The following is a 288,358-nucleotide window of genomic DNA, read 5'->3' on the forward strand; positions in this document are numbered from 1 at the left end:
AGATATGAAAGAAGCCAGATAAAAAGAGTACTAAGGGTATGCTTTCATTCATAAATAGTGACAGAAAATAGATCAGTGGCCGCCTAGGATGTGATGTCTTTTATACTTGGGCGGGATTAGGGGCGTGGTTGGGATGAGGCTGGAAAGTGCTCATAACGTCCACTATTTCTGTTGTTTTTGTTCACCTTGTGATCGCGACATTCCCCATACAATCTCACTTTTCCCAAACCCTGTTGATCTTGCGAAGTATCGTCTATCTACGGTGTATTGAGCTCAATTTTTTTTCCTACTGTACGGATACAGGACTTCCTCTAATATGGCCGCTCCCATGGTGCTCAAGCCCAACGACGAAAATACCACGCCGCTACCACGGTGACATTTTTGTCTAGCATTGTTAAATCTTAATCTGGTCCCTGAAACTTTTCACAATTAGCACAGTGATTGAGGTGCCCAGAGATTACTTCAATTTCCTCCCACCGAACTGAGATGTCACAGCCGTAATGGCCAATGATAAGAAAGTTGTTGGTTGCCATGGAGATGACGCTGACTCTTGGTGACCTTACATACAAACCAAAAACCAAACCCGTGGCCCTCGAGTCCATTCCGACTCATAGCGACCCTATAAGACAGAGTAAAACTGCCCCACAGAGTTTCTAAGGAGCGCCAGGTGGATTTGAACCACCAACCTTTTGGTTAGCAGCCGTAGCACTTAACCCACTATGCCACCAGGGTTTCCATCTTACATATAACAGAGCTAAACGTGGCCGGTCCTCACCCTACACTATTTTGGTCGTGATACGTAGTTTACCTACTCCGCAAAAATTAGAAGGTGATCATTTTATTCTGTGCCCAGTCTGCTGAAAGGAATTTACCCCACGTCATGTTTCCCTTGTGTGAGTTCGAGCCTCTGAAAAATCTATCCATGTTCCGCAAGAGCTGACATTCCAGGAAACGAGAGAGTTTCAGCAGCCTCTCACTATCGCGTCTATCCCCGGCGCAAAAGCGTCTAACTGGCGCAAAACCTTCTGTGAGTGCGGCATTCAAAGATGGCCGCCCCCAGGGAGCCATGGCGACTACCGCGCGTATTTATTACCTCATAAGGAAAAAGCCGGAAACCCAGTTATCGGTTCTCCATAGAAACGCCGTGGACCCTTGCCAAATGGTATTCTCAGGAGAAGAGTATGGGGGACTTGAGAGGAAGTGGGAAACAAGTTTGGGGAAGTAGGCTCTGCCGTTAAGCGGTCGCTGCGGGTTCGGAAGAGAATCGGGTGAGTATGTGGGTTTATTTGTGGAGCAGGGGGAGGAGGGAAGAGTGTGTGTGTGTGTGTGTGTGTGCGCGTGTGTTTTGAAAGGGAGCACGTAGAAGTCTGTAAGTCGTTGTGATTGTGGTGTCTTGGTTCAGTGAAGGGGGCTCTAGTGATCGGTGATTAAAAGTCTAGAGATGAATGACTGAGATTGCTGGGGCCAGGGTTTGGGGTCTTTTGCGGGGAACTCTGGCTTTAGGGCTCAATGATTGAAAAGTGGTGGGGGTTAGAGGGGTTAGGGTTTGTCAGTTACTGAGGCGTTTAGCTAGAGCTCTGGATTGATTTGGCGCTCAGTGAACGAGGAACCACTGAAGGGAGTCACTGTACGAGTGTGTCTGGTCCAGGTGTGTGGGTGGGGCGGTGTGTTTAGCAGGGAGGAAAGTGAAAGTTGAACCCTTGTACGCTCAGGGCTCCTGGCTGGTGGTTGGATTGAGTTCAAAAGTTGGCTGTTGCAACAGACTTGGTGAACTTCACATTTCCCTTAAGCCTTCAAGTCCAAGTCCTTCCTCCACGACTAATTTTCTAATCCCCCGTGGCTCCCCATATCATCCCCATCTTCTGAACCCACAAAAGTGAAAGATTTTGTGAGATGAACGGTTCAGCATATATCTACCATTAATAAGCTTTCTATTTGAGATGCAGTTTTTATCTTTTTTCCAGGTTTACTGCATACTTCTCTGGTGTTCTCTATGTAAGTATGTAATGGCTATTTTCCCAGTATTTATATTTTTTAACTTTTTGAAAAATTTGTATTTATAGCTTACCTCCCCACCATTATTTTTTCAGTAATGAAAGCTTTTTTGTGTATGTGTGCTTTAGGTGATGCAAATTAGTTTCTCATTTAAAAATTCCTACACAAATTGTTTTGGATCATTGGTTGCAATCCCGCAATGTGCCGGCCCTCTCCCCCTTTCCCTTTCCACCCCTGTTGCATTCATCCAGTTTTCCTGTCCCGTCCTGCCTTTGCTTTTGGGCAGGTGTTTCCCATTTATTCTCATAAATTTGATTGAACTAAGAAGCAAGTTGCTTAGGTGTGTTATTGTTTGTTTTATAGGCCTGTCTAATCTTTGACCAAAAGGTGGACTTCAGTTTTTTTTGAGTTAACAGTGTCCAGGAGTGTAGTCTCGGGGATTTCTCCAATCTCTGTCAGACCATAAGTCTGGTCTTTTTTTGAACCTGAATTTCGTTCTATCATTTTTCTCCTGCTCCGTCTGAGACCCTCTATTGTGATCCCTGTCAGAGCTATCGGTGGTAGCAGGGAACCACCTAGTCAGTAATGAAAGCTTTTAAGGCCATACACTTGCACTAATGATTTGACATCAGCAATTTTATTTTAAATGGAGATTTCTTATTTTTTTTTCAGATTTATAGTATATCATGGGCTTATAAAAATATAATGAAGAAAGTTAAAAATGCCCTGTAGTCACCATTAACATTTTGCTGTGGATCTTGGTGCGTATGTGGGTGGATAATGTAAATATACAACTTATCTTTAGGAAAAAAAAACAGACTTGTGCTTTGCATAACTTTGAGTAACCTTAACCACTAAGTGTAAATTGACGCAATCTTGATAGCTGCAGAGTGTTCTGTTGCATGCATGTACTGTTACTCACTCAGTTAATCCTCTGTAATGTTGTTAGTCACCCTTAGAGTTGATTCTGACTCACAGTGACCCCATGCGTGCAGAGTAGAACTGTACTCTATAGGCTTTTCGAGTCTGTGACCTTTCAGAAGCAGATCGCCAGGTCTTTCTTCTGAGGAGCCTCTGGTTGGGTTTGAACCACCAACCTTTTGGCTAGTAGTCCAGCACTTAACCGTTTGTGCCACCCAAGGGCTCCGTAATCCTCTGTTAATACACCTAAGTAATGCTTTTACTTGTGTCTTTGCGTACTCTTGCCAGTATCTCCTTTGCGGAAAATCCTACAAGTGGAGTGTTGGGTTACCAGTGATATGTTTTTTGGGGATTTTCAACAGATAGTATTAAATCATTCCAAAGAAATGCTCAACTCTGTAACAGTGACTCATGATGTGTGTGTTTTATAGAATGCTCTCAGTTTTTATTTTTTAATTTTGTAGCCAGCTACCTGACTAAAAAGGCATACAGTTATATTAGGTGAATACTGATCATTCATCTCATCTTATCGTCATAATTCTTATTTGATTATTTTATCAAACTGCACTGGGTAATGTTTCCAGAACCGTGATGAAAAATAATGCTGATACTGTGCATGCTGGCCTTCCTCATCTCTTTAGTAAGAGAACTTCTCTTATTCACCTAGTTGAACGTATGTAGGGCTTACTCGTGATTTCATATTTTGCTTCTGATACTTTTGCTTGAGAGGAATAAACTGATACTAATAAAACTCAAATCATATCCTCTTCATTTCCTCTCCAGATATAATACCTGTCTTTAAAGTGCTCTATACATATGGAAACCCTGGTGGCGTAGTGGTTAAGTGCTACGGCTGCTAACCAAATGTCGGCAGTTCGAATCCGCCAGGCGCTCCTTGGAAACTCTATGGGGCAGTTTGACTCTGTTCTATAGGGTCGCTATGAGTCGCAATCGACTCGACGGCACTGGGTTTATATATTGTATGTTTGTATATGTTAGCTTAATATGTATGTATCAACAAACAATATACAGCTCTTATTTTGTGTGTTCTTAAAATGGCCATTTGCATGTATGCTTTTAAATATATATATATGTTTTTAATGTTAAGAAAAAGAAATCACCTGTGCCTAATCATGAAGATCTTATAATAGAAACAAGTGTCAGGTTTTATGAAAATTGATATGTGAAAAAATTATTTTATGAAAAAGCATTTTTTTTCTTGGCATTGATCTAGATCAGATGTTGGGAAACTTTTTCTGTAAAGGGCCAGATATCGTAGGGTAGCAGGCCCTAGGGTCTTCATCATGACTTCTCAATTCTGACATTGAGCACAAAAGCAACTGGAGGCAACATGTAAATGATGGGCCTGGCTCTATTCTAGGAAAATTATATTTACAAAAACAGGTGGTCCAGACTCTTGGCATTACTTGCCACCTTTTGGTTTAGAAAGTTGTATGGCTTTTCTCTTCTAATCCAGAAATCAACAAACTACAGCCCACAGACTAAATCCAGCCCGGTGCTTGATTCTGTTAATAAAGTTTTATTGGAATCTGGCCTTGCCCATTCATTTATTTAACTCCTATGGCAGAATTGAGTAGTTGCCATATAACTGTGTAGTCCACAAACCTAAAGTATTTCATATCTGGTCTCTTGCAGAATAAGTTTGTCAAGCTGTGCTCTGTCTGTTGATATGTTGTCGCTGATATTGTTCCTTACTGGCCTGACGTCGATTCACACTTTCTATTTTTCTAACAGAATTTCCATTTTGTTAAGTATCCAAGTTTACTAGTAAGGCCAGGTAAAAAATGGACTTTCCTTCTATTCCTAGTTAGCCAACATGTTTTATTCTTTTTTTGTTTGTTTTTGAATCATGAGAAGGCATAGAATTTTGTGAAAATTTTTTTTATTGTGCTTTAAGTGAGAGTTTACAGCTCAAGTTAATTTCTCATATAAAAATTTATATACACATTGTTATGTGACCCTAGTTGCTATTCTTATAATGTGACAGCACACTCCTCCTTTCTACTCTGGATTTCCCATGTCCGTTCAACCAGCTCCTGTCCCTTTCTGCCTTCTCATCTCACCTCTGGAGCTGTCCATTTAGTCTCATGTATCTACTTGAACTGAGAAGCACTCTCTTCATGGGGATCATTTTATGCCTTATAGTTCAGTCTACTCTTTGTCTGTAGAGTTGGCTTCGGGAATGGTTTTAGTTCTGGGTTAACAGAGAGTCCAGGGGCCATGTCCTCTGGGGTTCTTCCAGTCTTAGACTATTAAGTCTGGTCTTTTTACTAGAATTTGAATTCTGCACCCTACTTTTCTCCTGCTCTGTCAAGGACTCTCTATTGTGTTCCCTGTTAGGGAGGTCATTGGTGGTAGCCAGCCACCATCTAGTTCTTCTGGTCTCAGGCTGATGGAGTCTCTGGATTATGTGGCCCTTTTTGTTTCTTGGGCTAATATTTTCTTTGTGTCTTTGGTGTTCTTCATTCTCCTTTGCTCCAGGGAAGTTTATGAAATTTTTTATGCATATGTTGGTATGATTTTATAATTTCTCTCCTTTATTTTCTAAATGTTGTAAATTATGTTGATTTTCTAATGTTTAACCACCTTGTACTCCTTGAAGGCTCCATTTTGGTCAAGAAATGTTGTCTTTTTATGTATTGCCAAGTTTGCTTTGCTAATGTTTTGATTATGGTGTTTTAATCTGTGTTTTGGAGCAATGTTGGCTAGTGGTTTTCTTTTCATAGGAACCCTAGTGGCACAGTGGTTAAGCGCTCAGCTGCCAACTGAAAGGTAGGTGGTTCAAACCCATCAGCCACTCTGTGGGAGAAGGATGTGGCAGTCTGCTTCCTAAAGATTACCGTACCGTACCGTACCTGCTGCCGTCAAGTCGATTCCAACTCATAGCGACCCTGTACAGCCTTGGAAACCCTGTGGAGGAGTTCTGCTCTTTTCTATAGGGTTGCTATGAATCAGAATCTACTTGCAATGTCATTGGCTGAGTTTTGGTATGAAGTTATGCTGACTTCATAAAACAAACTGAGTTTCCTCATTTTTTACTCTCAAAAAGTTTGTCTAAGATTTGGTGGTGTATTCTCCTTAAATGTTTGGTAAAATATACTGATATAGCCAGTCGAGCCTGTGTTTGCATTGTAGAAAGGTCTTGAAAGGTTATGTTTTTCTGGAATTTTGTAACTTTCATGTAAGCTTCCAGATTTACTGGCACAAAGTTGTTCATGATATCCTCATATCATCTGTTTAAATTTTGTAACACTTGTACTATTGTCATTTTTTTCTCCCTCTATTTGTTCATTTTGCCTTCTCTCTTTCATTTTTTTAATTCTAGCTTACTACTAATTTCCAGTTTTACTAGATTGGTTCCCCTTTCCCCCCAGAAAAATCAGCTTTTGACTTTTTTGGTCCTCTTTCTATTGCTTATATCTTTGTTTCCTATTTCATTGATTTCTGTGCTTCATTATTGCCTTCCTGATGTATAATGCCTAGTGTAAACACTTAAGGATCTTATAGTTATTTTTGTTACTGTTTTCTGAATTAATTGCACAGTGGTCAGAGAATATACTCTATATAATTTCAATCTTTTGAAATCTGGAATTTTTTGTATGGTACAGCATATTGTCAGTAATTGAAAATGTTACATGTACTAGCAAATAATATGTTTTCTACTGGATCTAGTGTTTTACATATGCCAATAAAGTCAGGTTTACACATAGTCCTGTTCAAATCCTTTTTCAGAGACCTAAATGATATATATGTACTCCAGAAGCTAGATGTCATCATTTCTGGGGAAATTTCTAACCAGTAATTTGGGACATATCCAGAAGAGACAAAGACAGATATCTCAGTTGTTGGCATTTGCTCGAAACAGAAGAAAATGATCGACGCTCAGGTGACTTTTGATTTGTTTTAGTCTTTCCTTTATGGCCTTATGAATTTGTTATTGTTGTTGTGTGTCATCAAGTCGATTCCAACTCATAGCAAACCTATTGGACAGAACAGAACTGCCCTGTAGGGTTTCGTAGGCTATAGTCTTTACAGGAGCAGATCAGCAAGTCTTTTCTCCCATGGAACCTCTGGTGGGTTTGAACTGCCAATCTTTCAGTTTGCAGCCGAGTGCTTAACCATTGCACCACCTGGGTAGAGGCATGTGAAAAATTAATTCAGAACTGGAGTGAAATAAACTTTCACTCTTCCCTTCAGCATCAGGGCAAAGTTAGGATCCCAAATATATTGTTCATATATGATTCTTACTAAGTGACTAAAGTTGGAACATGTGTGACTTGAGGATCCCATGGGTTAAATGAAAATCAGCTGACATTTGATATCTCTGTTGGCTACCGCAACAAGATAATCGCGCGCGGTAAGTTCTATGGTACACAGTGGCTGTGAGGAGAAAGCAGACAAGTTCCTCAGGGGATGTCAGTATTTCATGGCACCTAAGACTCAGGAGGAAACCCTGGTGGCGTAGTGGTTAAGTGCTATGGCTGCTAACCAAATGGTCGGCAGTTCGAATCCACCAGGCGCTCCTTGGAAACTCTGTGGGGCAGTTGTACTCTGTCCTATAGGGTCGCTGTGAGTAGGAATCGACTCGATGGCACTGGGTTTGTTTTTTTTTGTTTGTTTTTTTAAGAGTGAGGAACATTTCAATACTTCTTCCTAGAGGTAATGACGTGAATCGTGTTTTGATCAATAGCCTAAAAAAGGCCAAAGCAGATTTCCCATGGCTCTTTATTACAGGGTACCTCATAGACCCCGTGGGAATAGACCAAACAAATTTAAGGGACACAGTTTTTCAGGGCACCAGTGGAAGGTCACTCAAGGGCCCAGCGTTGTGACTGTCTGAGTTTTTTAAGGAATAAAACAGCTGAGGAGGATAAAAGGATTGTATGGCTTTCAAATGGTCCTCTCTGAACAGATAGCTGAACTAGTGTTTTAGTACAGATTTGGCAACAGAATGAAGGAAATGATATCAGGTAAAGTTTTGAATTGTTAAGATCCATGGTTTGATTTATAACTTCATGTAAAAATGCTGTGGGGGTGGAGTCTGACCTCCTCTAATTTCACAAGGGGGAAGGAGAATCAAGATCAATAGCCCAAGGCTGACTCCCATGGGGCAGAGGTCAGACATGACCCTTCTCTCCACCATCTTTATCAATTCTGACACTAACCCTCCCTCACATGGCACTCTCTACTTCTTTGCTGGGTTTGATAATTCATTGCAGTGGTTACACAGAACTCACAGAGAATACTCACCATTATGGGGTTTATTAGGGAAGTGACAGGTTACAGTTCAGGTTCAGGAACACTCAGGATACAGTTCTTCCATCAGGACAGCCTCTTCTCAGCCATACTCATGGAGATGCTTCTCTGGCCCTCCGTCTGTGCCCAGCTTGGCAAATGTTACAAAACTCTTTTAGCTCTGCCTATAAGTGCACAGAGGCACCCCACTCTGCCAGCAAGCCTCGGCCCAAAGGCACGCAGCTTTCTCTTTCTGTGGGCCAGGAAGCCTACTGCGCCGTCTCCTGCTGGTCTCCCCTGCCGCCATTTCTCTGCCACTGTTTCTCGCTGACTTCAGTGTTACAGCTCTCTCTGTCTGTCTCCTGGTTCCAGGAGCTTCTCAGCACAGGATTCCTTGTCCAAAGGATGCGTTCTGCCTTGATGGTGGTGGGATCCTCTCTTTGCTCTGGAATTGGCTCTCTTTTAGCCTCGCGGGATGGCAAAACTGACCAATCAATCCCCTTGGTGAGCCACATTTATCTTATTTGCACCGTCCCACCCAGTCACTTAGGTGGGAATCACAAAGACCATGGCTAGAATGGCAATATTAATTTATTGCACCACACTTCACCTCATCTCAGAAAATGCAGAAGCCTTCCCTATTTTCATATCCAATTCTGACCAACATTTCTTTTGTTGCTTTTATGTTTTATAATTACAAAAATGACTTGTGGATATATTTTAGAAGTAAAAGAAAAAACTCCAATAGTAAAGTAATATGACAAAAAAAAAAAGTAACTTCCCTCTTCATGACTTCCATCTTCATCCCCTCATCCTACTTTAACAGATGATCAGTAGTGTGTACTTGCTGTCACCAAACCTGTGTGTGCATCTGTGTATGTATTTATGTATGTATTTGTGTAACTCAACACCTATATTTGATATGACATTTTTCGCATGAGTGCAATCATACTCCAAAGAACATAGCAGCCAACCCATTGGCCTAAAATGGTATAGTATGAGCATCTAAAAGAATAATGACTGTAACTGATTGAAGAATAGTAACTACATGAGATTCCATTTATTTATAGTCATACTCAAAAAATAAGTTAATCTAGTCTAGTGCCTACACATAGTGATATATAAGAACATCAAGGCTTTAAATCTTTCATAACACTTAATAATATGAAATTATCAAATTGTATAATTTTCAGCAATTTGAATGGTCCAGTATCTCTTTATCTTATTTTGGTTTGCATTTTTTAAATCACAGGTGAGATTTAAACCTTTTTTGTGTCATTGTTGGTCAGTTGGATTTTTTCTTTTATAAAGTACCTGTCATTATTTTTGCTTTTAAAAAACTCTTTTCTTACTGATTAATAGAAGTTGTTTATTTCTGTTGTTTGTTGATTCCTTCTTTTGCTTATTTAATAACAGGAAAAAGTTGTTTTTGAGTGTGAATTAGGTAGGAATCAATGTTAACTTTTTTCCAAATGGATTTATGGCTCAAATGAAATAATTCAGAATGCAGTAAGATTTATCAGGCTTAAGAATTTGCAGGCTCATGTGGGCAGCTCCTATCTGGAGGGGAGATGAGAGGGCAGAAGGGATCAGAAGCTGACCGAATGAACATGAAAACAGAGTGGACAGAAGGAGTGTGCTGTTTTATTAGAGGGAGAGCAACTAGAAGTATATAGCAAGGTGTATATAAGTTTTTATATTAGAGACTGACTTGGTTTGCAAATTTCACTTAAAGCACAATTTAAAAAAAAAAGAATTTGCAGTCTCTACCAAGTCTGCTTTCTCCCCTATGTAGTATCTAAAATAATATGGGGATAGATTATCCCATAAGTTTTTCCCTAAATCTTAACTGCCTCATTTTCCCACACACCATGTGATTGCAAGGCGTATTGAGACTGGAAGGTGGCAGCTCACTTGACAAGCAGGTTCCTATTCACTTTCGGGTGGCACTTTTGGCTAGGCTGTGTTGCAATAAGAACTTTGAAGATGTTATCGCACTTTTTTCTGGCTTCCTCACTCTGTGAGTTGGGAAGCCACCATGCTGTCTTGCACCAGTTTCCTGGTCCTGCTGCTACCATTACTCTGCTGAGCTTCATGCTGTCTCACACTGTCTCTGGTGTTACAGCTCTCTCTCTCTCTGTCTCCTGGGTCTAGGAGGTTCTTGGTGCAGGTCCCTAAGATTCAAAGGATGTGCTCCACTCCCAGTTCTCCGTTCTTGGTGGTAGTGACATCCCCCCTCTGCTCTGAGATTGGCCCTCTTATTAAGCCTAGAAGGATGGCAAAACTAATCAATCCCCTTGTTAGGGTTCCATATTACCTTATTTGTATTGTCCTTTTAACGGTGCCATGCACCTTATTTGCATTAGCAGCAAGCTGTCCAATCCCCTATATGTGCCACAAGTACCTTATTTGCATAATCCCACCCAATCATTTGTAGGAGTCACAAGACCATGGTGAGAAAGGCCATATAAAAGCAATTCCTTGTACCACAGACCACCCCCTGCCTTTTCTAGCCACGGTTCTTTCATACTTGGAGGATAACTTTCACCTCCCAGTTATTTTACAAATCAAAACAGTCATTAACAATTAGTCTTACAGTAGGGCAAAAAGTGCTCAGGCTGAGTTTACTCAGGTACCAGCCATTCAGATCTGCAGGTATCCAACTGATCTGGTCAGGTTCTCCAAAAGTCATCTGATCTTTACCCTTTCTAACCTCTGATAAAAGTTCAGAAAGATTATTCCCTTGCTCTGAACCTCACAAAGTATCAGCATAGCAAAACCTTTAAGGGATTTTAGGTTTGGCCACTGTATTTCAGTTCAGCACTGTTCATCCACTCTTTCACAGTTATGGCTTCTACAATACAGTTTTTAAAGTCACAATTAACCCTAACAGTCAACACTCACAGCTGAATCATATACTCCTATCAGCGTTTTCTCTTACCTGTCTTCCCTAGACCTACCAGGAAAAGAAGAATCTATTCAGTGAGGATCCTTCCTGGCCTCCTTCGTTTTGAGTGTAAGCACACTCATGGAAGCAAGTAAGCCAGCCACTTCATGCTTTTATCTCCCCCAATTTTAGATAGCCAATGTTTTAACTGCCTATCCCTACTGAACCAGTGTTCTGAGAAGAAAAGGATGTTCCTTCATCAGAAGAATCTTCTGTTCTATTTAGACTTTGAGCATCTGCATCCATAAGCAAAGTCCAGTCCAGAGCTAGCCATCAGATAGCAGCGATCTATACCAGCTCACAGTGTCAGACATTTCTCTCTTCATTTGGTTGGCTTCTGGTCAGCTCATCTTCACCCCCATTCAGTCAAGGTCACGTCATCCCTAGCCATTCAAACTAGGTCAGTCTTTTATCCCTAGTCCCCATGGGCTGTGTCAGTGGGCACCACCCGTAGGCCCAAGAGTCCACAGAGCTCCCTGGACGTCCAACCAGCAGCTCCTAATCTTTTTCTCTCATCCCTAGCTCCTGTGGGCTAGGTCAGTGGTTGCCAATGGAACATATCCAAATTCAGCCCATCTCTTCATTGGTGCACCTCACCTACTTTGACTTATCAAGAGAACCCAGGTGGTCACCCCAGGCTGTCTACTTGCTAGCTCCCTTTAACTTCCAGCTCTGAAAGGGGGTTCTTCTAATGGGCTCTAGCTTTTCCTTCGTCAGTGCACCCAACAGCAAACCGCTTGCTCACTTGCTCCCAGTTCAAAGAGCAAAAGTCAGTATTTTCTCTGAAGGTCCTTCCTTCAAATGCAAATCTCCTGCTCTCTTGGCAGATCTGGGTGGATCTGCATGTCTTTTCAGTTGCAGATTCCCTAAATGGAGCTCAGGTTTTTTGCCTAAGCCCCCAATACTCTATACATAGGGCCACCGGATAGAAACAAACAGCCTAATTCCATTTTTAGCATATCCAATCAAGTCTTGGCCAAAGGTGGAATTAGAGGCTCTCTGTAATCTGTAATACTCGTATTTATTTTCATCATACATTTAGGCTTGTTTTACAGCAGTAGGTAGGAAAAACACTCAGTATCCATAGTACATTCAGATAAACACATAAACCTTTTTAAAGCATTCCAGTTTCATCTTCTCTTCTCCACACCTTGACTATCTTCCCGTTCATATGCATATGGCCTTAGGTGTCTGCCTGGGTGGAACCAGAAGACTGGCCCGCTATCAGTCATCTTGCTTTACCAGCCTGGTTTGTGCCACAAGCCACTCCAGATGCATGGGTTCCATTGATCTCTCCTCTGCTGCAGCATAACATGTGTTACTTTCCTTTCAGCCAGTACAGATAACAGCAACCAAAGTAACCATCAAAAATTTCACTTCCCACAACCTTCCTCCTTTCTCTTAAAAAGTCCCGTGCTTTCACGAGTCTGGAGCCATTGCAGCGAAAACCACTTCTGGCACCAACTGTGAGAAATGTCGTTGCGGGGGCACATGACCCTGTCTAACTTCACAAGGGTGGAGAATCATCAACCCAAGGCTGATTCCTATGAGGTGGAGATCAGACATACCTCCTCTCTCCTCCCCTTATCCAGTTCTGACACCAGCTGTCTCTCCCACAGCTCTTTCTGTTTCTCTCCTGGGTTTGACAGTTTGTTGTAATGGCCATACAGAACTCACAGACAATACTCATGATTATGGGGTTTATTAGGGAAGTAACAGGTTACAACTCAGGACCAGGAGCAACCGAAGATACAGTTCTTTGGTCAGGACAGGTCTCAGCTGTGACTGCAGATAGGCCTTTCCCTGGCCGTCCACCTCTTGGCCCCTCAGCCCCTCGGTCTCATGGTACAGCGCAGCCTCTGCCTTGCTAGCAAAAGTGTTACAAGGGTCTTTATATCCACTGATAAGTGCCCAGAGGCTCCCCACTCTACCAATAAGCTTTACCCTGAAAGTGCTCATTTCTCTATTTTGTGGGCCAGCAAGTCTAGCTCCACTGACAAGTGACCGGAGGCACACCGCTCTGCTAGGAAACCTCCTGCCCAAAGACGCTCAGCTCTCTTGCACCGTGGGTCGGCACACACACTGTAGATGCCTCACTCTGGGCTGGGAAGCCCACTGTGCTGTCTCACAGTGGTCTCCTGCTTCTGTTGCTGCCATTTCTGTCATACCTCTCTCCATCTCACACCATCTCAAATGTTACAAATCTTTATCTCCTGAGTCAAGGTGGTTTTAAGTGCAGGGCCCCAGGTCCAAAGGATGAGCTCCACTCCTGGCTCTTTCTTGGTGGTAGTGAGGTCCCCTTTCTGCTCTCGGGTTGGCTGCCTTTTTAAGCCTAGCAGGGTAACAGACCTGACCAATCCCTCATTAGGGTTTCGTACATCTTATTTGCATGGTGCCACCCCAACAAGTGTGCCATGTAACTTATCTGCATTAGCAGCAAGCTGTCCAGCCCCCTTGGTGGGCCACAAGCACCTCGTTTGCATAGCCCCACCCAATCATTTTGTAGCAGTCACAAGACCATGGTGAGAAAAGCCTTATAAAAGCAATTCATTACACCACACGTGATATATCAATAAAAGTGAAACACTCTTATTAAATAAGATTGTGTTATTACAGGAATTGCTGATATTTGATACCACACGTGTTATATCAATAAAAGTGAAGCACTCATGTTAAATAAGATTGTGTTATTACAGGAATTGCTGACATTTGATGATGTAGCCGTAAAGTTCACCTGGGAGGAGTGGCAGCTCCTGGACCCTGCTCAGAAGGACCTGTACCTGGATGTCATGTTGGAGAACTATAGCAACCTGGTGTCCATGGGTAAGGACAACTCCCCCATGTCATTCAGGGAGTGCCCAGTCACTGGCCTTTCCTTTCTGTGTTGCTTACACTTCGAAGACACCGTAGTGCTCCGAAGTGGTAAATACGCAGATCCTTCTTTGTCTCCAGGTAAGAGGGTAGAATATTATCTCCCCTGAGACAAAAGCCTTTATTTTGTGCATGTGAAAACTGCCTAGTTCTTAAAATATAACATTTTCTCGTCTTGACATATCCTAACCGAATTCAGCACATCTTAAGTCTTCTATCATTTGCCATGAACAGGGTATCAAGCTGGCAATCCAGATACACTGTCCATGTTGGAACAAGAAGAAGAACTATGGATAACAGAAGATGAAATCCACAGTCGAATCTGTCCAGGTGAGTGAGTGGAAACCAGCAAGGTGGGTGGCCAAGTCATTCAATAAAGGTATCACTATGTGAGGGTATCTGAGGATGCAGAAACAGCCTTTACATAACGCTCTCCTGGTATCAGAACTCCTTTACTTTTAGGTTTTTAGAGGAAAATATGTTGTTGTTGTTTCTGTTAGTTGCTGTCCAGTCAATTCCAACTCACAGCGACCATATTTGTGCAGAGTAGAAACGCTTCATAGGGTTTTCAGGGCTTTGAACTTTCTGAAGCAGATTGCCAGGTCTGTCTTTTTTTTTTTTTCCTTCTTTTTTTTTTTTATTTTTCTTACTGTGCTTTAGGGGAAAGTTTACGGAGCAAATTAGTTTCTCATTCAAAACTTATACACAAGTTGTTTCATGTCATTGGTTATAATCCTCGCATTCTGTCAACACTCTCCCCCTTTCCCTTTCCACTCTGGGCTCCCTGGTTCCAGTCATCCAGTTTTCCCGTCCCTTCCTACCTTCTTATCTTCATTTTTGGGCAGTTGTTGTCTAATTGGTCTCCTATACTTGCTTGATCTAAGAAGCACATTACTCGCATGTGTTATTGTTTGTTTTATAGGCCTGTCTAATTTTTGGCTGGAAAGTGGACTTCGAGAGTGCCTTCAGTTCTGAATTAGCAGAGTGTCCAGAGGCCATAGTCTCAGGGGCTCTTCCAGTCTCTGTCAGACCAATAAGTCTGGTCTTTTTTATGAATTTGGTCTTTTGCTCTACGTTTTTCTCCTGCTCTGTCCAGGACCCTCTATTGTAATCCTGGTGTAAAAAATGGCATGAAGGAGGAGTCTGAACTCCTCTAACTTCATCAGGGGGAAGGAAAATTAAGATCAACAGCCCAAGGCTGATTCTTACAAGGTGGAGGTCAGACGTGCCTCCTCTCTCTGCTGTCTTTATCAATTCTGACACCAGCCGCCCCTTCCACAGCACTATCTACTTCTCTGCTTGGTTTGGTAATTAATTGCAATGACCACACAGAACTCACAGACAATACTAATGATTATGGGGTTTATTATGGAAGTAACAGTTACAATTCAGGTTCAGGAATGTTCAGGATACAGTTCTTCCGTCAGGACAACCTCTTCTCAGCTGTGCCCGCAGGCACACCCCTCCCTGGCCCTTGGCCTCTGTCCATAGGCACTCAGCTTTGTTTCTCTATGAACCAGGAAGCCTACCATGCCATCTCCTGCTGCTGGGTCTCTGCTGCCGCTTCTCGAGCACTTAATCTCTCTCTGTCTCCTGGTTTCAGGAACTTCTCAGCGCAGGAATCCCAGATCCAAAGGATGCACTGGCTCCTGGCTGTTCTTCCTTGGTGGTGGTAGGATCTTCTCCCTTTGCCACCTCTAGGATGGCTCATTTCAAGCCCAGCAGGATGGCAAAACTGACCAATCCCTTTTGTGGGCCACAATTACCCTATCACACAGTCCTGGCCAGTCACATTGTTGGGAGTTACAAGACCATGGCAAGAAAGTCCACACAAAAGTGATCTATCACACCATACCCAGTCACAGCAATCAGTAGTGATAGCCGGGCACCAATTAGTGTTCCTAGTCCTGTAGGCTGTGGTTTATGTGGTCCATTAGTCCTTTTGACTAATTGATCCTTTGAAACTTTAGTTTTCTTCACTCTCCATTGCTCTGGACTGGAAGAGTCTGATAGTTGTATCTTAGATAGTTACTTACAAGCTTTTAAGACCCCAGATGTTACCCAACAAAGTAGGATATAGAACACTCTCTTTAAGAACTATGCTGTGCCAATTGACGTAGGTGTCCCCCAGCCAGGCCTGTCTTTTGAGGCACCTCTGGGTAGTTCGAGCCACCAACATTTCAGTTAGCAGCCAAGTACTTAACCATTGCATCACCAGAGCTCCTTAAAAAAAGATGAGTATGTAATAATGTATGTTAAGGGAGAGCAGGTGGTAAGATAGGAACATCCAAGAGTTGCTGCTATGCTTGAAAGACAATGAGTTTCAAGAAAAAAGCCATAAACATTGTCTAGATTTGCTGATTGATCAAATAAGAGAAAAACTGAGGTACAGGCATGCGAGTCTGTGTAAGTTTGTCCCATTCAGACAGAATGTATTTTTGACTCTTTGAATTCTCTTTTTATGAAATGGTTTTCATGACTCTGGAATATACTAGATTCCTCCTCCTCTGAAATCCCATTCCACTTTGTGCCAATAACATTAAAACCTGGTTCTGAAAACACTTTATCATGATACATTGATGGTAGCTGAGGCATTTTGTCTCCTTGGTTTGAAAGACTTGTTTCTTATCCTTCCTTGTGCTATCTCTGGTCAAAATTTTTTTGGGGGATTTATACATCCAACTGGATTCTTGATGTCTGTACTACCTACCTAGTAACCATCTTAAAGATTATGTTTTACGGTGCATACTTGATTTTCTGCACATTCTGAGCTTCTCATCTCATTGGAAGGAGCTTCTGCATACCCAGTTGTTCAGGCCATGTAGTTAGCAGAATAATTGTTGGGTTTTCACTTTCACTGAAAACCCCTCCCCTCTATTCTCCCACCTTCATTCATTCAACACATCAGCTCGTGTTCATACTGTTGTCATTCTCTACATGGTATGTAAATGCTATATACTCTTTGATATAAGGTATATTTCAGGCATATATTGAACCCATCATTTAAACTTGTCTTTTCTTTATGCATACTATATCCTCCTTTCCTCCACCTCACAGCATCTGTCTCTATTGATCCTTCAAGCTATATTTAACAATCTGCAATTCCCTTCCTTCCTTGTTTGTATATTTGGTTTTCCCTAACTCAGATTTAAACTCAGTGATGATAAGGAAGATTTTTGTATTTCAAAAATACCACTAGCATAGTGGCTCATATATGGGAGCTAATTGTTGAATATTTGTGGAATGGACAAATGTAGCCCTCATCATTTTGAGTCAGTTGTTCCCTCTACCCCTGTGGCCCAGTATTTCTCCAAGTTCTGCAGAGTGTGTTTCTCCAACCTCTGGTTTGCTGCTAAGGATGACGTGCTTTCATTGAAAACCCTTCGCCTCCCTGCTCTCACGTTCGTTCATTCAACACAGCTCATATTTTAGTATGTCTGTGTGTTTTGTAATGTTTCATTTAGAAAGCAGTCAAATCTGTGTAAGTTGTCAGTTACTTAACCTTATTTGTACACTATCTGCTTTTATGTTTTAGTTTGTGTTATTACCAATGTGGAAGAGACAAGTAATACATTTATACATAAAGTTTCTTTCATATTGTTTTCACTAAAGAGCCCGTTCACACCAAAGAAGTTTTTATTTCATACAAGATTATGAAGGAATCCTTTGTTCTGTTCTTTTCCTAGAAACCTGTAGGGTTGATGATCATCTGCAAGGTCACTTGGAAAATCATGCAATGCTGAAGTGTACTGAACAACGCCATGAACATAATGCATTTGGAAACATTGTTCATCATAGCAAAATTCATTTTCCTTCCAGGCAAAATCATAATATGTTTGAGTTACACATAAAAACTTTGAAATCAAATTTAAGTTTAGCCAACCAGAACAAAAGCTGTGAAACTAAGAACTCTGCTACACTTAGTGGAGGAGGGAAATCATTTCTGCATGGTAATCATGAAAAATTTCCTTCTGAAGTTAAATTCCCTGTAAGTACAAAACTGTTCAGCACTAAGTCCCAAGTAATTAAGCGTCAGAGACTTTACAAAATAGAGAAAGCCCACATATGCAATGAATGTGGGAAAGCCTTCATGAAGAAGTCTCAGCTCACGGATCATCAGAGAGTTCATACAGGAGAGAAACCTTATGGGTGCAGTGCATGTGGGAAAGCATTCTCCAGAAAGTCCAGGCTCAATGAACACCAGAGAATGCATAAAAAAGAGAAATCTCATATATGCAGTGATTGTGGAAAAGTCTTCACCATAAAGAGTCGTCTGATTGAACATCAGCGAACTCATACTGGAGAGAAACCCTATGTGTGCAGTGAATGTGGAAAAGGTTTCCCTGGGAAGCGTAATCTTATCGTACATCAGCGAACTCATACAGGAGAGAAATGCTATGTATGTAGTGAATGTGGAAAAGGTTTCACTGGGAAGAGCATGCTCATCATACATCAGCGAACTCATACTGGAGAGAAACCCTACATATGCAGTGAATGTGGGAAAGGCTTTACCACGAAGCATTATGTCATCATACATCAGCGAAACCACACAGGGGAGAAACCCTATGTATGCAATGATTGTGGAAAAGGCTTCACCATGAAGAGCCGTCTGAATGAACATCAGCGAATGCATACAGGAGAGAAACCTTACGTGTGCAATGAGTGTGGAAAAGGCTTTCCCAGGAAGAGCAATCTCATCATACATCAGCGAAATCATGGAGTAGAGAAATCCTATCTATGTAGTGAATGTGGAAAAGGCTTCACCGTGAAGAGCATGCTCATTATACATCAGCGAACTCATACTGGAGAGAAACCCTACATATGCAGTGAATGTGGAAAAGGCTTCCCCTTGAAGAGTCGTCTGATTGTACATCAGCGAATTCATACTGGAGAGAAACCTTATAAATGCAGTGAATGTGGGAAAGGTTTCATTGTAAATAGTGGACTAATGTTACATCAGCGAACTCATACTGGAGAGAAACCCTACATATGCAAAGAATGTGGAAAAGGTTTTGCCTTCAAGAGCAATCTTAGTGTACATCAGCGAACTCATACTGGAGAGAAACCTTTTAAGTGCAGTGAATGTGGAAAAGGCTTCACCATGAAACGCTATCTCATCATACATCAGCAAACTCATACAGTAGAAAAAAACCACATATGCACTGAATGTGGGAAAGGCTTTACCATGAGGAGCGAACTCATTGATCATCAACAAATTCATACTGGAGAGAAACCCTATGAATGCAAAGAATGTGGCAAAGGCTTCACTGTGAAAAGCCGTCTAATCGTACATCAACGAACTCATACAGGAGAGAAACCCTTTATATGCAGTGCATGTGGAAAAGGCTTCTCGTCCAAGAGAAATCTCCTTGTACATCAGCAAACTCATAAAGCAGAGAAACTCTAATAATGCAATGAATATAGTAAAGCCTTCAGGAAGAAAACGTGCTTCATACAGCATGAAAGATTTCACACTAGGTAGATTTCCTTTGTATGCACTGAGTGTGGTTAATTCCATTTCTTTTACATAAGCAGAACTGTGGTGAGATGAGTTCCTTTATGCGGACTTTTGCCTTTATTCTTTGAAGAAAATAGCTTGAGAGATTTTTCCCCTGAGGAGTTACATTTCCCTAGTTTTCTACCCCAGAGGGTTTGGACTTTTGTCTAGATTGATTAACATTTTCTGGGCAAACTGTGAACAACTTGAAGGTTTGAAACTTTTTGTCTGGCCCCTTGCGGTCTCCTTTGTGCTTGGTATGTGCCTTGCAGGGTTTGGTCAATAAACTATGCAAATGAAGTGACTGTAGCCTACAATGCAAATGAAGTGACTATGGCCTACTGAGATGGGATTGGTCAGTTTGTGGCCCTGGTGGGAGTGCCATGCCTTGAAATTGACCAAACCAAAAACCCATTGCTGTTGAGTCAATTCTGACTGATAGCAACCCTATAGGACAGAGTAGAACTGTTTCATAGGATTTCCAAGGAGAGGCTGGTGGATTCGAGTTGCTGACCTTTTGGTTAGTAGCCATATCTCTTAACCATTGCACTCAGAAATTTGTTTACATTTGCAACCAAAAACAAAGAAGTTTTGAAAGGAAACAAGCAGAAAGGAAAAAAGGCAAAAGAGACAAAAAGAGAGAGGAAGTAGAGCAGAAGTGAGGAACCTCCTAAAAAAGTTGTAACATGGGTTAAGGGCTGTAACACTGAAGACAGAGGCCTGAGAGAGGCCCTGCAGCAGGGCCGTTGGCAACAGGCCCATAAACGGCCCTGCGGTAGAGTTGGTGCTGATGGCAAAAACCTTATGCTCAGAATGCAACTAAGAGAGCTGAACAAAACTACTACACTAGCTATTAGCTGGGCCAGTTAGCGAGGGAGAGGCTGAAAGAAGGAAGACCAAATGCAGAGAGGTCTACAAGGCTGAGAGAGGGGGTGTGCATGGTCATGAGGGGGCAGAGAAAAGGATTGCACAGCTGAGAGGAGGCATGCTTGGCCAAGAAGAAGCCTGTTCTGAGGGGGCTGAGAGGAGGCCTGCACAGCCTAGAGGAGACTTGCACGGCAGAGAGAAGGTCCTGCTTTGCTTACACAGTTGAGAGAATCTGAGAGAGCTGTCTTGCACTGAAGAAGGGACTGGAGGGATGTGCTCTCCACATCAGAGGAGCCTTCCAGATTTTGCGTACAAGCTTCCTGATCTTGATCCTGAGTTGTACCCTGTTGATCCTTGTAAAAATGGTGTGGTGGCATCAGACTTTGCCTAACTTCACAAGAGGAAGGAGAGAGAATCAAGATCATCAGCCCAAGGCTGATTACTATGAGGTGGAAGTCAAACATACCTCCAGCCTCCAAATGTTTTACCAATTCTGACACCAGCCATTCTCCCCACGGCACTTTCTACTTCTATGCTGGGTTCGATAATTTGTTGTAATGGCCACACAGAACTCACAGACCATACTCACAGTTATGGGGCTTATTAGGAAAGTAACAGGCTCAACTCGGGGTCAGGATCAACAGGCTATGTTGATCAGGAAGCACGTAGGCAAAGTCTGGATGGCTCCCCCAAAGTGGAGAGCACACCCTGTCCTTCTTCAGTGTAGGACAGCTCTCTCAGATCTTTTTGGCCTTGCAAGCAGGCAGGCCCTTTTCTCTGCCATGCACACCCCCTGAGGACATGCCTGCTCTTGGCTCTCAGGACAGGCTTCTCTTGGTCCTGTCATCTGTCACCACCAGCTCTGCCATTGGTCCCCTTCCAGGCCTGTGGCCACCTTCAGTGTTACAGTCTTTGACCCTTGTCACTGTAGAGAATGAACCATTGACACTTCATTTGCATAGTAGGCTACAGACACTTCACTTGCACACTCTAGTCACCAATCCCTGCAAGGTGCATACCAGTCAACAGGGTAGGCTACAGCCCAGGGCCAGACAAAAAGTGTCAGAACAAGTTTTTTACAGCTTACCCAAGCAATGTCATTCAACTAGACAAAAGTAACAAGCCCTCTAGGGTAGAAAACTAGGGCAAAGGTAACTCCTTAAGGCTTAGGGGAAAAATCTCTCAAGCTGTTTTTACAAAGAACCAAGGCAAAAGGCCACACAAAAGGAACTCATTTCACCATGTTGTTGTATGTTGTTAGGTGCTGTTGAGTCAGTTCTGAGTCATAGCAACTCTATGTACAGCAGAATAAAACACTGCCCGGCCCTGTGCCATTCTCGTAATCATTGCTATGTTTGAGTCCATTATTGTAGCCACTGTGTCAGTCCATCTCGTTGAGGGTCTTCCTCTTTTTCGATAACCCTGATTTCACTGTACCATGTTTTCTCTGCCTACACTGATTATAAATTCCTTGATAGTTTGGCATTAATTCAGTAGCCACTGATCACTTGTGGCTATTTAAATATAAATTAAGTTTAAAAATTTAGTTACTCAGTGTTGCCAGTCACATTTCAAAAGCTCAACAACTACATGTGGCTAGTGAGTACTATATTGCACAGTACAGACGTAGAACATTTTCATGATGGCAGAACATTCTGTTGGACAGTGCTGGTTTATAGAAACTCATATTCCTCATGACATAGGAAAATAAGTATATATTGGTTTGGAAGATGAAGGTGAATGGACTAAAGAGGCAGAGAATATTTTTGTCACTGTAGAAAATGAACCGTTGAAAGACTTCTAAAAAAGGGAATTGTCCAAAAGTTTTATTTGTGTGCATATGTGTGTGATTAGAGAGACTTGATATCTGTGTGAATATAAAAGGGTGAAAGCAGAAAAGGGAAACGATCCCAAGAATAAGAGTAAAAAGGATGAGAACCGCAATCTAAGATGAAGGAAAGGATAGAAGGTGGAGGGAGGTAAAATCACTTAGGTGTCTTGGAGAGGAACCCTCATATTTATATGCTCAGAGGCCTATCACCTTTGAGACTTGCCCTCATTTTAAAGATGGCATCTCTTCTCTGCCCTGCTGAATTAGGGCATGTGCTTTCTCTTTGTCATTCCTTCTTACTCTCCTGTGAGTAGGCTCTTGTCCTCGTCCCCTTGCTCTAATAAAGATAATTATATTCTGCTTAGAATCCAATAATGATAGCATATTCTGTGAGTCCTCCTTATAGAAAAAGAAATGGAAATTAACCATGCAGTGGCTGTGTCAGTTCCATCCCAAACCCTGGATTATTGGGTGATTCACTCCAACAAAGATTTGTAAATGTGTAAACTATGCCAGGTGCTGTTGTTGATACTGCTAGATACTTTTGTAGTTTCAGAGGCCAGCTGCTTACAGTCTAGTGCAGGAGACGGGCAGTAAAAGAGAACATCAGGTAGCAATTTGTGTTAAGAAAAAGAGCATAATAAGTGTTTAGATAATTATGGAGATGCTATTTAAGTTGAAGTTTTCTGAGGCCTTTCTGGGGAGGTGGCATTTGAGTCAAGAACTAAATTGAGGGGAATCAGGCAGCATAATATTTCTAAGGAAAGAACATTATAGGATTGTTTCTAAATAGACTGTGGGCTTCTTATTTCAGGAGTCTCTGAGAAGCTTAAAAAAAAAAAAAAAGCAAATTCTTCAATTATCACCCACATCTGTTAAACCAGAATCTTGGGTCAGGGCCCAGGATGCTGCATTTATAACAAGGGGTTTCTGTTGCACACTAAAATTTGAAGAATTCCTTTGAAATATTTGAAGTCATGGAGTAAAGTAAATAAAGTAATGGACATACTTTTTGGTCTGAGGAGATAAGCAGATACCTCAATGACAGGAGGGAGCAAGTCATAGGAATATATATGGGAGATGAATATTCCCAGGCAGTGGGAACATGTGTAAAGATTCTGAGACAGGAACATACTTGTCAAATTTCTAATAATAACAAAGAGACCATTGTTTGAATTGAGGGAGGAGACAGAGGGTGGTAGGACATGAGAGACAAGGGCGAGATCATGGAGGCTCTTACAGGCCATCCTAATACTTGAGATTTTATTCCATACTGCAGTCCAGTCATTAGATAATTGAGAACTTGTATGTAATCTTGACTGATTAATGATTTACAAGTATTACCTGACTGGTGATATAGAGACCAGACACTACAGGCCAAGGACAAAAGCAGTGGCAGGTGTGGTATCAGGTGAGAGATTCAACTAAAGTAGAAATGATGGAGTATGTGAGAATTGGTTGGAATTGAAATAACTTGAAGATGGATTTGACCTCCTGCTTTGACTTTGTAGGACTTTATTGGGTGGATTCTGAGAATTAAAATGGCTTAGGGGTTGCACACATTGCGAGCAAGGAGATTAATGTGGAGTCAGGGTGCCATGGGTGAGTCCTCAAGGTTTCTAATGTCTTAGGTACGCCTTCTATGCTACAGCTAGGGAAGAGGAGAATATGAACTAGAGAAAGGCTAGAAATGGGTAATGGCCTGCAAATGGCTACCAAAGAGATGTCCAGTTCTCTTAGGTCATTTATTTATTTGGGTCATTTATTTTTGTACACAAATGTTTATATGATTTCCATTTCCATATCACTATAGGGTTGCTATAAGTCGGTATCAAGACAACGGGTTTGGTTTGGTTTTGGTATCCAAAAACCCAAAACATTAATTGGTGTGTGATTGAACACATTTTGGTATGCTCCTACAAAGGAATACAAAGCAGCCAAAAGAAATGGAACTATTCATACATGCCACAACATGGATGGATTTCAAAACAATTACCAGAGGGTTCTTGGGAGAAAGACCTGCGATCTGCTTCCATAAAGATTACAGCCAAGAAAACACTATGGGGCAGTTCTACTCTATCTCACAGGGTAGATCTGAGTAGAAATGGACTCATAAGCACCTAAAACAGTAACAACATGCAATGTGAAAAAAGCCAGCTGAAAACAGCACATGCTGTATAATTTCATTCATAAATAAAACTAATTTTTACTGACAGAAAGTGGATGGATGTCTGCCTGGGGCATGGTGTCTTTTGTATTTGGGCGGGCTTAAGATGAGGTGAGATTAAGCTAGAAAGTGCTCACCGTGTCCACTGTTTCTGTTCACGTTGTGATCACTACATGCTCCATACCACCTCAGTTCTCCTGAACCTTATTCATCTTCCAGAGGCTCTTCCATCTCTGGGGTACTCTGAACTCTCCAAAAGTGCTTTTTTCTGCTGTACAGACAAAGGACTTCCTCTAAGATGGCTGGGCCCATGATGCCCTAGCCTAATGGCAAAAATACAACTACATTGCCAACAATTTTATCTAGCCTGCTTAAATTTTAATATAGCCTCTAAAACTTTTCACAATTAGTACAGTGACTGAGCTGTCCAAAAATTATTTCAGTTTCTTCCAACCAAGCTACGACGTCACAGTTGCAATGGGCACTGAAAAAATAGGTGCCATTAAGATGACTGTCTTAGGCTGGGTTATCTAGAGAAGCAAAATCAGTGAAGTGTGTGTATGTGTGTGTATATGTGTGTGTGTGTATATATATGTATATATAGAGAGAGAGAGAGAGCCCTGATGGTGCAATGGTTAAGAGCTATGGCTGCTAACCAAAAGGTCAGCAGTTCAAATCTATCAGCCACTCCTTGGAAACTCTATAGGGCAGTTCTACGCTGTCCTGGTGGGTTACTGAGTTGAAATCAACTCGACAGCAATGGGTTTTTAGTTTATATATATATAAACACACTTGCGGACACACACACACACACACGTATATATAAACCTTGGTGGCATAATGGTTAATGCTCAGCTACTAACCAAAATGTTGGCAGTTTGAATCTACCAGGTGCTCCTTGGAAACTCTGTGGGGCAGTTCTACTCTGTCCTATAGGGTTGATATGTGTTGGAATCAACCTGATGGCAATGGGTATATATAGATAGATTTATCTCAAGAAAATGGCACATATGGTTGTAGAGGTTTGCAAGTCCCGTGTTTGTGGGTCAGGCGTCAGTCTGAAGGCTTCTTCTGACTCACATAGCTGCAGGGGCTGACAAGCCCAAGATCAGCAGCTAAGATGGCAGGCTGCTTGCTCACAGGCTACAGAGGCTGATGAATCCTGAGATCAGTAGGCAATATGGCAAGACACTTAAGTCCCAAGAACTGGGGGTCAGATGATGATGAGCTGGAGGCAGGACCCAGAGCAAGCAAGTTTTGCCAGAACATCCATACATATATTCATGCAGGCCACACCCACAAGGAAACTCCCTTTTCAACTGATTGGCTGCTCACATCAGATCACAAAATAGAGGATGACTACATCATTTCAAAACTGTCAAATTATATAATTATGTAACTGCCAAACTACAACTTCACTGCCTAACCACTGAAAATCATGGCCCAGCCATGTTGACACACAACCTTAAACATTGCAGTCCACCCTTTGTCAGCTTGGCACCTGTACACATCTCCTTAAACCATAATTGCTAAAAAGACAATTATAAACTCAAACTTGCATCTAACATACTACAACTGAAAACACATTAGCCCTGTTTGCGTCTTATATTTTGTAAATGATAGAGTAAGGGAGGGAAAAAACAAAAAATATATACACACACATGCAACAAGGAAGCAATAATTACAGTCCTCATTTCTGCAACTGGTTATGTGGCAGTAACTGATATTTAGAACTACCTTCTTTCACCACCCATTCCATGTTCCCTTTACCCTCTGCAAGCACCTCAGTTGGTCATTTTTCTTTGCCTCCTGGGGTGACCCAAACCTTCATTCCTGAAGAGTCTGGTCCATTAGTAGTCAAGTGGGAATTGGGCTGCTGTAGTTTTCCATTGACTTTAATCACAGGAAGTAATAGTACCAAGACACATCCTAAGAGATCTCCTGTATTCGACATACAGCCAATATTGTAACCATCTTTTTTGCCTGTTGATACAGAGTCATGAGGAGCCCAAAGTGGCCAGGTGGCATTCTTACCTTCTAGTTAAATGAAATCAGTGTTGTGTCTCCAGATGGAAGCATTCCTCCCTTTGGAATTAAGACTTCTAGACCCACAGAGCATAGAGTCATGAGGACAGGAAGCAAAAAATATGCAACTGGGTTACTAGGGGTAATAGTGAGTGATGTCACTCTTACTTCCACCCATTGATTCCTGAACTCGTGAATTCTGGCTATAGGAGAAAAGCACCATGTATTGGACAGTGGCTTAGAGCATATACAACTTCCTGGAGAACATTGCCCCAACCCTGCACAGTATTGCCACCTAGCTGGCACTGTAGTTTTCTTTAGAAGACCATCCCATTATTCTGTGAACATGGTAAAACCAGTCAGTTACGTGAGCAAGGGCCCATTACTGCACTTATTTGCTGTGAACTGAGTCCCTCCATCAGAGGCAATGCTGTGTGGGATACCATGATGGTGGATGAGGCATCCTGTAAGCCCATTGATGGTGGTTTTGGCAGAAGCACTGCATTCAAGGAAGGCAAATCAGTATCCAGAGTAAGTGCCTATCCCAGTGAGAACAAAACACTGTCCTTTCCATGATAGAAGCAGTTGAATGTAACCAACCTGCTACAAGGTTAGTGGCTGATCACCACAAGAAATGGTGCCATATTGAGGACTTAGTGTTGGTCTCTGCTGCTGGCAGATTGGGCATTCAGCAGTAGCTGTAGCCAAGTTGGCCTTGCTGAATGGAAGTCAGTGTTGCTGAGCCCACGCATAACTTCCATCTCTTCCACTGTGGTCACTTTTTTCATGATCCTATTGGATAATGACAGGAGTGACTGGGTAAAGAAGAGGACTGGTTTCCACAGAACACGTCATCCTATCCACATTCACATGAGACACAAATACCTTCACTTCTTTGGCCCCTTCAGAGAGGTCTATCTTCATACCGCTTCCCTATACCTCCTTGTCACCAATTCGACAATCATGTTTCTTCCAAATCCCTGTCCATCCAGCCAAACCATTGACCACAGCCCATGAATCAGTATATAATCACACAACTGGCCACTTCTCCTTCTAAGCAAAGTGACTGCTTGGAAGTGCATTTCTGTGATTTCTGCCCATTGGGAGGATTTCCTTTTACCACTATTCTTCAGAAACGGGCTGTAGTTCTGCCACTGTCCACTTTCAAGTGGCGCCTGCATATCATGCAAAATCATCTGTAAGCCAGGCATGAGTTTTCTCTTCCTCAATCAACTGATCATAAGAAACTCCCCTGAGGGCATAGGTGTAGACTGGGGGTAGGGGGGAAGGTAATGTTACAGGAGTGGAGATCACGGGCATTAGGGCCACTTCCTCATGCAACTTGCTTGTAGCTTCAGGACCTGCTTGAGCCCAATCTCATATATACGACTTCCATTTAATGATGGATTGCTGCTGTGTATGTCCAACTTTACGACACTGTGGGTCAGACAACACCCATTCATGATGAGCAGCTCAGGTGGCATGGTGGCTTGGTGGCCCATGGTCAGGTGTTCAGTCTCTACTAAGGCCTAATAACAAGCCAGAAGCTGTTTCTCAAAAGAATAGTTATCTGCAGAAGATGGCATGACTTTGCTCCAAAATTCTAAGGGTCCGCACTATGTGTGATTCACCAATAGCGGCCTCCCAAAGACTCGAAACAGCATCTCTATCTGCCACTGACATGCCTAGGCACCAATGGATCCACTAGATCATATGGTCCAGTGGCAGAATGGCTTGCATGGCAGCCTGAACTTGTTGCAGAACCTTCTCTTGTTCTGGGCCCCACTGAAAACTAGCAGCTTTTGGAGTCACTGGAAAAACAGGCCAAAGTTGCACATCCAAACAAGGGATATGTTGCCTCCAAAATCCAAAGGGCCCTACCAGGCATTGTACCTCCTTTTTAGTTGTAGGAGAGGCCAGATGCAGGAATTAATCATTCACTTTAGAAGGAACATCTCAACATCCCCCACTCCACTAAAAAAAAAAAAAAAAACCATTGTCGTTGAGTTGATTCCAACTCATGGCAACCATATAGGAAGAGTAGAACTGCCCCATAAAGTTTCCAAGGAGTGCCTGGTGGTTTTGAACTGCCAACCTTTTGGTTAGCAGCCATAGCATGTAACCACTACACCACCAGGATTTCCTCCTCATTCTACTGGACTCCTAGAATTTTTACTGAGGTTGAAGATGCTGAATTTTTGTCAGATTAATTTGCCACCCTTTAGCGTACAAAGGTCTTACCAATAAGTCCAGAGTCATTGATACTTCTTCCTTACTAGTTCCAACCAGCATAATGTCATCAATGTAATGGGTGAGTATGGTATCTTGTGGAAGGGAATGGTGATCAAATTCTCTGCAGATTAAATTATGTCATAGGGCTGGAGAGCTGATGGACCCATGAGGTAGGACAGTGAAATTGTATTGCTGGCTTTGCCAGCTGAAGCCAAACTGCTTCTGGTGATCCTTTGAAACTGGAATCAAGAAAAAGGCATTGGCCAGATCAATAGCTGCAAACCAGGTACCAGGAGAGGTATTAATTTGCTCAAGCAATGAAACGACATTTGGAACAGCAAGCATCTGCAATTGGAGTTACCATCTAGTTAAGTTTACAATAACTATGGTGAAGTGAATTACCTAATATGGTCCTTCTAACCACAGACTTTGTGACTCCCACACAATGACTGTGTGGGACTATGCAAATGAACTGCTTGGGGCCCACCAAGGGGATTGAATAGCTTACTAATAGTGTAAATAAAATGAATGAGACCATTGTGGGTGCAGGACCATGCAAATAAGGTATATGAAACCCTAACAAAGGGATTGGTCAGTTTTGCCATTCACTAGGCTTAAAATGAACTACCCTAGAGGCAGGGAGGGAGGGTCTCACCACCACCAAGAAAGAAAAGCCAGGAGTGGAGTGTCTTCTTTAGACTTGGGAAACCTGCACTACAACCTCTTAGATCCAGGAGACAGAGCGTGAGAGCTGTAATGCCGTAGATGGCAAGAGATGGGAAGAAGCAACAGCAGACAAATGGCGGCAGCAGAGGCACCAGAGGCTGGAAATAGCATGGTATGTTTCCTGGCCAAGAGAGTGAGAGAGCTGAGTACCTTTGGGCAGAAGGCTTCTTGGTGGAGTGCGGTGCATCCAGGAACTTGGCAGCATACCTAGTCTCACCAACCCACTGAGCAAGAAAACTGAACATCTTCATTTGAGGCTTATTGATGGAGTGGGGTGCCTCTGGAAATTTATTGTCAGAGTTGAGTTTTGTAACACTTGCTGAACAGGGCAGAGGCCAAGGGGCAGAAGAGGGGTGTGCCTGTGGACACAGCTGAGAAGAGGCTGTCCTGATTGAAGAAATGTATCCAAAGCGTTGCTGAACCTGAATTGTAACTTGTTACTTCCCTCTTAAACCCCATAACTATGAGTATGGTCTGTGTGGCCATTGCAAGGAATTACTGAATCCAGCAGAGAAGTAGAGAGTGCTGTGTGAGGGACAGCTTGTTGTCAGAATTGGTAAAAATGTTGGTGAATGAAGGCATGTCTGAACTCTGCCTCATAGGAATCAGCCTTGGGCTGCTGATCTTGAGTCTCCTTCCCCCTCATGAAGTTAGAGGAGGTCAGACACTGCCCCCATGCCATTTTTACAGTTGAGGTAGCCAGTTTCTAAATTCTAGACCAGAGTTCAACCAATCCTCAATTACCAATGAGATGTCAATCAACTCAGCCTTTGTTAATTACTAAGCAAAAGTATTAAACCATTAAGTTGTTTACAGCTTACCCAAAAAATGTCAATCAATCCAGGAAATCTCCTGGGCAAAACTAACAAATACTTTAGGGTAGAAAATATCCTGGGAACCCCATCCAAAGAACTAGGGCAAAGATAACAACTCCTCAAGGCTTAGGGAAAAAAATCTCCCAAACTGTTTTACCAAAGAACGAAGGCAAATTGCTATATAATGGAATTCATTTCATCACAGTCCTTTTCTTACTTATTTTGCTCTGCATGAGTTTTTAAGGTTCATTCATGTATGACTTGCATCAATATTTCATTTCTCTTTCCAGCTTAGTACCGTTCCATTCTGTGTATATACCACATTTTGTTTATCCATTTATTTATTGATGGACATTTTAGTTTTTCATCCTTTTGTCTCTTGTGAAAAGTGCCACAGTGAACATTAGTGTACAAGTTTATATTTGTTTTCCTGCCTTAATTTCATCTGAGTATATAACAAAGTTTGGGATTCCTGGGTCATACACACTGAATCCTAAACATCTCTGCTCTAAATTTTGCATAACTGCTTCCCTCAACACCCCCACAATGTAACAGGATTCATTCAGGGAAGATACTCTCCAGGAAAGAATGAGAAATGTGTGTTCTACCAACCAGGCCCTCCCCTTCGCTTGTCCTGCGAATCTGTACATGTGGAAATCTCAGAATCCCCATTATTTTGACATTAAATATAAGGATAATCATCAACTCAAATTCAAATATTTATTATTCACTTCAGTTCAGTCACTAGCCACCAATGCAGCAGTTCTTTAACCCTAGCGACTCAGAGCTAGGTCAGATGTCATGAATTGAAAGGACACTTCCCTTCAGCCCAAGTAAAGGGCTTGGATCCACAATCAATGTCCATGGAAGCAGCAGTCAAGAAATCAAATGACATATTGCATTGGGCAAAAATGCTGCAAAAGACCACTTTAAAGTGTTAAAAAGCACACTTTTGAAAACCTAGAGGAAGTGGACAGATTTCTAGAAACACACTACCTACCTAAACTAACACAAACTAAGGTAAAAAATCTGAACAGACCCATAACAAGAGAAGCAATTGGAAAGACAATTTAAAAAAAAACAACTCCCCTCCCCCCCGCCAAAAAAGCCCTGGCCCAGATGGCTTCGCTAGAGAATTCTACCAAACATTCAGAAAAAAGCACACACCAGTACTGCTCAAACTATTTCAGAACATAGAAAAGGAAGGGATACTTCTAAATTCATTCTATGAAGCCACCATAACCCTGATACAAAAGCCAGGCAAAGACACCACACGCACAAGAAGAAAATTACAGACAAATACCTCTCATGAACATACATGCACAATTTCTCAACAAAACTCTAGTGGATAGAATTCAGCACCATATAAAAAAAATAATACACCACAGTCAAGTGGGATTCATACCAGGTATGCAAGCATGGTTCAACATTAGAAAATCAATTAACATAATCCACCACATAAGTAAAACAAAATAATCACATGATTATCTCAATTGACACAGAAAAGGCATTTGATAAAGTCAACACCCATTCCTAATAAAAACGCTCAATAAAATAGGAATAGAAGGAACATTCCTCCACATAACAAAGGGCATCTATACAAAACCATGAGCCCTGGTGGCACAGCCATTGAAAGATAAGGCTGCTAACCAAAAGGTTGGCAGTTCAAATCCACCAGCTGCTTATTGGAAATCCTATGGGGCAGTTCTACTCTGTTCCATAGGGTTGCTATGAGTTGGAATCAATTCCACAGCAACGGGTTTGGTTTGTCTGTTTTTTTACATGAAACCAACAGCCAACATCATTATCAATGAAAAGAGGCTGAAAAGATTCCCCCTGAGAACAGGAAAGAGATAAGGATGCCCTTTTATCACCACTCCTATTTAGCGTTGTGCTGGAAGTCCTGGCTAGAGAAATAAGGCAAGAAAAAGGGCATCCAAACTGGTAAGGAAGAAGTAAAACTATCCCTATTTGTGGATGATATGATTCTATACATAATCAAAAAGACTCCAAAAGAAAACTACTGAAATTAATAGAAAGATTCAGCAGATAGCAGGATACAAGATAAACATAAAAAAATCAGTTGGATTCCTATATACCAAGAAAGAGAATGATGAAAAGGAAATCAGGGAAACAGTACCACTTATAATAGCCCCTAAAAAAAAAAAAAAACTTAGGAATAAATCTAATAAGGGATGTAAAAGACCTATACAATGAAAACTACAAATCACTACTGCAAGAAACCAAAAGAGACCTACATAAATGGTAAAACATAACATGCTCATGGATGGGCAGACTCAACATTGTGAAAATGTCAATTCTACTCAAAGCAATCTACAAATACAATGCAATCCCAGTCTAAATACAGACAGTATTCTTTAACGAGATGGAAAAACTAATCATTAACTTTATATGGAAGGGAAAGAGGCCCCAGAGAAGTAAAGCACTACTGAAGACAAAGAATAAAGTAGGAGGCCTCACACTACCTGACCTCAAAACCTACTATACAGCTATGGTAGTCCAAACAGCCTGGTAATGGTACAAAGGCAGACACATCGACCAATGGAACAGAATGGAGAACTCAGATGTAAATCCATCCACCTATGGTCACCTGATGTTTGACAAAGGCCCAACATCCATTAAATGGCAAAAAGACAGTTTTTTAACAAATTGTCACAGCAAAACTGAATATCCATCCATGAAAAAATGCAACAGAACCCATATCTCACACCAGACACAAAAACTAATCCAAAATGGATCAAAGGCCTAAATATAAAACCAAAAACTATAGGGATCATAGAAGAAAAAATAGGGTCAATGCTAAAGGCCCTAATGCATAGCATAAATGGGATAAAACCATAAGCAACGATACACAAACTCCAGAAGATAAGCTAGATAACTGGGATTCTCTAAAAATTAAACACTTACGCTCATCAAAACACTTCACCAAAAGAGTAAAAGGAGAACCTACAGAGGCGGAGCCAAGATGGCGGAATAGACAGACTTTTCCGTCGAGCCCCCTTTACAACAAAGACCCAAAAAAACAAGTGAAATAAGTATATTTGTGACAAGCTGGGAGCCCTGAGCATCAAAGACAAGATTAGACAATGAACTGAGGGCAGGGGAAGGAAGAGACCGTTCAGAAGCGGAGAAGAGTTGCTGGACCTGAATTGCGGGGAGCCCTCAGGCACCATTCTGGGAGCGGTTGCCACGGCGGCAGCAGCGGCAGCCACGGGCTGGTCCTAGCCTTCGGCCGCAGTTTCCTCAGGGAGAAGCAGCAGCCACACAGCCCACTCACACCTCCGGAAGCTGAGCAGAAGGGCAATCTCAGCAAAAGCTAAGTACTTGCCTATATTTTACCGCGCCCCCCACCCCCACCCCCAAGCCAGCCTCAGCGGCTGAATCCCTAGGCCTGAGATAGACCCTGGTGAGCACCTAGAGCCGTCCTCCTGGCCTTGGGGAAGGAAAAAATTTCCAAGTGGGGGGAAAAGATAATTTGGTAGCTCCATTAACTGGGGGAGCTCAGGACAGAAGCGGCTCCTGTCCAGGCATAAACCATCCGTGGACCTTGAGCACCTTTCCCTTCTGCATGGACCTGTGTGGGCCTATTTCGGGAGAATAGGCCCTTGTTGGCAAACTCCAACCATTTCAGCAGTGTGGTAGAGAGGAGGGTGTTTGACGTTTGACATTGCTTTGCCTATTAAACAAGGTCCTCACGTACCCACAACAGAGACCTAAGGACTGGTGGCTCCACTTGGGTTGCCCAGCCACCCGCGACAGGGGCCCAGGGATAACTGGTACCTCCCAGTCCTTACAGCAAAATCTTTGGGTGCCCATGGTCCCTCTGCAGAGCCCATCCACCAGCATGCTCTAGAGAACAAAGACACGTTTTCCTCAGAGACACTTGGGGGTCGGTTCTCAGCCCCCTGCCTCCTTCAGAGCATGACCCCATGCCGCAGATATGGGTATATACGCCAATCACCCCTGCTCCTCTAAGACTGTAGGACAAAACCTGTACCACACACTTGATATCAGCTACCTGGACACCTGAGCTGAATTCATACAAGAAAACTGAATGGACTCCTAGACTGATATACCTGATAACAGCTCTAGCCAGCTGGGGACAGGACACCAGAGCTCCAAAGGCAAAAATAATCAAGCTAGCTAACTCAAGCAACCCATAGGGGTATACCAAAACAAAACAAAGCAAGCAGCTACGACACAGTAAGCAAGCATAAACTAATACAATAACTTATAGATGGCTCAGAGACAACAGTCAATATCAAGTCACATAAAGAAACAGGCCATGATCACCTCAATAGGCTCTCAGAGAATCCAGGGATCTTCTAGATTAAAGTGCATTCCTGGAAATACCAGATGCAGAACACAAAAGTTTAATATACAGAACCCTTCAAGACATCAGGAATGAAATGAGGCAAAACGCAGAACAAGCCAAGGAACACACAGATAAAGCAACTGAAGAACTCAAAGATTATTCAGGAACATAATGAAAAGTTTAATAAGCTGGAAAAATCCATAGACAGCAATCAGAAATTCAGAAGATTAACAATAAAATTACAGAATTAGATAACTCAATAGAAAGTCAGAGGAGCAGAATTGAGCAAGTAGAAGCTAGAATTTCTGAACTTGAAGATAAATCACTTGGCACTAATATATCTGAAGAAAAATCAGATAAAAGAATTAAAAAAAATGAAGAAACCTTGAGAATCATGTGGGACTCTATCAAGAGAAATAACCTGTGAGTGACTGGAGTACTAGAACAGGGAAGGGTTAACAGAAAATACAGAGAAAATTGTTGAGGATTTGTGGGCAGAAAACTTCCCTGATATTGTGAAAGATGAGAAGATATCTATCCAAGATGCTCATCAAACTCCACATAAGGTAGATCTTAAAAGAAAGTCACCAAGACATATTATAATCAAGCTTGCCAAAACTGAAGATAAGGAGACATTTATAAGAGCAGCGAGGGATAAAAGAAAAGTCACCTAGAAGAGATAGCCAATAAGAATAAGCTCGGACTACTCGGCAGAAACCATGCAGGCAAGAAGGCAATGGGATGACATATTTAAAAAACTGAAGGAAAAAAATTGCCTGCCAAGAATCATATATCCATCAAAACTGTCTCTTAAATATGAAGGTGAAATTAAGACATTTCCAGATAAACACAAGTTGAGAGAATTCGTAAAAACCAAACCAAAACTACAAGAAATACTAAAGAGAGTTCTTTGGTTAGAAAGTCAATAATATTAGGTATCGACCCAAGACTACACCACTGGGCAGAACAACCAGAAGTCGACCAAGACAGGGAAATCCAAACAAAAAAAACAAAAGCAAGATTAAAAAAGTAAAAAAGCCCAACACAGGGTAACAGCGATGTTACTGTATAAAAGAAGACAGCATTAAAATAATAAAGAGGGACCAAGAAATGTAATCATACATCTTCCATATGGAGAGGAAGATACGGTGATACAAAGGAATAAAAGTTATAAATTTAGAAAAATGAGGGTAAATAATAAGGTAACCACAAAGGAGACAAACTATCCTACTCATCAAAAAAAAAAAAAAAAAAATACAAGGGAAAAATACAGACTCAGCAGAAATAAAATCAAGAACAACAAATATGAGGAAAGGACAATATATAAAGAAAATCTACTCAGCACATAAAATCAAGTGGGAAAAAGAAGCTGTCAACACACAAAAAAAGATATCAAAATGATAGCACTAAATTCATACTTATCCGTAATTACCCTGAATGTAAATGGACTAAATGCACCAATAAAGAGACAGAGAGTGGTAGAATGGATTAAAAAAAAAAGATTCGCCTATATGCTGCCTACAAGAGACACACCTTAGACTTAGAGACATAAACAAACTAAAACTCAAAGGATGGAAAAAAATATATCCAGCAAACAACAATCAAAAAAGAACAGGAGTGGCAATATTAATTTCTGACAAAATAGACTTTAAAGTTAAATCCATCAGAAAGGATAAGGAAGGACACTATATAATGATTAAAGGGAAAATACACCAAGAAGATATAACCATATTAAATATTTATGCACCCAATGACAGGGCTGCAAGATACATAAAACAAACTCTGTAAGCATTGAAAAGTGAGGTAGACAGCTCCACAATAATAGTAGGAGACTTCAACATACCACTTTCGGTGAAGGACAGGACATCCAGAAAGAAGCTCAATAAAGACACGGAAGATCTAAATGCCACAATCAACCAACTTGACCTTGTAGACATATACAGAACACTCCACCCAACAGCAACCAACTATACTTTCTTTTCTAGTGCACATGTCACATTCTCTAGAATAGACCACATATTAGGTCATAAAGCAAGCCTTAGAAAAATCCAAAACATTGAAATATTACAAAGCATCTTCTCTGACCATAAGGCCATAAAAGTGGAAATCAATAACAGGAAAAGCAGGGAAAAGAAATCAAACACTTGGAAACTGAACAATACCCTGCTCAAAAAAGACTGGATTCTAGAAGACATTAAGGATGGAATAAAGAAATTCAGAGAATCCAATAAGAATGAAAACACTTCCTATCAGAACCTTTGGGATACAGCAAAAGTGGTGCTCAGAGGCCAATTTATATCGATAAATGCACACATCCAAAAAGAAGAAAGGGCCAAAATCAAGGAATTATCCCTACAACTTGAACAAATAGAAAGAGAGCAACAAAAGAAACCCACAGGCACCAGAAGAAAACAAATAATAAAAATTAGAGCTGAACTAAGTGAAATAGAAAAACAGAAAAATGATTGAAATTATTAACAAGAACAAAAGCTGATTTTTTGAAAAACTCAACAAAATTGATAAACCATTGGCCAAACTGACAAAAGAAAAACAGGAGAGGAAGCAAATAACCCGAATAACAAATGAGATGGGTGATATTACAACAGACCCAACTGAAATTAAAAGAATCATATCAGATTACTATGAAAAACTATATTCAAACAAATTTGAAAACCTAGAAGAAATGGATGAATTCCTAGAAACACACTACCTACCTAAACTAACACAAACAGAGGTGGAACAACTAAATAGACCCGTAACAAAAGAAGAGATTGAAAAGATAATCAAAAAACTCCCAATAACAAAAAAAAGCCCTGGCCCAGAAGGCTTCCCTGCAGAGTTCTACCAAACTTTCAGAGAAGAATTAACACCACTACTACTAAAGGTATTTCAGAACTTAGAAAAGGACAGAATACTACCAAACTCATTCTATGAAGCCATCATATCCCTGATACCAAAACCAGGTAAAGACAGCACAAAAAAGAAAATTACAGACCTACATCCCTCATGAACTTAGATGCAAAAATCCTCAACAAAATTCTAGCCAATAGAATTCAACAACATATCAAAAAAACAATTCGACATGACCAAGTGCGATTCATATCAGGTATGTACGGATGGTTCAACATTAGAAAAACAATTGATGTAATCCATTATATAAATAAAACAAAAGACAAGAATCACATGATTTTATCAATTGATGGAAAAAAGGCGTTTGACAAAGTTCAACACCCATTCGTGACAAAAACTCTCAACAAAATAGGAATAGAAGAAAAATTCCTCAACATAATAAAGGGCATTTATACAAAGCCAACATCATCCTATATGGAGAGAGTCTGAAAGCATTCCCTTTGAGAACGGGAACCAGACAAGGATGCCCTTTATGACCACTCTTATTCAACATTGGGCTTGAGGTCCTAGCCAGAGCAATCAGGCTAGATAAAGAAATAAAGGGCATCCAGATAGGTAAGGAAGAAGTAAAAGCATCTATATTTGCAGGTGACATGATCTTATACACAGAAAACTCTAAAGAATCCTCAAGAAAACTATTGAAACTAACAGAAGAGTTCAGCAGAGTATCAGGATACAAGATAAACTTACAAAAATCAGTTGGATTCCTCTACACCAACAGAAAGAACATCGAAGAGGAAATCACCAAATTAATACCATTTACAGTGGCCCCCAAGAAGATAAAATACTTAGGAATAAATCTTACCAGAGATGTAAAAGACCTATACAAAGAAAACTGCAAGACACTACTGCAAGAAACCAAAAGAGACCTACATAAGTGGAAAAACATACCTTGCTTATGGATAGGAAGACTTAACATTGTAAAAATGTCTATTCTACCAAAAAAAAAAAAAACCAAAAGCCATCTATAGATACAATGCAATTCCGATCCAAATTCCAACGACATTTTTTAAGGAGATGGAGAAACAAATCACCAACTCCATAAGGAAGGGAACGGGGTCCCGGATAAATAAAGCATTACTGAAAAAGAAGAACAAAGTGGGAGGCCTCACACTAACTGATGTTAGAACCTATCTTACGGCCACAGTAGTCAAAACAGCCTGGTATTGTTACAACAGATACATAGACAAATGGAATAGAATTGAGAATCCAAACATAAATCCATCCACATATGAGCAGCTGATATTTGACAAAGGCCCAAAATCAGTTCAATGGGAAAAAGACAGTCTCTTTAATAAATAATGCTCTTATAACTGGATATCCATCTGCAAAAAAATGAAACAAGTCCCATACCTCACACCATGCACAAAAACTAACTCAAAATGGATCAAAGACCTAAATATAAAATCTAAAACGATAAAGATCATGGAAGGAAAAATAGGGACAACACTAGGAGCCCTAACACATGGCAAAAACAGTATACAAAACATTGCTAACAATGCAGAAGAGAAACTAGATAACTGGGAGCTTCTAAAAATCAAACAGCTGTTCTCATCCAAAGACTTCATGAAAAGAGTAAGATTACCTACAGACTGGGAAAAAGTTCTTAGCTATGACATTTCCAATTAGTGTCTGATCTCTAAGATCTACATGATACTGCAAAAACTCAACTACAAAAAGACAAATAACCCAATTAAAAAATGGGCAATGGATATGAACAGGCACTTCACTAAAGAAGACATTCAGGTGGCTAACAGATACATGAGGAAATGCTTACAATCATTAGCCATTAGAGAAATGCAAATCAAAACTACAATGAGATTCCATCTCACTCCAACAAGGCTGGCATTAATCCAAAAAACACAAAATAATAAATGTCAGAGAGGTTGTGGAGAGACTGGAACACTTATACACTGCTGGTGGGAATGTAAAATGGAACAACTACTTTGGAAATCGATTTGGTGCTTCCTTAAAAAGCTAGAAATAGAACTACCATACAATCCAGCAATCCCACTCCTTGGAATATAACCTAGAGAAATAAGAGCCTTTACATGAACAGATATATGCACACTCATGTTCACTGCAGCACTGTTTACAATAACAAAAAGATGGAAGCAACCAAGGTGCCCATCAACAGATGAATGGATAAATAAATTATGGTATATTCACACAATGGAATACTACACATTGATAAAGAACAATGATGAATCCGTGAAACATTTCATAACATAGAGGAATCTGGAAGGCATTATGCTGAGTAAAATTAGTCAGTTGCAAAAGGACAAATATTGTATGAGACCAGTATTATAAGAACTCGAAAAACAGTTTAAACAGAGAGGAAAAATATTCTTTGATGGTTACGAGAACGGGGAGAGGGGGAGTGGGGTTTTCACTAATTAGATTGTAGATAAGAATTATTTTAGGTGAAGGGAAAGACAACATACAATACAGGAGAGGTCAGCACAACTGGACTAAACCAAAAAACAAAGAAGTTCCCTGAATAAACTGAATGTTTCGAAGGCCAGTGCAGCAAGGGCGGGGCTTGGGGACCATGGTTTCAGCGGACATCTAGGTCAATTGGCATAATAAAATCTATTAAGAAAACATCCTGCATCTCACTTTGGAGAGTGGTGTCTGGGGTCTTAAACACTAGCAAGTGGCCATCTAAGATGCATCATTTGTCTCAAACCACCTGGAGCAAAGGAGAATGAAGAACACCAAAGACACAAGATAATTATGAGCCCAAGAGACAGAAAGGGCCACATAAACCAGAGACTACATCAGTCTGAGACCAGAAGAACTAGATGGTGCCCAGCTACAACTAATGACCACCCTGACAGGAAACACAACAGAGAACTTCTGAGGGAGTAGGGAGCAGTGGGATGCAGACCTCAAATTCTCATAAAAAGACCAGACTTAATGGTCTGATTGAGACGAGAAGGACCCCAGAGGTCATGGTCCCCAGACCTTCTGTTAGCCCAAGATAGGAATCATTCCCAAAGCCAGCTTTTCAGACAGGGATTGGACTGGGCTATGGGATAGAAAATGATGCTGGTAAAGAGTGAGCTACTTGGTTCGAGTAGACACAGGAGACTATGTGGGCAGCTCCTGTCTGGATGGGAGATGAGAGGGCAGAGTGGGTCAGAAGCTGGCTGAATGGACACAAAAAAAGAGGGTGGAGAGAAGGAGTGTGCTGTCTCATTAGGGGGAGAGTAACTAGGAGTATATAGCAAGGTATATATCAATTTTTGAGAGACTGACTTGATTTGTAAACTTTCACTTAAAGCACAAAAAGTTAAAAGAAAAGAAGGTTTGGCAAACTTACTCTGAATAGTTGCATAGTAAATATGGTTTTGCAGGCCATGTTAGTTTTCTCATAGAATTTCTTGCTGTATTGTTTTATTTTTTAACAGCCCTTTAAATAATGTACAAGGCAGTCTTAGCTTTCAAGCCAGCCAAAAGTTTTGGTTGCTGTATAGCATTCCATTGTTTGAATGTAGAGCATTTTTTTTATTATTATTAATGCATACTTGAGTTGTTTGAGTTTTGGACTACTACAAATAATGCTCCTTTGAAAATATTGGTGCATGTCTTGTGGTTGAAATGTGCACTTATCGTGGGGAGATACATACCCAGATATATCTCAGACTAGGGAGCCCTGGTGGTGCCGTTGTTAAGCGCCCAGCTGCTAACTGAAAAGGTTGGTGATTTGAACACTTAGCAGCTTTGCGTGAGAGATGAGACAGTCGGCTTCCGTAAGGATTACAGCCTTGGACACCCTATGGTGCACTTACACTCTGTACTTTCGGGCCACTATGAGTCAAAATCGAGTGAATGGCAATGGGTTTTCCCCAGACTCAAATTGTTTCACCATGTATGTATAAATTCAACGTAAGAGAGGGTGCCTAAATGTTTTTTAAGGTGTTTATTTCACTTTACAGCTCCTCCAGCAGAATAGTGTTCACTTTATAGTTAGTGATTTACATGGGGTGTGTATGTTTCCATATCCTAATATAAAGTTATCCTCTTAAAGCTTTCTTGATTTGCCGTTCTCATGGAGAGTCACAGTTGACCCTGAATTGATAGTTTCATATGTTCTAAGGTAGGGATAAAGCTTTTTGTTTTTTTTCTTTCACATGTGTACCTGACTAATCCAAGAGCCATTTTTTGAAAAGACATCTTTTGCCCATATCTCTGCAAATTCTGAGTCTTTGGTTTTATTGCCCAGGGGTGTAAAATGTTCTGGGGCAGCAAATGAAGGGACTGTCAACAGTTTGGGGGGCCTTGTGTTAAGATGAATGCGAGGAGCAGTGACAGCATCTGGGCCCAGGGGAAGTGTACTCCTCACATTGAATTTTCCCTGCAGCCTACAGGTCCTGACTCCTGAGCAGCAAGAGGATCACTTAAACGAAGAGGAAGAGGTTGCATGATTTGTATATTGTCATTTCTGGGGACAACCTTCACAGGAGACTGAGATTTCTGAGTAGATATTTAGAGCTGATCCAGAAAAGACTAAAGACAGAGCACCCCAGTTTCTGGCCATGTCTCAAGAACAAAAGAAAATGAACAAGACACAAGTGAGTTTTAGGTTGTTTTGTGTTTTCCTTTGTTCCGTAATGGATTTGTAGAGGCCTGTAAAATTTCAGTTCAGTTCATCAGAAGAATATACATTTGGAAATGTATGAACTGGAGAGAAATGAACTTGGACTCTGACTTCAACATCAGGCAACATAGGATCAGGAATTGCAGTGGGATGGATTGCTTTTGTACAGCCTTTCTCACCATGGTCTTGTAACTCAATCACTTGGGTGGGACTGTGCAAATAAGGTAATTGTGGCCCACCAAAGGGACCGGTCAGTTTTGCCATCACGCTAGGCTTGAAATGAGCCACCCCAGAGGCAGAAAAGAGAGGATTTCACCACCACCAAGGAAGAAGGGTCAAGACTGGAGCTCTGGCACCACGAGACAGAGAGAGAGCTGTAACACTGAAGATGGTGAGAAGCAGAGAAATGGTAGCAGGAGAAACTGACAGGAGACTGCGATTGGGCTTTCTGGCCCATGGAGCAAGAAGGCTTTGTGCCTTTGGGCAGGAGGAATAGGGTGCCTCCAGGCACTTGATGGAGCTAGGTTTGCTGACCCACAGAGCTAGAACTGAGTGCTTTTGGGACAAGGTTTACTGGTGGAATAGGGTGCCTTCGGGCACTTACTGGCAGAGCTAAAAGCGCTTTATAACACTTGCCTGAGCAGTGCAGAGGCCAAGAGGCCAGAGAGAGGCATGCCTTCAGCCACAGGTGAGAAGAGGCTGTCCTGATGGAAGAACTGTATCCTGAGTTGTTCCTGATCCTGAACTGTAACCTGTTACTTCCCTAATAAACCCCATAATTGTGAATATTGTCCGTGAGTTCTGTGCGGCCATTGCAATGAATTATCGAACCCAGCAGAGAAGTAGAGAGTGCTGTGGAAGGGATGGTTGGTGTCAGAATTGGTAAAGATGGCAGAGAGAGGAATCATATCTGAACTTTGCCTCATACGAATCAGCCTTGGGCTGTTGATCTTGATTCTCCCACCCCCTTGTGAAGTTTTAAGAGGTCAGATGCTGCCCCCACACCATTTTTACAGGTATATATATATATATTTCGTAGGATTAACACTAAGTTACTTATTTGGTTGTGGGCAGGATTCAGTTCCGTGAGGGCCTTAGTTCCTCACTATAAGTTGGCCAGAGACAGCCCTCAGGTACTTGCCATGTTGGCTTCCTCAACATGGCAAGTTGCTTCACTCAAGACAGCAGTAACATTTAATATGTTTTATAATCACAGGATGTCATTCCATCACCTTTAAGTAGAAAGAAGTCACTAGGCCAGCTCGTACTAAAGGAGAGGGGACTGTATAATGGTGTCAATATATGATCATAGATCTATCTTAGAATTTGCCTGCTATAGATATTTCATTCAGTAAAAAATTATTTTTGAGTGCAGAGGGAGATCTTTGGATATTGATTCTCCCTGGCTCTTTCTGAAGTTATAGATAGTCATATGTTAGACATTCTCATTCTATTCATTTTTGTTAACCTGCCCTGTATATCTCTCTCTTTGCTGCTGTAAAAATAGTGTGGTGGTGTCTGACCTACCGCACCCTCACAAGGGGGAGGAGAGTCAAGATCAACAGCCAAGGCTGATTTCTATGAAGTGGAGGTCAGACACACCTCATCTCTCCAACCTTTTTACCAATTCTGACACGAGTCATCCCACAATGGTACTCTTCTTCTCTGCTGGGTTTGATAATTCGTTGCAATGGCCACGCAGAACTCACAGACTATACTCACTGTTATGGGGTTTATTAGGGAATTACAGGTTACAATTCAGGATCGGAAACAACTCAGGATACAGTTCTTCCATCAGGACATCCTCTTCTCACCGGTGGCTGAAGGCAGGACTCTGTCTGGCCCTCGAAGCCTCAGGTCTCTTGGGCAGGCCTCGCCTCTGCCCTGCTTAGGCAACTGTTACAAAGCTCTTTAGCTTCATCGATAAGTACCCAGACGTATCTGGTTTCTCCAGTAAGCCTTGGCCTGAAGGTGCTCAGCTCTGTCACTGTGGGTCGGCACACCAACTGCAACTGCCTTGTTCCGTGGGCCAGGAAGCCCATTGTGCCATCTCACGCCAGTATCCTTGTTCTGTTGCCAACGTTTTTCTGCCACCACTTCTTATCATCTCGTGCTAACTCCTGTGTTAAGAGTATCTCACTCTGTCTCCAAGGTCTATGAGTTTCACAGTGCAGGAACTCAAGATTCAAAGGATACGCTCCTCCCCTGTCTCTTCTTCTGCAGAGTAGTGAGGTTCCCCTTCTGCTCTGGGATTGGCTCTCTTTTAAGCCTAGTGGATGGCAAAACTAACCAATCCCCTCATTAGGGTTCTGTACACATTATTTGCATGGTCCCCTCCCCACAAGGGTGCCATGCACCTTATTTGCATAATAACAAGCTGTCCAATCTCCTCGGTGGGTTGCAATCACCTTATCTGCATAGTTCCACCCAGTCATTTGGTGGAAGTAACAAGACCATGGCTAGAAAGGTCACATAAAAGTAATTCATCGCACTGCAAGCCACCCCCTGGCTCCTGTAGCCATGGTTCTTTCACGCTTGGAAGATAACTTCCCCATCCCAGTCATTTTTTTTTATATAATTTTTATTGTGCTTTAAGTGAAAGTTTACAAATCAAGTCAGTCTCTCACACAAAAACCCATATACACCTTGCTACACACTCCCAATTACTCTCCCCCTAACAAGACAGCCTGCTCTCTCCCTCCACTCTCTCTTTCCGTGTCCATTTCGCCAGCTTCTAACCCCCTCCACCCTCTCATCTCCCCTCCAGACAGGAGATGCCAACATAGTCTCAAGTGTCCACCTGATCCAAGAAGCTCATTCCTCACCAGCATCCCTCTCCAACCCATTGTCCAGTCCAATCCATGTCTGAAGAGTTGACTTCGGGAATGGTTCCTTTCCGGGCCACCAGAAGGTCTGGGGGCCATGACCACCAGGGTCCTTCTAGTCTCAGTCAGACCATTAAGTCTGGTCTTATGAGAATTTGGGGTCTGCATCCCACTGCTCTCCTGCTCCCTCAGGAGTTCTCTCTTGTGTTCCCTGTCAGGGCAGTCATCAGTTGTAGCCGGGCACCATCTAGATCTTCTGGTCTCAGGATGATGTGGTCTCTGATTCATGCGGGCTTTTCTGTCTCTTGGGCTCATAATTACCTTGTGTCCTTGGTGTTCTTCATTCTCCTTTGTTCCAGGTGGGTTGAGACCAATTGATGTATCTTAGATGGCTGCTTGCTAGCGCTTAAGACCCCAGACACCACTCTTCAAAGTGGGATGTAGAATGTTTTCTTAATAGGTTTTATTATGCCAATTGACTTAGATGTACCCTGAAACCATGGTCCCCAGACTCCTGCCCCTGCTGCACTGGCCTTCGAAGCATTCAGTTTATTCAGGAAACTCCTTTTCTTTTGGTTTAGTCAGTTGCGCTGACCTCCCCTGTATTGTGTGCTGTCTTTCCCTTCATCCAAAGTAGTTCTTATCTACTATTTAATTAGTGAATGCCCCTCTCCCATCCTCCCTCCCTCCCCCCTCTTTTAACCACAAAAGAATGTTTTCTTCTCAGTTTAAACTATTTCTCAAGTTCTTATAATAGTGGTCTTATACAATATTTGTCCTTTTGCAACTGACTAATTTCACTCAGCATAGTGCCTTCCAGGTTCCTCCATGTTATGAAATGTTTCACAGATTCCTCACTGTTCTTCATCGATGCTTAGTATTCCATTGTGTGAATACACCATAATTTATTTATCCATTCATCCATTGATGGGCACCTTGGTTGCTTCCATCTTTTTGCTATTGTAGACAGTGCTGCAATAATCATGGGTGTGCACATATCTGTTCTTGTAAAGGCTCTTATTTCTCTAGGATATATTCCAAGGAGTGGGGTTGCTGGATCGTATGGTAGTTCTATTTCCGGCTTTTTAAGGAAGCACCAAATCAATTTCCAAAGTGGTTGTTCCATTTTACATTCCCACCATCAGTGTTCCAACCTCTCTACAGCCTCCCAGTCATTTTAACAGTCATTAATAATTAGTCTTTCAATAGGACAAAGTGTCCTCAGGGTGAGGTTACACAGGTACCGGCTATTCAGGTCTGCTACAGGTGTCCATCTGATCTGGTCAGGTTCTCCAAAAGTCGTCTTGGCTTCACCCTTTCTGGCCTCTGGTAAAATTTAACTGAGAGAAGAATATCCCTTTGATCTGAGCCTTGTGAGGTATCAGCATAGTAAAATCTTTAAGGTTGTCCCACGGTACTCTAGTCCAGCAGTACCCTCCCTTAGTCCACTCTTTCACAGTTACTGCTTCTGCAGTTACAGTTTTAATAATCACAGTTAACCCTGCTAACAATCAACACACAACAAATGAATCATATAATCCTATCAGTATCTTACCCCACCCTCTCTTTTCTAGAACCATCAGGAGAAGAGGAGCCTATTCAGTGGGGATTCTCCCTGTCCCCCTCATTTTGAGTGTAAGCACACCTGCAAAAGCATGTAAGCCAACGACAATGTTGTAGATTAAATTGTGTCCCCCCAAAATATGTGTCAATTTCGGTAGGTCCTGATTCCCAGTATTGTGTGGCTGTCCTCCATTTTGTGATTTCATGTAATTCTCCTGTGTGTTGTAAGTCCTAAATCTCTACTTGTAGTTCATGTAAGTTATGTTAAAGAGGATTAGGGTGGGATGCAACATTCTTACTCCAGGTCACAGTCCTGATCCCATGTATGAAGAGTTTTCCTGAAGTGTGGCCTGCATTATCTTTTATCTTACAAGAGATAAAAGAAGAGAGAAGCAAGCAGAGTTGGGGACCTCATACCATAAAAAAAAGAAGGGCTGTATGGGAGTGCGTCCTTTGGACCTTGGATTCCTGCACTGAGAAACTCTAGACCAGGGGAAGATTGATGACAAGACATTCCCCCAGAGCTGACAGAGAAAGCATTCACCCTGAATTCGGACTTCTAGCCTCCTAGACTGCGAGAGAACAAATTTGTGTTTGTTAAAGCCATCTACTTGGGGTATTTCTGTTATAGCAGCGCTAGATAATTAAGACACACTTCATGCCTTTCTCTCTCCTTGTTTTAGGTAGCCAGTGTTTAAATTGCCCTTGCCTATCAAACCAGTACGCTGTGGAGACAAGCATGTCCCTTGATCTGAAGAATCTTCTGTTCCAATTGGAACTTTGAGGATCTACATCCATAAGCAAAGTCCAGTCCAGAGCAAGCCATCAAATTGCAGGAATCTACACCAGTTCATAGTGTCATACTGCTTTATTCTTCTCTTCCGCCTTTACCAGGGGCAAGGCCATTTCATCCCCATTCAATGTGGGGTAGCCTCATCCGTGGCCATCCAAGTTAGGTCAGTGGGTATGTGGTGCAGTGAATTACTTAAAATGGCCCTTCTAGCCATGGTTTGTAACTCTGACTAAATGATTAGGTGGGACCATGCTAACAAGGTGTATGAAACCCTAAGGAGGGAATTGGTCAGCTTTACCACTGGATAGGATTAAAATTACCCAACCCAGAGGCAGAGAACAGGGACCTCTCAAGTACCAAGAAAGAAGAGCTAGGAGTGGAGGTTGTCCTTTGGACCCGTGATCTCTGTGCTGAGAATCTCCGAGACCCAAAGGACACAGAGAACAGAAACCCTGGTAACAGCAACAGATAGTGAGAAGCAGATGGTAATAAATAGCAGCTGCAGAGGTAGAAGAACCAGGAGACTGGCAGGAGATGGTGTAGCGGGAACCCCATTAACAAGAAAGCTGAATGACTTTGGGCAGGAGGCTTGTTTGTGGAGTAGGCTGCCTCCGGGCGCTTGATGGAGCTAGGCTTGCCAATTCACAGAGCAAGAGAGCTGAGTGATTTAGAACAGGAAGTCTCCCAAAGTACTGTGGTGTCTCTGAGCACTTGGGACAACTAGGCTTGCTGACCTATGGAGTTAGAGAGCTGAGCACCTTCAGAATGAGTCTTACTGGTGGAATAGGGTGCCCACAGACCGTTATTGGTGGAGCTAAAGAGCTCTGTAACCCTTGCCCAAGTAGGTCACAGGTTGGGCTGAGGGGGAGTAGGCCATAGAGAGGCCTTCCTGTGGGTATGGCTGAGAAGAGGCTGTTCTGATTAAAGAACTGTATCCTGAGTTTTTCCTGACCCTGAACTGTAACCTCTTACTTTCCTAATAGACGCTGTAACTGTGAGTTTGGTCTGTTAGTTCTGTGTGGCCACTGCAATGAATAATTGAACCCAACAGAGAAATACAGAATGACATAGGAGGAACAAATGTCAGGATTGGTAAAAAGGATGAAGAGAGAAGGCATGTCTGATCTCTGCTTTGTAGGAATCAGCCTTATGCTGATGGTGATTCTCTCTCCTCCTTGAGATGTTAGAAGAGGTCAGATGATTTTACGCTGCCATTTTTATAGTTGGTGATGAAAGCAGGATTCATTGCAATGGCTCCAAACTTATGCAAGCATGAGACCTTGTAAGGGAAAGAACGAATGATCTTGGGAAGCAACTCTTTGAATTCTTAGATCATTACCTTGGTGGTGAGAAATGGAGGATAGAGAAGACACTTCTGTAGTGGCTTGGGCCAAGAGCCAGGCTGCATAATCAGCATGATTGATAGAGGGCCAGGGTATTCTGGTTCCACCCAGCCAGAGGCATATGAATGGGAAGACAGTGAAGACGTGGAGAAGAAAAGATGAAACTGGAATGTTTTCAGAAGTATTGTTTATTTGAATGTACTATAGATACTGAACGTTCTCCTACCTAACAGTTTTAATGCAGTACCTCTCCATATAGAGTGTCAGGGGCTTAGGTCGAAAACTTGAGCCCCACCCAGAATATTTTCAGTTAGGAAATTTGCATTTGGAGGAAGGACCTACAGAAAAAAAGAACGACTGTTTTGCTGTTTTAATTTTGAGCAAGCCATTTGCCTTTGGTTGCATCAAGGCAGGAAAAGTCAGTGCCCGTCAGAACAGCCCCATTCCAGGAGTGGTAGTTAAATGGATCTGGTGAGTAGACAGCCTGTGCAATGTGATGAATTACTTAATGTGGCCCTTCTAGCCATGGTATTTGTGACTCACATACAATAGTTGGGTGGGACTATGCAAATAAGGTATATAGAACCTGTGAGGGTTGGGGTTGCCTCAGCTTGCCTGAACCATGATTTCCAGTATTGTGTGGTTGTCTTCCATTTTATGTGTTTTGGATCCTGACCTCTATACGCTAATGAGGCAGGATTCATGTGGGGTGTTTCTTGGGTCACAGCCGTTCAGGAGGGCATGACTCAAGTCCCACCCTTACTCGTTAAGCCTTTCCCCGGGGTGTGGCCCTGCATCTAAGGTATATGTGTGGGTGCCCTGGTGGGGCTCTCTCTCTGTATCTGGATTCTGCATCCAGTTTGAACATCTAACCTCCAGCTCTTGACATTTGAGCCAGAGACCTCCCATCTGACCTGTCAAATCTGGAATTCACTGGCTTCCACAGCCCTGTGGGCTGTCAGCCTATCATCTGACCGGATTCACCAGCTTCCGTGTCTTGTGAGTCAGCAAACTGTAGTCTGAACTACTGGTTTGGTGTCATCAGCCTCTGCAGCTACATGGGTCGGGAGAAGCCTGCACCTGACCAACAGCTTTGAGACTTGCCAGCCTCCACAACTGCATGAGCCATTTCCTTGATACGGTTTGTGAGTTCTGTGAGACGTTGCAGTGAATTGGGGAACCCAAAGATGGGAGGGAGAGTACTGAGGTGAAGAGGAGTAGTTGATGTTAGAAATGAAGGAGCAGTACAGTAGTTTGGAAAAGTTGGACATTTGGGACGTCTTTAACTTCTGCCTCATAGGAACCAGCTTTGTGCTGATCCTTATAAGAGAAATTATTCTTTCAGCCTAGTATGCTCACTTGTGGTGACCATGTGGGTCCACTCGATGAATGGAAGTGGGGGAGATACAGCAATGAAGAGACAGGCTGAGTTTAGACATGTTCCACTGGCATCCACTGACCTAGCCCACAGGGGCTAAAGATGAGAGAGAGGGCTGGCTGGTCAGAAGTGCAGGGATTTGTGTGGATTCCTGAGCCTATGTGTGGTACCCGTTGGTTGACATAGCCCACAGGGGCTATGTATGGGTAGGGCAGAGAGAGAAGGCTGGGTGGTCTGAAGTGCAGGAAGGTGTGTGGGCTCCAGAGCCTATGACTGGTACCCACTGACCTCATCCACAAGAGCTAGTCATGAACTGACGAGAAACCAACCAAATGAAGAGAAAGATGTTTGACAGCATGAGCTGGTGTAAATTGCTGCAATTTTATGGCTTGTTCTGGGCTGCACTTTGCTTATGGATGCAGATGCTCAAAGTTCTAACTGGAACAGAAGATTCTTCAGACCAAGAGACATGCTGGTCTCTTCAGAGTACTGATTTGATGTGGATGGGCAATTTAAACACTGGCTGTCTAAAAAATTATTGTTTTGCTTTTTGAATTTCAAGCAAGCAGTTTGAACATGCTCCTTTGAAACCCATTGACCTAGCTTAGGTGATGTAGGATGAGAGAAGGAGAAGGGGCTGGCTGGTCTGAAGTGCAGGGAAGTATGTGGACTCCTAAGCCTACGGCTGATATACTGTAAAAATGGTTGCACAGATGTGTCCGACCTCTAAGTTCACGAATGTAGGAGAGAATCAGCATCAACCCAAAGCTGCTTCCATGAAGCAGAGGTCAGATATGCCTTTTCTCTGCAACATTTTTACCATTCCTGACATCAGCTGTCTCTCCTACATCATTTTCTACTTCTTTGCTGGGTTCGATAATTAGCTGCAGTGGCTACACAGAACTCACAGATCATACTCACAGTTGTGGGGTTTAATAGGGAAGTAATAGGTTACAATTCAGGATCAGAAATACTTAGGATACAATTTTTCCATCAGGACAGCCTTTTCTCAGACACTGCTACAGACAAGCCTCTCTCTGGCCCTTGGCCCTTCTGCCCAAAGATACTGAACTCTGTAGCTCCGTGTGTCAGAAAGTCTAGCTCTGCCAAGAAGTGTCCAGAGCTACCCACTTGGCCAGCAAGTCTCATGCCTGAAGGTGCTCAGCTTTCTCACTCCATGGACCAGGAAGCCTACTGCGTCACCTCCTGCCAATCTTCTGGTTCTGCTGCTGCTGTTTTTCTGTCGCTGCTTCTTGCCATCTCTCGCCACCTCCAGTGTTACAACTCTCTCTCTCTGTGTCTCCTATGTCTAGGAGGCACTCAGCGCAGGGACCTCAGGTCCAAAGGAAGTGCTCTGCCCCTGGCTCATTTTCTGATGGTAGTGTGACCCCCTCTCCACTTCTGGGATTGGCTCCCTTTACACCTAGCAGGATGCCAAAACTGACCAATCCCCTCACGAGTTCCACACATCTTATTTGCATGGTCCCACCCTCTGCAAGAGTTCCATGCATTTTATTTGCATTATTAGCAGGCTGTCCAATCCTCTTGTTGGGCTACAAACACCTTATTAGCATAGTCCCACCCAGTCATTATGTGGCCGTCACAAAGACTATGGCTAGAAGGGCCATATTAAGTAACTCACTGCGTTGTAATTGTCACACTCAAAAAGTGAGTTAATCTACCTAGAGCATTTAGATGAGTGCTTGTACATAGTAATTGCTATATAAGATCATTCAAGACTTAAATATTTGCCACCAGTTAATAATATCACATTATTCAGTTGCATAGGATTCCCTGGGTGGCACAAACTGTTAAGCACTAGACTACTAACTGATTGGCTGTCCGTTCAAACCAATCCAGAGACTCCTCGGAAGAAAGTCCTGATGATTTGCTTCTGAAAGGTCACAGCCTCCAGAACTCTATGGAGTGCTTCTACTCTGCAACACATGGAGTCACCATGAGTTCTAATGGACGCAACTGTTTTTTTAAATCAAATTGCATGCTTTTCAATAATATGAATGATCCAATATTCCTTTGCCTTATTTTATATGGCAGTTTTCTAATCACAGGCGAAGTTGAAATCTTTCTTCTCTGTTGGTCAATTTGATTATTTCTTTTATAAAATACTTTATTTTTCCATTCAAACAACTTGTCTTACCAATGGCAGTGTAATGAAATATTTAATATGGCCCTTCTAGCCATAGTCTTTGTGACTCAAGTCCCACCCTTACTCAAGTCACACCCTTCCCTGTGGTGTGGCCTCCATCCATTGTATATAGTGGGTGCTTGGGCGGGACTCTGTCTCTCTGTATCTGGATCCTGTGTCCAGCTTGTTACTGTCTGACATCCGGTTCTTGGCACTTGAGTCAGCGGCCTGTTGTCTGACCTGCTGGTTCTACCGTTTAAAGCGTAGAAAAAAGCTGCCAGCTTCCACAGCCCTGTGGGCCAGCAGGCTATCATCTGACTTGCTTCCCCAGCTTCCACAGCTTTGTGAGCCAGCAGCCAGTGGGTCTGACTTGCTGGTTTGGGTTTGTCAGCCCCTGAAGCCACGTGGGTCAGGAGAAGCCTATGCCTGGCCCATGGATTTGGGACTCGCTAGCCTTCACAACTGCGTGAGCCATTTCCTTGATACAGTTTGTGAGCTCTGTGAGATGTTGCAGTGAATTAGGAAACCCAAAGATGAGAGGGAGAGTACTGAGGTGAGGAGGAGTAGTTGATATTACAGATGATGGAGTGGTACGGCAGTTTGGAAAAGTTGGGCATTTGGGACATCTTTAACCCCAGCCTCGTAGCAACCAGCTTTGTGCTGATCCTTCTAAAGTTATTCATTCACCAATTGGTAAACATTATTTAAATCTGCTAGATATTGAGCCTTTCTTTTGCTTATTGCAAACATATTTTAAGATATTTTTTTCAAAGTAGACATTTTCACTTTTCCTCAAAATTTGTCACTTTTTTCCTTTCTGGCCCTTGACTTCTGTCATAAATATGTCATATTTGCCTTATTGCTGTCATAGGCCTTTTTATTATGTTTAGGCCTTTAACTGGGAAAAGGTTTTTTTTTTTTTTAATGTGAAATTAGATAGGAATCTAAGCTTACTTTTTTCCAAGTTGATTTACATCTCATAAAATAACTCAGAATGTGGTAAGATTATCAAGCTTAGGAATTTGCAGCCATTACCAAGTCCGTGGAAACCCTGGTGGTGTAGTGGTTAAGTGCTACGGCTGCTAAACAAAGGGTTGGCAGTTCGAATCTGCCAGGCGCTCCTTGGAAACTCTGTGGGGCAGTTCTACCCTGTCCTATAGGGTCGCTATGAGTCAGAATCGACTCGATGGCACTGGGTTTGGTTTTGTTTTTTTTGACCAAGTCTGCTCTCATCTATTTCGTCTCTACAATAACGAGGATAGATTATTCCATAAGTTTTTCCCTAGATCCTCCCTGCTTCAGTTTCCCACAGGACCATATGGTTGCAAGGCATATTGAAACTAGAGAGCGACAGCTCATTTGATAATCAGGTCCCCCCCCCCCCATTCAGTTTTGGGTGGCACTTAGGGCTAGGCTGTGTTGCTACAGTGTCAGGACTTTGAAGATACTATTCCACCCTCTTCTGGCTTCCAGTGATTGGGTGGAAAAGTCAACTATCAGGGAACTTTGTCTTTCTTTTGCCAGTAAGGGGCCCTGTTGGCTTACTGGTTAAGCATTTTGCTGCTAACCAAAAGGTCAGCAGTTCAAATCCACCAGCTGCTCCTTGGAAACCCTATGGGACAATTCTACCCTGTTCTATAGGGTCACTATGAGTCTGAACCAACTCAAAGACATCGGGTTTGGTTTTTTTTTTTTTTGTCAGTAATGTGTGTTTTCCTTCCACTTGCTTTCATAATCTTCCTTTTGCAGTCTGATGAATTGATGGGGATTTCCTGCTGGGAATTTTTTGGTTTTACTGTTATAGGGTGTTTAATCAGTCTGAAAATTTATCAGTGCATAAATCTTTGTAAATTGGTTCTCTATTACTCTAGAGTCTCTTGAATAGGCATATGTTAGACCTTCTCACTCTACCTTTCATATTAAGTAAACTCTGGTTTGTATTTTCTGTCTCTTTGGGTCTTTGCTTTCTTTGGGTTACTTCTTAAAAAGCATATTTCAGTTCACTAATGATCTCTACTGTGTATCAAATATGATATTGACCTTTCTATGAATATATATCCATGTGTGTATTTTTGTGTACATATACATAGATATAAAAAAATTTTTTTAGATATATGCACATATATTTGTATAGTCATATATATGTGCACTTATATATTTACTCTATGTATATTTTAATTTTTTCCAAGTTTGCCTAATCATCTTTAATACTTTCTTGTGCTTTATTTATATTCCTTAAGTTTCTTTTTTTTTCATTCAATAACTAAACATTTATATAGTGTCCTCTGATTCAACCATCTAGCATCTTTTCATATCTAATTCTGATGTTGGCTGGATGGGCTTATAGTGAATGTAGCAATCTGTACCATGTATCCAGTTTTCACTATCATATACTTTGTTGACTGCTAAATAGATGCTAGAATTAAAAATATATATATACAAATCAGATGTTTTTATGTTAGCAAGTGTTTTTAGTGGCAACATTTTATAAAAACTTATACTTTGTTGAGTGAATGCATGACTACACAGTTATAGGATACTTTATGTAGAAATTCATTCTATGACAAAGTATTTAAAAATTTTCAAAAGGTTTATTGATGCAGTCAATGGTTAATATGAGCAGGACAACTTCCTTTGTGTTCCTTGTTTATTAATAAACATGAAATACTCTTATTAAATAAGACTATGTTATTACAGGAATTGCTGACACTTGATGATGTAGCCATAAAGTTCACCGGGGAGGAGGGGCAGCTCCTGGGCCCTCCTCAGAAGGACCTGTACCTGGATGGGATGTTGGAGACCTATAGCAACCTGGTGTCCATGGGTGAGGACATCTCCCCCATTTCACTCAGAGGGAGCCTAGGCAATAGCCTTTCCTTTCACTGTTGCTTACACTTCAAAGTCACTGTAAAGCCTTCTTTGTCTCCAGACAATAAACCAAAACCCAGTGCTGTCAAGTCGATTCCAACTCATAGCAACCCTACAGGACAGAGTAGAACTGCCCCATAGAGTTTCCAAGGAGCGCCTGCCGGATTCAAACTGCTAACCCTTTGGTTAGCAGCCATAGCACTTAACCACTACACCACCAGAATTTTTTTTTTTTTTAGGGTAGTGTAAAAACAGCTTGGGGGCAGTGTCTGACCTTATCCAACCCCGCAAGGGGGAGGTAGAACGAAGATCAACAACCCAAGGCTGATTCTTATGAGGCAGAGGTCAAACATACCTTCTCACTCTGCCATTTTTACCAACTCAGACACCAACCATGCCTCCCACAGCACACTCTACTTCTCTGCTGAGTTCCATAATTCATTGCAATGGCCACACAGAACCCAAAGGCCATACTTACAATTATGGGATTTATTATAAGGGAAATAACAGTTACAATTCAGGCTCAGGAACACTCAGGATTCAGTTCTTTCATCAGGACAGCGTCTTCCCAACTGTGCTCACAGGCACACCTCTACCTGGCCCTACGCCTCTCCCCAAAGGCACTCAGCTTTCTCCATGGGCCAGGATGCCCACTGTACCGTCTCCTGCTGCCAGGTCTCTCCTGCCGCCGCTTTTCACCATCTTCAGGATTACAGCTTGCTCTCTCTTAGTTTCCTGCTTCCAGGAACTTCTCAGCACAGGGATCCCAGGTCCAAAGAACGCGCTGCTCCTGGCTGTTCTTCCTTGGTAGTGGTAGGATTCACCTCTCTTCTGTGGTATTGAAACAGGCTGCTCAGCCATATCTTGAACAGAACCTGCACCATTTTTCCTTTCGCTAGCCTGTCTCTGTCTCCAAGTATGATTTTGCTGTTAACGCCCCTAAAAGTTAAATGATAACTAATGTTTCCCCTAGGACCTTGAAAAACAGATGATGTCAATCTAGGCCTGTCAAACAGGGCGAAGGATGGTGCCAGCCACCCCCTGGGCTGATGGGATGATGGCAAGGAAAAATCAACATGTTTAAAATACGACCACTGAAACCAAACACAAAGAGAACAGACATTCCACAAGTTCCTAAAACCTATGTCCCCCTTTCCCTATAAAACCCCAGCTAGACTGCAGTTCCTCGAGACAGACAGCTTTAAGAGATCATTCCCCTCTGTCACCATATACCAGTATATATAATAAAGCTCTTGCTACCCACCTCACCTGTCTGAAGAATTGGCTGTTTGTGGTAGGCAGCTCTAACTTGCGAAATTGTGGTAACAGTATTGGCCCTCTTTTAAGGCAAAACTGACCAATCCCCTTGGTGGGCCACAATCATCCTATCACATAGTCCTGCCCAATGACCTGGGTGGGAGTTCCAAGACCATGGCTAGAAAGGCCACACAAAAGTAATCAATCAATCACACTGCAGGTAGAATGTGCTCTTCTGAGAGAAAAGCCTTTTCTTCATGTGTGTGAAAACTGTCTAGGCCCTAAAATATAAGATCTTGACATACCCTCCCCTAATTGAGCATGTCTTTAAGTCTTCTATCATTTGCCATGAACAGGATATCAAGCTGACAATCCAGATACCCTCATCATGTTGGAACGAGGGGAAGAACTATGGACAATAGAAGATGAAGTCCATAGTAAAATTTGTCCAGGTGAGTGAGTGAGAACCAGCAAGGTGGATGGCCAAGTCATGTAATAAAGGCATCACTGTGTAAGGGTACCTGAGGATGCATAAACAGAGCCTTTACCTGTCCCTCTCCTTGTGTTGGAACTGCTTTACTTTCAGGTCTTTGGAGGAAAATATATTATTGTTGTTGTTTGTTGCCATCAAGTTCATTCCAACTCATAGTGACTATACGTGTGCAGAGCAGAACTGCTCCACGCGGTTTTCAGTGCTTTGACCATGTGGAAGCAAATTCCCAGGCCTGTCTTTTGAGGTGTCTCTGGGCGGTTCGAACCACCAACATTTCCATTAGCAGCTGGGCACTCAATCATTGCGCCACCAGGGCTCCTTTGAACAAAGATGATTATGTAATAATGTACATTTAGAGAGAGCAGGCGGTAAGATAGGAACATCCAAGAGTTGCTGCTATGCTTGAAAGGCAATGTGTTTCAAGAAAAAGCCATAAACATTGGAGCTGCTGACTGATCAGGTAAGAGAAGAACTGAGGTACAGGCATGTGAGTCTGGTGTTTGCCCCATTCAGACAGCATATATTTTTGTCTCTTTGAATTCTTTTTATGAAATGGTTTTCATGACTCCAGAATATACTAGATGCTTTCTTCTCTGAAATCCCATTCCATTTTGTGACAATAACATTGAAACTTGGTTCTAAAAATACTTTATCATTATTTATTGGTGATGGCTGAGCAACCTTGCCACCCTAGGTTGAAGGTGTTGTTTCTCATTCTTCCTTGAATTGTCTCCAGTTAAAACCTTTGTAAAGATTTATACATCTGAGTGAATTTTTTAAAAAAAATTTTCCTTATACATTTTATTTTCTTGTTTTTAAGAAATACACAGGAAAGCATACACCAATCCAACAGTTTCTACATGTACAATTTTGTGACATTGATTACATTCTTCAAGTTGAGCAACCATTCTCACCTTTCTTTTCTGAGTTGTTCCTCCCTCATTAATAAACTCACTGCCCCTTAAGGGTTCTATCTAATCTTTTGAGTTGCTGCTCTCAGTTTGATCCCACATAGATAGTTCTTAAAAGAGCATAATGCTCAAGGCCAGCTACAGACTTTTCATATTAGTTAAGCTAATCTATTGTTTGGTTTTAAGATGACTTCAGGGGATTTTTTTGGTTTAACGTTTAAAGATTAACTCAGGGCAATAGTTTGAGGAGTTCATCCATCCTCCATGGCTCTAGAAAGTTTAGAGTTTATGAGCATTTGAGATTTGTTTCTTCATTTTCCCCCTTTTGATCAGGATTCCTCTCTGAAATCTTTGATCAAAATGTTCAGTAATGGTAGCTGGGCACCATCCAGTTCTTCTGGTTACATGGCACAGGAAGCAGTTGTTCATGGAAGCAGTTAGCCACATATTTCCTATCCTCTTACAGACTCTCCTTCTTCCTCTGTTGCTTCGGGTGAATAGAGATCAGTTGTTGTGCCTTAGATGGCTACTTGCAAGCTTTTAAAACCACAAGCCCTACACAACAACCTAGGAGGTAGAACAGAAAGCACGGAACACTTTTTAGAATTAGCTGGGATGTCGCATGAAACCATGATCCTAAACCTCAAAGGAACCAAACCCCATGAGGTGTTTGGTTATACATAAGCAACCTCAGCAGCTACTTTTTTTTTTTTTTTTGTCATTGTTGTAAATACACCTATCATAGAACTTTTGCCAGTTCAACTTTTTACAGGTTTACAACTTATTGACAATTACAATTATCAGCTGTACAACACTACCCTTAATCAATGCAATTTTTCCATCACTGTTAACCCCTGTTTTCCCCCTCTTTCTGCCCCTGGTACCAACTAATAAATATTTACTTCTTCTTTTTATGTAAGTGAGGTCATACAATATTTGTCCTTTTGTGATTGGCTTTTTTCACTTAGCATAATGTCTTTAATCTCCATCCATACTGTTTATGTTTCACAATGCATACAGTAGTTCCCCCTTAACGGCAGGGGCACGTTCCAAGGCTTCCTATGGATGTCTCAAACTGAGGACAGTACCAAACCCTATATATACTATGATTTGTCCTATATGTACATACTTATGATAAAGTTTAATTTATAAATTAGACACAGTAAGAGAGTAACAAAAATAACTAATGATAAAATAGAACAATTATAACAATATACTATAATAAAAGTTATGTGAATGATGGAGGACGGAGTGAAATTTCTTCATGTTTTGTATTCATTTAACATTTTCGAACCACAGTTGACCATGGGTAAGTAAAATGGTGGATAAGAATGAGGCTAATATACTTGATTTTTTACACATTCTGAACTTTTATCTCATTATAAGAAGCTTCTACTTACCCAATTGTTGAAGCCATATAGTTAGTGGAGTAATCATTGATTCCTCACTTTCACTGAAAACCCCTCCCCTCTGTGCTCCCAGCCTTCTTTCATTCAACCTATCAGCTTGTGTTCATGCTGTCATAATTCTCTACATGGTACATGGTGTAAGATATATTTCATACACACACATACAAGCCCATCATTTAACCTTGTCTTTTCTTTATGTAAATGCATCCTGATTTCCTCCACCTCGAAGCATCTATCTCCGTTGATTCTTCAAACCACATTCTGTTCCTTCTTTCCTCATTTGTATATTTGGTTTTTTCTAACTCAAATTTAAGCTCAGTGATTATAAGAAGGATTTCTGAATATCCCGAAAACACCAGTACTCTGAAAAACACCAGTCTAGTGTCTCATACTTAGAAGCCATTCATTAAATATTTGTGGAATGAATGAATGCAGCCCTCATCACTTTGGATCAATTGTTCCCTCCACCTCTGTGGTCTGGTATTTCTCCAAGTTCTATAGAATGTGTTCCTCCAAATTGTGGTCTGCTGCTAACTTGACATGCTTTCATTAAAAACCCCTCCCCTCCATGCTCCCACATTGATTCAGTCAACACATCAACTAATATTTTACTATGTGTGTTTTGTAATGTCCAATTTAGAAAGCAGCCAAATCTGTATAAATCATCACTTAACCTTACTTGTACAATATCTGCCTTTATGTTTTAGTTTGCTTCTATCATTGTGTTAGTACCAGTGTGGAAGAGGTATGGAACATTCATACATGCAGTTTCCTTTATATGGTTTTTCCTAAAGAGCCACTTCACACCAAAGAAGTTTTTATTTCAAGGAAGATTACAAAGGGATTCATTGTTCTCTTCTTTTGCTACAAACCTGCAAGATTGATGACCATCTGCAAGATCTCTTGGAAAATTGAGGAATGCTAGAGAGTATGGAACAACACCATGAGCGTAGTACACTTGGAAATATTGTTCATCATAGCAAAATTCATTTTTCTTTTAGGCAAAATCATGACATCCTTGAGTCATATATGAAAACTCTGAAATCAAACTTAAGGTTAGCTAACCTATGAGATTAAGGACTCTGCTAAATTTAATGGAGGTGAGAAATCATTTCTGCATGGTAATCATGAAAAATTTCCTTCTGAAGTCAAATTCCCTGTAAGTACAAAACTCTTCAGCACTAAGTCCCAAGTAATTAAGCATCAGAGACTACAAAATAGAGAAAGCCCCTATGTGCAGTGAATGTGGGAAAGCCTTTGTGAAGAAGTTTCAGCTCATGGCTCATCAGAGAGTTCATACAGGAGAGAAACCTTATGGGTGCAGTGCGTGTGGGAAAGCATTCTCCAGAAAGTCCAGGTTCAATGAACATCAGAGAATGCATAAAAAAGAGAAATCCTATATATCCAATGATTGTGGAAAAGTCTTCACCATAAAGAGTCATCTGATTGAACATCAGCTAAGTCATACTGGAGAGAAACCCTATGTGTGCAGTGAATGTGGAAAAGGTTTCCCTGGGAACCGTAATCTCATCGTACATCAGCGAACGCATACAGGAAATACTATGCATGTAGTGAATGTGGAAAAGGTTTCACTGGGAAGAGCATGCTCATCATACATCAGAGAACTCATACTGGAGAGAAACCCTACATATGCAGTGAATGTGGGAAAGGCTCTACCACAAAGCACTATGTCATCATACGTCAGCGAAACCACACAGGGGAGAAACCCTATGTATGCAATGATTGTGGAAAAGGCTTCACCATGAAGAGCCATCTGAACGAACATCAGCGAACACATACAGGCGAGAAACCCCACAGACGCAGTGAATGTGGGAAAGATTTCATTGTGACTCGCGGACTGATGTTACATCAGCGAACTCATACTGGAGAGAAACCCTGTAGGTGCAGTGAATGTGGGAAAGGTTTTTCCTTCAAGAGCAATCTTAATGTACATCAGAGAACGCACACTGGAGAGAAACCTTATATATGCAATGAATGTGGAAAGGGTTTTGCCTTCAAGAACAATGTTTTTGCACATCAGCAAATTCATACTGGAAAGAAATCTTTTATGTGCAGTGAATGTGGAAAAGGTTTCACCATGAAATGCTACCTCATCAAACATCAGCAAACTCATACTATAGAAAAATCCTATATATGTAGTGAATGTGGAAAAGGGTTTACAACAGAGTGAACTCATTGACTGTCAACAAATTCATACTGGAGAGAAACCCTGCAAAGAATGTGGCAAAGGCTTCACTGTGAAAAGCCACCTAATTGTACATCAACAAACTCATACAGGGGAGAAACCCTTCACATGCAGCTCATGTGGAAAAGGCTTCTCCTCCTAGAGAAATCTACTTGTACATAAGCAAATTTCATAATGGAGAGAAACCCTAACAATGCAATGAATGTTATAAGTCTTCAGGAAGTAAACATGCCTCATACAACATCAGAGATTTCACACTGGACAGACTTTCTTGCTGTGCACCAAGTGTATAAGCACAAAATTGGTCTGGTTACCCATCAGGCACTTGACACAGGAACAAACTATGAATGCCGTTAACATGGGAAAGCCTTCACCATGAACGCTTAGTGTGTATCAGAGAACTCAGAAGAAAGAAACTCTGTGGATTCAGTCATTGTGGTAATCTTTTATTTGTCCAGCTTTGTTAAAAATAAGAGTGCACACTAGAGAAAATATAAGTTCAGTCAGGATACTGACAAACAAGGGAAGTACAAGGGAAATAGAACTGCCTGTACTATTACCTAAATAATAGTATGAGTACTTTTTTAATATTTATCTTATCTCTGTAAGTAGATTACAAGTTCTTTAATGGTTTATATATTATATATGCCCTACCACAGGGCAAAATAGAAAATGAGTATATGTTGACTTGAAAGATGGATTAAGGTGAATCAATGAACCAAGGGACTAATCAATGAAAACTTGTTTTTTCCTTGAAGGGAGTGAGTAGTTCTCAAGATTTGAATTGTCACAAAAACTTTCTTTCCTGAAAAGAGAGACTGATGAAAAGGGCAGATCAGAAAAGAAACTGGATCCCCAGAATGAGCCAAATTAAAAAGAAAAAAGTGACTTCATTATCAAAGAATGGAGGACAGTATGTGCATGGAAAAATCAAATCCTTTCTTTTCTGCCACTTCTGTGCTCACACCAGCTCTACATGCAGCACTTCCTCCTCTGGCCTAAACCACCTGGAGTATGGTCAAACCTCACAAGTTAAAGGACGCTATCTTCCAGATTGCCAAGTCTGCACGAGACCTCAGATGCCAGCCACAAGCTTGGGATTCCCCACGACACCTTCATTTCTAACCTGCTGGCTATAAATTTGGGTGTTTCCTCTAACCCTACCATCTGCAAGCTCAGGGGTTCCCAGTCTCCCTCATTTCTGACCTACTGGCTCCCACTACTACTGTGGGTTTGATAAGTCACTAGAATGACTCACAGAACTCATGGAAAGCCCTATACTTACAGTTTCATTGTAGCACAAAGGTTACACATGAAGAGACACAGAGGGAGAGATTTGGGAGAGTTACCCACTGTTTCTGTGTCTCAAAAAGGCACTCACTGCCCTCCCATGTGCATCGATGTCTTTCTCCAACCAGTAAGCACGTGGAGCTTATGTGTCCAGAGCCTCATTATGTTGGTGTGATTGATTGAATCATCCCTTCCCCTAGGTCTGATGTTATTACAAGGTGGTCTTTCTAGCCTGGCTAGTCCCCATACAAGTGTCACCTCATTAATACAAACCTTCAGGTGTGGTCTGCAGTTCTCTGAGGTAACAAAGATACTTCAGTCATTGGGGAAATGCCAAGGTTTTAGAGGTTGTCTCTCAGGAACCAGTGACAAAGACCAAATTCTTTGGGTAAAGTTAATATAAACTCTTCGGTGGCATCTTGGAGAAGGACCCTTGTATTTGTTAATACGTCTATAACCTTTAAAATTCCCAGTTTTTCAGAGATGCAGGTTTCTCTGTCACCCACTGAGTTCTGATGTGATTACTTTTACGACCCTCATTCCTTCTCAGTTTCCTAGGGATGGGACTCTTGTTCTCTCTTTCCTATCCAGAGTCATTTCCCTTGATGCGATAAGGATATACTATCTGAGTTATAAATGGTGAGTCTTGCTTACAGCAAAAGAGATGGAAATAGTTGTAAAAGAATTCAGACCCCAGCTCTGGCTGAATAGGTAATTTACTCATTCAATAGTATATTTTTGAGCATCTACACTGTATCAGACACCATCACAGACACTGGGAATACAGTGGGGTACAAGACAGCCAAGTAATGGCCTTTATGGAGCTTAAATTGTGGTGAAGGAAACTGAATAAAATAGATACATAATAGAATCTCCAGGATTTATTAAAACCAAAAACCAAACCCACTGCCATTGAGTTGATTCTGACTCATAGCGACCTATAGGACAGAGTAGAACTGCTGCATAGAGTTTCCAAGGAGTGCCTGGTGGATTTGAACTGCCATCCTTTTGGTTAGCAGCCATAGCACTTAACCACTATGCCACCAGGGTTCCCACCAGGATTCATCAGGTGGTGCAAATGATTAAGTGCTCGACTATTAGCCAAAGGGTTGGTGGTGCCTCAGAAGACAGGCCTGGTGATCTGCTTCTGAAAGGTCACTGCCTTGAAAACCCTACGAAGCAGTTCTACTCTCCACACATGGAGTCATCATGAATCAGAATCGACTCTACAGTAGCTAACAACAACAACAACAGAATCTCTGTTATGATAATGTTATGAAAAAATAGTGTAGTTAGTATAGACATAGTAATACAGGAGCTATTTTCGTTAAGAGTTTTCAGGGAAACCTTTTCTAGGCAGATTTAATTTCAGAGTATACTGAGTGGAGTAAGCCAGCATTATATTTGGAGCAGAGAACATTACTGGACTTTTTCTAAGCAATGTCTGTGGGCTTCCTGCCTCAGGATTCTCAGAGGAGCTTGTAAAATAAAGAAAATTTGAGTAATACCCCAGGCCTCCTAAGCCAGACCTTCTGGAGCTGGGGCCTAGGACCCTGCATTTCTAACAAGGGCTTTCTGATGCTGTAGTGAAATGAGTTCCTTTACATGGCCGTTTGCGTTGATTCTGTGGAAAAACAGCTTGAGAGATTATTCCCCTAAATCCCTAGTTTTCTACCCCAGAGGATTTGTTAGTTTTGCCCAGGTTAAACTGACATTTTCTGGGTAAGTTGTGAACACCTTGGTTTGATACTTTCTGCCCGGCCCTGGGCTGCAGCCTGCCCTGTGATTGGTGTGCACCGTGCAGGGACTGGTCAATAGACCATGCAAATGAGTTAAGTTGTAGCCTAGCTGCACCTGCTATACAAATGAAAGTATTTGTGGCCCTCTGAGAGGGGATTGGTCAGTTCATAGCCTGGTAGGAGGGTCATGCCTTGAAATTGACAAGGAGTTTGTAGATATGAGCAGCCAGCCCCAAAGAGGTTTTTCAGAAAAGCCAGAAGCAGAAGGAAAAAAGCAGAAAGAGTGGAGGTAAGGAACCTCCTAAAAGGGCTATAACACTGGTGAAGGGCTGTAACACTGAAGACCTCAAGAGTCCCAGATGGGACCTGGCAGCAGAACCAGCAGCAAAAGGGCCCAGCAAGTGCCAAGAGGAGCCTGTCCTGGGGAGGTGGGGAGTGAGAGGAGGCCTATTCTGAGAGGGACCTGCACAGCCCAGAGGAGCTGAGAGAGCTGTCCTGTACTGAAGAGACTACCTGCATCCTTCCTGATCCTGAGCTGTAGCCTGTTGATCCTGATCCCAAGTTGTACCCTTAAATGAATAATTTCTTTTATAAGGATCAGCACAAAACTAGTCACTATGAGCAGAGGTTAAAGGTGTTCCAAATATCCAACTTTTCCACACTGCTGTACCACGCATTCCATCATCTCTAACATCAACTACTCTCTCTACCCTCAGTACTCTCCCTCCTGTCTTTGGGTTTGTAATTCCCTGCAATGCCTCAGAATTCACAAGCTGTACTTACAGTTAAGTGGTTGCTTAGGGAAGTAACAGGGTACAATTTGGGATTGGGGTTGGGATTGGGATCAGCTTGGAAGTAACAGGAACAACTCATGATGCAGTTCCTCAATTGGGACAGCTTTTATTTGCCCTCTGCTGCTGAGCCCTGCTAGAGCCTTCTCAGCAAAGTGTTACAACTCTTAGCTCCATGGGTTGGTGAGCCCCACGGAAGCCACCTCATGCTGGTCTCCTTCTGTCTCGCACTGCTGTCACTCTTGCTACTGCAGCACCACTATCTCTTGCTGTTTTCCGTGTTATATCTCCTCTCTCTCTCTCTCCCAGTGTCTCCCTTTAGCAGGATGGCAAAACTGGCCAATCCCTTGTTAGGGTTCCATACACCATATATGCATGGATGCCATGCACCTTATTTACATCATTAGCAAGCTATTCAATCCCCTTGGTCGGTAATTCATTTGCATAATTCCACCCAGTCATTTGGCAGGAGTTACAAAGACTGTGGTTGAAAAAAAAAAAAAATTTTTTTTTAGAAGGGTTATATTAAATAATTGACAGCACCACAACCCTGTTCCTTAATAAAGCACTTAACTGTAAGTACGGTCTGTGAGTTTAGTGTGGCCACTGCAATGCATTAATGAACTCTGAAGAGAAGTAGAGTGCAGCTGGTGTCAGAATTGGTAGGTAAAAGGTTGGGGAGTGGATATACGTCTGACCTCCACTTTATGGGAATCAGCTTTGGGCTGATCTTGGTTAGTATCTTCCTGAAGTTAAGAAGGTTCTGATGCTACTATGGATACTAGTACTCCCAGCCTTTTACAGATGTGCACTAAATTTTGAACATCTGTGCCCTAAAGCCTGGATTAGTGCTCCCCTCAGAACCCTTGACACAATAACCCTCTAGCAAAGGGACCCTGGTGGCGCAGTGGTTAAGTGCTCAGCTGCTACCTGAAAGACTGGCCGCTGGAACCCACCCAACGACTCCGAGAAAGACTTGGTGGTCTGCGTCAGTTAAGGTTACAGCCTAGGAAAGCCTATGAGGCAGTTCTACTTTGTAACACATGGGGTCACCATGAGTCACAATCGACTCCATGGCAACAGATTTATTTTTCTTGGGGGGGGGGCTGGCCCCCAATATTGACTCCACCATTTAAACAGGTGTCTGACTTCCTTCTAACCTACTTCCTTACCTGTTCCCCATCCCCAAACCTGAGTAGGACCGCAGAAGTCTACGGATTTTGTCAACGCTGTGACCATCGTCTCCCTAGTAACGTCTTGGATTTTACAGACCTCGTGTGTCCTCCAAAATAGCCTGTAGGTAGAAACTCTGTCTGGCTCTGAGCTCCCCAAAGAGCGTTTTCTCCGCCCATAGGGACGCGGGGTCGCCATTTGTCTTTTTTCTTCAGTCTGCAGATTCCCTGCAGCCCGCGCCATGTTAGCCTTAGCTAGGCACCGGTCTCTGAAAACATATACGCTTAGCACAGCTATGTTGACCAGCAATCGTAATGAAGAGAAAAACGTACTGCAATGACCAAGGGTGCTTTCAACTTTTATCACAGCGCCATTATGGCTGCTTACGTCACAAACGCCGGGACGGGCGTGGTTATGTTACATCATAAAGCGGGGACGGGGACTTCCGGTAGTGCTCAGTGGCTCTCGCTGGACGCTCCGCTCCTGGCCGTTAGGCGCTTTTACAGAAAGCTTAGTACCGGTCCGACGCGAGAACGCCGGATTAGGAAGTGCTTTGGGACGTGGGTTTAGCCTTTTGTCGCTGCTTGTGGAGTCTGGAAAGATTCAGGACCAGGTGAGTTGTGTTCTGTGCGTAGATCTGAATGAGGGTTGTGTGGGGTCGGTGAGACGTGAGCGAGTATGAAGAACCTTAGCTTAGGGTTTTCATTTGGGTTCAGTCGTTGGGGAATCTGGGCGTTAGTGGTCAGTGTCTGACTCTTCAGAGTCTGAAAAAAATCAACGACCGAGGGTACGACTGCCAGGATTTGGAGTCCATGTGCATCACTCTACTTTTGGGGCTCGGTGGTTGTGAACTAGAGTGGAAGGTGTGTGTCACTGAACACGGTGTCTCCTTCAAGATTTAATGTGGGGCTCAGTGTTAAAAAAGCCAGTGTTGGAAGATGTCCAAGTTGGTGTCTGGGGCACGTTTGGGATTTAATATGGGGCTCAATCATAGAGACACACTTGATGGGGGTGGGGAGGCTTCAGTGTTTGTGGAAGACCAGAGTCCCTGGAAAATGGGTGGGTTCAGGTTCAAACCTAGGTTGCAGGGAACTGACATCATGAAGACTGCATTTCCCTAACCCCTCCAAATCCAGTTCACTGTAAGTTCAAGTCTGATCTTGCAGTTTTGTCCCCCCCCCCGCCCCCGCCGACTCGCCACTCTTCTCATTGTCTGTACAAAATTCAGTGTGGTTTGGAGTGATGTTGAGTGCATACTTTCTCTTCTAAGGATTAGCACAAAGCTGGTTTCTATGAAACGAGGTTAAAAATGTCCAACTCTTCCGAAGTGCTGTACTGCTCCATCATCTGTAACTCCCTTCAGTAGTTTCCCTCCTGTCTTTGGGTTCCATAATTCACTGCAGCGTCTCACAGAACTCATGAACTGTATCGAGGAGATGGCTCACACGATTGTGGAGGCTGGCAAGTCCCATTTTGTGGGTGAGGCATAGGCTTCTCCTGACTCATGTGGCCACAGAGGCCAACTAATACAGAATACAAGGCTGCTGGCTCACAAGGCTTTGAAAGCTGGTGAATCAGGTCAGACGATACAGACTGCTGGCCAACAAGGCTGTGGAACCTAGCGAAACCCGGAATCAGCAGATCAGGTGTCAGGCTGCTGGCTGAAGTCCCAAGAACAAAAGGTCAGATAGTGATGAGCTAGATGTAGGATCCAAATGAGGAGAGAGAGACGGGGGAGCCTATCAGGGTACCGTATATACATTGGATGCAGGCCACAACCCAGGGAAGGGCATGACTTGAGTAAGGGTAGGACCTGAAAAACACCCTCCTACAAGGCTGTGACACAAAATACATTGCACACTAGCCCTGCCTCATTAACATGTAGAGGTTAGGATTTACAACACATAAAATGGAGGATAATTAGAGTAATTACATCAGATGACAAAATAAAGGATAGCCACACAATACAGTATGACATCCAAGTTGACATACAACCCCAACCATCACAGGTTCCATACACTTTATTTGCATACTTCCACTCACTTATCTGTGTGAGTCACAAAGACTATGGCTAGAAGGGCCATGTTAAGTAATTTTATTGCTCTGCAGATGTAGCGATATGTTTACTCTTAAATATGCAGGTTTTTTCCTTCTTGCCTCCAAGTTTACTATATTTCTGGATATTTCCTTTTAGGGTCATTCCAACACAAGGAAAAGCATCTCCATTCAACCTATATTCTTATTTCCAGTGAGAACATTTTTGTTTTTTGTTACGTTGCCTTTTTCGAATTGAGAATCGGTAATAAAAGGTGCAACAAATGATTGTCACTTTATTTCTCATCCTGAACGTACTTGCATATAATATGATATATATGTGTATATATATATTTAATACCTGCAATAGTGTCAACCCAGGTGATGTACTGGAATTCAGTTATAATTTCAGGAACACATGATTCTCTGATTACCCATATTCACCCATTCCACTTCAGAATTTGTGTCTTTTTTTCTTATGTATTCCAGATATTCCTTGATATTTATACTTTTTTTTGCAATTAAACATGGTGCTTTTTCATTCCCTGTTTCTAAGTTATGTACTGCAGAAAAGCATCTTTTTTTGTTGTTTTATTGCAGTTTCATTTACTTACCGTAAAATTGGCCAAGTGTAAGTGTACATTTCAGTGATTTAACTGAGTTTATAGAGCTGTGCGACCATCGCCACAACCCAGTTTTAAAACATTTCTATGATACTGAAAAATTTTTTGAGCTCCTGGGCACTCATTCTCTACTCCTACTTCCAGCCCCTGTAATCACTGATCTTCTTCTGTCGCTATTATTATGCATTTTCTTGACATTTCATATAAATGAAATCATAAAATACGTAGTCTTTTGTTGATGCCTTTATCATTTGGCATAATGTTTTTGGTGTCCATCTACATTTTAGAATGTTAAACTAATTTTATGTTCCTGGGGAAAGATAAGGATGTATTTATTGGTCCTGATATATTATCCTTCACATTTTTTTTTTTTTTTTTACTTCTTGAGTTTCTCTCATTTGTCTGTTTCTAGGCATTTGTTCATTTCATGTAAGTAGTATAATTTTTGTCATTAATTTGTCCCTATTTCCTCATAAGCCTTTTAATTTGTTTAGGGCCAGCAGTGATGTCACATCAAGGTCAGTTAATTCCCTTCTCAAGCACTCATATGCAAATGTGGATAATGTCCCCCATTGTACCCTGCTTTTGTCACTATAGAATTGAAAATTTTGGAGGAGATAAGGACTAAATCTGTTTCTATTAAAGGTGGAGTTTTTGTCCTTCCTCTTGCAAATTTGCTGCATATTCCCTTTGGACATTTCCTGGTATGTTCAGTCTGACTCAAGTAAAACAACATCTATATCACATCAAATACCATTTGCAAAAGAAAGCCTTTGCCAAAATTTCAGTGTATTTCGATTTTAGTCTTTTTTCATGAGTTATTTACATAATTCAAATAAACTCAAGAAACATCTAATTTTCTTCTTGTCTAGTTTACTAGGCCTGCCATAACAAAATACCCAAAAATGGGTGGCTTTAAAGAACAGAGATTTATTTTTCACAGTATTAAAAACTTATGGTGCAATGGATCTCTTTTGTGTGGCCTTTCTCACCACGCCTTGTAACTCCCACCCAAGTGATTGGGCGGGACTATGCAAATAAGATAATTGTAGCCCACCAAGGGGATTGGTCCGTTTTGCCTTAAAAGAGAGCCAATTCCAGAGCAGAGAGAGGATCCTACCACCACCAAGGAAGAACCACCAGAAGTGGAGAGCAGTTCCTTTGCATGGAGAAGCTCCTGGAAGCAGGAGACAGAGAGAGAGCAAGCTTTAACCCTGAAGATGGTGAGAAGTGGTGGCAGGAGATCATGCAGTGGGCTTCCCAGCCCATGGAGCAAGAAAACTGAGTGCCTTTGGGCCAAGGCTTAACTGGTGGAGTGGGGTACTCCTGGACACTTACTGGAGGGGTCTGAAAGAGCTCTGTGACACTTGCATGAGCAGGGCAGAGGGCTATGGCCAGAGAGCACAGCTGAAAAGAGGCTGTGCTATTGGAAGAACTGTATCCTGAGTGTTGCTGAGCCTGAATTGTAACTTGTTATTTCCCTAATAAACCCCGTAGTCGTGCGTATTGTCTGTGAGTACTGTGTGGCCATTGCAGTGAATTATCGAACCCAACAGAGAAGTATAGAGTGCCGTGGGAGGGACGGTTTGTGTCAGAATTGCTAAAGATGGCGGAGAGAGGAGGCACGTCTGACCTCCACATCATAGGGATCAGCCTTGGGCAGTTGATCTTGATTTTCTTTCCCCTTGTAAAGAGAGAGGAGGTCAGACACCACCCCCACACCATTTGTACAAGATTACAAATTTGAATCAGGATTATGGTAATGTTGACTCCTGGGGACTTTGAGAGAGAAGTTATTTCATGTCTGTGAAATGGGAGTGGGAGTAATAATAGTAAGAGTAGCATTGTAAGAACCTGTCTAACTTCAGGGAGGATAATACAAACCAAGATCAGCCCAAGGGTGATCCCTGTGAGGTGGAGGTCAGACATACCTCCACTCTGCAAACTTTTTACCAATTCTGATACCAGCCGTCCCTCCCGTGTCACACTCTACTTCTCTTCTGGGTTCAATAATCTGTTCCAATGGCCACACAGAACTCACAGGTCATACTTACAGTTTAGTGGTTTATTAATGATCAGAGGACAACTCGGGACCAGGATCAGTAGGCTACAACTCAGGATCAGGATCAGGAAGCATGCAGGCAAAGTCTCTATTCTTCAGTGAAGGACTGCTCTTTCAGCTCCTCTTGGCCATGCAGGTCTCTCTCTCTCTCTCTCTCTCTCAGGACAGGCCTCTCAGCACCCTTGGGACAGGCTCCTCTTGGCCCTACCATCTGTCACTGCAGGCTCTATGGCTGGGCTGCTTCAGGCCTGTCACCATAGGCTTTTCTGCTGGGCTCCTTTTTAGCCTTTCACTATCTTGAGCATTATAGCCCTTGCCCAGTGTTACAGCTCTTTTAGGAGGTCCCTTGCCTCCTCTCTCTCTCCTGCCTTCTGCTTTCATCCTTCTTTTTCTTCCTACTGCTTCTCTTGCTTCTGTCTGTCTGAAAAACTTCGTGGGGCCAGCTGCTGATACCTACAAATTCCTCATCAATTTGAAGGCACGGCCCTCCCACCAAGGCCATGAACTGACCAACCCCCAAGTGGTAGGCCACAGACACTTTATTTGCATGATAGGCATGGATGGGCTACAACTCTCTTCATGTGCGTGGTCTATTGAGCAATCATTGCAAGGTGCATACCAACCACAGGGCAGGCTGCTGCCCAGGGCCAAGTAGAAAGTATCAAACCAAGTTGTTTACAACTTACCCAGGAAATGTCAATCAACCTGGACAAAAGTAACAAACTCTTTGGGGTAGAAAATTAGGACAGTCCTCCTCTCTTGGCCCTGGGCCCTTGGTCCTGCTCATGCCAGGCCTCTGCCCTGCTCAGATAAGTGTTACAAAGCTCTTTAGTTCTCCAGATAAGTGCCCAGAGGCACCTACTCCACCAGAAAACCTCCTGCCCAAAGGCTCTTATCTCTCTGACTCCGTGGGTTGGCATGTCCACTGTAGGCGTCTTGCTGGGTGGGACAGGAAGCTTGCTGTATGGCCTCTTGCCAGCCTCCTGGTTCTGCTGCTGTCATTTTTGTGCTGCTGCTTCTCACTGTCTCATTCCGTCTCCGGTGTTAACAGCTCTCTTCCTTATGGGTCTAGGAGGTTCTCGGTGCAGAGACTCCAGGACCAAAGAATGAGCTTCACTTCTGGCTCTTTTTGATGGTAGTGAGGTTCCCCCTTTCACTTCTGGCATTGGCTCCCTTTAAGCCCAGCAGGATGGCAAAACTAACCAACCCCCTCATTAAGGTCCCATACATCTTATTTGCATGGTCCTACCCCACAGGGGTTCCATGTGCCTTATTTGCATTATTAGCAATGCTGTCTGATCCCCTTGGTGGGCCACAAGCACCTTATTTGCATAGTCCCACCCAGTTATTTGGTGGAAATTACAAGACCATGGCAAGAAAGGCTATATAAAAGCAATCCAGTGCACCACAAAACCTGGAGCCAAAAATATCCCCTAAGTCTTCTTAAGACCAAACAGCAATAGCTTAACTAGTAAAGAATGTGCTGAATTGACACAGTGGCTGCAGCAGTGGGCTCAAACATAGCAATGATTGCGAAGGTGGCGCAGGACCGGGCAGTGTTTTTGCTGTTGTACGTGGGGTCGCTGAGTTGGAATCGACTCGATGGCATCTAACAACAACAGTAAAGAATGTCTGCTTTGGGCATGATGTTCTTTTAAGATCTATTTATATGGGATCAAATTGATACCAGCAACTTCAAAGATTAGATAGGAACCTTAGGAGGCAGTGAGTTTGTTAATAGGGGAGGAACAACTCAGAAAATGAGAGTGAGAGTGGTTGTACAACTTGAAGAAAATAATGTCACTGAATGTACATGTAGAAACTTGAATTGGTGTATTTTTTGTTTTTTATATTCTCAACAAAAGCCACAAAAAATAAATTATTTTTTTTAAAAACTGCATATGGAAACCCTCTTGGCATCGTGGTTAACAGCTACCTGCTGCTAACCAGAAGGTCGGCAGTTGGAATCCACTAGGCGCTCCTTGGAAACTCTCTGGAGCGGTTCTACTCTGTCCTGTAGGGTACCTATGAGTCAGATTCGATCGATGGCATTGGGCTTGGTTGTTCGGTTTTGAATGCAGATATTCAGATTATGCATGTTTGACTATATGGCCGCTCTTCATGGGATTCTCTGTGTAGTAAACTGCTTCAAGACAATAGTAAAGACAGCTAAGTTTTATTATGAGGGAGGGTATCTGATAAAGGGAATGCAACCATGTTTGTTGTTGTTACGTGCCATTGAGTCGGTTCCAACTCATAGCGACCCTTTGCACAACAGAACGAAACACTGCCTGGTCCTGAGCCACCCTTAAAATCGTTGTTGCTTGAGCTCATTGTTGCAGCCACTGTGTCAGTCCACCTCGTTGAGGGTCTTCCTCTTTTCCGCTGACCCTGTACTCTGATGCATTCATTTCATTTTTGACGATTTCCAATTTTCCTAGATTCATACTTCGTACATTCCAGGCTCTGATTATTAATGGAAATCTTTACTCCATGCACGTCATTAAGGTTGACTCTACTTTGAGGGGGAACCCTGATGACGTAGTGGTTAAGTGCTATGGCTGCTAATCAAAGGGTCGGCAGTTCAAATCCGCCAGGCGCTCCTTGGAAACTCTATGGGGCAGTTCTACTCTGTCCTCTAGGGTTGCTATGAGTTGGAATCGACTCGACGGCACTGGGTTTGGTTTGGTGTACTTTGAGGAGGCAGCTCTTCCCCAGTCATCTTTTGAGTGCCTTCCAACCTGGGGGGCTCATCTTGCAGCACTATATCAGATAATGTTCTGCTGCTATTCATAAGGTTTTCACTGGCAAATGCTTTTCAGAAGTAGACTGCCGGGCCCTTCTTCCTAGTCTGTCTTAGTCTGGAAGCTCAGCTGAAACCTGTCCTCCATCTGAATACTGGTGGCATAGCTTCCAGCATCACAGCAACACACAAACCCCCACAGTACGACAAACTGACAGACACATGGCGGACAACCATGTTTAATATTTGAAATACGAACCCACGTCTACCTATCTCCAGTTATATGATCGTGTTTAAGGTCATATAATTGGAGATAGGCAGACGTGGGTTCAAATTTCAAATAGAGTGTTTTCCTAGGAATGATGCTTAATCCTTAAAACCATAGCTTCCTGATGTTAAAATTGCCAGAAATAATGATATACTTTATAAAGGATAACAAGGTGCTTGGTAATGTGAAAACAAGGCACTCCCTATGATTTGCTTCGTCATATTGCTCTTCAGACTGAGGTGTGTGTACCCATTGGGTACATAAAGACTTGAAGTGATACATGGGCACACATGCTCTTTTTTTTTGCTCACGCTTTTAAAAGGCACAAAGTTCAAATGCTTGGACCCTTCTGCGTGTCCTCTCTCCTAAAATTGATTAATGAAAATCACCTGCCTCTGTCACATCATGCTGTGCTGATTCTGTTTTCCCACCTCCCCTTTCATGGTCCTGCTACGTCAACTAGAATGTTGTTTTACTGGCCCAGGGTGTGAAAGACTCAGGGGCACCAAATAAAAAGGCAGAAATATTGGGGTCTTTTATTTAAGGTGAGTGCACAGCAGCTGTAGCAGAATCTGGGCCCGGAAGGAATATCTACTCAATTTGCTCTTCAGCCCACAGGTTCTGGCTCTCCAGGAGCAAGACAGATCAAGGGACGGAGTGGGGAGGAGGCTCCAGGACTTGGTTATCATCATTTCTCTGGGCAACTTTAACTGGACGCCAAGATTTCTGACCATAAGAACTTCACGACACATGCAGAAGAGACAAAAGACAGAGATTCCATGTTATTTGCCGTTTCCTGAGCACCAAAGAAAATGATTGAGGCCCAGGTGACTTTTGGTTTGTTATGTTTTTCCTTTGTTCCCTGATAATTTGTAGTGTCTGAGGGGGAAAAAAAATCAGCTCAACTGTGAGAAAAGGTTAAATTGGGATAATTGGGCTCTGGGGAAAAATAAACTTGGAGTCTAACTTCAAAATCAGGGTAAAGTGGAATCAGGAATATACTATTGATAGGGGTCATACTCAACGACATAACTCATATTGGAACACAGTACATGACTCTGACTTTTGACCACCATAGCTGTATTCTTGCATCTAATATCTCCAGTAGCCATCACAACCAGAGAGACATGGAAGCTCCATGATATGCATTGACTGTGGAGAGAGACCAGAGCAGTTTCTCAGGGGGATGTCAATACTTTTTGTCACTTAGTTTTCAGGAAATCTTTTTGCTGGGTTTTCCTAGACATAGTGTGATGGATGGTGTCCTTATCAGCAGCCTTCTGAATAAATGCAAAAGCAGATTTATTTATGTCCATTTTTTACACAGGGCCTCAGGATCCCCTGTGAAAATATATCAATCATAACTCAGAATAGTTTTTCAGGGAACCATAGCTAGGTGACCCAGTGACCCAGCTTTATGGTACCCGTGGTTTGTCCAGAAATAAAACCGAAACAGCCTAGGAAAATGGAAAGATTGCATGACATTCAAATGGTCCTCTGTGAACAGGTGGTTGAAGTGGAGTTTGAGTACAAATTTGGCAGTAGTGAATTGAAAAATAATGTTCTCTTATAAGGACTTGGGCTGTTGGCACCCATTTAACTTTGATTTCATCTTAGAAAGTAGTGTCCTTCCCTGTATTCAAACCCAATTCTTACCTACCTCATCTTTTTTCTTCTTTTTTAATGAAGTACATGGGTAACTCACGGTAAAAGATTCCTTCCTAATAGCATAGCATTAACGAACCCCATTGCCATCAAGTTGATTCCGACTCATGGCGAGCCCGTGTGTTAGGGAGTAGAACTGTGCTCCTCTGCAGAGTTTTCTTGGCTGTAATCTTTACAGAAGCAGATAGCCAAGCCTTTCTTCTGCAGTACCGTTGTGTAGATTTGAACTACCAACCTTTCAGTTAGTAGCCAAGAGCAAACCGTTTGTGTCACTCAGGGACCTCTGTATTAACAAACAGTTGGTAGTATTTACTTTGTGTGATTGTACCTGTGTGTACATATATGTGTATATTTTCTTTACAAATGTATGCATGTTTATGTATACATCTAGGTACATAAATGCATGCATCTATTATGAGGTGTTTTATATGAATGGCATGATACTCCAAACAACATAGCAGACAACTAGAAGAGACTCCTGGTTAAAAGAAAAATGACAAGAGTTCTCATTTAAAAAAATTTGTAAGCATAGAAATGAACTATTTAATCTAGAAAATGATAAAGTAGCAGAATCAAATGTATATGTTCTTCTTGGGGAGCAAGATGGGGGCTTCCTCTAACTTTAAAATATGTACTGAGAGTAAAATGCAAGCATTTTTGATAAAATTCAAGATCCCTTGATCATTACATTTATATATAAATCATTTCTCCAGAGGGAGCTACAGGTATAATTTTAATGTACACCCTGCAGGCTGTTTTAATTGTATCGGCACTCTTTATGTGTTAGTACCTGCAGACCAGCTTTCTTTTTTTTTTTTAACCTCATGCACTGAGCTCCAAACAATGTGTATGTGATAATTTAGCTATTCACCTGTTGATGAACATTTGTTGTTGTTGTTAGGTGCCATCCAGTTGCTTCCAACTCATTATGACCCTGTGTACAACAGAGTGAAACACTGCTTGGTCCTGCGCCATTCTCACAGTCGTTGCCATGCCTGAGCCCAGTGTTGCAGGCACTGTGTCAGTCCATCTCATTGAGGGTCTTCCTCTTTTTCACTGGCCTTCTACTTTACCAAGCATGATGTCCTTCTCCAGGGACTGGTCCCTCCTAATAACATGTCCAAAGTATGTGAAACATAGTCTTGCCCTCCTTGCTTCTGAGGACCATTCTGCTGGTACGTCCCCCAAGACAGATGAACATTTAGGTATTTCAAAATATAAGCAACGTGACAATGAATGTCCTTGTTAATATTTTTTTGTTAAGTTGTGTCAGTATTAAAGGGTGGCTACGGAGAAAGCAATTACTGGGTGTGTTCATTTCACATTTTAATGGATGTTTCCAATTGCTGTCCAAGTGGCTGTTGCAACTTATGGTCCATTTAGCGTAATGGTTACAAGACTTGACCCTGGAGCCACTTGCCAGCTATGTGACCTTGCACACTTCATTTAGTTATTATACACCTAAATTTTCTCATCTGTAAAATCGGGATGATGATAATGATACCTACCTAATAGGACAATTATGGGTACAAGGCAAGTTATCTATACAAAGCATTTAAAAGAACGGCTGGCACATAGAAAGTCATATAAAAGAGCATCCAGTGCCCAAATCTTGCCAACACTTGTTTTTATGATGTAATCAAATGGCATTCTTTGGAAAACTTGAATAGTCCGACATTATTTTGCCTTATTTTATTTTGTAGTTTCCTAATCAAGGACAAGGTTCAGATCCGTTTTGTCCCTTTCTTTCTCATTTGGATTATTCTGTGAGATTCCTGCCCTTATTCTTTGCTCATTAAAATAATTCTGTTTTATCTTACTGATTTATAGTTATTTATCTCTACTGTATATTGATTCTTTATTTTATACATTGCAGATATTTTTTCCAAACTCTTAGCTTTGTTCATAGTATCTTTTTTCCATGGAAAAATTCGGTTTTTATTAAAATTAAAATTTGTCAGTTCTTTCTTTCTGGCTTCTTTTTTTTAATTGTAAACACATTGTATAATTTCTTCTATTAAGTTTTTGTTTTAATGTTTATTTCCTGTATTGGTTATGTATTGGTGCCTAACAAATTTCTCTAAAACTTAGTAGCTTCGAACAACACACATTTTTATTCCCACCTTTTCTTTGGATCAGGAATATGGCACAGCTTAGCCTGATACTTTACTGTCTCTCGTGAGCTGTAATCAGAATGTCAGCCAGGGTAGGGTCTGATCTGAAGACTCAACTGGGGAAGGATGTACTTCCAAGTTCATTTACTTGGTTGTTGGCAGAATTCATTTCCAGGCAGCCTGTTCAATTGAGGGTCTGAGATCTTGGCTGTATGTTCATCGAAGGCTACTCTCAGTTCTTTGCCACATGGGCCTCTCCAACATATAGCGACCCTATAGGACAGAGTAAAACTGCTCCATATGGTTTCCAAGGAGTGTCTGGTGGATTCAAACTGCCAACCTTCTGATTAGCAGGCATAGCTCTTAACCACTATGCCACCAAGTTTGCCAACTTATGTATCATCAAAGCCAAAAAAGATTCTGCTAACAAGATGTTCTGTCATACATGGGGTTGCTATGAGTTTGAACCAACTTGATGGCATCTAACAACAAAAGCAAGAAGGAAATCATATCATATGTTGCCTAACCAGAAAAGTGGTATCCCATCACCTTTGCTGTATTATTTTGTTCAGAAACAAATTTATTAAGCCAACTGATGCTCAAGGGAGGGGATTAAACAGGGGCATTGTGGTTCACTGAATTACTTAATATGGTTCTTCTAGCCATTTATGGTCTTGTGACTCCTACAAAATGAGTGGGTAGGATTATGTAAATAAGGTGATTGTGGCCCACCAAGGGGATTGGACAGCTTGCTAATAATGCAAATAAGGTACCGAGAACACTTTCGGGGGTGGGGCCATACAAATAAGGTATATGGAACCCTAACGAAGGGATTGGTCAGTTTTGCCGTTCTGCTGAGCTTAAAATGAGCCAGCCCAGAGTTGGAGCGGGGGACCTCACCAAGAAAGAAGAGCCAGGAGTGGAGCACATCCTTTGGACCTGAGGGCCCTGCATTGTGAATATCCTAGACCCAGGAAACAGAGACAGCTGTAACGCGGGAGACAATGCAAGACGGTAAGAAGCAGCAATAGAGAAACAGTAACAGCAGAACCAAGAGCCCAGCACAAGAAGGCGTGGTAGGCTTCCCAGACCACTGAGTGAGGCAGTTACAGTGGGCATGCTGACCCACAGAGAAAGAGAGCTGAGCGCCTTCAGGCAAAAGCCTTGCTGGTGGAGTGGGGTCCCTCCGGGCACTTATTGGTGGAGCTAAAGAGTTTTAATAAACTTGCTCAAGCAGGGCAGAGTCCGGGATGAGGGGCAGAGAGGAGGAGAGGCCTGCCTGGGGGGGTGACTGAGAAGCTGTCCTGAGCAAAATGCATCCTGAGTGCTTCCTGGTCTTGAATTGTAATCTGTTGTTAGACGCAGTCGAGGCAGTTTTGACCTGTAGTATCTTATGCACGTGGAAACCCTGGTGGCATAGTGGTTAAGTGCTACGGCTGCTAACCAAAGGGTCGGCAGTTCGAATCTGCCAGACGCTCCTTGGAACTCTATGGGGCAGTTCTACTCTGTCCTATAGGGTCGGTATGAGTCAGAATCAACTCGACGGCACTGGGTTTGGTTTGGTTTGGATTATCCTGTGTACAACAGAATGAAACACTGCCCAGTCCTGCACCATCCTAACAATCATTATGCTTGAGCCCATTGTTGCAGCCACTGTGTCAGTCCATCTTGTTGAGGGTCTTCCTCTTTTTTGCTGACCCTACTTTACCAAGTTTGATGTCCGTCTCCAGGGGCTGGTCCCTCCTCATTACATGAACAAAGTACATGAGATGAATTCCTGCCATCCTTGATTTAAGAGCATTCTGGTTGTACTTCTTTCAAGACAGATTTGTTCATTCTTTTGGCAGTCTGTGGTATATTTAATATTCTTTGCCAAAACCATAATTCCAAGATGTCAGTTCTTCAGTCTTCCTTATTTGCCGTCCAGCTTTTGCTTGAATATGAGGTGATTGAAAATACCACAACTTGGTAAAGTGCACCTTACTCCTCAAGATGACATCTTTGCTGTTTAACATTTTAAAGAGTTCTTTTACAGCAGATTTGCCCAATGCAGTATGTCATTTGATTTCTTAACTGTTGTTTTCATAGGTGTTGATTGTGGATCCAAGTAAAATGAAATTCTTGGCAACTTCAGTCTTTTCTCTGTTTATCATGATGTTGTTCATTGGTCCAGTTGTGAGGATTTTTGTTTATGTTGAGACGTAATCCATACTGAAGGCTGTAGTCTTTAATCTCCATCAGTAAATGCTTCAAGTTCTCTTTACTTTCATTGAGCAAGGTTGTGTCATCCGCATATTGCATGTGGTTAATGAGTTTTCCTCCAGTCCTAATGCCCTGTGCTTCTTCATATAGTCTAGCTTCTCAGATTATTTGTTCAGCATACAGATTGACTAAGTATAGTGAAAGGATACACCCTGATGTACACCTTTCCTGATTTTAAACCACACGTATCCTCTTGTTCTGTTTGAAGGACTGCCTCTTGGTCTATGTCCAGGTTCCTCATGAACACAATTAAGTATTCTGGAATTTGCATTCTTCGTATTGTTATCGATAATTTGTTGTGAACCACACAGTTGAATGCCTTTACATAGCCAATAAAACATAAGTATCTTTCTTACATTCTCTGCTTTCAGCCAAGATCCATCTGACATCAGCAATGATATTCCTCATTCCATGTCCTCTTCTGAATCTGGTTTGAATTTCTCAGTGTTCCCTGTCAATGTACTGCTGCAACCACTTTTGAATGATCTTCAGCAAAATTTTATTTGTGTGTGATATTAATGATATTGTTTAATAATTTCCACATTCTGTTGGATCAGCTTTCTTTGAAATGGGCACTAATATGGATTTCTTCCAATCCGTTGGCCAGGTAGCTGTCTTCCAAATTTCTTGGCATAGACCAGTGAGCACCTCCAAGGCTGCATACATTTCTTGAAACATTTCAATTGGTATTCCATCAACTCCTGGAGCCTTGTATTCCCCAGTGCCTTCAGTGCAGCTTGGACCTCTTCCTTACCAATGGTTCTTGATCATATGCTACCTCCTAAAATGATTGAACATTGACCAGTTTTTTGGAACAGTAAAACTGCTCCTTCCATCTTCTTTTTATGCTTTCTGCATTGTTCAATATTTTCCCTGTAGAATCCTTCAGTGTTGGAACTCGACGCTTGACGTTTTTCTTCAGTTCCTTCTACTTGAGAATGCCAAGTGTGTTCTTCTCTTTTGGTTTTCTAACTCCAGGTATTTGCACATTTCATTCTAATACTTTGTCTTCTAGAGTTGTCCTTTGAAATCTTCAGCTCTATTACTTCATAGTTTCTTCCTTTCACTCTGGCTACTCAACATTCAAGAGCAAGTTTCAGAATCTCTTCTGACATACATTTTGATCCTTTTTTTTTACTTCCTGTCTTTTTTAATGACCTTTGACCTTCTTCACAAATGATATCCTTCATGTTATTTCACAGCTTGTGTGGTCTATGGGCATTAGTGTTCAATGAGTCAGATCTGTTCTTGAGTTGGTCTCTAAATTCAGGGATGGCATACTCAGAGTCCTACATTGGCTCTTGTGGGCTTGCTCTAATTTTCTTCAGCTTCAACTTGAACTTGCGTATGAGCAAATGATGGTCTGTTCTTTAGTCAACTGCTGACCTTATTTGATTGATGATATTTAGCTTCTCCATTGTCTCTTTCCACAGACATAGTTGGTTTGATTCCTGTGTATTCCATCCGGTGAGGTCCATGTGTGTAGTTGCCATTTATGTTGTTGATAAAAGGTATTTGCAGTGAAGAAGTTGTTGGTCTTGCAGAATTCTATCATGCAATCTCTGGTGTCATTACTATCACCAAGGTCATCTTTTCTAACTACTAATCCTTCTGTGTTTCCAAACTTCACATTCCAATCACCAGTACTTACCAATGCATCTTTATCGCATGTTTGATCAATTTCAGACTACAGAAGTTGGTAAAGATCTTCAGTTTCCTCATCTTTGGCCTTAGCGGTTAGTGTGTAAATTTGAATAATAGTCACATTAACTGGTCTTCCTTGTAGGCGCATGGATATTATGCTATCACTGACAATGTTATACTTCAGGATAAATCTTGAAATGTTCTTTTTTACAACGATGTGACGCCATTCCTCTTCAATTTGTCATTCCCAGCATCATAGACCATGTGGTTGTCCAACTCAAAATGGCCAATACCAGTCCATTTCAGCTCGCTAATGCCTAGGATATCAATCTTTGTGTGTTCCATTTCATTTTTAAATTTGTTTTCCTAAATTGATACTTCATACATTCTATGTTCTGATTATTAATAAATGTTTGCAGCTGTTTCCTCTCATTTAGAGTTGTGCCACATCAACAAATGAAGGTCCCAAAAGCTTGACTTCAGCCATGTCATTAAGTTTGAGTCCACTTTGAGGAGGCAGCTCTTCCCTAGTTGTATTTTAAGTGCCTTCCAACCTGAAGGGTTCATCTTTCGGCACTGTTAGCTGACAATGTTCCACTGCTGTTCATAAGGTTTTCTATTGGCCCATTTTTTCAGAAGTAGACTGCCCAGCTCTTCTTCCTAGTCTGTGTTAGTCTGGAATCTCCACTTAGTCCTGTCCACCATGGGTGACTGTCCTTGTCTTTGAAATACTGGTGGTATAGCTTCCAGCATCACAGCAACATATAAGTGACTGTAGTATGACAAACTGACAGACAAGTGGTGGTGTAATCTGTTACTTCCCTAATAAATTCCATAACTGTGAGTATGGTCTGTGAGTTCTATGGGCCATTACAATTAATTATGAAACCCAGCAGAGGAGTAGAGAGTGCCTTGGGCGGGACAGCTGGTATCAGAATTGATAAGAAGGTTGGAGAGAGGAGGTTTGTCTGACTTCCACCTCATAGAGATCAGCCCTGGGCTATTAATCTTGATTTTCTCTCCTCCACCTTCTCCTGGTGTTAGTCAAAAAGGTCTAGATCATTGGACAACATCTTAGTGTCTGCCTGCCCTAGAACTTTCATCTAGTAATAAGTTCTTTTTTAAGTGTAGAGTGAAGTAGGAATCTAAGTCTACTTCTTTCCAAATGTAGACTGTCTTAGGCTGGGTTCTCTAGAGAAGCAAAACCAGTAAAGCATATAAATAAACATACACATATATGTATAACATGTATATATATACATACATACATACATATATAAAGAGATGGAGAAAGATTTGTATCAAGGAAATGGCTTATGCGGTTGTAGAGGCTGTAACGTCCCTAGTCTGTGGGTCAGGAAAGAGGTTTCTCCTGGCACTGGCGAACCCAAGATGGACAGGCTGGAGACCAGGGCTGTTGCTCTCGACAAATCCCAACATCGGCGGGCAAGACCGCAGGTAAGCCACTAGCTCAAGTCCCCAGCCAAGGAAACTCCTCTTCAACTGATTGGCTACTCACAGCAGTTCCCATCATGGGAGTGATCACGTATCAGATCTCAACAGAGAGGTGATCACAACATTATATAACTGCCAAAACACTGAGAATCATGGTCCAACCATGTTGACACACAATCTTAACCATCACAGACCACATATGAAATAATTTAGAATGTGATAAACTGACCAGGTTTGAGCATTTACACCCTCTACCAAGTCTACTTTCTTGTCTGTACAGTGAACTCTTCGATAAAATGGAGATAAATTATTCTATCAATATATCCTCGCATCTTAGCCAGGTCAACTTCACACCTTGTAGTAACCTTGTATGGTACTAAAGCAGGAGACCGGCAGTTCAGTTGACCAGCGTGTCCTTAACGTCACTGTTGTAGGTCAGTAGGTCATCTGCTAGCCATGACTTTAAGCCTGAAATTACCTTCAGGTCTGGCATTTTGAGCACAAGAATCAGGACTTTGAATATATTATTTCATCCTATTCTTGGCTTCCTTTGTTTCTGTAGGGAAGTCAGCTGTTACTACATTTTGTCACTCCTTTGTGTCACACCTTTCTCTGGATGCCTTTATAATCTTCCTGTTGCATTTGGTGTTATGTGGCTTTAGTCTCATGTGTATAGGCATGGGTTCTCTGCTTAAGATTTCTTGGGTTTCGTGTCTGAGCTTTGCAATGTTTAATTCTGAAAATTTTCAGATCTTAGATCTTTGTATATTGTGTCTCCAAATGGCATGTGGTGGCATCTGACCTCCTCTGAGTTCACAAAGGGAAGGAGAATCAAGATCAAAAGTCCAAGGCTGATTTCTTGTGAGGCTGAGGTCAGACTTGCCTCCACCCTCCAACTGTTTTACCAGTTCTGACACCAACTGCCCCTCCCATGGCACTCTCTATTTCTCTGCTGGGTTTGATAATTTGTTGCAGTGGCCACACAGAACACATAGACAGTACAATTTTAGAGTTTATTAGGAAAGTAGCAGGTTATAATTCAGGATCAGGAATGCTCAAGATACAACTCTTTAATCAGGACAGCCTGTGCCTACAGGCATATCTTCCTCTGGCCCCTCAGCCTCTGCTCTGCTCTGCTCATGCAAGTGTTACAGAGCTCTTTTAGCTCTGCCAGTAAGTACATAGAAGCACTCCACTCTGCCAGTAAGCCTCAGTCTGAAGACACTCATCTCCCTCACTCCATTGTTCAGCATCCCATTGTAACCATCATCTCCTGCCTGTTGCTTGGTTCTGCTGCAGCCATTTCTCTTCTGTTGCTGCTGCTTGCCATCTTGTGCCATCTCTCTGTCTCCTGAGTTTAGGATCTTCTCAGCCCAGCGACTCTGGTTCCAAAGAACATATGCCACTCCTGGATCTTCTTATTGGCAGTAGTCAGGTTCCCCTCTGTTCTGGGACTGACTCTTTTAAGCCTAGCAGATGGCGGTATTGACCAATCCCTTTTTTAGGGTTCCATGCACCTTATTTGCATGGCCCCGACCCTTCACAAGGGTTCCACGTACCTAACTTACATTATTAGCAAGGTATCCAATCCCCTTGGTGGGCCACAAGCACCTCATTTCCTTTCAATTATTTTTCTGTTTTCTATTTCATTTAATTCTGCTCTAATTTTTATTATTTGCTTTCTTCTGGTGCCTGAGGATTTCTTTTGTTGCTCTCTTTCTGTTTGTTCAAGTTGTAGGGATAATTCTTTGATTTTGACCATTTCTTCTTTTTGTATGTGTTCATTTATTGATACAAATTGACCTCTGAGCACTGCTTTTGCTGTGTCCCAAAGGCTCTCATCAGAAGTGTTTTCATTCTCATTGGATTCTATGAATTTCTTTATACCATCCTTAATGTCTTCTATAACCCAGTCTTTTTTGAGCAGGGTATTGTTCCGTTTCCAAGCATTTGATTTCTTTTCCCTGCTTTTTGTTACTGATTTCTACTTTATGGCCTTATGGTCAGAGAAGATGCTTTGTAATATTTCAGTGTTTTGTATTCTGCAAAGGTTTGCTTGGAAACCCTGGTGGCGTAGTGGTTAAGAGCTACGGCTGCTAACCAAAAGGTTGGCAGTTCGAATCCACCAGGTGCTCCTTGGAAACCCTCTGGGGCAGTTCTGCTCTGTCCTACAGGGTGGCTACGAGTCAGAATCGGCTGATAGCAATGGGTATGTGTATGGGTAAGGCCTGCTTTATGACCTAATATGTGTTCTAGTCTAGAGAATGTTCCATGTGCACTAGAAAAGGAAGTGTACTTGACTGCTGTTGGGTGGAGTGTTCTGTATATGTCTATAAGGTCAAATTGGTTGATTGTGGCATTTAGATCTTCCGTGTCTTTATTGAGCTTCTTTCTGGATGTCCTGTCCTTCACCGAAAATGGTGTGTTGAAATCTACTATAATTGTGGAGCTGTCTACCTCACTTTTCAATGCTGTTAGATTTGTTTTACGTATCTTGCAGCCCCGTCACTGGGTGAATAAATACTTAATATGGTTTTATCCTCCTGAGATATTGTCCCTTTCATCATTATGTAGTGTCCTTCCTTATCCTTCATGATGGATTTAACTTGAAAGTCTTATTTTGTCAGAAATTAATATTGCTACTCCTGCTCTTTTTTGATTGTTGTTTGCTTGATATTTTTTTTGTATCCTTTGAGTTTTAGTTTGTTTGTGTCTCTGAGTCTAAAGTGTGTCTCTTGTAGGCAGCATATAGATGAATCTTGTTTTTTAATCCATTCTGCCACTCTCTGTTTCTTTATTGGTGCATTTAGTCCATTTACATTCAGTGTAATTGTGAATAGATATGAATTTAGTGCTGTCATTTTGATGTCTTTTTTTGTGTGTTGCTGACAGTTTCTTTTTCCCACTTAATTTTTTGTGCTGAGTGGTTTATATATTGTCTTTTCCTCATATTTGTTGTTGTTGATTTTGTTCCTGCTGAGTCTCTTTTTTTCTTGTATTTTATTTTGATGCGTAGGGTAGTTCGTCTCCTTTGTGGTTACCTTAATATTTACCCCTATTTTTCTAAATTTAAACCTAACTTTTATTTTTTATCACCTTGTCTTCCTCTCCATATGAAAGATCTATGACTACATTTCTTAGTCCCTGTTTATTGTTTTAATGTTGTCTTCTTTTACATAATGTCATTGCTGTTTCTCTGTTTTTTATCTTGATTTATTTTTGTGATTTCCCTGTCTGGGTTGACATCCGATTGCACTGTCCAGTGTTCTAGTCTTGGGTTGATACCTGATACTATTGATTTTCTCACCAAAGAACTCCCTTTAGTATTTCTTGTAGCTTTAGTTTTCTTTTTACAAATTCCCTAAACTTCTGTCTATCTGGAAATGTCCTAATTTCACCTTCATATTTGAGAGACGGTTTTGCTGGATATATGATTCTTGGCTGGCAATTTTTTTCCTTCAATACTTTATATAAGTCATCCCATTGCCTTCTTGCCTGCATGGTTTCTGCCTAGTAGTCAGAGCTTATTCTTATTGACTCTTCTTTGTGGGTGACTTTTGTTTATCCCTAGCTGCTCTTAAAATTCTGTCTTTATCTTTGCTTTTGGCAAGTTTGATTATAATATGTCTTGGTGACTTTCTTTTAAAATCTACCTTATATGGAGTTCGATGAACATTTTGGATAGATATCGTCTCATCCTTCATGATATCAGGGAAGTTTTCTGCCAACAAATCTTCAATTCTCTATTTTCTGTTATCCCTCCCTGTTCTGGTACTCCAGTCACTCATAGGTTATTTCTCTTGATAGAGTCCCACATGATTCTTAAGTTTTCCTCAAATATATTGGTGCCAAGTGCTTTATCTTCAAGTTCACCAATTCTGCTTTCTACTTGCTCAATTCTGCTCCTCTGACTTTCAATTGAGTTGTCTAATTCTGTAATTTTATTGTTAATCTTCTGAATTTCTGATTGCTGTCTCTCTCTATGGATTCTTACAGCTTATTAAATTTTTCATTATGTTCTTGAATAACCTTTTTAATTTCTTGAACAAACTTTATCTGTGTGTTCCTTGGCTTGTTCTGTGTATTGCCTGATATCCTTCCTAATTTTGTTCCTGATGTCTTGAAAAGTTCTGAATATTAATCTTTTGAATTCTGCATCCGGTAATTCCAGGAAGGTACCTTCATCTAGAAGATTGAGATTTGAGAGCTTGTTGAGGCGATCATGGTCTGTTTCTTTATGTCACTTGATATTGACTGTTGTCTCCAAACCATCTATAAATTATTGTATTATTTTATTTTATGTTTGCTTACTGTATCCTAGCTTCTTGCTTTGTTTTGTTTTGATATGCCCAAACGGGTTGCTTGGGTGAGCTAGCTTGTTTTCACCTTTGGAGCTCTGACGTCCTGTCACCAGATGGCTAGAGCAGGTATCAGGTGTTTCAGTCTAGGAGCCCATTCACTTTTCTCATATGAATTCAGCTCAGGTGTCCAGGCAGTTGGCCATCAAGTGTGTGGTACAGGCTCTGTCCTGCAGTCTTAGAGGGGCAGGGGTGATTGATGTAGGTACCAGTATCTGGTTGCAGCAGGGGTCATGCTCTGAACAAGGCAGGGGGCTGAGAATCGTCCCCCAAGTAGCACCTCATGTTCATAGTCCTCGTTTGGTAGAAGTTACAAAGCCTATGGCTAGAAGGGCCAAAATAAGTAATTCATTGCTCTGCAATGGCCTGTTGTGCTTTCAGCATATCTTACATAGCACCTTTTATTCCTTTAAATTTATTAAGAACACTTAATATAATGTAATTTCAGGATGTGGACTCTGTTCATGATTGATTTTGATTTTGGCTGTGAAATCTTGTGGTAATGGAGGAATATTTGATTTGTGCTGATATCATTAACATATGTTTAAAAAACCCAGTTGCCATCAAGTCAGTGCTGACTCATGGTGACCCCACATGCATCAGAGTAGAAGCGTACTCCATAGGGTTTTCAGTGGCTGTGATCTCTTGGATGTAGATTACCAGGTCTTTCTTCCGAACTGCCTCTGGGTGCATTTGAAATGACAGCCTTCCCATTAGTAGCCAAGCACATAAATGTTTGCACTACCCATGTATTTTTAGCATATGTTTAGTACTTGGCAAATAGGTGAATATATCTAGTTGGATATCTATAGGGAGAGCTAGAATTTGCTTCTACCAAAATGTCTGTGAAAAACATATAGATGCAGGCTATGTGGTGAAAACTATCAGAATAACATCCTTCACATTAATTCTATATCAATATAAAGAATTGATATCACATTAAATATGTCTGTGTTATTATAGAAATTGCTAACTTTGGAGGATGTGGCTGTGAACTTCACCTGGGAGGAGTGGCAGCTTTTGGACCCTGCTCAGAAGGAGCTGTATCGGGATGTGATGTTGGAGAACTATAACAACCTGATATCAATGGGTAAACACAGCTGAACTGTGTCATTCAGAGGGTGCCCAGTCATTTGCCTTTCCTTTCTTAACTGCCAAAAGCTTTGCACTTTTCTGAAGTATTAGCTTTTCAGTCCCTTCTTTGGGCCCAAACAAATGTCTAAATTTTCTGTATCCTGAAAGAGATGGCTTTATTTTGCATATGGGAAATTGTTTTGTAATAACCTCTGCCTTGACATACCCTACTCCAACTCAATGTGGCTAAGTCTCTTATCATTTCTCACAAACCAGGATATCAACCTAGCAAACCACATGCACTCTCGAAGCTGGAACAAGGAGAAGAACCATGGATAATAGGTGAAATCTGCAATATAACCTCTCCAGGTGAGTGAGAACCTCCAAGAGGAGTTCCCTTATAAGTTATATTTTGGTCCTTCAGAGAAGGCGTGACAGCTCTGAAGGTGTCTGAGGGTCCCTAAAGAACTCCTCTACCTACCCCTCTCCCCATGTGAGACTTTTTCTTTGAGGGTGTTTAGAAGAAGCTATACCCTTTGTCTCTTATCTCTTCTTAGATCTCTATTTCTTTTCCTAATTTTCTTTTATACTGGGATTATATTGTCAGCAACAAAGAGCTGGCCCACACCAAGTCATTTTTAAGCACTTTTATTCCATTCCATTCTCATGGAAGAATTCATTGTTCTTTCCTAGAAATGAAGAAAGTTGACAGTCATCTAAAAGACCACTTTCAAAACCAAAGCTTTCTCAAAAGAATTGAACAGTGCAGTGAACAGAATGCATTTGAAAATATAGTTCATCTGAGCAAAGCCCATTTCCCTCTAATGCAAAATCATGATATGTTTGGCTTATGTACAAAAACTTTGAAATCAAATTTAAGTGTAGCCAGCCAGAAGAGAAGATCTGAAATAAAGAACCCTGCTGATATGAATACAGATAGAAAAAACGTTCTATGTTGTAAGCATGAACAATTTCATGTTGAAATTAAATTCCCTGAAACTACAAAATGCATCAGCACTAAATCCCAGGTCTTTAAAAATCAGAGAACTCACAAAATAGAGAACCCCCACGCATGCATTGAATCTGGGAAAGCCTACATCAGGAAGTCTCAACTCATTTACCATCAGAGCATTCATAAAGGAGAGAACCTCCATGGATGTGGTCAATGTGGAAAATCCTCTAGAAATTTCACGTTCACCAAACATCAGAAAACTCATACAGGAAAGAAGCCTTGTACAGCCAGTGAATGTGGAAAAGGCTCCACTGTGAAGAGCAGTCTCATTATACATCAGCAAACCCATATGGGAGAAAAATCCTATATATGCAGTGAATGTGGAAAAGGCTTCACAATGAAGCGCTATCTGATTGCGCATCAGCGAACTCATTCTGGAGAGAAGCCCTATGTATGCAAGGAATGTGGAAAAGATTTCACTGTGAAGAGTAATCTCATCGTACATCAACGAACTCATACAGGGGAAAAGCCCTATATATGCAGTGAATGTGGAAAAGGCTTCACCATGAAGCGCTATCTTGTTGTGCATCAACGCACTCATACTGGAGAGAAACCCTATGTATGCAATGAATGTGGAAAAGGCTTTACCGTGAAGAGCAATCTTGTCGTACATCAACGATCTCATACAGGGGAAAAGTCTTATATATGCAACGAATGTGGAAAAGGCTTCACTGTGAAGCGCACTCTCATTATACATCAGCGAATTCATACAGGAGAGAAATCCTATATATGCAACGAATGTGGAAAAGGCTTCACCACAAAGTGCACCCTCATTATACATCAGCGAACTCATACTGGAGAGAAACCGTATGTATGCAATGAATGTGGTAAAGCCTTCAGCCAGAAGATCAGCCTCACACAACATGAGCGTTGTCACACAGGGAATACTCCATTTGTATGTACTGAGTGTGGAAAGTCCTATTCGCACAAATATGGTCTCATGACCCATCAGAGAATTCACACAGGAGAGAAACCATATGAGTGCAGTGAATGTGGGAAAGCCTTCACCATAAAGTCAGTTCTGAATGTACATCGAAGAACTCACACCGGAGAGAGACCATATAGATGTAGTGATTGTGAGAAGGCTTTTTCCCACTTGTCAAACCTTGTTAAACATAGGAGAGTGCACACAAGAGAACTGTGTAGATTCAGTCAAGGTGAAAGTTCTTTTAACAGAGAGTCAAAGCTCATTACTTATAAGTGATCTCATTCAAAAAAAAAAAAGAAAAAAGCCCTGTGACTACAGTGACTGTGGAAATGTCTCTGTGGCAATTCAGCCCTCTTTAAATACCAGTGGGTGTTATGGTTAAGGTTGTGTGTCAGCTTGGCTGGGCCATGATTCTCTGTGGTTTGGCAGTTATGTAATGTAGTTCGGCAGTTATGTAATGATGTAGTTATCCTCCATTTTGTGATATAATCACCTCCATGATGTGATCAGCCAATCAGTTATAAAAGGAGTTTCCTTGGGGATGTGGCCTGCATCCAATATATATGGACGTTTTGGCAAAGCTTGCTGGCTTTTGCTCACTCTGAATCCTGCATCCGGCTCATCATCATCTGACCTCCAGTTCTTGGGACTTGAGCCAGCGGCCTGCTGTATTTCCTGCTAATCATGGGATTCATCAGCCTCTGCGGCCTGTGAGCCAGCAGCCTGCCATCTGACCTGCCAATCTTGGGTTCATCAGCCCCTGCAGGTACATGAGTAAGGAAAAGCCTCCAGCCTGATGTATGACCCATGGACTTCGGACTTGGCAGCCTCTACAACTGTGTGAGCCATTTCTTTGAGATAAATCTCTCTCTCTCTCCCCATATATATGTGTGTGTGTATATATATGTGTATATATATACATATACATATATATACATATATATATACATATACATATATATACATATATATATACATATATATATATACATATATATATATATATATATATATATATACACTTCACTGGTTTTGCTTCTCTAGAGAACCCAGCCTAACACAGTGGGCTTTTAGCGCATTGGAATATAATCAGTATGGGTCTGCCTGATGTGAGATGTGCACCCTCAGAACATTAAAGAATTTTCCCTGAAGTGAAACCTTTTCAGTGCAGTGAATGTGGTAGTGCCGTTAGTGATCATCACCTCACATTCTCTGTCAGTGAAAACCACAAAGGAAAAAACTCTGGTCCATTTAATGTGGAAATGCCTTCAGACAAAAATTATTTGTCTGAATATAGAATACATTTTATACTGAGTTAAGTCCTATAAATACAGAGTTTAGGTAGATCTAATTATCAGTGGATGGAAACCCTGGTGGCGTAGTGGTTAAGTGCTATGGCTGCTAACCAAAGGGCCAGCAGTGTGAATCTGCCAGGCACTCCTTGGAAACTCTGTGGGGCAGTTCTGCTCTGTCCTATAGGGTGTCGGAATTGACTCGATGGCACTGGGTTTGGTAATTATCAGTGGTTATCATAGATCATCATTGAGCTTCTAGCTGATACAAATATAATGAACATGGGAAAGCCTTCATCCAAAAATAAAATCTCAAGTGTCAGAGACTGCCCACTGGAGGGAAACGTGAAAATAACAATGTTTATGACAGTATTTCAGTAATACATTCTGTTGCATCTTTTGTCACAAAATGATACAGGAAATAAAACTTATAAACATGCTAATTGTGGTGCACCGTTAGCAAAATATCAGAAATGGCAGAGAACACATGAAGATGGATGAAGTCCTTTGAAAATGAATGTCTGTGTGCTTTTCATTACAAGTCTAACCTCATATACCAGATAACACCTGATGTGCATTTTCAGACTGAATACTTTTAACCTTATTCCTAGTTGCCTTCCCAATGCTTTCATAATTTAAAAAAAAAAAAGTGCCCTGCTCTCCTCATCCCTAATTTTTATTCTTATATATAGAGGAGGAATATTCTATGACTATTATATATATATCCCATATTACATGATAAGTTTTTATATTTCCTTGGCTCTGAGTTTCTTTAATTCAGCTACTGAAGTACTTAAAAAGGAAACAATTTTTTTTTTATTGTGGTGAAATGATAAAACATATACCAATTCAACAATTTATTCATGTATAATTCAGTGACACTGATTACATTCTTTAAGTTGTGCAGCCATTCTCACTATCCTTTTCCAAACTATTCCATTAACTTAAACTCACTGCCCCCTAAGCAAAAGCTCCCCCTTTTTTCCTTTCCTCCCACCCCTGGAAACTGAATATTTTAAATTTAGAAATGTAACATTTTTGGAAATGCTTAACTAGGTTTATAATATGACCAAAGAGATTACGAAATAACCTTCAAAATTATTTTTATAGAACATTTAATTTGAGATAATTTTAAACTGACAAGAAATTGCAGAAATAGTCTAGAGACTGTCCTGGTATGTTTCACCCAACTTCTGGCAGTGAGAACATCCTACATAATCACATTTCATTATCAAAACCAAGAAAATGACATGAGTAAAATTCTATTAATTAAATGACTAATTTTATTTGGATTTTCACTAGTTTTTACATGAAACTCTTTTTAGTGTGTAATTCTAAGAAATTTTATTACATTTAGAGATTGATGTAGCCACCACCAAAATCAGAATGTAAAACTACTTCAGTACAAACTTCTTCATGCTATATTTTTATGCTCATACCCTCTCTCCAAGCCTAAACCTGGCAACCACTGATCTGTTCTCCATCAGTATAAATTTTGTCATTTTGCCAGTTTTTTAAAAATGGAATCATATAGTACATAAGCTTTTCGGATTGGTGTTTTTGTCACACACCAAACTGCTCTTTAGATTCATCTAAGCTGATGAATAGTTTTATGTTACTGAATTGTATGCAAACTGGATGTGCCAGTTTGTTTATCAATTCATTCTTAAGGGAGATTTGAGTTGTTTCCAGGATTTTATTGTTATAAATAAAAATGGGTTCAAATTTGTATACAGGGTTTTCTGTGAACATTTTCATTTCTTTAGGATAGGTATGCAGATGTACAATTGCTGGGTCATATGTTTAGTTGTGTCTAATTTTATAAGAAACCACCAGCCTATTTTCTAGAGTTGTTAATACTATTTTACATTCCCACCAGCAAAGGTCTAATGGTTCCATATTCTCTACCACACTTGGTATATTCAATATATTTTATTTCAGACATCCCATCACCAACATCAGAGATTCAGTTGCTCTTTGTTACCAGCACTTATTGTCATTACATTTTATATTAGGCATTTTAGTACGTGTGTAATGGTATTTGATCATGACCTTGTATTTATCTCACGTCTAATGATGTTGAATGCCTTTCCATTGTTTATTTGCCATTTGCATATCCTCTTTGTTGTAATGGCAGTTCATGTCTTTTGCCCATTTTCTAGTCTATGGTTTGTTTTCTTACTGTGTAGTTTGTAGCATTGATACCAGAGATCGCATGATGGACTTTTGCAAGGCCGATGACTTCTTCATTGCAAATACCTTTTTTTACCAACATAAATGGCAACAATAAACATGGACTTCACCAGATGGAATACACAGGAATCAAATCAACTACATCTGTGGAAAAAGAAGATGGAGAAGCTCAGTATCATCAGTCAGAACAAGGCCAGGGTCCAACTGGGGAACAGACTATCAGTTGCTCATACGCAAGTTCGAGTTGAAACTGAAGAAAATTATATCAAGTCAATGAGAGCCAAAGTACTACCTTGAGTATATCCTACCTGCATTTAGAGACCATCTTAAGAATAGAATTGAACACAAATGTTGGAGAGGTTGTGGAAAGACTGGAACGCTTATACACTGTTGGTGGGAATGTAATATGGTACAGCCACTTTGGAAATCGATTTGGTGCTTCCTTAAAAGCTAGAAATAGAAGTACCATATGATCCAGCAATCCCACTCCTTAAAATATATTCTAGAGGAATAAGCTGTCACATGAATAGATAGATGCACACCCATGTTCATTGCAGCCCTGTTCACAATAGCAAAAATTTGGAACCAACCAAGGTGCCCATCAGACAAATGGATAAACAAATTATGATATAGTCACACGATGGAATATTACCCAACAATAAAGAACAATGATGAATGTGCGAAACATCTCATAACATGGATGAATCTGGAAAGCATTATGCTGTGCGAAATGAGTCGCAAAAAGAACAATATTGTGTGAGACCACTACTATAAGAACTCAAGAAAAGTTTTAAACACAGAAGAAAACATTCTTTGATGGTTACGAGGGTGGGGAGGGGGGGTATTCACTAACTGGATTAAAAAAAATTTTTTTTTTTTTTAGTAGACAAGAATTATCTTAGGTGAAGGGAAGGACAACACAATACAGGGGAAGTCAGTACAACTGGACTAAACCAAAAGCTAAGAAGTTTCCTGAATACAACCAAAGACTTTGAGGGGCAGGGGTCTGGAGACCATGGTTTCAGGGGACATATAGGTCAATGGGCATAACAAAGTTTATTTAAAAAATGTTCTGCATCCCACTTTGGTGAGTGGTGTCTGGGGGTCTTCAAAGCTAGTAAGCGGCCATCTAAGATGCATCAATTGGTCCCAACCCACCTGAAGCAAAGGAGAATGAGGAACACCAAAGACACAAGGAAAATATGAGCCCAAGAGACAGAAAGGGTCACATAATCCAGAGACTCCATCAGCCTGCAACCAGAATAATTAGATGGTGCCTGGCTACCATCATGGACCACCCTGGCAGGGAACACAACAGAGAGTCCCTGATGGAGCAGGAGAAAAGTGAGATGCAGACCTCAAATTCTAGTAAAAAGCCCAGACTTAATGGTCTAACTGAGACTGGAGGGTCTCCAGAGGTCATGGCCACCGGAATCTATGTTAGACCAAAACTAAAACCATTCCTGAAGCCAGCTCTTCAAACATTGGACTATAGGACATAAAATCATTCTCGTGAGGTGCATTCTTCTTAGCTCAAGTAGACATATGAGACTGGGCAGCTCCTGTCTGGAGGTGCGATGAGAAGGCAGAGGGGAACAGGAGCTGGTTGAATGGACACGGGAAGTACAGGGTGGAGAGAAGGAGTATGCTGTCACATTGTAGGGACAGCAACTAGGGTCACATAACAATGTGCATAAGTTTTTGTATGAGAAACTGACTTGAATTGTAAGCTTTCACTTAAGGCACAATAAAAACAATCCTCACAACTGGACCAAAAAGCAGTATTATGAAAAATGGAGAAAAAATTGAAATTGTCAAAGATTTCATTTTACTTGGATCCACGATCAACGCCTATGGAAGCAGCAGTCAAAAAATGAAAGCCACATTGCAGGGCAAATCTGCTGCAAAAGACCTCTTTAAAGTGTTGAAAAGCAAAGATGTCACCTTGAAGACTAAGGTGCACCTGACCCAAACCATGGTGTTTTCAGTTGCCTCCTATGCACGTGAAAGCTGGACAATGAATAAAGAAGACCGAACAAGAATTGACTCCTTTCAACTGTGGTGTTGGAGAATATTGAATATACCATGGAGTGCCAAAAGAACAAACAATTGTCCAGACTTAGTGGTCTGACTGAGACTAGAAGAGCCCCAGAGGTCATGGTCCCAGACCTTCTGTTAGCCCAAGACAGGAATCATTCCCAAAGCCACCTGTTCAGACAGGGATTGGACTGGACTATAGGAAATGATACTGGTGAGGAGTGAGCTTCTTGGATCAAGTAGACACATGAGACTGTGGGCAGCTCCTGTCTGGAGGGGAGATGAGAAGGCAGAGGGTGTCAGAAGCTGGCTGAATGGACACGAAAATAGAGGGTAGAGAGAAGTGTGCTGTCTTGGGGAGAGCAACTAGGAGTATATAGCATGGTGTATATAAATTTTTGTATGAGAGACTGACGATTTGTAAATTTTAACTTAAAGCGCAATAAAAATTAAAAAAAAAAAATCTGTCTTGGAAGAAGTACAACCAGAATGCTCCCTAGAAGCAAGGGTGGTAAGACTATATCTCACATACTTTGGACATGTCAGGAGGGATCAGTCCCTGGAGAAGCACATCATGCTTGGTAGAGGGGTCAGTACTAAAAGAGGAGGACCCTCAATGAGAGGGATTGACACAGTGGCTGCAACAATGGGCTTAAGCATAACAACAGTTGTGAGGATGGCACAGGATCCGGTACTGTTTGGTTCTATTGTACACAGGGTTACTATGAGTCAGAACTGACTCAGTGGCACCTCACAACAACAATCCAATCCTCTTGTGGGCCACAAGCACCTCATTTGCATAGTCCTGACTCAGTCGTTTGATGGGAGTCACAAAGACTATGGTTAGAAGGGCCACAGTAAGTAATTTACTGCACCACACTTTTACAGAGCAGCCTGTTTTACTCTCACATTTGAAAAAGGCATTTTACAAATTGTTAGAAGTGGAATTGCTCCACCTGCGATAAAATACACACAAAAACTGGAAATAATTGAAATGTCCATCAGCTGGTGAACTCAAATACATTTTTGTTATGCCCATACACAGGAATAGTATGCAGTGACAAAGAGGAACAAACTATTGATAACTGACCTTTACTAGCTTCTACTGGTCTTTGCCGGTGAGAGACTCAAACAATCTGGGCGCGGATCAGCCACTTTTACTTTCTAGTCTGTGACGGCTGTCTTTATATGTCAGAACTTCAAACCCTGTTCTGGGTTTAAAAGCCATGTATTGCAAGCTACTTTCCGTTAGTAACTCAGCCAGAGTGTACTCTACAGGGTGATTGGCTTTTTCCCCCTCTCCACGGTGCTGAAGTGCTGTTTGCTGTAGAGAAACCTGTGTCCTGTAAAATGGTTGTGCCCTTCTTACCAAGCGGATAAATGTCATGGCCGTCTTTTCTCCCCAGGTCCCTGAAGGGGATATACTTCAGACGATATTTTTTGTGAGGAGCCCTGGTGGTGCAGTGGTTAAAGCGCTTCGCTGGTAACCGAAAGGTCGGCTCTTGGAATCCACCAGCCGCTCCCTGGGAGAAAGATGTGGCATCCTGGGCAGATTAACCAGTAAGCAAAGTATGCACAGGTTTACTGTAAGCAAGTTGTGCATAGATTTAAATGTTCACTTACTAATGTGTAGTGCACAGTTTCACATGGGTGAAAAACAGGTGAAATTGTGCATTACAGATTAGAAAGCACAAATAAGCCTGTGCGCACCTTGATCACTGGAGAAACCGTCCCTGTGTGGCAATCAGTGGTGGTGTAGTGGTTACAGCTGCTAACTAAAAGGCCGGCAGTTCGAATCCATCAGGAGCTCCATGGAAACTCTATGGGGGCACTTCTACTGTGTCCCATAGGGTCGCTGTGAGTCCGAATCAACTGGATGGCAATGGGTTTTTTGTTTGTTTTTGGCCTGGCGTCAGCTTCCATAAAGATTACAATTTTGTAAACCCTCTGGGACAATTCTGTTCTGCCCTTCGGGGCCGCTATGAGTCAGAATCGACTCGAGGACAGTGCGTTTGGGTTCTGAACCTCTATCCATTTTCAGCCAGGGTTAAGTTGTGACTCCTCAACCTCCCGGCCATTTCTCGGTACTGGCACAAAAAGACCCGTTTGCCTTTTGTACGTAACGCATTCAAAGATGGCTGCTCCCAGGTACCCTGACAAAGAGGGCGGGAACGTATTCCAAAGTAAACCAAACCCGCCGCCTAGTGGATTCCGCTTTAAAGCTATAGGCCAGATTAGTATGCCCCATAGGGTTTCCAAGGAGCAGCTGCTGGATTTGGACTGCCGATCTTTAGGTTAGTACTGTACCGCCAGGACTGCGGGTGGATGTAATAACTTCTAAAGAATTAAGATTTATACTTCGTAAAACTCTTCAGACCCTCATTGGCCACCGTACGCCGGTTGACTGGGAGGTAGGACCAGAAATGGACGAGTTTCAGGGAAGTAATCTTCTGTCTGCGGCCCATCTGCTTGGTGTGTGATGAAAATCTGTTCAGTGGTTGGGGTGTCTGCGTGGGACAGGATGAGAGGGGTCTGTCGGCGTCCGCGTTGGGCGTTATATGTGCGCCAGCGTCGGGAGTTTAGCGTGAGTGCGTGCGAGTTTGCTGGGCGTAGGAAGGCTTTGGTAATGGGAGGTACGTGATTGGGGTGTCTTTGATGTCAGTCTTGAGCGGGGGGGCTCTTGTGGTTAGTGACTCAAGACCCCCCCAAAACAACGAACGGTTTCGAGGTCAGATTTTAGAGTCTTTGTGGCTTACTCCACCCGTGGCGCTCCGTGATTGAAAGCTGGAAAAGCGCTGTTTGTCTACGAACGCGGGATATGGTTCGGGTTCTCTTTGGGGTAAATGATGGAGGGACTGCTTTGGGGGTACTATACAGGGCTTTCTGGTCCAGGTTTTGGAATTCGGGGTAATGGTGGTCTGTGTTACAGACGCGTGGAGGACTGAATCCTTAGGGGTTCAAGTCCCATGTATGGGGCGTGGATTTAGCTCCAGACCTTGGCTGCCTGGGAACAGACTTGATGGACGCGGACATTCCCCGTCAAACCTTCGGGATAAAGACTCTTCTCCACTGCTAGTTTTTAATTTCTCACATGATTTCTTACTCTTGGACACTCAAGAATGTACGTTTTTCGAAAGATGAATGATTCAGCGTATCTGAAAGTAATGTTTTCTACTTAAGCTGCGGTTTATCCTTACAGCACATTTCCAGCGTATTTCTTTTCTCTACCGCTCTACAGTCGGTTTCCCAAAGCCAACCCTTGTCACAATATTAGTATATTTAAATGTTATGCTTTTATGTTATGTGCTTATGATTCATAATTTGGAGAAGCTGGGTAAATGGTGTTATGATTTCCAAATTGCAAACTCGTAGTACCAACAGGTTTTTTAACGTGTGAACTGGTGGTGTTACGAGTGGGCTTACATTAAATGCATGTGTGTGTTTGGACAGAGGTGGAATATTGAAGACATTCAGCTCTCAGTTCGGGAGCAGTTTATGATTATGTGTTATTATTGACCTGTGGGTTTGTTACCTTGCCTTTCCTCTCCAGTCTAGATGATTTACTTTCGTTGCAACTGTAAATGTGTGTTACAGTTTTCTAACTTTTTTCCTTGTAATTTTCTGTAGCATAGAAGACTTCTTGCTGTTGTGCCATGGAGTTGATTCGCTTAGTATTAAATACTTAAGTTTGACCACCTTCTCACTGTCAAGTCGATTGCAACTTACAGCAACCCTGTAGGACAGAGTAGACCTGCTCCATAGGGTTTCCAAGGCCGTGATCTTTACAGAAGCAGACTGTCAGATCTTCCTCCTGTGGAGCAGATAGTGGGTTGGAACCACACATATTTTGCTTAGCAGCTGACCACTTAATTTCTGCACCACCAGGGCCCCTTTTGATCACTTTAAACCAAAAACCCTGTCCGACTTATTGTGACCCTATAGGACAGAGTAGAATTGCCCCATGGGGTTTCCAAGGAGCACCTGGTGAATTCAAACCACTGATCTTTTGGTTAGCAGCCAAACTCTTAACCACGCCACCAGGTCTCCAGTTTGATCACCTTACTAAACTCTCATTATTATAACATCTTTTTCTGCACCCCACATTTCATTATGGAAAATTTTCAAACCTAAAGAAATATTGAAAGAATTTTGAAGTTACCACCTATATACCAACCATCTAGATTTTGCCGTTGACCTGGTGGCACAGTGGTTAAGAGCTATGGCTGCTAACCAAAAGGTAAACAGTTTGAATCCCCCAGGTGCTTGCTGGAAACCCTTTGAGGGAGTTGTACTGTGTCCTGTAGGGTTGCTATGAGTCGGAATCAACTCGACAGCAATGGGTTTGGTGGGGTTTTTTTTAGGCTAGTTCTACCAGCTATCTAACTATCCATTCCTCTGTCCATTAATTTGTCTTTTTTGTTGTTGGTTTTGGTGTACTTTGAAGTAAGTTGCAGATATCATTATTGTTTGCTCTAAATACTTCTAATACTGCCTTCTATTCAAAGGTACTCAAAATTAACTTTGTTGAATGAATGCATCACTGCACAATTACAGAATATTTTACTCGTGCAGATAATTATCTAAAGTCCTACTTATAGTCTTTTAGTTGCTCCTTTGTTTATTTGATGAGCAGACATCTTATTTACAAATAATTTTGACAAGGTGTGACGTGCATGGACTTTGGAATGAAATGAATCTGGTTTTTCAGTCCGGATTCTGCCTCCTGCTCATTACTGAGCTGAAAGGTTAAGCCATACTCTCAGGGTTCTCCAGTCTCTGTCAGGCCAGCAAGTCTGGTCTTTCTTTTTGAGTTAGAATTTTGTTCTACGTTCTTCTCCAGGTCTGTCTAGGACCCTCTATCGTGATCCCTGTCAGATCAGTCAGTAGTGGTAGCCGGGCACCATCTAGTTGTACTGGACTAAGTCTGGTGTTGGCTGTGATAGATGCCGTCCATCAGTCCTTTGGACTAATCTTTCCCTTGTATCTTTAGTTTTCTTCATTCTTCCTTGCTCCCAAAGGAGTGAGACCAGTGGAGTATCCTAGGTGGCCGCTCACAGGCTTTTAAGACCCCAGACAGTACTCACCAAAGTAGAACGTAGAACATTTTCTTTATAGACTATGTTATGCCAGTTGAGCTAGATGTTCTCTGAGACCATAGTTCCCACAGCCCTCAGCCCAGCAATTTGGTCTCTCGGGGAGTTTGGATGTGTCTGTGGATTTACCATGACCTTGCCTTGTACAGGTTGTGCTGGCTTCGCCAGTATTGTGTACTGTCTTACCCTTCATGAAAATTACCCCTTATCAATTTTTTATTGTCTATTAAGTGTTTTTCCGTTCCAACCCCTCCCCTCCCTCATAACCATCAAAGATTATTTCTTTTTGTATGTAAACTTTTTCATGAATTTTTACACTAGTCGTTTCATACAATATTCATCATTTTGTGATTGACTCAGCATAATGCTCTCCAGATTCATCCATGTTATGAGATGCTTCACAGATTCCTTGTTGTTCTTGATTGTTATGTAATACTCCATTGTGTGTATACACCACAGGTTGTTTACCCATTCTTCTGTTGATGAGCATCTAGGTTGTTTCTATCTTTTGGCTATTGTGAACGATGCTGCAGTGAACGTGGATGTATATATATCTATTCATGTGACAACTCTTATTTCTCTAGGATATATTCCTAGGAGTGGGATTGCTGCATCATATGGTATCAGTTTTATTTTTAATGTAGAATGCTGAAATGTTTATAATTTAATACACATTATGTGATTATAAATAATGAAGAAAGTAAAAACCTGTCACTGATGTGGAACACTAACTAATGGGACAAATAGATGTTCTGGAGCATCAATTTAAGGTGTTTACACAGCAACAGTGGGAACATCTGGACCCAGTGGGAATGTATACTCAGAGTCCATTTTGTCTTCAGCCCACAGGTGGTGTCTTGCTAGGAGGAAGAGGAATCAAGTGAAGAAAGGGAAGGAGAGTCCAATACTTGGGTATCATCATTTCTGTGAATACCCTTGACTGGAGACTGAGATTTTTGAACAGAAATTCAGAACTGATCCAGAAGAGACAAAGATAGAGCATACCAATTAGTAACCATTTCCCAAATTCGGAAGAAAATGATCCAAGTCCAGGTGACTTTTGGTTTATTCTGTTCCTCTATAGGTTTGTAGTTGTTGATTTCAGCTGCTGTCAAGTTAGCTCCAATTCATGGTGACCTTAAATATAACAGAATGATGGGTTTGTAGAGTCCTGTAGAAATCAGTGTAATGAAGCAGGAAAATATAAATTATGATTAGCAGGTTCTGAAGAAAAGTAAACTTAAAATTCTAACTTCTAAATCAGAGCTAGGTAGGATCAGGAATATATTATTCATTGTTGATTCTGATATTGGCTTTGAAGCTACATGGTAAATATAGGAATTTGTATTATTCACGTACTTGTAACTAGCATATAATTTGCTGTGATATACACACATACTACCTTAGCAAAATGTTCTACTTTAGCAAGAATGTATAATGCTACATATTACAGAAACTTTGAATTTTTAACTTTTTTGAATGAATGGATGACTGTACAACTACAGAATAGTTTAGTAGATTTTGATACTATTACAATGTATTAAGGAGAAAAAAATCTATTTCTTACATGGCAAAAAAGAGCAGAGTAACTTCCTTTACATTCCTTCCATATCAAAAGAACATTACTTCATTAAACAGGACCCTGTTATTACAGGAATCACTGACATTCAGCGATGTGGCTGTGAAGTTCACCTGGGAGGAGTGGCAGCTCCTAGACCCTGCTCAGAAGGGCCTGTACCGGGACGTGATGTTGGAGAACTTTAGCAACTTGATGTCCGTGGGTGAGGACAGCTCTCCTGTATCCCTCAAGGGGTGCCCAGTCAGTGGCCTTCCTTTCTCAACTGCTTAACTTTTGAAAGTACCTGCCGTGCTCTTGACTGGTAGATTCTCAGATCCTTTTCTTGCCCCAGGCAAAAGAGTATAAGATACCCTCTTCTGTGAGAAAAGCCTTGACTTTGCAAATGTGAAAACTCTTTAGTCCCTAAAATGTAACATTTTTTCCATCTTTACATGCCACCACCCAGTTCTATATGTGTAAGTCTCCTGTCGTTTCCCATGAGCAGGGTATCAAGCTAGCAAAGGAGATGCACTCTCCATGCTGGAACAAGGACAAGAACTGTGGACGATGGAAGATGAAACCCACTGTCGAGCCCATTCAGGTGAGTGAATGGGAACCAGCAAGGCGGGTGGGTGAGAAAATCATTCTAGACATTCTAGAAGGCACCGCAGCTATGTGGGTGTCTGAGGTACATAAACCTACCCTCCCTGCCAAATGAGAGGATGTTTTCTTTTTAGGAATTTAGAGGAAAATATGCCACTTTTATCTTTTCTGAAATCTGATCCCTGTTTCTTTTATCTTTTACCTTACTTTGGTTTTATATCGTTTGTTTACATTGATTTCTTCCGCCTAGAATTTCCCAATTTCCTTTTCTTTGTTCACTGTCATAATCAGTGTCTCTGCCCATTCCTTTCACCTCTCTTGCTATGACATTCCAAGCCTCTCTCCAAAGACAGAACTTTGAATTCTTTACTGTCTTTTGACTATTCTACCTTCCTGTCCCATTGGGAAGTACTGATTTCCGTTTGTAACATACAAACCCACCTTGGAGAGGTTGCTCCCAGGATAACTTGGATTCTCACTATGCATTTACAGGTAATCCCCGATTTATGACGGGATTCCATTCTGACGACTCTGTTGCAAGTTGGTTCTTGTTTTTTGTTTCCATTATTATTCCCTTTTACTATCAGTACCTCTATAAATCCAATCTTTATTTGTCTTTGAGGTTGGCATGAGAATGATAACATCAGAAAATTGGACGCTGCAACACTGTAGTACATATTACTAATGATACCAAAAAAAAAAAAAAAACTGTTTCAGTCAAGTCAATTCCAACTCCTAGCAACCCTATAGGACAGAGTAGAACTGCCAGTAGGGTTTCCAAGGAGTGGCTGGTGGATTCAGAATGCCAACCTTTTGGTTAGTAGCTGAGCTCTTAACCCTAGGCCACCAGGGCTCAATTTCTAGTGATAAGACGTACAAAACAAAAAAAAGGACGGTTGTAAGTCTGGTTTGCTGTAACTCAAATATGTTGTTAAGTCAGGGACAACCTGTATATAGTTCCTTTGCTTCTCTTTTCCCTCCACTCTGAGTTCTCTAAATTTCTGTTTTCCACTTCTTGCTGTTCTTATAACCCTCAAAGTTTCCTTCATTCTTACGAGGTAAGCCCTTTCTGGTTTTTTTTGGTAGAGAATCCCAAATTGACTTTTCCCTCAATATTGTCTGCCTTACACTTTAAAAGTTCTGTGTTATAAAAATGGTGTGACAGTAGCGTCGGACTCCTCATCTGACTTCACAAGGGGAAGGAGATAGAATCATTATCACCATCACAGCCCAAGGCTGATTCCTGTGAAACAGAGGTCAGACATACCTCCTGTCTCCAACCTTTATACCAATTCTGACACCAGCTGTCCCTCCCAAGGCACTCTCTTCTTCTCTTCTGGGTTCAATAATCCATTGCAGTGGCCACACAGAATTCACAGACCTACAGTTAAAGTGGTTTATTAAGTAACAGGATACAACTCATGATCACGAAGCCTGTAGGCAATGTCTCCCTTCTTCAGTGCAGGACAGCTCTCTCAGCTGCTCTCAACCATGCAGGCCTCCTCTCAGGCCCCTCAGGACAGGAGTCCTCTTGGCCCCCTGAGGACAGGCTACTCTCAGCCCCCTCAGGACATTCTCCTCTTGGTCCCCCTCTGGACAGGCTCCTCTTGGCTCCCCTGTTTGCTGCTGCTGTCTCTGCCACTGGGCTCCTTCAGGACCTATTGCTGCTGGCTCTGCTGCTAGGCCCCTTCCAGGCCTGTAGCAGTCTTCAGTGTTACAACCCTTGACCTGTGTTACAGCTCTGTTAGGAGGTTCCTTGCCTCCTCCCTCTCTGCTGCTTTCTTCCCTTCTTTTTTCCTTTGGCTTCTTCCTCCTGCTTCTTTCTGTCCCAAAACCTTTGTGGGGCTGGCTGCATATATATAAACAACTCCTTGTCAATTTCAAGGCATGGCCCCTCCTAGCGCAGCCCCTCTTAGCAGAGCCACAGACTGACCAGTCCTCTGTTGGTAGGGCGTAGACACTTCATTTGTATAGTCTATTGACCAATCCCTGCAAGGTACATACAAACCACAGAGCAGGCTGCAGCCTAGGGCCAGACAAAAAGTATCAAACCACAAGTTGTTTACAATTTATCCAGAAGATGTAACCTTCTTGGGTAGAAAACTAGGGCAAAGGTAACTCCTCAGAGTTTGGGGGAGGAAATCTCTCAAGCTGTTTTTCCAAAGAACCAGTGCAAAAGGCCACATAAAGGAGCTTATTTCACCACTGTGTCATATATCTCTCTAAGGGATGCACATGTAATTCTATAGTTGGTGACTCAAAGCCATAATATGTGTCCGTTTACTAAGAAATAGGGAAATATTCTAGGCATAAAGATGTTTGTAGTCATGAGTGAGGATTCTTTATGTAATATTTAGTACTTAAGCTTTCTATCATGAGACGCTTTTGTTATAATTCAAGGCTATGTAAAAGAAGCTGTAAAAATGAGCAATAAAGAGAGGGATTGTTACTGCAAATTGCAGGTTCGAGCCGCCTGCGGCAAAACCAGTACAGAGACAGGAGGAGGTAAGCAGTAGGAAGGCTTTATTGAATACCGGTATTCAAGAGACAGAGGGGGTTAAATTTCTCCCAAATTCTGTCTGTCCTAAAGGGTTGATGGGAGGGTTTTATATGGGAAAGATCAGGGTTACCTAATGTTTTGAACACATAGTCCACAGATGGTCTTATACATCACAAAACAACTACAAAAACTCTTTATTAAACTAAAGATAAACATGTTAGGCATCTGGACTCTAATCAGTATATTTATAACAGGCTGAAAAACTCTCATAAGAATCTCTCGGCTAGTGGAGCTGTTTTGCCAAGTCCACTGTGGCTGAGATAGGGAGCAAGAAAGAAAGCCTTCCTGTTGGTTTTCAGGCTGAAGGCCATTTCTCACGAGAACAAAGAAAGAAGAAGAGAGACCAAGGCCACAGGAGCTGAGATAGCTCTGCACCCCTTTGCAAGAGACCGGTGCAGCTGGTGCAATTAAAAAATGTTTAGAGATTACTTAGAGCATCATTATGGCATTGGTCATGTCAAGCTCTTAATCACCTTGTTTCAATAGGGGAAAACATGTTGTAAGGTATTAGGGTGTTTGTTACGTTTAAGAGTGGAACAGGCTGCTCAGCTATATTTTGAACAGAGCCTGCACCATTTTCTAAGGACTAGAGGTTAATCACAGCTTATACAGCTGTACTGAAACAAATGAGAAAATATATTCTCCCTAATATTAAAACACTATAAGAAAATGCATTTTCGCTACTTCAGGGTTAACATAACGTAAGGAAACCCTGGTGGCATAGTGGTTAAGTGCTACAGCCGCTAACCAAAAGGTCGGCAGTTCGAGTCTGCCAGACGCTCCTTGGAAACTCTACAGGGCAGTTCTACTCTGTCCTGTAGGGTCGCTATGAGTCGGAATTGACTCGACGGCAGTGGGTTTGGTTTTTCTGGTTTTAGAGAACATAGAGCTCACAGTGTTATAGACAGAGTGGGAAATGATATCATGGTAGGCCAGAGACATATTCTGGTTTTGAATAAGGAAGTGATGAAGCAGAAGGAATGAAGGTGTGAAATTGAAAATGTACAAAGCCATGAGGGGGACTTTTTAAAAATTGGCCTGAACCTGTTGACATGAAGGCCAATATTAGGATATGTTTGTAAAGGACTTAATGGAGTGGAAAGTTTTCTTTGTACAAGTGTATCTTCTTAATGTCTTTTACCTCTCACATCTCCAGTATCCACACTTCATAATCTGTGAATGTCTTTTTTATTTCCTTCTTTGTTTACTCAGTTTCTGCTGATTAGAATTGAAGCTCAGTGAAGATAAGCCCTATGTCTTATATCCCAAACATGAGAACAGTGCTTTGTATATGGTAGCTATTGAACAACTATTTGTGGAATAAATGAATGTAGCCCTCATTGTTTTGGATCACCCACTGTGGTCTGATATTCCTCCAGTTCCTGTTGTCTGGTATCCTTCCAAATTCTGTGTTTTGCTGCTAAAAGTGACCTGCCTGTATTTTACTACCTCTGTATTTTGTGCAAAGGCATATTTAGAAAGTAGTTGTATTGTATAGGTTATGAATTATCTATCCCTGTTTGTACATGGACTGCTTTTACCTGTTCGTGTTTATATTAGTGTGTTTTTTACCAAAGTATACATGTATACATGGAGTTGCTTTTATGCTCGTTTCATAGGATTGTCACTAAAGAGCCTGCCGACACCAAGGTACTTTTTAAATAGATTGATTCCAAACTAAGATTGTGGAATGATTCGTTGTTCCTTTTTTTCTAGAAATTGAGAAAGTTGATGATCATCTCCAGCGTCACTTGCAAAACCAAAGAATTCAGAAGTGTTTGGAACAATGCCATGAAAATAATGCATCTGGAAATATTTTTAATCAGAGCAAAAGTAATTTTCCATTAAAGCAACATCATGATATGTTTGACTTGCATGGAAAAACTTTAAAATCAAATTTAAGTTTAGAAGACCAGAACAGAAGCTGTGACCTGAAAACCTTTACTGAGTTTATTGGAGATGGACAACCCTTTCCCCAAGATAAGCATGGAAAAATTTATACTGATAATGCATTTTCCGAAAGCGTAAAACCCATCAGTAACAAGTCCCAGATCATTAGCCATCAGAGAACTGCCAAAATAGTGAATGTGCATGTATGCAGTGAATGTGGAAAAGCCTTCTTCAAGAAGTCTCAGTTCATTGGTCATCAGATGGTTCATACAGGAGAGAAGCCTCATGGATGCAGTACGTGTGGGAAAGCATTCTCCAGAAAATACAGGCTGACTGAACACCAGAGGATTCATGCAGGGCTGAAACACTATGAATGCACTGAATGTGACAAAACCTTCCTCAAGAAATCACAACTAAATATACATCAGAAAATACATATGGTAGAGAAACCGTATACATGCAGTGAATGTGGGAGAGCCTTCAGCAAGAAGTGTTTGCTCATTTATCATCAGCGAACTCATACAGGAGAGAAACCTCATGGATGCAATCTGTGTGGGAAAGCCTTCTGTACAAAGTCCAGCCTTACTACTCATCAGAAAACTCATACGGGAGAGAAGCCCTATATATGCAGTGAATGTGGAAAAGGCTACATGGAGAAGAGGCGCCTTATTGCACACCATCTAACCCACACTGGAGAGAAACCGTTTATATGTAATGAATGTGGTAAACGGTTCACTTTGAAGAACAGTCTTATCGCGCATCAGCAAACTCATACAGAAGAGAAATCATATACTTGCAGTGAATGTGGAAAAGGCTTTTCCATGAAGCACTGTCTTATCAGACATCAGCGAATTCATACTGGAGAGAAACCCTATATATGCACTGAGTGTGGAAAAGGCTTCCCCCTGAAGAGTCCTCTCGTTAGACACCAGCGAACACATACAGGAGAGAAACCTTATGTATGTAGTCAATGTGGAAAAGGCTTCACCATGAAGATCGATCTCATCATACATCAGCGTATTCATACTGCAGAGAAACCATATATGTGCAAAGATTGTGGAAAAGGCTTTACCGTGAAGAGCCGTCTCATTGAACATCAGCGAACTCATACAGGTGAGAAACCTTATTTATGCAGTGAATGTGGAAAAGGCTTCTCAGCTAAGATCCGGCTAATTGGACATCAGCGAACTCATACAGGAGAGAAGCCGTATGTATGCAGTGAATGTGGAAAATGCTTCACTGAGAGGAGCCATCTCAATGTACATCGGCGCACTCATACTGGAGAGAAACCCTATATATGCAACGAGTGTGGGAAAGCTTTAAGTGGGAAAAGTGTGCTCATTGCACATCAGCGAACTCATACTGGAGAGAAACCTTATGTATGCAATGAATGTGGAAAAGGCTTTGCTAGGAAGAGTAATCTTGTTGATCATCAGCGATCTCATACAGGGGAAAAATCTTATATATGCGGTGAATGTGGAAAAAGCTTTACTGTGAAGCGCACTCTCCTTATACATCAACAAGCTCATGTTGCAGAGAAATCATATCTATACAGTGAATTTGAACAGGCTTCAAAACAAAATGCACTCTCGTTATACATAAGCGAACTTATACTGAAGTGAAATCCTGTGGATAGTTAAATTTTATGTGTCAACTTGACTAGCCTATGTTTCCCAGTTGTTTGGTCAAACACCACTCTAGTTGCTATCATAGAGTAGTTACCTGTGATTAAAGCATTTGGCCTTGGGTAGAGCAGATTACCTTCCATAATGTAATTCAATCACCCACCAAAATGCACTCTAATTTAATATAGTCAATCATTTGAGGTCATATCAGTGTAGGGTGGATCTTAGACCTAATGACTTACGAGTTATAAGAAGACAAGAATAGATACAGGGACACATACCCACGGGAAGACAACATGTGGGGATCATCTACAAGCAAATGACCAAGGATCGTTGTCAGACACCAGAAACTAGGAGAAAGGCTCACAGATGGAATTGACATGGCTGAGACCCTGATTTTAGCCTCCAGAACTGTGAGAAAATAAATTTCTGTTCTTCAAAGGCAACCACTTGTGGTATTTCTGTTATGCCAGCACTAGGAAACAAGGGCACCCTATGAATGCAGCCAGAAGATAGGTCTCAAACAATGTGAGATATGTTATATAGGAAAGACTCCGTTTGTATGTACTGAGTGCGGAAAATCGTATTTGCACAAATACGATCTCATTACGCATCAGAGAATTCACTCGTAGAGAAACCACATGTGTGCAGTGAATGCGGGAAAGCCTTCACCACAAAGTCAGTATTCAGTGTACATCAATGAACTCACATGGGAGAGAGACCATATGGATGCAGCAATTGTGAGAAGGCTTTCTCCCACTTGTCAAACCTTGTTAAACATAAGAGAATGCACACGAGAAATGTGTAGATTCAGTCAAGTTTGAAGTTCCTTTAACAGAGTCAAAGCTCTTTACAAACAAGGGGTCTCATGTAGAAGAAAAACCCTGTAAGTATGATGACTTAAAATGTCTCTGTGCAACTCAGGTCTCTTTATACATCACTGGGTTTCCAGCAGATTGAAATGTAATCAATATGAGACAGCCTCTTATGAAAATGTGCACCCTCAGGAGATTAAAGAATTTTCCCAGAAAAGAAACGTTTGCAGTGCAGCGAATGTGGTAGTGCCTTTAGTGATCATTACCTCACGTTTTCTGTTAGTAAAAAACCCATAGGGAGAAACTCTGATGCATTTAATGTGGAAATGCCTTGAGCAAAAATTTCTAGTTAAATTATTTGTGTAAATATATAATACATATTTATGCTGAGATAAGTCCTATGATTGCAGAGACTGGCAATTCTAATTATCTGTGATAATGGCCATGGGAAAGCCTTTACCCAGAAATAAAACCTCAGTAAGTGTCAGTTCACACTGGAGGGAAACTTTAAGATGACAATGAATATGGCATTTCATTGATATATTCTGTCACATCATTTGTCATGAAATCATATCGAAAATAAACCTTTGAACATACAGATGTGAAACACCTGTAGCAAAATATTAGCAAACTCATGAAGGAATGAAGTCCAGTGAAAATGACATTTGTGGCATTTTGTTACAAGACTCATCTCCTTACACGTCACTTATTGACTATCTCGTTATTCAACATTTCACATTTATGACAACATCCAGCTATTTTGTGCGTTAATAACGTATATCTGGCAGTAACAAACACCGAAGTGCAAGACGAGGGTAACACTTGCTTTGGTGGTTAAGGTTATATATGTCAGCTTGGCTGGACCGCGATTCTTAGTGGTTTGGCAGTTATGTAATGATGTAGTCATCTTTTTGTGATCTGATGTGGTCATCTCCCATTTTCACGTAACGGCAATTACTTGTAACAACCTGGTCTTTGGAACCTAACCATGTCAATAAGTGAGAAGAGGATGTATATCACATACACCTGATGTGCATTTTCAAACTGGATACTTCAAACTTTATTGTTTGTTGCCTTGTTAATGGTCCCATAATTTGGAAAAAACAGACTACTCTCCTCATCAGTGCTTTTATTCTCACACACAAGGCAGGAGTGTTCTATGACTATCCCGTATTATGTGATTTTTTTCTTATATTTCCTTGGCTTTAAATTTATTTATGAATTTAGCATATGAAATACTTAAAAAAAAATAACATTTTAAATTTATAAATGTAACAATGTCCTTGGAAATGCTTAACTAAGTTTATAATATGATCGAAGAGTTTACATAACCACCTTCAAAGTTGTTATGTCTAATTAGAAATAATTTTAGGTTCACAGAAATTGAAAAAATGGTCCAGAGACTTTCCTAATATCCCTCACCCAACTTCTTGCAGTGAAAGCGTCCTACATAACCATATTTCATTATCAAAACCAGGAAAATGACAAAGGTAGAATATTATTAAATCCTCAACCTTATTTGGATTTCAGTCGTTTTCATATGATTTTTTTTAAGTGTTTAATTCTAAGAAGTTTTATTAAATGTTTAGATTTGTGTTACCACCATCACAAGCAGGAGATAAAACTATTTCATCGACACAAACTCCCCTGTACTGCCTTTTTATACTCACAGTCTCTCTCCATTCCTAACACTGGCAACCACTTATCTGTTCTCCATCAGTATGGAATAGTATACAGTGACAAAAAGGGACAACCTATTGATAAATGCCACAACTAGGATAAATTTCAAAATAATTGTGTTGTGTGAAAGAAGCCAGACAAAGAGTATATACTGTATGTTTCCATTCATATGCTACAAACTATAGTGAAAGAAAGCAGATCAGTTTAGTGGTTGCCAGGAACTGGGTGGAGAGGGCAATGGGGAATTACTAGTTAATGGGTATAGGGTTCCTTTGGTTGTGATAAAATGTTTTGGAACTAGAGGGAGATGATGGCTGCATAATATTGTATATGTAATAAATTCTACTGAATTACGTACTTTAAAATGGTTAATTTATATTTGGCAATTTTTATCTTGTAAAAATGGCATGGTGGAGGCATCTGATCTCTTTAACTTCGCAAGGGGGAGAGAAAATCAGCATCAGCCCAAGGCTGATTCCTATGAAGCAGAGGTCAGACATACCTCCTCTCTCCAACCTTTTCACCAGTTCTGACACCAGCCGTTCCTCCCATGGCACTGTTTCTCTGCTGGGTTTGATAATTCTTTGCAATGGCCACACAGCTCAGACAATACTCATGATTATGGGATTTATTAGGGAAGTAACAGGATACAATTCAGGATCAGGAAGAACTCAGGATACAGTTCTTTGGTCAGGACAGCTTCTCACATGTGCCTACAGGCAGGCCTCTCCCTGACACTCAGGCCTCTCGGGCTGGCCCAGCTGTTACCCTGTTCAGGCAAGTGTTACAAGACTCTTTAGCACCCTATAAGTGCCCAGAGGCACCCCACCTCACCAGTAAGCCTCCACTGAAAGGTGCTTAGCTCTCTAGCTCTGTGGGTTGGCGAGCTTAGCTCTGCCGACAAGTGCCCAGAGGCACCCATCTCTAGCACAAGCCTGCTGCCCAAAAGTGCTCATCTTTCTTACTCTGGGCTGGAAAGCCCACTGCTGTTTCCTGCCTATCATCTGATTGTTTACCTCTGCTGCCATCATTTCTCTGCTGCTTCTCACTGTCTCTCACTATCTCTGGTGTTACAGCTCTGTCTCATGTGTCTAGGAGGGTCTCAGTGAAGGGATCCAAAGGATGCACTCCTAGCTCTTTTTACTTGGTGGTAGTAAGGTCACCTCCCCCCTTTCCGCCCCTGGGATGGCTCATTTTAAGCCTAGTGGGATGCAAATCAATCCCCTTGTTAGGGCTCCATACACTTTATTTGCATGGTCCCACCTCCACATGGGTGCCATTTACCTTATTTACATTATTAGCAAGCTGTTCAATTCCCTTGGTGAACCAGAGCACCTTTTTGCAATCGTTTATCGGGAGTTAAAAAACTATGACAAGAACACCCACATAAAACCTATTCTTCTCCCTACATACCTCAGTAAAAAAAAGTTCAAAAATATATCCAGAGTAGTTCCGTTTCTTTCCTTCTCATTTCTGCTTATGTTGCCATTTTATAGTTATAATGCCAACACAACATTGTTATGATTCTTGCTTTGAAAAACCTTATGCCTGTTACAGAAGATACTAAAAAGGGAAAAAATTACACATTCTCTTCTTACCCACATATTTCCATTTTCCAGAGATGTTCATTTCTTGCTATTGGGGTTAACATTTGAGGTCAATTCCTTTCATCCCTAATGGTTTCCTTTTCTAATATCTTTGTATTGCCCTCATTTTCTAGAAATTTTGCTAGATAGCAAATTCCTCATTGAAAATTATGTCTCTATTTCAGCTGTTTGGTTATATTATTCCATTCCCAAAGACCACAGCCTTCAATATGGATTACACTTCAACAGAAAGAAAACAAAAATCCTCACAACTGGCTCAGTAAGCAACATCATGATAAATGGAAAAAGATTGAAGTTGTCAAAGATTTCATTTTACTTGGATCCACAATCAACACCCATGGAAGCAGCAGTCAAGAAATCAAACAACACATTGCATTGGGCAAATCTACTGCAAGAGACCTCTTTAAAGTGTTAAAAAGCAAAGATATCACCTTGAAGACTGAGGTGCACCTGACTGAAACCATGGTGTTTTCAATCACCTCATATGCATGAAAAATGAATAAGGAAGACCTAAGAAGAATTGATGCCTTTGAATTGTGGTGTTGGCTAAGAATATTGAATATACAATGGACTGCCAAAAGAACAAACAAATGTCTTGGAAGAAGTACAGCCAGAATCCTCCTTAAAGCACAGATGGCGAGACTTCATCTTACATACTTTGGACATGTTATTAGGAGGGATCAGTCCCTGGAGAAGGACATCATGCTTGGTAAAGTTGAGGGTCAGTGAAAATGAGGAAGACCCTCTCAACAAGATGGACTGATGCAATAGCTTCAACAATGGGCTCAAGCATAACAAGGATTGTGAGCATGGTGCAGGACTGGACAGTGTTTAGTTTTGTTGTACACAGGGTTGCTATGAGTTGGAACTGACTGAATGGCACCTAACAACAACAACAGCCATAGTCTTTGTAACTCCCACCAAATGACTGGGCGGGACTATGTAAATGAGGTGATTTTGGCCCACTAAACTGGATAGTTTGCTAATCATGTAAATAAGGCACATGGCACTCATAACGACGGTACAGGACAGAGTAGAACTGTCCTGTAGGGTTTCCAAGGAGCACCTGGTGGATTCCAACTGCCAACCTTTTTTGATTAGCAGCCGAGCTCTTAACAGCATGACACCAGGCCACTCTTGTAGGGATGCGACCATGAAAATAAGGTGTAGGAGCCCTGATGAGGGAACTGATCAGTTTTGCCACCCAACTGGGTTTAAAATGAGCCATCCCAGAGGCAGAGGGTGTACCTCAAGACCATCAAGAAAGATGAGATGGGAGTGGAGTGCATCCTTTTGACCCAGGATCCCTGCACTGAGAATCTCCTAGAATCAGGAGGCTGAGAGAGAGAGAGCTGTAACAACAGAAGACAACAAGAGTCAGCAGCACAGCAGTAGCAAGAGTGATAACAGTGGGAAAAAGCAGGAACCAGGAACAGTTGACATCAGAAATGGTATTCATTGCCATGGCTCCAGACTCATGGAACCATGGGACTTTGTAAGAGAAAGAACAAGGCAGCATGGGAAATGAAATTTTTGATTCTTAGATGCTTACTTTGGTTGTTTTACCTGTAATGGCTGAAAGGAAATTTAGAGATGTTATGCTGCAGGTGAGGGGAGAAAAAGGAATCCTGGTGACAAAGTCATTAAAGAGCTCAGCTGCTAACCAAAAGGTAGGCAGTTCAAACCCACCAGCCATTCCATGGGAGAAAGATGTGATGGCCTGCTCTTGTAAAGATCTATAGCCTCAGAAACCCTATGGGGCTGTTCTACTTTGTCCTATAGAGTTCATATGATTTAGAATTGCCTTGAGAGCAATAGTTTGGTTTGGTTTGGTTTGAGGAGAGAAAAGCTGCATCTGGAGTGGCTTTGGGCAAAAGCCACGCAAGATAAGCAGGGTGATTGATAGGGGGCAAGGGTATTCTGGTTCCATCCAGTTGGAGGCCCAAGACCATAAGCATATGAATGGGAAGATAGTCAAGGTGTGGAGAAGATGAAACTAGAATGTTTTAAAAAGGGTTTTGTGTTTATCTGCGTGAAAAATGGATATTGAATGTTTCTTCTACCTCATGTTGTAAAACAGAGCTAAAATATATGATGGATATGAATGTTGGGTATTACAGATTACAGACAGGGTGTAACTCCACTTTCAGCCAATACTTGATTGCATATGCTAAGAGGGAAACTAGGATTTGCCTGAAAGAAACACTGGCTTTCAGCCGGGATCCATCTGACATCAGCTATGATATCCCTGGTTCCATGTCTTCTTCTGAATCCAGCCTGAATTTCTGGCAGTTCCCTGTCAATGTATTGCTGCTGCCACTTTTGAGTGATCCTCAGCAAAATTTTACTTGTGTGTGATATTAATGATATTGCTCCATAATTTCTCCATTTCATTGGATCACTTTTCTTTGGGATAGGCATAAATATGGATCTGTTCCAGTTAGTTGGCCAAGTAGCTGTCTTTCAAATTTCTTGGCATAGACAAGTGAGCACTTCCAGCACTGCATCCATTTGTTGAAACATCTCAATTGGTATTTCATCAATTTCTGGGATGAGCTGACCAAAATCCAACCAAGGAAAGAGAAAGGTTTTTGACACTGTGAGCTGGTAAAATTGCTTCAATTTGAAGACTTGCTCTGGACTGGATTTTGCTTATGGTTGTAGATGCTCAAAGTTCCAAGCTGAACAGAAGATGTTCAGAGCAAGGAATATGTTTGTCTCCACAGATTACTGTTTTGATTTTAAAAACCCACTGTGGTCGATTCCGATTTATAGCGACCTTATAGGACAGAGTAGAACTGCCCATACGGTTTCCAAGGAGTGCCTGGTGGATTAGAACTGCTTACCTTTTGGTTAGCAGCCATAGCTCTCAACCACAGCACCACCAGGGTTTGCACTGTTTTGATAGGGATGGGCAATTTAAACATAGGCTATCTGAAACGGGGGAGATGGAGGCATGAAGTGGCTGGCTAACACACTTCTGTGAGTGTGCTGACACTCAAAATGATGGGGACAAGTGAGGACCCCACTAAATAGTTTCCTTTTTTCCTGATGGGTCTGGGGAAGAGAAGGTGGGGAAAGGTGCTGATAGGATTATATGATTCAATTTTGAATGCTGATTGTTAGCAGGGTTAATTGTGATTGTAAAAAACTGTAATGTAGAAGTAGTTACTGTGAAGGTATGAGTTAAGGGGGGGGGGCACTGCTGGACTGGAGTACAGTGGCCCAACCTAATGTCCCTTAAAGATTTTGCTATGCTGATACCTCGTGAGGCTCAGAGCAAAGGGATAATCTTCCCTCAGTTAAAGTTTATCAGAGGCCAGAGAGGGTGAAGCTGAGACTAATTTTGGAGAACCTGACTAGATTGGGTGGGTACCTGAACAGCTGGTACCTGAGTAATCTCACCCTGAGACTCTTTTCCCTACTGAAGGGACTAATTCTTAATGACTGTTTTGCACTGGTAAAATGGTGTGGAAGTAGAAATTAATCCTTCAAGCATCAAAGGACTAATGGCTAGAAGAGCCAGGGGGTGGCCTGTGGTGCAGTGAATTACTTAATATTACCCTTCTTGCCATAGTCTTTGTAACTCCCAACAAATGACTAGGTGGGACTACGGGAATGAAGTGCTTATGGCCCACCAAGGGGATTGGATAGCTTGTTAATAATGCAAATAAGGTGCATGGCACCCTTGTGGAAGTGGGACCATCCAAATAAGGTGTATGGAACCCTAATGAAGGAACTGGTCAGTTTTGATATCTTGCTAGGCTTAAAATGAGCCATCCCAGAGGTGGACAGGGGGCATCTCATGACCACCAAGAAAGAGGAGCCAGGAGTGGAGCACATCCTTTGGACCCAGGATCCCTGTGCTGAAAATTTCCTAGAAGCAGGAGACCAAGACAGAGAGCTGTAACACCAGAGATGGTGAGAAGTGGTGGCAGAGAAATGCTGGGAGCAGAGGCAGCAGAGCCAGGAGAGTGGCAGGAGATGGCACTGTGGTTGTGCTGACCCACGGAGTGAGAGAACTAAGCACCTCTGGGCAGGAGGTTTGCTGGTGGAGTAGGGCCTCTGGGCACCTATTGGTGGAGCTAAAAGAGCTTTGTAACACTTGCCAGAGCAGGCAGAAGCTAGGCCAAGGGGCTGAGGGGCCAAAGGTCAGGGAGAGGGCTACCTGCCTATGGCACCGCTGAGAAGAGACTGTTCTGACTGAAGAACTGTATCCTGGGCATTCCTGAACTTGAAATGTATCCTTTTACTTCCCTAATAACAGTATGCTCTATGTGTTCTGCGAGGCCATTGCAACGAATTATCGAACCCAGCAAAGAAACAGTGCTTTGGGAGGGACAGGTGGTGTCAGAATTGGTAAAAAAGATTTTAGGGCAGAAGCATTTCTGACCTCTGCCTCAGAGCAACCAGCCTTGGGCTGTTGGTGCTGATAATGATTCTCTCCCCTCTGGTATATTAGAAGTCAGATGCCTCCACCACACCATTTTTACACCTGTTTATTTTTTACATTTTTAAGTTAGCCATCTTTCTCATTCCCTTTAAGATCTCTTTATATTTGGGGATTTTTCTTAATTACTGCATTGCCTAGGACATCCAGTTCAATGTTGAATAAAAGTAATGGTGAGTGGTACTCTAGACTTGTTCCTGACTTGTTTGGTGTCTTCACAGTTTAATATATCGTGAGGCATTTCAAAACTGCATAAAGCTATATAGCATGCATCCATGGAACACCACCACCCAGATTTGACAGATATCAAAATGTTTCCACTACTGTTTCATATTTCTCAATGAAACGCTTCATGTAGACTTGAAGCCTTCTTATTCTAATCTGGCTCTCTCTTTGCCCAGGTAGTCGTAGTACTTAATTTGCTGTGCATGGTTCTTTCCATATTTTTACACCTTTTCTACACATGTGATATACATGATTTCCTATTAAATGGTAAAAACAAACAAAAATCAAACCAAACCCATTGCCATCCAGTTGATTTGGACTCATAGCAACCCTAAAGAACAGAGTAGAATTGCCCCATAGGGCTTCCAAGGAGCTGGTGGATTTGAACTGCCAACCTTTCGGTTAGCAACCTTAGTTCTTAACCACTACACCACCAGGTTTTCCATTAAATGGTAAAAAATATACATAAATGGTATCATGGTGTTCACATCCTTTTTCTTAAGTGGTTTCTAAAAATTTCGGTAACCTTCATTCCTGTACAGTCAGACGTTCTCCAAACCCTGTTTTGTTTTTAAAAGCCGCTTCTTATAAGCCACTTTGCTCTAGAAAATGCCTGCCTGTCTTTATCAGCTGGTTACCCAAAGGCGCTCTTCCCAGCCTTTGTATAAAGTGGATAAATGTCGCAATCATCTTTCTTTTCCACCTGGTTCGATGAAAGGGATTTACCCCCATACCATTTTTGACTTGTGTAAGCTTGAGCTTGTGAACTTCGATCCATTTCCGCAAAGGTTGAGGCGCTAGGGAAACGGACCATAACCAGCTGTCCCTTGACGTATTAACGGCTTTGCCTCTTGTACGTCAGATATTCAAAGATGGCCGCCCACGTTGGACCATTGCAAAGAAGGCGCGGACACATTACCTCTAAAGAAAGGCCAGGAATCTAATTGTCTCTTTCCTCCAAAGCCTTTAGACCCTCGTTGGCCACCGTACGCCGCTGAATAAGCTGGGCTGTGAGGCTAACAGTGCGCGAACTTCAGGAAAGTAATTTCGGCCTCTGATTGGTCCCTGTGCTGTGTGAAGAAAATTATTTCAACTCGATGGGGTCGCTACGTGAAACAGGGTGAGAGGGATGTATCGGCGCCCGTATTGGGTATTGTATGTGGGAGACCGTCGGGGGAGTGCTAAGTAGTCCGTAATGGGAGGTAGGTGATGGGGATGTCTTTGACGTCAGTCATGAGGGACTGTTGTGGCTGGTGATTTAAGATTCCCATAAATGAACGACGGACGGTCTCGAGATCAGATTTTGGGGTTCTTGAGGTTTATTCTGCGTGTGGGGCTCAGTGATTGAGAACTGGAGAGGTGGTGTTTGTCAACGAACACGTAATATGGTTCGGGTTCTCTTTGGGGTAAATCATGGAGAAGCTATTTTGGGGTCCACGTACAGGACTTTCTGGTCCAGGTTTTGGAATTAATTCGGGGTGGTGGTGGTTTGTGTTACAGTCGGGTGCAGGGCTGAATCTTTAGAGGCTCAGGTCCCATGGCTGGGGCGTGGCTTCACCTCCCCATCTTGGATGCTGGAACAGACTTGATGGATACTAACATTCCCCGTCAGCCCTTCAGGTCCAAGACCCCTCTCGAAGACTAATTTTGAAATCCCCTATGATTCCTCAACAACAATAATAAAATAATTTTTAAAAAACCCTTTTGTTCCCATATACTCTTGAATCCTTAAGAATGAACGTTTTTCAGAAGATGTATGATTCAACGTATCTAAAAGTAATGTGCCTTCTAAAGATGCAGTTTTTATCCTTGTTGCTGCAGATTTACAGCATATTTCTCAGATATGTAGTTTTTTTCAGGTTCTTTCTGACACAAGTAAAATAACTTCTCTACCATCCTAAATTGTTTCCCAAAGATAACCCTTGCAAAATTTATAGTATATTTATTTGAACATTAGGCTTTTATGTTAGGTGCTTAAGATTCATAATTCAGATAAACTGAGTAAACAATACTGTGATTTCCTTTTTCACTTTATTTATGTAAAATAAACATCTCCAAGTTGCAAATTATTAGTACTAAAAGTTCCAAAAGCTTTTATTTTTTAATGTGTGAACTGATGATATTATGAGTAGACTTATTTTAATTGTGTACATTTGGATAGAGATGAAATATTTAAAATAGTTGTCATTTGTGGGAACACTTGATGATTATCCATTTACCCATGATCTTGTTTCTCTGCCTTTCATCTTAAATCTAGATAATTTACTTTTGTTGTAATTGTAAATGTGTTACTATTTTCTGACTTTTTTCTTTATTTTCAATAGCATAAAAAAATTTTTAAGTATTTACTTTATGTTTGGTCACCCTACTAAACTCTTATTATTATATCTTTACCTATACCCAGCATTTCATTATGAAAATGTTCAAACCTACAGAAATATGGACAGAATTTTGAAGCTCCCATCCATATACCCACCATAGATTTTGCTGTTAACATTGTATTAGACTAGCTCTACCTGTTATCTAACCATCTACACAGCCCTCTGTCCATGAATCTGTCTTTTCTGTTGCTGGCTGCAGTGTAGTGAATTACTTAATATGGCCCTTGTAGCCATGCATAGTCTTGTGACTCCCACAAAATGATTGGGTGAGGCTATGCAAATAAGGTACTTGTGGCCCACCAAGGGGGTTCACCAGCCAGCTAAAAGTGCAAATACTGTGCATGGAACCCTTTGGGGGTGGGGACCATGCAAATAAGGTGTATGAAATCCTAACAAGGGAATTAGTCAGTTTTGCCATCTCATTAGGCTTAAAAAGAGAGCCAACTCTAGAGTTAAAAAATGGTGACCTCACTACCACTACAGTGCGATGGATCACTTTTGTGTGGCCTTTCTCACCATGGTGTTATAAATCTCCCATCAAATGCTTGGGTGGGATCATGCTAACATAGCGTATGGAACCCTAAAGAGGGGATTGGTCCATTTTGTCACCCTGTTAGGCTTAAAACGAACCATGTGAGAGGTAGAAAAAGAGAGGCTCTCAGCATCACCAAGGAAGAAGGGCCAAGAGCAGAGCCTGTCCTTTGGACCTGTGATCTCTGGGTGAGACGCTCCAGGAATCAGGAAACTGAGACAGCTGTAATACTGAGGACAGTGAGAAGTGGTGGCAGAGAAACGGCAGCAGGAGAGACTGGCAGGAGATCACATGGTGGGCTTGCTGGCCCACAGAGAGAGAAAGCTGAGTAGAGTGGCTTTGGGCAGGAGGCTCGCTGGTAGAGTAAGGTGCCTCTGGGCACTTATTGGCAGAGCTAAAAGAGATTTGTAACGCTTGCCTGAGCAGGGCAGAGGCTGAGGAGCCACAGAGAGGTGTGCTTGTGGCACCTGCTGGGAAGAGGCTGTCCTGATAGAACTGTATCCTGAGCATTCCTGAACTTGAATTGTAACCTGTTACTTCCCTAATAAAGTACATAATTTTGAGTACTGTCTGCGAGTTCTGTGTGGCCATTGCAATGAATTATTAAACCCGGCAGAGAAGTAGAGACTACCGTGGGAGGGATGGTTGGTATCAGAACTGGTAAGGATCGCAGAGACAGGAGACATGTCTGACTTAGAATGAGCCTTGAGCTGTTGATCTTGATTCTCCTTCCTCCTCCTTCGCCTTGTGAAGTTAGAGGCGGTCAGATGCCTCTCTCACACTGTTTTTAGAAGAAAAGCCAGGAGTAGAACGCATCTTTTGGACCCAGGGTCCCCGCACTGAGAACCTTCTAGACCCAGGAGACAGAGAGAGCTGTAATATAGGAGAAGGCATGAGATGGTGAGAAGTGGCGGCAAGCGGGGCAGAGAAATAGCAACAGCAGAACTAGGAGACCAGCATGAGATGGGGCGATGGGTTTCCCAACAAGGTAGCTACAGTGGGTGTGCCAACCCATGGAGTAAGAGAGCTGAGAGCCTTCAGGCAGGAGGCTTCCTGGTGGACTGGGGTGCCTCTGACCACTTATAAGTGGAGCTAAAAGAGCTTTATAACACTTGCCCGAGCAGGGCAGAGGCCAGGCCAAGGTCTGAGAGAGGAGGCCTGCATGTCTGAGGTGAACTGAGAGCTGTCTTGCATTGAAAAAGGGAGACTTTCCCTACATGCGTCCTGATCCTGATCCCTTAGTTCTACCCTGTTAGTTGAGGCCTGCCTTTGGGGACAGCCAACTAGAAACTGAGAGCTGTCTTGGTTGGAAGCTGTCCTGGTTGAAGAATTGTATCCTGAGTTGTATCTAGTTATTTCCAAGTTGTTCCTGATCCTGAATTGTAGCCTGTTAAAAAAAAAAAAAAAAGCCTGTTACTTCCCTCTAAATGCTTCTTTAAATAATGCTGCAGTGCAGGGAATTACTTAATATGGCCCTTCCAGCCATAGTCTTTGTGACTTCCACACAATGTTTGTGTGGGATTATGCAAATAAGATGTATGGAACCTGTGATGGTTAAAATTATGTGTCAGATGATGTAGTCATCCTCCATTTTGTGATCTGATGTAATTATCCTCCATTTTGTGGTATGTTGTAAATCCTAGCCCCTATGCCTGTGGTTATGGTCCCATCTGGGAGTGAGTGTCCATTGATCAGGGTGGGATATATCTTGAGTCGATACCTTACTAGAGGGTGTAACTCAAGACACCACCCATACCCCATTCATCTCCATTACCACCCTTATTGAAGTCGCACCCTTACTTGAGTCATACCTTTTATATTACAAGAAATAAACGGAGAGAGAAATTAGCAGAGAGGGGAGGACCTATTACCACCAAGAAAAAGAACTAGGAATGGAGCCCATCCTTTGGACCCAGGATCCCTGTGCTGAGAATTTCCTTGTAAAAATGTCATGGTGGACGCATCTGACCTCCTCTAACTTCACAAGGGGGAAGGAGATTCAAGATCAACAGCCCAAGACTGATTCCTATGAGGCAGAGGTCAGATATGCCTCCTCTCTCCAACCTTTTTACCAATTCTGTTACAAACTGTCCCTCTCACAGCACTCTCTCTTTTTCTGCTGGGTTCAATAATTCATTGCAGTGGCCACACAGAATTTACAGACCATGCTCGCAGTTACGGGGTTTATTAGGGAAGAAGGAGGTTACAATTCAGGTTCAAGAATCCTCAGGATACCGTTCTTCAATCAATTCGTCCTTTTCACAGCCATGCCCACATTCAAGTCTCTCTCTGGCCCTCAGCCCCTTGGCCTGGCCTCTGCCCTGCTTGGGCAAGTGTTAAAAAGCTCTTTTAGCTCTACTGATCAGTGCCCACAGGCACCCCACTCTGCCAGTAAGCCTCAGCCTGAAGGGACTCAGCTCTAGCTCAGTAGTTCTGCAAATCTAGCTCCACCAAATGCCTGGAGGCACCCTATTCTACTAGCAAGCCTCTTGCCCAAAGGTACTCAGCTTTTTTGCTCCATAGGTCAGCACACCTACTGCACCGTCTCCTGCCGGGCTCCAGGTTGTGCTGCCTCTGTTGCTGCTGCTTCTTGCCACCTCTGGCATTAACGGTGCTCTCTCTCTCTTTCTCTGTTTCCCGGGTCAAGGAGGTTCTCGGAACAGGGATACCATATCCAAAAGACATGCACCACTCCTGGCTCTTCCTTCTTGGTAGTGGTGTGATCTTCTCTTCCCGTATCTGGGATGGCTCATTTTAAGCCTACCGGGATGGCAAAACTGACCAATCCCCTTGTTAGGGTTCCATACACCTTATTTGCATGGTCCCTCCCCAATACGGGTGCCATGCACTTAATTTGCATTATCAGCAAGCTGTCCATTCCCGTTGGTGGGCCACAAGCACCTCATTTGCTTGACCCACCCATCCATTTGTTGTGAGTTACAGAGACCATGACTGGAAGGGCCGTATTAAGTAATTCACTGCACCGCTGTCCTAGACCCAGGAGACAAAGTGCTGGAACACTGGAGATGGCACAGAACAGTGAGAAGCAGTGGCAAGCATGGCAGAGAACCAGCAACAGCAGAACTAGTATTCTGGTGAAGACGGTGCTGTGGGCTCCTGGCTCACGGAATGAGGCAGCTACAATGGGTGTGCTGACCCATGGAGTGAGAGAGCTGAGCGCCTTTGGGCAGGAGGCTTTCTGGCAGAGTGGGGTGCCTCTGGGCACTTGTTGACGGAGCTAGGCTTGCTGACCCATGCATCGAGAGAGCTGGGGGCCTTTGGGCCAAGGCTTACTGGCAGTGTGAGATGCCCTTATTGGTGGAGGGGAATAAGTGGTGTGATCGCTTATTGGTAGAGCTAAAGAGATTTGTAACACTTGCCAAATCTGGGCAGTGTTCGGGCCAAGGGGCCAAGAGGCTGAGGGCTGGAGAGAGAGGCCTGCCTGCCGGCATGGCTGAGAAGAGGCTGACCTGATTGAAGAACTGTATCCTGAGTTGTTTCTGATCCTGAATTGTAACCTGCTCCTTTCGTAGTAAAACCCATAATTGTGAGTGTTTTCTGTGAGTTCTTTGTGACCATTACAATGAATTATTGAACCCAGCAGAGAAGTAGAAAGTCCCGTGGTAGAGAGGGCTAGTATCAGAATTGTTAAAAAGATTGGGGGAGTGGAGGTATGCCTGACCTTCACCTCACAGGAATCAGCCTTGGGCTATTGAGATTTCTTTCCCCCTTGTTAAGTTTAGAGGAGGTCCCAGGCTACTACCTTACCGTTTTTACACCTACCCTCTGACTGCTTCTACAGAAAATTAACTGGAGTTCTGCTCCTATGCTTGTAGTTGCTCCTTTGTTTACTTGATGAGCAAACATCTTGTTTACAAGTAATGAATCTCATTTTTCAATCCTGATTCTGCCTCTTGCTCACTGTATGATTTGTATGATATGTGTCTGTTTCCTCTTTAGCAAAAAAGAGGAAAAAAAAATGCCTCCCTCAGGGTTATTTTGTACATTAGGTGAAGCACAATACCTAAAATATTGAACTGTGATGCCAGGAACTATATCTGAACAAACAAGGTTGCCAAATTCCGCGTATTATGTTTTTGGTACGATAAAACCTGTGAGAGCTGGAACTTGAGAGGACTGTCTTGTTTTTCCGGGTCACGCAGGTTTTCCACCTTTGACAGAGTGCAGCCTTATTACTTTTCTTTTGTTCTATATTAGTGGGAAATATTTGCGTTTTCCTTCTCTGACAAGTGTCTGTCTTACCCAGGTTCCAGCTATCTCAAGTTGTACTGTATTAAATTTGTAGTTATAACTCATTTTCTTTGTTCCTTCTGACCTCCCATCCTTCTGATCTCTTTCCTTTCTCTCTTTTTTAGTAATGAAAGCATTTAAGTCCAAGAACTCATACTAGTGATCTGGTAACACCAATTTTATTTTAAATGTAAAACACTGATATTTGCATGATTTAAAACATAATGTGTACTTGTAGTAGTAACGGTGTGAGAACTGTCTGACTTCATAGGGCATAATGAGAATCACCGTCAGCCCAAAGCTCATTCCTATGAGATGTAGGTCAGGCATACTTCCACTCTCCAACCTTTTTACCAATTCTGAAGCAAACCGTGCCTCCTGTGGCACTCTCTACTTCTCTTCTGGGTTCTATAATCCTTCGAAATGGCCACACAGAACTCACAGACCATAGTTAGAGTTAAGTGGCTTACTAAGGAAGTGACAGGGTACAAGCCGGGATCACCATCAACAGGCTACAACTCGAGATCAGGATTGGGAAACATGTAGGTGAGGTCTCCCTTCTTCAGTGCAGGACAGTCCTCTCAGCTGTGGAAATAAGCAGGCAGTTCTGTCTGCTGTGCACGCCCCTTTCACCCATGCTGCCCCTTTTAGCCGTGCAGGCCTCCTCTTAGCTCCCTTAGGACAGGCTTCCTCTCAGTACCCTGAGGACAGACCCCTCTTGGCCCCCTGCAAACAGGCTCCTCTAAGACCCCTGAGGGCAGCTCCTATTGACTACCTCAGGCTATTCTCGCTTCGCTCAATATAGACTCCTCTTGTCCCTCTGAAGACAGGCTTTTTCTCAGCCCCCTCGGGACAGGCTCCTTTCAGCCCCCTGAAGACAAGCTTCTTCTCAGCCCCTTTAAGAGAGGCTTCTCGCAAGGTGTATGTGGGTTTTTGTGTGAGAGACTGGCTTGATTTGTAAACTTTCACTTAAAGCACAATAAAAATTATTTTTTTTTTTAAAAAGGGTAGGAAATAAAAGATCCTGAAAACATCCGCCCCCCCCCCCAGAAAAAAAAGAGTGGCTCCTTTTGGTCCCCTGAGGACAGGCTTCTCACCCTCTCAGGACAGGCTCCTCTTAGCCCCCTGCCATCTGTCAGCACTGACTGTGCCATAGGGCCCTTTCCGGGCTTGTAGCCACTGGCTCTGCCATTGGGCCTCTTTCAGGCCTGTCACTGTCTTCAGTGTTAAAGCCCTTAACCTATGTTATAGCACTTTTAGGAATTTCCTTCCCTCCTTTCTCTCTGTTTCTTCTCTCTTGCCTTTTTTCCTTTCTTCTTCTTCCTGCTTCATGCCTGAGAAACCTTTGTGGGGTTGGCTGTATATATATAAAAACTTTTCATCAATTTCAAAGCATGGCCCTCCCACCAGAGCCACAAACTGATCAATCCCCCCTTGGTAGGCCACAGACACTTCATTTGCATAGTAATAGTAGCTTAATTTGCATATTGTATTAACCAATCCTTGCAAGATGCATACCAGTGACAAGGCAGACCACAGCTCAGGACTAGACAGAAAGGATCAAACCAAGTTGTTTACAGCTTACCCAGTTTCAGTGCAGTGAATTACTTAATATGGCCCTTCTAGCCTAGTCTTTGTGACTCCCACATAACAATAGGGTAAAAAACCCCAAAACCAGTAGGACTATGCAAATAAGGTGATTTTGGCCCACCAAGGGGATTTGACAGCCTACTAATAATGTGAATAAGGTACATGGAACCCCTTGGGAGGGGGATCATGCAAATAAAGTGTATGGGACCCTAATGAGGGGATTGGTCAGTTTTGACATCTAGCTAGGCTTGAAAAAGAGAGCCAGTCCCAGGGCAGAGGGAGGACCTCACTACCACCGAGAAGAAGAGCCAGGAGTGGAGTGCATCTCTGTACTGAGAACTTCCGAGACCCAGAAGACAGTTGTAACACCGGAGGAGGTGCGAGGTGATGAGAAGCGCATCAAGAGAACTGGCAGCTGTAGGACCAGGAGACCAGCATGAGACAGTGTAGCGGACTCTCCAGCTCACAGAGTGAGGTGGATACGGTGGGTGTGCCAACCCTGAATTGAGAGAGCTGAGAGCCTTTTAGTAGGAAATTGTTGGTGGAATGGGGTGCCTCCAGGCACTTGGGGAAGCTAGGCTTGCTGACCCAAGGAGCAAAAAAGCTGAGGCTTACTGGTGGAGTGGGGTGCCTTTGGGTACTTACTGATGGAGCTAAAGAGCTTGTAACACTTGATCGAGCAGCGTAGAAGCCAGGCATGAGCTGGGAACAAGGGCTGAGACGGGAAGCCTGTCCAGGGGAGGCAAAGAGGAGCTTGTCCTCCAGGGATCAAGATAAGTCTGTTCTCAGGGAACTGAGAGGAGGCCTGTCATCACGGGTGTGCATGGCAGAGAGAACGGCCTACTTGCACAGCTGAGAGGAGCTGAGAGAGCTGTCTTGCACTGAAGGAGAGACTGCCTACATGCTTCCTGATCCTGAACCCAAGCCATAACCTGTTCATCCTGATCCTGAGTTGTAACCTAGTGCTTCCCTAATAAAGCTCATAATTGTGAGTGTGGTGGGTGAGTTCTCTGTGGCTATCGCACCAAATTATCAAACCCAGCAGAGATGTTTAGAGTGCTGTAGAGGGATGGCTGGTGTCAGAATGGGTAAGACGGTTGGAGAGTGGAGTTATGTCTGACCTCCACCTCATGGGAATCAACTTTGGGCTGATCCTGTTCACTATCTTCGCTGAAGTTAGACAGGTTCCAACTCTACTGCAACTACCTTTCACAACAGTGCTTATAATTTGCATAGCATGATGCTCTTTAAATTGCAGTGGATCATGAGAATGTAAAAAGACTTTTGAAGAGGTACGTGGGAACACATGGCTTAAAGGAAAAGTGTGTAGGTCCTACCTGTCTGTATGTCCTCTGCTGCTGAGGCATCCTGCTGTCCTTATTCCCCTTCCCACATTCCCTTTCAGGGTCACTCTACTTCCTCTTTACAGAACAAACGCATACTTCCCATTCAGGCTGCTGTGTTTGATTGCCTCAGAGGTAAAAACCTCTGAAGCGCTAAATAATGGACAGGTAGATAATTTGGAGCCTTAATTTAAGGTGAGTGGTTAAGTGCTACAGCTGCTAACCAAGAGATTCACAGTTCGAATCCACCAGGCGCTCCCTGGAAACCCTGTGGTACAGTTCTGCTCTGTCCTGTAGGGTCACTATGAGTCAGAATTGACTCGGTGGCAATGGGTTTGGTTTTTTTTTTTTTTGCACAGCAGCAGTGAGAAAATGTAGGCCCAGAGGGAATGCCTGCTCAGAGTTACTTTTCTCTTCAGCCTATAGGTCCTGGCTCCCCAGGAGAAAGAGGGATGAAGTGAAGGAAGGATGAAGAGATTCCAAGACTTCGGCATCGCCATTTCTGTGAATACCTTGACCGAAGACCGAGATTTTTGAACAGACATTCAGATCTGATCTAGAAAAGACAAATACAGAGCATACCAGTTAGCAACCATTTCCCAAATATAGAAGAAAATGATCCAGGCCCAGGTGACTTCAGTTTGTTCTTTTCTTTCCTTTATTGCCTAGTGGATTTGTAGAGCCCTGTAGAAATTGGTGCAATTAAACAGAAGATTATAAATTGGGAGTAGCAGGATCTGGGGCAAAATAAACTTAGATTCATACTTCACAATCAGGCAATGTAGGATCAGGAATATAGTGTTCATCATTCAATCTATGTGATATATGTTAAAACACAGTATGTGACTGCACAGGACCTGTGGGTGACATTAGCTGTCAACTTGCATCTGATATCTCCAATGGCCATCACAAGAGAAACATGATAAGCATGTGATATGCTTTGTGAGGAGAAAGCAGACCAGTTCAGCGGGGATGTTAGTATTGCATAACACTTAGGTCTGCAGAAATTTCTCTGATGGTTTTTCATAGCAGTGATGTAGTAGATGGTGTCGCAAACAGCAGCCTTCTCATAAACATAGAAGCAGATTTCCTAGGAGTGGTTAAAGAGATTTTCTCATAGGCTTCTGTGGGAATAGACCAAGCAAACTCAGTGGCAGTTTATCAGGGGATCAACGTGAGGTAACCCAGGGATTCAGAAAGGTTTTTTTAATAATTTATTTTATTTTTGTTGTTGAGAATATACATAGAAGAACAACACTAATTCAGCAGTTTCTGCATGTACCATTCAGTGACATTGATTACATTCTTCGAGTTGTGCAATTGTTCTCACCCTCCTTTTCTGAGTTGTTCTTCCCATATTAACATAAACTCACTGCCACCGAGGTTTCCTATCTAATTGTTCCTATCTAATTGTTCAAGTTGCTGTTGTCAGATTGACCCCATATCAAACCACCAAACCAAACCCATTGCTGTTGAGTCAAGTCTGACTCCTAGCAACCGTAGAGGACAGAGTAGAACTGCCTCAAAGGGTTTACAAGGCTATAACTCTTTACTGTAGCAAATGTCATGTCTTTCTTTTCTCCAGCGGGACGGCTGGTGTATTCAAACTGTCAACCGTCTGGCTAGAAACCAAGTACTTAACCACTGTTTCACCAGGGCTCCCTTGATCCCATATAGATAGATCTTAGAAGAGTATAATGCCCAAGGCAGTCATTCTTTACTAGTTAAGCTAAACCAAATTTTGGTTTTAAGAAGACTTCAGGGGATTTTTTTGGTTTAATGTTTAAAGATTATCTCAGGGTAATAGTTTTGGAAGTTCTTCCATCCTCCATGACTCCATAAAATCTGAATTCCATGAAAATTTTAAGCTCTGGTCTGCATTTCCCCCCTTTTGATTAGAATTCAGAAAGTTATTTTTTACTGTGACATTAAGTATAAATCTAAATATACTTTTCTCCCCAAAGCATTGATGTCTCACATGAACTAATTTAGAATGTGATAAACTGACAAGGCTTAAGCATTTACATCCTCTACTGAGTCTGCACTCAGGTTATCCTTGTGGGACAAAGAACTAAATTTGGCTGTTTCTGGTTTCTAAAAATAGTCTGAGCAATTAAGATGCTCTTTGTCTTTCTAAATGGAGTAGTGGTGACACAGTGGTTAAGAACTTGGCTGCTGACCAAAAGTTTGTCAGTTCAAATCCACCAACTGCTCCTTGGAAACCCTACTGGGGAGTTCTGCTGTGTCCTGTAGGGTTGCTATGAGTCAGAATCAACTGGATGGCAACAGGTTTCTTTCTTTCTTTTTTTTTTTTTTGTCTTTCTAAAATAGCCAGAGTGGGAGGAGATGCTGATAGGATTATATGATTCAGCTCCGAGTGATGATTGTAAACAGGGTTAGGTTAACTATGATTATAAAAACTGTAATTGTAGAAGCTATAAGGTGAAACAGTGGACATGGGGAGGTGCTGCTGGACTGGAATACGCTGGCCATACCTAAAGTCCCTTAAAGGTTTTGCTATGCTGACACCTTGTGCAGATGAGAGCAAGGGAATGATCTCTCAGTTAAATTTTGTCAGAGGCCAGAAAGAGTGAAGATGAGATGACTTTTGGAAAGGCTGACCAGATCAGGTAGATTCCTGCAGCAGACCTGAGCAACCTCACCCTGAGGACCCATTGGCCTGCTGAAGGACTAATTGTTAGTAACTATTTTGGACTGGAAATATGATTGGAAGGGTGAAGTTAACCTTCAAGTATGAAAAGGCCAATGGCTAGAAGAGCCAGGGGGTGGCCTACAGTGCAGTGAATTACTTAATGTGGCCCTTCTAGCCATAGTTTTTGTAACTCCCACCAAATGACTGTGTGAGATTTTGCAAATGAAGTGCTTGTGGCCCATCAAGAGGATTGGATAGATTTGCTTATAATGTAAATAAGGTGCATGGCATCCTTACATGGGTGGGACCATGGAAATAAGGTGTATGGAACCCTAAGTAGGGGATTGGTCAATTTTCCCAGCTAGGCTTAAAAGAGAGCTAATCCCAAAGCAGAGGAGGACCTGACTACCACCAGGAAGAAGACACTGGAGCAGAGTGCACCCTTTGGACCCAGGATCCCTGCGCGTAGACCCAGGAGACAGAGAGAGCTGTAGCACCAAAAATGGCAAGACAGTGAGAAGTAGCAGCAGAGAAACCATGGTTGCAGAGTCAGCAAAACCAGAAGATGGGCTGGAGACAGTGTGAGCAGAAGCTGGGTTGAGGGGCCAAGAGCCAGAGAGAGGCCTGGCTGCAACACAGCTAAGAAAAGGTTGACCTGATCAAAGAACTGTATTCTGAGCATTCCATCAACCTGAATTGTTACTTCCCTAATAAACTCCATAGCTGTGAGTCTGGTCCTCTGAGTTCTGTGTGGCCACTGCAATGAATTATCAAACCCAGCAGAAAAGTAGAGAGTGCTGTGGGAGGGACAGTTGGTGTCAAAACTGGTGAAAAGGTTGATGAGGAAAGGCATGTCTGACCTCCACCTCACAGGAATCAACCTTGAGCTGTTGATCTTGGTATCTCTTTCCCCATTGTGAAGTTAGAGAAGGTCAGAAACCACTGCTGCCATGCCATTTTTATAGTTCAGAACTTTTCACGGTCCTTAGAGCTTTCAATTTTGCTTTTCTGTTACTGTATAAGAATCTCTACAGAAACTATGAAATGCTTAGGTTAGACCTGTCTTAGATGTCTAGTGCTGCTGTAACAGAATCCCATAAATGGGTGGCTTTAACAAACAGAAATTTATTTTCTCATAGTTTAGAAGGCTAGATGTCCAAATTCAGGGCGTCAGCTCTAGGGGAAGGCTTTCTCTCTCTGTCAGCTCTGGAGGAAGGTCCTTGTCTCTTCAGCTTCTGTTTTCCTGTTTCCTTGGAGAGCTCTGTGTGGCTTGACTTCTCTCTTCTCCCATTTCTGCTTCTTGCTTGCTTGTTTAATCTCTTTTGTATCTGAAAAGAGATTGACTCAAGACATACCCTACACTAATTCTGTCTCATTAACATAAAAAAGACATCTCATTCCCAAATGTGATTGTAACTACAGGCATAGAGGTTAGGATTTACAATACATAATTTTGGGGGACACCATTCAATGTATAACATTCTACCCTTTGGCCCTCAAAAGTTACATCCATGACACATGCAAAACATATTCACCCCATCACATCATCCCAAAAGTCTTAAATCAACTACAAGTCCAAAATTTCATCTTCCGAGTCATCTAATTCAAATATGGGTATGACTTTAGGCATATTCCATCCTGGGCCAAAATTCCTTTTCATCTGTGAACCTATGAAATCTATACTACAAGTTATCTGTTTCCAAAATACAGTGGTGGAACAGGCACCAGGTAAACATTGCTATTACAAGTGGGAGAAATTGTAGGAAAAGAAGGATAACGGGCACCAAGCAAGTCCAAAACCCAGCAGAGCAATTTACGTTAGCTTTTGAGGCTTGAAAATAATCCTCTCTTTTTTGGAACCATCTGGGCAAGGGCCCACCCTCCAGACTCTGGGTGTTGGCCATGCTTCCTGAATTCTGGGTAGAGGCCCCTTGGCCCTGGGCTTCAGCTCTGCCTTCCAGGCCCACGTGGTTGGCAACACTGCTCCCTCGATTCTGGCATCCCCAGCCCCGACAGGCCCTGTTCTTCTCCCCCTTGGGCTTGGCAGCCCTGCCCCCTCAGCTGTAGGCAGTGGCCCCATCCTCCTGGCACAACTTAAAGGCAGCCCCATGCTCTAGAACTGAGTTGGTGAAGATCGGACTCTGTGAAACCTGGGAGACCATGGCCCCAAGCTTTGAAACCCAGAAGGTGCTGCTTCCTGTGCACTTCCCAACAGTTCTTATCTATTTGCTGCTGTAGGGATGGATGGTCCTTTTCTTGGAGGACAACAGATGTAGTTCCTTTGGCCTGTTTCCTTCCTGTAGAATTCCAAGAGGCAGACAGTATTCTTCCCTTTCATTCCTTCTCTGCCTCCTTCAGTCTAAGCTGATGGGTTTTCTGCTGTGGTCGTTGCTTCAGTCCATCAGTTACTGGCTTAATGTCTTTAACAAAAGATTGTGTAGCCACATCCTTGATGAACATTCTAGGACACATGTCATTAGATTGTGCAACAGAATTTTCCAAATCTTTAAATTTTGTTTTCATTTTGCACAGTTCATGCTTAAGTTTATCTGTTTCCTCTTGCAATTTACTATAAGCTGGAAGGAGAAACCACGTTGTGCCTTTTAAGATGTTGCTTAGAAATCTCTTCAGCCAGATATCCAAATTCATCACTTACAAGTTCTACCTTCTACCAAACATTCGAACATAATTCAGACAAGTTCTTTGCCACTGCATAAAAAGCATTGCCCTTCTTCAGTTGTCCAGTCACATGTTCATCATTTGCTTTTAAAGCCTCATCAGAAGCACATTTATTGTCCACATTTCTAGCCACATTCTGTGGCTGGCACCATATATGTTCTTTAAAACGATAGAAACTTTTTCTGTAGCTGTCCTCACTTCTGAGCCCTCGCCAGAATTGCCTTCGATATCCATAACTCTACTAATGTTCTCTTTAAGGAAATCTAGGCTTTTATTATTGTTTGTGTTGTTGTTAGGTGCCATTGAGTCAGTTTTGACTCATAATGATCCTGTATACAACGGAACAAAACACTGCTCGGTCCTGTGCCACCCTCACAGTCATTGTTAGCCTCGAGCCCGTTATTGGAGCCACAGTGTTAGTCTATCTCATTGAGGGTCTTCCTCTTTCGCTGACTTTCTACTTCACCAGGCATGATATCCTTCAGGGACTGGTCCCTCCTAATAACACGTCCAAACTATGTGAGATGAAGTCTTGCCATCCTTGCTTCTAATGAGCATTCTGGCTGTACTTCTTCCAAGACAAATTTGTTTGTTCTTCTGGCAATCCATGGTATATTCAATATTCATCTCCGACGCCGTAATTCAGATGCGTCAATTCTTCTTTGGTCTTCCTTATTCATTGTCCAGTTTTCACATGCATATGAAGCGATTAAAAGCACCACGGCTTGGTCAGGTGCAACTTAGTCCCTTAAAGTGACATCTTTGCTTTTTAACACTTTAAAGAGATCTTTTGCAGCACCTTTGCCCAATGCAATGCTAGTCTTTTGATTTCTTGACTGTTGCTTCTCTGGGTGTTGATTGTGGATCCAAGTAAAATGAAACCCTTTACAACATCAACCTTTTCTCCATTTATCATGCAACAGCTTATTGATCCAGTTGTAAGAATTTTTGTTTTCTTTATGTTTAGGGGTAATCCATACTGAAGGCTGTAGTCCTTGATGTTCATCCGTAAGTGCTTCAAGTCCTCTTCACTTTCAGCAAGCAAGGTTGTGTCATCTGCATAACACAGGTTGTTAATGAGTCTTCCACCAATCCAGCTTCTTGGATTATTTGCTCAGCATGTAGATTAAATAAGTGTGGTGAGAGGATACAACCCTGATGCATACCTTTCTTGACTTTAAACCACACAGCCCTTGTTCTGTTCAAATGACTACCTCTTGGTCTAAGTACAGGTTCCTCAAGAGCACAATTAAGCGTTCTGGAATTCCCATTCTTAGCAATGTTACCCATAATTTGTTATGATCCACACAGTTGAATGCATTTGCATAGTCAATAAAACACAGGTAAACATCATCCTGGTGTTCTCTGCTTTCAGCCAGGATCCATCTGTTATCAGCGGTGATATATAGGGTTGCTATGAGTCGGAATTGACTTGACGGCACTGGGTTTGGTTTTTTTTTCATCCCCTTTGCCACATCCACTTCAGAATCCTGCTTGAATTTCTGGAAGTTCCCTTTTGATGTACTTCTGCAACCACTTTTGAATGATCTTCAGCAAAATTTTGCTCTTGTCTGATGTTAATTATATTGTTTGATAATTTCCACATTCTGTTGGATCACCTTTCTTTTGAATGGGTAGAAATATGGGTCTTTTCCAGTTGGCCGGAAAGCTGTTTTCCAAATTTCTTGGCATAGATGAGTGAGCTCTTCTAGCACTGCATCTGTTTGTTGAAACATCTCAACTGGTATTCCGTCAATTCCTGGAGGCCCGTTTTTCACCAGTGCCTTCAGTGCAGCTTGGATCTCTTCCCTTAGTACCGTTGGTTCTTTATCAGTTACTATCTCCTGAAATGGTTGAACACTGACCAATTATTTTTGGTATAGTGACTGTATATTCTATCTTCTTTTGATGCTTCCTGTGTTGTTCAGTATTTTGCACATAGAAATCCTTCAGTATTGCAACTCAAGGCTTGAATTTTCTCTTTAGTTGTTTCAGCTTGAGAAATGCCAAGCATGTTCTTCCCTTTGGTTTTCTATCTCCAGGTATTTGCACATGTCGTTATAATACTGTCTTATTTATCTAGTGCTGCTGTAACAGCAATACGAGTGGATGGCTTTGACAAAGAGAATTTAGTTTCTCATAGTCCAGTCGCTAGTAGCCAAAATTCAGGGCATCAGCTCTTCTCCCAGCACTACTTTCTTGGTGCTTTGAGATCCCCCCTCTCTGCTAGATTCCCTTTCCTTTTATCTCTTGTAAGATAAAAGGTGGTGCAGGCCACAGCCCAGGGAAACTCCCTTTACATTGGATCAGAGATGCCACCCTGGTAAGGGTGTTACAATTCCACCCTAATCCTCTTTAACATAAAATTACAATCACAAAATGGAGGACAACCACACAATACTGGGAATCATGGCCTAACCAAGTTGACACATATTTTGGGGTGACACAATTCAATCCATGGCAAATACTTTACTTTGTCTTCTCAAGCCACCCTCTGAAATCTTCTGTTCAGCTCTTTTACTTCATCATTTTTTCCATTCACTTTAGCTACTTGACATTCAAGAGCAAGGTACAGAGTCTCTTCTGACATCCATTTTGGTCTTTTCTTTCTTTTTAATGACCTCTCGCTTTCTTCATATATGTTGTCCTTGATGTCATTCCGGAACTCGTCTGGTCTTTGGTCATTAGAGTTCAATGGGTCAAACCTGTTCTTGAGATGGTCTCTAAATTCAGGTGGGATATACTCAGGGTCATACTTTGGCTATCATGGACTTGTTCTGATATTCTTCAGTTTCAACTTGCATATGAGCAGTTGATGGTCTGTTATAAAGTCAGCCCCCAGCCTTGTTCTGACTGATGATATTGAGCTTTTCCATCATCTTTATCTACAGATGTAGTCAGTTTGACTCCTGTGTATTCCATCTGGTGAAGTCCACTTGTATATTCACTGTTTTTGTTGGTAAAGAAAGGTTTTTGCAATGAAGAAGTTGTTGGTCTTGCAGAATTCTATCGTGTGACCCCCAGCATCATTTCTGTCACCAAGGCCACATTTTCCAACTACCAGTCCTTCTTTATTTCCAGCTTTTGCATTCCAGTCACCAGTAATTATCAATGTATCCTGAGTTTGATCAATTTCAGGTTGTGTAAGTTGGTAAAAATCATCAGTGTTTTCCATCTTTGGCCTTAGTGATTGCTGTGTAAATTTAAATAAGTCATATATATGTATATATAATTTATATATATTCTTCAAATATATATATAATTTATGTATATAACTTATATATGTTCCTGTGCATATTCTTCTAAGAATAACTTTTTTCCAATTTTCACACTCTCATGTGCTTTTTACAAATTTTGTACGATTTATTTTATTTGGTATATTAAACCCATTTATCTAGTATATACTGTCCTGCGATTCTAACATCTAGTGTCTCTTCATTGCTGATTTTGGTATTGGCACTGAAGGATTATGGTGAATATAGGAATTTGTGTTATTGATTTACTTGTAAATAGCATACAATTTCATATTGGCAAGTAGATTATATATGTATATATCAAGGTTCTACCTTAGTAAGGGGGTTTACTGGCTACATATTACAGAAACTTCTTTGAATTTTTAACCTCCTTGGATGAATGGGGGACTACACACTTAAGAATATTTTACAAGGATTTTGATTCTGTCACAATGAATTAAGGAAAAAAAATTACTATATGGTGAAAAGAACAGGATAACTTCTTTACATTCCTTCCATATCATCAAAAAAAAACATTCCTTCACTAAACAGCTCCCTGTTATTACAGGAATCACTGACATTCGATGATGTGGCTGTGGAATTCACCTGGGCAGAGTGGCAGCTACTTGGTCCTGATCAGAAGGACCTGTACCGGGATGTGATGCTGGAGAACTATAACAACCTGGTGTCAGTGGGTAAGAAAGCTACCCTGTGTCACTCAGAAACTCTTCAGAGTATCTGTAGTACTCTTAAGTGATAGATTCTCAGATTGTTTTCTTGCCTTAGGCAAAACAGTATAAAATGCCCTCTTCTGAGAGAAGAGCCTTGACTTTGCAGATGTGAAAACTCTGTAGTCCCTCGATGTAACATTTTTCCTTCTCGATATACCATAGCCCTGTTCGACATGTGTAAGTCTTCTATAATTTTCCGTGAACAGGGTATCAAGCTGGCAAACCAGATGCACTCTCCAAGTTGGAAGAAAGAAAAGAACTGTGGACAACAGAAGATGAAATCCACTGTCAAATCTGTCCAGGTGAGTGAATAATAACCAACAAGGTGAGTGGTTGAGGAAATCATTCTAGACATTCAGAGAAAGTGCCACAGCTCTGAGGATATCTTAGGTACCTAAACAGCCCCTCCACCAATCCCCCTTGTCATATGAAAATCCTTTTCTTCCTCTTTGTAAATCTATATGATCCCTGTTTATATTATCTTACAACTTGATCAGCTCTGTGTAAAGTGCTTTGGGTTTTCTTTTTTTTTTTTTTAATAATTTTTTATTGTGGTGATTGTTGAGAACTGCATTAGGTTTTTTGTTGCTTTTAGTAGGTTTTGTAAGGAACGATTTAGAAAGCAGCCAGATCTGTAGAGATTGTAAATTATATAGTTTTGTTTTTATACTGACTGCTTTACCTTTTGCCGAGTTTACATTATTGTGTTTTTACCAGTGTGCAAGGGATAAGGAACATTTATGCAGGGTGTTTTTTAATACTGATATCTTAGGGTTGTCACTAAAGACCCTTCACACACCAAAGTATTTTTAAAATTCTTTTATGCCAAACTGAGATTATGAAACAATTAATTTCATTGTCTTCTCTTTCCTAGAAATCAGGAAGGTTGATGAACATCTCCAGCATCATTTGCAAAAGCAAGGAATTCAGAAGTGTATGAAACAATGCTATGAACATAATGCATTTGGAAATATTTTTAATCAGAGAAAAAGTAATTTTTCATTAAAGCAACATCATGATATGTTTGACTTACATGGAAAAATTTTAAAATCAAATTTAAGTTTAGAAAACCAGAACAGAAGCTATGACCTAAAAATGTTTAATGAGTTTAATGGATATGGGCAATCCTTTCTCCACGATAAGCATGAACAACTTCATACTGATAATAAATTCCATGAAAGTGTAAAACCAAACAGCAACAAGTCTCAGGCGATTAAGCATCAGAGAACTGCTAAATTAGAGAAAACCCATGTATGCAGTGAATGTGGGAAAGCCTTCATTAAAAAGTCTCAGTTCATTGATCATCAAATGGTTCATACAGGAGAGAAACCTCATGGATGCAGTACGTGTGGGAAAGCATTTTCCAGAAAGTCCAGGCTTACTGAGCATCAGAGAACTCATGCAGGGCTGAAACACTATGAATGCACTGAATGTGACAAAACATTTCTGAAGAAATCACAACTCAATATACATCAGAAAAGTCATATGGGAGAGAAACCCCATACATGCAATGAATGTGGGAAAGCTTTCATCAAGAAATGTCGGCTTATTTATCATCAGCGAACTCATACAGGAGAGAAACCTCATGGGTGCAGTCTATGTGGGAAAGCCTTTTCTACAAAGTTTAGTCTCTCTACTCATCAGAAAACTCATACAGGAGAGAAGCCCTATACATGCAGTGAGTGTGGAAAATGCTTCTTTGAGAAGAGACGTCTCATCATACATCAGCGAACTCATACTGGAGAGAAACCCTTTATATGCAATGAGTGTGGAAAAGGCTTCCCCCTAAAGAACCCTCTTATCAGACATCAACGAACACATACAGGGGAGAAACCTTATGTATGCAGCGAATGTGGAAAAGGCTTCACCATGAAGAGTGATCTCATTGTACATCGGCGTACTCATACCGCAGAGAAACCGTATGTATGCAGTGATTGTGGAAAAGGCTTCACCGTCAAAACCCGTCTAATTGTACATCAGCGAACTCATACAGGAGAGAAACCTTATGTGTGCAATGAATGTGGAAAAGGCTTCCCAGCAAGGATCCGACTGGTTGGACATCAACGAACTCACACTGGAGAGAAGCCCTATATATGCAATGAATGCGGAAAAGGCTTCACCGAGAAGAGCCATCTCAATGTACATCGGCGCACTCATACTGGAGAGAAACCCTATATATGCAGTGAATGTGGAAAAGGCTTAACTGGGAAAAGCATGCTCATTGCACATCAGCGAACTCATACTGGAGAGAAACCCTATAAGTGCAATGAATGTGGAAAGGGCTTCACCATTAAGAGCACTCTAGATATACATGAACGAACTCATACTGGAGAGGAACCCTACAAATGCAATGAATGTGGTAAAGCGTTCAGGAAGAAGACATGCCTCATACAACATCAGAGATTTCACACAGGAAAAACTTCCTTTGCGTGTACTGAATGTGGAAAATTCTCTTTGCGAAAGTATGATCTCATTACCCATCAGAGAATTCACACAGGAGAGAAACCATATGAATGCAGTGTATGTGGAAAAGCCTTCACCACCAAGTCAGGGCTCAATGTTCATCATCGGAAACATACAGGAGAGAGGCCCTATGGATGCAGCGATTGTGGGAAATCTTTTGCCCACTTGTCAATCCTTGTTAAACATAAGAGAATGCACACGTAGTCATTGTGGAAAGCCTGTTTCCAGTTTTGGGTTCCTGAATATTAGAATTTGCACAGAAGAATAACTAAATGAATGCAGACAATGTGGTAGTGTCTTTAGTGATCAGTTAATGTGATCAAAAAGGACATATGGAAATAAAACATAAAAATCATTCTAGATGAAACTTTTTTAGGTCAATTTATGTCTAAAAGATATATACTGAGATAAATGCTGTGAATGGACAGACTAGGAAAGACCACAATGGGAATATAGTCTCTGTTATCAGTGTAACTCAACATATTTGGATGTGTTTAAGTTTACAAGTAGCATTGCATAGTTTATGAAGCCAACATTAATATGATTTTCTGTATGTTTTTTAAAATAAGTTCAAATTCACAAAAACATGTAGAAATAATCTGGAGAATTTTCATGTACCCTTCACCCAGCTTCTTCCAAAGATAGCATGTTTTAAAAGGCATACATTTTTGTTTCCTTTTTATGTGTAGTTTTAATAAATTTTATCTCATGTATGGATCTATGTAATTAGCAGCACAACTAAGATCCAGAAGTGTTACATTAACTCATTCTTCCTCATGGTAACCCTTTATAATCACACCCTTTCTCTGGCCCTAACCCTTGGCAACCATTGATCTGTTTATCTATACTAATTTGTCATTTGTAGAATGTTGTATAAATGGAATCAAAGAATATACCCTTTTGAAACTGACTATTTTACCTTAAGCGAAGTCACTTTAATGTCCATCCAAGTTATTCTGTGTTTCCATAGTTGCTTTAATTTCATTGTTGAGTAGTAATACATGATATGGATATACCATCATTTACCCATTCAAACATTGAAGGACATTGGAATTTGTAATGTAGTGATTGTAGCGTCAGAGGTCTCTAACTTCACAAGAAGGAAAGAGAGTCAAGATCAGGATCAGCCCAAAGCTAATTCCTGTGAGATGGAGGTCAGACATACCTCCACTTTACAACCTTTTTACCAATTCTGACACCAACCATACTCCCCATGACACTGTCTACTCTCTGTTTGGTTTGATAATTCATTGCAGTGGCCACACAGAGCTCACAGACCATACTCAGATTATGTGACTTATTAGGGAAGTAACAGGCCACAATTCTGGATCAACTTGGAAATAACTGGATAGAACTCTGTATACAGTTCTTCAGTCAGGGTGGTTTTCAAACAAGACAGCTCACAGCTTCTTCTCAGCCATCCCTATAGGCAGGCCTTGAGCCTGCAGACAGGCCTTCCTCTGGACTGTGCCCTCCAGGCCCCACCCACTGTGCTTGGCCCCTGCCAGGCGAGTGTTACAGCTCTTTAGCTCTGCCTACAAGTGCCTGGAAGCATCCTTCTCAGCCAGTAAGCAACCTGCCCAAAGGGGGTCAGCTCTGTCACTCCGTATGTCAGTGATGGAACTACAGCCACTGGGAAGCTTACCGCAGATGTCTCGAACTGGTCTCCTGGTTTGCTCATGCTGCCACTGTTCCATCTTACACCATCTCCAGTATTACAGCTCTCTTCTTGGTCTAGGAGGTTTTCAGTGCAGGGACCGTGGGTCTGAAGGATGTGCTCAGTTACTGGCTCTTCTTGTTGATGGTAGTGAGAGCCCCCTCATCCTCTGTGGGATTGGCACTTTCAGGCCTAGCTTGATGGCAAAATTGACCCAGTCTCCTCAGTAGGCCCACAGGGACCTTATTTGCATAGTAATTGACCTATTCCTGCAAGAGTTTTACACACCTTGTTTGCATAGTAGACTAACAAATTCCTTTGCTGTACTGCGTGGCTCAGCTAATTATTTTGGCAGAATTATGAACCCAAGGCAAGAAAGGCCATATATAAACAGAAACAATTGTACTACAGAGTTGTTTCTGTTTTTTGTTTTTCTTTTTTACTGTTATGATAATGGTTCTATGATCATTCTTGTATAAGTGTATTGCGTAAATACGAGTTTTCATTTCTCTCGGGTAAGTACTCAGTATGAAGTGTACTAATGTTATGTATTAGAAAAATATCACAGATTTGCTTTTGATATTTAGAACTATAATCCATGTTAGCTAGTTTTTATATATGGGGTGAGGTTTAAAGTTTATTTTCTTTATCTGTGGTTTTCCCGTTGTTCTTAAACTATTTGTTGAAAATTTTTTTTTCCACTAAATTGTTTTTGCATATTTGTAAAAAAAATCAATTGTCTGTACATGTGTGGGTCCATTTCTTGATTCTCTGTTTTGTTTTGTTGATCTGTATGTCTGTCCCTCTGCTAATAACGTACTATCACAATTATTGTAGATATATAGTTAGCTGAAAATTTGAGTATTAAGAATCCTTCAGCTTTTTCTTTTTCAGAATCGTTTTCGCTATCCTAGTTCCTTTGCCTTTCCCTATAAATTTTAGAATAATCCTGCCTATACCAACTTCCTCTATGGGGCAGTTCTACTCTGTCCTATAGGGTCACTGTGAGTCAGAATCGACTCGACAGCAATGGGTTTGGTTTTTTTGGTATACTGACTCTGGGATAAAAATGTCAATTTGGCCTTTGTCTTTGGTTCCTGAAAGATAACCCTTGAAATTTCCCAAGTGATCAAGATGTCTATGTTGTCTACAACTGCTGGGCAACACTTGAAATTTTGTGCGAATGTGTGGGGGCTACATGGTACACATTGTCAGGAAGGGGGCATGATTTAAATCAATCACTTGATCAATGATTCAATCAATCATAAATTTGCAATGAGGCACCAATCATTACTATGAAATGAAGCCAATAAAAGGCTTTGAATATGGAAGTTATTTGGCTTTCTGATTGGTGAGAACATCTGCTTTCAGGAGGGTTATGCATTTCCAATGATAGTCCTTAGGGACAATGGAAGCTCTCCACTGGAACACCTCCCAGGCCTCGTCCTGTGTGTCTCTTCATTTGTATCCTTTCTGGTTATAATGAAAAGGTAAATATAAGAGTAAAACAAAAAATTAGAGTAGATAAACCAAAAGCCCATTGTCACCGAGTCAGTTCCGACTCATAGAGACCCTGTTGGACACACTAAGGTTTCCAACGAGCGGCTGGTGGATTCAAACTGCTGACCTTTTAGTTAGCTGCCAAGCTCTTAACCACTGCGCCACCAGGGCTCCACAAGTGTAGATTAAAAAAAAAAAAAGTTTAGCCTCCATAAATTGTTTGAGCTGTTCCAGGGAATTAATGAACGTACAACAGCAGTAAGAGCCAGCACAGGTTGGTATCTATGTATTTGGCAGTCTGAAGGACTGTGTGCCCTTTTAACTTGTGTGCCCTGACCTAACTTGGGTGGCTGAATCAGAAGGGCTGCACAGGCAGCCGGTCTGGAGACAAGGGCTGGTAAGTCAGAAGTTAAGGGGGCTGAGGACCCCAGAGGTTGCAGCTGGTACCACCTAACCTAGGCCAGGGTGGCTGGGCGTAAGAGAGAGAGTGTCACTTGGGCAGCTGGTGACACAGGTGGGGAAGCAGGAAGGTTAGGGTTGCATCCATTTCCAGATGGGAATTGGATTCATGCTGATCCTTAGCAATGAAGGTGAGACTTGCCCACTGGGTCCCTTGCTAAGTACACCTATCAAAATTGTAGTGAGTTTATTGGAAGTGCATTAAACCTGTAACTCCATTTGGGGAAGATTTGACCTATTTCCTATGTTGAGCCTTCCAACCTACAAATATGATTCTCTTTCCATTTAGTTTGGTTTTTCTTGATGTATTTTATCAGGTTATTTTTGTTTGTTTTTAGTTTATATAATATACACCCTGTACATGTCTTGTTAGAGAGCCCTCGTGGTGCAAACAATTAAGTACTTGGCTGCTAAGCAAAAGTTTGGTGTTTCGAACTCACCCAGTGGCACTGTGGGAAGAAGACCTGGCTATCTGCTTGTGGGAAGATTACAGCCAAGAAACATGATTAAGCAATTCTATGTCACATGGGGTTGTTAGGTGTTGAAATTGATTGGACAGCACACAACATACTTAAATATATTATTAGAGCTATGGGGTCAATGTTACCATGTTCATTACTTAGTTTCCACTTGTTCACTGTTAGTCTACAAAATAGGATTGATTTTTGTTTTGACCTTGTACCCTGTGACTTTGATAAACTCACTGATTATCTAGGAGTTCTTTTGTAGACTCCTTGGGATTATATAGATACCTAGTATTATCTCTGAATCATGGCAGTTTTATTTTTGCTATTTCAATATATTTTGTTTTTCTTTTCTTGCCATACTTCACTAGCTAGGAGTTTCACTGTGTTTAATAGGAACAGTGAGAGTGGACATCCCAGTGATGTTCATAATTTTAGGGTCAAAGTATTTAATCTTTCACCGTTAAATATGATGCTAGCAGGAGATTTTCTTGTACATGCTTTTTACTGGTTTCAAGAAAATCCCTTGTAATCATAATTGATGAGCAATTTTTTTTTCATGAATGGATATTGGATTTCGTCAAGTGCTTTTCTGCATCAGTTTGTATGGTTATTTGGCTTCATTATACTGTTACTATGGAAGAGATTGTGTAGAATTGGTGTTATTTGTTACTTAATAGCCAGTGAACCCATCCATGCTTTGGGATTCTTTTTCCAGAAGGTTTTATAAACTATAAGTTCAATTTTGCTAATACAGGACTATTTCTTTCATTTTGTTTGTTAGTTTTTGCCTTCTGTGAAATTGGTCCTGTAGTCTACTAGTGTCAGACATTGTCTACATTCAGGAGGAGGGATGAGAATGAAGATCAGCATAAAGCTGATTCCTGTAACGTGGAATTCAGACATACGTCCACTGCCAAATTTTTCACAATTTCGGAAACCAGCAGTCACTGCCATGGGACTCCCAACTTCTCCGCTGGGTTCAATTGCAACAGGCACACGGAACTCACAGACCATACTCAAAATTATGTGCTTTAGCAGAGAAGTAACAAGCTACAACTTGGGATCAGGATCAACTTGGACATAGTAGGATACAACTCAGGAGACAGGATACAGTTCTTCAATCAGGACAGCATCCAGCCAAGACGGCTCTCAGCTTCTTTTCAGCCATGCCAGTAGGCCCTTCTCTCAGCCATACCCACAGGTAGGTGGCCCTTCTTTTGGCTGTGCCCACAAGCAGGCAGCCCTTCTCTGGGCCTCTGCCCTGCTTATGCAAGGATTACAGCTCTTTAGCTTTGCCAACAAGTGCTCAGAGACACCCCATTCTGCCAGCAAGCCTCCTGTTCAAAGGTGCTCAGCTCTCTCTTGTTCTCTGGGCCAGCAAGCCCACTGCAGCCTTTTGTAATGATCTGCTGGTTCCTGATGCTCTTACTATTGCAGTTGTTTCTCTGTCACTTGGCTCTGCTGTGGTAGCTGCCATTTCTTGCCGTCTTCAGTGTTAAAGCACTCTCTCCGGTGTCTAGGAGGTTCTCCATGTTGGGACCCCAGCTTCAAAGGTTGTGTTCTGCTCTCAGCTTTTTCTTATGGTAATGAGGTCCCCCTCAACCTCTGTGGGATTGGCTGTTATATTCAATTTCAAGGCATGGCCCTCCCAGCAATCACTCAATTTGAATAATAACTGACCAATTCCCACAAGCTCACTTAATCTTATTTGGTGCTTTTGCACACCCTACTAGCATAGTAAGATTGTAGCCTAGACAATCATCTTGGCAGAAGTATAAACTCAAGGCCAGAATGGCCATATGTAAGAGAAACCCATTGCCCTGTAGTGTGTTTCATCTAAAGTTTCAAGTTGGAGGTTGGAGTCTGTAAAAATGTCATGGTGGAGGCACTTGTCCTCCTCTAACTTCACAAAGGGAAGCATAATCAAGATCAACAGCCCAAGGCTGATCTCTGAGAAGCAAAGTTCAGACATACTTCTTCTCGCCAACCCTTTTTACCAATTCTGACACCATCTGCCCCTTCCACGGCACTCTGTGCTTCTCAGCTGGGTTCGATAAATCATTGCGATGACCACACAGAACTCACAGACAAACTTATGATTATGGTGTTTATTAGGGAAGTAACAGGTTGGAATTCAGGATAAGGAACACTCAGGATGCAGTTCTTCGATCAGAACAGCCTCTTCTCAGCTGTACCTGCAGGCCCTTGCACACTTGGCCCCTCAGCCTGGCCTCTACCATGCTTAGGCAACTGTTACAAAGCTCTTTTTCCTCTGCCATTAAGTGCCCAGAGGCACCCCACTGTGCCAATAAGCCTCTGCCCAAAAGCACACAGCTCTAGCTCCGAGAGTCAGCAAACCTAGCTCCACCAAGTGCCTGAAGGCACCCTAGTCTGCCAGAAAGCCTCCTGCCCAAAGGTGCTTAGTTTTCTTGCTCTGTGTGCCAGGAAGCCTGCCTTGCCATCTCCTGTGGTTCTGCCAGCCTTCTCTGGTCCTCTGCAGATCTGGCTCTGCTGGTGCCATTCCTCTGCTGCTGCTTCTCACCGTCTCTGGTGTTACAGCTCTCCCTCTCTGTCTTCCGTGTTGCGCCTCCTCCTGTCTCTTTCTCAGTGTCTCCCTTTAAGACTAATGGGAGGGAAAAACTGACCAATCCCTTCGTTAGGGTTCCATATACCTCATTTTCATAATCCCACCCAATCATTTGGTGGGAGTTACAAAGACTATGGCGAGAAGAGATATATTAAGCAATTCACTGCAGGCCACACCCTGGCTCTTTACACACACATATATATGGTTTTGCTTCACTGGTTTCACTTCCATAGACCGTGTATGCCCAGTCCCAATCCCTCATGTATCAATTCCAGCACTGCATCTGTTTGTTGAAATTGGTACTCCATCAATTCCTGTAGTCTTGTTTTTCACCAATGCTTTCATTGCATCTTTGACTTCTTCCTTCAGTATCATCAGTTCTTGATCATATACTACCTCCTGAAATGACTGAACATTGACCAATTGTTTTTCGTATGTTAACTCTGTGTATTGCTCCCATCCTCTTTTGATGCTTCCTGTGTTGTTCAGTATTTTGCCCATAGAATCCTTCAATATTGCAATTCGAGGCTTGAATTTTTTCTTCAGTTATTTCAGCTTGAGAAATGCAGAGCATGTTCTTCCCTTTTGGTTTTCTAACCCCAGGCCTTTGCACATGTCATTATAATATACTTTGTCTTCTTGAACCACCCTTTGAAATCTTCTGTTCCACTCTTTTGCTTCATCATTCGTTTGGTTTCTTCAGCTACTCGACATTTAAGAACAAGTTTCAGAGTCTCTTCTGACATCGATTTTGGTCTTTTCTTTCTTTGCTGTTTCTTTAATGACCTCTTGCTTTCTTCATGTATGATGTCCATGTCATTCCGAAACTTTCTGGTCTTTAATTATCAGTGTTCCATGCGTCAAATCTATTCTTGAGCTGGTCTTTAAATTCAGGTGGAATATATTCAAGATTGTATTTGGCTCTTGTGGACTTTTCCTAATTTTCTTTAGTTTCAACTTGATCTTGCATATGAGCAGTTGATGAGCTGTTCTGCAGTTGGCCCCTGGCCTTGTTCTGACTAATGATATTGAGCTTTTCCATTATCTCTTCCCACAAATGTAGTTGATTTGATTCCTGTGTATTCCATCTGGCAAGGTCCACGTGTATAGTTGCTGTTTATGTTGTTGAAAGAAGGTATTTGCAATGAAGAAGTCATTGGCCTTGCAAAATTCTATCATGCAATCTCCAGCATTGTTTCTGTCACCAAGGCAATGTGTTCCAGCTACTGGTTCTTCTTCTTTGTTTCCAACTTTTGCATTCCAATCACCAGTAATTATGAATGCATCCTGATTGCATGTTCAATCAATTTCAGACTGCAAAGGTTGGTAAAAATCTTCAATTTCTTCATCTTTGGCCTTAGTGGTTGGTGTGTAAATTTGAATAATAGTCATATTGACTGGTCTTCATTGTAGGCATATGGATATTATCCTATCACTGACAGCATTGTACTTCAGGCAAGATCTTGAAATATTCTTTTTGGATGGATGGGACACCATTCCTCTTCAATTTGTCATTCCCAGCATAGTAGGTGTCATGATTGTCTGATTGAAAATGGCCAGTGCCAGTCCATTTCAGCTCACCAGTGCCTGTGATTTTGATGTTTATGTGTTCCATTTCATTTTTGAGTATTTCCAGTTTTCCTGGATTCATGCTTTGTACATTTCACATTCTGATTATTAATGGATACTTGCAACTGTTTCTTCTCATTTTGAGCCTTGCCACATCAGCAAATGAAGGTCCCAAAAGCTTGAGTCCATCCATGTCATTAGAGTCAACTCTACTTTGAGGAGGCATCTCTTCCCCAGTCATCTTTTGAGTGCCTTCCAACATAACGGACTCATCTTCCGGCACTACTACTTCATCAACCGACCGGAGGAGATCCACATTTATGCCTATTCCAAAGAAAGGTGATCAACAGAATGTGGAAATTTTCAAACAATATCATTATTATCACATGCAAATAGAATTTTCCTGAAGATCATTCAAAAGTGGTTCCACCAGTACATCAACAGGGAACTGCCAGAAATTCATGCCGAATGCAGAAGAGGTTGTGGCACCAGAGATATCATTGGCGACATCAGATGGATCCTGCCTGAAAGCAGAGAATACAAGAAAGATGTTTACCTGTGTTTTATTGACTATGCAAAGGCATTCAACTGTGTGGATCATAACAAATTATGGATAACATTGGGGAGAATGGGAATTCTAGAACAGTTAATTGTGCTCATGAGGAACCTGTACACAGATCAAGAGGCAGTTGTTAGAACAGAACAAGGCGATACTGCGTGGTTTAGTCAGGAAAGGTGTGCATCAGGGATGTATCTTTTCACCATATTTATTCAGTCTGTATGCTCAACAAATAATCTGAGAAGCTGAACTATATGAAGAAGAGGAGGACATCAGAATTGGAGGAAGACTCGTTAACAATCTGCAATACGCATATGACACAACCTTGCTTGCTGAAAGTGAAGAGGACTTGAAGCAACTTACTGATGAAGATCAAAGACTACAGACTTCAGAATGGATTATACCTCAGTGTAAAGAAAACAAAAATCTTCACAACTGGACCAATAAGAAACATCATGATAAATGGAAAAAAGATTGAAGTCGTTGAGAATTTCACCTTACTTGCATCCACAATGGACATCCATGAATGCAACAGTCGACAATCAAATGACGTATTACGTTGGGTAAATCTGCTGCAAAAAGTCCTCTTTAAAGTGTTAAAAAGCAAAGAAGTCACTTTAAGGACTAAGGTGTGCCTGATCCATGGTGTTTTTATTCACCTTATATGCATGTGAAAGCTGGACAATGAATAAGGAAGTCGGAAGAATTGACCCCTTTGAGTTATGATGTTGGTGAAGAATATTGACTATACCACAGACTGCCAAAAGAATGAACAAATCTGTCTTGGAAGAAGTACAGCCAGAATGCTTCTTAGAAGCAAGGATGGTGAGACTTCACCTCACATACTTTGGACATGTTATCAGGAGGGACCAGTCCCTGGAGAAGAACATCATGCTTGGTAAAGCAGAGGGTCAAAGAAAAAGAGAAAGAGCCTTAACGAGATGGATTGACACAGTGACTGCAACAATGAGCTCGCGCATAACAATGATCATGAGAATGGAGAAGGACTGGGCAGTGTTGCATTTTGTCCTACAAAGGGTTGCTATGAGTTGTAACTTACTCGACGGCACCAGCTACAACAAAAACAACCCCACATGGGTACCATGAACTTTATTTACATTGTTAGCAAGCTATTCCATTCCTTTGGTGGGCCACAATTACCTTATTTGTATAGTCCCATCCAGTCACTTGGGTGGGTGTTATAAGACCATGCTGAGAAAGGCCATATAAAAATAATCCCACCACACCTAACAAACTCCATAAATGTGAGTATGGTCTGTGACTTGTGTGTGGCCATTGCAACGAATTATCAAACCCAGGAAACATGTAGAGAGTGCCATGGGAAGGATGCCTGGTGTCAGAGTTGGTAAAAAGTTTGGAGAACCTGTTTGACCTCCACCTCATAAGAATCAACCTTGGGCTGATGTTTCACTTGATTCTCCCTCCTCCTCCTTGTGAATTTGAGTTGTTTACCACTACACAGTCATGTTTTTTACACTCAGAAATCTTCATTTATTTTTATTTGTATGTAGATTATAATTTTTGCAACTATATATATATATTTTACTCCTCTCTAAAAAGTTTTCTACTGTAGAACAGTAGATTAGTTTTAACAGCTGGATAGTCATACATGTAATATTTAATAATACAACTTCATATTTCATAAATTTATAGAATTGTGTGGCCATCACTACAACGCAACTTTCAGAACACTTCCATGAACCCCTCAAATTAGTTGGATGATGTGTTGTTATTGTTGAATTTTGGAAGTTTTTTTTTTTTTTTTAATATATTTAGAATACAAATCCTTTATCAGATGTATAATGTGGAAATATTTTTTTCCCAATCTATGCCTTCCCTTTTCATTTTCTTAAATAGTGTATATAGAATTAAAAAAGTTTTTAATTTAAATAAGTCCAATTTTTTTTTGTCCATGCATTTTGTGTCTTGTCATGGAACCCTCTGCTTAAACCATTTCATGAAGAATTTCTTCCACATTTTTCTTAGCTTTTATATTTTTTTCTTCTTAAATGTTGATCTATGATTCATTTTGTGTTAACATTTGTGTATAGTTTGAGTGAAGGGTCTTAGCTCCTTTTCTTAGATATGGATATGCAATTATCCCAGCACCATTTGTTGAAAAGACTATCCACATTGAATTGTCTTGGCACCTCCAGCAAAAAGCTATTGACCCTAATATTTTCCGTTTCTCAATTCAGTTCCCGCAGTCTTGTGTGTTAGGCTTTTCCATTGGCTACAGAACTTTACTGCCCTTTAGTGGCCTTTCCTCTTTGTGCTCATCCCAAATATAACCCAGGCTCTGGCCAGCAGCTCTTTTCCCTTCTTCTGTCATGGCGACCTTCATACCACAATAAAAAAACTTCTCCAAAATTTTTCTGTCTTTAAAAGCTGCTTTCTGCCAGCCATTTACTTTCAGAAGCTTTCCTTGGTTGTGGCTTTACCAGCTTTTTGCCTTTTCTTTTCCCACTAGCGCATTCTCTGCTGTACTGACACTTGAACTCCTACTTTAACGGTTTCTAAAAAAAGAAAAAATTAACATACTACGTGTCTGCCCAGCCTGCCGAAATCAATTTATCCGCACCATATTTTTCTTGTAAAGTTCGAGCCTGTAAAAAGCTATTTTCAACAATGGTCGAAGCATCAAGAAACCTGACATTTTTAAGTGGCCTTTTCTGGCTACTGGCACAAAAAAGGCCGCTTTCCCTTTTGTGGAAACCCTGGTGGTATAGTGGTTAAGTGCTATGGCTGCTAAAAAAAGGGTCTGCAGTTCAAATCCACCAGGCGCTCCTTGGAAACTTAACGGGGCAGTTCTACTCTGTTCTATAGGGTCGCTACGAGTCGGAATCAACTCGACGGCAATGGGTTTGGTTTCCCTTTTGTACGGCAGGCCTTCAAATATGGCCGCCTTCAGGCGACATGTGCGATAGGGCGCAGACATATTGCCTCCTAAACCAGTGCCGGAAAACCAGTAGTCTCTGCGTCTGGAAAAGTGTCCGACCCTCGCCGGCTTCCGTAGGTGGATGAGGAATCTGGCGAAGGGTCCAGAAGTAGAAGCGGTTTATGGAAGTAAGCGTCAAGTCTCAGAAGTTCTCGTGGTTCGGCAGAAAAAAAACGTCACTGTGTGTTTTGTTCTTGGAACAAGGCGAGGGAGGTGTGTGGACGTGGAGTAGTGAGGACACATGGAGTTCCTGAGGGGAGCGCCGAGGTGGAGGTGTGTGAGGACAAGCAGCTGGGAGTCGGTGCCTTTGGGGTCAGTCAGGAGGGTCGCGCCTTTGTACAACGATTAAGGCGGTCCCGACTGTCAGGGTGAGGGATCTTTGCGGATCTTTCTGCTTGTAAGGGGTGCAGCTGATATTTACGACGAATGCGGCGCCTCGTTCGGGTTCGGGGTTTAATATGGGACTCGGTGAAGTTGGAGCCGAGGGTATGGACATCGTAGGGGGTGTCTGGTCCAGGTTTCGCATTAACCCGGGATGGAGGTCGTCTGTGTTAGTGTTACAGAGGCTTGTGAGGTCTGACACTTCGGAAGCCCAGGACCCCTGGCTGGTGGTGGAGTTGAGGTTGGAACCTGGGCTGCTGGGGCATAAAGGGTACAGCTCTCGGGCGGTAGTTCAAATTCTTGATTTAGGTAATCACGTCTTTTCTCCTCTAAACCAGTAGTTGGCTAAATACTGATGGAGGGACTAATCCACAACGCCAGTCGGTCTGTGGCTGCTTTCGCGCTGCAAAAGTAAAGTTGAGTGGTTGTGTGGGAGACCTTATGGCTCACAAAGCTTCACATACGTGGACACTCTCTGCTTTGCTGACAGCCTGTATGTTAAGTATTCACATCTCTGACAAAGTGATCAGTTTTCCAGTTTATTAATAAGTCATTGTGGGTTCAGTTCCAGTTCCCATTGTTAGTGTTAGGATCGGCACGGAGATGAGCTAAGGTATATGGACCAATTCTACCCAAGTATGTATGTAAAGAAGCCCTGGTGGTGCAGTGGTTAAGAGCCCAGGCTACTAAGAAAAAGGTTGGCAGTTCAAATCCACCAGCCTGCTCCTTGGAAACCCTATGTGGGCAGCTCTACTCTGTCCTATAGGGTCGCTATGAGTCAGAGTCGACCTGAGGGCGTCAGGTTCATGTATGTAAAGGACATCATGCTTGGTAAAGTAGAGGATCAGCGAAGAACGGGAAGACCCTCAATGAGTTAGACTGACACAGTGGCTCCAAGAGTGGGCTCAAACAAAGTGAGAATAGTGCAGGACCTGGCTGTATTTGGTTCTGTTCTACATAGGGTCACTATGGGTGGAACAGATTGGATGCCACTTAACAACAAACAACATGTATGTAAAAATCTGCTTGTTGGTTTCTTGGTGAGCATTTTCACTATTAAATAGGCAGTACCTTGAATTGCATTTTTCATGCAGAAAATCGTCTGACAATAACCTTAATTTTCTGCCGACTTTTTAATGTTTATTCCTTACCCTTATCGTCACATCTTGGGTCAGCTCTTCAATACAAAATAGGTAAGTGTGGGGGTAGTTTTTGCTACAACATTTTTTTCTTCTTTACCACTCATAAAATGCGCCTGCTATATTGTCTTTCTAGGAAGTAGGATCTTAAATTATAAATTCATTCAGATCTCAAATTTGATGGTATAAAGAGATTTGTAGTATTATTTTAAGACTATGAAATTTCTATATTTTATTTGGGTCATTTCTCCCATTAATTTTTATAATCTTTGTGTAACTGCTCTTTTAGTTTTGATCCCCCTTACTACAAACATATATATTTTATTGGTCTTTTTAAGTAACAAGGTTTTCTGTTGTAGAGGTCTTTCCTTTAATTATTTAAATTTATCTTTTTTTAAAAATATATACAACTTAACTAGTATAAAGGCACTATTCATATAACTAACCACTGCTCAGGGCAAGATATAGAACATTTCCAGCATCCAAGCGGTTATAGCAAGCACTTCCAGGCTTTTAATTATATGTAATGTAGTTAATTATTCCTAATCATTTTAATTTGTTTAGTTTTGGCTATAAATAGAATTGTATATGATGCATTTTTTTTTTTTTTTTAGTACTAGCATTGGTTTGCGCAATATTTGGAAGAGTAATTCATGTTTTTACACACAGATGTATTTACTTTGCTCTGTAACAAGAATTGGCGAACAATCTGTGAATGGTCACATAGTAAATATTTTAGGCTTTACAGGCTACAGAAAGTCTCACATAGAATTCTTTGTTTTGTTTTGTGTTTTTACAATCTTCTAGAAAATATAAAAGACATTTTTAGTTTGCAAGCTGGCCAAAAGCTCAGGTTGCTGTATGGCATTCAATAGTTTGAATATATAGCAGTTTTTCTTGCTCTGAATGTATGTTTGAGTTGTTTGAAGTTTGGGGTACTACAAATAATGCTGCTATGAAAATATTGGTTATGGGCCCTGTGGTTCAGATGTGCACTCAATATGTTGTTGTTAGGTGCTGTTGAGTCAGTTCCAACTCATAGTGACCCTGTGCATAACAACGAAACATTGCCTGGTCCTGCACCATCCTCACGATTGTTGCCATGCTTGAATCCATTGTTGGAGCCACTGTGTCAGTTCGTCTCGTTGAGGGTCTTCCTCTTTTTCGCTGACCCTCTACATTACCAAGCATGATGTCTATCTCCAGGGACTCATCCCTCCTGATAATATGTCCTAAGTATGTGAGAGACACAGTCTCGCCATCCTTGCTTCTAGCTTCTACGGAGCATTCTGCCTATACTTCCTCCAAGACAGGTTTGTTCGTTCTTTTGGCAGTCCATGTGTATTCGATATCCTTCGCCAACACCACATTTCAAAGGCATCAATTCTTCTGTCTTCTTATTCATTGTCTAGCTTTCGCATGCATATGAGGTGATTGAAAACACCATGACTTGAATCAGGCACACCTTAGTCCTCAAGGTGACATCTTTGTTTTTGAATACTTTAAAGAGGTCTTTTGCAGCCGATTTACCCCATGCAGTGTGTCTTTTGATTTCTAAACTGCTGCTTCTATGGGCATTGATTGTGGATCCAAGTAAAATGAAATCCTTGGCAACCTCAGTCTTTTCTCTCCTTATCGTGATGTTGCTTATTGGTCTACTTGTGAGAATTTTTGTTTTCTTTATGTTGAAGTATAATCCATACTGAAGGCGGTGGTCTTTGATCTTCATCAGTAAGTGCTTCAAGTCCTCTTCACTTTCAGCAAGCAAGGTTGTGTCGTCTGCATAATGTAGGTTGTTAGCGAATCTCCCTCCAATCCTGATGCCCCATTCTTCATATAATCCAGCTTCTCAGATTCTTTGCTCAGCATACGGATTGAATAAGTATGGTGGAAGAATCCAACCCTGATGCACACCTTTCCTGACTTTAAACCGTGCATTATCCCTTGTTTTGTTCGAATGACTTACCTCTTGATCCATGTACAGATTCCTTATGAGCACACTTAAGTGTACCAGAATTCCCATTCTCCACAATGTTACCCATAATTTGTTATGGTCCACACAGCTGAATGCCTTAGCATAGTCAATACGCACAGGTAACATCTTTCTGGTATTCTTTGCTTTTAGCCAGGATCCATCTGACATCAGCAATGGTATCCCTGGTTCCACATCCTCTTCTAAATCCAGCTTGAATTTCTGGCAGTTACCCATCAATATACTGCTGCAGCTGCTTTTGAATGATCTTCAGCAAAATTTTCCTCACGTGTGATATTATTGATATTGTTTGATAGTTTCTGCATTTGGTTGGGTTACCTTTCTTGGGAATAGGCATAAATATGAATCTCTTCCAGTGGGTTGGCCAGGTAGCTGTCTTCCAAGTTTCTCGGCATAGACAAGTGAGCACTTCCAGTACTGCATCCGTTTGTTGAAACATCTCAGTTGGTGTTCTGTCAATTCCCGGAGCCTTGTTTTTTGCCAACGCTTCCAGTGCAGCTTGGACTTCTTCCTTCAGTACCATTGGTTCCTATTCACACGTTGCCTCACATGAAATGGTTGAATGTCAACCAATTCTTTTTGGTATAGTGACTCTGTGTATTCCTTCTGTCTTCTTTTGATGCTTCCTGTGTTGTTTAATATCTTTTGCATAGAATCCTTCAGTATTGCAACTTGAGGCTTGAATTTTTTCCCCAGTTCTTTAAGCTTGAGAAACACTGAGTGTGTTCTTCTCTTTTGGTTTTTTATCTCCAGGTCTTTGCACATGTCATCATAATACTTTGTCATCTCGAGCTGCCCATTGAAATCTTCTGTTCAGCTCTTTTACTTCATCATTTTTTCTTTTTGCTTTAGCTACTTGACGTTCAAGAGCAGGTTTCAGAGTCTCTTTTGACATCTGTTTAGGTCTTCTTTTTCTCTCCTGTCTTTTTAATGACCTTTTGCTTTGTTCATGTATGATGTCCTTGTTGTCATTCTACAACTTGTCTGGTTCTCAGTCATTCGTGTTTAACATGTCAGATCTGTTCTTGAGATGGTCTCTAAACTCAGGTGGGATATATTCAGGGTCGTACGTTGGCTCTCGTGGACTTGTTCTAATTTTATTCAGTTTCAACTTGAACTTGTGTATGAGTAATTGATCGTCTGATCCACAGTCGCCCTCCCACCTTGTTCTGACTGGTGATATTGAGCTTTTCCATCATCTCTTTCCACAGATGTAGTCGATTTAATTCCTGTGTATTCATTCCATCTGGCGAGGCCCATGTGTACAGTTGCAGTTTATATTGGTGAGAAAAGGTATTTGCAGTGAAGAAGCCGTTGGTCTTGCAAAATGCTATCATGCAGTCTCCAGCATCATTTCTATCACCAAGGCCATATTTTCCAGCTACCAATCCTTCTTCTTTGTTTCCAACTTTCACATTTCAATCACTGGTAATGATCAGTGCATCCTGATTCCACGCTCGATCAATTTCAGACTGCAGAAGTTCATAAAAATCTTCAGTTTCTTAATCTTTTGCCTTAGTGGTTGGTGCATAAATTCGAATAATAGTTGTATTAAGTGGTCTTCCTTGCAGGCATATGGATATTATGCTGTTACTGACAGCGTTGTACTTCAGGATAGATCTTGAAATGTTCTCTTTGAAATGTTCTTTTTGCACTAAATATGGGGGGACGTGTACTGAATGAATAGTTTACTTTATGCGTACAACACAAACCTGGTTCCAGTGAGGCAGAGGTTAAAGATGTCCCAAATGTCCAACTTTTCCAAATTGCTGTACCACTCTACATCTCTAACATCAACTACTCATTCTCCCCTCAGTACTCTTCCTTCCGTCTTTGGGTTCCCTGATTTGCTACAACATCTCACAGAATTCACAAACCATATCAAGGAAATGGCTCACAAGGTACGGAGGCTGAAAAGTTCCAAATCCATGGGTCAGGTTTAGGCTTCTCTTATGTGGCCACAGGGGCAGAGAGAACCCACATAGGCAGGCCAGATGACAGGCCGCTACTCACAAGGCTGCAGAAGCTGGCAAACCATGTCAGACGACAGGGTGCTGGCCCATGGGGCTTTGGAAGCTGGTGAATCCCAGAATGGGCAGGTCAGACAGCAGGCCACTGGGTTAAGTCACAAGAACTGGAGGTCGGACAGTGACATGCTGGACACAGGATCCGGATGCAGAGGGAGAGAGAGAGAGAGAGACCCTCACCAGAGCACCCCCATATATGTATTGGTTGCAGCCACACCCCAGGGAAGAGAGGCCTCTCAGCTGGGTGGCTGCCATCTCTGCCAGGCAGGTGCCTCAACTTGGTTTATCTCCTGGGCATCTGTCTTACCTGTTGTGCAGGTGTCTTGCCCTTGGGCTCTCTGCCATTGGGCTCCCCGTTGTTGGCTTCTCTGCTGTCAGCTTCTCTGCTACTAACTGGCCCAGCTCATAGCCAGTGTAGCAGCTCACTTATCTATGCAAATGAAGTGACTGTGGACTATGCAGTTGAGGTGATGATAGCTTACTATGCAAATGAAGTATCTATGGCATACTGAGAGAGGGTTGGTCACCTCGTGCCTTGGTGGGAGGGCCATGTTCTGAAATTCATGGAGGGTTTGTAGATACAACCAGGCATCCCCGCAGAGATTTCAGACGCAGAAAGAAGCAGGGAGAAAAGGAGCAGGAAGAAAGCAGAAAGAAGCAGAGAAGGCGGATGCAAGGAACCTCCTAAAAGAGGTGTATCTTAGTCACGTAGTGCTGCTGTAACAGAAATACCACAAGTGGTTGGCTTTAACAATAGAAGTTTATTCTCTGAGGGTCTAGTAGGCTAGAAGTCCAAATTCAGTGCATCACCTCCAAGGGAAGGCTTTCTCTGTTGGCTCTGTAGGAAGGTCCTCCTCATCAGTCTTCCCCTGGTCTAGGAGCTTCTCTGAACAGGAACCTCAAATCCAAGGGACACGCTCTGCTCCCAGTGTTGCTTTCTTGGTGGTATGAGGTCCCCCATCTCTCTGCTTGCTTCTCTCTTTTATGTCTCAAAAGAGATTGACTCGAGACACAATCCAGTCTTGAGTCCTGCCTCATTAATATAACTGCCGCCTGTTCCAGCTCATTAACATCATAGAGGTAGGATTTACAACACACAGGAAAATCACATCAGATGACAAAATGATGGACAGTCACACAATACTGGAAATCATGGCCTAGCCAAATTGATACATGTATTTTGGGGGTACACAATTCAATCTATGACAAGCCATAACACTGAAGATGCCAAGAGGTCCCAAAGGAGCCCAGCAGTAGAGCCAGTGTCGACAGGCCCAGAAGGAGCACTACAGCGCAGTCCAAGAGGAGCCTGTCTTCAGGGGGCCAGGAGGAGGCCTGTCATCAGGGGTCCTGAAAGGGGTGTGCACGGCAGAGAGAAGGTCCTGCTTGCTTGTACAGCCAAGAGCAGCTGTGAGAGCTATCCTGCACTGAGGAAGAGACTTTGCCTGCATGCTTCCTGATCCTGAACCCAAACTGTAGTCTGTTTATCCTGATCCTGTTGTAACCTGGTACTTCCCTAATAAACCCCATAGTGTGAATCTAATGTGTGAGTTCTATGTGGCCATAGCAACAAATCATCATACCCAGCAGAGAAATGCAGAGTGCTGTTGGATGGATGGCTGATGTTATCTTGGTAAAACAGTTGGAGAGTGGAGTTATGTCTGACCTCCGCCTCATGGGAATCAACTTTGGGCTGATCCTGCTCATTATCTCCCCTGAGTAGGTTCCAACTCTACTACAACTACCGTTTCTCAACAGTGCTTATAATTTGTGTAGCATGATGCTCTTCAAATTGCAGTGCATCATGGGGATGTAAAAAGACTGTTGAAGAGGTACGTGGGAACACATGACTTAAAGGAAAAATGTGTAGGTCCTCCCTGTCTATATGTCCTCTGCTGCCGAGGCATCCTGCTGTCCTTATTCTCCTTCCCACGTTCCCTTTCACAGTCATACTACTTCCTCTTTACAGAACAAAGGCTTACTTCCCCAACATTCAGGCTGCTGTGTTTGATTGCCCCAGACGTAAAAACCTCTGAAGCACTAAATAATGGGACAGGTAGATAATTTGGAGCCTTGATTTAAGGTGAGTGCACAGCAGCAGTGAGAAAATGTAGGCCCAGAGGGAATGCATGCTCAGAGTCACTTTTCTTTTCAGCCTTTAGGTCCTGGCTCCCCAAGAGGGATGAAGTGAAGGAAGGACGAAGAGATTCCAAGACTTCGTCATCATCATTTCTGTGAATACCTTTGACCGAAGATTGAGATTTTTGAACAGACATTCAGATCTGATCCAGAAAAAACAAATACAGACCATACCAGTTAGCGACCATTTCCCAAATATAGAAGAAAATGATCCAGGCCCAGGTGACTTTTGGTTTGTTCCTTTCTTTCCTTTATTCCCTGATGGATTTATAGAGTCCTATATAAAAAAAAAAAATTTTTTTTTTTTATAGGAATCAGTGCAATTTGGGAGGAGTAGGTTTTAGGGCAAAATAAACTTAAATTCTAACTTCACAATCAGGGCAATGTAGGATCAGGAATGTATGTTCATCATTCATACTATGTGATGTATGTTAGACCATAATACGTGACTGCACAGGACCTTGTGGGTGACATTAGCTTTCAACTTGCATCTGATGTCTCCAGTGGGCATCACAAGAGAAACGTGATAAGCTACGTGACATTCTTTGTCTGGAGGAGAAAGCAGACCAGTTCAGCGGGGGATGTTACTGTTTCGTAGCACTTAGGTCTGCAGAAATTTCTCTGATGGTTCTTCACAGCGGTGATGTTGGAGATGGTGTCGCAAACAGCAGCCTTCCCATAAACACAGAAGCAGGTTTCCTATGGGTGGTTAAAGAGATTTCCTCAAAGACGTCTGTGAGAATAGACCCAGCAAACTCAGTGATGGTTTTTCAGGGGATCACCATAAAGTAACCCAGGGATTCAGAAAGGTTTTTTTGTTTTTTAAATTATTATTTTTGTTTCTGTTGTTAAGAATATACATAGCAGAACAACAACAATTCAGCAGTTTCTACATAATACAGTTCAGTGACAGTGATTACACTCTTTGAGCTGTGCAGTCATTCTTACCCTCCTTTTATGAGTTGTTTCTCTCCTGTTTACATAAACTCATTGCCCCCTAAGTTTTCTATCTAATCTTTCGAGTTGTTATTGTCGGGTCGATCCCATATCAAACCACCAAACTATACCTGTTGCAGTGAGTCAATACTGACTCATAGTGACCCTATGGATAGAGCAGAACTGCCCCACAGGGTTTCCAAGATTGTAAATATTTATGGAAGCAGACTGTCACATCTTTCTCCCGTGGAGCAGCTGGCGTGTTTGAATGGTTGGCCCCTCGGTTAGCAGCCTAGCACTTAGCTGCTATGTCACCAGGTTGCTTTGATCCCATATAGAAAGATATTAAAAGAGCATAGTACTCAAGGCGGTCATTCTTTACTAGTTAAGCTAAACTACTGTTTGATTTTAAGGAGACTTCAGGAAATATTTTTGGTTTAACATTTAAAGATTATCTCAGGACAGTAATTTCAGGAGTCCATCTAGCTTCTACGGTTTCGTAAAGTCTGGATTCCATGAGAATTTGAAGTTCTGGTCTGTATTTTCCCCCTTTTGATTTGAATTCAGAAAGTTATTCTTACTGTGAAGTTTTGGATATAAATCTAAATACACTTTTTTTTTCCAAAAGCACTGATGTCTCACATGAACTAATTTCAAACCAACCAAACCAAACCTAGTGCCGTCGAGTAGATTCTGACTCACAGCGACCTTGTAGGACAGAGTAGAACTGCACCATAGAGTTTCCAAGGAGCACCTGGCGGATTCGAACTGCCAACCCTTTGGTTAGCAGCCGTAGCACTTAACCACTATGCCACCAGGGTTTCCTGAACTAATTTAGAATGCAATAAACCGACAAGGCTTAAGCACTTGCATCCTTTACTGACTCTGCTTTGTCCTTGTGGGACAAAGAACTAAATTTGGCTTTTTGTCACTGGTTTCTGGAAACAGTCTGAGCTATTAAGGTGTTCTTTGTAAAATAGCGAGACAAGTAGGGGCTACATAGGCCCCACACCTGACGAACTAAGTTCAGTGAGGAGGGGGTACGATACAGTCATGCTTAATCATTGATTGGATCAAGGGTAACTATGCATTAAAGCCCAGTCATGTGTATTCATTGAGGTCCCCATTACTATTGGATCCTGAACCTTGGAGCTCACTTTTTGGAGTTTCATGGATTGGTGAGAATGTGCATGCAGGGGCGAGCTGCAGCATGTCCCTGGGGACAATGGAAGCTTCGTGGTGCTGGGACATCTTCCAGACCTTTCCTGATGAGACTTTTTACTTGTTTCCTTTCTGGTTGCAATGAACAGATAACTATAAGTATAGGTAATAGTCTACATGAATTTTGTGAGCTGTCATAGAGAATTAATGAACCCACAGGGACAGTGGGCTGGCAGGACAGAGTCGATTTGTGTAGTCCCTCTGAGTGGCTAGATGATAGAGAAGGGTTGCATGGGCCATTGATAAAAAGGAATGGAGTTCTTCTAGCTTGTGACCTAGTCCCAGGGGACTCCCCACTGCTGTTGAGTCAGTTCCTATTCATAGCAACCCCATGGGGTTTCCGAGGCTGTAAATCTCTGTGGAAGCAGGCTGCCACATCTTTGTCACTCAGAGCAGCTGGTGGTTTCAAACTACCAACCTCTCTGTTAGCAGTTGATTACTTTAACCACTGTGCCACCAGGGGACTAGAGAGGGAAAGGGGGAGGGAGGCCAGCTGGTCGTGCAGACTCCTGAGCCTATGGCTGGTCTCCAGTAACCTGGCCCCAAGTGGCCAGGGATAAAATCTGATCTAACTCTGGGTGGTTCGGGTCAGAGAGAGTATTTGCCACGGGAGCAGCTGGTGACAAGAAATGGAAATGTGGGTAGGTGGAAAATACATCCATTTACCACTGTGAATTGGATTCATGCTGATCTTTGCCACACAGGGTTTGCCTACCTTCCTCATTTTGGTAGTATCCTTTAAAGCCTGTAAACCAACTGGGTGTAGATTATTTCATCCATTTTTCCTTGGATCATCTCATTAACAAATTGCCTACACTACCAAGTGTACCAATTAGATGTCACCCTGAGACAAGAGAGTGGCAGTTAGGTAACAAACAGATCTTGAATGTCAGTGTTGTAGGGCTGTAGGTCCCCTGCAGGTTGTACCTTTCAATCCTAGATGACTTTCAGAGATGGGCTGTGTTGCTACAGGATCAGGTCTTTGAAGATTGTATTTCACTCTTAAATTGCTTCTCTTGTTTATGTGGAAAAGTCAGTGCTCAGAAATTTTGTCTCTCCTTTGTAAATAACCTGTCTTTTTTTCTCTGGCTAGTTCTATAAACTTCCTTTTGCATGTGACGTTTTCTAGCTTCATTCGGATGTGCCTAGATGTGTATTTCCGGCTTGAGGTTTGCTAGTATTACTGTCTGAAACATGGGTTATTCAATTAGTTCTGAAAATTTCTGTTCTTAGAACTATGGATTTTGCTTTCATGTTACCGTATGTTTTAACCTTTCCTTTATATTTTCTTTCCATCTTTTTGATTCCCTTTCATTTTGGGCCTTTTCCTCAAGTGCATATTTCAGTTCACTAATTATGTCTGATATGTATCTAATTGTATCAAATATGGTATTAACCTGTTTAGTAATATATACACATGCATATGTCTGTGTGCATATATGTATTGTTCTAAGAATAACTTTTTGCAAATTTTCTCAGTCTCTTATGCTTTATACAAATTTTGTATGGTTTCTTTTATTCAGTATATTAAGCACATTCATTTAGTATGTACTGTCTTTTGATTCTAGCATCTGGAGTCTCTTCATTGCTGATTTTGGTATCGGCTCTGAAGGATTATGGTGAATGTAGGAATTTTATTATTGATTTACTTGTAAATAGCATACACTGGCCAATAGATAATATATATATTACTTTTCTGAATTTTTAACTTTCTTGGAGAAATGGATGAATACACACTTAAGAATATTTTACTGGGATTTTTATTGTGTCACAATGGATTAAGAAAAAGACAAAAAATTTCTTATATGGGAAAAGAGCAAAATAACTTCCTTTACATTCCTTCTATATCATCAAAAAAAATATTACTTCTTTAAACAGGATCCTGTTATTACAGGAATCACTGACATTCGATGATGTGGCTGTGGAATTCACCTGGGCGGAGTGGCAGCTCCTTGGTCCTGATCAGAAGGGCCTGTACCGGGACGTGATGTTGGAGAACTATAACAACCTCGTGTCAGTGGGTGAGAAAGCTCTCCTGTGTCACTCAGTAACTCTTCAGAGTATCTGTAGTAGTCTTTTGTGTGTGTGTGTGTGTGTGTGTGTGTGCGTGCATATGCGCGCTTAAGGCGAAAGTTTACAGAGGAAATTAGTTTTCTCATTAAACAATTGATACACACATTGTGACATGTAGTACTCTTAAGTGATAGATTCTCAGATCCTTCTCTTGCCCTAGACAAAAGGGTATAAGATACCCTCTTCTGAGAGAAAAGCCTTGACTTTGCAGATGTGAAAACTCTGTAGGCCATAAATGTAACATTTTTCCTTCTTGATATACAACACCTCAGTTTGATATGTGTGAGTCTTCTGTCATTTCCCGTGAACAGGGTATCAAGCTGGCAAACAAGATGCACTCTCTAAGTGGGAACAGGGAGAAGAACTGTGGACAATAGAAGATGAAATCCACTGTCAAATCTGTCCAGGTCAGTGAATAAGAACCAAAAAGGTGAGTGCTTGAGGAAATCATTCTAAACATTCAGAGGAAGTGCCACAGTTCTAAAGGTGTCTTAGGTACCTAAACAGCCCCTCCACCAATCCCCCTTAAGAAAGCCCTTCCACCAATCCCCCTTGTCATATGAAAATCCATTTTTTTCTCTTTGGAAATCTGACCCCTTTTTATATTATCTTACAACTTGATTAACTCCATGTAAAGTGCTTTGGATTTTTTTTTTTCTGTAATTTATTTTATTTTTTGTTGTTATGTTTTGTATGGAACTATTTAGAAAGCAGCCAAATTTATAGAGATTATAAATTATGTAGCCTTAAAAACACTGACTGCTTTTACCTTTTCCTGAATTTACATTATTGTGTTTTTACCAATGTGCAAGGGATAAGAAACATTTATGGAGGGTTTTTATTTTTTTATACTGATACCATTGGATTGTCATTAAAGGTCCTTCACACACTAAAGTATTTTTAAAATACCTTTCTGCCAAACTGAGATTATGTAATGATTCATTGTCTTCATTTTTCCTAGGAATCGGGAAAGTTGATGATCATCTCCAGCATCACATGCAAAAGCAAAGAAATCAGAAGTGTGTGGAACAATACTATGAACATAATGCGTTTGGAAATATTTTTAATCAGAGAAAAAGTAATTTTCCATTAAAGCAGCATCATGATATGTTTGACTTACACAGAAAAACTTTAAAATCCACTTTAAGTTTAGATAAGCAAAACAGAAGCTGTGACTTGAAAAACTTTACTGAGTTTAATGGAGATGGACAGTCTTTTGTGCGTGATGAGCGTGAACAACTTCATACTGATAATAAATTCCATGAAAGTGTAAAACAAAACAGCAACAAGTCTCAGGTGATTAAGCATCAGAGAACTGCTAAATTAGAGAAAGCCCATGTATGCAGTGAATGTGGGAAGGCCTTCATCAAAATGTCTCAGTTCATTGATCATCAGAAGGTTCATACAGGAGAGAAGCCTCATGGATGCAATATGTGTGGGAAAGCATTTTCCAGAAAGTCCAGGCTTATTGAGCATCAGAGAATTCATGCAGGACTGAAACACTATGAATGCATTGAATGCGACAAAACATTTCTGAAGAAATCACAGCTCAATATACATCAGAAAACTCATATGGGAGAGAAACCCCATACATGCAATCAATGTGGGAAATCCTTCATCAAGAAGTGTCGGCTTACTTATCATCAGCGAACTCATACAGGAGAGAAACCTCATGGGTGCAATCTATGTGGGAAAGCCTTTTCTACGAAGTTTAGTCTCTCTACTCATCAAAAAACTCATACAGGAGAGAAGCCCTATACATGCAGTGAGTGTGGAAAAGCCTTCTTTGAGAAGAGACGTCTTATTGCACATCATCGAACTCATACTGGAGAGAAACCCTTTACATGCAATGAATGCGGGAAAGGCTTCACTTTGAAGAACAGTCTCATCACACATCAGCAAACTCATAGCAAAGAGAAATCATATACTTGCAGTGAATGTGGAAAAGGTTTTTCCATGAAGCACTGTCTCATCGTACATCAGCGAACTCATACTGGAGAGAAACCCTATATATGCAATGAGTGTGGAAAAGGCTTTCCCCTGAAGAGTCCTCTTATCAGACATCAGCGAACACATACAGGAGAGAAACCTTATGTATGTAGTGAATGTGGAAAAGGCTTCACCATGAAGAGTGATCTCATTGTACATCAGCGTACTCATACCGCAGAGAAACCGTATGTATGCAGTGATTGTGGAAAAGGCTTCACTGTGAAGAGCCGTCTGATTGTACATCAACGAACTCATACAGGAGAGAAACCTTATGTGTGTAATGAATGCGGAAAAGGCTTCCCAGCAAAGATCCGGCTGGTTGGACACCAACGAACTCACACTGGAGAGAAGCCGTTTATATGCAAGGAGTGTGGAAAAGGCTTCACCGAGAAGAGCCATCTCAGTGTACATCGGCGCACTCATACTGGAGAGAAACCCTATATATGCAGTGAATGTGGAAAAGGCTTAACTGGGAAAAGCATGCTCATTGCACATCAGCGAATTCATACTGGAGAGAAACCCTATAAGTGTAATGAATGTGGAAAGGGCTTCACTATGAAGAGCACTCTAGGTATACATGAGCGAACTCATACTGGAGAGGAACCCTACAAATGCAATGAATGTGGTAAAGCGTTCAGGAAGAAGACATGCCTCATACAACATCAGAGATTTCACACAGGAAAAACTTCCTTTGCGTGTACTGAATGTGGAAAATTCTCTTTGCGAAAGTATGATCTCATTACCCATCAGAGAATTCACACAGGAGAGAAACCATATGAATGCAGTGTATGTGGAAAAGCCTTCACCACCAAGTCAGGGCTCAATGTTCATCATCGGAAACATACAGGAGAGAGGCCCTATGGATGCAGCGATTGTGGGAAATCTTTTGCCCACTTGTCAATCCTTGTTAAACACAAGAGAATGCACACGTAGTCATTGTGGAAAGCCTGTTTCCAGGTTTGGGTTCCTGAATATTAGTATTTGCACAGAAGAATAACTGAATGCAGACAATGTGGTAGTGTCTTTGGTGATCAGTTACCTCACGTTATATGTCAAAGAAAATATGTACAAATATAAAAATCATTCTTAACGAACCGTTTGTAGGTCATTTCATGTCTAAAAAGTATATATTGAGATGAATCATATGAATGGACTAGGAAAGACCACAGTGCTACTGTAGTCTTTATCGTCAGTGTAATTCAACATATTTGGATGTGTTTACCAAGTTTATAAGTAGCATCACATAGTTTATGAAACCAACGTAAATATGATTTTCTATATGTTTTTATTTTAAAATAAGTTTAAATTCACAAAAACATACAGAAATAACCTGGAGAATTTTAACGTACCCTTTACCCAGCTTCTTCCAAAGATACCATCAGTTTTAAAAGGCATACATATTTGTTTTGTTTTCACGTATACTTTTAATAAAGTTTATTTCATGTATATGTGTAATTAGACAAACATCTGCAGTACTGTGAATTACTTAATATGGCCCTTTTAGCCATAGTTTGTACCTCCCACCAGATGACTGTGTGATGACTGTACAGATGAGGTGCTGTGGCCAACCAATGGGATTGGATAGTTGCTCATAATGTAAGTAAGGTAGAAGGCACCCTTGTAGGGCGGGGCTGTAAAAATAAGATGTATGGAATACTAAAGAGAGGATTGGTCAGTGTTGTCATCCTGCTACACTTAAAAGAGCAGTCAATCACAGAGCAAAGGGGCACCTACCACCACCAAGAAAGAAGAGCTAGGAGTGGAGTGTGTCCATTGAACCCATGATCCATGCATTGAGACCTAGACCCAGGAGGCAGATCTGTAACACCACAGACAGCAAGAAGCAGCGACAGTGAAATGGCAGCATCAGAAGCAGCCAAACCAGGAGACCAGCAGGAGATAGTGCAGTGGGCATCCTGGCCCAGGGAGCATAATAGTTACAGTGGGCGTGCTGACCCACAGTGAGGGAGTTGAGTGCCTTTGGGAAACAGGCTTCCTGGTGGAGTGGAGTGGAGTGCCACTGTGCACTTGGTAGTAGAGTTAGGCTCACTGACCCACAGAGCAAGAGAGCTCAGCATCTTCTGGCCAAGGCTTACTGGCAGAGTGTAGTGCTTCTGGGCACTTATTGGGAGAGCTAAAAGAGCTTTGTAACTCTTGCCCAAGCACAGCAGAGGCTGAGGGGCCAGAGAAAGTTGTATGTGTGGGCAAGGCTGGGAAGAGGCTGTCCTGATTCAAGAACTGTAACCTGAAAGTTCCTGAACCTGAGCAGTAACCTGTTACTTACCTAACCAAAAAAACCCAAACCCATTGCCATTGAATTGATTTCAACTCTTAGCGATCCTTAGTAGAAATGACCCAAAGGGTTTCTAAGAAGTGGCTGGTGGATTTGAACTACTGACCTTTTGGTTGGCAGCTGATCCCTTAACCACTGTGCTACCAGGGCCCCGTTACTTTTTTAATAAACCCCATAATTGTGAGTATTGTCTGTGAGTTCTGTGTGACCATTGCAGGGAATTAGCAAATCCAGCAGAGAAGTAAAGAGTGCTGTGGGAGGGATGGTTGGTGTCAGAATTAAGTTAGAGAAGGTCAGATACTGCTGCCACACCATCTTTACAACAAATGAGATCCAGAATTGTTATATTAACACAAACTCCCTCATATTACCTCTTTATAGTCTCACTCTCTAACCTTTGGCAACCCTTGATCTGTTTATACTAATTTATCATTTGTAGAATTTCATAAAAATGGAATCAGAGCATATACTCTCTTAAAGTTGGCTATTTGACATTAAGCAAAGTCAACTTTAGTATCCATCCAGTGGTTCTCTGTTTCAATAGTTGTTTTATTTTTATTGTTGAGTAATAATATATGATATGGATGTACCACCATTTATTTATCCATTCAACCACTGAAGGACATTAAAGTTTGTAACAAAGTAGTAATGTCAGAGGTCCTCTAACTTCACAAGGAAGGAGGAGAATCAAGATCAGGATATGCCCAAAGCTGATTCCTATGAGATGGAGGTCAGACACCTCCTTTCTCCAACTTTTTTAGCAATTCTGACACCAGGTGTCTTCCCCGTAACGTACTCTACTTCTCTCTTAAGTTTGATAATTCGTTGCAGTGGCCACACAGAACTCACAGACCATACTCACTGTCTTAGTCATCCAGTGCTGCTATGACAGAACTACCAAAAGTGGATGGCTTTAACAAAGATTTATTTTCTCACATTCAGTAGACTAGAAGTCCAAATTAAGGGCATCAGCTCCAGGGGAAGACTTTCTGTCATCTCTGGAGGAAGGTCCTCATCAATCTTCCCTTGGACTAGGAGCTTCTCTGTGTAGGAATCCCTGGGTCCAAAGGATGCACTCTGCTCCCAGTGCTTCTTTCTTGGTGGTATGAGGTCCCCCACTCTGTGCTTGCTTCCCTTTTATCTCTTGAAAGATAAAAGGTGGTGCAGGCCACACCCCAGGGAAACTCCCTTTCCATTGGATCCTAATCCTCTTTAACCACAGGCAGAGATTATGACTTATAACAGGAAAATCACAGAGTGGAGGATAAGCACACAATACTGGGAATCATGGCCTAACCAAGTTAACACATGTTTTGGGGGGACACAATTCAAGCCATGACACTCATGATTATGTGGTTTATTACAGAGGTAACGGTACAATTCAGGATCAAGATCAACTTGGAAGTAACAATACAACTCTAGATATAGTTCTTCAGTCAGGACGGCTTTCAACCAAGACAGCTCTCAGTTTCTTGGCCATCCTCACAGGCAGGCCTCATGCCTGCAGACAGGCCTTGCTCCCAGCGGTGCCTGCCGGGCCCCACTTGGTCTTGGCCTGTGCCATACTTAGGCAAGTGTTACTGCTCTTTAGCTCTGCCAGCAAGTGCCCAGAGTCACCTCACTCAGCCAGCAAGCATCCTGCCTGAAGGCACTCAGCTATCTCGCTCCATGGGTCAGTGTCCCCACTGCAGACACCAGGAGTCCACCACAGCTGTCTCGCACCAGTTTCATGGTTTCGTCGTGCTGCCACTGTGCCATCTTGGACCATCTCCAGAGTTAGAGTTCTCTCACTCCTTGCTCTAGGAGGTTCTCAGGGCAGGGACCATGGGTCCGAAGGCCATACTCTGCTCCCGGCTCTTGATGGTAGTGAGGTCTCCCTCAATCTCTGTGGAATTTCCTCTTTTAAGCCTAGCATGATGGCAAAACTGAACCAATCTCCCCAGTAGGCCACAGGCACCTTATTTGCATAGTAACTGACCAGTCCTGCAAGGGTTTTACACTTTTTGCATAGTAGCCTAACCAATCCCTTTGCAAGACTGTGACCCAGGCAATTATTTTAGCAGAATTATAAACCCAAGGCCAGAAAGGCTGTATATAAAGAGAAACTTGCACTGCAGAGTTGTTTCTGGGTTTGTTTTTACTTTTTACTGTTACAAATAATGACGCTGTACATTGTTGTATAAATGTATAAATATGAGTTTTCATTTCTCTAGGATAAGTACTCAGTTCAAAATGTACTGATACTATGTATTAAAAAATATCACAGTTTCACTTTTAATATTTAGGACTATGGTCCATTTGGAGTTAGTTTTTGTATATGGGGTGAGGAGAAAGAAAATACATTTTCTTTGCCTATGGTTTTCTCATTGTTCTTAAACTATTTGTTGAAAATACTTTTTTTCCATTAAATTGTTTTTGAATATTTGTAAGAAAAAATTACTTGCCTGTGCATGTGTGGATCCATTTCTTGATTCTCTGTTCTGTTTTGTTCTGTATGTCTGTGCCTCTGCTGATACCATACCATCATGATTATTGTAGATATATTTTTAGCTGAAAAACTGAATATTCAGATTCCTCCAGCTTTATTTTTCTTTTTCATAATTATTTTATCTGTCTTACTTCCTTTGCCTTTCCATATAAATTTTAGCATAAGCCTGCCTATACTGACTCTGGGACAAAGAACTCAGTTTGGCCTTTGTCTTGGTTCCTGAAAGTTAACCCTTGAAATTTCCCCAGTGATATAAGTGTGTTATTTACAACTGCTAGGTAACAGTTGAAATTTTGTGCAAACGTGGGGAGTACACATTATACGTAGTCAGCTAACCTCAGGAAGAAGGGAGCATAATTTAATCTACCGCACGTTCAATGATCCAGTTAATCGTGAGTAGGCAATGAAGCCAATAAAAGGCTTTGAAAATGGAAGTTATTTGGCTTCCTGGTTGGTGAGAACATCTACTTTCAGGAGGGTCCTGGGTCCCTGGAGAGACAATGGAAGGGCTGCACTGGAGCCCCTCCCAGGGCACATCCTGTGGGTCTCATTTTTATCCTTTCTGGTGATAACAAATAGGTAACTATAAGTATAGGTTTAAAAAAAGAAAAAAAGCAAACCCACTGCTGTTGAGTTGATTCCAACTCATAATGACCCTATAGGACCGAACAGAACTGCCCCATAGGGTTTCCAAAGCTGTAAATTGTTACGGAAATAAACTGCTGCATCTTTTGCCCAAGGAGCAGCTGTTAGCCACACTCTGTTAGCAGCTGAGTTGATCTAGGGAATTAATGAGCCCACAGTGGCACTGAGAGCCAACAAAGGCTGGTGTTTGCCTATTTGGTGGTCTGAAGGACTGTGCCCTTTTAACTTGTGTGGCTAAATCAGAAAGGATGCACAGGCAACCAGTCTGGAGAGAAGGGACTGGTAGGTTAGAAATTAAGGGGGCTGAGGACCTCCAAGCTTGCAGCTGCTACTCCCTGACCTAGCCCAGGGTGGCTGGGTATGAGAGAGAGTGTCACTTGGGTGGCTAGTGACACAGGTGGAGAAGCAGGAAGGTGAGGGCTGGATCCATTTCCCGATGGGAACTGGATTCATGCTGATCCTTAGCAATGAAGGTAGGACTTGCCCACTGGGCCGGTTGCTATATGCACCTCCCAAAACTGCAGTGAGTTTATTGGAAGTGCATTAAATCTGTAACTCAATTTGGGAAGACTTGATATTATTTACTATGTTGAGTCTTCCAAACTACAAATATGATTCTATCTTTCCATTTAATTTGATTTTCCTTGATTTCTTTTATCAGGTTGTTATTTTTGTTTGTTTTTAGTTTATATAATATACATCCTGTACATGTCTTGTTAGAGAGCCCCAGTGGCACAAACGGTTAAGCACTTGGCTGCCAACCGAACAGTTGGTGTTTCGAACCCATCCATCGGCACTGTGGGAGAAATACTTGGTGATCTGCTTCTGGGAAGATTACAGCCAAGAAAACCTTATTGGGCAGCTCTGCTGTCACAGGGGGTTGCTAGGAGTTGAAATCAACTCAGTGGCACACAATACAACATGCATAAGCATATCGTATTTTTGGAGCTATGGTAAATGTTACTGTGTTCATTACAATCAGCCCTCAGTATCTGCGAGTTCCACATCTGGGGATTCAACCAACTGTAGATGGAAACTTTTGAAAAAAAAAAAAGGAAAGTCCCCCAAAGCAGAACTTGAATTTGCTGTGCCCCGAGCACTATGTTGAATCTACGCGAATGAAACCATGTATAGGCATATCCTGCTATAGCCTCCTGCCATTTCACAGATGCTCAGTCTCTCCTGGCATAGTGGTTAAGAGCTATATCTGGTAACCAAAAGGTAGGCAGTTTGAATCCACCAGGCGCTCCTTGGAAACCCTATGGGGCAGTTCTACTCTGTCCTTTAGGGTCGCTATGAGTCAGAATTGACTGATGGCAATGGGTTTGGTTTTTAGTATTATCTCTGAGTCATGTTTTTATTTTCTTGCCATACTTCACTGCCTAGGACTTTCACTATGTTAAATAGGAAGAGTGAGAGTGGACATCCCAGTGATGTTCATAATTTTAGGGCCAAAGCAGTCAATCTCTCACCATTAAATATAAGTAGTTTTTTTGTACATCTCTTTACTAGGCTCAAGAAATTCCCTTGCAATCCTCATTGCTGAGACTTTTTTTTGCCTTGAATGGTGTCATGGATGGAATTATGTCCCCCAAAAAATGTGTGTATCAATTTGGCTGGGCCATGATTCTCAGTATTGTGTGATTTTCCTATATGCTATAAATCCCGCCTCTATAATGTTAAGAAAAGACTCTAAAACTTGCTCTTGAAGGTTGAGTAGCTAAAGCAAAAGGAAGAAATGGTGAAGTAAAAGGACTGAAGATTGCAAAGGCTGACTTGAGAAGACAAAGTAAGATAGTATAATGGGAAGTGCAAAGGGCTGAAGATAGAAAACCAACAGAACACACTTGGCATTTCTCAAGCTGAAAGAACTGAAGAAAAAATTCAACACTTTAATTGCAATACTGAAGGATTTTACAGGGAAAATATTAAATAAGGCAGGAAGAATCAGAAGATGGAAGGAATATATAGAGTCATTACACTAAAAAGAATTGGTCGACGTTCAACCATTTCAGGAGGTAGTATATGATCAGGAACCAATGGTACTGAAGGAAGACGTCCAAGCTGCACTGAAGGCATTGGCAAAAAACAAGGCTCCAGGAATTGATGGCATATCAATTGACATGTTTCAACAAATGGATGCAATGCTGGAAGCACTCACTCATCTATGCCAAGAAATTCGGAAGACAGTTTCTTGGCCAACCCACCTGAAGAGATCTGTATTTGTGCCTATTCCCAAGAAAGGTGATCCAACTAGATGCAGAAATTATCAAACAATATCATTAATATCACATGAAAATAAAATTTTGCTGAAGATCATTCAAAAGTGGCTGCAGCAGTATATCAACAGGGAACTGCCAGAAATTCAGGCCAGAGTCAGAAGAGGTCATGGAACTAGGGACACCATTGCTGATGTCAGATGGATCCTGACTGAAAGCAGAGTATACCAGAAAAATGTTTACCTGCGTTTTATTGACTATGCAAAGGCATTCGACTGTGTGGATCATAATAAATTATGGATAATATTTCAAATAATGAGAATTCCAGAACACTTAATTATGGTCATGAGGAACCTGTACACAGATCAAGAGGCAGTCGTTTGAACAGAACAAGGGGATACTGCATAGTTTAAAGTCAGGAAAGGTTGCATCAGGGTTGTATCCTTTCACCATACCTATTCAATCTGTATGCGAGCAAATAATCTGAGAAGCTGGACTATATGAAGAAGAACGGGACATCAAGATTGGAGGAAGACTCATTAACAACATACGTTATACAGATGACACAACCTTGCTTGCTGAAAGTGAAGAGGACTTGAGGCATTTACTGATGAGGATCAAAGACCACAGCCTTCAGTATGTGTTACACCTCAATAGGAAAAAAAACAAAAATCCTCACAGCTGGACTAATAAACAACATCACGATAAATGGAGAAAAGATTGAAGTTGTCAAAGATTTCATTTCACTTGGATCCACAATCAACACCCATGGAAGCAGCAGTCAAGAAATCAAAAGACACATTGCATTGGGTAAATCTGCTGCAAAGGACCTCTTCCAAGTGTTGAAAAGCAAAGATGTCACCTTGAAGACTAACCCAAGCCTGACCCAAGCCATGGTGTTTCAGTCACCTCATATGCATGCAAAAGCTGGACAATGAATAAGGAAGACCAAAGAAGAATTGACGCCTTTGAATTGTGGTGTTGGGGAAGAATATTGAATATGCTATGCGCTGCCAAAAGAATGAACAAATCTGTCTTGGAAGAAATACAGCCAGACTGCTCCTTAGAAGCCAGAATAGTGAGACTACATTTCACATACTTTGGACATATTATCAGGAGAAATCAGTCCCTGGAGAAGGACATCATGCTTGGTAGAGGGTCAGAGGAAAAGAAGAAGACCCTCAACGAGACAGATTGACACAGTGGCAGGAACAATGGCCTCAAACATTACAACGATTGTGAGGATGGTGCAGGACTGGACAGTGTTTTGTTCTGTTGGACACAGGTTGGCTATGAGTTGGAACTGACTCTATGGCACCTAACAACAACAACGTTCACATTAGAGGAGGCCGAGTGAAGGGCATGTGGTAACTTTGTATCTGTGCAGCTTTTGTGTGAATCTAATTTATTTCCAAATTAAAAAGTTTGTTAAAAAATAGGTTTTCGAGGACTAATGGACCACAACTACCACAGCCTCCACCAGACTGAGTCCAGCACAACTAGATGGTGCCTGGTTACCACCACTGACTGTTCTGACAGAGATCATATTAGAGGGTCCCGGACAGAGCTGGAGAAAAATGTAGAACAAAATTCAAACTTACAAAAAAAAGTTCAGACTTACTGGTCCAACAGAGATTGGAGAAATTCTAAGGGAATGGCCCCTGGACAATCTTTTAACTTAGTACTGAAGTCACTCCTTAAGTTCACCCTTCAGCCAAAGCTTAGACAGACCTATAAAACAAACAATAACGCATGTACTTCAACCATGTATAGGAGACTAAATGGGCACACCAGCCCAGCGGCAAGGATGAGAAGGCAGGAGGGGACAGATAAGTGGGACATCAAGAAGGAGAGAGTGTTGAGATGTCACAGGGTTGGCAACATCACGAGACAATATGGGTATTAATTATTTAATAAGAAACTACTTTGCCCTGTCAACGTTCACTGAAAGCACAATAAAAAAAATAGGTATTCAATTTTATCAATTAATTTCCCATTAGAAACAGTATAAATTTCTATATTATAAAATGTTTATGCACATGTATTTTTTTTCTTTTTTAGTGATTGTAATGATACAACCTACTACATGTCTGTCATTTTGTACTGTGCTGGCTTGTGTGTTGCTGTAATATTGGAAGCTTTGCCACTGGTATTTCGAATACCAGCAGGGTCACCCTTGGTGGACAAGTTTCAGTGGAGCTTCCAGACTAAGACAGACTAGGAAGAAGGGCCTGGCAGTCTACTTCTAAAAAAACTTAGTGAAAACCTCATGAATAGCAGTGGAACACTGGCTGATATAGTGCCAGAAGATGAGCCCTTTAGGTTGGAAGGCAGTTAAAATACTACTAGGGAAGAGCTGCCTCCTCAAAGTAGGGTCGATCTTAATGATGCAGATGGAGTTAAGCTTTCGGGACCTTCATTTGCTGATGGGGCATGACTCAAAATGAGAAGGCACATCTGCGAACTTCCACTAATAATCAGAACATGGCATGTCCAAAGTACAAATCTAGGAAAATTGGAAGTCGTCAAAAATGAAGTGGAATAAATAAACATCCATATCCTGGGTATTAATGAGCTGAAATGGGCTGGTATTTGCCATTTTGAATCAGAAAATCATGTGGTCTACTACATTGGAAATGACAAAGAAGAATGGCGTCCCATTCATTGTCAAAAAGAACATTTCAAGATCTATCCTGAAGTACAACGCCATCAGTGATAGGACAATATCCATATGCCTACAAGGAAGAGCAGTTAATATGACTATTATTTGAATTTATGCACAAAAAACTAAGGCCAAAGTTGAAGAAATTGAAGATTTTCTGCAGTCTGAAATTGATCAAACATGCAATCAAGTTGCATTGATAATTACTGGCAATTGCAATACAAAAGTTGGAAACAAAGAAGAGGAATTGGTAGTTGGAAAATACAGCCTTGGTGATAGAAACGATGCCGGAGATCACATGATAGAATTTTGCAAGACCAATGAATTCTTCATAGAAGTACCTTCTTTCAACAACATAAAGGGCGACTATACACATGGACCTCATCAGATGGAATACACAGGAATCAAATCGACTACATCTGTGGAAAGAGATGATGGAAAAACTCAATATCATCAGGGGCTGACTGTGGAACAGACCATCAATTGCTCATACTCAAGTTCAACTTGAAACTGAAGAAAATTAGAACAAGTCCATGAGAGCCAAAGTACGACCTGGAGTATATCCCACCTGAAGTTAGAGACCACCTCAAGAATAGATTTGATGCATTGAACACTAACAACTGAAGGCCAGAAGAGTTGTGGAATGACATCAAGGACATCATACATGAAGAAGGCAAGAGGTCATTAAAAAGACAGGAAAGAAAGAAAAGACCAAAATGGATGTCAGAAGAGACTCTGAAACTTGCTCTTGAACATAGAGTAGCTAAGGTGAAAGGAAGAAACTATGAAGTAAAAGAGCTGAACAGAAGATTTCAAAGCATGTCTCCAGAAAACAAAATAAAGCATTAAAATGAAATGTGCAAAGACCTGGAGATAGAAAACCCAAAGGGAAGAACACACTTGGCCTTTCTCAAGCTGAAAGAACTGAGGAAAAAATTTTAAGACTCGAGTTGCAATCCTGAAGGATTCGATGGCGAAAATATTAAATGACACAGGAAGCATCAAAAGAGAATGGAAGGAATTCACAAAATCACTGTACCGAAAAGAACTGGTCAATGTTCAACCATTTCAGGAGGTAGCATAGATCAAGAGCTGACGGTACTGAAGGAAGAGGTCCAAATTGCACTGAAAGCATTGGTGAAAAACGAGGCTCCGGGAATTGATAGAATACCAACTGAGATGTTTCAAAAAACAGATGCAGAGGCGGGGCCAAGATGGCTGACTAGGTAGACGCTACTTCGGATCCCTCTTGCAACAAAGACTTGGAAACACAAGTGAATCGATCACATACATAACAATCTACGAACCCTGAACAACAAACACAGATTTAAAGAGTTGACCTGAATGAGAGAGACGAAAAACAAACAAATACAGGGAAGCAGCGACTGTTTTCGGAGCCTGGAGCCAGCGTCCCAGTCAGGTAACCTTGGAGCCAGGCTTAGGACTGGGCCCAGGAGAGCTGAACACAAAATCTTGTGACAGCACAAACAAGGGGCGCAGCCCTACCCCCCTGAACTGACCCCGGCAGGGGGCCCAGCTGGTCCGTGCGGGCGGCGTGGCGAAGCGGCTGATGGGAGAAGTCCCCGGGAGGCAGTGACTGGTTTTGGAGCCGGAAGTGCAGCATCCCAGCAGGGGAACCTTGGCGCCGGGTTTGGAATGGGTGCAGGGGAGCTGGACACGGCATCCGCTCATGGCACAAACACGGGCCGCAGCCCTACTCCCCTAAACTAAACCCGGGAGGGGGCCCAGCCGGTCTTCGGAGGTGGCGCGGCGACGCAGCTGGCGGGATGAGAAGTCCCCGGGAGGCAGTGACTGGTTTTGGAGCCGGGAGTGCAGTGTTCCAGCAGGGGAACCTTGACGCTGGGCTTTGGACTGGCAGCGGAGGATGTGACCACGGCTTTAGCGGGCCAGACCCTCGGGGGCAATCTCCACAGAGTCAGCACACATAGGTGACAGATAAAATAGTCATCCCAAGCAAGATAAGCAACTTTGGGTATATCCCGGGGTGCTACTCTCCTGTTTTTCTGAACCCTCTCCTCCCCTTCCCAAGCGGCTTCATTAACATTGGAATTTCCTGAGCCAGAGGGAGAACAGCTCCGGCTCCGCGATGGCTTTGCTTTTCCCTTTTTTTTTGGTCTTTTCCTAACCCATTCTTCCAGCCTGAGAGAAGCAACCACAAAAAACCCAGAGACCAAAAATCCTTCCCTAATTGGACTAAAAACACAGAACCAGCTCCAGCCAAGCATATATGATCCAAATCTCGGGCTTTCATTCTTACAGGGAACAAAGTGGTGGTTATAATCCAAAGGCAGTTCTGATAGGGATCTGACTGCATTTTTTTTTAGCGGATTTACTGGAAAAACAAGTTTCCCAGGTCTGATACATCTGCTTATTCAACAGAGCCCTAACTGACCCACAACAGGGAACTGAGGGCTGAAGCTCCCCCCAGACCACCTAGCCTCTTGCCTTAGGGGTCTAAGGAGGGTGACACCTACCAATCAGTAGAGGTACTTGCATTGGGGGCCTAAGGTACAGCTGCAGTGCCCTCCCACCAAGGTGCTATAGGAATAGAGACACACCTACCTCACTGACACTTGGGGGAAGCCTGTCAGTATCCTGCCCCCGCCCCCAGAGGGTGAACCCCAGCTGCTAATAGAATTTGGTGCACACAACTATCACCACTACTTCTCTAGGTGGATAGGTATTAGGGTGCACCACACACTTGATGACCCAAAATCAGATTCTACTCAAGAATAGTGAATAGACTCAGGCATATATATCTGGCAACAGCCCAAACCAGCTGGTAATAGGTCATAAGTAAGTCAAGGGCTACAACAAACAAGACAGCACAATCTAGTAGCCCATCCACGTATATTGAAAGAAAACAAAACAAGACTCAGTGAGCAATTAGAGAATAAACCACTATTATATCTTAGTGATGGCTTGGAGACAGCAGTTGATATCAAACCACATAAAGAAGCAGACCATGACAGCTTCTACAACCCCCCAAACAAAAGAATCAAAATCTTTCCCAAATGAAGATACAATCCTGGAATTATCAGATACAGAATATAAAAAACTAATTTACAGAATGCTTCAAGACATCAGGTATGACCTCAGAAATGAAATAAGGCAAACTGCAGAAAAAGCCAAGGAACACACTGATGAAACAGTTGAAGAACTCAAAAAGATTATTCAAGAACATAGTGGAAAAATTAATAAGTTGCAAGAATCCATAGAGAGACAGCATGTAGAAATCCAAAAGATTAACAATAAAATTACAGAATTAGACAACGCAATAGGAAGTCAGAGGAGCAGACTTGAGCAATTAGAATGCAGACTGGGAAATCTGGAGGACCAGGGAATTAACGCCAACATAGCTGAAAAAAAATCAGATAAAAGAATTAAAAAAAAAATGAAGAAACCCTAAGAATCATGTGGGACTCTATCAAGAAGGATAACTTGCGTGTGATTGGAGTCCCAGAACAGGGAGGGAGGACAGAAAACACAGAGAAAATAGTTGAAGATCTGCTGACAGAAAACTTCCCTGACGTCATGAAAGACGAAAAGATATCTATCCAAGATGCTCACTGAACCCCATTTAAGATTGATCCAAAAAGAAAAACACCAAGACATATTATCATCAAACTTGCCAAAACCAAAGATGAAGAGAAAATTTTAAAAGCAGCCAGGGAGAAAAGAAAGGTCTCCTTCAAGGGAGAATCAATAAGAATAAGTTCAGACTACTCAGCAGAAACCATGCAGGCGAGAAGGCAATGGGATAACATATACAGAGCACTGAAGGAGAAAAACTGCCAGCCAAGGATCATATATCCAGCAAAACTCTCTCTGAAATATGAAGGTGAAATTAAGATATTTACAGATAAACACAAGCTTAGAGAATTTGCAAAAACCAAACCAAAGCTACAGGAAATACTAAAGGAAATTGTTTGGTCAGAAAACCAATAATATCAGATACCAGCACAACACAAGGTCACAGAACAGAACATCCTGATATCAACTCAAATAGGAGAATCACAAAAACAAATTAAGATTAATTAAAAAAAAAATGCTCATAACAGGGAATCATTGAAGTCAATACGTAAAAGATCACAATAATCAAAAAGAGGGACTAAATACAGGTGGCATAGAACTGCCATATGGAGAGTGATACAAGGCGACATAGGACAATACAAGTTAGGTTTTTACTTAGAAAAATAGGGGTAAATATTAAGGTAACCACAAAGAGGTATAACAACTCCATAACTCAAAATAAAAGCCAAAAAAAGTAACGACTCAACAAACATAAAGTGAAATACTATGAAAATGAGGATCTCACAATTTACAAAGAAAAACGTCTCAGGACAAAAAAGTAAATGGAAAAATGAAATTGTCAACAACACACATAAAAAGGCATCAAAATGAAAACACTAAACACTTATTTATCTATAATTACACTCAATGTAAATGGACTAAATGCACCAGTAAAGAGACAGAGAGTCTTGGACTGGATAAAGAAACATGATCCGTCTATATGCTGCCTACAAGAGACACACCTTAGACTTAGAGACACAAACTAAAACTCAAAGGATGGAAAAAAATATATCAAGCAAACAATAAGCAAAAAAGAAGAGGAGTAGCAATATTAATTTCTGACAAAATAGACTTTAAACTTAAATCCACCACAAAGGATAAAGAAGGACACTACATAATGATAAAAGGGACGATTGATCAGGAAGATATAACCATATTAAATATTTATGCACCCAATGACAGGGCTGCAAGATACATAAATCAAATTTTAACAGAACTGAAAAGTGAGATAGACACCTCCACGATTATAGTAGGAGACTTCAACACACCACTTTCGGAGAAGGACAGGACATCCAGTAAGAAGCTCAACAGAGACACAGAAGACCTAATTACAATAATCAACCAACTTGACCTCATTGACTTATACAGAACTCTCCACCCAACTGCTGCAAAGTATACTTTTTTTTCTAGCGCACATGGAACATTCTCTAGAATAGACCACATATTAAGTCATAAAACAAACCTTTGCAGAATCCAAAACATCGAAATATTACAAAGCATCTTCTCAAACCACAAGGCAATAAAACTAGAAATCAATAACAGAAAAACTAGGGAAAAGAAATCAAATACTTGGAAACTGAACAATACCCTCCTGAAAAAAGACTGGGTTATAGAAGACATCAAGGAGGGAATAAGGAAATTCATAGAATGCAACGAGAATGAAAATACTTCCTATCAAAACCTCTGGGACACAGCAAAAGCAGTGCTCAGAGGCCAATTCATATCAATAAATGCACACATACAAAAAGAAGAAAGAGCCAAAATCAGAGAACTGTCCCTACAACTTGAACAAATAGAAAGTGAGCAACAAAAGTATCCATCAGGCACCAGAAGAAAACAAATAATAAAAATCAGAGCTGAACTAAATGAATTAGAGAACAGAAAAACAATTGAAAGAATTAACAAAGCCAAAAGCTGGTTCTTTGAAAAAATTAACAAAATTGATAAACCATTGGCCAGACTGACTAAAGAAATACAGCAAGGGAAACAAATAACCCGAATAAGGAACGAGAAGGGCCACATCACAACAGACCCAACTGAAATTAAAAGAATCATATCAGATTATTATGAAAAATTGTACTCTAACAAATTTGGAAACCTAGAAGAAATGGATGAACTCCTGGAGAAACACTACCTACCTAAACTAACACATTCAGAAATAGAACAACTAAATAGACCCATAACAAAAAAAGAGATTGAAAAGGTAATCAAAAAAACTCCCAACAAAAAAAAAGCCCTGGCCCGGACGGCTTCACTGCAGAGTTCTACCAAACTTTCAGAGAAGAGTTAACACCACTACTACTAAAGGTATTTGAAAGCATAGAAAATGACGGAATACTACCCAACTCATTCTATGAAGCCACCATCTCCCTGATAACAAAACCAGGTAAAGACATCACAAAAAAAGAAAATTACAGACCTATATCCCTCATGAACATAGATGCAAAAATCCTCAACAAAATTCTAGCCAATAGAATTCAACAACATATCAAAAAAATAATTCACCACAACCAAGTGGGATTTATACCAGGTATGCAAGGCTGGTGTAATATTAGAAAAACCATTAATGTAATCCACCGTATAAATAAAACAAAAGACAAAAACCACATGATCTTATCAATTGATGCAGAAAAGGCATTTGACAAAGTCCAACACCCATTCATGATAAAAACTCTCACCAAAATAGGAACTGAAGGAAAATTCCTCAACATAATAAAGGGCATCTATACAAAGCCAACAGCCAACATCACTCTAAATGGAGAGAACCTGAAAGCCTTTCCCTTGAGAACGGGAACCAGATAAGGATGCCCTTTATCACTGCTCTTATTCAACATTGTGCTAGAAATCCTAGCCAGAGCAATTAGGCTAGACAAAGAAATAAAGGGCATCTGGATTGGCAAAGAGGAAGTAAAATTATCTCTATTTGCAGATGACATGATCTTATACACAGAAAACCACAACGAATCCTCCAGAAAACTATTGAAACTAATAGAAGAGTTTGGCAGAGTCTCAGGTTATAAGATAAACATACAAAAATCACTTGGATTCCTCTACATCAACAAAAAGAACATCGAAGAGGAAATAACCAAATCAATACCATTCACAGTAGCCCCCAAGAAGATAAAATACTTAGGAATAAATCTTACCAAGGATGTAAAAGACCTATACAAAGAAAACTATAAAGCTCTACTACAAGAAATTAAAAAGGACATACTTAAGTGGAAAAACATACCTTGCTCATGGATAGGAAGACTTAACATAGTAAAAATGTCTATTCTACCAAAAGCCATCTATACATACAATGCACTTCCGATCCAAATTCCAATGTCATTTTTTAAGGTGATAGAGAAACAAATCACCAACTTCATATGGACGGGAAAGAAGCCTCAGATAAGCAAAGCATTACTGAAAAAGAAGAAGAAAGTGGGAGGCCTCACTCTACCTGATTTCAGAACCTATTATACAGCCACAGTAGTCAAAACAGCCTGGTACTGGTACGACAACAGAAACATAGACCAGTGGAACAGGATTGAGAACCCAGATATAAATCCATCCACATATGAGCAGCTGATATTTGACAAAGGCCCAGTGTCAGTTAATTGGGGAAAAGATAGTCTTTTTAACAAATGGTGCTGGCATAACTGGATATCCATTTGCAAAAAAATGAAACAGGACCCATACCTCACACCATGCACAAAAACTAACTCCAAGTGGATCAAAGACCTAAACATAAAGACTAAAACGATAAAGATCATGGAAGAAAAAATCGGGACAACCTTAGGAGCCCTAATACAAGGCATAAACAGAATACAAAACATTACCAAAAATGACGAAGAGAAACCAGACAACTGGGAGCTCCTGAAAATCAAACACCTATGCTCATCTAAAGACTTCACCAAAAGAGTAAAAAGACCACCTACAGACTGGGAAAGAATTTTCAGCTATGACATCTCCGACCAGCGCCTGATCTCTAAAATCTATATGATTCTGTCAAAACTCAACCACAAAAAGACAAACAACCCAATCAAGAAGTGGGCAAAGGATGTGAACACACACTTCAGTAAAGAAGATATTCAGGCAGCTAACAGATACATGAGAAAATGCTCTCGATCATTAGCCATTAGAGAAATGCAAATTAAAACCACGATGAGATTCCATCTCACTCCAACAAGGCTGGCATTAATCCAAAAAACACAAAATAATAAATGTTGGAGAGGCTGCGGAGAGATTGGAACTCTTATACACTGCTGGTGGGAATGTAAAATGGTACAACCACTTTGGAAATCTATCTGGCATTATCTTAAACAGTTAGAAATAGAACTACCATACAACCCAGAAATCCCACTCCTCGGAATATACCCTAGAGAAATAAGAGCCTTCACACAAACAGATATATGCACGGCCATGTTTACTGCAGCACTGTTTACAATAGCAAAAAGCTGGAAGCAACCAAGGTGTCCATCAACGGATGAATGGTTAAATAAATTGTGGTATATTCACAGAATGGAATACTACGCATCGATAAAGAACAGTGACGAATCTGTGAAACATTTCATAACATGGAGGAACCTGGAAGGCATTATGCTGAGCGAAATCAGTCAGAGGCAAAAGGACAAATATTGTATAAGACCACTATTATAAGAAAATTATAAGATCTTGAGAAATAGTATAAACTGAGAAGAACACATACTTTTGTGGTTATGAGGGGGGGAGGGAGGGAGGGTGGGAGAGGGTTTTTTACTGATTAGTTAGTAGATAAGAACTACTTTAGGTGAAGGGAAGGACAATACTCAATACACAGAAGGTCACCTCAAATGGACTGGACCAAACACAAAGAAGTTTCTGGGATAAACTGAAGGCTTCAAAGGTCAGAGAAGCAAGGGCGGGGGTTTGGGGACTATGGCTTAAGGGGACTTCTAAGTCAATTGGCAAAATAATACTATTATGAAAACATTCTGCATCCTACTTTGAAATGTGGCATCTGGGGTCTTAAATGCTAACAAGCAGCCATTTAAGATGCATCAATTGGTCTCAACCCACCTGGAGCAAAGGAGAATGAAGAACACCAAGGTCACACGACAACTAAGAGCCCAAGAGACAGAAAGGGCCACATGAACCAGAGACTTACATCATCCTGAGACCAGAAAAAATAGATGGTGTCCGGCCACAACTGATGACTGCCCTGACAGGGAGCACAACAGAGAACCCCCGAGTGAGCAGGAGATCAGTGGGATGCAGACCCCAAATTCTCATAAAAAGACCAGACTTAATGGTCTGACTGAGACTAGAGGAATCCCGGCGGTCATGGTCCCCAAACCTTCTGTTGGCCCAGGACAGGAACCATTCCCGAAAACAACTCATCAGACATGGAAGGGACTGGACAATGGGTTGGAGAGAGATGTTGATGAAGAGTGAGCTACTTGTATCAGGTGGACACTTGAGACTGTGTTGGCTTCTCCTGTCTGGAGGGGAGATGGGAGAGTAGAGAGGGTTAGAAACCGGCAAAATTGTTACGAAAGCAGAGACCGGAAGGGCTGACTCATTAGGGGGACAGTAAGTGGGAGTATGGAGTAAGGTGTATATAAGCTTATACGTGACAGACTGACTTGATTTGTAAACGTTCACTTAAAGCTCAATAAAAATTATTAAAAAAAAAAATGGATGCAGCACTGGAGGCACTCGATCATCTATGCCAAGAAATCTGGAAGGCAGCTACCTGGCCAACCAACTGGAAAAGATCTATATTTGTACTCATTCCAAAGAAAGGTGATCCAACCAAATGTTTTTTTGTTTTGTTTTGTTTTTTATCATTAATATCATATGCAAGTAAAATTTTGCTGAAGATCATTCAAAAGCAGTTGCGGCATTATATCGACAGGGAACTGCCAGAAATTCAAGTTGGATTCAGAAGAGGACATGGCTCCAGGAATATCATTGTTGATGTCAGATGGATCATGACTGAAAGCAGAAGACACCAGAAAGATGTTTTTCTGTGTTTTATTGATTATGAAAAGGCATTGGACTGTGTGGATCATAACAAATTATGGATAACATTGCAAAGAATGTGTATTCCCGAACACTTAATGGTGCTCATGAGGAATCTGTATTTACACCAAGAAGCAGCCATTCGAACAGAACAAGGGTGTGTTGTTTAAGCTCAAGAAAAGTGTGCGTCAGGGTTGTATCTTTTCATCATACTTATTCCATCTGTATGCTGAGCAAATAATCTGAGAAGCTGGACTATATGAAGAAGAAAGTGGCATCGGGATTGGAGGAAGACTAATTTATAACCTGTGATATGCTAAGGACACAACCTTGTTTGCTGAAAGTGAGGAGGAATTGAAGCACTTACTGATGAAGAAGGAAGAACACAACTTTCAGTATGGATTACACCTCCACATAAAGAAAACAAAAATCCTCACAACTGGATCAATAAGCAACATCATGATAAATGCAGAAAAGATAGAAATTGTCAAGGATTTAATTTTACTTGGATCCACAATCAAACTCATGGAAGCAGCAGTCAGGAAATCAAAGGACACATTGCACTGGGCAAATCAGCAAAAGACCTCTTCAAAGTTTTAAAAAGCAAAGGTGTCACTTTAAGGAATAAGGTGCGCCTGACCCAAGCCATGGTATTTTCAATCACTTCATATGCATGTGAAAGCTTGACAAGGAATAAGGAAAACCAAAGAAGAATTGATGCCTTTGAATTATAGTGTTGGCGAAGAATATGGATTGCCAGAAGATCAAAGAAACCTGTCTTGGAAGAAGTACAGCCAGAATACTCATTAGAAGCAAGGATGGCGAGACTACGTCTCACATACTTAGGATTTGTTATTACAAGGGATCAGTCCCTGGAGAAGGACATCATGCTTGGTAAAGTAGAGGGTCAGTGAAAATGAGGAAGACCCGCAATTAGATGGATTAATACAATGGCTGCAACGATGGCCTCGAGCATAACAATGATGATGAGGATTGTGTAGGACTGGGCAGTGTTTTGTTCTACATAGGTTACATGAGTTAGAACTGACTTGACGGCACCTAATAACAATGATATAACGTGGTAGAACAAGTTGCATTATAACTAGAGTTACAATAAATGTCTGCATTAAATGGGAGTATAATTGAAAAACAAAATACTCAATTATTTTCAGATCATATGATCTCTGTATATCAGATTTCTTAAACTTCATGTAAAAATGGCATGGGGGAAAGCACCTGACCTCCTGTAACTACACAAGGGGGAAAGAAAATCAAGATCAACAGCCCAAGACTGATTCCTATGAGGTGGAGGTCAGAGATGCCTCCCTTCTTCACCATCTTTACTAATTCTGACACCAACCGTCCCTCCATACTTCTCTGCTGAGCTTGATAATTCATTGAAATGCCCATGCAGAACTCACAGACCATACTCACAGTTATGGGATTTATTAGGGAAGTAACTGGTTACATTTCAGGTCCAGGAATGCTCAGGATACAGTTCTTCCATCAAGCCAGGTTCTTCTCAACTGTGCCCACAGGCAGGTCTCTCTCTGGCCCCTTGGCCTGTGCCCTGCTCGGGCAAGTGTTACAAAGCTCTTTTCTGTCTCCCATTAAGTGCCTGGAGGCACCCCACACCGCTAGCAAGCCTTAGCCTGAAAGCGCTTATCTCTAGCTCCATGGGTTTGCAAACCTAGCTCCACTAAGTGCCCACAGGCACCCTACTCTGCCAGCAAACCTGCTGCCTGAAGGCACTCAATTTCCTTGGTCCATGGGCTGGGTCACACCAATTTCTGTCGGTCTCTTGGTTCTGCTGCTGTTTCTCTGCTGCTACGTCTTGCTATCTTCAGTGTTACAGCTTCTCTCTCTCTCTCTCTCTCTTTCTCCTGATTCCAGAAGCTTCTCAGCACAGGGATCCCAGGTCCAAAAGATGTGCTCTACTCCTCACTCTCCTTTCTTGGTGGTGGTGAAATTACCTCCTGTCATAGATTGAATTATGTCCCCCCAAAAATGTGTGTATCAATTTGGCTGGGCCATGATTCCCAGTATTGTGTGATTTTTCTATATGTTGTAAATCCTGCCTCTATGGTGTTAATGAGGGAGGATGGGTGGCAGTTGTGTTAGTGAGGCAGGACTCAACCTAGAGGATTGGATTGTGTCTTCAGATACAAAAGAAAGAAGCCAGCAGAGAGTCAGGGGAACCTTATACCACCAAGAAAGCAGTGCTGGAAGCTTTGGACCTGGGGTCCCTGCTCCTGAGAAGCTCCTCGACCAGGGGAAGATTGAGAACAAGGACCTTCCTCCAGAGCCAACAGAGAGAGAAAGCCTTCCCCTGGAGCCCATGCCCTGTATTTGGACTTTTAGCCTACTTTACTGTGAGGAAATAAACTTCTCTTTGTTAAAGCCACCCACTTGTGGTACTTCTGTTATAGTAGCACTGGATAACTAACACACCTCCTACCTCCTCTGGGATGGATAATTTTAAGCCTAGTGAGATGACAATACTGACCAATTCCCTCATTAGAGTTCCATAGACTTTATTTGCATGGTCCCGTCTTCACAAAATCCTCACAACTGGACCAATAAGCAACATCATGATAAACAGGGAAAAGATTAAAGTCGTCGAGAATTTCATTTTACTTGGATCCACAATTAACACCCATGGAAGCAGTCGAGAAATCAAAAGATGCATGGTATTGGGCAAATCTGCTGCAAAAGACCTCGTTCAAGTGTTGAAAAGCAAAGATGTCATCTTGAAGACCAAGGTGCGCCTGACCCAAGCCATGGTGTTCTCAATCGCCTCCTATGCATGTGAAAGCTAGATGATGAATAAGGAAGACTGAAGAAGAATTGACACCTTTGAATTGTGGTGCTGGAGAAGAATATTGAGTATACCACAAACTGCCAAAAGAACCAACAAATCTGTCTTGGAAGAAGTACAACCAGAATGCTCCTTAGAAGCAAGGATGATGAGACTATATCTCACATACCTTGGACATGCTGTCAGGAGGGATCAGTCCCTGGAGAACGACATCATGCTTGGTAGAGTGTCAGTGAAAGAGAGAAAGACCCTCAGTGAGATGGATTAACACAGTGGCTGCAACAATGGGCTTAAGCATAACAATGATTGTGAATGGCGCAGGACTGGGCAGTGTTTCCTTCTGTTGTACATAGGGTCGCTATGAGTTGGGACTGACTCAATGGCACCTAGCAACAACAACCTCCACACAGTTGCCATGAATTTTATTTGCATTATAACAAGGTATCCAATCCCCTTGGTGTGCCAGAATTACTCTATTTGTATATTTCTACCCAATCACTTAGGTGGGAGTTACAAGACCATGGCAAGAAAGGCCACATAAAAGTGATCCATCACACTACACTCCCCATGCCAAGATTTGTTGTACCTTTTTTTTCTTTCATGTGTCAGTGTGGTGCAATGAATCACTTTTAAGTGGCTTTTCTCACCAAGGTCTTGTAACTCCCACAAAATGATTTGGTGGAATTATGCAAGTAAGGTGCTTGTGGCCCACCAATGGGGATTGGACAGCTTGCTAACAATGAAAATAAGTGCATGGAATGCTTATGGGGGAGGGACCATGTAAAAAAGGTGTATGGAACCCTAATGAGGGGATTGGTCAGTTTTGTCATCCCACTAGGCTTAAAACGAGCCATTCCAGATGTGGGAAGAGGGCCCTCACTACCACTAAGAAAGAAGAGCCAGGAGCAGGGTGCATCGTTCTGACCCAGGGTCCCTTTTCTTAGAATCTTCTAGACACAGAAGACAGGGAGAGCCTTAACACTACAGATGGCATGAATCAGTGAGAAGTACTGGCAGAGAAACGGCACTAGCAGAAACAGAAAACCAAGCCAAGACAGCTCAGAGGGCTTCCCGGCCAATAACTGAGGTGGCTACAGTGGATGTGATCACCAAGAAAGAGACATATCTGAGCATCTTTGGGCAAGAGGCTTCCTGGCAGAATGGAGTGCCTCCGGACACTTAATGCCAGTGCTAAAAGAGCCTTGTAACACTTTCCAAAACAGGGTCAAGGCTAACCCAAGGCTCCAAGGAGCCGAGAATGGCCTGCCTGTGGGCATGGCCAAGACGCTGTCATGACTGCAGAGCTGTATCTGGAGTTGTTCTTGATCCTGAGTTGTAACCTGTTACTTTCCTAACATACCGTATAACTGTGAGTATAGTCTGTGAGTTGTGTGTGACCACTGTAACGTATTATGGAACCCAGCAGGAAAGTACAAAGTGCCATGGGAGGGATGGTTGGTGTCCAAGTTGGTAAAAAGATTGGCAGAGGTATGTTTCACCTCACTTCGTAGGAATCAGTGTTGGACTGATGTTGATCTTAATTCTCCCTCCTCCTCCTTGTGAAGTTAGAGGAAGTCCGCTGCTGCCCTGCCATTTTTTTTATACTTTGACAACCCCGTTTATTTCTACTTCTGTGTAGGTTATATTTTTTGCAAGTGTATTTGATGTCTTTTTTTTTCCCTCATTCTAACATTTTCACTGTAGAATAGCAATTTATTTTTAACAACTTGATAACTAAAACCAAAAATCAAACCCATTGCCATTGAGTTGATTCCAACTCATAGCGACCCTATAGGACAGAGTAGAACTGCCCCACAGGGTTTTCAAGGAGTGGCTGGTGGATTCAAACTACTGACCTCTTGGTTAGCAGCTGAGCTCTTAACCACTGTGCCACCAGGGCTCCTACTTGATAAACCCATTGTCATCGAGTTCATTGATAGTCATGTGTAATATTTAGCAGCACAGCTTTGTATTTAATAAATTTATAGAATTGTGTGACAATCACTCCAATGGAAATTTTAGAACTTTTCCATGAACCCTTAAACTAATTGAATATTATGTTGTTATTGTTGAGTTTTGGAAATTCTTTATATATTTAGAACACAAGTTTTATCAGATGTATAACGTAGAAATATTTTTTCCCAATCTGTGCCTTCCCTTTTGATTTTCTTAAATATAGTATATATTTATAGAAGCAAAAAAGTTTTTTTAAATTTTAAATAAATCTATTTTTTTACAGACCATGCATTTTATCCTTTTGCAGAACCCTCCGCCTAAACCATGTTATGAAGATTTCCTTCCAAGTTTTGTTAGCTTTTATATATTTTTCTTCTTAAATGGAGGTCTATGATTCATTTTGTGTTAGCTGTTGAGTAGGTCTGAGTGAAGTTAGTTCCTTTTCTTACATATGGGTATGTAGTTATCCCAGCACCATTCATTGAAAAGACTATCTGCACTGGATTGTCTTGGCACCTTTGGCAAAAAGCTTTGACCCTAATGTTTTCTGATTCTTAATTCTTTTCCTGCCCTCACGTGGGTTAGGCCATCCCACTTGCTTCAGAGCTTTATTGCCCTTTACTGGCCTTTTCTTGAGTGGCTTTTACCCTATGTCCCCTTTCCAAATATATCCCAGGCTCTTGCCTGCAGCTCTATTCCCCTGGTCTGTGACGGCCAGTCTCATACCTTACCAGCTTCTCCAAAACTTCTGTCCTTAAAACCTGCTTCCTACCAGTCATTTACTGTCAGAAGCTTTTCTTGGTTGTCGCCTTAGGGCTAAAAACCCTTTTGTGTTTTCATTCCCAGTAGCACATTCTCTGCCGTACTGACACTTGAACTCCCAATTAACAATTTCCAAACAAAAAAAAAAAGTTTTTTTATTTTTTTTACCTATTACTTCTCTGCTCAGCCACTGAAAACAATTTATCCGCGCCATGTTTTTTGTAAAGTTGGAGCCTATAAAATATTCATTTTCAGCAATGGTTGTAGTGTCAGGAAACTAACACTTCTAAGTGGGCTTCTCCTCTTTGTGGCCTTCCCTGGCTTAAAAAAACAAAATACAAAAACTCATTGCCCTCCAGTCCATTCGACTCATAGCGACCCAATCTGACAGAGTACAGCTGCCCCTTAGCGTTTCCAAGGAGCGGCTGGTGGATTTGAAGTACTTACCTTCCGGTTAGCAGCCAAGCTGTACGGCGAATCTTCAAATATGGCAGCCTTCAGGGAGCCATGACTCGTAGGGCGCAGACATATTACCTCTCAAGCCGGTGCCGGAAATCCAGCTGTCCCCGCCTCTAAAGAAGTCTCAGAGCCTCGCCAGCCTCCGTAGGAGCAAGAGGAATCTGGCGAAGGGTCCAGAAGTACAAGAGGTTTTTGATATCTAAGTGTAAAGCCTCGGAACTTCTCGTGGTTCAGGAGGAAAACAGGTCAGTGTGTGTTTTGTCCTTGGAAGAGGGCGAGGGAGGTGTGTGGATGTGGAGTAGTGAGGACACACGGAGTTCCTGAGGGGAGCGTCGGGGTGGTGGTTTTGAGGTCAGTCAGGAGGGGCGCGCCTTTGTACAAGGATTAAGGCTGTCACGACTGTCAGGTTACGGGGTCTTTGCGTATCGCTCTGATTGTAAGGAGTGCAGGTGCTATTTATGGCGAATGCGGTGTCTTGTTCCGGTTCGAGATTTAATATAGGGCTCAGTGAAGTTGGAGCCGGGGGATGGAGATCTTACGGGGTGTCTGATCGAGGTGTCGCATTAATCCAGGATGGGGGGCGGGGCGTCTGTGTTAGTGTTACAGAGGCTTGTAGAGGCCTGAAGCTTTGAAAGCCCAGGACCCCTGGCTGGTGGTGGAGGTGAGGTTGGAACCTGGGCTCCTGGGACGTAAGGGATACAGTTCCTCAAACAGTAGTTCAAGCTCTTGATTTATATATTTGTTTTATTTTTTATAAAAACAAAGCTTTATTTCTTAAGTAAATAAAACTTCATTTTTCTCTTAGTGATACAGAACAGTTAAGAGTTTTGAAATTTTCTGTATATAAAACATTTTATAGAATTCACTCGGATATCACATGAATTAACCTCTTTCTAAAAATAAAAAAAAAAAAATTTTTTTTTTTTTAAGATAACTGGTGGACACCCTGGTGGTGTAATGGTTAAGAGTTATGGTAGCTAACCAAAAGGTCAGCAGTTTGAATCCACGAGGTGCTCCTTGGAAACTCTATGGGGCAGTTCTACTCTGTCCTATAGGGTCACTATGAGTCGGAATTGACTCCACGGCAACAGGTAGATAAGTGGTTCTCAAACTTTGGCACGAGTCAGCTTCACTTGCAAGACTTTTAAGTTAGAGCTTTTTTTTTTCCTGGAAGTTTAGGGTAGAACCCAAGAATTTGCATTGTTAACCTGCTCCCAGGTGGTGCTGATGCTACTTGGTCCTAACGCCAAACTGAGAAATCATGTTGCAGTAACAGACAACCCCAAAATATCAGTGGTTTACAACAACAAGGTTTTGTTTTCTTGCTCACAGTTCATGTTGGCTGTGGGTTGGCTGATATTCTCTGCCACTACTCCATGTGTCTTCTCCAGACCTGAATCCAGACTTCCAAATTATCATACCTGTACCCATTGCTGTTGAGTCGATTCTGACTCACAGCGACCGTATTGGACAGAGTAGAACTGCCCCAGAGGGTTTTCAAGGAGCGACTGGCGGATTTGAACTGTCAGTGTTTGGGTTAGCAGCCGTAGCTCTTAACCACTGTGCCACGAGTGCTCTCAAGTTCTAATAGCACAGGAAAAGAAGAAAGGTAAGATTATGCCATGACTCCTATAGCTTCTACTCAAAAATTGACTAAGTCCTTTCTACTCTCATTGCATGGGCCAAAACAACTCAGCATAATAACCTCCACATTCTTCCATTTTGTGAGCTGTTTTGCAGATTCATCATTTTTCTTTATCATTGCATAGTATTCCATTGTGTGTGCGAAATGCAAAATGACAGAACCATTTTAGGAAACGATATGACGCTTCCTTAAAAAGCTAGAAATAGAAATACCGTACGATCTAGCACTCCCACTCCTAGGAATATGTCCTAGAGAAATAAGAACTGTCACACAATAAACATATTCACATCCGTGTTCATTGCAGCATTATTCACAATAGCAAAAAGATGGAAACAACCCAAGTGCCCATCAACAGATGAGTGAAGAAACAAACTATGGTACATACACACAATGGAATACTACAAAATTCTTGGTTTAGAGAATCATGTCTGTTCTCATCTAAGCCAGTAGTTTGCTAACTGCTGATGGAGGGACTAATCCACCATGCCTATCGGCCTATGGCTGCTTTCATGCTGAAAACATAGAGTTGAGTCACATTGTGTAAGAGATCTTGTGGCCCACATAGCTTCACGTATATGCACAGTCTTTGCTTTACTGAAAGCCTGTTTTGTTAATTATTCATACCTCTGGCAAAGCGACCCATATTCCAGTTTATTAGTAAGCCCTTGTGAGTTCAATTCCAGTTCCCATAGCTAGTGTTAGGATTGGCATGGAGATGAGCTTAAGCATATGGTGCAATTGTACTCAAGTATGTATGTAAAGGACATCATCTTTGGTAAAGTAGAGGATCAATGAAAGAGAGGAAGACCCTCAATGGGATGGATTGACGCAGTGGCTGCAACACTGGGTTCAAACATAGTAAGGATAGTGAAGATGGCACTGGACTGGGCAGAGTTTTGCTCTGTTTTCTGTAGAGTCACTATGAGTTCTGTGAGACACTGCAGCGAACTACGGAACCCAAAGATGGAAGACAGAGTGCTGAGGGAGGAGGAGGAGTTGATGTCAAAGATGATATGGCAAACCATATCAAAGGTACCTAAGAACAAATAACATTTATGTAAAAGTCTGCTTGTTGGTTTCTTGGGGAACATTTTCACTTTTAAGTAGGTAATAATTTCAGTCGCTCTTTCCGTGCAGAATACTGTTTGAAAACAACCTTAATTTTCTGTAAACTTCCTAATGTTTATTCCTTATTCTTATCATCATGCATTGGCTCAGCTCTTGTCAAAATGGCACAGGGGCAGCAGCTGACCTCTAATTTCACAAGGGGGAAGGAGAATCAGGATCAACAGCCCAAGGCTGATTCCTCTAAGGCGGAGGTCAGACATGGCTCCTCTCTGCACCATCTTTGCCAGTTCTGACACCAACTGTCCCTCCCACAGCACTCTACTTCTCTGCTGGGTTCGATAATTCATTGCAGTGGCCACACAGAACTCACAGACAATACTCACAATTATGGGGTTTATCAGGGAAGTAACAGGTTACAATTCAGGCTCAGGAATACTCAAGGATACAATTCTCCCATCAGGACAGCCTCTTCTCAGCCTTGCTCACTGGCACGCCGCTCCCTGGCCTTAGACCTCTCCCCAGAGGCACTCAGCTTCCTCTGTGGGCTGGGAAGCCCACTGCATCATCTCTTGCTGCCCTGTCTCTGCTGATGGGTCTCCCCTGCCACCGCTTTTCACTGTCTTCAGGGTTACAGCTCACTCTCTCTCTCTCGATCTCCTGCTTCCAGGAGCTTCTCAGCACAGGGATCACGGGTCCAAAGTACGCGCTAGTTCCTGGCTGTTCTTCCTTGGTTGTGGTGGGATCTTCTCCTTTTCCACCTTTGGGATAGCTCGTTTCAAGCCCAGTGGAGTGGCAAAACTGACCAGTCCTTTTGTTAGGCCACAATTACCATATATGCGCAGCTCCACCCAATCACTTGGGTGGGAGTTACAGGACCATGGCTAAAAAAGCCACACACAGAAGTGGTCTGTCTTACCACTGCTTTGTAATACAAAATAGATTGGTATGTTGTTAGTTTTTGCTACAACATTTTTGCCTTCTTCCCCATTCATAAAATGCACTTGCTACATTTTCTTTCTAGGAATAAATTAGTATTTCCTTTTATAAGGATCATCACAAAGCTGGTTCCTATGAGGTGGAGGTAAAAGATGTCCCAAATGTCCAACTTTTCCATACCGCTGTACCAAACCATCATCTTTGACATCAACTCCTCCTCCTCCCTCAGCACTCTGTCTTCCATCTTTGGGTTCCGTAGTTCGCTGCAGTGTCTCACAGAACTCGCAAACCATATCAAGAAAATGGCCCACACTGTTTCGGGGGCTGGCAAGTCCCAAGTACGTGAGTTAGGTGTAGGCTTCTCCTTACCCACATGGCCACAGGGGCCGACAAACCCAAATTAGCAAGTCAGGTGTCAGTCTGCTGGCTCACAAGGCTGCAGAAGCTGGTGAATCAGGTCAGATGATAGGCCTCTGGGAGCTGGCGAATCCCAGAATCGGCATGTCAGATGGCAGGCCGTTGGATCAAGTCCCCAGAACGAGGGCAATTAGGGTAATTACATTAGATCACAAAATGTAGGACAGCCATACAATACTGAGAGTCATGGCCTAGCCAAGTTGACACATAACCCTAACCATCAAGGTTTCATATACCTTGTTTGCATAGTCCCATTCAATCATTGTGCGTCAGTCACAAACACCATGGCTAGAAGGGTCATATTAAGTAATTCATTACATTGCAAGGAGGTAGGATCATAAAACTATAAATTCATCCAGGATCTCAAATTTAATGAAATAAATAAGTTTGTAGTATTGTTTATTTCAAGACTATAAAATGTCTATTTTATCTGGGTCATTTCTCCCATTAATTTTTATAATCTTTATTTGTGACACTTCTGAATGAATCATTTCTTGAATACTTTTATAAGGATCAGCACAAGGGTGGTTCCTATGTGTGGAGGGTAAAGGTGTCACAGATGTCAAGCTCTTCCAAACTGCTGTCCCACTGCATCACCTCTAACATCAACTACTACTCCTCCCCTCGGTACTTTCCCACCCGTCTTTGGGTTCTGTAATTTGCTTCAGTGTCTCACAGAACTCATCAACTGTATCTCAAAGAAATGGCTCACACGGTTGTGGAGGCCGGCAAGTGCCAAATCTGTGCGTCAGGTGTCAGGCTGGGTATTTCTCCTGACCTGTGTGGCCACAGGGACTGATGAACCCAATCTGGCAGACCAGAAGGTAGGCTGCTGGCTCACAAGGCTGTGAAAGCTGGTGAATCAGGTCGGATGATAGGCTGCTGGCCCCATGGGGCTGTGGAAGCTGGTGAATCCCAGAATCAACAGGTCAGAAGGCAGGCCACTGACTCAAGTCCTAAGAACCAGAGGTTAGACAGTGATGAGCTGGATGCAAGATCTAGATGCACAGAGAGAGCTCCACCAGAGTACCCACATATATATATATTGGAAGCAGGCAATACTCCAGGAAAGCACATGACTTGAGTAGGGATGGGACTTGAGTCACACTCTTTACTAAGGAGGTGACTCAATACACATCCTTAATCCTGCCTCATTAACTCAACCACAGGCATAGAGGCTAGGATTCACAACACATTACAAAATAGATGATAATTACATGATATCACAAAAATGGAGGACAGCCATGCAATACTGGGAATCGTGGCCTAGCCAAGTTGACACAAAACCCTAACCATCACAGATTTCACATACCTTATTTGCATAGTCCCACTCAATATTTGTGTGAGTCACAAAGACTGTGGCTAGAAGGACCACATTAAGTGATTCATTGCATTGCAACTCATCTTTCAGGTTTGATCGCTCTCACTACAAATCTGTGTAATTTTATTGGTCTTTTCAGATAACAAGCTTTTGATATTGTTGGTCTCTTTAATTATCTAAATTTATCTTTTTTTAAAAAAAATTTTCAATTTAACTAGTATAAAGGCAATATTCATGTAACTAACCATTGCCCAGGCAAGAAATAGAACATTGCCAGCCAGCATCCAAGTGGTCATAGCAGGCACTTCAGGCTCTTCTTTATAGTTTTGCCATGTAGTTAATTATTCCTAATCATTTAAGTTTATTTAGTTTTGCCTGTTTTCAACTGACTGTAAATAGAATCGTATATAATGCATTTTTTTCTGTATCACGATTGGTTTGCTCAGTGTTAGATTTGAGAGAACTATTCATGTTGTTGTATACAGGTGTATTTACTTTGTTCTGTAACTAGAGTTGGCAAACTTATTCTATGAATGGTTACATAGTAAATATTTTAGACTTTACAGGCCACATAAGGTACCACATAGAATTCTTTGTTTTCTTTTTTTACAGTCTTTTAACAAATGTAAAAGACATTTTTAGCTTGCAGGCTGGCCAAGAGTTTTAGTTGCTCTGTAGCATTTCATAGTTTAGATATATAACAGTTTTTCTTACTGTATTTGTGTTGGTTGAAGTGGTATCTGCTACAAATAATAATGCTATGAAAGTATTGGTACATGTCCTGTGGTTCAAATGTGCACTCATTACGGGGGGATGTATACCTAGATTTATACTTCACAGTTAAACTGTTATTTAAAAGCCATGTATAACTTCAACCTAATATTAGGTGATGCCTAAATGTTTTGTAAAGTGGTTCTACCACTTTACAGTTCTTCCAGCAGAATAGTCTTTGCTTTATGGTAAATGGTTCATGTGGCCTGTTTAAACTATATTTCCAGCCCTGATGTAATCTCATCTTCTTAAAGCTCTATGGATTTGCCTTTCTCGTCGAGGGTCGTAATAGACCCCAAATTGATTTTTATGTATGTTGTGAGGTAGGGATCAATCTTGTTTTTTTTTTTTTTTCTTCTACATGTATATCTCATTTTCCAAGCACTGTTTTTTGAAAAGACATCCTTTACCCATATCTGTGCAAATTCTGAATCTTACTTATTATTGCTCAGGGTGTAAAATGTTCTGGAGTACCAAATAAAGGGAAAGTCAGCAGTATTGGGGGTCTTGTCTTAAGGTGAGTTCCAGGAAGAGTGATAGCATCTGGGTGTAGAGGTGATATACCACTCACACTAAATTTTTCTTTCAGCCCACAGGTCCTGACTCCCCAGCAACAAGAGAACCATTTGAAGGAAGAAGGAAGAGGTTCCAGGACTTGGGTATTTTCTTTCTGGGGACACCCTTTATGGGAGTCTGAGATTTCTGAACAGAAATTCAGAGTTGATTTAGTAAACACAAAGACAAACATCCCAGTTGCTGGTCATGTCCCAAGAACAACAGAAAATGATCAAGGCTCAGGTGACTTTTGGTTTCTTTTATGCTTTCCCTGATAGGTTTGTACAAGCCTGTAAAATATTAGTTAATCTGAAATGTGTAAGTTTGGAAAAACAGGAGCTGGAGAGAAATAGACTCAGGCTTGTAATTCAGCATCAGGCAAAGTATGACCAGAAATATGTTATTCATAGTATTAACACTAAATTACTTCTGTTGGAAGATAATATGTGATTAGAGGATACTGTGGGTTACAGTAGCTGTCAACCTGCATTTAATATCTCTGGCCAACAGAAGAGAATCATTATAATTTACATGTTTTTGAGGAGAAAGAAAGTCAGTTACTGGGGGGATTTCAATATTTCGTGGAACTTAAGTCTCAGTAAGTTTCTTTGATTGTTCTTCCTAGAAATGATGTGGAGAAAAGATCAGTTACTTGGGGGATTTCAGTATTTTGTGGAATTTCAGTCTCTGTAAGTTTCTTTGACTGTTCTTCCTAGAAATGATGTGGTGGATGGTGTCCGGAGTAGCAGCATTCTTATAAATGCAAAGGGTGGTTTCCTATGGTTGTTTCTTCTGGGGTTCCTCATAGACCCCTGTAGGAATAGACCAAGCAAACTCAGTGGACACAGGAGACCAATACAGGTTAGCCCGTGGACTCAGCCTTGTGGTATTCTAGGTTTATCCAGGGGTTAAACCTAAACATTTTTGAAAAATGGAAGCATTGCATGGCTGTCAAATGACTCTCAATGAACTTATGTTTTAGTACAGATTTGGAAATAGGGAGTAGCTCTGTGACCTTGCACACGCCTGAGTTTTCTCATTTGTGCAATGGAGGTGATAATAATGGCGCCTATCTCATTTGGTTATCGTGGGGATGAGGTTGGTTAATCTTTTTAAAGCATTTTGAAGAGTGTCTGGCCCATAGTACGTGCTATGAATGAGCATCCAGTGCCCACAGTCTTTCTGATACTTGTTATTACAGTGTTATCAAATGTCATAACTTCCAACAGTCTGCATGGTCAAAGATTTCCCAGTCTTGCTTTCTTTTGTGCAGTGAAACATGCGAGAGCCGGAACTCGACAGAACTGCGTCTTTTTTCTGGGTCTTGCAAATTTTCCACCTCTGACACAGTGCAGCCTTCCCACTTTTCTATTGCTTGCTCTTAGTGAAAAATATTTGAATTTTCCTTCTCTGACAGGTTTTCACCTTACACAGGCTCTAGCTTTTTCAGGCTTTATTGTGTTTTTTCCATTACTAGTGAGATTGAGATCTTTCTTATGTTGGCCATTACTCTGCAGCGTAATGAATAGTCTAAATTCATGAGGGATGTGAATCCGGATTAGCACAAAGTTGGTTTCTGTGTGGTAGAGGTCACATATATCTTTGCCTTCCCATTTCTCCATAAATTCTTATACCAGTTGCTCCTCCCACTGCACTCTCTTCCTCTCTGTGGGATTTGATAATTTGTTGCCATGGCCGCACTGAACTCACAGACTGTACTCACAATTATGCAGTTTATTAGGGGAGTAACAGGCTACAACTCAGGATCAACAAGGAAGTAACGGGAACAACTTGGAATCCACGGCAGGAAGCACACAGGCCTCCAGTGATCAGGCAGCGTGGCTTCTCTGCTAACCAGAGGCCTTCTCAGCTGAGTGGCTGCCATCTCTGCTAGGCAGGTGCCTCAACTTGGCTTATCTTCTGGGCAGCTGTCTTATCTGTCCTGCAGGCATCTCACCATTGGGCTCTCTAATGTCGGCCTCCCTGCCATCAGCCTCTCTGCTAACTGGCCCAGCTTATAGCTGGTATAGCAGCTCACTCAGCTATGCAAATGAAGTGACAATGCACCATGCAACTGAGGTGTCTGTGGCATATTGAGAGGGGATGGTCAACTCATACCTTGGTGGGAGTTAATGCCTTGAAATTGACAAAGAGTTTGTAGATATAACCAGCTAGCCCCACAGAGGTTTCAGAGACAGAAAGAAGCAGGGAGAGAAGCAGCAGGAGGAAAACAGAAAAAAGCAAAGAGAGAGAAGAAGCAAGGAACCTCTTTTAAGAGCTGTAACACAGACCAAGGGCTGTAACTCTGAAGACAGCAAGAGGCCCGGAAGGGGCCCAGCACCAGAGCTAGTGTCGACAGGCCCAAAAGGGGCCAGTGGCAAAACCAGTGGCTACAGGCCCATAAGGGACACTGTGGCAAAATGCATGAGGAGCCTTTCCTGAGGGGGCTGAGAGGAGCCTGTGTTCAGTAGTCCAAGACAAGTCTGTCCTCAGGTGATTGAGAGGAGGCCTAGATGGCCAAGAGGAGCTGAGAGAGCTGTCCTGCACTAAAGAAGGAAGACTTTGCCTGCATCCTTCCTGATCCTGATCCTGAGTTGTAGCCTGTTGACCCTAATTCTGAGTTGTACCCTGTTACTTTCTTAGTAAACAGCTTAATGTTATTCTGGTCTGTGTATTCTGTGTGGTCATTGCAATGGATTATCGAACCCAGAAGAGAAGTAGAGAGTGCCATGAGAGGGACGCTTGGCGTCAGAATTGGTAAAATGGTTGGAGGATGGATGTATGTCTGACCTCCATCCTAAGGGAATCAGCTTCGGGCTGATCTTGATCATTATCCTCCCTGAAGTGAGACAGGTTCTGATGACTCTGCTGCTACTACTACCATCTCAGACTAGGTATATAAATACAGCAGCCCATAGAGAGGATATGAACAGAACAACTTTCTGCACATTTCAGTCGTATCACGAAAAGGAAATCACTTCATTAAACAGGACCCTGTTATTACAGGAATCACTTACTTTGGAGGATGTGGCTGTGGAGTTCACCTGGGAGGAGTGGCAGCTCCTTGACCCTGCTCAGAAGGACCTGTACCAGAACGTGATGTTGGAGAACTTTAGCAACTTGATGTCCGTGGGTGAGGACAGCTCCCCTGTGTCCCTTAGGGGGTCCTCAATCAGTAGCCTTTCCTTTCTCAGCCGCTGCAAGCTTTGGAGCATCTGTGGTGCTCTCAACTGGTGGATTCTCGTCTAGTCTCTGGCCCTAGATAAGTGGGTGTATTCTTCCTACTCCTGACAGAAAAACCTTTATACATTTGAGAATTGTTTTTTCCCAAATGTAACATTCTGCAGTCTTCACAAACTCAAGCCCAATTTGGTGTGTCTGAGTCTTCTGTCATTTCCAACAAACAGGGTATCAAGTTAGCACACCAGATGCATTCTCCAGGTTGGCACGAGGAATACAACCATGGAGTATATTACACAAAATCCGTAATCGAGTATTTTCAGGTGAGTAAACGAAAACCAGCACGGGGCATAGGGTATGGAAGTCACATTCTGGTCAGAGAAGGGCTCACAACTGTGAGGGGTATCTGAGCATACACAGAACCTCCACATATCCCTCTCTTCGTGTGAGACCTCGTTTTCTTTGTAGAAGTTTGGAGAAAAATATAACCCCTTATCTTCTGAGACTGGATCCCTTTTTAATTGACATACATCTTGATGTTTTTATTTGCATACTTTTCTTCTGTGTACGATTCTCAAATCTTTCACTTCTTTATATCCTGCCACCTTTCTTACTTTGAAATTCCACATTCCAGGGGTCTCTACTCAGAGAGAACTTGGAATTAATAACCGTCCCCTGAGTATGGCACCTTACACCCCCATTGGGAAATACTGATTTCCCTTCTTCGCATCCAACCCCATCTTGGGTATTGTGTCCCCAGAGTGAACTGTCTCTCACGGTGTCTTTATTTGCTTCCTTTTCCCCTACTCTGATGTTCTGATTTTAATTTTCTTGTTTGTTCTCCTAATCCTTTAAAATTTCCTTCATTCTAATGAGTTAAGCTCCTTCTGTTCCCTAGAGGAGACCGTCAAATTGACATTTTCCCTGATATTGTCCAACAGACTTTTCTCTGTATATTTATGTCAGTAATTGCAAATATAAGCATCAACAATATGTTTGACTCCAATGAGGGAGGGTTAAATCCAGCCCAAATTTCCCATTTCTCCAAGGTGCTGTACCACTCCATCTCTGACACCAGCCATTCCCACTCCCCTCGGCACTCTTCCCTCCCCTGTTTGGGTTCAGCAATTTGCTGCAACATCCCACAAAACTCACAAACTGCACTTACAGTTAACTGGTTTACTAAGGAAGTAACAGGTACAACTCGGGATCAGGATCAGGAAGCAGGTAGGCAAAGTCAGGAAGGCCCCCCCAAAGCGGAGAGCACATCCCTCCTTTCCTCCTGTAGGACAGCTCTCAACGTCACAGCCATGCAAGCAGGCAGCCCTTTTTCTCTGCCCTGCACAACCCACTCCTCTCGGCTGTGCAGGCCTCCTCTTGGCCCCCTTGGGGAAGCCTTCCATTTGGCCATGCACACCCCGCCTCAGTCGTGCAGTAGGTTTCTGCCATTCCTGCTGACTCTCCTGCAGGGCCCATTATGGGCCACTGCCTTTGCCACTGGGCCCCCTCCAGACCTGATGCTGTCTTCAGTGTTACAGCCCTTGACCTGTGTTATAGCTCTTTTAGGAGGTTCCTCACCTCCCCTCTCTCTCTGCCTCTCTCTTCTTGCCTTTTAAAAACTTCTGTGGGGTTGGTTGCTTGTATAAGCAGACACCTTACAAATTTGAAGGCATGGCCCTCCCAGCAGGACCATTAACAGGCTTATTCTCTTGATTTGAATAATAAACCTAACCAATCCCTGCAAGGTTTGTAAAATAGACCAGTCACAGGGCAGACTGCAGCCCAGGGCTAGACAAAAAGTATGAAACCGTCAGATTGTTTACAGCTTACCCAGAAAATGTCATTCAACCTAGAAAAAAGTAACAAACCCTCTGGGGTAGAGAACTAGGGCAAAGGTAACTCCTCAGGGCTTAGGGAGAAAATCTCTCAAACTGTTTTTTCCTAAGAACCAAGGCAAAAGGCCACAGAAAGGAACTCAATTCACCACAAAATTTTTCTCATCTTTACAAAACTTCCCTGTAAATTCCCAATATCCATAAGGAGCTAGAATCATCGTTCTGCCAAGAAAACCCCTGTCAGCTTAGGTTCTCCTGAAACCCTGATAGTATAGTGGTTAAGAACTACGGCTGCTAACCAAAAGGTCGGCAGTTCAAATCCACCAGGCGCTCCTTGGAAACTCTATGGGGCAGTTCTACTCTGTCCTCTAGGGTCGCTATGAGTCAGAATTGACTTGATGGCAGTGGGTTTTTCTTTTTTTTTTTTTAGTACTGTACATCTTAAATCCTAGCTATTCTGCTGTAACATTTAATGCTTCCTACCTGCAGGACCCTGTGCTTTAAAGGTCTCTGCTGTTCCTAATGATTTCTTGCCTAGAAAAAAACATTTCTAATGCCCTTTGTTCTCATTTCCAGCATAAACAGGATCATAACTCAGGTCTACTTGAATTTAATTCCGTTGTTTAGTATGTAAGTGCTCTTTCTCCTGGTTCATCGTCTGTGTTACCATTGAATTCACTTCACCCCTTCAGGGGACTTTTTCCATTCCAAAGCTCAAAATGTTAGAATGATTAAAACCTTGGGGTTCATCTTCTTTTAATGAACACGTTTTCTGAACATGATCTCATTCTATACTTTGTCCTTAAATCGTGTTTATACACTAATGTTTTCCGAGTTGTTACCTCCAGTCAAAGACTGTTTCCCTAACGTTTTCCCAGTTGTTACCTCCCGTTAAGGCTTTTCTCAAGATTGATGCGTCCCTGAGTTCTTCATTTCTGTACTTGGATGTGTCATAACTAACTTAGAGTTGATATGCTTCAGGATGTTTGCTTGAACATTTTATTTTTCATTGACACTCCTCGTCTCATTAAAAGACACCCCTACTCCAAGGCTCAAATCAAATACTTAGTAGCAACCCTTGATTCCTCACTTTCTTTACCCTACACCAAATCTTCAACCCTGGCAACACTGAATCCATCAGAGAGCCTTCTCTTCCTCCAAAATGTATCATCATTTCTTAGACCTGTTTCCATCCTTTCTCAAACCACTTTTTATAATCTCTGGCTACTTTTCTTTTTTTTTTTTATTGCAGTAGAAATATACACAAAAAAAATACAGCGATTGAACAATTTCAGCATATGCAATTCAGTGACATTGATTACGTTCTTTAAGTTGTGCAACCATTTTTGGTATCTTTTTCCAAATTATTTCACCACCAGGAACATGCATTGAATGTATCCTAAGCAAAAACTCCCACTTTCCCTCTCTCTCTTGGTTATCTAGTGCCTCCATGATAGAAATACCACAAGTGGATGGTGTTAACAAAGAAATTTATTTTCTCACTATTTAGGAGGCCAGAACTCCAAATTTAGAACACTTTTTCTCTCTATTGGCTTTGTGGGAAGGTCCTTTACAGTTTCTGGTAATTGACTCCTTGGTGATCTTCATGTGGCTTGGCATCTGTCTTCTCCAATCTCTGCTTACTTGCTTGTTTGCAGTTAATCTGCCCTTTTATATCTCAAAAGAGATTGTTTTAAGAGACACCATACACTAACACTGCCTCATTAGTATAACAAGAATACCCATTCCCAAATGGGATTATAACCCAGGTATAGGATTTAGGATTCGCAACACATATTTTAGAAAACAGTTCAGTCCACAACACCTTCCTCCCAACCCTGGTAATGACCAGTAATTTTTGGTTTCTATATACTTAGTTTATGTAAGTGAGATCATACATTAGTTGTCCTTTTGTGACTGACCTGTTTCATTCTGCATGTTTCCTAGGTTCATCCATGTTGTGACATGCATCAAAACTTCATTCTGCAGCTGCTTTCTTTATTTTTCCTTGTGTTTTTTTAGTGGTTTTACCAAACTGGAATGTAGACTCTAAATATAAGGAATATATTTGTGTACACCCAATACCTTTACTGTGTATATATGCATATGGTTGTATTAAAAGTATTGCCTGAAGTCTTCTAACTTCAGGGGAGAGATGGGAATCACCATCAGCACAAAGCTGATGGTGATTCCTATGGAGTAGAGGTCAGATGTACCTCTACTCTTCAACCTTTTTACCTATTCTGACAACAGCTGTCAACACCCCACAGCATTCTTATTCCTCTGCTGAGTTCGATAATTCATTGCAATGGTAACGCAGAACTCACAGACCATACGTACAGTTAAGTGGTTTATTAAGGGAGTAACAGGGTACAAGTGGGGATTAGGATCAACAGGCTATCGCTTGGGGTCAGGATCAGGAATCATATAGGTGAAGTCTCCCTTCTTCAGTGCAGGATAGCTCTCTCAGCTCTTCTTGACTGTGCAAACAAGCAGGCCTATCTTTCTGCCATGCTTGCTTCCTCTCAGGACAAGCTTTCTCTTGGCTGACTGAGGACAGGCCTCCCTGCCTTCAGCCTCTGCACGACTAACTGACCCAACTCACAGCCAGTGTATTAGCTATGTTCAGCTCTCTTAACTGCATTCTTAGCAGCACATTTCTGCCTTTCTTGCCGACTCTACCGCAAGGCCTTTCTGGGCCCTCTCCCTGTCTTCAGTGTTACAGCCCTTGACCCATATTATAGCTCTTTTAGGACTTTCCTCACCTCCTGTCTCTCTGCTTTTCCCTACTTGCCTCTCTGGCCTTTTCTCCTTTCTCCTCCTTTTCTGCTTTTGAAACCTCTGTGGGGCTGGCTATTTATATCTACACATTCTTTGTCAGTTTCAAGCCATGGCCCTCAAACCAGGGCCATAATCCGACCAATCTCTTCTCAGTAGGCCACAGTCAGTTCATTTGCATAGTAGGCTATATTAACTTCATTTGCATAGTCTATACTCACTTCATTTGCATACTGTGTTGACCAATCCCTGCAAGGTGCGTACCAGTCACAGGGTAGGCTGCAGCCCAGGGCCAGACAAAAAGTGTTAAAACAGGTTTTTTACAGCTTACCCAAGCAATGTCATTCAAATGGACAAAAGTAACAAAACCTCTAGGGTAGAAAACTAGGGCAAAGGTAACTCCTCAGGGCTTAGGAGAAAAATTTCTCAAGATATTTTTCCAAAGAACCAAGGCAAAAGGGCACATAAAGGAACTCATTTCACCATAGTATGGTAATTGTTTAGTTTCATATGTAAAATTTTGCATTGTGAAAAAATGCAACTATGCTTGGTGCATAGTTGTGTTTCAGTCAGAATTTGTGGAATGAATGAATCTGTCCTTCACACTTTGGATCAGGTGACCTTCCAACCTCTGTGGTGTGTTGTTCACATTGATTTGCTTGTATTTTACCATCTCTGCATTTTTTGCAAGACCTAATTTAGGAAGCAGCCAAACCTGTACTTCTTTATGTATTATCTAAACTTGTTTCTACACTAGCTTCTTTTACTCTTTAGGTTGTTTATATTATTGTGTTTTTACCAATGTGCAAGGAACATCATGCTCGGCGTTTTATTTAACTCACATAATAGGGTTGTCACAACAGTGCCACCTCACATCAAAGTGTTTTTAAAATAGCTTTATTCTTATTTGAGATGATGGAATGATGATTTGTTATTCTCTTCTTTCCTAGGAATTCAGAAAGTTGATGATCATCTGCCTGAGCCCTTGGAAAATGAAAGCTGGGTGGATGGAAAGGAAAAATGCTGTGAATATAATGCATTAGAAAATGTTGTTCATTGGTACAAAAATCATTTTCCTTTAAGGCACATTCATGGTATGTCTGACTTACATGAAAAAGCTGTGAAATCAAATTTATCATTAACCAACCAGAAGAGAAACTGTGAAATAAAGAACTTTGCAGAGTTTAATAGAGATGAGAAAACCTATCTCCATGCTAACCATGAGAAACTTTGTACCGAAATTAAATTCTGTGAGAGTCAAAAATCCAACAGCTCTAAGTCTCAACTCATTAAGCATCAGAAGACTCACAAAATAAAAAAACCATATGTATGCAGTGAATGTGGGAAAGCCTTCATCAGGAAGTCTTGGTTTATTAATCATCAGATCATTCATACAGGAGAGAAGCCCCATAGATGTAATCTGTGTGGGAAAGCCTTCTTTAAAAAGTACATGCTCACCGAACATCAGAAAATTCATACAGGAGAAAAACCTTATGAATGCACCGAATGTGGCAAAGCTTTTCTGTATGAATCACTGCTGAATAATCATCAGAAAACGCATACAGGAGAAAAACCCCATATATGCACTAAATGTGGAAAAGGCTTCACCCAGAAGGGAAATCTCAATATTCATCAGCGAATTCATACTGGGGAGAAACCCTATGTATGTGGTGAATGTGGTAAAGCCTTCAGTCAAAAGTCAAGCCTCATAGAACATCAGAGATTTCACACAGAAATGAATCCCTTTTTATGCAGTGAATGTGGAAAATTTTATTCTCAGAAGTCAAGCCTCAACAGACATCAGAAAATTCACACAGGTGAGAAACACTTTAAATGCGGCGAACGTGAGAAGGCCTTCGAGGAGAAGCCAAAGCTCGTTGTACATCAAAGATCTCATACAGGAGAGATACCGTATGGCTGCAATGAGTGTGGAGAAACTTTTGCTTGCGTGTCTTCCCTTTTATCACATAAAAGAATACATACAGGTGAGAAACATGTAGATTCAATTAAGGTGGAAGATCCTTCTACATCAAGTCACAGCGGGTCACATACCAGTGATCTCATGCAGGACAAAAAGCGAGTTAATACATTGACTGTGCAGCTGCCTTCTGTGGCAGCACAGACATCAGTGAACACCAGTGGGTTCCTAACAAATAGGAACATAGTCCTTGTGGGACAGCCTGTTGCCAGATGTGAACCCTCAGGAGATAACAGAGAATTTGTGCAGGAGAGAAACCTTATGAATGCAGCCAATGTGGTAATGCCTTTAGTGATCAATTACGTCTTATTTTATGTCACATAAAACAGGTAGGATAAAGTCAGAAACACTCACTGGAGAAGAGAGTTGAGCAAAAATTTCTACCTCATTGTATGGCTTACAGAGTATATCCTGAGGGAAGTCATATGTATGCAGAGACTGGGAAAGCCTGATACATTCATCCTACATAAATATGTGTTTTGATATCATGACATAATCTAATGTTAGCAAAAACACATACACATCACTTGTTCTGTTATGCAAATTAGATGAAAGTGTGGGTTAATGCCAGTGGAGAAAATAAAAACTGCATTTTTAAAACAAAAGATAATTGCTGTCCTGAATGTTGCTATAAATGGAAAATGTCATGGGAGGTTGCAGTGAAGTGAATTACTTAATATGGCTCTTGTAGCCATAGTCTTTGTAATTCCCACTCAGTGACTGGGTGGCCCCATGCAAATAAGGTGTATGGAACCCTTACAAGGGGATTGGTCAGTTTTTCCATCCGGCTAGGCTTGAATCAAGCCCTCCCAGAAGCGGATGGGGGTGACCTTCCTACCACCAAGATGAAGAGCTGGGATTGGAGTGTGTTCTTTGGACCCAGGATCTCTGCAATGAGTACCTCCTAGGCCCAGGAGATATATAGAGAAAGCTGTAACACTGGGGATGGTCCAAGATGGTGAAAAGGGGTGGCAGAGAAATGGGAGCACCAGAAGAGTGACTGGTGCAAGATGACGCGGTGGGCTTCCTGGCCCTCGGAACAAAGTGATTGCAGTGGGTGTGCTGACCCACAGAGCGAGAGAGCTGAGCACTTTCAGGACAAGGCGTACTAGGTAGGGAGTAGAGTGCCTCTGAGCACTTATTGGCAGAGCTAAAGAACTTTGTAACATTTGCCCCCAGCAGGGCAGAGGTGGGGCTGAGGACCCGAGGGCCAGAGAGAGCCCTGCCTGCGGGCACGATTGAGAAGCTCTCTCAACCGAAGAACTGTATCCTGAGTTGTTCCTGATCATGAATTATAACCTGTTATGTCCCTAATAAACCCTATAAGTATACTATGTGAGTACTGTGAGACCATTGCAACAAATTAGCAAACCCAGCAGAGAAGTAGAGAGTGCCTTGGGAGGGACGGTTGGTGTCAGAGTTGGTAAAAAGGTTGGAGGGAGGGTGGAGGTATGTGTGACCTCTGCATCTTAAGAATCAGCCTTGGGCAGTTGATAATGATTGTCCTCATGTGAAGCTAGAGGAGGTCAGATGCCTGTGCCATTCCATTTTTTACAGAGGTGATTGATTGTAGAAGGACAATATTGGATTGGTGGGATTTGGAGCACATATAGATCAGTTTCCCCAGATCTGTGTGAAGGAACAATTGAAAACCAGAATGTCTGCCATCAATTTTTATATCATGCAACCCAACCAAAAACAAATCTGTTGCCGTCAAGTTGATTCTGACTTACAGTAACCCTCTAGGACAGGGTAGAACTTTCCCATGAGGTTTCCAAGGAGCAGTTGGTAGAGTGGACCTACTAACCTTTTGGTTAGCAGCTGAGCTCTTGACCATTGTGCCACCAGGGCTCCTCTATCATGCAAAGGGATCTGAAAAACAGTAGTGTTACATTGAGTTTACTCATTAGGATAATGAGTATTTGTTGCATACTGCTTTTGTGCTTGGCCCTGTTTCCAGGAAATGAGGATACAGTGGGGAATAAAAAAGAAAAAAAGCACATGCCCTCTTGGAGAGAGCATTGAATTAGTTGGATTATATTTAAGAGGAATCTTGACACTGCAGGTAACTTAGTCAAGGAATAATAACACAACACCTACATTAGGTGATATAGACATGGAGTAATTGGTACCAGGGGTTTAGTTAGAATATTTAAGAATTAGAAAATTCTAAAAATGTATTATGCTAATATCCTGTGAAAATCTAGTTGCCATTGAGTTGATTCCCACTCATGGTGATCCCATGTGTGTGAGAGTAGAACCCTGCTCCCTAGAATTTTCCATTGACACTACCCACAGATTGTTGGGGTAAAGACTACTTTTAAGAGTACTTAACCATCCTAGGAAACAAGTTTTTCTTTCAATGCCTGTGTCTTACCTCCTCATGGAGATGATACAGTCCTCAATAATTTTGTTTGTTTTGTTTTACTATTGTGGTAAAGTCAGTTCCTGTATGTGCTCTTTGGCTTTTTTTTTTTTTTTGAGAAACAGCTTGGGATTTTTTTTCCCCCTAAATCCTGTGAAGTTGTTGCCTTTGCTCTTGTTTGTTGGAGAAGCAGCATGGGAGGAGGAAGAGAGTTCCTTGGTTTCTATCCAAAAGGAATTGTTACTTATGCCCAGGGGATTCCCCTGGTTGACATTTTCTGGGTAAGCTGTAAACAACTTGATGGTTTGATGGTTTTGTCCAGCCTGACCTGGTAATTAACAAGACCTGAGTTGATTGACATCTCATAGGTAATTGAAGATAGGTTCATCTCTGGTATTGTGAGGGAGGCCCTGCCTTGCAACTGGTGAGAGTCAGGATATATATATAGCTGAAACATAGAGGTTTTGGGAGAGGCCTTCTGGATGGCTGAAGAGATGCTGGCTAAAAGCTGCATGGCAGAGAAGTAGAGCCATGTGAGAGCTGAGTGGTCCCAAAGCTGCTGTACTGACTAGGAGCTTGTCCAATTAGCAGAGGGGCAGCTGATGGCAGAAGAGCCAACAGGGGGAGAGGCCTGCTATCAGAGAATCCTGACAGCAAAGAGCATCTAGGAGAGCTGATCATATGGTTACACTGGCTGTGAGCTAGTAGTAGCAAAGAAGCTGATTGTAGAAAGCCCAGTGGCAGAGAGATGATGACTGAGAAGTCCAACGAAGAGTACAGGTAAGATCTGAGCAAGCTGCTACAATGGGTGTGAGCAGGGCCAGTTAACAGCAGAGAGGCCAATGACAAATGCACTGATGGTAGAGAGGCCTCAAGGCAGCACCTAAGAGAGCTGAATGGGCTGCTATACTGGCTTTGTGCTGGGCCACTTAGCATGCAGTGGCCAACAACAGAGGCCAATGGCAGATAGGCTGACAGCAGAGATGCCAAACAGTAGAGAGCTGCTTCTAGGAGAGCAGCAGCTGAGAGCTGGGTGGGATGCTACACTGGCTGTGAGCTGGACCAGCTAGCAGCAGAGAGCTGGTGGTGCAGCAGGCAGGCGACCAGGAGGCCTTAGGGCAGAGAGGCTTCAATGGCAGTGAACTGTCCAAGGTCCTTATTGAGAACTGCATCAGCAGGGAACTTTTTGCCGCAAGGGTTATCCTGCGAGAAAACAATACTGACTCACCAATTGTATCCTGTTATTTCGAAGTTGATCTTGATCCTTAGTTGTAGCCTTTTTGTAATAAGCCTCATAACTGTGAATATGGTCTGTGAGTTCTGTGTGGCCGTTGCAATGGATTAGTAAACCCAGCAGAGAAGCAGGGTGTTCTGTAGGTTGAACAACTGGTATCAAATGGTGAAGAAGTTGGAGAGTGGAGGTTTGTCTGGCTCATAGGAATCAGCTGTATGCCAATCCTCATTCTTATCCCTCATGTATTTAGACATATCCACAACTATTTATGCCCACATTATTTTAAATTCCTTGATAGTTTTTTCTGAGCATTTATACCCAAAAACCAAAAGCAAACCCGTTGCCGTCGAGTCGATTCTGACTTAGCGGCCCTATAGGACAGAGTAGAACTTCCCTGTACAGTTTCCAAGGAACACCTGGTGGATTCGAAATGCTGACCTTTTGGTTAGTAGCTCTAGCTCTTAACCACTGTGCCACCAGGGTTTCCCCATTTATATCCAAGCAGATTATAAATACTTGATGTTAATAATTTGTGACTATTAAATTTTAAAATAAAAAATTCAGTTCTTTAGTTGCACTAGCTACATCTCACATATTCAGTAGTCATGTGTGACTACTTACTTTACTCACCCATTGCCATCAAGTGGATTCTGAGTCATAGTGACCCCACAGGAAGGAGTAGAACTGCCCCATAGGGTTTCCAAGGAGCAGCTGGTTGGATTTAGACTGTGCCACCCGGGAGCCATAAGGGGTGTCTGCCTCCCTCTCTGGGAATTGAACCCTGGTTTTGTGTGTAAGAGGCAGTGGTACTCATCACTATACTAATGAGGACTGCTAGTGTCTACCAAATTGGACAGTATAAACGATGGACAAGACATCCTTCCACTTTATATGGCTGGAACGTGTAGCTCCATCATTTTCATCGTCTCAGAAAATTATATTGGAGAGCACTACTTTACATGGTTTTATATTTCCCAGCACACAGAAAAATAACTAATTACATATTGATTGGAAAGTGGATGAATGATCCCATGACCTAATTTAAGAGTGTTTTGTCACTGAAGTGAATGAGCCACTGGAAGGTAGTTTAGAGAACAGAATTATCCCCCAGAAACATTTTCATGTGTTATTTGAGAAACCTAGCAACTGAACATAGAGATGGGAGAACAGAAAAGGAGAAGGATCTCCAGAATAAGTAGAATAATACACAAACACCTTAATCTCTACAAATGTAGATGTTTGTTTTTAGTTGTGTTGTGTCAATTCTGACTCATAACGACCCCATGTATACAAAGTAGAACTGCTCCATAGGGTTTTCAAGGCTGTGACATTTCGGAAGCAGATCACCAGGCCTGTCTTTTGAGGCACCTCTGGGTATGTTTGAACCTCCAATCTTTTGGTTACTGTACCAGTGATTAACCATTTCTGCCATCCACGGACTCCAAGAATGGAACAGTGTATAGGAGATGGGAGGAGGTGAAATACTTTTGGGTTTTCTTTGAGGTGAACCCTTATATCAACCTTGAGATTTTGTACATTTCAAAGATCCCAGGTTCTCTGTGACCTGATGAATTGAGACATGTGATTTGTCTTCACCGTTCCTTCCCACTTTGCTGTGAACGGGGCTCTTGGACAGTCTTCTCTATATAGAGTTCCTTTCTTTAATCCCATGTGGTAAGCTACAGCGAAGATCGTTCATTGGAACAGAGATGGTGATTTGCCGTGCTGTTCCTGTATCAGAACTCAGTTTGGAATCCTGGCTTAGTGGGTAATTCAGTCCTTCGGAAATATTTTAAAGCACTATGATTGTACCAGTAACGTTTATAACTGGGAATAAATAGAACAACAAAACAGGCAAATAAACACCTTTTATGGACCTTATAGTCTAGCAGGGAGACATACAGTAAAGTGAAGTAAAATAAAAGTAAAAATAAAAAAGGTAAAGTGAAGTAAAGTAAAACACCAAGCAGCAGTGATTACTATGATGAAACATAAAGCCTAATAAGTGTACAGATAGTAATAGAGGAGCTATTTTAGTAAACATTTTTAGAGAAGATTTTTCTGGACAGACGTATTTTGAGCCAAGACTAAAGTGTTCTGAGCAGAGCCAACCATGATCATATTTGAAAGCAGATAAAACTACAGGACTGTTTCTAAGTGTTTTTCTGTGAGCTTCCTGCCTCAGGATTGTCTCAGAAGCTTGCAAAGAAGTGAACGTTCCTGGTCACATCCAGACCTTCTAAGGTAAACCTTCTCGGCTTGGGGCCCAGGACTATGTGTTTATAACAAGGGCTTCCTGCTGCTCACTTAATTTTTTTAAATTGTGAAAATATACATCAAAACATTCACCAACACAAATTATACATTTACAATTCAATGACTGATTACATTTATCATATTGTGTCACCACTATTGCTATCCTTTTCCAAAATATTCCACCACAATTAACAACTCAGTGAACCCCAAATAAAAGCTCCCCTTCTTCCTCCCTCCCACTACTTGTAACAAATAATCATCTTTGGTGTGTATAGGTGTGTATATATTTGCATATTTCATGTAAGTGAGATCATACTGTATGTATTTTCATGACATATTTTGCTCAGCATAATGTTTTCAAGGTGTGGCATGATCAAGACTTCACTTCTCTTTAAGGCTGAATAATGTTCATTGTATGTATATACCACATTTTGCTTATCCAGTTATCCGTTAATGGACATTTGGATTGTTTCCATACTTTGACTCTGGTGAAAAATGCTGCGGTGAACATTGGTGTACAGGTTTCTGTTTTTGTTTCTGCCTTACTTAGGTAAATACCTAGGATTGGGATTGTTGGGTCATGTCTACTTCATTTTGAACATTTCTGCCCTAAAGATTGGGTGACTGCTCCCCTGATTATCCCTACACTATAGCAGGATGGATTCATGGCAGGTACTCTCTAGCAAAGAATCAGAAATGGGTGCTCCACCAACCACACCCTTCCTTTTAGTTGTAATGTGAAACTGTGCGGAGCAATGGGTTTCTCTTATATACGCCCTTTCTGGTCTTGGGTTTATAATCCTACCAAAAATGGTTGGCCCACAGCCCACTCTGCCATTGGTGTGTTTTTGCACGAATTGATCAGTTTTGTATGCAAATTGGGTGAATTTGGTCTTCCAAGGTGAATGATCAGTTCATGGTCAAATTGGGAGCACCATTGCTTCAAGTTGAATATAAGGGCCACTCCCATGGAGGTTGGGGATGACCTCACTACCATCAAGAAGAGCCTGGAGCTGAGCATGTCTTTTGAACCTGGAGTCCCTGTGCTGAGAACCTCCTGTACCCAGAAGACAAAGCTGTAACACTGAAGGCAGCGCGAGACAGTGGGAAATGGTGGCAAGCACAACAGAGCCCAGTGGCAGAGAAATGGTGGCAGCAGTACAAGTGGTGGGAACCAGGAGACAAGTGCAAGATGGCCCAGTGGGCTTACTAGCCCACGGAAAGAGACAGAGCTGAGTGCCTCTGGGCAGGAGGCTTACTAGTGGAGCATGGTTCCTCTGAGAACTTATTGGCAGAGCTAAAGAGTTGTATCACTAGCTCTAGCTTGGCAGAGGCCAAAGGGGGACTGGCAGCAGAGGCCACTGGATGCCACAGCTGAGACAAGTGCCTGCTGCAGGCACGGCCAACAAAAGGGCATGCTGGTAGGCATGGCCAATAGAAGGGCCCGTGTAGTGCAACGAATCCCTTTTATATGGCCTTCCTAGCGATGGTCTTTTAACTCCACAAAATGATTGAGTGGGACTAAACAAATAAGGTGTGTAAAAATCTTGCCAAGATTGGCTGGGACATACAAATAAGGTACATGTGGCCCACCAAGGGGTTTGATCAGTTTGTCAGTAGGCTTAAAAAGAGCCAATCCCATTGTATAAGTCATTCACATCCCTGGTTAGGTTTATTCCTAGGTGTTTTATTCTCTTAGATGCTATTGTAAATGGAATTATTTCTCCAATTTCCCTTTCAGATTTCTCATTTCTGGTGTATAGAAACCCAGATGATTTTTGTTTGTTAACTTTGTATCCTGCAACTTTGCTAACTTCCCCTGTTAGCTGTGGAAGTTTTCTTGGGGGCTCTTTCTGTATACAAGATCATATCACCCATGAATAGGTATGATTTTACTTCTTTTCCAGTCTGAATACCTTTTATTTCTTTTTCTTCTCTTATTCCTCTCACACACCCATTATGGAAAACAGTGTGGTAATTCCTGAAAAAACTAAAAATAGAACTATCATATGATTCAGCAATTCCCCTCCTAGGTATATACCCAAAAGATTTAAAAGCAGAGACTCAAAAAAGACTTGTACACCCATGTTCATTCCAGTATGTGGTGCAATGGGTCAGTTTTATATTCCCTTTCTCACCATGGTCTTGTAACTCAAATGACTCTGTTGGATAATGCAAATAAGGTGCTTGTAGCCCACCAAGGAGATTGGATAGGGTCTTAGGCATCTAGTGCTGCTATAATATAAATACCACAAGTGGATGGCTTTAACAAAGAGAAATTTATTTCTTCACAAGTAGGCTAAAAGTCCAAATTCAGGGCATCAGCTGCAGGGGGAGGCAGAAAACTCTCTGTTGGCCTTCTCTTCAGTCTTTCCCCATACTAGGAGCTTCTTTGCACAGGGACCCTAGGTCCAAACGATGCACTCTGCTCCCGGCACTGATTTCTTGGTGGTATGAGGTCCCCCCTCTCTGCTCACTTCCCTTTCCTTTTTATCTCTTGAGAGATAAAAGGTGGTGCAGGCCACACCCCAGGGAAACTCCCTTTACATTGGATCAGGGATGTGACCTGGGTAAGGGTGTTAAAATTCCACCCTGATCCTGTTCAACATAAAATTACAATCACAAAATGGAGGACAACCACACAATACTGGGAATTATGGCCCAGCCAAATTGATAGACACATTTTTGGGGATACGTAATTCAGTCCATGACAGATAACTTGTTAATAATGTAAATAAGGTGTACAGCACTTTTATGGCATTGGGAGCATACAGATGTGTGTGGAACCCTAGTGAGTAATGAGGGGTTTGGTCAGTTTTGCAATTCTTCTATGCTTTAAATAAACCATCCCAGAGGTGGATGGGGAGGCCTGACTTTGCCTATGGATGTAGATGCTCAAAGTTCTATCCGGAACAGATGATTCTTCAGATCAAGGAACATGCTTGTTTCCTCAAAGTACTGATTTCATAGAGGTGGGCAATTTAGAAATTGGCTAAAATGGAGGGAGATAAAGGCATGAAGTGGCTGCCTTCCATGCTTTCGTATGTGTGCTTACACTCAAAATGAGGGTGACAAGGGACGGTTCCCACTGAATAGTTTTCTTATTTCCTGATGGATCTAGGGAAGAGAGGGTGGGGGAATATGCTGATAGGAGTATATGATTCAGTTATGAGTGCTGTGTTGATTGTTAACAGGGTTAATTGTGATTGCAAAAACTGTAATTGTAGAAGTCTTAAGTGGGAAAGAGTGGACTAAGAGTGAGGCACTGCCAGATTGGAGTACAGTGGCCAAATCTAAAGTCCCTTAAAGGTTTTGGTATGCTGATATCTTGTGAGAATCAGAGCAAAGAAATATTTTATCAGACACCAGAAACGGTGAAGTCAAGATGACTTCTGGAGAACCTGACCAGAACAGATGGATACCTGCAGCAGACCTGAATGGCTGGTATCTTAGTAACCCCACCCTGAGAACTCTTTGCTCTGTGAAAGGACTGTTAATGACTCTTTTGGACTGGTAAAATTATTGGGATGGGGAATTTATCCTCCTGATATGAAAGAATCATGGCTAGAAAAGCCAGGGGGTGGCCTTGCGATGTGATGGATAGATTTTATATGGCCTTTCTTGCCATGTTCTTGTAAGTCCCACCAAATTATTGGATGGGACTATGCAAATAAGGTGCTTATGGTCCACCAAAGGGATTGGACAGCTTGCTAATAATATAAATAATATAAATAATGTGCATGGCACCGTTGTGGGGTTGTTGTTTTTAGGTGCCATTGAGTCAGTTCCAACTGATAATGACCCCATGCACAACAGAACGAAACATTGCCTGGTCCTTCGCCATCCTCACAATCACTGTTATGCTTAATCCGATTATTGCAGCCACTGTGTCAATCCATCTCATCGAGGGCCTTCCTCTTTTTCGCAGACTCCCTACTTTACCAAGCATGATGTCCTTCTCCAGGGACTGATCCATCCTGACAACATGTCCAAAGTACATGAAATGCAGTCTCGCCATCCTTGCTTCTAAGGAGCATTCTGGTTGTACTTCTTCCAAGACAGATTTGTTCATTCTTTTAGCAGTCCATGGTATATTCAATATTCTTTTCCAACACCACAATTCAAAGGCGTCAATTCTTCTTTGGTCTTTCTTATTCATTGTCCAGCTTTCACGTGTATAGGGAGTGACTGAAAACACTTGGGTCAGGCGCACCTTAGTCTTCAAGGTGACGTCTTTGCTTTCCAGTACTTTAAAAGAGATCTTTTGCAGCAGATTTTCCCGATGCGATCTGTCTTTTGGTGTCTTGAGTGCTGCTTCCATGGGTGTTGATTGTGGATCCAAGTAAAATGAAATCCTTGACAACTTCAATCTTTTACCTGTTTATCATGATGTTGCCTATTGGTCCAGTGGTGAAGATTTTAGTTTTCTTTCTGTTGAAGTGTAATTCATACTGAAGGCTGTGGTCTTTGATCTTCATCAGTAAGTGCTTCATTCGTTTTCACCTTCAGCGAGCAAAGTTGTGTCATCTGCATAACGCAGGTTGTTAATGAGTCTTTCTCCAATCCTGATGCCCAGTTCGTCTTCATATAGTCCAGCTTCTCAGGTTATTTGCTTAGCATACAGATTTGATACGTATGGTGAAATAATACAACCATGACACACATCTTTCCTGACTTTAAAGCGTGCAGTATCCCCTTGTTCTATCCAAACAACTGCTTCTTGATCTATATACAGGTTCCTCATGAGCACAATTAAGTGTTCTGGAATTCCCATTATTTGCAATGTTATCCATAATTTGTTATGATTCACACAGCTGAATGCCTTTGTATAGTCAATAAAACACAAGTAAACATCTTTCTGGTATTCTTGAACTTGCAGATGAGCAATTGATGGTCTCTTCTACAATCAGACCCTGGCCTTGTTCTGACTGGTGATATTGAGCTTTTCCATCGTCTCTTTTCACAGATGTAGTCAATTTGCTTTCCTGTGTATTCCATCTGGTGAGGTCCACGTGTATAGTCACCATTTATGTTGGTGAAAAAAGGTATCTGCAAAGAAGAAGTTGTTGGTCTTATAAAAATCTGTCATGCAATCTCCAGCATCATTTCTATCACCAAGGCCATATTTTCCAACTACCAATCCTTGTTCTTTGTTTCCAACTTTTGCATTCCAATCTCCAGTAGTTATCAATGTATCCTGATTACATAATTGATAAATTTCAGACTGCAGACGTTGTTAAAAATCTTCAATTTCTTCATCCTTGGCTGTAGTGGTTGGTGTGTAAATTTGAATAATAGTCATATTAACTGGTCTTCCTTGTAGGTACTTGGATATTATCCTATCACTGACAGCATTGTACTTCAGGATAGATCTGGAAATGTTCTTTCTGACGATGAATGCAACGCCATTCCTCTTCAAGTTGTCTTTCCCAGCATAGTACACCATATGACTGTCCGATTAAAAATGGCCAATACCAGTCAATTTCAGCTCACTAATGCCTGTGATATCAATGTTTATACATTTCATTTTTGATGACTTCCAATTTTCCTAGATTCATTACCAATGGATGTTTTCAGCTGTTTCTTCTCATTTTGATTCATGCCACATCAGCAAATGAAGGTCCTGAAAGCTTGATTCCATCCACATCATTAAGGTCAACTCTACTTCTAGGAGGCAGCTCTTCCCTAGTTATCTTTTGAGTGCCTTCCAACCTGTGGGGCTCATTTCCTGGCATTATATCAAATAGTGTTCAACTGATATTCATAACGTTTTCACTGGTTAAATCTTTTCAGAAGCAGACTTCCAGGTCCTTCTTCCTAGTCCGTCTTAGTCTGGAAACTCAGCTGAAACCTGTCCTCCATGGGTGACCCTGCTGTTATTTGAATACTAGTGGCATAGCTTCCAGTATCACAGCAACACGCAAGTCCCCATAGTGTGACAAACTGACAGACACATGGGGGTTGTGGGGTTAGGACCATGCAAATAAGGTATCTAAGACACTAACAAGGGTTTGGTCAGTTTTGCCACCCTGCTAGGCTTCAAATGAGCCATCCCAGAGGTGGATGGGGGGACTTGACTACCAATAAGAAGAAGAATTGGGGGCAGAGCACATCCTTTGGACACAGGATCCCTGCACTGGGAACCTCCTAGGCACAGAAGACAGAGGGAGAGTGGTAAGACCAGAGGTGGTGCAAGACCCCAAGAAGCAGTGGCAGAGAAATGGCAGCAGAACCAGGAAACCGGCGTGAGATGGCACAGTGGTCTTCCCCACCCACAGAGTAAGGTGGTTATAGTAGGTGTGCCGACACGTGGAGTGATAGAGCTGAGCACCTTTGGGCAGGAAGCTTGCTGGTGGAATGGGGTACCTCCAGGCACTTTTTGGCAGAGCTAGGCTTGCAGACCAGCAGAAGGAGAGAACTGATTGCCTTCAGTCTGAAGTTTGCTGGTGGAACGGGGTGCCCCCAGGGACTTACTGGCAGAGCTAAAGAGCGTTGTAACACTTGCCTTGGCAAGGCAGAGGCCAGGCTGAGGGGTTGAGGGAATGAGGGCCAGAAAGAGGCCTGGCCTTGGGCTCAGCTGAGAAGAGGCTGTCCTGATGGGAGAACTGTATCCTGATCCTGAATTGTAACTTGTCACTTCCCTAATAAACTCCATAACTGTGAGTGTGATCTGTGAGTCCTGTGTGGCCACTGCAACGAATTATCAAGCCCAGCAGAGAAGTAAAGAGTGCCATGGGCAAAAGGACAATATTGTATAAGACCACTATTATAAGATCTTGAGAAATAGTATAAACTGAGAAGAACACATACTTTTGTGGTTACGAGGGGGGGAGGGAGGGAGGGTGGGAGAGGGTTTTTTACCGATTAATTAGTAGATAAGAACTGCTTTAGGTGAGGGATGGACAATACTCAATACATGGAAGGTCAGCTCAACTGGACTGGACCAAACACAAAGAAGTTTCCGGGATAAACTGAAGGCTTCAAAGGTTAGTGGAGCAATGGTGGGGGTTTGGGGACTATGGTTTAAGGGGACTTCTAAGTCAATTGGCAAAATAATTCTATTATGAAAACATTCTGCATCCCACTGTGAAATGTGGCGTCTGGGGTCTTAAAAGCTAACAAGCGGCCATCTAAGATGCATCAATTGGTCTCAACCCACCTGGAGCAAAGGAGAATGAAGAACACCAAGGTCACACGACAACTAAGAGCCCAAGAGACAGAAAGGGCCACATGAACCAGAGACCTATATCATCCTGAGACCAGAAGAACTAGATGGTGCCCGGCCACAATCGATGACTGCCCTGACAGGGAGCACAACAGAGAACCCCTGAGGGAGCAGGAGATCAGTGGGATGCAGACCCCAAATTCTCATAAAAAGACCATACTTAATGGTCTGACTGAGACTAGAGGAATCCCAGCGGCCATGGTCCCCAGACCTTCTGTTGGCCCAGGACAGGAACCATCCCCGAAGACAACTCATCAGACATGAAAGGGACTGGACAGTGGGTGGGAGAGAGATGCTGATGAAGAGTGAGCTAATTGTATCAGGTGGACACTTGAGATTGTGTTGGCATCTCCTGTCTGGAGGGGGGATGGGAGGATAGAGAGAGTGGGAAGCTGGCAAAATTGTCACGAAAGGAGAGACTGGAAGGGCTGATTCATTAGCGGGAGAGCAAGTGGGAGCACGGAGTAAGATATATGTAAACTTATATGTAACAGACTGACTTGATTTGTAAACGTTCACTTGAAGCTCAATAAAAGTTAATAAAAAAAAAAGATAAAATAAAATAAGTGCCAAGGGAGGGGCAGCTGGTGTCAGAATTGGTAAAAAGGTTGGAGGGTGGAGGTATATTTGACCTCTGCCTCATAGGAATCAGCCTTGGGCTGTTGATGCTGATAATGATTCTTCTACTCCCCCTTGTGAAGTTAGTTGAGGAGGCCAGATGCCCCCCATGCCATTATTACACAGCACTATTAACAATAGCCAAAAGGTGGAACCAACCTAAATGCCAATCAGCAGATGAATGGATAAACAAAATGAGATGCACACATACAATGGAATACTCCTCAGCCAGTTGAAGAAATGAAGTCTTGATACATGCTACAGTATGGATGGAGCTTGAAGATATTATGCTGAGCAAAATAAGCCAATCACAAAAGGACAAATATTATATGACCTGACTTATATAAAGAGACATGAAAAGGCAACTATATAGATATCAAAGTTTATAAGTGGTTACCAGGAGTAGGAGGGAGAGGGGAATGTGGAACTAACGGTGATGGAAAAATCACGTTGATTAAGGGTAGATTGCACTGCTGATTATTGTAATTGCTGTCAATAAGTTATACACCTTTAAAAAACTAATTTGGCAAAAGTCGTATGATAGATATATTTACAACAATGACAAAAAAGAAGTAGTTGCTGAAGCTCTTTATGTACAACAAATACCTCACGGGATTTGATTCCTTGGTTTGAGGGTTTAGAGTCATGGTTTCATGAGACAACCCAGCTGATTGGCCTAATAATGTATTCAGTGCTTCTGTTTTACCTTCTGGTCTGTTTCGTAGTGCCTGGGGTCTTAAAAGCTTGCAAGTGGCCATCCAAGGTACAACAATTGGTCTCTATTCACCTTAAGCAACAGAGGAAGAAGGAGAGCCAGGAATAGGAGGAGGATATGGAATGTGTGGCTAAACACCTCCATGAACAACTGCCTCCCTTGCCATGATACTGGAAGAACTGGATAGTACCCTGCTACCATCACTGAATGTTTTGATGAATGATTCCATAGAAGAATTTTGATCAAAAGGGGGAAAATTTAGAACAGAATGTCAAATTCTCATGGACTCTAAGACTTCCTGGAGCCATGGAGGGTGGATGAACTCCTGAACAATTGCCCTGATAGAATTTTTAAACCTTAAACCAAAAATATATCCTGAAGTCATCTTAAAATCAAGCAATTTAGCTTAATTAGTAAAAAAGGTCCGCCTTGCACTGTTTACAATAGCAAAAAGATGGAAGCAACCAAGGTGCCCATCAACAGATGAATGGATAAATAAATTATGGTGTATTTTCACTACGGAATACTATGCATTGATAAAGAACAACGATGAATCTGTAAAACATTTCGTAACATGGAGGAATCTGGAAGGCATTATGCTGAATGAAATTAGTTGCAAAAGGGCAAAAAATAATTGTATGAGACCACTATTATAAGAATTCAAGAAATAGTTTAAACAGAGAAGAAAATATTCTTTGATGGTTACGAGAGGGAGAAGAGGGGGAGGAAAGGAGAGGGGGATTTACTAATTAGATAGTAGACAAGAACTAATTTAGGTGAAGGGAAAGATAACATACAATGCAGGAGAGGTCATCACAACTGGACTAAACTAAAATCCCAAAGAAGTTTCCTGAATAAACCAAATGCTTCAAAGGCCAGCGCAGCAGAGACGGGGGTTTGGGGACCATGGTTTCGGGGGACATCTAGGTCAACTGGCATAATAAAATCTATTAAAACATTCTGCATCCCATTTTGGACAGTGGCGTCTGGGGTCTTAAACTCTAGAAAGCAGCCATCTAAGATGCATCAATTGGTCTCATCCCACATGGAGCAAAGGAGAATGAAGAACACCAAAGACACAAGGTAATTATGAGCCCAAGACGCAGAAAGGGGCATACAAATCAGAGACTACATCAGCCTGAGACCAGAAGAACTAGATGGTGCCTGGCTATAACTGATGACATCCATGACAGGGAACACAACAGAGAATTCCTGAAGGACCGGGAGAACACTGGGATGCAGACCTCAAATTCTTGTAAAAAGACCAGACTTAATGGTCTGACTGAGACGAGAAGGACCCCAGAGGTCATGGTTCCCAGACCTTGTGTTAGCCCAAGACAGGAACCATCCTCAAAGCCAACTCTTCAGACAGGGATTGGACTGGAATATAAGACAGAAAATGATACCAGTGAGGAGTGAGCCTCTTGAATCAAGTAGACACATGAGACTATGTGGTCAGCTCCTGTCTGGAGGAGAGATGTGAAGGCCAAGGGAAAGAGAAGCTGGCTAAATGGACATGGAAATACAGGCAAGACAGAAGGAGAGTGTTGTCTCATTAGAGGGAGAGCAACTAGGAGTATATAGCAAGGTGTATATAAGTTTTTGTATGAGAGACTGACTTAATTTGTAAACTTTCACTTAAGCACAATAAAAATTAAAAAAAAAAAAAAAAGGTCTGCCTTGTGCATTATGCTCTTTTAGGAGCTATCTATATGGTATCCAGAAACCCTGGTGGCATAGTGGTTGCTACAGCTGCTAACTAAAGCATCAGCAGTTTGAATCCACCAGTCTCTATTGAGCAGTTCTACTCTGTCCTACCGGGTCCCTATGAGTCCAAATTGACTCAACTGCGGTGGGTTTGGTTTGGTTTATATGGTATCCAATTGACAACATGAACTCTAAAGATTAGATAGGAAGCATAGAGGGCAATGAGTTTATGTCAATGGGGGAGGAACAACTCAGGAAAGGAGGGTGAGAATGGTCGTACAACTCAAGAAATGTAATCAGTGTCACTAAATTGTACATGTAGAAACTGTTGAATTGGTTTATGTTTTACTGAGTATATTCTCAATGGCAACAAAATAAATTAAAAAAGCCAGTTCCAGAGGTTGAGGATGGAACTCACTACCATTAAGAAGAAAAGCCAGGAGCAAGAGTGCATCCTTTGGACTGAGGGTCCCTGTGCTGAGCACCCCCTAGACCCAGGAGACAGAAAGAGCTATAACACAGAGACAGTGCAAGATAGCGAGAAGCAAAGACAAGTACAGCAGAGAAATGGAGGCAAAAGAATCAGGAGATCGTCATGAGACACCATGGTGGGCATCCTGGCACATGGAACTAGGTGGCTACAGTGGGTTTCCCAAACCTGGGAGCAAGAGTGCTGAACACCTTTGAGCAGGAGGCTTGCTGTTGGAGGGTGGTGCCTCTGGGCAGTTGGTGGTGGAGATAAAGGGGTTTGCTGACCCACAGAGTGAGAGACATGAGGGCCTTTGGGTAGGAGGCTTCCTGGCAGAGTAGGGTGCCTCTGAGCACTTATTGGTGAGCTAAAGAGCTGTATTACTTGCCCAAGCATGGAAGGGGGCGGTGGAGGGGCCTGGCTGCAGAGGCCACTGGCAGGCATGGCCAAGAGAAGGGCTTGCCAGAGGGCACATCCAAGAAGAAACAAAGCTGTCTTCTTGGAAGCTGTCATAATTGACAAATTGCTTCCTGTGTGCTGAGTTGTATAACTCAAGGGGAATGGGTTCTGCCTGGCGTGACCCCTCGAGTCAATTGAGAGACACCACGCCTTTAAGAGAAAGTGAACTTTATCGTAGGCTGGTCAAGCAAGGAACTCAGAGACTAAGTCTCAAACGAAGCTCCGCAAGGTTGGGGATTCTAAGGTAGTTATATGGTTCAGGATAGGGAATTTATGCATAATTCATAAAAAAAAGAAAAAATTTTTTTTCTTTTTTTATGAAGTTTCTGGGAATAGGAGGGCAATTTCAGGAACTAATGGGTGCAACCTAGTGGCTGGAGGCATGTGTTTTTTGGGGGAGTATGACGCATGAAGTTTATCTAAGGACAGCTTTGTGGCTTATTGCTCATATCCAAGTGGAAGGAGCGGGGGATAGTTGGTGAGTAGTGAAGTGGCCTTGAGCAGAGAAGCAGTAATAAAACCTTGGACTGTAACACAGAAATGCCTATCAGGAACTCACAGGTCTGGGGGTGGGGGGCGGGGAGGTGATGGGAGGAGAGGGAACAGTTTAACCCTGTTGGTTACGGTTGTATTCTGTTAATCCCACTTTGATCCTGATCCCTAGTTGTAGTCTGTTATTTCCCTAATAAACCACATTATCGTGATAACAGCCTGTGAGTTCTGTGTGGTCATAGCAGCGAACTATCCAACCCAGCAGAGAAGTAGAGAATGCCGAGTGGGGGGAGGCGGATGCGGATGGCGTCAGAAATAATGAAGAATTCAGAGAATGGAGGTGTGTCTGACCTTCACCTCATAGGACCAGCTTTGGGCTGACCCTAATTCCCATCCCTCTTCTTGAAGTTAGACAAGTTCTGACGCTAGGTTACAACCCAGATGTGTGGAAATCTCAGAATCCCCATTGTTTTGACATTGACCATAAGGATAATCATCAAATCAAATCCAAATTCTCCTTTTTCACTGCCGTTCAGTTCTGACACCAGGCATGCATGCAGCACTTCTTTCTCTGACCCTAGCCACTCAGAGCCAGGTTATATCTCGTGAGCTCAAGGACACCATCCTTCAACCCAAGACTTTGAGTGCCATGGAGGTCTCTCACTTCTGACTTGCATCTACAGATTTAGGCTTTCCTACTACCTCTTCAGGATGCAAACCATAAGCCTGGGACCCCCACAGGCCTCCTTCACTTCTGACCTACTGGCTACAAATTTGGGGGTTCCCTCTATACTCTTAGTAACCCTGCCTCTAAGCTTATGGTTCCTCAGCTGCCTCAAGTCTGACCTGGTGGCTCCCACTAGCCCCTTGGGTTTGATAATTTGCTAGATTGACTCACAGAGCTCACAGAAAGTGCTGTACTTATGATTACAGGTTTATTAGAGCAACAGGGATACAAAAGAAGGAATGCATTGGTCAAAGTTTGGAAGAATTCCCATGGGAAAACTTCTGTGTCCCAAATGCTGGGCCACCGTTCTGTCCATGCGCATGGATGTCATTTACCAGCCAAAAAACCCGTGGAACTTTTGTGTCCAGAGCTTTTACTGACTTAATTATATAATCGTATTGGCACCTGTCTTAGTTATCTAGCACTGCTAAAACAGAAATACCACAAGCGGGTGGCTTTAACAAACAAATTTGTTTTCTCACGGTTTAGGAGACTAGATGTGTGAATTCAGGGTGCAGGCTTTAGACGACAGCTTTTCTCTCTTGGAGGAAGGTCCTTATCTCTTTTGAGCTTTTGCTCCTGGGCAGTCTTCCTGTGGCTTGGCATCTCTCTTCCCCCATCTTTGCTACTTTTGCTTCCTTGTTTAATCTCTTTTATATCTCAAATGAGATTGATTCAAGATGCACCCCACACTGATCCTATCTCATTAATAAGGACAATCCATTCCCAAGTGGGATTATAACCACAGGTCTAGAGGTTAGGATTTATAACACATATTTTTGGGGGGGCACAATTTAATCCATAGCAGGGCCTCATTGTGTAGGCATTATTTATTGAATCATGACCCCTACCCCCCACTCCCTGAGGTCAGCTGACATCAGGGCACCAGGTAGTCTTTCTGGCTTGGAAATCCCTCACTCATTAGCACAAGCCCTCAATTATTGGCCTAAATAACAACCTGACCAAACCAAACCCACTGCTGTCAAGTTTATTCCAACTCATAGTGGCCCTATAGGACAGAGTAGAACTGCCCCATAGGGTTTTCTTTTAGGGAAGCAGGCTACCACATCTTTCTCCAGCAGAGCTGCTGGTGGATTTGAACCACTAACTTTTCAGTTAGCAACCCAGTGCTTAACCACTGCACCACTAAAAAAAACCACTAGGGCACCTTAAATAACAAAAACCAAAACTGTTGCCATTGAGTTGATTCTGACTCAGAGCAACCCTACAGGACAGAGTAGAACTGCCTCATAGGGTTTCCAAGGAGTCACTGGTGGATTCGAACTGCCAACCTTTTGGTTAGCAGCCGAGCTCTTAACCACTTTTCCACAGGGCTCCTTAGATAACGAAGATAACTCAATTATTCAGGATATCACAGGATTTTAAAATGATTTCGAAGGAACTGGGAGAAAAGAGCAAATTTCTTTAATTTCTTTAGGTAAGGTTAATTGTAAACCCCGCACTACACATGTGGCCATGACAAGTAAGATCATTGGATTTCCTTAACTGATCAGTCAGGGTCCCAGAATGGCACACCCAGGCCTGCCCTGAGCCTATGGACCAGACGCTGAACTCACCCCTCAAAGGTTGACATCCCAGGTAGAGGAGGCCCAGTATATACCTACGCCTGGTACACACAGCCTCTGTTCCCACTGCTGGGATCCTTATGGTTCCAGTGAAGATCACCCTTCCCCTTCCCCATGGCCTTAACCTCTTTTGGGCTGAGAGACAGTACTATCACTTAGTAGTCAGGAGTGAGTCCTAGTGTCACAATGCCTGGGTTTGAACCCTGCCCTGCCATGACCTAGCTGTATGCCCTTGAGCAACAATGAGTATTTAATTTACCTGTATCTTGATTTTGTCTTTAAAATAATTATCTGCTTCATAAGGTGTTTGTGGAAAGTAGTTAAAACAATGCCTGGAGATCAGCCAATTAATAAAGGTATTATTGTTCTTATTATCAGTCCTAGGGAGAAGAGGGGGAGGAATTGAGAATATAGGTGTGTTCAACCTTAATCATAAATCTGTAGTTTGATGACAACAAGGGTTGCCATGAACTGAGCCAAGGGTTTCCCATAGAGTTTAATCTTTTGAATAATCCTTTAGTTGCAGGGGCCACTTGTAGGGGCCGATGAGGTGGCAAATAAAGTAGTATACATAGCCCCTGACTTATAATGGGGTTCCCTTCCCATGACTCCATCGTAAGTAGGTTCTGACATAAGTTGAATACTTTTTTTTTTTTTTGTAGTTTACATTATGTGGTTGTGGAGGCTGGCAAGTCCCAAATCCGTGGGTCAGGTGTTGGCTTCCCCCAACCCACATGGCTGCAGGGGCTGATAGACCCAAGCCAGCAAATCAGACCACAGGCCGCTAGTTCACAAGGCAGTGGTGGCCAGTGAATACCAGAATTGGCAGGTTAGATGGAAGGCTTCTGGCTCAAGTCCCAAGAACCAGAGGTTAGATAATCATGAACCAGACACAGGATCCAGATGCAGAAAGAGAGCCTCCCTAAGGCATCCACATATATACCTTAGTTGCAGGCCACATCCCACATCCCAGGGAAGGGCATATAAGGTGGGACTTGTCACACCTTCCTGCAAAGCTGTGACCCAAGACACACCCCACACCAGTCGTGTCTCATCAACATGTAAAGGTCAGCATCCACAACACATAAAAGGGAGGACAACCACACAATACTGGGAATCATGGCCTAGCCAAGTTCACACATCGTCCTAACATTCACAGGTTCCATATACCTTATTTGCATAGTCTCATCCAGTGATTTTGTGAGTCGCCCCCGGCTGTTCTAGCCACTGACACTTTCATACTTGAAGTACCATCCTTCCCCTAAAAATGGCGTAGGTGCAGAGTCTAACCTTCTCTAACTTCATAAGGAGAAAGAGAATCAAGGTCAACAACCCAGGGCAGATTCCTATGAGGCGGAGGTCAGACACTCCTTCTCTTTCATCTTTCCTAATTCTGGCACCAACCATCCTTCCTAAGGCACTCTCTGCTTCTCTGCTGGGTTCAGTAATTCATTTTAATGGCCACACAAAACTCACAGATGATACTCATGATTATGGGGCTTATTAGGGAAGTAACAGGTTACAATTCTGGTTTGGGAATGCTCAGGATACAGTTCTTCCATCAGGATAGTCTCTTCTCAGCTGTGCTCACAGGCAGTTTTTACAATCACAATCAACCCTGTTAACTATCTATATTCATAGCTGAATCATATATTCCTATTAGCATCTTCCCCCACCCTCTCTTTCCCAGACACATCAGGAAAAGAGGAATCTATTCAGTAGGGATCTTCTCTTGTCCCTCTTATTTTGAGTGCAAGCATACCCACGAAAGCATGCAAGCCAGCCACTTCATGCTTTTATCTCCCCCTATTTTAGATAGCCAATGTTTAAAATACCCATCCCTATCAAACCAGTTCTCTGAGGAGACAAGCATGTTCCTTGGTCTTGAAGAGCCTTCTGGTTGGAACTTTGAGCATCTGCATTATTAGCAAAGTCCAGTTCAGAGCAAGCCATCAAATTGCAGCAATCTGCACCAGCTCACGGTGTCAAACATCTTTCTCTTCATTCAGTTGGGGTTCTGGTCAGCTCATCCCTAACCATTGAAACTAGGTCACAATGGGTAGTAGAGTTAGGGTCTAGAGTTCACACACACCTCCTGGCACTTCAGACAGCCTCTTCACACTCTGTCTTTCCTAGGGCCCTTGGGCTAGGTCAACACGTTCCACCTGTAAATGTAGGAGTCCACACAACTCCATTCACTTCGAACCAGCCAGCCCTTCATCTCTCTCTCTCTCATCCCTAGTCCCCATGGGCTAGGTCAACAGGTGCCAGTGAAACATGTCCCAACTCAGACCATCTCTTCATTGCTGTACTTCCCCCACTTCCACTCATTAGTGGACCCAGGTGGTCACTACAAGCGAGCAGACCAAGCTGTCTACTCACTGGCTTCCTTTAACTTCCAGTCCTGGAAGGGGGCTCCTTCTGAGGGACACTGACTTTTCATGCCTGGATATATCCAACAGCAAACTTCTTGCTCAAAATAAAAAAAGCAAAACAGTCACTTTTTCCCTGCTGTTCTAGGTGGCTCTGCATGTCTTTTCAAATGCAAAATTCTAGGGTGGGCTCAGTTTTTAAACCTAAACCTCCATTCTAAAACAGCCTGTGTTTCCCTCAGGCAAATTCTAGTTCTCTTTTTTAACATATCCAGTCAAGTATTGCTGAAAATGGAGTTACATGCTCTCTGTAATCTCTAATACCCAATAATCATTTCTACCATACATTTAGGTCTGCTGTACAACACTAGGTAGCAGAAACATTCAATATCCATAGTACATTCCATTGAACACAAAATCCCAAACACATTAACACTAAAAAAAAAAAATTCCAGTTTCATCTTCTCATCTCCACACCTTGACTAGCTTTCCATTCATATACATATGGCAGCAGTTAAGAAATCAAGTGATGCATTGCATTGGGGAAATCTGCTGCAAAAGACCTCTTTAAAGTGTTAAAAAAGCAAAGATGTCACTATAAGGACTAAGGAGCACCTGACCCAGGCCATGATGTTTACAATCACCTCATATGCATTGTGAAAGCTGGACAATGAATAAGGAAGACCAAAGAAGAATTGATGCCTTGGAATTATGGTGCTGGCAAAGAATATCGAATATACCATGGACTGCCAGAAGAACAAACAAATCTGTCTTGGAAGACAGGCAGAATGCCCCTAAGAAGTGAGAACGATAAGACTTTGTATTACGTATTTTGGATATGTTACCAGGAGGGACCAGTCCCTGAAGAGGGACATCATGCTTGCTAAAGTAGAGGGTCAGTGAAGAAGAGGAAGACCCTCAACAAGATGGATTGACACTGAGTCTGTAACAACAGGTTCAAGCATAACAACTGTGAGAATGGTGCAGGACAGGGCTGTGTTCCCTTCTGTTGTACATAGGGTTGCTATGAGTCAGAAGTGACTTGAAGGCACCTAACAACAACAACCCCTTGACTATTTTCCCATTCGTATGTATGTGGCCTTGGGCTTCTGGCCAGGTGGAATCAGTAGACCCTGGCCCCCTATCAATTATTCTGCTTATTTGGCCTTCTTTTTGCCCCAGATGCAGCATAACTTTCCTTTATGCCATTACAGGTAATAACAACCAAAGTAACCATTTAGGAATCAAAAGTTTCACTTCCCATGCCCCTTCATTCATTCTCTTACAAAGACTCATGCTTCCATGAGGAGCCTGGAGCCACTGCAATAACTCCTGCTTTTGATACCAACTGTAAAAACAGCATAGGGGCAGAGTCTGGCGTCCTCTAACTTCACAAGGGGAAAGTAGAATCAAGATCAACAGCACAAGGATGCTTCCTATGAAGCGGAGGTCAGACATTCCTGCTCTCTTTACCAATTCTGACACAAACCGTTTGTCCCATGGCGCTCTCTACTTCTCTGCTGGGTTTGATTATTCATTGCAATGGCCACATAGATCACACTTACGATTATGGGGTTTATTAGGGAAGTTACAGGTTACAGTTCACGTTGAGGAACACTCAGGATACAGTTCTTCCATCAGGAGAGCCTCTTTCCAGCTCTGCTTGCAGGCATGCCCCTCTCTGGCCCTCAATCTCTGCCCTACTTGGCAATTGTTACAAAACAATTTTAGCTTTGCTGATAAGTGCCCAGAGGCACCCTACTTGGCCAGTAAGCCTCAGCCCAAAGGTGCCCAGGTTTCCCACTCTATGGGTCAGGAATCCCACTGCAAGGTATCCTGACAGTCTGTCCTGCCGCTGTTTCTCTGCCACCGCTTCTTGCTGTCTTCAGCATTAACAGCTCTGTCTCTCCGTCTCCTAGTTCTAGGAGCTTCTCAGTGCAAGGATCCTGGGTCCAAAGGACACACTCTGCTCTTGGCTCCCCTTTCTTGGTGGTGGCGGGATCCTCCTTCTGCTATGGAATTGGCTCTCTTTTAAGGCAAAACTGACCAATCCCCTCAGTGGGCCACAATTACCTTATTTGCCCAGTCCTAACCAATCACTTGGGTGGGAGTTACAAGACCATGGTGAGAAAGGCCACACAAAAGCAATCCATCCTATCACACGTTATTATTGCCTTTAATTATCAGTATCTTTATAAATCCAATCTTCATCTTTGGGTGTTCGCATGAGAATGATAACAACAGCAAATTACCCACTGCAACACTGCATGTAGTACATATTTCTAATGATGTTGTTGTTGTTAGGTGCCATCGAGTTGGTTCCGACTCATAGCAACCCTATGCACAACGGAATGAAACACTGCCCAGTCCTGCGCCATCCTTACAATCGTTGTTATGCTTGAGCTCATTGTTGCAGCCACTGTGTCAATCCTCCTTGTTGAGGGTCTTCCTCTTTTCTGCCGACCCTGTACTCTGCAAAGTATGATGTCCTTCTCCAGGGACTGATCCATCCTGACAACATGTCCAAAGTATGTAAGACGCAGTCTCGCCATCCTTGCCTCTAAGGAGCATTCTGGCTGCACTTCCTCCAAGACAGATTTGTTCGTTCTTTTGGCAATCCATGGTATATTCAATATTCTTTGCCAACACCACAATTCAGAGGCGTCACCTCTTCTTCGGTCTTCCTTATTCATTGTCCAGCTCTCACATGCATATGATGTAATTGAAAATACCATGGCTTGGGTCAGGCGCACCTTAGTCTTTGCTCTTCAACACTTTGAAGAGGTCCTTTGCAGCAGATTTGCCCAATGCAATGCGTCTTTTGATTTCTTGACTGCTGCTTCCATGGCTGTTGATTGTGAATCCAAGTAAAATGAAATCCTTGACAACTCCAAACTTTTCTCAGTTTATCACAGTGTTGCTCATTGGTCCAGTTGTGAGGATTTTTGTTTTCTTTATGTTGAGCTGTAATCCATACTGAAGGCTGTGGTCTTTGATCTTCACTAGTAAGTGCTTCAAGTCCTCTTCACTTTCAGCAAGCAAGGTTGTGTCATCTGCATAACGCAGGTTGTTAATGAGTCTTCCTCCAATCCTGATGCCCTGTTCTTCTTCATATAGTCCAGCTTCTTGTGTTACTTGTTCGGCATACAGATTAAATAGGTATGGTGAAAGAATACAACCCTGACGCACACCTTTCCTGACTTTAAACCAATCAGTATCACCTTGTTCTGTCCGAACAACTGCCTCTTGATCTATGTAAAGATTCCTCATGAGCACAATTAAGTGTTCTGTAATCCCTATTCTTCACAGTGTTATCCATAGTTTGTTATGATCCAAACAGTCGAATGCCTTTGCATAGTCAATAGAACACAGGTAAACATTCTTCTGGTATTCTCTGCTTTCAGCCAGGATCCATCTGACATCAGCAATGATATCCCTGGTTCCACAACCTCTTCTGAAACCAGCCTGAATTTCTGGCAGTTCCCTGTTGATATACTGCTGCAGCTGTTTTTGAATAATCTTCAGCAAAATTTTGCTTGCGTGTGATATTAATGATATTGTTCTATAATTTCCACATTCAGTTGGATCACCTTTCTTGGGAATAGGCATAAATATGGATCTCTTCCAGTCAGTTGGCCAGGAAGCTGTCTTCCATATTTCTTGGCATAGACGAGTGAGCACCTCCAACGCTGCATCTGTTTGTTGAAACATCTCATATGCCACCTCTTGAAATGTTGAATATCGACTAATTCCTTTTGGTATAATGACTCTGTGTATTCCTTCCATCTTTTTTGATGCTTCCTGAGTCATTTAATATTTTCCCCATGGAATTCTTCACTATTGCAACTCGAGGCTTGAATTTTTTCTTCAGTTCTTTCAGCTTGAGAAACACCGAGCGTGTTCTTCCCTTTTGGTTTTCCATCTTTGCACATGTCATTATAATACTTTACCTTGTCTTCTCGAGAAGCCCTTTGAAATCTTCTGTTCAGTTCTTTTACTTCATCAATTCTTCCGTTTGCTTTAGCTGCTCAATGCTCAAGAGTAAGATTCAGAGTCTCCTCTGACATCCATCTTGGTCTTTTCTTTCTTTCCTGTCTTTTCAATGACCTATTGCTTTCTTCATGGATGATATCCTTTATGTCATTCCACAACTCGTCTGGTCTTTGGTCACTAGTGTTCAATGCGTCAAATCTATTCTTGAGATGGTCTCTAAATTCAGGTGGGATATACTCAAGGTCATATTTTGGCTCTCATGGACTTGCTCTGATTTTCTTCAGTTTGAGCTTGAACTTCCATATGAGCAATTGATGGTCTGTTCCACAGTCGGCCCCTGGCCTTGTTCTGACTGATGATATTGAGCTTTTCCATCGTCTCTTTCCACAGATGTAGTCAATTTGATTTCTCTGTGGTCCATCTGGCGAGGTCCATGTGTATAGTCGCCGTTTATGTTGGTGAAAGAAGGTATTTGCAATGAAGAAGTCGTTGGTCTTGCAAAATTCTATCATTCGATTTCTGGCACTGTTTCTATCACCAAGGCCATATTTTCCAACTACTGATCCTTCTTCTTTGTTTCCACCTTTTGCATTCCAATTGCCAGTAATTATCAATGCATCTTGATTGCATGTTCGATCAATTTCAGACTGCAGCAGCTGATAAAAATCTTCTATCTCTTCATCTTTGGCCCTAGTGGTTGGTGCGTAAATTTGAATAATAGTCGTATTAACTGGTCTTCCTTGTAGGCACATTGATATTATCCTATCACTGATAGCGTTGTACTTCAGGATAGATCTTGAAATGTTCTTTTTGACGATGAATGCAACACCATTCCTCTTTGAGTTGTCATTCCCAGCATAGTAGACTATATGATTGTCTGATTCAAAATGGCCAATACCAGTCCATTTCAGCTTACTAATGCCTAGGATATCGATGTTTATGCATTCCATTTCATTTTTGGTGATTTCCAATTTTTCTAGATTCATACTTCGTACATTCCAGGTTCCAATTATTACTGGATGTTTGCAGCTGTTCCTTCTCATTTTGAATCGTGCCACATCAGCAAATGAAGGTCCTGAAAGCTTTACTCCAACCACGTCATTAAGGTCGACTCTACTTTGAGGATGCAGCTCTTCCCCAGTCATCTTTTGAGTGCCTTCCAACCTGGGGGGCTCATCTTCCAGCACTATATCAGACAATGTTCTGCTGCTATTCATAAATTCACAAGGTTTTCTGTCAGTTTGTCATACTGTGGGGGCTTGTGTGTTGCTGTGATGCTGGAAGCTATGCCACCGGTACTCAGAGACCAGCGGGGTCACCCATGGAGGATAGGTTTCAGCTGAGCTTCCAGACTAAGACAGACTAGGAAGAAGAATCCGGCAGTCTACTTCTGAAAAGCATTAGCCAGTGAAAACCTTATGAATTTGTAATGATACAATATCCAAAAAAGGAAAAATAGTTCATGGTACCTCCAACACGTGGTAAGTTGGGGACTTCCTGTAAATCAGAAAAATGAAGTAATGCAATGAGGACAAGGAAGAGGGAGTGATCCATGTGTTATTTTTGAGATAATGTCTCCCTGGAAGCTTTGTGTTTGGGTAAGTTGTTATTCTAAAAGCACTGTTCTGGCTGCTTTTTCCATGACAATGTTGATGAGGTGGGGTGTAAAAATCTTTGGAGATTTTCTCATCTTTTGGAACCTTCCTCAGACTTGCAGACCAGATGTTTCCCAGTTCATGAACTGAAAAATAAAGCTAATGAGTTATACACAAATTTAATATTGTGAAATTTTATTTTTGACACCTATTTTCAGATAGGAAACCCTGGTGGTGCAGTGGCTAAGAGCTATGGCTGCTAACCAAGAGGTCAGCAGTTCGAATCCACCAGGCGCTCCTTTGAAACCCCGTGGGGCAGTTCTAGTCTGTCTTATAGGGTCACTATGAGTTAGAATCAACTCAACTGCAACAGATTTTTTTTTGGTTTATTTTCAGATAATTCCCCAAAATATATATTCTTAGTTGCTTGTGCATTAAAAACTGCTGGCTAACTGAGACTAGGAGGACCCCAGTGGTCATGGCCCGTGGACCTTCTGTTGGCCCAGGACAGAAACCATTCCAGAAGCCAACTCTTCAGACATAGATTGCACTGGACGATGGGTTGGAGAGGGATGCTGGTGAAGCGTATGCTTTTTGGATCAGGTGGACGCTTGAGACTATGTTGACATCTCCTGCCTGGAGGGAAGATGAGAGGGTAGAGGGGGTTAAAAGCTGGTGAAATGGACAAGAGAAGAGAGAGTGGAGGGAGGGAGCAGGCTGTCTCATTAGGGAGAGAGTAATTGGGAGTGTGTAGCAAGGTGTATATGTTTTTGTGTGAGAGACTGACTTGATTTGTAAACTTTCACTTAAAGCACAATAAAACAAACAAACAAACATAAACAAAACTGCTGGCTGAGAAATGGAATGAAGAGGTTGAGGTAGTGTTGATTCAGTCTGAGAACTGTCGACCACCAAGTGTGAAGCCAGGCTTTGATTCCCAGCCAATGCACATGTTTCTATGATGCTGAAGAGGTTCCAGTGGAGCTTCCTTACTAAGATGGACTAGGAAGAAAGTCCTGGCAGTCTGCTTGCTTTTACTGGCCTCTGCTTTAGTGGCCTTTCCCCTATGCTCCACTCCAAATATAATCTACTGCTTGAAATATAATCTAGACTCTTTACACCTGCTCTTCTGCTCTGTGATGGCCACTCTCATACAGTACTAGCTTCTCCAAACCTTCTTCTATCCTTACAGCTACTTTGTGTCAGCCATTTTCAGTTAGAAGCTTTTGGGCTTTGCCCCTTTTTCCTTGTATCTTACCAGGAGCATGTCTCTGCTGTACTGACACTTGAACTCCCCACTTGTCCATTTCCAAACTTTCTTTCTTTTCTTAACATAGTGTTTAAAGGACTGTCATAATACTTTTTTGCCTAGCCTGCTGAAAACGATATGATGCGAGCCATGTTTTCCTTGTGCAGCTGGAGCCACTGAAGAACTATCCATTTTTTCAAGGGTCCAGGAGACAAGCAGTAGGACAGTTTTGTTTGCTTCCTCCCCTTCTTGGCCGTCTGTGGTGTCAAAGAGAGAAATTGATAGCAGATATCTTGCTTTCATTTGGGTGTGTTCTTACACAAACCAAAACCCACTGCCTTCAAGTTGATTTGACCCATAGCGACCCCATAGGGTTTCCGAGGTTGTAAATCTCCACAGAAGCAGACTGCCACATCTTTCTCCCAGGGAGCGGCTTGTGATTTCCAACTGTTGACCTTGCTGTTGGCAATCACTTTAACCACGCTCACCAAGGCTCGTTTTTTCTTACACAGGAAACCAAATATTCCCTTTAAAGGCATCCGTGACAAAAATTAATCCGCCAGTGGTTCTTCTTTCACCCCAAACTTGCAAATCCTTTCTTTCCTTTATCAAACCAGGCTTACTAATTTTGAATTTCAAAAGTTATGGCTGGGTGGAGGGACAGAGAGACCACCTTGTGAAGTGATAATCGTCCATATCAGTAAAATGCGGTGGGCAGGGCTCAATGAATCATTTTGAGATTAGCTAGCTGAAGGTTGACATTCTATATTTATCCCTCCTCTTCTAGGAAACCATGGTGGCTAGTGGTTAAGAGCTAACCAACAGGCCGGCAGTTTGAATCCACCAGGCGCTCCTTGGGAACTCTATCGGGCAGCTCTACTCTGTCTTTTAGGGTAGCTATGAATCGGAATCCACTCTAAGGCAAGGGGCTTTTTTGGTTTTGGTCTTCTCTTTCTAACCCTCTTTGTACCTTGCTTCTTGGAATCATTTACTTTTTCTGAAATCAAAATGGTCTCCCAATATGCATATAGAATAACTGTTCAGAATAAACTTTGTTCCAATTTCCTTGAGTTTTGATTATTTCTTTTCTAACACTGGCTACTGGCACAGAAACGCCCCCCTTTTTTCTGTACGTCCTGTATTCAAATATGGCCGCCTCCAGATAGACGCGACATGAAGGGCACAGACATAATACCTCCTAAGGCAATGAGGGAAATGCGGTTGTCCGCACTATTGCAAAAGTACCAGACCCTCTTCGGCCTCCGTAGGCGAGCACGGATTCTGTGCGAGGGGCGGAGAAGTAAAAGTCGTTCGCGGAAGTAAACGCAAGTTTTCGAAACATCTTGTGATTTCAGAGAAAGACAGGTGGGTGTGTATTTTTATTCTTGAAACAGGGGGTGGTAGGAGAGTGGACGTGGTGTCTTGAGGGCATGGAATTCCTGAGAGGAGGGCTGGGTTGGAGGTGCTTGGGGAAGCAGGTGGGAGTCCGATGTTTTGGGGGTCAGAATTGGTAGAGCTCTTTGTGCAATGATTAAGGCTGTCCCGACTGTCAGGGTACGGGGTCTTTGCGCATCACTCTGCTTGTAAGGGATGGATGTGGTATTTACGATGAGTGCAGTGTCTGGTTCGGGTTCGGGGTTTAATAATGGGCTCAGTGAAGTTGGAGCAGGGGGATGGACATCGTAGGGGGTGTCTGGTCTAGGTTTCGCCTTAATAAGGACCTGAGGGTGGTCCGTGTCTGTGGTACAGAGGCTTGTGAGGACGAAGCTCTGAGATCCCAGGACCCCGGGAACCTCGGTTGCTGGAACAGAAGGTGGTACATTCCCTTGGCAGTAATTAGAAAGCTTTGTTTAGATGATCATGTATTTTCTCCTCTCATCCAGCGGTTGGCTAACTACTGTCTGAGAGACTAATCCACCACAACGTCCACAGGTCTAGTGCTGCTTTCGCTCTGCAAAAGTAGGGTTGAGTCCTTGTTTGTGAGACCTTGGATCCCTGGTTGCGCAGTGGTTAAGAGCTCAGCTGCTAACCAAAAGATTAGTAGTTCGAATCCACTAGCTGCTCCTTGGGAACCCTTTGGGGCAGTTTTCCCCTGTCCTATAGGGTCGACAGCAGTAGGTTTGGTTTCATGTGAGGCCTTTTGGCACACAAAGGTTCACATACAAGCACGCTTTCTGCTATGCTGAGAGAATAGCTATTTTATTTATCCTCTGGCAAGGTGAGCCATATCCCAGTTTATTAGTCATTGTGTATCCTGTTTCCATTGGTAGTGTTAGGAATGGCATGCAGATGATTTTAGGTATGTTGAGCTATTCTACCCAAGTATGTATGTAAAAGCGCTCGACTACTAGAAAATGTCTAATTTATCTGGGTCATTTCTCTCATTAATTCTTCATATTCCTTGCCTGTGCCACTTTTTTTTCTCTTTTAATATATCCATTATGGATTAAATTGTGTTCTCCAATAATATGTGTTGTAAATCCTAACCTCTGTCCCTGTGGTTATAATCCATTTGTGAAAGGATTGTTTTTGTTATATTAATGTGGCAGGATTAGTATAGGGTGTTTCTTGAGTCAATCTCTTTTGAGATATAAAAGAGATTAAACAAGTAAGCAAGTAGCAGAGATGAGGAAAGAGAGATGTCAATCCACATGAAGTTCACCCCAGAGCAGATGCTCAAAAGAGAGAATAACCTTCCCCTAGAGCCAACAGAGAGAAAAAACCTTTCCCTGGAGCCAGCACCCTAAGCTATGAAAAAATCAATTTCTGTCTGTTAAACCAACCCGTTTGTGGTATTTCTATTATAGCAGCACTAAATAACTAAGATAGAAGTTGGTACTGGAACAGTGGGGTGCTGCTGTAATAAATCCCTACAATGTGGAAGTGGTTTTGGAATTGGATAATGGTGGAGACTTGAAGGGTTTTAAGGTGCCTAATACTAAAATCCTAGATGACGTTAAAGAAACTGTCGATAGAATTGTGTATGCCAGAGGCACATCTAACGAGGGCTAAGAATGAAGTGAGGAGAGCTGTAAAGTGTCTACTGTCTTAGAGAATACGGATGGCACCAGCAACAGAATGTTGTTAGAAACGTTAAATGTGTGTCTGGTGAGGATTTAAAAGAAAATGATGAGCATGAGATTGAACAGTGGAGGAATGGTGCCGTGGTGCAGTGAGTCACTTAATACAGCCTGCAGCGCGATGGATCGCTTTTGTATGGCCTTTCTCACAGTAGTCTTATAACTCCCACCCAAGTGATTGGGTGGGACTGTGCAAATAAGATAATTGTAGCCCATTGAGGAGATTTATCAATTTTGCCATCCTGCTAGACTTGAAGTGAGCTATCCCTGAGGTAGGAAGAGAGTATCTCACCACTACCGAGGAAGAAGGGCCAGGAGCAGAGTGTGTTCTTTGGACCTGGGACCCCTGTGCTGAGAAGATCCAGGAACCAGGAGACTGAAAGAGAGAGCTGTAACACTGAAGATGGCAAGAAGCTGCAGCAGAGAAGTGGCAGCAGCATAGTCAGGACCCAGCCCATGGAGCAGGAACCTGAGTGCCTTTGGTCAGGAGGCTTGCTGGTAGAGTAGGGTGCCTCCAGGTACTTGCCAGAACTAGGTTTGCTGACCCAAGGAGCTAGAGCTGAGCACCTTTTGACCAGGGTTACTGGCAGAGTCGGGTGCCTTAGGGCACTTATCGGCAGAGCCGAAAGAACTTTGTAACACTTGCCCAAGCAGAGGCTGAGGGCCAGAGAGAGGCATGTTTTGGGGTAAGGTTGAGAAGAGGCTATCCTGATGGAAAAAGTGTATGCTGAGCGTTCCCAAACCTAAATTGTAACCTGTTACTTACCTAATAAATCCCATAACTGCGAAAATGGTCTTTGAGTTCTCTGTGGCCATTGCAATGAATTATCAAACACAGCAAAGAAGAAGAGGGTGCCATGGGAGGGATGGTTTGTGTGAGAATTGGTAATGATGGTGGAGAGAGGAGGCATGCCTGACCTCTGTCTCATAGGAATCAACCTTGGGCTGTCAATCTTGATCATCCTTCCCCCTTGTGAAGTTAGAGGAGGTCAGACCATGCCCCTGCCATACCGTTTTCACGGTTGGTGTCAGCAATGGGATTCTTGGCAGTGGTTCCAGACTCATGGAAGCATGAGAGTTTTTAAGAGAAAGAATTATGGGGCTTGAGAAGTGAAACTTTTGATTCATAGGTGGTTACTTTGTTACCTGTAGTGGCTGAAAGGAAATTTATGCTACAGCTGAGAGGGAGAAAAGCTGCATCTCCAGTGGCCTGGGGCAAAAACCAGGCCAGATGATTGGAATGTTGATGGGGGCCAGGGTATTTTGGTTCCACCAAGCCAGAGGCCCAAGGCCATATGCATATGAGTGGAAAGATAGTGAAGTGGTAGAGAAGGGTAGATGCAACCAGAATGTTTTAAAAAGGGTTGTGTGTTTAGGATTACGTATCTAATTGAATGTATTGTAGATATTGAATGTTTCTCCTACCTAGTGTTGTAAAACAGACCTGAATGTATGATAAAAATGAATATTGGGTATTATAGATTCCAGAAGGTGTGTCACTCCACCTTCAGTCAATACTTGATTGAACATGGTGAAAGGGGAAAGATAGTTTGCCCAGTGAAACACAGATTTTTTGTTTCAAGCCAGTAGCCCTATGTATAAAGTAGGGGTTTAGGTCAAAAACCTGAGCCCCACCCAGATTATGCATTTGAGAAGACATGCATACCTACCTAGAATTGCTGAGAGAACAAAAGATTTGCATTTGGAGGAAGGACCTGCAGGAGAAAAATTGACTTTTTTGAATTTTGAGCAAGGAAGTGGTTTGCCTTTGGGTGTATTAAGGCAGGAAAAGTTAGGGCCTGTCAGAACCCACTTCCAGGACTAGAAGTTAAAGGGACATTGGGAGTAGACAGCTTGATATTCTCACTTGCGGTGACCACCTGGGTTCAGTGAATGAATAGAAGTAGGGGAAGTACAGCAATGAAGAGACAGTTTGAGTCTGGATATTTTCCATTTGCACCTGTTGACCATGCGCATGGGGGTTAGGGATGAGAGTGAGAGAGAGGGGGCTGGCTGGTCAGAAGTGCAGGGAGTTGTGTAGACTCCTGAGTTTATGGGTAGAGCACATTGACCTAGCCCAAGGGGGCTAGGGATGAGAGAAAGAAGGGGCTATCCATTGTGACCTAGCTTGAATGGCTAGGGATGAGCTGACCAGAGCCTGACGTGATGAATGGAAAGAGGTTTTACTCCGTGAGCGAGTGCAGATTGCTATAGCTTCATGTCTTGCTCTGGGCTAGACTGTGCTTATGGATGAAGGTGCTCGAAAGTTCCAATCAGAACAGAAGACCTTTCAAGAACAAGTTACATGCTTGTCTTCTCAGAGTACTGGTATGATAGGGATGGACAGTTAAAACATTGGCTATCTAAAATAGGGGAAGATAACCGCATGAAGTGGCTTGCTTACACGATTCTGTGGGTGTCCATACACACAAAATGAGGTGACAAGGGAGGCGCTCAACTGTGGCTTGGCAATTATGATGTAATTTGGCAATCGTATAATGATGCAGTCACCTCCGTGATGAGATCTGATATAATGTGATCACCTCCATGAAGGGAGCTCCTATGAATAGCCTATCAGTTTAAAGGGAATTTCCTTGGGGGTGTTGCCTGCATCAAATATGGATGGACTTTCTGGCAAGGCTCACTGGCTTTTGTCTGCTCAGGATCCTGCAGCTGGCTCCTGATCGTTGGACACCCAGTTCCTGGAACTTGACCTAGCAGCTTACTTGCCGATCTTGGGATTCATCGGCCTTTGCAGCCTGGATCTTGAGTTCACCAGCCCCTGCAGCTACATGAGTCAGGAGAAGCCTCCAGCCTGACCCATGGATTTGGGACTTTCCAGCCTGTACAACCACGTGACCCATTTCTTTGATGTAAATCTTTCCCTGTCTGTGTATATGTATACGTGTATATGTGGAAACCCTGGTGGCATAGTGGTTAAGTGCTATGGCTACTAACAAAAAGGTTGGCGGTTCGAATCCAGCAGGTGCTCCTTGGAAACTGTATGGGGCAGTTCTACCCTGTCCTATAGGGTTGGTATGAGTTGGAATCCACTTGACGGCAATGGGTTTTGGGTATATGTATATATATACACATTTCACTGGTTTTGTTTTTCTAGAAAACTCAGTCTAAGATAAGTGGTTCTAGAGAAACAAAATTTTACGGACGAGTTTTCTAAATTGGTTCTTGAGTCCCGTTAGTCTTACAGATGTTGATGACTCTGCTTCCATTAGTAAATAGGGCACTGCTAATCCACGGTATGAGGTGGTAATAGAAACATGTAAACTATCACCATCAATAGATTAGGTATTAGTGGCATGTTCGGCTTGAGGTCATCGCATGTTGGATACCTTTCTACAATTATGTTATAATGAGAAGTATCAGGAAGCTGATTTGTTGGTCCTACTTTCACTAGACAAACTGGTGAAAGAAAACATGAGCTCAGGGCTTCAGAGTCACACCTGAAGCACCACATAAACGACCTAAAAGATTCCGCTTATACCTTAAGGGAAAGCCTTATTTCTTGTAATAACAGAGCTAGTATTGCTAAAAACAAAACCCAGAGTCTTATCACAAGAGTTGCTGAATTATAATACCAAGTAATTCCCAACCTTGAGTGGTGTCTGAAGTTAAAGAGAGGGCATTCATTGGGAAGAAATGGGATCCTGAAACTTGGGATGGAGACATTTGGGCAGATAATCAGGAAACTGGGGATACTGAGCCCCTAAGTTCTGTTGAATCTATCCTGCCAACAGAACCAGCCCTATCACTCCCACCTGAAGAGATTACTCCATGTTTGTCTGCTAAGCCACCATCACCAGTAAAACCAGTAGTCCTTCCACCCCATCCAGTGAGATTAAACCAGCTGTGTCTGAAGAACCTTTGTATCAGTCATTCCCTGGGGCATCACGTGAGGTAGATACCTTACAAGAGAACGCTCAATGTTCTCAGAACACATCTCTGCCGCTCATTTTGGCTTCTAGACCTCTAACAACTTGAGTCCCAGTGAGCTTCAATAGTGGAAGTACAAAGTATGCCCCAGGAGGAGGTGTGCTACACCCCAAAAGAACTGCTTGATTTTTCTAATATGTACAAACAGAAACCTGGGGAATATGTGTGGGAATGTCTATTAAGGGTGTGGGATAATGCTCCAAGGAACATAAAAATGGATCAGTCTGAGGTTATTGATAAGGCCCAGTAAGCATAGATTCTTCATTTAGTGTTTCAGCTCAAGAGGTCAGGAAACGATCTAATAGGTTATTTGGTTTGGTTGCTGAAGCGTGAATTACACAGTGGGCTGCACTAAATCAAGTGGAAGCCCCTGATGTGTGTTGGTATACTGTAGAAAGCATTAGGTATCCAAAGGCTTAGAAAAGTTGGCATGTTGGAGCGAGTTTATCAGGTTAGACCCACAGACCCACACATAGTGTCCAGAGACGCACCTTTAAGAACAACAGTGAGGAACAAATTTGTGAAGGGAGTCCCAGCATCCTTGAAGACTGCTGTGATTGCTATTTTATGTAAGTCAGATTTGACAGTGGGAACTGCCTAATTAATTAAGACATCTAATTACGATGGGGTTGATTGGACCCTGTGGTAGTAGGGACCAAGTGGTGGCACTCAATCGACAAAGACAAGGTGGGTGTGGTTACCGTGATGGATGGCAGAGTCAAAGCAGTAATCAGAATAGTCTGACTTGTACGGACTTATGGCATTGGCTGCTTAGTCATGGTGACCCTAGGAGTGAAATAGGAAATCTACTAAATATTTACCTGCTCTGTGTAAAAATGGCATGGGGACAGTGTCTGACCCCCTCTAACTTCACATGGGGTAATGAGAATCCAGATCAACAGCCCAAGGCTTAGTCCTGTGAGGCAGAGGTCAGATATACCTCCTCTCTCTGCTATCTTTACCAATTTTAACACCAACTATCCCTCCCACAGCACTCTGTACTTCTCTGCTGGGTTTGATAATTCATTGTGGTGGTGATACAGAACTCACAGGCAAGAGTCACGATTATGGGGTTTATTGTGGAAGCAACATGTTACAGTTCAGGCTCAGGAACACTCAGGATGCAGTTCTTCCATCAGGACAGCCTCTTCCCAGCTGTGCTCACAGGCACACCTCTCCCTGGCCCTCTTGCTGTGCCCAGATGCGCTCGGCTTTCTCTCTCTGAGGACCAGAAGAGCCAACGTGCTGTCTTCTGTCTGTAGCAGGGTTGCTGCCGGGTCTCTGCTGCTGCATCTTGCTCTCTTCAGTGTTACAGCTCTCTCTCTCTCCTGGGTCCAGAAGCATCTCAGTGCAGGAATTCATGGTCCAAAGGACATGCTGTCTGTCCCTGGCCCTACTTCCTTCATGGTGGTGGAATCCTCTCTCTCCTGCCTCTAGGGTGCCTCATTTCAAACCCAGCAAGATGGCGAAACTGACCAATCCCTTTGGTGGGGCACAATTATCGTATCACACAGCCCCTACCACTCATTTGGGTGGGAGTCACAAGGCCACGGCTAGAAAGGCCGCACAAAGTGATATATTGCACCACAATCTGTACAAGCAGAAGGATTCTAGGTCAAGTGAACAGGAGTCTAACTTGAATTGCCAGCATAGAGAGTCACGGCCCCTCAATCAATTCCCAGACTTGAGTGGCTTTAAAGACCCACAACCCCTTGAATGAAGGGGAGGCTGGGTCCCCTTGAGGAGGAACTTCACTGCTCTGCCAAAAAGGTATACTGTTAATCTTTCTCCCAGCCTTCCCCGAAGAGTTCTATGGCCTTTTATGAGAGTGACTGTTCATTGGGAAAAAGGAAATAAACAGTCTTTTCTGGGAATACTGGATACTGGCTCTGAACTAACTGTAATTCCAGGAAACCTAAAACATCACTGTTGTCCACCAGTCAGAGTGGGAGCCTATAGAAGTCAGGTTATGAATGGAGTCCTGGCTCGTGTCTATCTCACAGTAGGTCTAGTGGGTCCCCGAACCCGTCCTGTATTGATTTCCCCAGTTCCAGAATGCATAATTGGAATAGATATACTCAATAACTGGCAGAACCCCCACAGTGGATCCCTGACAAATGGAGTAAGAGCTATCGTGGTAGGACAAGTCAAGTGAAAGCCATTAAACTGCTCATACCTAGGGAAATAGTAAACCAAAAGCAATACCGCATTCCTGGAGAAATTTTAGAGATTACTACCACCATCAAAGACATGAAGAAGGCAGGGGTGGTGATTCCCATCACATCTTCGTTCAACTTGCCTAATTGGCCTGTGCAAAAAACAGATGAATCTTAGAGAATGACAGTGGAATTTTGAAAACTTAACGAGGTGGTGACTCCAACTGCAGTTGCTGTTCCAGATGTGGTTTCATTGCTTGAGCAAATTAATACATCTCCTGGTACCTGGTATGCAGCTGTTGATCTGGCTAATGCCTTTTTCTCCATAGCTGTTTTGAAGAACAACCAGGAGGAGTTTGCCTTCAGCTGGCAAGGCCAACAATATACCTTTATTGTCCTACCTCAGACCTATATCAACACTCCAGCCCTGTGTCATAATTTAGTCCGCAGGGACCTTGATTGTCTTTCCACAGGATGTCACTCTGGTCCGTTACATTGATGACATTATGCTGATTGGACCTAGTAAGGAAGAAGTGTCAGTGACTCTGGACTTTTTGATAAAACATTTGCATACTAGAGGATGGGAAATTAATCCCTCAAAAATTCAGGAGCCTTTCACATCACTGAAATTTCTAGGGGTTCAGTGGTGTGGGGCACATAGAGATATTCCTTCTAAAGTGAAGGATAGGTTATTGCATCTGGCCCCTCCCACAACTAAAAAGGAGGCACAATGCCTAGGGGACCTATTTGGATTTTGGAGGCAACATATCACTTATTTGGGTGTGCTACTCTGGCCTGTTTATCAAGTGACTCAAAAAGCTGCTAGTTTTGAGCGGGGCCCAGAACAAGAGAAGGCACTGCAACAGGCTCAGGTTGCCGTGCAAGCTGCTCTGGCACTTGGGCCATCAGATTCTGCTGATCTAAGGGTGCTTGAAGTGTCCGTGGCAGATAGAGACGCCGTTTAGGGTCTCTTGCAGGCCCCTCTTGAATCACAGCTATTATGGAGCAAAGACCCTTAGAATTATGGAGCAAAGCCCTGCCATCCTCTGCAGATAACTACTCTCCTTCTGAGAAACAGCTTTTGGCTTGTTATTGGGCTTTACTAGAGACTGAATGCCTAACTATGGGCCACCAAGTCACCATGCAGCCTGAGTTGCCCATCATGAAGTGCGTGTTATCTGACCGAGTCATAAAGTTGGAAGTGCACGGCAGCACTCCATCTTTAAATGGAAGCGGTATATAGGAGATCAGGCCCAAGCAAGACCTGAAGGCACAAAAAAATTGTGTGAGAAAGTGGCCCAAATGCCCATGGCCTCCACTCCTGTCACGTTACTTTCTATCTCCCCATCTGCACTTATGGCCTCATGGGCAGTTTCTTAAGATCAGCTGACTGAGGAAGAAAAAGCTCGTGCCTGGTTTACAGATGGTTCCGTGTGATACGCAGGTAGCACTCGAAAGTAGACGCGGGCAACATTAAAGCCCTTTTCTGGAGCCTCCCTGAAGGACAGTGGTGAAGGGAGAGCCTCCCAATGGACAGAACTTTGACGTTTCACAGGTTTTGCTTCTCTAGAGAACTCAGCCTAAGACACCCACTGAATAGATTCCCCTTTTCCTGACGGGTCTGTGGATGAGACAGTGGGGCAGGAAGGTGATACGATTATATGATTCAGTTGTGAGTGTTGTTGTTAAAAGGGTTAATTGTGATTGTAAAAGCTATAATCTTAGAATCAGTAGGTGTAAAGAGTGGACTAATGGAGAGGCACTGCTGGACTAGAGTACAGTGGAAAAACTAAATTCCCTCTAAGGTTTTGCTATGCTGATACCTTGTGAGTTTCAGAGCAGGGAAATAATCTTCTCTCAGTTAAATTTTTATCAGACACCAGAAAAGGTGAAGCTGTGATGACATTTGGAGAAACTGACCAGATCAGGTGAACACCTGCAGCAAACCTGAATGACAGATAGCTGAGTTTAAAAATGGCATGGGGGCACTGTCTGACCTCCTCTAACTTCACGAACTGAAAGGAGAATCAAGATCAACAGTTCAGGGGTGATTCTTATGAGGTGAATGTCAGTTATGCCTCCTCTCTCCGCCATCCTTTCCAATCTAACCCTATCCATCCCTCCCACGGCACTCTATAATTCTGTGCTGGGTTCCATAATTCATTGCAATGGCCAAACAGAACTCTCAGAGCATACTCATCATTTTGGGACTTATTAGGGAAATAACAGGTTACATTTCAGGTTCAGAAACACTCAGGATACAGCTTTTCCATCAGGACAGCCTCTTCGTAGCCTTACCTCAGGTATGTCCCTGCTCTGGTCCTTCAGCCTCTGTACTGCTCAGGCAAGTGTTCCAAAGCAGTTTTAGCTCTGGCCGTAAGTGCCCAGAGGTACCACACTCTGTCAGTAAGCCTCGAACCAAAGGTACTCAGTTTTCGCACTCCATGAGCTTGGAAATTTAGCTCCGCCAAGTGTCCGGAGGTACCCTACTCTGCCAGCAAGCTTCCTATTCAAAGATAACTCAGCTTTATTACTCCTTGGGCCAAGAAGCCCACTGTGCTGTTTCATGCCAGTCTATCCTGCTGATGTTTCTATGCCATGGCTTTTGGCTGTCTTTAGTGTTACATCTCTCTCTTTCTGTCTCCGGGTTCCAGTAGCTTCTCAGCGCAGGGATTCCAGGTCCACTCTTGATTCTTCTTCCTTAGTGGTGGGGAGATCCTCTTTGCTGCCTCTGGGATGGCTCATTTTAAGCCTAGTAGGGTTGCCAAACTGACCAGTCCCTTTGGTCGGCTGTAATTACCTTATTTGCACAGACTCGCCCAATCACTTGGGTGGGAGTTAGAAGACCGTGGTGAGAAAGGCTGCACAAAAGAGATCCATTGCACTGCACTGAGTAACCGCATTCTAAAGACTCTGCCTTATTGAAGGACTAATTTTTTTTTTATTGTGTTTTAAGTGAAAGTTTACAAATTAAGTCATACAAAAATGTATATATACCTTGCTATGTACTCCTAGCTGCTCTCCCCTTAATGTGACAGCACACTCCTTCTCTCCACCCTGTGTTGCCCTTGTCCATTCAACCAGCTCCTGGCCCCCTCTGCCTTTTCGTCTCACTTCCAGACAGGAGTTGTCCACATAGTCTCATGTGGAAGGACTAATTCTTAATGACTCCTTTGGAGTGGTAAAATGATTTGTGGGGAGAAAGTAATCTTTCAGGTTTAAAAGAGCCAATGGCTAGAAGAGTCAGGGGTGGTCTGCAGTACAGCAAATTATATAATATGGTCATTCTAGCCATAATTTTTGTATCTTCCACCAATTGACCGCGTGGGACTTGGCAAATGAGGTGTGTGTAACCCTAATGAGGGGATTGGTCAGTTTTGTATTCCTGCTAGGCTTAAAGAGAGACACTGAGGAAGGGAGTGTAGGAGCTTCCGTGTTAACACGGAGAGAGAAAGGGAGAGCTGTAACGCTGGTGACAATAAGAAGCAGCAGCAGAACCAGGAGAAAGGCAGGAGACAGCAGGAGATGGTGTGGTGGTCTTCTTGGCCCACAGAGCAAGAAACCTGAGCGTCTTTGGGAAGGAGGCTTGCTGGTGGAGTGAGGTACATCCAGGTACTTGGTGGAGTAAGGTTTCCTGAGCCATGGAGCTAGAGCTGAGTGCCTTTGGGCCAAGGTTTACTGGCAGAGTTGGGTGCCTCTGGGCACGTGTTCCCACAGCTAAAAGAGCTTTTTAACACTTACCTGAGCAGGGCAGAGGGCAGGCCAAGGGGCTGAGGGGTCAAGGTGCAGAGAGAGACTTGCCTGCGGGCACAGCTGAGAAGAGACTACCTTGATCGAAGAAGTGTATCCTGAGCATTCCTGAGCCTGAATTGCAACCTGTTACTTCCCTAAAACCCTGTAATCATGAATATTGTCTTTGAGTTCTGTGTGGCCATTGCAAGCAGTTATCACACTCAGCAGTGAAGTAGAGTGCCTTGTGGGAGGGACGGATGGTGTCAGAATTGGTAAAAAAAGCTGGTGAGAGGAGATGTGTTAGACCTTTGCCTCACAGGTGTGGCAACGAATCGCTTTAGTGTGGTCATTCTCTCCATGGTCTTGACTCCCACCCAAATGATTGGTGGGACTGTGCAGATAGGGTCATTGTGGCCCACCAAGGGGATTGGGCAGTTTAGCTATCTCTCTGGGCTTGAAATGAGCCTCCCCAGAGGTGAGAAAGAGAGGATCCCACTACCAGCAAGGAAGAATAACCAGGAATGGAGCACATCCTTGGAACCTGGGATCCCTGCGCTGGGAAGCTCCTGGAACCAGGAGACAGAGAGAGAGAGAGAGTTGTAACACTGAATGCAGTGAGAAACGACAGCAGGAGAGATCGGCAGGAGACAGTGTGGTAGGCTTCCAGGCCTGTGGAGTAAGAGAGCTGAGTGCCTTTGGGTAGGAAGCTGGATAGGGGAGTAGGGTGCCTCTGGGCACTTGGTGGGGTAGGTTGGCTGACCAGTAGAGGGAGCTGAGTGCCTTTGGGCTTACTGGCCAAGTGGCATTCCTTGGGTACTTATCAGCAGAGCTAAAAGAGCTTCGTAACACTTGCCCAAGCAGGGCAGAGTCTGAGGGGCCAGAGAGAGGTGTGCCTGTGGGCGCAGCCGAAAAAAGGCTGTCCTGATGGAAGAACTGTATCCTGAGTGTTCCTGAACCTGAATTGTAACCTGTTACTTCCCTAATAAACCCCATAACTGTATGGCCTGTGAGTTCTGTGTTGCCATTGCTATGAATTGTCAAACCCAGCAGAGAAATAGAGGATGCCATGGAACAGATGGTTGCTGTGAGAATTAGTAAAGATGACGGAGAGAGGAGGCATGTCTGACCTCTGCCCCTTAGGACTCAGCCTTAGGCTGTTCATATTGATTCTCCTTTCCCCTTGTGAAGTTAGAGGGGGTCAGATGCCACCTCCATACAGTTTTTACATTTGGCGTCAGAAGTGGTGTTCTTTACAATGGCTTCAGGGTCATGGAAGCATGGGACTTCGTAAGAGAGAACAAGTGGGCTTAGGAAGTGACGTTTTTGGCTCTTAGATGGTTACTTGGTTGTTGTTACCTTTAATGGCTGAAAGGAATGTTGTGCTGCAGCTGGAGTGGCCTGGGGAAAAGTCAGGGCAGATAAGCAGGGTGACTGATAGCGGGCCTAGGTATACTGGTTCCATCCAGCCAGAGGTCCAAGGTCATATGTGTATAAATGGGAAGACAGTTAAGGTATAGAGGAAAGAGGATGAAACTGGAGTAATTTGAAAAAACGGTTATGTATTTATCTGAATGTACTATACCAAAAAACCCACTGCCGTGGAGTCAACTCCGACTCATAGCGACCCTATAGGACAGAGTAGAACTGCCCCATAGAGGTTCCAAGGAGCGCCTGGCAGATTTGAACTGCCGACCTTTTGGTTAGCAGCCATAGCACTTAACCACTATGCCACCAGGGTTTCTGAATGTACTGTGGATACTGAATATTTCTCCTACCTAATGTTGTAAAGAGGAGCCCTGGTGGTACAGTGGTTAACTCCGCTGCCAAACAAAAGGTTGGCAGCTCGAATCCACCAGCTTTCAAAACCCTATGGGGCAGTTCTACTCTGCCTCGTAGGATCTCTATGAGTTGGAATAGGCTTGACTGCAATGGGTTTAGTGTTGTATAGCAGAACTAAATGTATGGTAGAAACGAATATCGGGTATTATAGATCACAGAGAGCGTGTAGCTCTGCCTTCAACTAATACTCAATTGAATATGCTAAAAAGGGAGCTAGGATTTGCCCTGGAAACACAGTTTGAATGCAGTAGCCCTGTGTATAGAGTGGGGGCTTAGGTTGAAAACCTGAGCACCACGCAGAATTTGATTTTGAACAGTAATGTAGAACCACCTAGAACTGCTGAGAGAGCAGGAGGTTTGTATTTATGTGTAAGATCATATCATCTGAAAATAGAGATACTTTTACTTCTTCTTTACTGATCTGGATGCCCTTTATTTCTTAATCAAGCCTAATTGCTCTGGCTAGGACCTCCAGCACAATGTTGAATAAGAGTGGTGATAAAGGGCGTCCTTGTCTGGTTCCCGATCTCAAGGGGAATGCTTTCAGACTCTCTCCATTTAGGATGATATTGGCTGTTGGCTTTGTATAAATGCCTTTTAAGGAAGTTTGTATTTGAAGGAAGGACCTGCAGAAAAAAAAAAAAAGTGTTTTGCTTTTTGAATTTTGAGCAAGTGGTTTGCTGTTGGATGCGTTGAGGCCTGAAAAGTCAGTGTCCATCAGATGGAACTCCCTTCCAGGACTGGAAGTTAAAGGAAGATGGTGAGTAGACAGCTTGGTATGCTCGCTGTGGTGACTACCACTTGGGTCCACTCATGAATAGAAGTGGAGAAAGTACAGCAGTGAAGAGACTGGCTGAGTCTGAACGTGTTCCATTGGCGCCCGTTGACCTAGCCCATGGGAGCTATGGATGAGAGAGAGGAATGACTGGCTGGTCAGAAGTAAAGGGAGTTGTGGACTCGTATATTCAGGAGTTATCCTCCAAGTATGAATGACCTTGGCTAAAAAAACCAGGGGGTAGCCTGTCATGCAATGGATCACTTTTGTGTGGCCTTTATTACCATGGTCTTATAACTCTCACCCAGATAATTGGGCGGGACTGTGCAGACAGGGTTAATTGTGGCCCACGAAGGGGATTTGTCAGTTTAGTCATCACACTGAACTTGCAATGAACCATCTTAGAGGTGGGAAAGAGAGGGTCCTACCACCACCAAGAATGAACAGCTGGGAGTGGGGTGCATCTTTTGGATGTGGCATCCCTGAGCTGAGAAGTTCTTGGTACCAGGAGACAGAGAGAAAGAGAGAGAGAGAGCTGTAACACTGAAAATATTGAGAAGTGGTGGCAAAGGAACAGTGGCAGGAGATACCAGTAGGAGATGGTGCAGTGAGCTTCATGGCCCATGGAACAAGAAAGCTAAGTGCCTCTGGGCAGGTCTCAGCGCAGGGTTCCTGGGCCCAATGGATGGTCTCTGCTCCTAGCTCTTTTTTTTTTCTTGGTGGTAGTAGGTCCCCTCTGCTCTGGGATGGACTACTCTTTTAAGCCCAACAGTTATGGCAAAACTGGCCAATCCCATTATTAAGTTTTCATACACCTTATTTGCATGGTCCCACCCCCACTTGGGTATCATACACCTTATTTACATTATTAACAAGCTATCCAGTCCTCTTGATGGGCCTTAAGCACCTCATTTGCATAGTCCTCACCCAGCCATTTGGTGGGAGTTACAAAGACTATGGCTAGAAGAGCCATATTAAGTAACTCACTATACTGCATACCCCCACAGGGGTGCTGTGCACCTTATTTACATATATAGCAAGCTTTTCAATCCTCATGGTGGACCACAAGCACCTTATTTGCAATTATTAAATGCAGCAGAGGAGTAGAGTGTGTCTTGGGAGGAACAGATTTGGTGTCAGAATTGGTAAAAGAGCTGGTGAGAGAGGTATGTCTGACCTCTGCCTCACGGCAATAAGCCTTAGTTTGTTGATCTTGATTCTCCTTCCCCCTTATGAAGCTAGAGTCGGCCAGATGCCTGCACCATGCCATTTTACAGGTACCTAATCTTTTTAATCATTTGATGGGAGTTAAAAGACCATGGCTAGAAAGGCCATATGAAAACAATCTATCACACCACATTGGGTTATTACAAATAATGCTGTTTTGAAAATAGTGGTACGTGTCTTGTGGTTCAAATGTGAACTCATTATGGGGGAATATGTACTTCAGACTTAAATTGTTATTTCAAAGTGTGTATGTAACTTCAGACTAATAGATGATACCCAAGTGATTGGATGGGACTCTGCAGATATGGTAGTTGGGGCTCAACAACGGCATTGGTCAGTCTTGCCATACTGCTGGGCTTGAAATGAGCCACCCCAGAGGTGGGAAAGAGAGGAACCTACAAAACCAAGGAAGAACAGCCAGGAGCGGAGAGTGCATCCTTTAGACCCAGGATCCCTGTACTGAGAAGCTCCTGGACCCAGGAGACAGAAAGCAGTCTGTAACCCTGAAGACAGCAAAAACTGGTGGCAGAGAAAAGGCACCAGAAGATACTGGCAGGAGAGACTGACGGGAAACCATGCAGTGGACTTCCCAGACCACACAGTGAGAAAGCTGAGTGCCTTTGGACCAAGGCTTAATGGCAGAGTGGGGTGTCTCTGGGCGCTTATTAACCCATTGCCATCAATTCAATTCTAACTCATGGCGACCTGATAGGACAGAGTAGAACTGTCCCACAGGACTTCCAAGGAGTGGCTGATACATTCAAACTGCTGACCTTTTGGTTAGCAGCCGAGCTTTTAACCACTGTGCCACCAGGGCCCCAGGCACTTATTAAAACAAACAAACAAAAAAACCAAACCCATTGCCATCCCATCAATTCTGACTCAGCAACCCTATAGGACAAAGTGGAACTGCCCCGTAGCGTTTCCAAGAAGCAGATGGTGGATTCGAACTGCTAACTTTTTGGTTAGCAGCCAAGCTCTTAACCACTGCACCACCAGGGCTCTTATTGGCATGGGCTAAAAGAGCTTTGTAACAATTGCCCCTGAGCAGGGCAGAGGCCGAGGGGCCAGAGACAGGTGTGCTTGTTGGCACAGCTGGGAAGAGGCTGTCCTGATGGAAGAACCGTATCCTGAATGTTCCTGAACCTAAATTGTAACCTGTTACTTCCCTAATAAATCCTATCTGAGTATTGTCTGTGAATTTGGTGTGGTCATTGCAGTGAATTGTTGAGCCCCGCAGAGAAGTAGAGAGTGTTGTGGGAGGGATGGTTGGTGTCAGAATTGGTAAAGATGGTGGACGGAGGAGGCATGTCTGACCTGTGCCTCATAAGAATCAACTTTGGGCTATTGATCTTGATTCTCCTTCCTCTCATGAAGCTACAGGAGGTCAGACACCACCCCCGCACTATTTTTACAAAAGGTGTTTTCTAAGTTGTGCAGCTTTACAGTTCCTTCAGCAAAATAGTCTTCAATTTATAGTTAGTGCTTTATGTGGCATGTTTATGTTTTCAGGCCCTAATGTAAACTTACGTTTTTATTAAACGTTCTTTGATTTGTCATTGTCATTGAGAGTTACACTTGATCCCAAATTGATAGTTTTGTATTCTGTGAAATAGGGATCAAACATAATTTTCTTTTCACATATATATCTGATTGTCCAAGTGCCATTTTTTGAAAAGACATCTTTTACTCGTATCTCTGCTAATTTTGAATCTTAGGTTTATTGCCCATGGGTGTAAAATGTTCTGAGTCACCAAATAAAGGGGTAGTCAACAGTGTTATGGGCTTTGCACTAAGGTGAGTGCCAGCAGCAGGGGGAGCACCTGGGGATAGAGATAATGTCCCATTCACATTGTATTTTCCCTTCAGTCTGCAGGCACTGACTCTCCAGCCACAAAAGAATCACGTGAAGGAAGAAGGAAGAGGTTCCAGGATTTGGATATTGTCATTTCTGGGGACATCCTTCAAGGGAGACTGAAATTTCTGAACAAAAATTAGAGCTGATCTAGAAAAGACAAAGACAAAGCATCCCAGTTGTTGGCAATGTCCCAAGAACAAAAGAAAATGGTCAAAACCCAGGTGACTTTTGGTTTGTTTTATTCTTTGCTTTGTTTTCTAATGGATTTGTAGAGGCCTGTAAAATATCAGTGCAGTTCATCTGAAAAGGATAAATTTGGAAAAGTAGAAGCTGGAGAGAAGTAAACTTCAACTCTGACTTCAACATTAGAAAATATATTGTTCATAGGATTAATATTGAATTATTTACATTGCACATAATATGTGACTGGGAATTTTTTGGGTTATATTAGCTGTCAATTGCATTAAATATTTTTCTGGCCAACCTAAGGGAATCTTTATAATTTAAATGCTATGCCCAGTTTTTGAGAAGAAAGAAGATAAGTTCCTTGGGGGACTTCAATATTCTATGAGACTTCTGTCTGAATAAGTTTCATTGATGTTTCTTCCTGGAGGTGATGAGGTGGGCAGTGTCCTGAACAGTAGCATTCTCATAAATATATGTAACATGGGACTAATAGTAATAGTAGTATAAAAATGGCAGGCAGCTTTCAACCTCCTCTAAGTTCAGGGGTAAGAGAGAGAATCACCATCAACATCAGCCCAGGGCTGATTTCTATGAAGTGGAGGTCAAACATACCTGCACCCTCTAACTTTTTTACCATTTGTGACACCAGCCATTCCTTCCATGGCACTCTGTACTTCTAGACTGGGTTTGATAATTTGTTGCAGTGGCCATACAGAACTCACAGAGCATACTCATAGTTATGGAGTTTGTTAGGGACTTAACAGATTATAATTTGAGATCAGGATCTGTGGGCTACAACTCAGGATCAGGATCAGGAAACATGTAGGCAATGTCTCCTTTCTTCAGTGCAGGACAGCTCTCTCTGTCTCCTCTTGGCTCCCTGAAGACAGGTTCCTCTTGGCCCCCTTAGGACATGCTCTGCTCAGCCCCCTCACTACAGTCTCCCTCTCTTAACCCTGGCCCTTGGCCTGGCCTCTGCCCTGCTCGACTAAGTGTTACAAAGCTCCTTAGCTCCATCAGCAAGCCTTATGCCTGAAGGCACTCGGCTCTCTCATTCTGTGGGTCGGCACTCCCACTTTAGCCATTGATCTACACGCCCATTGTAGCTGTCTTACTCCCTGGACCTGATAACTCACCTTGCCTTCTTGCGCCAGTCTGCTGGTTCTTCTCCCACCGTTTCTTTGCCGCTGGGCTCTGCTGTACTTGCAACCACTTTTCACCGTCTCACCTTCTCTGGTGTCACAGCTATCCTTCTCCTGGGTCTAGGAGGTTCTTAACACAAGGACCTCAGGTCAAAAGTATGCACTCCTCTTGGTTCTTGTTGGTAGTGAGGTCCCTTCTTTAGCTTTTGGGATGAGCTCAATTTAAGCCTAGTGGAATGGCAAAAGTGATTAATCCCCTCATTAGGGTTCCATACATTATCTGCATGGTCCCATACCCATAGGTGTTCTGTGCACCTTGTTTGTATTATTACCAAGCTGTCCAGTCGCCTTGGTAGGCCAAAACTACCTTATTTGCATAGTCCCACCCAATCATTGGGTAGGTTTCACAAAGACTGGTGAAACCCACAGCCACTGAGTTGATTCCAAATCATAGCGACGCTATAGGACAGAGTAGAACTGCCCCACAGGATTTCCAAGGCTGTAAATCTTTATGGAAGCAGACTGCCTCATCTTTCTCTTGCAGCACGGCTGGTGAATTTTAACTGCTGATCTTTCAGTTAGTAGCCAAGTGCTTAACCACTGCACCACCAGGGTTACTTAGACAATGCGTAGAAGGACCATAGTAAGTAATTCACTGCAGTGCAGTTACTAGTCTCAGAACCTGTTTAACTCAAGGAGTGATAATGACCAGGATTAGCCAAAGTTCGTCTTGTGAGGTGGAGGTCAAACATACTTTCACTTTCCAAACTTTTCACCAGTTCTTTCAGCAGCCTTCCCTCCACCGCTCTCTCTACTTCTCTTCTGGTTTGAATAACTTGTTAAAATGGCCACACAGAATCCACAGACCATATTTAGACTTAAGTAGTTTTCAAGAAACAGGGTACAACTCGGGATCACTATCAACAAAGTACAATTCAGGATCAGGATCTGGAAGCGTGTAGGCAAAGTTTTCCTTCTTCATTGCAGGACAGCTCTCTCAGCTCCTTGGATCATGCAGGCCTCTTCTCAGCCCCTCAGGACAGGCTTCTTCTCAGTCCCTGAGTACAGGCCTTCTGTTAGCTCTTTGAGGACAGGCTCCTCTTGGCCCCTTCAGGACAGGCTCCTCTTGGCCCTGCTGTCTGTCTGCACTGACTCTGCTACAGGGCCCCTTTCAGGCCTGTCCCCACTGGCACTGCCACTGTGCTCCCTCTGGGCCTTTGCCGCCCACCTGTTCTGTTGCTGGGTCCCTTCTGAGCCTGTTGCTGTCTTGAGTGTTACAGCCCTTGCTTGACCTGTGTTACAGGTCTTTTAGGAGGTTCCTTGCCTCCTGTCTCTGTTTCTTCTCTCTGCTGCTTTTCTTCCTGCTTCTTTCTGTCTCTCAAACCTCTGTGGTGTTAGCTGCATACATACACAAATGCCTTGTTAATTTCAAGGCATGGCCCTTCCAGGGAAGCAGGTCCATGAATTAACCAATCCCCTCTCAGTAGGCCATAGACACTTCATTTGCTGAATAGGCTGTAGTCACTTCATTTGCATACTATATTGACCAATCCCTGCAAGGTGCATACCAATCACAGGGCAGGCTGCAGCCCAGGAGCAGACAAAAAGCATGAAACCACAGTGTTTAAAACTTAACCAAGAAGTGTAACAAGCCCTCTTGTGTAGAAAACTAGGACAAAGGTAACTCCTGGGGGCTTAGAGGAAAAATCTCTCAAGCTGTTTTTCCAGAGAAATAAGGCAAAAGGCCACATGAGGGAACTTGTTTCATCACAGGGAGACATTCTCACTCTATCCATGTTTACTGACCTGTTCTTTATATTCCCTCTTTTTCTCTTTACTACATTTAGGGTAATTTCTTTAGTTGTACATTACCAAAAAAAAAAAAAAAACCAAACCCATTGCCGTCGAGTTGATTTCGACTCATAACGACTCTACAGGACGGAGTAGAAGTGCCCCATAGAGTTCCACGGAGCACCTGGTGGATTCAAGCTGACCTTTTAGTTAGCAGCTGTAGTGCTTAACCACTATGTCACCAGGTTTTCCAATTGTACATTTAAAAAAGGGCTGTTGCCGTTGAGACGATTCTGACTCATAGCTACCCTATAGGACAGAGTAGAAATGCCCCATAGGGTTTCCAAGGAGCGCGTGGTGGATTTGAACTGCTGGCCTTTTGGTTAGCAGCCATAGCTCTTGACCACTATGCTACCAGGGTTTCCAATTGTACATTACAGTTGACCAATTATCTCTTTAGTATATTTGATATGTGCGGTGAAATGAGTCCCATTATGTGGGCTTTTGCCTCAGTTCTTTGGAAACCCCCGAGGGTTTGTTACTTTTGTCCAGGTTGATTGACATTTCCATGGGTAAGTTGTAAGCAACTTGGTTTGATACTTTCTGCCGATCCCTGGGCTGTAGACTGCCCTGTGATTGGTATGCATCTTGCAAAGATTAGTCACTAGAGTATGTAAATGAGGTGAGTTTGTAGCCCAGCCACACCTACTATGCAAATGAGGTGTCTGAGGCCTACCAAGAGAGTATTGATCAGTGCATAACCTTGCCTTGAAATTAATGAGGAGTTTGTAGATGTAAACAGTCAGCCCTGCAGAGGTTTGTCTGAAAAAAGAAGCAAGAAGAGAAATAGCAGGAAGAAGCAGAAAGAAGCAGCAGAGAGAATGGGAGGCAAGAAACCTCCTAAAAGAGCTGTAACACTGGTCAAGGACTATAAAACTGAAGGCTGTCAGAGGCCCAGAAGTGGCCCAGCAGCAGAGCCAGTGGTGGCAGACAGCAGGACTGAGAGCAAACTGCCTTCTGTGGACCGAAAGGAGCCCTGTCCTCAGGGGGCCAAGAGGAGCCGAGAGAGCTGTCCTGTACTGAAGAAGGGAAACTGTCCCCAGGCTTTCAGATCCTGATCCTGAGTTGTAGCCTGTTGATCCTGAGCCCAAGTTGTACCTTGTTCCTTAATAAACCCCTTAACTGTCAATGTGGTCTGTGAGTTCTGTGTGGCCATTGATTGAAATGGATTAACAAACCCAGAAGAGAAGTAGAGAGTGCCATGAGGAAGGGATGGTTGGTGTCAGAATTGGTAGGATTGGAGGGTGGAGGTATGTCTGACTGACTTCCACCCTCATAGGCATCAGCCTTGGGCTGAGCCTGAGCGTTATCCCCCCTGAAGTTAAACAGGTTTTGACAATGCCGCTGATACTGCTACTCTTGCTAGTCCCATTTCATAATGTGCTTTAACTTGTCTGTTGGTATTTACAAATAGGAGTTGATGGTGTATATATGTGTCTCTGTGTGTGTATGTCAATGTGAGATGTTTCTACCTTAACAAAGACAGTTCCACTGCTATACATTATAGAAAATTTTCGTTTCATGAGTGGATGGACTATGGAATGCACAAATTCGGAATAGTTTATTATGATTTTGCTTTTTCTAGAAAACATTAAATAAAAAAACTAGGTAAATAGATGCAGCTCATATAGAGGAATGAACAGAACAACTTCCCTCACATTTCATTCATATGACCAAATGGAAAATACTTCATTAAACAGGACCCTCTTAATACAGGAGTCACTGACATTCAGCGATGTGGTTGTGAAGTTCACCTGGGAGGAGTGGCAGCTCATGGACCCTGCTCAGAAGAATCTGTACTGGGCTGTGATGTTGGAGAACTGTAACAACCTGATGTCCATTGGTGAGGACAACTCTCCTGTCATTGGCCTTTCCTTTCTCAGCCGCTGAAACCTTTGGAGTCTCAGTGGTGCTCAGAAGTGATAGATTCCGAGTCTATTCTCTGGCCCTAGATAAATGGGTGTAGTCTTTCTACTCTTTTTTTTTTTTTTTTTTTTTAGTCTTTCTACTCTTGACAGAAAAACCTGTACTTTGTAAGTTTGAAAATTGTTTCTTCACAAATACAACATTCTGTAGTCTTCACAAACCCAAGGCCAATTTGGTGAGTCTAAGATTCTGTGATTTCCCATGAACAGGGTATCGAATTAGCAAACGCGATGCACTCTCCAGGTTGGAACAAGAACAACTATGGACTATATTAGATGAAAGCCATAGTGGAATCTTTTCAGGTGAGCAAGTGAAAAACGGTAAGGCGGGAAGGCTGTGGAAGTCACTTTCAAGTGAGAGGTGTCACATCTGTGAGTGGTGTCTGAGTGTCTTAGTCATCTAGTGCTGCCATAACAGAACTACCACAAGTGGATGGCTTTAACAAAGAGAAATTTATTCTGTCATACTCTAGTAGGTTACAAGTCCAAATTCAGGGTGTCAGCTCCAGGGGAAGGCTTTCTTTCTCTGTCGGCTCTGGAGGAAGGTCCTTGTCCTCAATCTTCTCCTGGCTGAGGAGCTTCTCAGGTGCAGGGACCCTGGGTCGGAAGGATGCACTCTGCTCTTGGTGCTGCTTTCTTGATGGTATGAGGTCCCCAACTTTCTGCTTGCTTCCCTTTCCTTTTATCTCTTGAGAGGTAAAAGGTGGTGCAGGTCACACCCCAGGGAAACTCCCTTTACCTTGCATCAGGGAGACGACCTGTGTAAGGGTGGTGTTAAAATCCCACCCTAATCCTCTTAACGTAAAATGACAATCACAAAATGGAGGACAACCACACAATACTGGGAATCATGGGCTACCCAAGTTGACGCATATTTTGCGGGGGGACACAATTCAATCCATGACACTGAGGATACATAAAAGTACCTCCATATATCCCTCTGCCCATATGAGATGTCTTTTTCTTTTTAGGAATTTAGAGAAATATATACTCCTCTGTCTCTTCTGAGACACATCCCCATTTATATGACCTACAGTTTGATAATTTTGTTCTGTAATTTTCTCCTTCCTAGGATTCTTCGTATACTTCCACCCCACTTACTAGGAAATTCCACATTCCAGGCCTCTCACCAAAGAGAATACTTTGAATTTGTGACTGTCCTCAGAATACAGCACCTTCCTCCCCCATTGAGTAATATGGATTTCCCTTCCTGGCACGCAACCCCACCTTGGCTATTGTGACCCCACAGTAAACTGATCTGTCATTGTGCTTCTCTTGTTTCTGTTCCTCTCTGTTTCCTTAGCTTCTAGTTTCCCCCACTCTGAGGTTCTCTAAAAGTTCCGATTTCCATTTTCTCACTTCTTCTCCTAACCTTTTAAAATTTTATTCATTCTAATGAGTTAACCTTCTGTTTCCTAGGAGAGATTATCAAGTTGACATCACCCTTAAAATTGTTAACATAGACCTTTTTGTATATATGTTGCATATATATTTTATTCATCTTGGTGAAACTTCCCTATGAGTTCACATCATCTACAAGGTACTAGGATCATCTTCCCAACAAGAAAACTAATCAGCTTAATGATAACCTAAGTACTGTAAGTCTGAAATTCTAGCTATGCTGGTAATTACTGTTAATGTTTCCTACCCGCAGGCTCTCTTCTTTAAAGGTTCTGCCCTTCCTGATGCTTTTTAACTAGAAAAAACATTTCTAACATACTACATTTTCAAAGTATCATAAATCAGATGATAATTCATGTCTACTGAAATTATGACTCTTATCAGAATCAGACCAAAGATGGTTCCTATGAGCACAAGGTTAAATACAGCCTGACTTCCCAACTTGTACATTATTTCTGACAGCAGCCATTCTTCCTCAGCACTCTCTTTTTCTAATGGATTTGGTTATCCATTGCAGTGGTTGCAGAGAAATCACAGAAACACCATATCTGTTATAACAACTTTTAATATAATAAGAATGTATATAAACAAAGAAATGCATAGGATGACATCCACCAGTTTTTCCCGCATAGAACCTCAATACCTCAAGGGCATCTGCTTAGTCCTTCTAGAGCAGATGCTCACTCTCATCAACCACAAAATCTTTCAACCAGGAACTGTTCTGCAATGTTACTCAGTGGGCTCCACTCATCTCAGCTGGCTCCCAGCTCCTCCTGGCCGGCTCTAGGATAAGTCTTGGATGGTCTCAGTTCTTGCGTAGTCCTAGCTTCTCTAGGCTGGTCGCAACTCTAGGCTGGCTTCACGAAAGCTCTTGGTGCAGAACTCCCTTAATGGTACGCCCTCCTCTGCAGGCAGCTGCCTGCTTGTGGTACCTTATCCCTCAGAGTGTTACATGTCCTGGCCAGGGTTCGGCCTTTACGCTATGCTGTTCACACCCAAGTTTTGTTTCCGCAGACTCTTGTGTCATCATAGGTGTTTCTTCTATTGTCATTGTATCTCCAGGTATTACACTTCTCTTACCTGGGTCCGAGAGGGTCTCAACACTAAGCCCCCATGTCCAAAGGATGAGCACACTTCTTTCTCTTGGCTCTCATCAATCAGGAGCCCCCCAAAATTCTCAGTGTTTTTGCCCTTTATTTAGGCCAGTCATCAAAACTAGGTGGGGCTGCCCAGGTGCCACAGCTGTTGTGCAATGAATTACTTAATACTGCCCTTCTAGTCATAAAAAAAAAAAAAAAAATTTTTTTTTTTTTTTTTTAGTCATGGTCTTTGTGACTAACATACAATGAATGGGTGGGAGTATGCAAAGAAGGTACATGGAACCTATGATGGTTGGGGTTACATATCAACTTGGCTGGTCCATAATTCCCAGTATTGTATGGTTGTCCTCCATTTTGTGTTCTGATGTAATCATCCTCTATTTTCTGTGTTATAAATCCTAACCTCTTTATGTTTACGAGGCAGGATTTGTGTGGGGTTTACCTTGAGTCACAGCCTTTCAGGAGGGCGTGACTCAAGTCTCACCCTTACTCAAGTTATATCATTCCCTGGGGTGTGGCCTGTATCCAAGGTATATATGTGGGTGCCGTGGTGGGGCTGTCTCTCTCTGGCTGTAGGTCCTCAGTCCAGTCCATCACAGTCTGACCCCTGGTTCTTGGGACTTGAGCCAGCAGCCTGCCTTCCGATTGCTGATTCTGGGATTCACCAGCTTCCGCAACCCCATGGACCTGTAGCCTATTGTCTCATCTAATTCACCAGCTTCCACAGCTTTGTGAGCCAGCAGCCTATCATCTGGCCTGCCGATTTGGGTTTGTTGACCCATGCAGCCATGTCAGCCAGGAGAAGCCCACTCCTACCTACTACTTTGGGACTTGCCATTCTCCACAACTGTGTGAACCATTTCCTTCATATGGTTCTTGATTTCTGTGAAACATTGCAGTGAATTATGGAACCCAAAGACAGGAGGGAGAATACTGAAAGGAGAAGGAGTGTTTGATGTTACAAATGATGGAGTGATGCAGCAATTTGGAAAAGCTGGAAATCTGGGACTTCAACCTCTGCCTCATAGGAACCAGGTTTGTGCTGATCCTTGTAAAAGAAATTACGCATTTACACCCTTGTGAAGTTAGAGGACGTCAGACGCTACTGCCATGACATTCTTATACCATTGTACTACCTCGTGGCTCAGAGGAAATAATTAGCAGCAACCCTTTTCCTGCGTAGTGAGTTACTTAATATGGCCCTTTGTAAAAATGGCAGGGCGTCTGATCTCCTTTAACTTCACAAGGATGAAGGAAATCAAGATCAGGAGCCCAAGGCTGACTTCTGTGAGGCAGAGGTCAGACATGCCTCCTTTCTCCTCCATCTTTACCAGTTCTGACACCAACCATCCCTCCCATTGTACTCTCTACTTCTCTGGTGGGTTTGATATTTCATTGCGGTGGTCATACAGAACTCACAGACAATACTCATGATTATGGGGTTTATTAGGGAGGTAAGAGGTTACAATTCAGGTTCCGGAACGCTCAGAATACACTTTTTCTATCAGGGCACCCTTTTCCCAGCCGTGCTCACAGGCACACCTCTCTGGCCCCTTGGTCTCTGCCCTGCTTGGGCAAGTGTTACAAAGCTCTTTTAGCTCTGCTGATTAGCGCCCCTTGGTGGGCTACAAATATCCTATTTGACAGCCCCACCCACTCACTTGGATGGAAGTTACAGTGGCGAGAAAAATCACACAAAAGTGATCCATCACAGCACATCCTTCTAGCGAGAGTCTTTGTGACTCCCACAGAATGATTTGGTAACCAACCAACCAACCCAGTGCCGTTGAGTTGATTCCGACTCTAGAGACCCTATAGGCCAGAGTAGAACTGCTCCATAGAGTTTCCAAGGAGCGCCTGGCGGATTCGAACTGCCGACCCTTTGCCTAGCAGCCATAGCACTTAACCACTACACCACCAGGGTTTCCAATGAGTTGGTAGACTCTGTAAATAAGGTGTGTGGAATCTCTGAGTGCCACAACTTGGTTAGGCCATGATTCGCTATATCATGTAATTGTCCTCCATTTTGTGGTATTGTATGTATTGTAAATTCTGAAACTCAGGATTGGGGGGAAGTATCTTGAGTCGCACTGTTACTACAGGGCATGACTCAAGTCACTACCTTTCCCAAGTCACACCCTTGTACCACCTTGTTCAAGTAAGGGGAGTGTCTCTGAAAAAGTTCTCTCACTCTAGTTATCATCTAACCTCCAGTTCATGGAGCTTGAGCGAGCAGCGCCATCTTATCTGCCAATTCTGGGATTTGCCAGCCTGTGCAGCCCCATGAGCCAGCAACCTATCTTCTGACCTGATTCACCAGCTTCTGCAACCTTGCGAGCCCACAGCCTGTCATCTGGCTTTCCGATTTGGGTTCATCAACCCTTATGGTTGTATGAGTCAGGAGAAGCCTATGCCTGAGCTATAGATTTGGGACTTGCCAACCTCCACAACTGCATGAGCCATTTCCTTCATACAGTTCATGAGTTCTGTGAGATGCTGCAGCAAATTATGGAACCCAAAGACAGGAGGGAGAGTACTGAGTGGAGTTAGAGATGATGGAGTGGTACAGCAACTTGGAAAAGTTGGATTTCTGAGACATTTTTAATATCCACCTCATAGGAACCAACTTTGTGCTGATCGTGAGAAAAGAAATTATTCATTTACCTTTATTCCTCACTTTCTTTATCCCACCCGATACCAATGAGTTCATCAGCAAGCCTTCTCTTCCTTCAAAATATATCCTCATTTCCTCCACCCCTTGCTAGCCCCCTCATAAAACCACTTTTCATAATAAGCAGCTACTTCCCTTATGGCTTTCTTTGCTTTTTTCATTAATTTACCGAAGTAGAATATAGACTTCATAAACATATAGAATGTTTGTTTATCCCCAAGACCTTTACTATATACCTGTGAAAATTATTTTATCCCAAATGTAACATTCTACATTTTTCACATACCCAACTATGCCTGGTGAATAGTTATCTTTCAGTAAGGATTTGTGGAGTGAGTGAATCTGTTCTTCTCCAGTTGGGATCAGAAGGCCTTCCAATCTCTGTGGTCTACAGGTCACAGTGACTTTCTTGTATTTTACGTTCTCTGTGTGTTTTGCAAGGCCTTGTATAAGAAGCAGCCAAATCTGTATTCATTCATTGTGTATTATCTAACCTTATTTCTACACAAACTGCTTTTGCTCTTTGGGTTGTTTATATTATTGTATTTTTATCAGTGTGCAAGGAACATTAAGCATAGTATTTTATTTATACTCAGAGGGTTGTCATAAAGATGCACCTTACATCATTGCATTTTCTAAAATGATTTCATTACAAATGAAGATGATGGAAAGATACCTTGTTCTCTTCTTTCCTAGAAATCTGGAATGTTGATGATCATCTGCTTGGGCACTCACAAAATGAAAGAAGGGTGGTCTGCATGGAACAGTGCTATGAACATAATGCATTGGAAAGTATCGTTCATTGGCACAAAAATCATTTTCCTTTAAGGGAAAATCATGGTATGTTTGACTTACATGAAAAAGCTGTGGAATCAAATTTAACCTTACCAGCACTCAATCAGACCAGAAGTGATGAAATAAAAGACTCTGCTGAGCCTAATGGAAATGAGAAAACCTTTCTCCGTGCTGTTCAGGAGCGATTTTGTACTGAAATGAAATTCCCTGAGAGTCAAAAATCCAACAATGTTAAGTCCCAACTCATTAAGCATCAGAAAACTCACAAAATAGAGAAACCACATGTATGTAGTGAATGCGGCAAAGCCTTCATCAGGAAGTCTTTACTCGCTGAGCATCAGATCATTCACACAGGAGAGAAACCCTATAGGTGCAGTCTATGTGGGGAAACCTTCTTCAAAAAGTTCAAACTCATTGAACATCATCACACAACTCATAAAGGACAAAAACCGTATAAATGTACAGATTGTGGCAAAGCCTATTTCCGTGAATCACAGCTCAATATACATCAGAAAACTCATATGGCAGAGAGACCTTATATATGCCTTGAATGTGGCAAAGGCTTTATCCGGAAGACAGATCTCACTATTCATCAACGCATTCATACTGGAGAAAAACCCTATATATGCAGTGAGTGTGGCAAAGGCTTCATCCAGAAGGGAGATCTCACTGTTCATCAGCGAACTCATACGGGAGAGAAACCCTATATATGTAGTACATGTGGAAAAGGCTTTACCCAGAAGGGAAAGCTCACTATTCATCAAGGAATTCATACTGGAGAGAAACTTTATATATGCAGTGAATGTGGAAAAAGCTTCATCCAGAAAAGAAATCTCACTATTCATCTACGAACTCATACTGGAGAGAAACCCTATATATGTTGTGAATGTGGAAAGGGTTTCACCCAGAAGAGAGATCTCACTATTCATCAGCTAACTCATACTGGAGAGAAACCATATATGTGTCATGAATGTGGAAAAGGCTTCATCCAGAAGAGAGATCTCACTATTCATCAGCGAACTCATACTGGAGAGAAACCGTATATATGCCATGAATGTGGAAAAGGCTTTATTCAGAAGAAAGATCTCACTATTCATCAGCGAACTCATTCTGGAGAGAAACCCTACATATGCAGTGAATGTGGAAAAGGCTTCATTTATAAAGGAGATCTCACTGTTCATCAAAGAATTCATACTGGAGAGAAACCCTATACATGCACAACATGTGGAAAAGGCTTTATCCGTAAAAAATATCTCCTTGTTCATCAACAGACTCATTCTGGTGAGAAACCCTATGTATGCAGTGAATGTGGAAGAGGCTTCACCCAGAAGGGAAATCTCATTACTCATCACCGAATTCATACTGGTGAAAAACCCTATGTGTGCAGTGAATGTGGTAAAGCCTTCAGTCAGAAGACATGCCTCATAGCACATCAGAGATGTCACACAGGAATGACTCCCTTTTTATGCAGTGAATGTGGAAAATTTTATTCTCAGAAGTCAAGTCTCATTATACATCAGAAAATTCACACAGGCGAGAAACCCTTTAAATGTGGTGAATGTGAGAAGGCCTTCGATAAGAAGCCAAAGCTCATTGTACATCAAAGATCTCATAAGAGAGATACCCTATGGCTACAGTGAGTGTGGAAAAACTTTTACCTACATGTCTTCTCTTTTTTAGCACAAAAGAATACACATTAGAGAGAAATGTGTAGATTCAGTCAAGGTGGAAGACCCTTCCACAGCAAGGAGAAAACCCCTGTTACAGTGACTATGCAGCTGCCTTCTGTGGCAGCTCAGACATATTGAGCACCAGTGGGTTCCTAACAAATAGGAACATAGTCCATGTGGGACAGCCTGTTGCTAAATGTGAACCTTCAGGAGATAACAGAGAATTTGTACAGGAGAGAAACGTTATGAAAGCAGCCAAGGTGGTAGTGCCTTCAGTGATCAGTTACCTCTTATTTTATGTCGCATAAAACAGGTTTGTGATGTTGGAAAAGAGCACTGAATATATCATGGACCGCCGAAAGAATGAACAAATCTGTCTTGGGAGAAGTACAGCCAGAAGGCTTCTTAGAAGAAGGATGGAGAGACTACATCTCACATACATTGGACATGTTATCAGGAGGGACCAGCCCTTGGACAAGAACATCATGCTTGGTGAAGTAGACGGTCAGTGAAAAAGAGGAAGATCCTCAAGGAGATGGACTGACACAGTGGCTGCAACAATAGACTCAAGCATAACGATTGTGAGGACGGCGCAGGACCAGGCAGTGTTTCGTTCTGTTGTACTTGGGGTCACTATGAGTCGGAACTGACTCCATGGCACCTGACAACAACAACAAAAGAGGTAGGATAAAGTCAAACAGTCACTGGCGAAGAGGGTTGAGCAAAAATTTCTACCTCATTGTATGGCTATGCAGTGTATCCTGAGGGAGATCTTATGAATGCAGAGACTGGGAAAGCCTGAGACCCTCATCCTACATAAATATGTGCTTTGATATCATGACATAAACTGATGTAAACACAAACATATGCACTTTAATTGTTCTCTTGTGCCCATTAAATGAATGAAGTGTGAGTTACTCTGAGTGGAGGAAATAAAAACTGGACTTTTAAAACAGAGAATATAATCAGTGTCTTGGATGTTGCTATTAACGTAAAAAGCCATGGGTGGTGGTTGGTTGCAAAAATGCAATATTGGGTTGGTGGGATTTGGAGCACACCTATATCAGTTGAGTTTTCCCAAGGTCAGTGTGAAGGAACAATTGAAAACCAGAATGTCTGCCATCAATTTTAGACCTTTCTGTCATATAGACAGACCTAAAAAAACAGTAGTGTTAGATTGAGTTTATTGATTAATGTGACAAGTATTTGTCACACACTGGTCCTGTTTCCAGGAGCTGAGGATACAGTGGTGAATACAACAGTCCATGATGCCCTCTTAGAGACAGCATTTAGTTGGATTATATTTAAGAGGAATCTTGACACTGCAGCTGTTTTAGTGAAAGGTTGATGCAACATCTACATTAGGCGAGATAGAGTAATTGGTACAAGGGGGTTAGTTACAATTTTTTAGGAGTTAGAAAATCCTGAAAATTTATTATGTCAATTTTCTGTCAAAATTTAGTTGCCTTTGAGTTGATTCCCACTTATGGTGACCCCATGTGTGTGAGAGTAGAACCCTGCTCCCTAGGATCTTCCATGGCTGATTTTTCAAAAGTAGATCCCCAGGTCTTTCTTTTCAGCCACCTCTGGGTGTACTCAAACCTGCAACCTTCATGTTAGCACCTGAGTATGTTAACCATTGATACTGCCCACAGATTCATGGGGTAGGGACTACTTTTAAGAGTATTTAACCATCCTCGGAAATGTATTTCTTTCAATGCCAATGTCTTACCTCCTCAAGGAGATTATATGTTTTTTATATATATATCATACATATATATTTTTTTTTACTATTTTCGTGAAATCAGTTCCTCTGTGTGCTCTTTGGCCTTGGTCTTTTTTTTTAAACAGTTTGGGATTTTTTTTTTCCCTAAACCCTGAGAAGTTGTCTTTGCCCTCATTTACTGGAGAAGCACTGTGGGAGGAGGAAGGGGTTGTCATCTTGTTTTCTACCCAAAGAGCTTTGTTACTTATGCTCAGGGAATTCCCCTGATCAATTGAAATTTTCTGGGTAAGCTGTAAGCAACTTGATGGTTTGATATTTTTTGTCCAGTCCAGCCTGGTAATTAACAAGACCTGAGTTGATTGACATCTCATGGGTAATCGGGGATAGATTGAATTCTGGTCTTGTGAGGGAGGCTCCGTCTTGCAACTGATGAGAATCAGGATATATATATACAGTGAAACAGGTTTTTGGGAAGGCCTTCTGGATGGCAGAAGAGATGCTGGCTAAGAGCTGGGATGACAGAGAAGCAGAGCCGTGTGAAAGTCAAGTGGTCCCAAAGGTGCTACACTAACTGAGCTTGTCCAGTTAGCAGAGGAGCAGCCGATGGCAGAAAGGCCAATGGGGAGAGGCCTGATGTCAGAGAAGCCAGATAGCAGGGAGCATCTAGGAGAGGTGATCATGCTGCTACACTGGCTATGAGTTGGGCAAGTGCGATGGATGGGTTACTTGTGTGGCCTTTCTGGACATGGTCTTGTAACTCCCACCCAACTGATTGGGTAGAACTGTGCAGATATGGTAATTGCCGACCACCAAAGGGATTGGCCAGTTTTGCCATCCCATTGGGCTTGAAATGAGCCACCACGAGTCGGGATAGAAGTTCCCACCACCACCAAGGAAGAACAGCCAGGATCCAGCATGTCCTCTGGACACGGGATCCCTGTGCTGAGAAGCTCCTAGAGACTGCCAACTATAACCTGAAGACACTGAGAAGCGGTGGCAGGAGAGACCTGGCAGCAGAGAGCACTCAGTGGGCTTCTTGGCCCATGGAGAGAGAAATCTTGGTGCCCTTGGGCAAAGGCCTAGCGTCAGGTAGAGGTGTGCCTACAAGCACGGCTGGGAGGAGGCTGTCTGATGGAAGAACTGTATCCTTGAGTGTTCCTGAGCTGGAATTGTACCATGTTACTTCCTTAATAAACCCCATAATCATGAGTATGGTACATGAGTTCTGCAAGGCCATTGCGATGAATTATCAAACCCAGCAGAGAAGTAGAGAGTGCTGTAGGTGGGATGGTTGGTGTCAGATTTGGTAAAGATGTCACAGAGAAGTGGTACATCTGACCTCTGTCTCATAGCAATCAGCCTTTGGCTGGTGATCTTGATTCTCCTTCCCCCTTGTGAAATTAAAGGAGGTTATGTACTGCCCCCACACTGTTTTTATGGCAAGTTAGCAGTGGAGAGGCTGATGGCAGAAGGAGAGACGGCAGAGAGACGTGATGGCTGAGAGCCCCAGTATAGAGTGCAGGTAAGATCTGATCGAGCTGCTACGATGGCTGTGATCTGAAACAGCAGCAGAGAGGTCAGTGATGAATAGGCTGATGAAGTGTACTGACAGCAGAGAGTACCTGAGGGCTGAGTGGGCTGGTGTACTGGCTGTGTGCTGGGCCGCGTAGCAGTGGAGTGGTGGAACCATAGACAGGCCCACAGCAGGTATCCTGATGGAGGAGAGGCCCAACAGCGGAGAGCTGCTTCTAGAAGAACAGTAGCTGAGAGAGCCAGGTGAGGTGATACACTGGCTGTGAGCTGGGCCTGTTAGCAGCAGAAAGGCCAATGGCAGAGAGCCAGTGGTGGAGCAGCCCGGCAGTAGAGAGGCCGTAGGGCAGAGAGCCTCTGATGGCAGAGAACTGTTGGAGGTTCTCACTGAGCACCTCATCAGCAGGGGGCGTTTTTGCTGCAAGGGTTATCCTATCAGTAAATTCCCCTGACTGACCAGTTGTATGTTAGTTATATCCTGCTACTTCCACATTGTTCCTGATCCTCAGTTGTAGCCTGTTGCCTCCCTAATAAACCACTTAACTGTGAATATGGCCTGTGAGTTCTGTGTGGCCATTGCCATGGATTAGGAAACCCAGCAGAGAAGTAGCAGAGTGCTGTTGGTGGAACAGCTGGTGTCAGAAATGGTGAAGTCTTGGACAGGGGAGGTTTGCCTGGCCTACACCTTGTAGGAATCAGCTGTGTGCCCATTCTTTTTTTTTTTTTTTCCTGTTTCAGGTGTCCTGAGGTTTTTCTTTTCTTTTAAATCAGATAAGTACAAATCTCTTTAGGGAAAAAAGCAATGTTGCTGGTTCTCATTGGGATGAGGGGGGCACGGCTGAGGAGCAGCTGCAGGGCAGTGTCAGAAAGGAGATGGGGGAATGGTGGGGGTGTGAGAGAGGAGTGTGAAAGAAGAACAAGGAGAGAGGGGAAGAGAGTGAAGACGGGAGAGGGGCGAGTGAATGAGCGGGAGGAGCTGAGCCGAGAGGACAGGCAGAGGGAGTGGGAGAGCGCGAAGGCTTGCGGCACGCGGCGGGAAGCCGAGGAGGACGGGATCCTGAGGTAAAGAGTGAGTGAGCGGAGGGAAAGGAGGTGGATGCGTGGAGAGGAGCTAGTTGAGGAGGAGGGCAGGAGCCCGGAAGGAGCTCAGCAGTACCTGCGCTGCGTTCGCTCCCGCTGCTGGTGATGCTGCGGCTGCCTCCCGGACTCCCATTATTTCCCCCGCTTGGGGGGAGGGGAGGGGGAAGCAGGATGGCTGCAGGGAGAAGGTAGAGAGGGGGTGAACTGTAGTGCTGGGGTCCCTGCCTCTCACTAGGCCACCGCCGCCACTGCCGCCTCCCAGCGCTCCAACCTCAGCCTCCAGATTCTCATTCTTATCACTTGTGTAATTAGACAAATCCTTTTTTTTATGCTACACCACAACTATTTATCCTCACACTTTTTAAATTCCTCGATAGTTTTTCTGCGTATTTATACCCAAGTAGATTATAAATAACTTGATATTAATTTGTGACTATAAATTTTAAAATTAAAAATTCAGTTCCATAGTTGACATGTTCAGTAGCCATGTGTGACTAGTGCCTACCAGGCTGGACATCACAGACAATGAACAAGACATTCTAGCTCTTTCTATGGCTGGAACATGTATACTGAGAGAAAGCTCCATCATTTCCATCATCTCAGAAAATTATATTGGAGAGCACTGCTGTGCACAATTTTATGTTTCCCAGCACACAAAAAAATAACTTTTGATTTGGAAAGTGGATGAATGATCCCTTGAACTAATTTAAGAGCGTTTTGTCATTGTAGTGAGTGAGCCATTGGAAGGCAGTTTACAGAAGAGAAATGTCAGAAACATTTTCACGTGACATTTGGGAGATTCAGTAACTGAATACAGAGATGGAAGAACAAAAAGAAGAAGGATCCCTGGAATAAGTAGAATAAAATTCCAAGCAAAAACTTTAGTCTCTACGAATGGAAGTTATTGTTATGGTTAGTTGCTGTCAAGTTGATTACCACTCATGACAACCCCATGTGTAGAGGGTAGAACTCCTCCATAGTTTTCAAGGCTGTGACCTCTTTGAAGCAGATGGCCAGGCCTGTGTTTGAGGCGCCTACGGGTGTGCTTAAACCACCAATCTTTCAGTTAGTATTCCAGTGATTAACCATTTCTGCCACCCAGGGACTCCAAGAATGGAACAGTGAATGGGAGATGGGAGAAGTTGTAATCCTTTTGGGTTTTCTTGGAGAGGAACCCCTTTGTCAACCTTGATATTAGCCACATGTCAAAGATCTCAGGTTCTCTGTGACCTGCTAAATTGAGACATGATTTCTCTGATCTTTGTCATTCCTTCCACGTTGCTGTGAATGGGCCCTTGGACAGACTTCTCTATCCAGAATTCCTTTCCTTAATGCCATACACAGTGAATGTTATTCATTGTAACAAAGATGGAAATTTGCCATGCTGTTGCTATCTCAGAACTCTGTCTGGAATCTTGTGGGTAATTCAGTCCTTCAGAAATATTTTAAAGCACCATCATTGTACCAGTCACTGCTTTACACATCAGGTTAAATTGAGGATCCAAACAGGGAAAGGAACAGCCTTTATGGACCTTACAGTCCAGCAGTGGAAACAGACAATAAAGTGGAAAATAAAACATTAGGAAGCAACGATCACTATGAAGAAGAATAAAGCTTAGTAATTGTAGAGATTGTAATGAAGGAGCTATTTTAGTCAGAATTCTCAGGGAAGGCTTTTCTGGACAGATGTAATTAGAGCCAAGGTTAAGTGTACTAAATGGATCCAATCATTGTATTTGAGATCAGTAAAACTATAGGACTGTTTCTAAGTGTTGTCCGTGAGCTTTCTGCCTCAGGTTTCTCTCAGAAGCTTGCAAAAGAATGCGTATTCCTGGGTCACATCCAGACCTCCTAAAGTAGACCTTCTTTGGTTGGGGCCCAGGACTATGCAACACATCTATTTTTTTTTTATTATTATATTTTGCTTTAGGTGAAAGTTTAAAGTGCAAATTAGTTTCTCATTCAAAAATTTATAAGCAAGCCCTGCACTGGTTGCAGTCACCACAATGTGTCAGCACTCTCCCCCATGTCCATTAATCCAGTTTTTCTGTCCCTTCCTGCCTTCTTGTCTTTGCTTTTGGGCAGCTATTGCCCATTTGGTCTCTTATAGTTAAATGCACTAAGAAGTCCATTCCTCATATGTGTTATTGTTTGTTTTATTGGCCTTTCTAATCTTTGGCTGAAAGGTGGACTTTGGGACTGGCTTCAGTTCTGAATTAACAGGGTGTCTGGGGCCATAGTCTCAGGGGTTCTTCTAGTCTCTGTCAGACCACTAAGTCTGGTCTTTTTTTTTAATTTAAATTTTTGTTCTACATTTTTTTCCTACTCTGTCTGGGACCCTCAATTGTGATCTCTGTCAGAGTGGTCAGGGTTGGTAGCTGGGCACCATCCAGTTCTTCTGGGTTCAGGCTGGTGGAGGCTGTTGTTCATGTGGTCCATTAGTCCTTTGGACTAATGTTTTCCTTGTGTCTTTTCTTGTCTTCATACTTCTTTGCTTCTGGATGGGATGGGAACAATACATGAATCTTAGATGGCTGCTAGCAAGCTTTTAAGATCCCAGATCCTATTCACCAAAGTAGGATGTAGAACATTTTCTTTATGAACTATGTTATGCCAGTTGACCTCGATGTCCCCTGAGACCATGGCCCTCAGGCCTCAGCTCCAGTAACTCGGTCCCTCAAGGTGTTTGGATGTGTCTAGGAAGCTTCTATGACTTTCCTTTGGTCAAGTTGTGCTGACATCTCCTATTATTGTGTGTTCTTTCCCTTCGCCAACGTTAACACCTGTCTACTATCTGATGATTTCCCCTCCACACACCTTCCTTCCCTCTTAACCATGAAAGATTTTTCTTTCTTTGAATTTTTATAATGGTGGTCTCATACAATATTTGTCCATTTGTGATTGATTTATTTCACTCAGCATAATGCCCTCCAAATTCATCCCTGTTGGGAGGTGTTTCGCGTATTCATCATTGTGCTTTATTGTTGCGTAGTATTTCACTGTGCGTATGTACCATAATTTGTCCATCCATTCATCTGTTCCCCCATGCTTCTGTCAGTTTGTCATACTATGGGAGCTTGTGTGTTGCTGTGATACTGTGCCACCAATATCAAATACCATCAGGGTCATCCATGGTAGGCAGGTGTCAGCTGAGCTTCCAGACTAAGACAGACTAGGAAGAAGGACCTGGAAGTCTACTTCTGAAAAGAATTAGCCAGTGAAAATCTTATGAATAGCAGCAGAACATTGTCTGATACAGTGCCAGAAGATGAGCCTCTCAGTTTGGATGGCACTCAAAATATGACTGGAGAAGAGCTGTCTCCTCAAAGTAGGGTTGACCTTAATGACAGGGATGGAGTCAAGCTTTCAGGACCTTCATTTGCTGATGTGACCTGACTCAAAATGAGAAGAAACAGCTGCAAACATCCTTTTATAATCAGAACATGGAATGTACAAAGTATGAATCTAAAACATTCATAAACATTGATATCCTAGGCATTAGTGAGCTGAAATGGACTCGTATTGGCCATTTTGAATTGGGCACTCATGTGGTCTACTATGCTGGGAATGAAAACTTGAAGAGGAATGGCATTGGATTCATCGTCAAAATGAACATTACACCATCTATCCTGAAGTACAACGCTGTTAGCGATAGGATAATATCCATAGCCTACAAGGAAGACCAGTTAATACAACTATTACTCAAATTTACACACCAACCACTAAGGCCAAAGGTGAAGAAATTGAAGATTTTTACCAACTTGTGCAGTTTGAAATTGATTGAACGTGCAGTCAGTATGCTTTGGTAATTACTGGTGATTGGAATGTGAAAGTTGGAAGCAAAGAAGAAGGATTGGTAGTTGGAAAATATGGCCTTGGTCATAGAAACAATGCCAGAGATCACAAGATAGAATTTTGCAAGACCAACAACTTCTTCATTGCAAATACCTTCTTTCAACAACATAAACGGTGACTATACACATGGACTTCACCAGATGGAATACACAGGAATCAAATCCACTACATCTGTGGAAAAAGATGATGGAAAAGCTCAATATCATCAGTCAGAACAAGGCCAGGGGCCAAAAAGGAACAGACCATCAATTGCTCATATGCAAGTTCAAGTTGAAACTGAAGAAAACTAGAACAAGTCAACGAGAGACAAAGTACAACCTTAAGAATATCCCACCTGAATTTAGAGACCATCTCAAGAATGGATTTGACGCGCTGAACAGTAATGACCGAAGACCAGACAAGTTATGGAATGATGTCAAGGACATCATACATGAAGAAAGCAAAAAGTCATTGAAAAGACAAGAAAGAAAGAAGAAACCAAAATGGATGTCAGAAGAGCCTTTGAAACTTGCTCTTGAATGTTGAGTAGCTAAAGCAAAAGGAAGAAATGATTAAGTAAAGGAGCTGAACAGAAGGTTTCAAAGGGCAGCTTGAGAAGACAAAGTAAAATATTATAATGACATGTGCAAAGACCTGGAGACAGAAAACCAAAAGGCAAGAACACTCTCGACATTTCTCAAGCTTAAAGAACTGAAGAAAAAATTCAAGCCTCGAGTTGCAATATTGAAGGAGTCTATGGGCAAAATATTAAATGACGCAGGAAACATCAAACGAAGGTGGAAGGAATACAGAGTCATTATACCTGAAAGAAGTCACTATACCTAAAAAGATTTCAGGAGATAGCATATGATCATATGATCAGGAACTGATGAAGAAGTCCAAGCTACACTGAAGGCATTGACAAAAAACAGAGTTCCAGAAATTGATGGAATACCAATTGACATGTTTCAACAATTGGATGCAGTGCTGGAAGTGCTTACTCACCTATGCAAAGAAATTTGGAAGACAGCTACCTGGCCAAATGACTGAAACTGATTCACATTTATGCCTATTCCCAAGAAAGGTGATCCGATTGAACATGAAATAATCAAACAATATCATGAATATCAATCACACGCAAGTACAGTTTTGCTGAAGATCATTCAAAGCAAATGCAGCATATCGACAGGAACTGCCAGATATTCAAGCTAGGTTCTGAAGAGGACGCAGAACCAGGGTTATCATTGCTGATGTCAGATGGATCCTGGCTGAAAGCAGAGGGTACCAGGAAGATGTTTACCTGTGTTTTATTGACTGCAAAAGGCATCCAACTGTGTGGGTCATAGCAAATTTATGGATAACATTGGGAAGAATGAGAATTCCAGGACATTTAATTGTACTTATGAGGAACCTGTACATAGATGAACAGGCAGCCATTCAAACAGAACAAGGGGATACTGCATGGTTTAAAGACAGAAAAGGTGAGCATCAGGGTTGTATCCTTTCATCATGGTTATTCAATCTGTATGTGTGCTGAGCAAATAATCCAAGAATCTGGAGTATATGAAGAAGAACGGGGCTTCAGGGTTGTAGGAAGACTCATTAACAACCTGTGTTATGCAGATGACACAACCTTGTTTGCTGAAAGTTTAGAGAACTTGAAGCACTTACTGATGAAGATCAAAGACCACAGCCTTCAGTACGGATTATATGTCAACATAAAGAAGACAAAAATCTTCACGACTGGACCAATAAGCAACATCATGACAATCGGAGAAAAAATTAGATTTAAGGATTTCATTTTACTGGGATCCATAATCAACTCCCATGGAAGCAGCAGTCAAGAAATGAAATGACACGTTGCAAAGCTATCACCTTGAAGACTGGACTATGGGATAGAAAATGATACTGGTGAAGAATGAACTTCTCGGATCAAGTAGACACATGAGACTCTGTGGGCTGCTCCTGTCTGGAGGGGAGATGAAAGGGTAAAGGCTCTCAGAAGCTGGCTGAATTGACAGGAAAATAGAGAGTGGAGAGAAGGAGTCTGCTGTCTTATTAGGGGGAGAGCAACTAGGAGTATATAGCAAGGTGTATATAAATTTTTGTATGAGAGACTGACTTGATTTGTAAACTTTCACTTAAAACACAATAAAAAAAAAAAATCTTCCTCTGCATTCAGTCGGGTTCTGGTCAGCTCATCTGTAGCCATCCAAGCTAGGTCACAATGAGTAGCCCTTCTCTCTCTCTCTCTCTCATCCCTAGCCACCTTGGGCTTGGTCAGTGGGCTCCACCTGTAAATTCAGGAGTCCACACAACTCCCTTCACTTCTGACCAGCCAGCTCTTTCTCTCTGCCTGTCATCTTTATCTCCCAAGGGCTAGTGCCAGTGAAAAGTGTTGAAATTTAGCCTGTTTCTTCACTGATACACTAACCCACTTCCACTCATTAGTGGGCCCAGGTGGTCACCTGAAGTGAGCACACTAAGCTGTCTACTCACCTGCTCCCTTTAACTTCCACTCCTGGAATGGGGTTCTTTGTGATGGGCACTACCTTTTCCTTCCTCCATGCATCCAAAGTCAAACTGCTTGCTCAAAATTTAGAATGCAAAGCAGTCACTTTTTCTTTTTCCTCAGGTCCTTAAAACACAAATCTCCTGTTCTCTTAGAAGTTCGGGGTGGTTCTGTGTATCTTTTCGAATTCTGAGTCTGGGTGGGGCTCAGGTTGTTTTTAGTCTTAAACCCCAACACAGGTCTCCAACCTTCAAAGCAACAACCTGTGCTATCCTCAGGCAAATCCTAATCCTTCTTTTGGCACATACAATCAAATATTAGGTGAGGGCAGAGTTAAATTCTGTCTGTAATCTATAACATCCAATATTCATTTCTACCATACATTTAGGTCTGCTTTCCAACACCAGGTAGGAGAAACATTCAATATCCAGAGTACATGCAAATAAATACATAACCCTTTTTAAAACTTGCCAGTTGCATCTTCTCCACCCCTTGACTATCTTCCCATTCATATGCATATGGCCTTAGGCCTCTGGCTGAGTCGGACTAGTAGACCCTGGACCTCTACCAATCACCCCGATTATCTGGCTTGGCATTTGCCTCATGCCACTTTTCTTCCCTCAGCTGCAGCATAACCTTCCTTTCAGCCATTATAGGTAACAATAACCAAAGTAACCATCTAAGAATCAAGAGTTTACTTGAAAAGCTTACTAAATTTCAATTTCAAAAGAGATGGCTGGGTTTCAGGGACAGAGACTCTCTCCTGAACTGATATCCGTTGATCTCAGTAAAAGTTGGAGAGCAGGTTTCAATCAATCAGGCTCAGATTAGCTAATGGTTGAGCTTCTGAATTTATCGCATCTCTTCTCATTATAAGGTTCTTGGAGTCATTTGCTTTTTTTGGAATCAGAATGGTCTGTCTATATTCGTATAGAATAACTGCTCAGAATAAACTTTATGTGCAAAATTATTTTGAGTTTTATTATTTTCAACCCTGGCTACTGAATGGGAGGAGGTTAAGGTATACAGAAGAGAGGATGAAACGAGTATTTTAAGTCCTGAATGTACTATGGATATTGAATATTTCTCTATCTCATGTTGTAGTGTCCGAATTGACTCCATGGCAATGGGTTGTGGTTTGTTGTTGTAATGTTGTAAAGAGGAGCCCAGGTGGGCCAGTGGTTAAGCATTCCGCCGCTAAACATAAGGTCAGCAGTTTGAGTCCACCAGCTCTTCCTTGGTGACCCTATGCGGCGGTTCTACTCTGTCCTAAAGGGTCGCTATGAGTCGGAATCAACTGGATTCCCGCTGTCCCCCACGTTTTTTTCAAAAACTGGCCCTTTTTTGGTACGTACGGCTAGTTTTCAAATATGGCCGCCTCCAGTCAGACACTACAAGAGGGCGCAGACATATTATTCTGTAAGTCGACGCCAGATTTGCGGTTTTCTCTGCGCTTTCAAAAGTCCCCGACCCTCGCGGGCTACCGTAGGCGACCAAGAGTTCTACGCGAAGGGTGGCGAAGTGGGACTCTCACGGAAGTAAGTGCATATTTTCAGAACTTCGGTTCATTCAGGAGAAAAACAGGTCAGTGTGTGTTTTTGTTTTGTCCTTGAAACAGGGCGAGGTGGTGTGTGGACGTGGTGTCGTGAGGACAAATGGAGTTCCTGAGAGGAGCGCAGGGGTTTAAATGCTTCGGGGGGAGCATGTGGGAGTCCGGTGCTTTAGGGGTCAGAGATGGGGTGAGCACTTTTGTACAGAGATTAACGCTGTCCAGACTGAGGGTACGGGGTCTTTGTGCATCACTCTCTTTGTAAGAGGTGCAAGTGGTATTTACGGTGAATGCGTTGTCTGGTTCGGGTTCGGGGTTTAATGTGGGGCTCTGAAGTTGGAACCGGGGTATGGACAACATACGGGTTGCCTGGACCAGATTTCTCATTAATCAGGGCGTGAGGGTGGTCAGTGTCTGTGTGGCAGAGGCTCGTCTGGCTTGAAGTTTTGGAAGCCCCAAATCCCAGGAACCTCAGCTACTGTTCCAGAAGGCATTATATTCTCCTGGCAGTAGTTCAAAAACCTTGGTTTATGTAATCACATGTTTTCTCCTCTCATCCACCAGTCGGCTAACTACTGTCTAAAGAACTAATCCAGCACGCCGGCCATCCATCTAGAGCTGCCTTTGTGCTGCAGAAGTATAGTTCAGTCGTTGTGTGGGAGATCTTATGGCCTGCAAAGCGTCACGTACATGCACACTTTCTACTTTGCTGACAGACTGTCTATTTTGTTTATTCATCCTCTGGCAAGGTGAACCATATCCCAATTTATTAGTAAGTCTTTATGTGTCCAGTTACCGTTGGTAAGGTTAGTAATGGCATGCAGATGAGTCTGGATATGTGGACAAATTCCACCCATGTGTGTTTGTAAAAATGCTCGACTATTAGAAAATGTTGATTTTATCTGTGTCATTTCTCCCATTAATTCCTTACATTTCTTACGTGTGCCACTTCTGTTTATCTTTTATTAATTGATTATGGATTGAATTGTGTCCCCCCAAAATACGTGTTGTAAATCCTAACCTCTATGCCTGTGGTTATAATCCTATTTGGGAACAGGTTGTCTTTGCTGTGTTAATGAGGTAGGATTGGTGTAGGGTATATTTAGAGTCATTCTCTTTTGATATGTAAAAGTGATTAAACAAGCAAAAGTAACAGAGATGGCAAAAGAGAGATGACAAGCTGCATGAACATCACCCAGGGGCAGAAGCTCAAAAGAGACAAGGATCTTCCTCCAGTGCCAACAGAGACAGAAAGCCTTCCCCTAGAGCCAGCACCCTGAATTTGGACTTCTAATCTTCTAAACTGTGAGAAAATAAATATCTGTTCTTTAAAGTCATCTACTTATGGTATTTTTGTTATAGCAGCAGTGGATAACTAAGACTGAATTTGGTACCGAAGGAGTGAGGTGCTGCTGTAATAAATACCTACAATGTGGAGGTGGTTTTAGAATTGGGTAATGGGTGCAGGCTGGAAGAGATTTAAGGTGCCTAATAATAAAATAAAATAAAATAATTTTTTTTTTTTTTTTTTTAATAATAAAAGCCTAGATTACTTTGGAGAGACAGTTGATAGAATCATGGATGTCAAAGGCAGTTCTGGTGAAGGCTCAGAGGGAAATGAGGAGAGCTATAGAGAAAACCTCTATTGTCTTAGAGTATACATATGGCACCAGCAAGAAACTGTTGCTAGGAATATGAATGTTAAATATGCTTCTGCTGAGGCCTTAAAAGAAAACAATAAACAGGTGCAGTGTGATGGGTCACTTTTGTGTGGCATTTCTTCCCATGGTCTTGTAACTCCCACCAAGCGATTGAGCGGGACTGTGCAGATGTGGTGATTGTGGCCCACCAAAGGGATTGGTCAGTTTTGCTATCCTGCTTGGTTTGAAGTGAGCCATCTGAGAGATGTAAAGCAGAGGTTCCCATCACCACCAAGGAAGAACAGCCAGGAGCTAGCACATCCTTTGGAGCTGGGATCCCTGCACTGAGAAGCTCCTGGAACCAGGAAACAGAGAAAGAACTATAACCCTGACGGTAACAAGAAGCAGGTGCAGACATGTGACAGCAGAGACCTGGCAGCAGAAGATGGCGTGGATGGCTTCCCAGCCCCTGGGAGAGAGAGCTGAGTGTCTTTGGGCAGAGGCTGTGGGCCAGGGAGATGCGTGGCAGGGAGCACAGCTTGGAAGAGGCTGTCCTGATGGAAGAACTGTGTCCTGAATGTTCCTGAGCCTGAATTGTAACCTGTTACTTCCCTAACAAAGCACATAACCGTGAGTATAATCTGTGAGTACTGTGTGGCCATTGAAATGAATTATCGAACCCAGCAGAGAAGTAGTACTGTCGGAGGGTCGGTTTCTGTTAAAACTGGTAAAGAGATGGAGAGAGGAGGCATGTCTGACCTCCACCTCATGGGAATCAGCCTTGGGCTGTTGATCTTGATTCTCTCTCACACTTGTGAAGTTAGAGGTCAGACACCACGCCCAAGTCATTTTTACAAGATATAACTGGACAATAGAGAAACTGCGATGCTTTTCATGCAGTGCAAAGAACTTGTCTGAATTATGTTCAGATGTTTGGTGGAATGTAGAACTTTTAAGTGATAAACGTGGCTATCTGGCTGATGAGATTTCTAAGCAAGATCTTAATGAGGCTGCGTGGTTTCTCCTTGCCAGTTATAGTAAAATGCGAGAGGAAAATGATGGACTTAAAAATAAACTGTGCAAAATAAAAATTTAAAATTTGAAAAACTCTTTTGTACAAACTAAGGATACCTGTCCTAGAGTGTTCACCAGGGACATGGCTACACTGTATTTTGTTAAAGACATTAAGCCTGAACTCATGGATCTTACCAACTATCACAGCTGAAAACACATCAGTTTAGACTGAAACGGACAGAAAAAGGATGAAAGGAAAGAATACTGTCTGCTTCCTGGATTTCTACAGGCAGGATACAGGCCAAAGGAGCTGCATGTGTTGTTCTCCAAGGAAAGAAAAAGACCATCCTTGTAGCAGCATGAAAATAACCAGAACTGTTGGGCGGAGTACTCCAAGCAGGCTCTTCTTGGTTTCAAAGGGTGGGTCCATAGCCTCCTAGGTTTCAGACTGGGATCTTCACCAATTGGGTTCTGGAGCATGGGGCTACCATTAAGGCGTGCCAGTGGATGGTGCCACCACCGAAAGCTGAGGAGGTGGTGCTGCCATGCCCAAGGGAGAGAGGACTGACACCTGCTGGGGGCAAGCGGATGGGGAGATAAATAAATTCTTTTACAAGGGTCAGTGCAAAGTTGGTTCCTTTGAGACGAGGTTAAATATTTCCCAAATGTTGAACTTTTTCATTTGCTGTACCACTGGATCATCTCCAACATCAGCTGTTGCTCCTCCCATCAGCACTCTCACTTCCATATTTGGGTTCTGTAATTCACTGAAACATCTCACAGAACTCACGAACCATATCAAGAAAAGGAGTCACACCATTGTGGAGGCTGCTAAAGCCCAAATCCATGGGTCAGGCATAGGCTTCCTGTTACTCATGTAGCTTCAGAGGCTGATGAACCCTAATTAGCAAGCCAGACGACAGGCTGCTGGCTCACAAGGCTGCAAAAGCTGGCAAAACAGATCAGAAGATAAAGTGCTGCCCCATGGGGCTGCAGAAGCTGGTGAATCCCAGAATCTGCAGGTCAGATGGTAGGCTCTTGGCCCAAGTCCCAAGAGTGAGACGTCAGACAATGATGAGCTGGATGTGGGATCCAGATGCACAGAGCTAGAGAGCCCTGCCAGAGCACCCACATATATATTGCAGCCCACACCCCAGGGAAGGACATACCGAGTAAAGGTGGGACTTGAGTCACGCCATCCTGCAAGGCTGTGACTCAAGATACACCGCACACTAATCCTGCTTCATTGACCATAGCCATTAGGATTTACAAGACAGGAAATGAAGGGTAATTACATTAGATCACAAAATGGAGGATAGCCACACAATACTGGGAATTGTGGCCTAGCTGAGCCAACATGCAACACCAACCACCACGCCTCATTAGAGTTCCATATACCTTATTTGCATGGGCCCATCAGATCATTATTTGGGAGTCACAAAGGCTGTGGCTAGTAGAAAAAAAATAGAAGGGCTATATTAAGAAATTCACTACACTGCAGGGTGCTACACAAATGCTGCTATCTAAAGTTGAGGAGACAGAATTGCCATCCCGGAGGTCCTGGAAGGCACAGCTGAAGCCTAAGGCTGAGGGGCCTCTATCCAGAACACAAAGGGCTTGGCTTACACCCAGAGTCTAGGGGGCAGGGCTGTTGCCCAGATGTTCTCAGAGAAGAGAGGATTATTTTCAAGCCTTGAGAGCTAATGTAATCTGTTCTGCAGAGTTTTGAACTTGCCTGGTGTACTTTATCCCTTCTTTTCTTCCAGTTTCTCCCATTTGTAATGGAAATGCCTACGTTGTATCTGTTCCACCATTGTACTTCGGGAACAGATAACTTGTACTCTAGATTTTACAGGCTCACACGTGAAAAGGAATTTTGCCCCAGGATGGAATATGCCTAAAGTCTCATCCATATTTGATTTGGATGATTCAGAAGTTTGGATTTTGACTTGGAGTTGATTTAAGGCTTTTGCAGTGATGTGATGGGGTGAATTATTTTGCATGTGGGAAGAACATAAATTTTGGGGAGCGAGAGAGTGGAATGTTGTGGATTGAATTGTTTTCCCACAAAATGTGTGTTGTAAATCCTAACCTTTATGCCTATGGTTATAATCCCATTTGGGAACAAGTTGTTTTTGTTAATGAAACAAGATTAGTGTAGGGTGTATGTCGAGGCAATCTCCTGAGTTATAAAAGAGGGGAAATGCAAACTAGCAAGCAGTGATGGGGAAGAGAGATTCCAAGCCACATGACGATCATCCAGGAACAGAAGCTCGAAGGAGACAAGGGCCTTCCTCCAGAGCCGACAGAGAGAGAGCTTTCCCCTAGAGTTGGCACCTTGAATGGACTTCTGTCCTCCTAAACTGTGGACAATAAATTTTTGTTTGTTAAAGCTGCCCTCTTGTGGTATTTGTGGTATAATAGCAGTAGATACCCAAGACACCATTTCATTAAGAATGTGCATTTTATTGTTCTTACCAAAGCATCTGTCAGCTTGTTGTACTTTCGGGACTTTCGTTTTGCTGTGATTCTGGAAACTATGCCACCGGTATTCAAATACCAGCAGGGTCACCGATTGTGGACAGGTTTGAGCTGAGCTTCCAGAGTAAGACAGACTAGGAAGAAGGGCCTGGCGGTCTATGTCTGAAAAGAATTAACCAGTGAAAATCTTATGAATAGCAGCGGAACACTGTCTGATAAAGTGCTGGAAGATGAGTCCCTCAGGTTGCAAAGCACTCAACATGACTGGGGAAGAGCTGCCTCCTCAAAGTAGAGTCGACCTTAATGATGTGGATGGATTCAAGCTTTCAGAATGTTCATTTCCTGATGTGATGTGACTGAAAATGAGAAGAGACATCTTCTAACATCCATTAATAACCGGAACGTGGAACATACGAAGTATGAACCTAGGGAAATTGAAAATTGTCAGAAATGAAATGGAACGCATAAGCATTGATAACGTAGGCATTAGTGAGCTGAAATGGACTGATATAGGCCACTTTGAATCAGAAAATCATATGGTATACTATGCTGGAAATGACAACTTGAAGAAGAATGGCATTGCATTCATTGTCAGAAAACACATTCCAAGATTTATCCTAAAGTACAGTGCTGTCCATGATAGGATGATATCCATATGCCTACAAGGAAGACCAGTTAATACGACTGTTGCTCTAATTTATGCACTGTACACATAGGCCAGTGAGGAAGAAACTGAAGATTTTTACCAACTTCTGCAGTTTGAAATTGATCAAACATACAATCAACATGCATTGATTGTTGCTGGTGATTAGAATGTGAAAGTTGGAAACAAAGAAGGATCAGTAATTGGAAAATATGGGCTTGGTGAAAGAAAAGATGCCAGAGATTACATGATACAATTTTGCAAGACCAGTGACTTCTTCATTGCAAACACCTTTTTCCACCAACATAAACAGGGACTATACGCGTGGACTTTGCCAGATTGAATACGCAGGAATCAAATTAGTTAAATCTGTGGAAAGAGACCATGGAAAAGCTCAATATCATCAGTCAGAACAAGGCCAGAGGGCGACTGCAGAACAGACCATCAATTGCTCATATGCAAATTTAAGTTGAAGCTGAAGTAAATTAGAACAAGTCCATGAGAGACAAAGTACGACATTGAGTATATCCCACCTAAATTTAGAGACCACCTTAAAAATAGATTTCACGCATTGGACACTGATGACTGAAGACCAGGAGAATTGTGGAATGACATCAAGGACATCATACGTGAAGAAAGGAAGAGGTCATTAAAAAGCAGGAAAGAAAGAAAAGACTAAAATGGGTGTCAGAAGAGACTCTGAAACTTGCTTTTCAACATCGAGTAGCTAAAGCAAATGGAAGAAATGATGCCCTGGGATTGACTGCTCTTTTAAACCTAGCACTAGGGCAAAACTGACCAATTCCTTTGTTAGGGTTTCATACACCTTATTTGTATGCCCACACCCCTAGAAGGGTGCCATGCACCTCATTTACGTTATTAACAACCTGTGTAATCCCCTTGATGGGCCATGAGCACCTCATCTGCATTGTCCTCCCCTGTCCATTTGGTGGGAGTTACAAAGACTATGGCTGCGAGGGCCATAGTAAGTAATTTACTGCACCACACACCCCTACAGGGTGCCAGGCACTGTCTTTGCATTATTTGCAAGGTGTCCAATCCTCTTGATGGTGTGAAAGGAACTTATTTGCATATCCCTACCCAAACATTGGTGAGACTTAAAAGACTTCAGCTAAAAAGGCCATATGGAAATGATCTGTCACACTGCATCAGTTACTGCAAATGACGCTGCTTTGAAATATTAGTACGTGTCTTGTGGTTCAAATGTGCACTGTTACGGGGGATTAAAACTCAGGCCTAAGTTGTTATTTCAAAGTGGAAGTATAACTTCAACCTAATGGATGATGCCTAAGTGTTTTCTAAAGTGGTTGTACAGCTTTGCAGTTCCCCCACTAAAGTACTCTTCAGTTTATAGTTAGTGCTTTATGTGGCGTGTTTAAAATATGTTTCCAGACCCTACTGTAAACTTTTACCTGTTTATTAAAACTTCCTTGATTTGTCATTGTCGTTGACAGTCACACTTGATGACGAATTGCTAGTTTTGTATGTTGAGAGATAGGGATCAAGGTTTTTATTTTTTCCAGTGTATATCTGATTGTCCAAGTACCATTTTTTGAAAAGATATCTTTTACCATTATCTCTGCAAATTTCAAATCTTAGGTTTTTATTACCCATGGGTGTAAAATGTTCTGAGTCACCAGGTAAAGGAACAGTCAACGGTACTGGGGGATGCGTGTTACGGAGAGTGCCAGGAGCAGTAACAGCATTTGGACCTAGAGGTGATGTGCCACTCACATTGAATTTTCCCTTCAGCCTGCAGGTCTTGGCCCCCGAGCAACAAGAGAATCATTGGAGGGAAGAAGGAAGAGGTTACAGGACTTGAGTATTGTCATTTTTGGGAACACCCTTGATGGGAGACTGAAATTTCTGAGCAGACATTACAGCTGATCCAGAAAACACAAAGACAAAGCATCCCAGTTGCTGACAATGTCTCAAAGAAATGTCACCAAGAAAATGGTGATGGCCCAGGTGACTTTG

The 288,358-nt window shown here is 42.3% G+C and overlaps 8 protein-coding genes and 1 pseudogene across 27 annotated transcripts in view; all 9 read left to right on the plus strand.

Annotated features, from left to right (window-relative positions):
- Nucleotides 1–1,240: 1,240 nt before the first annotated feature.
- On the plus strand, nt 1,241–28,003 carry LOC100670595 (zinc finger protein 432-like). Its single transcript, XM_064294141.1, is given in 6 exon segments — nt 1,241–1,268; nt 1,965–1,995; nt 13,816–13,942; nt 14,225–14,320; nt 17,677–19,301; nt 19,303–28,003. Coding segments are annotated over 4 exon segments (1,974 nt in total). The 5' UTR covers nt 1,241–1,268; nt 1,965–1,995; nt 13,816–13,908; the 3' UTR covers nt 19,522–28,003.
- A 31,900-nt stretch (nt 28,004–59,903) lies between these two features.
- LOC104845469 (zinc finger protein 432-like) lies at nt 59,904–61,366 on the plus strand (annotated as a pseudogene).
- A 5,242-nt stretch (nt 61,367–66,608) lies between these two features.
- On the plus strand, nt 66,609–90,738 carry ZNF614 (zinc finger protein 614). Its single transcript, XM_010586564.3, has 5 exons — nt 66,609–66,797; nt 74,526–74,741; nt 88,376–88,502; nt 88,763–88,855; nt 89,180–90,738. The coding sequence occupies exons 2-5, from the start codon at nt 74,727–74,729 to the stop codon at nt 90,700–90,702; spliced, it is 1,758 nt and encodes a 585-aa protein (XP_010584866.2). The 5' UTR covers nt 66,609–66,797; nt 74,526–74,726; the 3' UTR covers nt 90,703–90,738.
- A 6,824-nt stretch (nt 90,739–97,562) lies between these two features.
- On the plus strand, nt 97,563–118,604 carry LOC100670876 (zinc finger protein 615-like). 6 transcript variants are annotated; one of them, XR_010323386.1, is made up of 6 exons: nt 97,563–98,242; nt 101,884–102,094; nt 102,696–102,822; nt 103,105–103,200; nt 107,479–110,163; nt 113,544–118,604. XR_010323386.1 is itself a non-coding variant. In XM_064294136.1 (5 exons), exons 2-5 carry the CDS (start codon nt 102,080–102,082, stop codon nt 109,272–109,274), a joined length of 2,034 nt encoding a protein of 677 aa, XP_064150206.1. In that variant the 5' UTR covers nt 97,563–98,242; nt 101,884–102,079; the 3' UTR covers nt 109,275–113,529. The 6 variants fall into 6 exon arrangements, 1 of the variants encoding a protein (XP_064150206.1); XR_010323387.1 differs by lacking the exon at nt 97,563–98,242 and adding an exon at nt 98,256–98,581; XR_010323388.1 differs by lacking the exon at nt 97,563–98,242 and adding an exon at nt 98,256–98,532.
- A 460-nt stretch (nt 118,605–119,064) lies between these two features.
- Nucleotides 119,065–151,068, plus strand: LOC135227177 (zinc finger protein 615-like). Of its 3 annotated transcripts, none has more exons than XM_010586568.3 (4): nt 119,065–119,174; nt 137,285–137,411; nt 137,654–137,749; nt 138,322–151,068. In XM_010586568.3, exons 2-4 carry the CDS (start codon nt 137,378–137,380, stop codon nt 140,112–140,114), a joined length of 1,923 nt encoding a protein of 640 aa, XP_010584870.1. In that variant the 5' UTR covers nt 119,065–119,174; nt 137,285–137,377; the 3' UTR covers nt 140,115–151,068. The 3 variants fall into 3 exon arrangements, with proteins under 3 accessions (XP_010584870.1, XP_010584869.1, XP_023399151.1); XM_010586567.3 differs by having other exon boundaries at nt 119,157–119,256; XM_023543383.2 differs by lacking the exon at nt 119,065–119,174 and adding an exon at nt 128,668–128,781.
- A 626-nt stretch (nt 151,069–151,694) lies between these two features.
- LOC104845511 (zinc finger protein 615-like) lies at nt 151,695–175,016 on the plus strand. Of its 11 annotated transcripts, none has more exons than XM_064294132.1 (6): nt 151,732–152,541; nt 153,224–153,241; nt 159,363–159,568; nt 163,398–163,524; nt 163,888–163,983; nt 164,538–175,016. In XM_064294132.1, the coding sequence occupies exons 3-6, from the start codon at nt 159,554–159,556 to the stop codon at nt 166,496–166,498; spliced, it is 2,199 nt and encodes a 732-aa protein (XP_064150202.1). In that variant the 5' UTR covers nt 151,732–152,541; nt 153,224–153,241; nt 159,363–159,553; the 3' UTR covers nt 166,499–175,016. The 11 variants fall into 11 exon arrangements, with proteins under 11 accessions (XP_010584867.2, XP_023399140.2, XP_023399145.2 ...); XM_023543376.2 differs by having other exon boundaries at nt 151,732–151,940; XM_010586565.3 differs by lacking the exon at nt 153,224–153,241 and having other exon boundaries at nt 151,695–151,795.
- A 16,530-nt stretch (nt 175,017–191,546) lies between these two features.
- Nucleotides 191,547–210,325, plus strand: LOC104845512 (zinc finger protein 350-like). 3 transcript variants are annotated; one of them, XM_023543390.2, is made up of 6 exons: nt 191,547–191,691; nt 194,006–194,123; nt 198,194–198,402; nt 201,166–201,292; nt 201,567–201,662; nt 206,903–210,316. In XM_023543390.2, the coding sequence occupies exons 3-6, from the start codon at nt 198,367–198,369 to the stop codon at nt 208,252–208,254; spliced, it is 1,611 nt and encodes a 536-aa protein (XP_023399158.2). In that variant the 5' UTR covers nt 191,547–191,691; nt 194,006–194,123; nt 198,194–198,366; the 3' UTR covers nt 208,255–210,316. The 3 variants fall into 3 exon arrangements, with proteins under 3 accessions (XP_023399158.2, XP_064150215.1, XP_064150216.1); XM_064294145.1 differs by lacking the exon at nt 194,006–194,123; XM_064294146.1 differs by lacking the exons at nt 194,006–194,123; nt 201,567–201,662 and having other exon boundaries at nt 206,903–210,325.
- A 27,922-nt stretch (nt 210,326–238,247) lies between these two features.
- On the plus strand, nt 238,248–268,835 carry LOC100671444 (zinc finger protein 432-like). Its single transcript, XM_064294143.1, has 6 exons — nt 238,248–238,357; nt 242,736–242,945; nt 255,622–255,831; nt 260,506–260,632; nt 260,925–261,017; nt 266,583–268,835. Exons 3-6 carry the CDS (start codon nt 255,796–255,798, stop codon nt 268,319–268,321), a joined length of 1,995 nt encoding a protein of 664 aa, XP_064150213.1. The 5' UTR covers nt 238,248–238,357; nt 242,736–242,945; nt 255,622–255,795; the 3' UTR covers nt 268,322–268,835.
- Nucleotides 268,836–279,812: 10,977 nt separating this feature from the next.
- LOC100671729 (zinc finger protein 432-like) overlaps nt 279,813–288,358 on the plus strand; it is a 24,911-nt gene continuing 16,365 nt past the window's right edge. Inside the window, exons 1-2 of the mRNA XM_064294144.1 lie at nt 279,813–281,887; nt 288,134–288,349. Coding sequence (XP_064150214.1) covers nt 288,308–288,349 — 42 coding nt within the window. The 5' untranslated portion in view covers nt 279,813–281,887; nt 288,134–288,307. The remainder of the gene's footprint in view (nt 281,888–288,133; nt 288,350–288,358) is intronic.

The sequence above is a fragment of the Loxodonta africana genome, chromosome 11 (genome assembly GCF_030014295.1).
Source record: "Loxodonta africana isolate mLoxAfr1 chromosome 11, mLoxAfr1.hap2, whole genome shotgun sequence".
Classification (NCBI taxonomy): Eukaryota; Metazoa; Chordata; class Mammalia; order Proboscidea; family Elephantidae; genus Loxodonta; species Loxodonta africana.

Bases quoted from the DNA above. Each gene is read 5' to 3' on its own strand.
- ZNF614 (XM_010586564.3), top strand. The intron at 88,503-88,762 runs GTAAACACAGCT...CTCACAAACCAG, and splicing joins TAACAACCTGATATCAATGG to GATATCAACCTAGCAAACCA. The intron at 88,856-89,179 runs GTGAGTGAGAAC...GTTCTTTCCTAG, and splicing joins CTGCAATATAACCTCTCCAG to AAATGAAGAAAGTTGACAGT.
- LOC100671444 (XM_064294143.1), top strand. From the start codon at position 255,796: ATGTCCCAAGAACAAAAGAAAATGGTCAAAACCCAG. The intron at 255,832-260,505 runs GTGACTTTTGGT...CTCTTAATACAG, and splicing joins AGAAAATGGTCAAAACCCAG to GAGTCACTGACATTCAGCGA. The intron at 261,018-266,582 runs GTGAGCAAGTGA...CTTCTTTCCTAG, and splicing joins CCATAGTGGAATCTTTTCAG to AAATCTGGAATGTTGATGAT.
- LOC135227177 (XM_023543383.2), top strand. The intron at 137,412-137,653 runs GTAAGAAAGCTA...TTCCGTGAACAG, and splicing joins TAACAACCTGGTGTCAGTGG to GGTATCAAGCTGGCAAACCA. The intron at 137,750-138,321 runs GTGAGTGAATAA...TCTCTTTCCTAG, and splicing joins CCACTGTCAAATCTGTCCAG to AAATCAGGAAGGTTGATGAA.
- LOC104845511 (XM_023543372.2), top strand. From the start codon at position 151,750: ATGAGGAATCTGGCGAAGGGTCCAGAAGTAGAAGCGGTTTATGGAAGT. The intron at 163,525-163,887 runs GTGAGAAAGCTC...TCCCGTGAACAG, and splicing joins TAACAACCTCGTGTCAGTGG to GGTATCAAGCTGGCAAACAA. The intron at 163,984-164,537 runs GTCAGTGAATAA...CATTTTTCCTAG, and splicing joins CCACTGTCAAATCTGTCCAG to GAATCGGGAAAGTTGATGAT.
- LOC104845512 (XM_023543390.2), top strand. From the start codon at position 198,367: ATGTCCCAAGAACAACAGAAAATGATCAAGGCTCAG. The intron at 201,293-201,566 runs GTGAGGACAGCT...TCCAACAAACAG, and splicing joins TAGCAACTTGATGTCCGTGG to GGTATCAAGTTAGCACACCA. The intron at 201,663-206,902 runs GTGAGTAAACGA...CTTCTTTCCTAG, and splicing joins CCGTAATCGAGTATTTTCAG to GAATTCAGAAAGTTGATGAT.
- LOC100670876 (XM_064294136.1), top strand. The intron at 102,823-103,104 runs GTGAGGACAGCT...TCCCATGAGCAG, and splicing joins TAGCAACTTGATGTCCGTGG to GGTATCAAGCTAGCAAAGGA. The intron at 103,201-107,478 runs GTGAGTGAATGG...CTTTTTTTCTAG, and splicing joins CCACTGTCGAGCCCATTCAG to AAATTGAGAAAGTTGATGAT.